This window comes from Choloepus didactylus, chromosome 16 (assembly GCF_015220235.1).
Source record: "Choloepus didactylus isolate mChoDid1 chromosome 16, mChoDid1.pri, whole genome shotgun sequence".
In the NCBI taxonomy this organism is placed as follows: Eukaryota; Metazoa; Chordata; class Mammalia; order Pilosa; family Megalonychidae; genus Choloepus; species Choloepus didactylus.
The window spans coordinates 41,467,373-41,755,730 of NC_051322.1; positions in this window are offsets into that span (position 1 = coordinate 41,467,373).

Genomic DNA, 288,358 nt, shown 5'->3' on the forward strand with positions numbered 1-288,358 from the left:
TGGTAGGAACATATTGGAAGCAAAGCAGTTATTTTAGCTTATTTGTTTTCCTTAATCCATTGCTTTGTTTGAAATGTTGTGGGGTTTTTTTGGTTGATGTTTGCCTGTTTGTTTTTAATTTTTTGATAAACAAAGTTAAAAAATTGAAAAAAAATCAGTAGAAAAATGGGAGTAAAAACTAAATGACAAATAGGGTGGGATGGGGGGATGGTTTGGGTATTCTCTTTTCACTTTTATTTTTTATTCTTATTCTGATTCTTTCTGATGTAAGGAAAATGTTCAGAAATAGATTGTAGTGATGAACGCATAACTATATGATCATACTGTGAACAGCTGATTGTATACCATGGATGACTGTATGGTATGTGAATATATTTCAATAAAACTGAATTAAAAAAAAAAAAAAAGATTAATGGAAGATTAGATATTGCAGTAAAAGGATTACTACAATGTAAGGTATTTCCATAGAAATTATCCAAAATGAAACTATGAAAGAAAAGAAGAATTTAAAAAAATGAATGGGGCATGAATGAGCTGTGGACCAACTTCAGCAGCCTACTCTACCTGTGTGGGAATCCACAAAGGAGAAGAGAGAGGGAACAGAGAAGGTCGTTGATAGATAACGACCATTTTTTTCCATATTTAATGAAAATTATAAATTCACAGATTCGTAAAGCACAAAATAACATGAAGAAAGCTACCCCAAGGAATATGATAATCAAATTGTTCAAAATTCATAGAAAAGGGAAAATCTTAAATGTGGCAACAGAAAACAACTGGTTACACACAGAGCAACAAAGATAAAGATGACAGAGGATACGTCCTCAAAAATAATGCACTCAAAAAGACAACAGAGCACTATCCTTAAAGTACTGAAGGGGGCAAGGGGGCTTGGATATGGAAAAATCTTTCTGGCCCTTTATTCTATAAACTCTCCAATGCAAATTCTTCAGTAAATTGAGCTGAGTTTTCTATCATTGGGGTATATTCCTATCTTTTTCCTCTCTTCCATACAGTAAGTTTGTTAGAACTCTTACTGTTCTATTCTGGGAGCACCTGAGGGGGTGTAATTTTTTTAATAGTGCTCAAAGTATATTATACCAAACATTTACACTTTTCAAAGGACTTTCATTATATTATTTCATTTGATCTTTTTTGTTTTTGTTTTTGTTTTTTTAATCAACTTAATGAATGAAACTTTTATAGAGTCTCAGATAGGGAACCGGGTATTCTTCAGGGTTTTTGGGACTACTGTTGACTTGGGCTTATCATACTGTGGTCATTGGGCACATCTAGCTGAAGCTTGCATAGAAGTAACCTTCGGGACAGCCTCTTGACTCTATTTGAATTCTCTTAGCCATTTAAGGCTTATTTTGTTGCCTTTCTTTTCCCCCTTTTGAGAATGTAAAAAAGGCATTCTCAATCCATGGATGCCAAGGTCAGGCTCAATCCTGGAATCCATGTCCCATGTTGCCAGGAAGACTCATTCATCTGGGGGGTCCTGTCCCATGACAGGGGGAGGGTGATGAATTTTATTTGCCCAGTTAGGCTTAGAGAGAGAAAGTGCACATTTGAACAACAGAAGAGGTGCTCTGGAGGTGACTCCTAGGCATAATTACAGGTGGGCTTAGCCTCTCCTTTACAACCATAAGTTTCACCAGAGAAGCCTCAGGATTAAGGGCTTGATTTATAAAGTAGGGGTTCCTAAGTTCACATAGCATATGTTATGCCCACAATAATCCATCCATATCTTACATTATCATCACTTAGTTGTACAATCCTCATCACTCTCCATTTTAAACAATTCTCAAGACCCAAAACACCTTGAAGCTCTTTTCAGCTCTTAATTATGTGTCCCTAATATTTGTGTGGTACTAGTATGATATTCCTATTAATTATAGTTCCTAGTATGCAATAGGTAAATTTTTCCCATATACCAGTCTGTTGTCAACTCTGTACTAGTGTCATACCTTAGAAGTATATCATGCAAGCACCTATCTATATTTGTAACGCTGATCTGTGGGATACATGCCCTTAGACATTTCATTTGATCTTAACAAAGATATTATGAGTTGGCATTCCATAGAATATTATTTTCTCCAATTTGCAGATATATAAACTAAGGCTCAGAGTTTTAGTTTATTGACATGTTCAAGGTCACTGATCTGCAATTGGCATCCAAGATGCTTGACCCATTTGTTCAGTCATTCAATCATTCATTCTTTAGAAAATTTTAAGAATGCACCATGTCAGTTGCTGAACATTAAAAAAAAAATAGAACAAGGTTTCTTTTTCACAAGTTACTCTCACTCAGTTTCAATCCTTCTGTCGTTAAGTCCTTCTACTAGTTTTAAAACAGAGCCTGAATTCAGGTCGAAAATGGTAGACTGAACATATTTTATTGCCTCTTCTCCCTTCTAAGATCCCCCTAAAATGATAACATAATAACTGTAAAAGGCAGAAACTAGAAGCAGCAATTCTTTGACAACAGGAAGAATATGAAATAATGTTAACCAAGAGAACAGATAATGATGCACTCTTCAATACAATAAGGGCAAAAGTAAGAGCTAACCTGATAGGAAGCTCTTGGGTGTCTCCATATTCAGAGTCAACATTTCTGACAGAGTGCAGAAATAAGACATGGGGCTGAAAAATATGGAAATTAATTAGGAAAATTATGAACCAGAATGATGACCACTGTACCCGGTTTTCTCAGAAAGCTGGATTTGTTCAAAGATTGGACTCTAATTTATCAATCTCACCAATCTCTTGTATGGAATAGAGGAAAGAGGTAAGAATATACCCCGAAGACAGAAAACCCAGGCTCAGTGTACTAAAGAGTTTGCATTGGGGAGTTTATAGAATAAAGGGTCAGAAAGATTTTTCCATATCAAAGTATGAATTTTAACACATAGTAGCTCCACTCATTAAAAACCACAGTCCAATCAACAGTGTGAATAAGTCACCTGAAGAAAAGAATACCATGCCTGATGGGAGGTTTTTCAAGCTGATGGGGCTTCAAATTATGTTGATTACATACAGAGATACAGAAATCACTGTAGCTTTGATAAGTTACAAACAGATGGGTCACAAGAAAATATTTTTCATTTTTGAATTACTAAAGTTTTATCACAGTTTAAGAGTGCAAGCAACTACACAACGATGTTGATGATGACTGAAGATATTTGCTATACCTGGACCACATTCTCTGAGCTTGAAATTGTGCTGAGTACTTTACATATGCTTTATCATTTAAAACTTTCTGGCATCCTAAGAGATAGCTATTTTTACACAAAATTTACAGGTGAGTAAACTGAGACTACGTTGCTATAACTTGTTATGATATATTCAGGATTAAAAGCCAAGGAATTTACTAGGAATTAATTAGTAGTAGTCAGTGCCTTGGACACTCTCAGTCTAATATTAATAAATCCTCAGTTTGGATCTTAGTCAACAAACTTGTTTATTTTATAAGTTATTAAGACACATTTTATCCAACACCCCTGTACAAATACACAAAATTTAGCAAACTATTTTAAATAACTGACTGCTGTTAATTTACTTACAGCAGAATATACAGTCTTAAAGAAGAATGTTTAGTTACAAGGAAGCACTTCTGAGCTGATTGCAACAAGCTTATAAAAACTTTACGAAGTCCATCTTGATGGGTAAAACATACCAGAAACTCTGAGATGAGAAAATGGGGAACAGTCAAAGCACACAGTTGTTAAAGTTGTGTGTATGGAAAGTGTCTACTTGATACAATGTCAGCGGCACTTCCAGACTTGTAGAAGTCTTATACTTTCTGTGTGAGACCGGAAATTTCTCCTTCACAGTGCCACAAATTTCCAGGTAAAACCTGATCATTATGAATATGAAAATCTTCCTGAGAGGAGTGATGTCTCACCTTTTTAAACTTCACATACATGCTTTTAAAAATGACAAGCTTTGAAAAATAAGATAATGCAATAGTTGAGGAAATCTAAACTAGCTGTGTAGGAGTTTGGAAAGGAATACAATAAACTTCTAGACACAGTTTTTGCCCTGGTGGGTGGGAGATAATTTTATGGAAAACATGAGTGTTCTTCTGGATCTTTCTGCATGCAAAGAACAAATCCAATTCATCTCTGAAGTCTGAAATGTGAATTGATGCTTGATTTAGTCTTATAATTGCTGGGCAAACATAAAGGTGGATAGAAAATAGAAAACATTCTGTATGGGCACCACCTATGGGGGGAGAAACACTATGGTTAATAATCTGGTTCCCATTTTTAATTCTTCATCATGCTTTTTAGAAACAACAGGCACATTATCAAGTTAGTTGGGAACCAAACTCTTTATAATTATATGCAAAAGTGACAGAATGTGAGCTCCCTGAGGGAAGGGATTTTGATTGACTTGGGCAACTCTCTTCATCCCATTATATAACATGCTTAGAACAGTGCCTGGCACATATAACCATGAGATGAACTATGGACCAACATGGCGAGAGGCATAGTGATTATGTTCCAACCTACTGCCATTTGCTACCTAAGTGTTCTTCTATGAGTGTGATGACAATACCAATCTCACTGAAATGTGAAAAAATATTAACAGAAGTAATGTACACAAAGGGGTTAGTACAGGATCTGGCACAAGGCAAGCACTTAATTTTTTTTTTTCATTTTTTAAAAATTTCTATTAGTATTGCATGTTTTTAACCCCCAGTTTCTTTATTGTTGAATTCTTGCTTCAGTTTAATGAGAAAGGCTCTCAAAATCATTGACCCTCTTTTATACAGATGACTAAACAAGTATTTATTAAAATTTCTGCATGCAAGGAGCTGTCCTAAAACAACATGGTCTTATAAATTCCTTTGCAGTAAAAATCAAGTATGTAAGTTCTAAATCCAAACAAGATAAATGCTCTTAGTATGGGGGAAAAGAGGGCTTCTTCAGTTCATGAGAACGTTATCATTGTTAGCCTGACCCAATACAATCATATGTACAGAACTGCTCATAGGGAAAAAAAAAAGCTATGTCATGCTATGACATCCTATAACCATTAAGAACTATTAAGATTAATATCGGAGACACACAATCTCAAGAGGTCAGAGTAAACGAAATATTTCAGTGGCTCCAGATCTCAAAAAAGTCTGACACTGTGCAGATTCAGTCTGAGTTTAGAAATTTTTCGTATTTCTTGCTGCATTTGACATCATACAGCCCTAGCCTTCCAGCCTTCTCCTTATGGTCCTATAAGGAAGTAAGGTTTTATACTATGCCCTGGTGAAGTTCCATTTCAAATGTTGGCAGCAAATAGGATGGAGGAGCTACATGACTCTCTTCTCCTTAAAAACACATTATCCCCTAATGAGTATATCCTCACCTTCCCACCCTTCCCAAGGAGAAAACAGTCCATGGCATTTTAGAAATATGTGCTGTAAACTGGCAGGCACAAGCACCCTAAAAGACTATAAAATAAACATGAATCCCCTTTGAAAAAAACTTTATATTTTCATCACATCCCCTATAAGCTAACACACTGCACTGTTTACAGTCTTCCACTACAATATATTTTGAAACGATTACCTTCTTCTGAGTCATTTGTGTCATAATGCTCTCCATAGGTACCCATAAAATGAAAATGTAAGCCGTTTTTATTGGCTACACTACATCTTAATTGAAAATATTAAAGGGGATTGCTCTCCTACTGATTTTTTTCCTCCATTTAATTGGCTAATCATATGATATTTTTAATGGAATAATCGTGAAAGAAAATATGAATCTAATTTAAATTCAAACTGGATTTAGGATATTTAAGAGATTAGCCCAGAGTAGCAGAGGGTGCATGAGGCAATAAACATCTGTTCATTCCTGACCACTAGCATTGGTATTTATGAGCTTGGGGGATATTTATTTTCAAGAGACATGATTCTCTACATTTGAGCTTCAGCTGTTTTACTGTTGTGTTTTAGCGAAAAAATTTTAAATTTATCAGCAGATTTTTGTCCATTTTTTGCCTCTTTCTTTGCTCTTATATCAAAATGCAATTCTGACAAATGAGAAATTGTCCCAGGGAATCGCTGCACCCTACTGAGAGGAAGAATTCAGCCATTTATTTATTACTGGCAACAATACAGTGCAAACAGATGAAACAAACCATGTAAAGGCAACTGGGCATGTCTTTGTATAAGACTGTAAAGGCCTTACTGATGGAAAATTAACTTTTTCATTCATGCATTCATTCAAGTGCTTCAGAGCATCTACCACTGTTATAATACAGTAGAAACTGCTGTAAGCTTAACAAAGGCAGGGCCCAACAACCTCAAAGGGCTTGCAGTCTAGTAAGGCAGACAGAGCTGACTCTTGTACAACTCTAAAGAACATCTCTGAGGTATTTTGTATTCAGGACAAAAATATAAGGAATGACATACAACTCTATAATAGCACTCACTAAATGAATCATGCAAGCAATAATTGATAGGCAAATTCAGAGAACAGAGTCAGATCATAGTGGACTCATATTGCCAAGAAAATATTCTGTATAGAATATGTGCTTTTACATCTAGGGATGTAAAATCATCGGAGATTTTCATAAAATGAAATCAAACATTTGCTACAAGTTGTATATAAATGCTTCTGGCTGGCTATTGAATAGTAGATGAAGCTCAAATTTCTGAGGCCACATCAACCTATGAGAAAGGAAGAGCTCTCATTAGCAGCAATAACGCATATACAATGGGTTTTTGTTCTCTGTCTACTTCAAGTTGAAATCCTTGCAAAGTTTCACTGAGTATTTTTAAGGATCTAAAGGTGGCATCTCATGTATGTTCATAATCACCACTATGTCAGACTTTAGGAACTCCTCCTGAATGAAGTTGCTACTTCTCTAAGTCTTGCTATTCTTCTCTCCAAGTTCTAGAGTCTCACTTCTGGTACTTCCACAGCTCTCAGACTCTGCTCTCCTAAACACCACAACCTCCCAGGACGTTTCAGTCCATGCTACTGGTGAGACACCATAGAAGTGGGTCCTCTCTTAGCTGTAGCTCCTCTTCAAAATGTCACTCTCAGTTGCTCTCCAAGTCACTCACAGCTGCTCTGAGTTCCTTCTGTTTGTCAGCTCTTTTATATAGCTCCCGTGATTAAATTCAGACCCACCATGAATGGATGGGACAACACCTCCATGAAAATTATCCAATCAGAAGTCCTGCCCACAGTTGATTGAGTCACATCTCCATGGAAACACTCAATCAAAGGATTCCAACCTAATCAGCACTAATATGTCTGCCCCCACACGATTGCATGAAAGAACATGGCATTTTGGGGAACAACAATACATCCAAACTGGCACATTCCACCCCCTGGACCCCAAAATGACATGATCTTTCTATACACAAAATACATTCATCCCATCACAATATCACAAAAACTTAAATCATTTCAGTAACAATAGGTTCGTACAAGAGCCCATCAAAATCAGTTACTGGCATGGTCTGTCTTAAGGCAAAATTCCCCTCTAGCTGTGGACCTCTGAAACTCAGAACAAGTTATCTGCTCCTGCTACACAAAGGAGGGACAGTCACAGGATAAACATTCCTATTGCCATAAGGAGAAACTGAAAGGAAAACAGGGTTAACAGGACCAAAACAGTTCCCAAAACCTGCAGGGCAAACTCCATTAGATTTCAAAGTCTAAGAGTCATTTACAGAACAATGTTTTATCCTTGGGGCTTGAAAGAGTGGCAGTCCCACACTTTCCAAAGGCTTATGCAGTAGCCCTTTTCTCTCCAAATGCTGGGGTGAGTGCTCCAACATATCCAAATGTTGGGGAGACCACCTTCTTCTCAGCCTCACCCTCCTCAAACATGGGGATGCCACCCAGAGTTTGCCTCTCCGGGGCAAAGGCACTCCCATCTCTGAACACTGTGTGATGGCCAGGTTCTCCTCAATCCCCAGGTAATGTGCTCCACCCTCTCTGGGGCCTGGGGTGGAAGCACTCCTCCTGAGCATAGAGTCGGAAAGCCCACCCTCTGCCTCCGGGGCAAACTCACCCTTTCCATGTGCATGGGCTGCTTTGCTCTCACTGCCTGAGACCTCTTGACTCCAGACCTCAATCTCCATGGCTCTGTCTTTGAAGACATTTTCCTTCAATTTTTCCTTCTGTCCCCTCCAGTCCAGGCTGGCCATGGCTCCAACTATACAGTTCTCTTAAAAATCTCACTGGCTTGGCATGAAGCACACAGGGATCAAAACTGTCACACAATAGGGCTTTCCACAAATCCTTCCTGGATAACTCCAACTCCAATCCTGGCTTCTACTGAAATGGCAGCCGGGTTCCATGTTTGGATAAATCCTCATGTGGGGCCATAGCCTCTGGGGTCTCACTTTCTGGAAGCCTGGAATTTTCCCAACTGTCAGTTTCTGGTTTCTTTGTACCCAGGAATTCAGTTCTAAGTTTATCTGTCTCCACTTGCATTTTACTATAAGCTGCAAGGAGAAGCCAGGCCACACTTTCAATATTTAGTGTCAAAATCTCTTCAGCTAAGTATCCCAGATTGTCGCTTTCAAATTCTGCCTTCCATCCAATACCAGGATATAATTTTACCAAATTCTTTGACACTTTAAAAAAAAAGATCACCTTCCTTCCAGTTTTCAATGACACATTCAACATTTCTGTTCAAGGCCTCATCATTTTTAGAGTCCATATTTCCACAAACAGTCTCTTCAATGCAGTCTAGGCCTTTTCTACCAAGCCCCTCCCAATTCTTCAGAATCTTCCGCTTATCCATTTAAAAAGCCGTTCCAACATGTTTGGTATTTGCAAGCTCAGCAGCACCCCACTTCTGATACCAAAATCTGTTCTAGTTTACTAATGCTGCTGTTATACAAAATACTAGAAACGGATTGGCTTTTATAAAGGGGGTTTATCTGGTTACAAAGTTACAGTCTTAAGGCCACAAAGTGTCCAAGGTAAGGCATCAACAATAGGGTGCCTTCACTGAAGGATGGCCATTGGCATGTGGAAAACTTCTCTTAGCTCAGAAGGCACGTGGCTGGCATCTGCTTGCTCCCAGGTTGTATTTCAAAATGGTGTTCTCCAAAATATTGCTCTTGGGACATTTAGTCCTCTCTTAGCTGCAGCTGCTCTTCAAAATGTCTCTCTCAGGTGCTCTCCAAAATGTCACTCACAGCTGCTCTGAGTTCCTTCTGTTTCCATCATTTCATTGGTATTCTTACTTAGAAAAAAGAAAGAACCTTTAGAAATAAAGAAAATATTGAGTGAGAGATTCAAGTTAGGGTGAATGAATCATGAGGTAGAAATGCATAAGCAAGTATGGTCTGTGACCTCATAATTGTTTTTGTTTTCTATCAAAAGTTGGCAAATTAATGTCCTTTGTACAACTAGGCACTGGAAAAAGTAAAGATCATAAACATCCTAATAGGGAGCCCATATTTTATATTTTACCTTTGGATTTCACCATCACTAACCTCAGTTGACAAGGGAGGTAATTGGGCTGGAAGTTAGGAGTTGTGACTTAAATATTTTATGAGTTTGTAGGCATGTGTTTTCCTTCTCTCGGCCTCAGTTTCTTCATAAATAACCTTAAGATTATTGAACATGGTGAGGCTGAACATATTTTACTTTAACATTCCATATTTCTCTGATTCTCTTTGCTTATTTCCATGTGTGGACTGAAAACCAGTTCTATGAGGGTTAGTTTCTTCCCCATAAGAACTATATAAAAGACTAGGACAGGAAATTTCTTAATCAGTCAAATCTCTATGATCTTATTTTCCTATATGATGCATGTCTATGTTCTTGGTCTACAATTACTTATGTCAGAGTTTGGGTTGCCTCGTAATTGAACCATCTTTGGAAGTGCCTTCGTGATTTCTTATCATTCTGCTGTTCGCTGATGCTGTTGCAAAATTGAAGTCTTCCTTAACTTCCTGGTATCCATGTTGGACTTTTTTATTGTTTATGTGCCCCATTATTGACATGTGGTACTTTTTGGAGACTAGATAATCTTTGATGTCCATATGTCAAGGCTGATGAACAAATTCCTGGTTTGAATTTGGCTTATTTAAAAATCGTCTGGATATAATATACATATTTCAAAAACCCCTGGTATCAAAATCATAACCACAGGGGAACAGTACAGTTTGTTTACTCTTGTGAATTTTAAGATTTTATTTTCAGAGTATTATGAAGGTAATATGACATGTTATTTGTAAAGTCTTCGGGTGACTCTTAAATCACAAAAATTGGAGATCCCAAGCTGGCTATTTCTTGTCAGCCCACGTAATTAGAACAGTCCACCATTTTCACCATGGTATAAATTTATACATTATGGGAAACTGAGTATCCTTTCTTCTGTGAACAATCTTTGTTTATCACAAATCAACCTGAAAATAGAAGAGATGCTCTGCCTTCCAGACCTCAGAGAGGGTGAGAATTTAAAGAAAGGAGCTCCTCTACCAACAAATGCATATGATTGTAAGGTAGAATTCAAAGGAAATGTCCTTCCAACAACCTTCATCTTCCTCTAACCCATAACTCAACACCTGACTGGTTATGCTGCAGAGCATCATGAAAGTAATTTTTCACTTTAGCTTGGCTTAGTTATTATTTTGAAAAATCTCTGTTATCTTATATAAATGTGGGGAGGTAATTTTGTTCAAATATAACATGGCGCAGGGGTGGAACATTGCATGAAATACCTACACGTTTTAGCCACACTCTTGACTCTTTCGTTTCCCAATATATTTCTTTGGGTCTTCAATATTTAATGCTGCAAAAATACATTAGAGACCCAAAGAAATAATGAATAAGAGAAAGATAATGGGGTCAAGATCATGACGCAGGGGCTACTAACATGGAAGGGTTATATTAATGAGAGAGAGTCAAAGATTGCAGAATAGTGCCAGGGTTACAGAAAGAGGACAAGTGGACTTCAAGGCTACAGACCATGTAAAAGGGAAATTTAAGAAGGAGAAGAGATAGTCAACAGTTCAAAATGCTATAGAAATTGTGAATAAGGTAAAGATAACAAAAGGACAGTAAACTGAGGAAATTGCTCCTATGTGGCGTTATGGAAAGATATGACATTTCCTTTAATTATTTTCTGTTAATCCCCTACATTGCAGTGTCTTGGATCTATCCAGAGTTTACAACCACCTGTTGAATGGAAAATTTGACAGTCATTGGTATTATCAATTTAACACAGTGTTTCACTCTTTAGGGTCCAGTGGAGAGATGGCACAAACAGATGATAAACTAATTCTTCAGAATTTAGCCCTGAGATGCTCTTCTATAAATATTAAAACTTGATGCTCATGATATGTCTTTCTCAGCCAGTATCTTTGCACAACCTCTTTTTAAATTGTGAGCACTGCTTCTAAGCCTCTCAAACTCTCACATGTAAATGACTTGCCTTCTTATGAAGCTCATTACTCTATCGCAACTTTACAGAACATGAAGTGACATAGAAAATTTACAGTCCCCCACTGTCATTATGATCACATTAATTAAGCAGTAAGACCCAGCAGTGCAGGAACTATATTGTGTTAATTCATACCTTGGGATGAATGTTCAAAGTGGTACTTGGGAATGAAGCCACTGGACTGCCATTAATGTCATAAGGCTATGTGGATTAATGCTGGCCACCTGCTCCTCAACTTTGTCATTGCTGGAAACTATGAGGATTGACTTATCTTGACCCCTGAAACTTACAATTGAGCCCCACTTCTCTTTTAATATCTCTGTCCAAGGTACTTGGACTAATATTTTTTTCCTCACATTAAAGACATGATTCAAAACTTTTAGGAAAATTCAGGGATGCATACTTACAAAATCAGGGATGTTTGGGAGGACAACATAATAATTTCTTAGAAAAACATGGTTTAATATGGTTAAATTAACATATGGGTAGGAACAAAGTAGGACTGGCGTAAAAGTCCACACAAGGACATACAGGGAAGAAGTTATATGTTTAAACAAGGAACTGTAAAACAGCTAAATCTGGAAGGTGTGTCAGGTGTCCCAGACATAGGCAGGCAAGGTTCAGAATCTGGGAATTCATGAAATCCAATTGAACTTCAGACTTCTCAAACTTCGTGAAACCCTGTAAGAATCTCGGACTTGGACAAATCTGTTTTTTTTCGCACCCATGTTTTATATTCCCTCTTTAGTGTTGGTGATTTTTGATCAATTCTTATTAATAATATTTAGGAGAAGTTTTACTCTATTTCAGTAGTTCCAAAATTATGATCTCTGGACTATCATCATTAGTGATAGGAACTTTCCTAGAAATGCAAATTCTCGGGTCTTACCACAGACATACTCAGGCAGAAACTAGAGTTGTGGCCCAGATATTTGTGTTCTAATGAACTCTGTGGGAGATTGTGAGAACCAAAGCTATACTCAAAGAAGCAGTAATAGATACACTGTTATTTCTTCTGTGTGGTCTCCGTCTTTTGTTTTGTGTATCAAAGATAGAATTTTGATTATTGACATGCTAGAAAACTCTTTTAGGTGCTTTATTAAACCTGAACATTGTTTTAATTTAAATAGGATGATAAAAGACAACTGTATCTTTCTATAAAATATGCCTGTCAAGATGTGCCTAGTTCTTTATACTTAAAGGCTCACAATTATATAGACATGACTACTGCACCACCACAGACTCAAACACCAATACTAAGCTTTAAGATGCAATTGTTCCAGTTGACTCAGCATAATGTCAACAGTTATTAGCTTGTCTTTAAACATTTTAACTTTCTCTAGCACATGATATACTGCCTTGATCCTGAGACATAGTCACCAACCTCTTTCTCTTTCATAATAACTAGATTCCTATTGATACACTTGACCTCTTTCCCTATCTTGATACATAGTTTCACGACAGGACACAAGAAACTTACCTTCCTCCAATCAATGCCTCTGAAAGACTGCTCAGTCCTAGAACTGAGCTTCAAATACTGGCTGATCAGATTTCTGAATATAGTTTTGTTCCTAAAACATATCAATACTCCATATGCTTGTTAGGATGCTCGACTTTCCTCCTTGACAGCTCTTTCTGATACTGGTTTCTTGCCTGGACATGCTATCTGAAGCTATACTTTCTGGATTGTGTCCAGGTCTTCCTCCTGTCTCCATAACTAGACTTTCCCAATGACTATGTTAGATCTAGCATCTCCTAGTTGACACTGCCTCATTGTGCTTAACTCTTTTGTAACTAACTCCAAAGATATGAAAATGCTATGCCAACTTCCATTCAGAATGCTCTTCATTGGTTAGTTAAGATAATTAGGTTTATTACTGAAGAAATAGCAAAATGTTCCACTGCCAAAGGTTATATACATGTAATGCTATAGGGAGGTCTTCAGACTGAAAGGAAAGGACACTAGATAGTTGATGAACTGGCATCAAAACTAAAGACCTTTGGTGAAGGAAACCACATGCATAATTATAATTGCTGGTATTATTGTACTATATTTTTTTGATATGTAACTCCACCTTTTACTTCTCAAGGTACATCACCCTAATACCAAAGCCAGATAAATGTAACAGAAGAAAAGAAAATTAAAGAACAATATCCCTTATGAATATAGATGCAAAAATCCTCAACAAAACACTAGCAAACTGTGGTGGTGAACTGCACAACTATATGATGATAATGTTAACAACTGATTGTACACTCTGGATGATTGTATGGCATGTGAATATATCTCTATAAAATTGCAGAGAAAAAAATAAACAGAGGGATACAAGTGCTAGAGAAAATGTGGAGAGAGGAATGTACCTATTCACTGTTGGGGGGAAGTAGAATGGTGCAGACCACCTGGAGCGCAGTGTGGTAGCTCCACAAGAAGCTAAGTATGGGGGTGCCATGAGGTCCTGCAACCCCATTATTGGGTATCTACTTGGAAGATCTGAGAGCAAGTACATGAATGGACATTTACACACTGATGTTTATGGCAGCAGTATTCACAATCTGCAATGGATAGAGGTAGCCAAAAGGTACACTGACCTATAAACAGAATGGTGAACAGTGGTGTATGCATACAGTAGAATACTGAGTGGCTGCAAGAAGGAATGAAGTTGTGAGGCATGCAACTAGGTGACTGGACATTGAGGACAACATTTTGAGTGAAATAAGCCAGAAATGAAAAAAAAACCTTACCAATATGGACTAACTATAATGTGCAAACTCTAAGAATTACATCTTTAGAGCATAGGTTATCAGGGGAAGGCTTTTTGTAAAGGTCCCTAGATTGTAAGTCTTATAGCAGTCACATTTATTCCTGAGTTGTAACAGTTATCTGTAAATTCTGAGATACCAAGCTGTTTACGTATAACCTGGTCTGTCCTTGGAACTTCAGGTATCTGTGTGACACCTGAGACTCAGAGCTAGAGTTCAGCAGCTATGAATGTCAGTATTACACCATACAGCAACTGTTAAAAAAGCTGAAAAGGAGTTTCGACTTTAATTAGAGATATGAATAAAGTTGATCTGGTTAGGACTAAGGCAAATCAGACTAAAAGGTAAAGGATGATACTGACAGTGTTTTAAAACTTCAACTTCTGTGTGAGACCAAAGGAAGAGATGTTTATTTGGTGAAAACTCAGTATTTCCTGTAGCACACTAGTAGTTTAACTTGTATGGTCAGTTTAAACACCATAATTACAAGGAACTTTGAATATGGAGTGAGATCTGGTTGGTTTGTACAGGTTAATGTGAAGCCCAATAATCCCAAAGTAATTTGGGCAGAAAATAAAAATGTATTTGCAAAGTCCCTTTGAGGGACTGGGAAAAAACGTGGAAATATCAAACTTCCCCACCTGGGGAATTACTTGTATTCTCACAAGCATTGGGACTATCAATTTGGAATCCTGAGCCCTCGATCTTGGGGCTTGCCCTTATGAAGCTTGTAACTGAAAAGGAGAAGCTAAGCCTACTTATAATTGTGCCTAAGAGTCTCACCCAGAGAACCTCTTTGTTGTTCAGATGTGGTCTTTCGCTAAGCCAACTTGGCAGGTAAACTCACTGCCCTCCCACCCTAAATGGGTCATGACTCCCAAGTGTATAAATCTCCCTTGCAACATGGGACATGACTCATGGGGATAAGCCTGGACATGGCATCATGGGATTGAGAAAGCCCTCTTGACCAAAAGGAGGAAGAGAAATGAAAAAAAATAAAGTTTCAGAGGCTGACAGATTTCAAATGGAGCTGAAAAGTCATTCTGGAGGTTATACTTATGTTTTATATAGAAGTCCCTTTTTAGTTTTTTGGTATATTGGAATAGCTAGAAGGAAATACCTGAAACCAATGAACTGCAACCCAGTAGCCTTGATTCTTGAAGATGACTGTATAACTATACAGCATACACAGTGTGACTGTGTGATTGTGAAAATCTTGTGGCTCATACTCCCTTTATCCAGTGTATGGACAAATAAATAGAAAAAATGAGCACAAAATATAAATTAATAATGGGGGGAAGGGAGCAATAGTATATTTGGGGTGTTCTTTTTTACTTTTATTTTTATCCTTTTCTATTAGAGTAATGAAAATGTGCAAAAATTGATTGTGGTGATGAATGCACAACTATATGATGGTACTGTGAACATCTGATTGTACACTGTGGTTGACTGTATGGTATGTGAATATATCTCAATAAAACTGAATAATAATTTAAAAAAAAAACACTACCAACTGAATCCAATAACACCTTAAAAGAATTATCCATCATGTTCAAGTGTGATTTATCTCAGGTATGCAAGCGTGTTTCAAAATAAGAAAACTGATTACTGTTATACATCTTATTAATAAAATGAAAGAAAAAAAACACATGGTAATCTCAATTGATGCAGAAAAGGCATTTGGCAAAATCTGACACACCTTTTCTAGATAAAAACAGTTAGAAAGCTAGGAATAGAAGGAACTCTTCTCAATATTACAATGGGCATATATGAAAAAACTACAGCTAACATTATACCTAATGGGGAAAGATTTAATGCTTTCCCTCCAAGATCAAGAACAAGAGGAGGATGCCCACTGTCACCACTGTCATTGAACACTCTACTGGAAGCTTTAGCTAGAACACTTTAGGCAAGAAAAATAAATGAAAAGCATCCAAATTAAAAAGGAATAAGTAAAATTTCTGTATTTGCAGATGACATGATCTTATATATAGAAAATCCTGAATAATCTGCAACAAAGCTACTAGAACTAATAAGCAAATTCAGCAAAATGGTGGGGTATAATATCAACATGAAAAATTCAGTAGTGTTTCTGTATACTAGTGTTCAGTTTGCTAATGCCTCTGTTTTGCAAAACACCAGAAATGGACTGGCTTTTATAAAGAGGGTTTATTTGGTTTCAAAGTTTACAGTCTGAAGGCCATAAAGTGCCCAAGGTAAGGCATCAGCAATCAGGTACCTTCACAGAAGAATGGCCACTGGCACCCGGAAAACCTCTTAGCTCAGAAGGCACATAGCTGGTGTCTGCTTGCTCCCAGGTGGCATTTCAAAATGGTGTTCTCCAAAATGTTGCTCTTGGGGCATTTTGTCCTCTCTTAGCTGCAGCTCCTCTTCAAAGTGTCACTCTCAGTTGCTCAGAGCTCCTTCTGTCTGCAAACTCCTTTATATGGCTCCAGAAATCCTATTAACACCCACCCTAAATGGTCAGGGTAACAACTCCATGAAAATTATCCAATTAACTTTTCACCCTCAGCTGATTGAGTCACATCTCCATGGAAACACTCAATCAAAGAATTCCAAACTAATCAACATTAATATGTCTGCCCCCACAAGACTGCATCAAAGAACATGGGGTTTTGGGGAACAAAATATATCCAAACTGGCACAACTAGTAACAAATAATCTGAGGAGGAAATCCAGAAAATTTTGCATTTACAATACCAGCTAAAAGAATCAAATACTTAGGAATAAATTTAACCAAGTATGTAAAGTACTTATACATGGAAAACAACTAAACATTGGTAAAATAAATCAGAGAATATCTAAATAAATGGAGGATATGCTGTATTCATAGATTGGAACGTTAAATATTGTTAAGATATCATATCTTCCCAAAGTGATTTACAGATTCAATGCAAAACCAATCAGAACTGCAATTGGCAGAAATGGAAAAGCCAATCATCAAATTTGTTTGGAAGGGTAAGGATGCCAAATAGTCAAGACCAACTTAGGGGAAAAAAAAAAAAAAAGAACAAAGTTGCAAGACTCACACTTCCCAATTATAAAACATTACAAATCAACAGCAATCAAAACACCATGATAATGGCACAAGGACAGACACACAGACAAATGGAGTAGAATATCAACAGCAATCAAAACACCATGATAATGGCACAAGGACAGACATACAGACAAATGGAGTAGAATTGAGAGTTCAGAAATAAACTGTCACCTCTATGGCCAACTGATTTTTGACCAGGATGCCAAGTCCATTCAATGGGGAAAAGAAAACTCTCTTCGACAAAAGATGCTGATAAAACTGGATCTCCATTTTCAGTAAAAAGGAGGACACCTACCTCACACCTTCAGCAAAAAGTAACTCAAAAAAGATCATAGATCAAAGACCTAAATACAAGAACCAAAACTATAAAACTCCTAGAAGCAAACATACAGAAGCCTCTTCAGGATGTGTGTTAGGCAATGGTTTCTTAGACTTTACTACAAAGCGCAAACAACTAAAGTAAAAATAGATAAATGGGACTTCATCAAAACGAAACATTTTGTGCAACAGAGAACTTCAGCAGGAAAGTAAAAAGACAACGTAGAGAATGGGAGAAGAATTTTGGTAACCATCTATCTGATAAGGATTAAATATCACAAATATAAAAAGAAATCCTACAACTCAACAACAAAAAGAGAAACAATGCAATTTAAAAAATGGGCAAAAGACCTGAACAAATATTTCCCCAAAGAAGGCATATAAATAGCCAAATAACACACAAAAAGAAGCTCAACATTATTAGCTGTTAGGGAAATGTAAATTCAAAATCACAATGACATCTCATTTCACACTCGCTAGAGTGGTTAGTATTAAAAAATAATAACAAAGTTGGGGAGGATGTGGAGAAATAGTAACACTCATTCATTGCTGGAATGAAAACTGTTAAGGCTGCTGTGAAACAGTTTGGCAATTCTTCAGAACATTAAGTATAGAATTTTCAGATGGTCCAGCAATCCCACTTCTGCGTATAAACACAAAAGAACTGAAAGTAGGGACTGTAAGAGATAATCGCACACCAATTTTCATAGTGGCATTATTCAAAATTGGCAAAATATAGAAGCAAATTGAGTGTCCATCAACAGATGAATGGGTAAACAAAATGTGGTATATACATGCAATGGAATATTATTCAGTCAAACAAAGGAATTGAGTTGTGATACATGCAACAACGTGGATGAACCTTGAAGACACCTTGTTGAATGAAATAGGCTAGACACAAAAGGACAAATATTGCATGATCTCACTGATATGAAATAATTAGAATAAGCCATCTCATAGAATCAGAAACTAGACTATAGGTTACCAGGGGTTGGGGCGGGGGTGGGAAATAGGAAGTTAATGCTTAATTGGTATAAAGTTTCTGTTTGGAATGGTGGAAAAGTTTTATTATCGGAGGTGTTGATGGTAGTACAATATTTTGAATGCAATTAAAGATTTTGAATTATATATTTAAATGTGGTTAAAAGGGGAAATTTTAGATTTTATATATATATATATATATGTTACTAGTGTAAAATTAAATAAAAATACCTTTGGATTGTGCAACACAAACCACAAACTAATGTAAATTATAGGCTATACTTAATAGTGTAATTATAATATTATTTCATCAATTTTAACAAAGGTACCACACCAATGCAAAGTAGTTAATATAAGGGAAAACTGCATGTGAGGGGGTATACGGAAGCTCTGTATTTTCTGCTTGATTTTTCTGTAAATCTACAACTTCTCTTAACAACAACAACAAAACTAAACTATCATAACAGTTCATAAGAAGTGAGAGGAAGATGGCATTAGTCTCTTTATTTCAAGAAGTGTTTGAATGAGCATAAATTCAATTCAGAGCCATCCTTTATGGTTGTGCACAGGCACAATTCTAGTTCCCAAAAGGAGTGGGATTGGGAGTTTTGGATTCCAAAGCTGCTGTGATACTATTCTTCCCTATGCAGAGAATACCAAGCCCCAATAAATCTGAGTAACTCCAACCAAACTGCCTGGGGTCCAAGGATAACTGCCCCTAGAGGTGAGTTTGTGGATCTAGAGAGGATCCTTCAATGGGTTCTTCTGTCACCTCAGCAATCCGTGTGTCAGAGTTAGTCCTCTCAACCAAAATCCTGAATGACTTTCCTTATTTGTGCCTTAACTCTTCATTAGCCTTCATTCCATTATTTCCTTAGCTGATAATATAATGATTTTCTTAATAAAAACCATTAAATCAGGATAGAGTAGGTGAGAGGTAACTTGCTTCAAATGGTTTGGAAGTACAGAAAGTTCATACGCGTCTGTGTATTCATGTTAGACCTACAACATGGAAATGAGCTCAAGTGATAGATGATAGGCATTTGAAAAAGCAAGAAATACATAATGCATCAATATATATATACATACATACACATTTAAACTACAATTATTCTAGTATTTCAATTTAGATTTTAACAAATTAATTTTTGAATACAGTTTAGATCTAAAGAAAACAATAAACGCTTTGAAATATTTCTCTTCATTACAAATTAGATTAGAAAGGCCCACAATAATAAATGTCTTGCACAAGGTCTGATGTGGGGTTGAATTAAGAGCTTCTGAACCCAATTCATTTTCTTTCCAGTATATCATGTTGTCTCAAGTAAGAAATAACTGAGTACCTAATGTATATTATATGTTGCCCTATCAGAAGAGAAAAGCATGACTATTCTTTCAAGTGTCTTTCACACTTGTTGGGTAGATAATAAGAAGGAATATTTTTCAGGCCATCTTACATGCCCACTGTCATACATGCATTTTGTAATTTAATCCTTTAATCACCTACAAAGTAGACCGCATGAACAAGAGAACACACTGAAGTTGAATCAGGTAAATAATAAATTCATGGCAAATGAACTGAGATTGACCAGGTAGTACTTCTCTCACTACATCAAGATCTCTCAACTCTCACAAATGACCAGTTCCAAATGAGAAAGCTGTCTTCGGTGTTCAGACAAAAAGATTGCCATCTTTTTGTCCTTGAGCTGTACTTTTTGGAATTGGAGAAGAAAAGGCAAATACAAAGAATTCTTCATACCAGGGAAATAGCCCTGATGTCTCTCTCTCCAAGTCTAAACAACCCCTAGCTAATGTTCAAAGATAGAATCTTGGAATAGGTACATTTCTGTTTTGCATGTTGTACCTTGCAAAAGACAAGTAACCTTTGCTCATGTAACTCATAGATTCTTGATCCAGTGTGGCGACTTTGCGGTTGATTTGGAACAAACCATATTGTCTTAGCACTGGGCAAAGCTGATTGACCTATTACAGTGTAGGAACACTTGATTGTAAGCAGCCTTCTTTCCACATAAAAGCACATACAATACTTTGCATTAAGGCAAATGCAATGAAATCAAACCTGCCACAAATTTTCTCAAGCCAAAAATTATCTTGGGGTTGGAGAGAATCAATTTATAATTTGTAGAACAATTATTTGCACCTCCAAACTTACAAAGGAATGAAGTGGAACAAACATTCATGGCAAGAAAAATCCTCACATCTAAGCTTGAACCTCAGCTCTGGGGCATAACTCAAGATTTGATATTGAAGTGTTTCATTTGCAGCCAATTAGGCCTAGGATTAAACTGTGCAGCCTCCTTGCATATGAGGACAATAGTGTGATTTCCAGAAACCTTATTTCCACTCCCTTACCTCTTTTCACATCCCTTCAGAACCATCTCCGCCTTCATCAAAACAATTTCATTTGTACTTATGAAAGCGTTACAGCCGGCAAGCGGAAGGCACAGAACAAGCTTAGCCACTATAGCTTTTTTCCCACCTGAATATCACGAATCTTGTATCTCACAGTGGTGTAAGGTCTCTGATTACATCAACCTCTCCAAATTATGCTGAAATGAAGGCCATTCAATTTGCTACAATCAGTAACTTTTGAAAGGGCCCACATAATTGATTTCAGAGTAATATAGGCATAGGTGACAGAGAGCCTCGGCTTCATTTAGACAATGTTTTCTTTCATCCAAAGTGCAGAATTCAATAGAAATCAATTTTTCCCCCAACAGTTGGCAGCTAAGCTTTTGGCACATACAAGGTTTTTTGTTTTTTTTTTTTCCCTTTCCTTTTTTATGGTGTAGAAACATGAAAATTGGAATTAATGCCTGCAGTGATCTAATAGAAGTCGACAGTCTTTAGGTGAAATACTTCTTTTTTGGAGCTGGCCCTGAGAAGATTTTGGCCAGTAGGCCAGTGAGAAGCCATTTTGAATGCCATGCAGACCTTCCAAGACATATGTTACTGAGGTAGTTTCTCATCGCCCAGCTGATGGAGAGCTAAGATGTGAACAGGTCTATTATTTCAAACATTGCTATCCATTGTTTGCCATTTATAGTGTGATTTTTACTCTTTCTTTGACCTATGACAGCTGATGATCTCCACTATTTCCAGATGTACACAGACTTTGAATCAGCTGAGCTTTTCTCTGCTGACCTTCAGGTAGATAGCAATACATTTTAATTGCTTACTTTTACTGTTCCAAATTGGGAGCTATTTGCAAGTTAAGGAAGAGGAAATAGGTTCAGAGCAAAGGGAGCTTACAGTCAAATATACCTGGAGATTTCATTTTGGAATTAGGCAGATTATTCATTCAACCATTCATGAATTTATCAGGCAGAAATTTAGTTGGAGGTGGAGAGAGAAAATATGCCCTAGGTCAAGAACCTGGCATCCTTGGATTCAAAACCCAGCTCTAACCGTGGTACCTATGGGATCTTGGGAAAATCATTTCACTTTACTCATCTATAACACTAACATAAAAATTATTTTATAAAATTATTGTGAAAACTATATTCTCAATAATTGATATTAATAACTACTGTAGAGTACTTATTGAATACTAGCTGGGTAATCAAGTGAATTACAGAATCACGTGAGCCTCAGTTTCTTCAACTGTAAAGTTGGAATAATGTTATGTTTTGGGTTTCTAAGAGGACCAGACTAAGTAATGGTCTGCCAAGTGTTTACAACAGTATCTGCCACTAAACTTTAAAGATTCCATAATAGTTATTATTACATAAAATTTTATTTACTGCTTCAAATCCCCTTAAGTGGTATCTCTGAGAATATGAGTAAGCACTGAGTAATGCTGTATGTTCAAATTCTATAGTCCCAAATCATAATATTTCTAATGCAAACATAACACAAAATATCAAAAAAATTAAATTAAAAAATTAGAAAAACTAAATCAAAGTAAATTTAAACTGATTCATATGGTTAAAAATGTATTTATGTCTAAAATAAAATCATGGTACAACTTCATAGCATATTTTCAACTTCACAACTTTCAAAGTTAACAATCTTTTTTACTTAAAGGATGTGATCTTCTGCAGCAAAAAAATGAAAAAGTGTCAAATCACTTGAAAAGGTATCTCCTGGCTTCAGTTATTCTCTCATTTATGCTAGCTATTTCCTATGTCTTCAAGACTCATGCCTCACCCTTCTCCATCTTACTTTGTGCCCCAAGAGGCCAATCTTTATGAATTAATTTAAAGGGCATCTATCTTCTGGCTTTGCACTGAGCCTGGCCAATGGGAGGCACCTGCAGAAAACTGGTGAGCAAAAGGATTGCTGAATTGGAGTATTCATTCTTCTACCCATCCTGTCAGGTTGCCACAGGTTGACTGTGATACCTCCACAACTCCTGTTGGGCGTTGCTCCCCCACACTCTCTCTCCAGGTTCTGGTAACCACTTACTCTTCTTGCCCCTGTGGGGGTGGTAATTATTCCCCACTGCACCATTCATTATTGGTTTCTTAACCTTTCCTGTATTTCTGTAAATAAACCCACTATTAATATCTCCTCGATTACTCATTTGAATGTGCCATCTGTTTCATGATAAGGCTCTGAATGATAGCTTGAGACGGGAGATGCTGATTCTTCCCAGAAGTATAGCCTCCCCCAGGTTGTCCAATTGACAGGTCCAACTTAACATTCAGAAGCAAAGTGAGAGATAGACTAGAAAACACTCCCAATAGTAAAGTGAATCATTCTGGGCTCTAGGAAGTCCTAGAGTGGGATGGATGGCCAGGAAGAAAAGCAGCGACAGATTGTCATCCCATATGCACATACCAGGCATCATTAGAATAGCAATTTTATGTCTTGTTTTTTCACTTACCAGCACGATTTAATCATTTTGTCGTATTTTTAAGGATTCATTGTAAACATCATTCTGGCTACATATGATTCCAAATGATGGGCTGAGTTTCTAGGATTCATAAATTCTGAAAGTATAGGGATTAGCTTTCAATTTTATTTGCTGCTCCATTTCCCCCATTCTTAGCACACAGTGTAGAGTCGTATATGTTGCAGATTCCCCCCAAAACTCAATGTTTGAAGAATGCATAAATTCAAGTTTTCTCCAAAGACATCCACATTTGTCCTACATCCTCCTATTTAGGAAGCAATTAAACATTCTCTTCCCTTGATACAGTTGAGTTAATAGCATCATAAGAGATCAACTCTTCTAGAAAAGTCATATATTTGAAAGGCACCTCCTGTGATTTATCATACAACAATGAGAAGTGGAACAAATTCCAAACATAATGACTTGTGAAAGTGAAGAGATGTTTTGGAAGCTTTCACAGCATATTGAAAGGTAATCAGATCCCATGAAAAGAGGTTTCTGGGTGAAACGTGACGGACTTCTTTAAACCTGAGCCTACCGCACAGAGTGGAACTCTAGTCCACTACAACTGAGTCTAGCTAGAGAAAACAAAACCAGGCAGTAAGTACAACATTTACATCAAATCATGAGCAAAGAACCATGCCCTGAGGAGAAATAAACAAAGTAAGAATTTCTAGAGGATAATGTGGTTTCATTGATTATCAGATATAGAATTATCACGTCTTTAAAAAAAAAAAAAAAAAAAAAAAAAAAATGAAAGATAAAGAAACCTCATGCCACAATTTTAGTTCCTTGTCTATAAATATCCATAATGGCACTAACAGTATAGTGTACAAAACAAGAGGGCTACCCTCTACTTGTTCTCTCTTCCTGGGCCTGGGCTGGGCTTTTGATGGTGTGAAGAGCTGACAATCACTGGTCTCCAGCCAATGGACCTGATATCCAGATACTACCCCCCTCCACACACACACGTATAACCATTCTAACTCCCTCATTGGGAAATCCTTCCAAGTACACAAACCTTGTCAGACCAATCAGTCCTCTCTCACCTCAGCTCCTTTTTTGATACATTTGAGAGTTGTTTAAAATAAACAGGTCACTCTTTATTCTAGAGGCTTTGACTTCAGAGGACTCAATAAAGAAACATCCTTCTGTGGAAATTACTTTGGTCTTACTTGGGTACAGAAAATCAGGCCTTTTCTGGACATCAGTCTATGAAAGAAACCATTTAACGGTTTTTTGTTTTTTGTTGTTTTTTTGTGCATGGATATACAGGTGTGTGTGGATTTTTTTGAATGTCTGAGTTCAATTATAAACTAGCCAGGAGATATATTTCTACAGAGCAAATCTGAGCAGCATTAAAGTTTATGCTGCTTAAATCACTTCAGATTGCAGTATATTCAGATCTCTGAATTTTATGATAATGTCAAGAGAGCTTTTGGTAAGTCCCGTTAATTTTCTGGTATTGTTTAATTTTACATGAGTAAATATAATTACTCCTTTTGTCATGAAGAGCAAATTCTAATACCAATTTATAATTCATGGAGCTAATTATGTTAACGAGGAGGCAATTGTTCCTCAGCTATCTCCCCTGTAATTTTAAAGGATTTTGATTTTTTCCCCTTTCCTCCACAATTTCTCTTCCAGCTATGAAAAGGAAGTGTACACAATTCATCTGTGATATAATTATTTACCATGGCAACAGTTTGTGAATGGGATTGGGAAGTTGCACAGAAGGAGAAAGCAGCTTAAGGAGAACAGCCTAAAAAAATCCTTTCAAGACAAGGGAACAGGCCTTTCAGGTAGGAACGGTTTTTGTTTTCCTGACATTTTAAGGAGGGGCTCAGGTTTGCCTAACATTGTAAGAACTGCTGTTGATTCTAAAATAAAAGAGACTATTTCCTACAATTGCATTTCAGAAAATCACCTTGATTAAGAGAGTGGCAGAACAGGCAAACCCACCTTTTTCCTCTGCATTTGAACTGGAAGCCCCTGGGAGGGCGGAGGGAAAGCATCTGCTGCTAGATTATCAGATGGTGTGCAGGGGACATTTGGGAAAATGGCAAGTCCTGGTGCATGTATTCCTGAGAGCAACAAGAAACAACAAGAAGCTCTAACTCCACTTAACAAAAATCTTCCTTCTCTGGTGACACAGAGATTCCAAGGAATGTAAAGAAAATCTATCCAAATCCACAGGTCCAATCTTTGGGCTTTGCCAGAGGCTGACACAAATTCTCTCCCAGTCTCCCCTGTTCAATGGAAGATTGATTATTTTACCCCATGTGTCTAAGGCCAAGGGACAGAATCGATAAATGTTAAGGCACCAACATTCATGTTAAAGCAATATTAATATCAAACATCAGTCGCCATCCCTGAGGTGTGAGCAGGTTTGTGTGCTTTTTACCTGTGAAAAGTCACTTTTCCCTTAGCCAAAATATTCTTGATTGTATTTAAAATTCTTCTATTCAATATTAAAAGATACTCATTGCATCAAAAGCTGTGGGAGAGGCACACAACTGCAAGCCCTCTGAGTAGAAGACTCCAGATAGCTGGACCTCCTTAGAAACATACACATATTCAAGGTGAGGCTGGTAAGATGTCTGGTGAGACATTTTAGAATGAAAACCATTTAAAAATACAATCTGTTCCTATTGAAGCACGAAGTTTCTAGTTTCTAATAGCAGAAGCAGCAGTTGCATATCACAGCCGTGTGGAGATGAATGCATTGTGTTAAGGTCTTGCTGGAAGTACTGCATTTGGAGGGGTGTCATTTGGATATGCCTGTTGTAGGCCTGGAGTCCAGCAGCAAGCACAGCTGTTACAGTGTTCCACTCACTGGACTGAATACAAGGCTGTGCAAAACAAATAGAGGAAAACCTATTTCTCCTTCCTATCTTCCATGTTTCCCTAGCAAAAGGGAATTGGAACTAAGAGCTATGCCATTGCCTTTTGGAATATTTAGCCGGATTAAAAATATTTGATGAAAAGTTACACTAAAAAAAATGTAAAAGTATTTTAGTAAAAACATATATATGTGTGTGTGTATCTGATAGTGATATTATAGCTCACCCATGTGTAATAAAAATAAACATTACTTTTACTCTTTGATTTATTCCGAAGTCCATTTCCATTATATCTGTTAGACTTGGAAAGCACCAAAAAGTTTCATAAAACATTAGAAATGGGAGAGACCTCTGAGGCTCTCATTGTCTCTTTCCTCATTTAACAGATAAGAAAACTGAGTTTTGTGAAGGTTAAAGTTTGAAATTTAGGTCTCAGAAACTTCTTACTGCGGTGTATAATTGCTGATACAAGCAAGGTATATAAACAGGAAACACAATAGAATCCAACACAGTTGATACATTAATACCACAGTGAAAATTTCTATAAAAATGTAGACAAGGGACAATCACCTGCACTTGTTATTCAGGGGAGATGTCACGGAAGAGGAGACCTTAACATGAACCGTACATGATTTGTGAAATTTAGTTTAGGGGAGAGAAGGGGCAGATTCCTTCCCCCACAACAGAGCACGAGGACTGCCCTTCAGTGTGCCATGATAAACACTGTTGATGAAATTCCTTACTAGTTGTAGCTCTGCCTTTTTGCCTTGTGGCCTAGAAAAATTAATAATTGAGGTTATTCCTCCAAAGTAAAGGTAATTGATGCCCAATAGGAAAAGAGAAACTACCCCTAATCCAATCTCCACAACTAGGGGCAGTTGAAGTGTGATATGACTGAAAAATTAGTTTATTCATTTTGCTGCACCACATCTAACTAACCCAGACATCTCAGACTCGTTAAAATGGAATCATTATTTCAGCAACTACAGCCTTCAAAGTCACTCCTTACTCTGTAGACTTTAGGGGATTGTAGGCATAATTTCAGCCTCCGTAAAATATCTCAGGAGTTTCTGGTTGGTTTGTTTTCATCCCTCTTGCAGCTTTGCTCAGTATTTTCCTCCTTTAATTCTTGTGTCCTACCCCCAGGTAAGTACCGGTATTCTCATTCTGCTGCCTTACTGCTAAGTTTCTTAAACTCAGCTGCTTCCCTGAACTCTTCCTTGTTCAGAAACACCTGTGATTTCTAGCGGACTAAAGGAAAATGTGAATTTATTCACACTAAGTTGTTTATATCTGCAAGTGACTTAAAATGTACCCCTTTGAGAGCATTTTCAGTGTTGATAGTAGCTTCCCTTAAGAACTAGAAAAGCAGGAAAATATAACTGCCTTCTGAAAGCTGAGCTGTGATATCAACCCATAATCTCTCTGGTGTGAGGTGGAGGGTGGGCAGTAGAAGTTTTATTTGCTAGTGAAGATTAAACAAAGGAGCAGAGAGAGGGCATCAGCTGTCAGTCCATTCAAGCACAGCTCAGGGGAGAGGGAGCTTTACATGCAGGACACTGCTCAATGCCTTAAGGCAGTGTCTGATTTGGCCTTGGCTGCACCTACCCTATTGGTAATGGGGCAAAGAATGTGATTCCCTTTGATCCCCCTTGTTCCTATTCCTTGAACACCAGGACACCTTCTGATGATTTGACCAGCTCACTGGCCATGCCTCACTGGAAATGTGACCTCTGCATATTTGACATCCTGTTGCAGTATCATTTCTCACTGTAAATTATATAAACTACCATTCTGGCTTCATATATCAACCTCCCCCAACTTAGTGGATATGACTGAGCTCTCTGTGAGTGATGGGAACACTGCCTGCTGACAGAAATCAGGCATCTGTCCCAGCAGGACAGGACAGGCACCCCAGGTCCAGAGGGGCTCCCCCACAAAAAGGTAGGCCAATCCTTGAGACCTCTAGGGCCCTCTGGTCTTTACTGACAAAATCTCTACCACACTCTGTCTCTGGCTGGGGTTGAGAATCTTTTTTTCCTCCAAGAAACAATGGGGACTTATTTTGGAACCCTTGGAAAAGCTTTAATTTAAACTGATGATTTTCTAATAATGGAATTTTAGACATTGAGGCAGATATCTTGGATCAAGCCAGTCTCTTCTGCTTATCCTAGTGCAAAGGCAGCACTTGCTCTGTGCATCAAGCTAGGCCCACTATCCCTCTACCCTTCTAAGACTGTGTGACTTGTGAACTCTTCAAATCTTAGGTTGAGCCCATGAAGCCAGACATCAAGGGTTCCTTTGCACTTAATGGGGTGAACAAACAAAGACCAGAAGCTTCCAGGCCTCAGGGGAAAGATGATTCTGGTTGGGATCCAGCATTCCTGTGTTCAAATCAAAAGTTCCAGGCTACCCTGTAATTGCATTTAAACGTTTCGTTTCTCTTGCCCTGCCCTCGATGCCCAGGTAAAGGGGAAGTGCTTGTCCAGGTGGCGTTTCTCAATCTTGTCCACACAGCAGTTCTCAGCATGTGGCAGCTTGGGCTGTAGCAGCGCAAAATGGTGTTTCCCAGCCCCTTCCCTGACCAGACGGCTGGTTTAAAACATTGTGAAGTGAAAGGAAAATGAGGAAAACGTCACCACAGACAGAACTGTCGCTTGTTAGTAGAAAATTAGAAGACGCATCCTTTGTTTCTTTTGCGGTCCCCTGCCCCCCACCCCAAGTGGTTTAGAATCAAAGGGGAGAAAAAAACCATCTCCAGATTTATTTGGCTCTGCCATATTAACCATAAAAAAGATCTAGCCTGTCCCAATCTTAACCCAGCAGTAAACTATAAATCCAACTTCCCTTCTCTGCTGGGGAAATAAAATCCAAATACAGTAGCATCCAAATAATTATCAAGAGTTGAGCTGTGCTGGCAGGGTGCAATGTACAAGATTCAATTTTAACTAGTGATTACAGACCAGCAACCTTCTAGCCCTGAATGTCAAACGGCCATGTCACTTTCTCCTGTCACGGAGTATGTCAGGACTCAAGGCAGCCTGGTGACTTTTCATCAGAGGTAATGAATCTTGTACTCCGGAGATGGGAAATGTCACCATGCCCTCCGCCCCTCCCTCTCCCCCACCCCTCACCCCTCATTTCCTTCCTGCCACCTGTCCAGGCCCTAATAATTAGGAAAAAGATGTTGTGTGTGATATTGCTTTTCACATCCCCACCAGGGCCCCGCTGCTGTCCATTTAAATCGTTTGGTTGGTTCTCAACTTGCAGACACATGTGAGGGAACGGCCACCGCAGTAGGCAGTTTATCGGGCTGGAGTCTCATGCATCAAGTTCTCTTGTCCTTGAGCAATAAAATGGAAAAACAGTTAAGCTCTGACCTTAAAGCCTGCATGGTTTGGGGCTCCAGTCCAATTCCTGATAACTTGCCTTTAAATCTCATGAACTTGGTGTTTTTTGTGTCTGACCTTTCTGCTGCCGAGCTGCCATCTGGGACACTGGCCGGGATGGAGCCCAGGTTTTTTCGAGTGGCGACAAGGAAAGAGCATATTTGCAATGGCATCTTTTAATTCTGGGCATTTTGTGTCCAACATAAAAAGAAACTGGACACTTAAATTTTTACACAATGAAAATGCAGATGATATACATCTAAATATGAGCACTACTTTTTTAAAACCATTGTCTGAATATTTTAAATTCTTAATATGAATCCTAGAATGTTGGCCGTTTAGAGGTAGTATGTATGAATTGAATTGGAAAGAAATATTTCTGTTTGTGATAAAAGATTCCCTTTGTGTTTTATACATTTCATTGGTTCTTAAAATTTTGAGCACTTACTATGTTTAACACAATATGCTTCCCATTGTAAGATATAATACAGCAATATATTATATGACCCTACCTTCAGGTAACATGACCAATAAGGCACATGCTTGATAGGTATAAAACAAGGAACTATGAAGCAAATGAAAGGAGACAGTCTGCCCCATGGGAATACCTACAGGGTACAAGTCATTTGAAAGCATCTCAAATGATAGAAAAAAAAAACAGAACTAAATATTATCCTGAGTCAACCAAGGAAGGCCATCAAGGTAAGACAATAGATGTCAACCCAACACAGTTTTGTAAGGCTAGGAGCATCTCCACATTTGGCTGTAGCCATTGGGTAGCCCATGGAACACAGTGCTGAAGCAGCTGGTTCCTGCCGCTAACTATGACCTCTGCCTGCTGGCCCTGTCACCCACTGCTCTGACCTCTGACCTCATGCCACCAGCTTCTGTGGGGCAAGCTGACCTTGGCTTTGGGGGTTAGGCTGGCAGCTGCCTTACTAGCCTCTTCATTGTGACCTTGCTGGTTCAGGGCTGGGGCTGGGAACAGCCAATTACCCCTAAAGATGAGCCAAATCTAACCCCAGACCAGTGGAGGTCCCAGCCCCATTCCCAAAATCCACCTGTGGCAGAGCTCCCCACCTCACCCCCAGCACAGCTGCTCCCTGAACCTGGGAGATGTTGGTGGGTGTGGTCTACACCAGGTGGCTAGGTGAGGCCTAGGCGGGCAGAGCCATCACGCTTGGAGGCTGCTCTGGGCAGGCAGCAGTGCAGAGGTGATGGCAGAGGTGTAGTGTGATGGGAGGGAGCAGGCCCAGACTGAGGATGGTGAGGGTGCAGCCACCTCTCCCTTCCCTTCTGCTCTGAAGGCCTTGCAGAGTGAGCAGAGGGAGGTGGGCTCTGCAGCTGGGAAAGGAAGGTACTACCCCAAGGCCCCTGCCTGGGATTTTATCCTCATACTTCAGGCTCCCCTTTCTACTTGGAATAACAGGCAGCCTTTTCCTGGACTCCGGACTGGGCTGAGGGGAGAAAGAAGTCCCACCAACAGGTACTTGCAGCCACCAAGTGGGAGCCTTGTTTTATTTGTAATAAAAATGTTGCGAACAAAAAAATATGACAGTTAATTCACCATCACCTAATATAAATCAGACAGATAGAAAGGCAACATTGAGGCTGATCATAGTGTCACAGATGGTTACAAAGGAGCTATGGGTCAACTATTTTCTCTTGCTTTAAGTACGCTTTTGCTTTTCTTGAAAAGCTCAGGGCTCTCTACTAGTCAAGATTCTCAGAGAGACACTTAAACTTTAATGTTGTCTTAGTTTTCCTGAGCTGTAATCGCAAACAGCATACAATGGATTTGATTCAGTTTGGAGACTAAGAGAAGTCTAAAATTGAGGCATCAGCAAGATGATGTTTTCTCTGCAAAGTTTGTAAAATTTTGGTGCTGGCTGTGGGTGATCCTTGGGTTTTTCTTGGCTAGTATCCCTGACTCACATCGCATGGTGATGTTCTCTCCTCTTTTTTTCTGGGTTCCATTGACTTCTGGCTTCTGGTTCTTCCCTTTGGCATTCTCTTACCCATGCTTCTCTATCCCTCCACCCTTCTAACACTGGGTGACTTGTGACTCTTCAAATCTTAGATTGAGCCTGTGGAACCAAACATCAAGGGTTCTTCCACACTTAATGGGGTAAACAAAGGCCAGACAGAAGCCCTCCTCTTCCCTCCCCTCCCCTCCTCTCCCCTTCCGTTTCCTCCTCTCTTCTCCTTGCTCTGCCAAGGAAGTGGAAAGGGGAAGCTTAAGCTTATATAGGGAAAACTCAGAAATGTTCTGATTGGCTAATGTTAAGTTTCCACTTTACATAGAGATATCTTACAGGATGAAAACAACCATACATTGACTAGTATGGGATGTGTGACCATTCTGATAAGCTATCTCTACTGGACTGAAACTGGTTTATCACCAGGTGTTGCTTATCTGCAATTCTGTAGGGTCGGTTCCATTGTTCCATTTTTTTTTTTTTTTTTCCCCAGAAGGCCCTTGCAGGTCAATTGTTTTGTATTCTGGAAAATCCTTTCTTGGAAAGGGATCCTTTCCAGCATCACTCATTGCAAGTGGCCATTATAGTTTACTTCCTTTCCTATTACGTTCCAGACATTGGTCCAGGCATAAGAGATGAAATCATGTATCAAGACAAACATGCTTTTCCAATATGTAGCATAAAGCCTTGGAGAAAAAACACGTAAGTATCCAGCTGAATTCAATACAGAATGATATGACCATGAGAGAAGCTGCCCCATGCTAAGGGGGCTGGCCCTAATAGAGGCACTCAGCCAAGACATGGGAGGGGAACAGGGAGAGCGTTCCAGAGCCCAAAGGTGAACATGAAGCCTTTAAGCACTGACTCAACAAGGATCCATGAATCTGTTTAGATTTGAGGTTCTTTGAGGTTCTAGTCACTAGATTGGTACTCCTCATGGGGGAAGGGAGGATCACCCTTAATGACATCAATGTCTTTATCCTCAATGATTTAATGTAGCATGTAAAGGAGACCTTCAAGGACAGAGGGCACTGCATTTGAGGCATAGACACTACTCTGATCAAGGCCATGATATTGTAAGGCATAAAAATTATTTCTTCAATTCATCTTCTCTGTGCTATTACAAATTATTAGGAGTGGAGCCTGGGCAGTTAAATTAGAAAATTCTCCAAACCTCCTCCTTGAAGTGTAGTAGAAAGTAGATTCTCTAATTTATTTATTATGCCCATAAAATTATTATTATTATTTTCTGCTTTAAATTTATTTTAAAATTGAGACCCTATTAATTTACAGGCAAAGTTCAAGTCATTGGGGTATGCAAGAGTATGTAAAACAACAGTTCCTTTCCATTATATCACTTTGGTCTAAAAGGGGAGAGAGAACATAGACAAACAATCACAATACAATTTGATGGCTACTTTGCTATGAGAAGTAATAAGTTGTTTTAGACTGCCTCTGTGTGAGACTGTGGTCCAGAAAAGATTCATGGACCTTATAACAATAAAAATAAAGAAGCATATAGGCTAGTGTGTCTGCTTTGGTTTAAGTAAGCTGCAATGTGCCATTAAATTTTAAAGAGGTGGTTCTCTACTAGAACAATTATTATTACTAGAACAATTTGAGGCTTCACAGGTAGGGGGATGCTACTGTGGATGCTATTGATGATTCTGGACAGTGTAGAAGTGAGAGAGGAGATACGTGCAAGAAACACAAAGGTGCCAAAACGTTCCCTCATTGGACAAGACATGGTATATCACATGTTTGGGAAGCCCTATTATGAATCAAACTGAATTAAAATGCAAATCTCCCCCTTTCATCACCATCCCTTAGATCCCAGTCTTATCTTCAAGTAAGGTTGAATGAGATGCATTTCTCTGGAGATGGGGAGACTCCCTGCCCTCTGAAGCTGAAAAGACAAGTGTGTTAGTGTTTATACAAGCAGTCACCAAAGGGACACACCTCCTTAAAATGCAGGTGTGTCTGGGATTAAGGAGAGTGGTCACAGAGAAGGCAAAATATTTTTTAATAGACACACAAGAATATACAACAGATCCTCACTTAATCAAGGGTCCAGGACATGCTTTCCTATTACAAAATATAAAACAACATTTCATGCATGGTAATTAGCTGGGAAAAGGAGAATGACAGTAGTTTCAGTGTCAGTTCCAGGCAGATACGGCACCATGTGCAATGGTTTGGGTACAAAAGTGGGGTTCATTTGAAGACCTAAAAGAATTTCCAGTTGGTTGGACGCTATTTGGGAAACCAAGATCCTTATCCATTGCTGTGGGAAACACCAAATGTAGCCCCTCATGACTCTGTACTCGATAACCTGAGAGAAGTTTTCCAGGAACATCTGTCTACCCACATTCATTCTGATATCTTAAATTCAGAAAAAAATTCTGAGAATTGAAGAAAAAAAAAGGCTGTTGTACTTAAAGCCAAGAAATACCATCATGAAAACTGTATGCAAATGCAAACTTCAGAAATTACATTTCAAATAGTCCTAAGAGGACTAATTAATAATTGAAAAGTGCTTTGAAGATGGGAAGTGCTAAATTAACATCAATATTTATTTATTAATAATCAGAGGAGGTGATGCTGCCATCTTGAAATTGCCTCCTTTATGATCAAGTGCTGCCTACCACCATGATTTCACCCACTTAAATGCCTTCTATAGCCACCATTGCCATATGGGAATTCAGAATTAATGCTTGTGTTTATACTTCATTACTTAAAATACCACCAGTTTTGCATGCATGATTGGAAAGTATTTCTGTACTTTGTGTGCAATGAAGCTGTGCACTTCAACGACACCCCCAAATTTGGGCCTCATATAAAAACTACCCAACAGTTAACACTTAGCCCAGTACCCATCACAGAATAGGTGCTCAATAACCAGGCAATGAATGAATGAATGAATGAATGCAAAACAAAACAAAAACACAGTATCCCAGTCTCTTACATATAAATACTCCTTTCATAACTATTTTTAGCATTTGAAAATCTGCTTCATATATTAATTGGAACTTAAAAAAAATACGTTTTATGAATTGAGTTGTGTCCCCCAAAAAGATATATTCATGTCCTAACCTCCAGTATCATGAATATGATCTTTTCTGGAAATAGGATTTTTGAAGATGCTGTTAGTTAAGATGAGGCCAACCTAGGAAAAGGTGAGCCTAATCCAATATGACTCTGGTAGCCTTGTAAGTAGAGGAAATTTGGACAGAGAGCCAGAGAAGGCAACCATGTGATAAAGGCAGAGACTGAGTGATGCCATGGATTGTCAGCAAGCAATTACCAGAACCTTACAGACTTCAGAGGAAGCATGGCCTTGCCAACACTTCAATTTGAACTTCCAGCCTCTATAACTGTTAGACAATACATCTATTAGTGGTTCTTTGTTATGGTAGCCCTAGGAAACTAAGATAATATGCTGCTCTCTTCTCATTTCCTGAATGCAAGGCTACAAACATTATTGACATTTATGTTTTTATTTAGCAAACTGTGAAGTAGGTTGTATTTTCCAATTATGTTTGAAGGTATGACAATGGAAGGGAAGTTAAACGACCTCAAGCAAATAATTAAAGTATTACTAAACATCCAGATAGCTGGTATCACAGAGATCAAACCTCAAGAAGGCTTCCTGGCTTCAGAGTTAACAATTTTGTATTATCAACAGTGGACTGTGTTACAGGAACTCCCGTTACAACTCAGAGTCCATGGCTCACTCTCGACGGTGCAGTAGCCTACCAAGTACTAACTAGAGGGTGTTGGGACTGCCATGAGAATTGCGCATCTGGCCCAGCTGCTTGTTATTAGTTGGAATTCACAGTTCTCTTTGAGGAACAGAGATATGTTTAGTTGACTAGACAAAGGAATAAGGATTATCAATCAGGGAGAAGAAAGCTAGCAGAAGAACAATGAACAGCCAGTAAATAGCACCTACAGATCAAGTTGTGGTCTTCAAAACCAAGGTTCAAGTTGATTGTACACCATGGATGATTGCATGGTATGTGAATATATCTCAATAAAACTCAATTTAAAATTAAAAAACAAAACAAAACAAAAAAAAACCAAGGTTCAAATCTATAACGAAGGGTAAAAGTAGGTGGGAAACATGTGGACCAGCAAAGAAAAGTCAGTTTGTATGTGGTATTATCAGGTCTGTCTGGGGAAGGCTGAGCACCACAACTCATTTATTGATTACATAAATATCACATACCCTACACTCAAAGCCTTGAGTTAGAATTTGTGGCAGACACAATGATGCAGCACTTTGCAAATTTGAAATTCTGACTGTTCTTGAGGAACTCTCACAAACAGTATTTAGACTGAAATACTCAGCAAGCAAGTGACCACCCATCTGCCTGCTGAGCCTTGCCATTTCCATGGCTTTGTTCAGTTCTTCATCCACTGCCACATACTCAATAAATCCCAGAACAGTTTTCTGTAAAACCTTTAAGTAAGAAAAACAAGAAAAAAAAAAAAAAAAACTGCAAATTTTAAAGACAGTTATGTACATATAAAGTACTTGCCTCTTGATAAAAAATGGATTCTGGAGGAAGCAAGGAACTTGTGTATCATTTCCATAAGCACATAAGAGAGGGCTTGAAAAGAGCTAAGCATCCCCCCTTGGCAATCTTCTGTGGTCTACAGTACCATTGTTGATTCATTGCCACGTAAAAGGCAAATTCTATGTGTTGGGACTATAACTCTGATGAGACAATCATTTATTTTTTCACAATTTTAAGTTTTATCTCTTCTATCCAATTAGAATTTCCTTAAAGACAAGGGTCAATTCTTGCTTAAAACTTGCTCTGATTGCTAGATACATATTCAGAATGGACCAGGATTGACTCACTGATATCAAAGAGGAAACAATATAAGCATGTCTAACAGATAAGTTTAACATCAGTACTACAGACACATGTAAGCCATAGGGAAAATTTCCAATTTCATAATTTTGAAGGAATCTAGCATCCCAACATTTATTATGGAATTACTGGGTGACGTTAATTTATGAAAACCAAGATTCAGATTCTGAAGCCAAGTCCAATTACACATGGTGAAGATGAAGCTATTAAGGTTATTTTCCTTATCTTCATTTATCATGTTGTTCAGTGGAACTTCCCATGCCAGCTGGGTGTTTGAGTGACTACCTTCCCACATGTAGCAAAAGTTTCCTCTGAATAGTCATTGCAAATATCCTTAGGAAATACTTGGCATTTCTTCACTGTCTGCCACTATTACTTAAAATTTCCATGCTGTTCTCTGATTTCCCACATATCCATCCTGTTGATTTAAGAAGTAGATTGCTCTAAAACTAACATTTTAATGACAATTCATTTCTTTTTGGTTTGGCTTCTCCCAAAATGTGGCTTTTCAAGCACCCTCCTCTCCCACATATTCACATGCTATATGCAATGACGACCTGTATAAAACAGGACCTAAACCATCATCCCCCCACCTGAGGCAGCCATCTGTGAGGTGAGAAGGGGCAGATTACGTGGGGATAAGAGAAAACTGCCCCAAATGTCATCAAACAAACCATGTCTGAATAATAAAACTGTATCTCAGCTACCTATCCAAGAAAAAATCTGAAATAAAATTAATTGAGATTCTCTGGAATTTTAATTTGGGGAAACATTGTTCTAGCACAAGGTAAATTCTTTCACTACATTACTATCCCTCACTTTTTGCTTCACATCTTCCCTGCCCTTCCCCAACTATTTGCCACCACACTTGCATTTCCTACTAAATAAGAGCTCTCACCTATTGTTTGCCATTCATTTTGCAGTTTCAGTTGTGGAGATGACTCCTTCCAGAGGGATAGCAACTACATTAAAATGCTGGATATTTCATTTTATTTATATCTTCTTTATTAAATTTCCAAAACACTCTTGGTCAGTCTCATATTGCCATTTTAAAGTTATATGTCTGGTAGAGACTCATTGGATTTCTCAAGGAGGTAAATGGCAATCTTGGAAAACCTGCTTGAGACAGGAACTATGTCTTGGGCTTTTCATATGCTCTGCCATTTCTGGCACAAAACTGGGTATATTAGAGATTTTCAGGTCCCATGTGATGGCCAGATTGACTAGTGAATCTGTTATAGAGTACACCAGAGACAGCTGTTCTTTTCAAATTTTTGTGCTTCTGCCCTTGGTAGGTAGGTGATCTAAACATGGAGTAGATATCTGAATAGAGGTTAATAAATCTCAGAAACCTTACTGGAAGTTTTACGATCTGATGTAAAATAAGAATAATTTCTATCATATTTTACAATTCCATATACATTAGTGTAAGTTTGTGTTTTTTTCCTTACTTTCACAAAATAAAACAAACAAAAATCCTACTCATTACAAAGGCATAAGTAAATTGCATGGACACGTACACTCACACACACTGCATGCACACCTCTCTATTAAATAGAAACCATGTGAAACACTGAGCATCTTTGCTGGGGCTTTGACAGATAAATTAAATTAATTTAGGATAAGTTAAATCAAATACCTTGCATTTTATATTTAAGTTGCCATTCAAATAGTACAGATTTTTCTGCCTGTCATTTAGAATGAATTCAGTACCTCAAGTTTTCCACTGAATGAACAGAGCTAACTGAGGGCATCCAAGAAGAAACCTTCATAGATAATTGGCTAGCTTGGGAAGCTAGTGTAGCGGAACATGATTCCAGATTGAATCAAATTCTGGAGCTCTCCTGAACAGAAGACTAAAGTATAAGGGAAAAAAAAAGGTTTTCATGCCAATTAAAAATGATTTGTACTTTCATTTTTATTAACTCATTAGTTTTGCCTGATATACAAATGTCTTTATGAACACATTTAAGAAAACTTGGCCCCCATATTTTATATATTATTGAAAAAGGGAAATTTTCTTTTAATTGGAGAAATAATGAGCACAAAACTTATCAGGATTCTATTTTCCCATTTATTTCAGTTTTTTTTTTAAAGGCAAGTTGTCTTAATAGAGGCTTTGACAGAAGTGTCACCATGACATTTATCAAGCATAAGGAAATTCTGGACAGAAATTTACCTCTTGTGCAATTTAAAAACATCATTGAAAACATCAGAGATTAAAATGAGATTTTGGTCTGAACAAATATGTTAAAGGTTGAAATAATATTAGATTTAATGAATCAATCAAATTTTTAAAATATTTATTGATATAGCCCTAAGATTAAAATAGGTCCTTTATCATCTATTCCAGCTACATTTTTGTTTCCTTTCCTTGTTTCCTTCCTTCCTCCCTTATTTCCTTCCTTCCTCCCTCCCTCTTTCTCTCCCTCCTCCTCCTTTCCTTCTTTCTTTCTGTTTCTTACTTCCTTCTTTTTCTTTCTTTGTCTAGCTCTATCATTCATTCATCTAGTTACCCACCTACCAACTTCTCTATCTTTCATTTATTTTCCTTATAATCTATTCATAAGTCCAAACATGCATTGTGCTCACCTTTCATATTTTCTTTAATGTATCTTTGTGTTTATTATCTATCTAAAGATATATCTTGAATTTCTTAATGCTCTGCTAATATAAGGATATTATCATCAATCATGCTGCTGGTGTACATCACATGTGGTCTACGTCATAAAAACCTGTGTTTCTGTTTTGTAATCCCAAGTCCAGATAGCTCCATGTTCAACTCACACTGCCCTTCTTCTTTTCATTTTTCATTCCATCACAACCTTGGTTCTTCTCTCTCTCTTCTGCCAGATTCTTTGTTCCGTTGAGGGCACTACCTTGCTCATCACTGAATTTTCCAGAACATTTAGCAGAATGAATTGCATATACGATGTGCCTATTATGCCTTCAATAAATTAACGAATCACTCATGTTTCATTTCAAGGGATGGGATGAGACTGAAATGTCAATTTTAAATATTTGTTTATATTTTTCCTATAGGCATACTCATGTTACAAATATGGTATAATCTGAATCTTTAGTGCAAGCTCCTGGTCTGTGTAGTAATGGGATTCTACCCTCCCCTAAACAAATTCAGCCTTCAGTTTTGTTGTTTTAGCCAAAGGACAGTGGCTGTATACGCCTCCAGAGGATTTCAGAGAGTCCCGCTCACTGTGGTCTTTGTGAGTGCCTTCCTGAAAGTTTTGCAGTGCTTCATTTAACAGACCTGGCTGGAACACCCTCCTCTCCCTCAGAATTCATCCAACCTCACAGTTCAAAAACTGAACAGGTCCCAGTTGGCCTAGTTGGTATTATGAGCATTGCAATTTGTGCTGCATGTCATTGTTACAAAAGAAATTTCCCTTTCTCATTCTATGCATTTGGAAGGTAGAAATGCAAGGATCTGCCAGATTCCCAGAACACTGAAGGCAATGATAATGGAAAAATAAACCAGGTCAGCTAAGTAGAAAAACTAAATCTTATATAACTGTGTCTTGGGGTGTCTTCTCAAGTAAGATACATAGGTCTAATCACAGAATGACTGTTCCTTTGGCAAATGGCTAACTTTGGAGACAATATAAATGAAATATACTATAAGCATATAAACCAATGCATTAATAAACACTATGTTTTAAAAGGCATAGTGTCTAAAGAAACATCCAGCGCTAGAAAAAAAGATCAGTGGGCAAATCAAGGTTTTCAAAAAGGATTTAAGGAGTAGGACAATATTTTCAAGCTTTCCTAGGGAAAAAAATGAACAGAAAGATTTTGGCTTGTGATTAGTCAGGATGACTTGCCAGATGGCACAATCTGAAATATTTTTATTTAAGGAAGTGTTCTCATCTACAGACAAACAGGGATAGTAAATAGGGAATTTCTTTTCTGGCCTCCCTCAGGACATTTTATATAAAGAGAAACTCTATCATACACCCTGCCATGAGTCAATACAGAGCTGGCTGTAAAGCTGTCTTTGTTCTCTTATCATCTCCCATGTGTTTCCCAGTGGGAGTAAGTGTTGCCTTGATTATGTGGGTTCAAGAACTAGCAAGGATAACTCTTTCTTGTTTAACTATAGTCATATTTTATGTCCTTTCAGTCCTAAACACTTTGACATTTCCCCTATACAACAACTGTCCCCTATATTTGGACCTAGGAAATTGTCATTTGACCATCTATTTCTTCCTGCTCCAATATTCTCTAGCACTTCACACAACTTGCATTCTACTTACACACAATTGCTACTTAGACTTTGACTTTGGCCAACAAGTTCTTTTTCTTAAATGTAATATAGCATTTGACTCTGGCTTCACGCACAGAGCTCAGGTTGGAGAAACTTCTTTTTTTCTTCTCCTTGTCCTCCACAATAGGATCTTGTTTTTAAAAAGGACTCAGAAATGTAGAGTCAAAGGAGACTTGGGCAGCAACTGTGAATAAGACAGACCCAGAAGGAGGCTTATACCAAGAACCAGAATATATCATTAAAAAGCCCGGAAGTTTAGGGAGGACGAGAGCAAAGGTGAGTTAATCAAACCAGCTGGTCAGAAAGGAGGTCTGATGGATTCTGAGAATCATGCTGCCATCCATTCTGGACATTTAGCATAGGCATGATTTTATACACCTAACACAGAATGGATTTAACCACCAATAAATCACCCACAGGCACTTGTGAAAATATTTTTCAGAAGCACCATATGTATACTTAAAAAACTGAAGAAAAACAACTTGGGAAATATTTATAGAAGCAGGAAATAAGAAGAAAAGACCCAAATTGGAGATTCTATAAGATACATCATCTAAAATGCAAACGGAAAACCCATAAAATGTTTAAGATTTTATGATACATATATATGTATTTTTTAGTTTCTTTTTAACTAAACTGTTACAATTATATACATTCAAAAGCATAACTGCTGGTTTCTCATTTCTCCTGCCAAGTCCCAGTAAAAAAAACAGAAAGAAAGAAAAAGATATTGCAAGATAAATGGCTATTGACCCCAAATCCTGACTTTCACTGATTTCAACTCCCCTGTGGCCTTCTTTTCTTACAGCTTAAAAACCAAGAAAAGAGCTGATGTGGACTTTTGTCCAGGAAACACTATTAGACCTGTGTTCTAGAGCTAGCTCTCCAAACTCATCACATATGGCCCTCTATGAGAACATGGTAGGTGACATTGCAGATGCACCAAACACAATTCAGTCCTTGTGTTTGCAAACACCCAAGGTGATCTCTGGTCTAATATGGTAATAAAGCACCTGCATTTGCCTCCCCTTCTCATTAAAATGAGTGTGAGAGAATAAAGTCAGAATTAAATCCAAAAACTCTAACAGCAAGGAGGATGGGAAAAGAGCCATCATCCCAACATTAGATTTCAAAGCATCAGTGGAAGATGGAAAATGTATGGGAATCATGTAATTGAAAAAAGAAGACTGAGGAATTTATAGTCCAAAATTAACACAGGAAGCAAAAGCAGGAAAAGAGGGAGCTAATCTTTCAGGCAGAATCCCAGAGGCTTTGGGAATGAAGTCAGTATTTATGGAGAGTGGGGTAGTGAAAGGGGGCCAAGATTAGTCTAACTGAAATTCTCTCTGGATCATGAAGCCAACAGCTCCCTTCTCCTCCTCTCTTCTTTTTCCATTCCTAGATATAATAAGAGTACAGGAAGCCTCACATTCACCCAACACAAAAGAAAATGAAGCAAAAATGACGGAAACCACCAGAACAAAATGATGACCCCTAGGTGAAATAAATAAAATGCATTATTTTTTGGAGGAAATTAAAATCACTGCTTGGGTGTTGGCATCACAAAATAAATTTTTTTCCCATTTGGGATAGTCCTTATTAAAAGCCTGGCTCTCCAGTGATTTAAGTACATAGCTGGCCAGGTCAGCCTTCCTGAGTGAAGGAGAAATCTTGAAGGGCAAACGAGCTTACATAGAGAGCAGCAGAGTAATCCTGAATCAACTACCTGAAGAAGTCAACCCAGTACCTCATAATTTAAAACACACAAATAACCTATAATCACTCAAGCATGTAAAGAAGACCAGCAGCACAGAAATGACAAACAAACAAAACAATCCCAGTGGAAACAGAAATAATTCATGGAAGAAAAGGAAAATTAAAATCTAATTGAATATTATATTTCTCAGAGATTTGAAGGATGTTACAAAAAAACGTGATCAAGTCAAGGAACTATACATGGGTATAGTAGAAAAAAGGATGAGACAGAAAATATGTGATAAAATATGAGACACATAGAAGAACAACCTAGGATGTGCAACATCCAACAAATAGAAGCTCCGAAAGGAGAAAAAAGAAGGGAAGAAATAATCAAAATATAATACAGGAAAATCTTACATATCTGAAGAAAAGCATAAGCTTTATTTTTAAAGGGTACTCTAACTACACAAAAGAATGGTTGAAAAAAATACCTGCTCCTAAACGTATCATTAGGAAATTTCAGGACATTGAGAGAAAAAAAGGAGCTATATCAAACTTTGCTAGTTTCTGGGCAGAGGAAAGAGAGCTCTACAGTTAAATGCCCAGATTTGAGAATAACTCACTTCCATGCTATGCTGCTCTGCTCAATTCCTTGGCCAAAGCCAGTCACTTGGCTTTATCAGTTACAAGGAATCCTGAAATTTCAACAATACCACATACATAGAAGGTAGAAAGGAAGAAAAAATTCCTGTGAACAGCACCAATGTCTGCTACAATTACTTCTACTTATCTTTCTGGAAAGTTTATACATGGAATTATTCTAGAAAAATGAGGATGAAAATTTCAGAAAAAATGGACACACATTAATTCTCCATGGGAGGAAGTCAAGAGATACAGGCAGAGGCTGAATAAGAGATTTTTTTAAAAGAAACTAGTTCCAATGATAACCAACTGAAAAATTAACTAATAATGTTAATAATATTGAGTGGTGGAGTAGAAGTAGGGATAATATACGTGAGTTAAATCAAGTCAAGAGATACAGGCAGAGGCTGAATAAGAGATTTTTTTAAAAGAAACTAGTTCCAATGATAACCAACTGAAAAATTAACTAATAATGTTAATAATATTGAGTGGTGGAGTAGAAGTAGGGGTAATATATGTGAGTTAAATCTTCATCTCTCATAGTCAGGAGACAACAATGTCTATATTTCATAAATCAACAAACAGTCATATCAGCATCTTGCTCTGAGCTATGTAAGTATCTTCCACAAGAAGCAATGATTTCACAAGTAAGAAGGGATTGCCTCTGGAATAGGGGCTGGGTAATTGGAAATGCAGAGCAAGGGAGAGTCAATTTTATTTTAAAGCATTCTACACTATCAGTTTTGTTTTTAACCTTGGTATATATTAATCTGATCATAAAACGTTCCTACAACCACAGTACTAGTTAATGACTAAAATTGTAACCCATATGTCCTGACATGTAATACAGTCTACTTCCCATGACAGCAGGCTGCCTCTCTCCTGTCACATAATAGTGTCTACCTCCCCATGACAACAGGCTGCCTCTCCCAAGAGCACTTCTAGAAGACACTCATTGTCTTTGACATTAAGCCACATGGAAAAGGTGGTGGAAAGTCATAGCAATAGCCTAACTCCAAGGGTCCCCTTTTCTCCTTATATCCATGTTTGAGCCTTTTTTTTTACCATTATTATTCTATTATATGCAATACCATTTTTGCTACTATAACACCTGCTGCTGCTATTTTCCCCTTTTAAACAAAGCCTATTTTGCCAGTTGCTTACAATGTGTATGAGTTCATTGGAAGCATACACACTTACCTCCCCATCTACCCTGGGGTTTTCCCAGAAACTCATTCTTGTTTCAGCAAAATTTCTTCATCAGCATGAATGCTCACCCAGGAGCCCCCAACAAGCGGTTCTGTGGCCAGTGACTTATGTAATAGCCCTATGCCCACTGTGGCAGTATAAATAATGGCTGCACAAACCCTGCTCTCTGCTTTTCCTTGGCCACCCAAAGAGAGGCACACCTAGTTATTCTTTCTGTTTCTGATTAATCGGAAAGCCTGAACTCCTCTTAGCATCATTACCTCTGCTAGAAGTTTGCAGTAGGACTCTTGCATTCCCAAGAATGATATATCTCCATGTGGTTGCAACAGGGACAGCTGAGATGGCAGCACATTCCCCAAATTCCAGCAGGCAGAGGGAGGTGTAACTTCATGTCCTCAAATTGAATTATCACTTAAAGTAAGTTCTATACTCAGTTTTACAGAGAAAATGGTGACGTTTCAATTAATTTTTTAAAAACTCCTTCTGATCTAGAAATGACAATAGGTTCTTTTTAAATTGAAGTTTTGTGGGTTTTTTTTCCTATATCATCAAAGTTTTGTACTTTGATGTCCTTCTGATGCCAAATATCCTCCTTGCTATTAATAATCTTTGTGGATGCAGAAACTTGGACTTGGAAAAGTTAAGTGATAAAGGATGGTGGTAGAATCTTCTATATGTTGCACTTGTTAAACCACATATTCAGTATTATTTTCAGTTCAAGTCTGCCTATGTTAAGAAAGAAACCTAGACACTTCTAAAATAAAATCAACCATCATCATGTGGTGATTGAAAGTTATACTAAGTAAGAAATGCTTAAGGGAGTTGGGAAGAGCAGCCTTAATAAAAGAGAAGTGAGGAGACAATATATTTTGAATGTGCTAAATGAGGAACTAGAAGCTGTGTGTGTGCATCTAGTATAAAGTGCACACCAAAGCTTGAGTCCTGCAATCAAACAAAACTGGGTTCAAATTCTAATTCCCCACCTGTTAGTTGTGTAACCCTGGATAAGATCACTCAAATACTCAATTTAAGTCCTCCCCCTGTAAAAAGCGGACACATAACAGACCCATATTATATGATTTTTGTGATGATAAATAAGAACATATATAATAAAATTTAATGTAAATTTTATTAATGTCTAGCACATAGAAAGCAAAAAATCTGCTCTTTGTGATTATAATTAGTAGCAAAATTTTATCCCTATCAACAATATTATTATTCTATAGGGGAAGAGCAAAAACCAATGGATAAAAGCCTTGGCTCCGTAAAAGAGGTGACTTCCTAAGAAATGAAACAAACTAACCTTGGGTTGGGGAGTTCAATGAAATAATGAGCTTCCAATGGCCATCCCACAGGAATTCTGTAATTAAAAGGAGTCACTGCATTAAGAAGGTTACACCAGATGATCATTAAGGTCCCTCTTCCCTTTCAGGTATAATGTCATGATTAAGTTCACACTGCTCATTAGTGTCAATAATTTTGGGGGTGTCGATGTGGTCTCAAACTGTTTTTCCTTCTAGTTAATAAGGAGAGAGGATGACTGGAGAATTGCTAGTCACTCTTTCCACAGAGCACTGCCAAGTAAAGTTGTTTCTTCCACTCCATGAGCCGGCAGGCCTCACCCTCCTCTTCCTTTTTCATCGTGAAAGCTTTAGGAAGCACAGACTGCCTGTTCTTTCCTTCCACTCCCTCAAAAAAATGACAAAATGACATTCTTTCCCAATCGCTGTGAAATGATTTCTGTTAACAGCTCTGGAGAAATGCTGCAAAGATGTGAGCGAAATGATGGCAGGATTTGTTGACAAGAAGGCAAAATGAGGGAATTCAGAAAAAAAATCAACCAAATTAGAGGCTGAGGAGCCTGTGGGTCCCATCTGCTCTACTTTTCCCTGGCCTGAGGTTGTCTAGGAATCATCTCCAGGGGATCATTGGTCTTCTTTTAAATGACTCAATCAATGGGGCTTCTAATAGAGTCTAATGGATCTCACCATTAGCAGATTTTTTTTCTTGATGTTCAGCCTAAATTTTTCTTCTGATTAATTTAACCTATTTCTCTTCATTAAATGATGGCAACAATTTTGAAACAAAGGAAAGCGTGCAGATTTAAAAAGAGTCATTGTGAAGACGTCTGCTTAAAAATGGTATTTTTTTCAGCAACACAGAGCCTAATTACTAGCCAAACATCCTCTAAAGGGAGTGGAATTTCCCAAACACAAAGGCGGGCTGCTGAAAGGCCACTTTGTCCTGATGTGCATATTCCCACATTTTATGCTGTGAATAGAGGGACACAAAAAAAGGTTTCTTCCTCACCCAATAAATCAGGCCAGTGTGCTGGGAATTTGGGATTCAAGCTGCTAAGTAAGACTCATTCTAGACCTTTCTACACTCCTTTTTTTAAATAAGGATACCTGAAATTTGCTAAATGAACTAGTGAAAAGATGAATGAAACAAATGTCACTGTGAGGCAAATAGCTAGTGTAATATGAAATAAATTTGGGTGTTGGAGTCAAGGACATGTAGGTCCTGGTTATGCCACTAGCTGTGTGGTCTTGGATAATACATGCATCTCAAAAGTCTCGGTTTTTTCACCTGTAAAATGGGCATATTAATCAATACTTTACAAAATATTTCCAAGGCAATTCTCAGAAGTCCCTAGCATTAAATATGGAGGTAGCTAACACTCAATAAACATTTTAAAGAATCATTCTCCCCTTGGTGTGAATGTGATTGTCATAGATATTGGTGTTAGATTTGGGAAAGATGTATTAAAAACATATCAAGATTAATGAGACCAATAAAAAAAGAGACAGAATGTGATTAATTGTGGACAGTACGAAACTGACAATAAGTTCAGAGGAAAATGATGGTGAGGACCAGAGTGAAGAATCAGGATCAGAGAAAGACTCACTCTTGGTATTCAAGGATGGGAGAAGAGGGTGGCATTCCAGACAAAGGAAACACATGGTGTTTAAAACAAAGCATGAGGGAGACAAAGAGAAAATTATTTGATTCAAACAAAGATGGGTGCTAGAGAATGAGTAGACAAAAAGAGGGAAATATGAGGCAGGACCAGACTATGCACGATTTGAGAAGTAAGGCTGGCATCAAGAGTGGAGTTATCGCCTTGTGAAAATACCCATTACCCCCTGTAAAGAAGCTAACAGGATTTACCCCAAGGAAAATTACCAGAGCAGTACCTTGTATCAGAGGGAAGAAAGACAGTGTTACAAAAGCTCTGGGCTTGGCATCAGAAGATATAAGTTAAGATTTTTGCTGGGCCAGGAAAATCTGAGCAAGTTATTTAACTTTATACAAGTCAACTAACCTTTCTCCGCCTCCGTTTTGCATCTGTAAAATGGACACGATACTAGTGTGTAGCCCATAAGGATGATGCATTAATTAAATGCAATCATGGACACAACTTGTTTCACACAGTTCCCAACACAAACAACATGCCCAATAAGTGCTGATTTTAAAATATTTCAACCAACCAAACAAAATACACCCAATAAGTGTTGACTTAAAAATATTTCAACCAACCAAACAAAAAATCCTGCCTCAGTGGATTGAGCCAAGTGCTTTAAGTGGGACCATATCTTGCAGAACTACATGAGCAGCTCATAAAATAATGTTGGTGAAATCCTCTAACACAGTGACAAGTGACTGTTGATCATAACATATATGTGGAGACACAGAATAATAGTTGGGCAGATTACTGAAGAACTAAATTGCAAAGTTTGGAATGTGTGGCCTCAGTACACCAAACATACACATAGCACATTATGGTAAAATCAGGAATTGAATAAAATACCAGAGAACAAACTACCAGAAGACAATATCCCATAGACGTTACATGATGCTACAGTGGCCATTGAGAGTTTTTTATTTAATGCTATTTGAACAAAAGGGGCAGTAACTGCCTTTTCCCACCACCTTTCTCGTGTGTGGACTTTCTGTTAATAATCTAGTCACTTGGTCCCTGGCCTAGACAGAGCTTACCTTTCCCATCACATCTTCCTTCCTCCCATTCACCTAACATTTCTTAATCCATGAAGAGGATTGGTTGGCTTGTTAATTCACAACACAAGTGTTTTGCTGAAGATAAGTTTCTAAGCTCTGTTGTAAAACAAAGAGCATTCTTATGTTTTATGTAATAAAACTATTGATCACCAACAGAGAGCAAACCATGTTTATCCAGAGCCCCTCAGTCCCAAAGGATTTATTCATAATGACAATACTTACCTATAGGAAACTAGCAGCTTCTCTGCTTTGTCAACTATGGCCAGTAATGCCCTGTGCAAATGAATTTAGAGATTTTCTCAGCTTGTGTTCAAATGCTACAAAAGGGAAACAGCCCAAATTGCACCTACTTGGGCCTGAATTATCGACTTCAGCTTTGAAGTGCAAATGAGCTGAATGAAAACATACTTAGACTGCAGCACAGAAACTATTCCTACTAGCTGACTGATGGTGCATTAACTGTCTTGTAAGGAAAGCCTTGTATTGCTATGGATTTGTATTTCCCTGGTCCAATTATTCCACAGATGAAGGCAAATGCCATCCACTGTATGAACCAATCAATAGTGGTCATTTCTTAAAATTCTTTACTCTCTCTTTTTCCTAGCGATTTGAATCGCTGAATCGCCCATAAAATAGTTCTTTCATGGTTTATAGGCCCTGCTGTTTCTAAAGTTAGACTTACGGACTTGAGCTAGGAAAACAAACTGCTATAAACAATTTCTCAGTAGGCTAAAACCATCAGTATTTATTGTGGAGGCAAACTCCTTTGGAAACTTCTAATCACCATAATCTGTCTATATAAAAATAATCCTTGACTAAATGAATATGTCTGGAAGGAAAAATGAACAGAGAATTTATATGACCACACAAAATGCCATGAGCAAATTATTAAAGGGCCTTGGATTTTTTTTTACAACAACAAAAAATGGAACTTTTATGGAGCCTGAAAAGACATGATTGACTTTTGAAAATATTGTTAGGAATTTTGATAACTCCTTGAAATCGTAGATGTATAAATGAATAAATATCTTCTTTGTTCATCATTTCCCCTCTGTGACACCTTAAATCATGAATCAGGCATAATTTGAGATGCTCTGTACTAAGATCTCTCTAGAGAATCTGCCATATTCTAACATAGAATCTAACATAGAATTTGCATCAGAGGAGGGACCCCTTCTTTGTTGAAAAGAGTGACAGATTGGTAATATTTAACATCTGCTTATGTTAAAGGTAACATAAAATCCCTTTTGTAGGAAGATGATTTTTAACAAATCAAACATTCACCTTTATTATTCATCTAAAAGGACTTTCTTTACATATTCTAGAAATAATGCATAGAGAAAGAAACCTGCTTGAAGGGTGTGGGGGACAAACAGGATTGCAGACATTTTCCCTTCTGCTGGCTCCTGTGTTAGGGACTACATTCTAAGTTTCTCATTGGAATTTTACTACTAACATAAACACCTTTTTTGAATCTAAAGTTTCTTTCACCAGAAATGACAATGGCCCCAGGGAGTGTTTGGATGTAGAATCCCTCACTATGTTCCCACTAATACCAAAGAAGAAGGTCTAGAATTAATGAAATACAAAGTCAATCCTCGAAATTCATTGTACTTCACCCAAAAACGTTAACCAGTTCTCTCATGGCATAATCAAGCTTAGATGTGAAAGAGCAAGATTCTTTGAGCTAAATTCTCATCACTCACCAAAGGAAAAAAAAAAAAGAAAAGAAAGAAAGAAAAAGGGCAGAGCAAAAGGGTCTTGCTAGCTAACAAATGAACTAATCAGACTCCAAATAATTAGCAGGTATCAGTTCAGTGGTGCTGAAGTTTCAATTCCTTAATAAAGGGGTAAAATTATGTGATGGGAACCAAATGAGAAAGAAGGAAAGAAGATAAACCCATTTGACTATAAAATTGTAGATGAGCCATTCTTTCAGATTAGATAGACCTAAAATCCCACTATTTGCAGCTTCAAAATGGTTTCAGAAAAGTTTTTATTATTATCATTGTTCAATTTCATGCATCTCTGCACTTGAGTTTCCAGCCAGGAGCAGGAGTCGAACTGCCAGAAACGCTGTGAAGAAACTGTTTTTCTGGGCATTTCTACGCAACGTTTTCAAGCCCAGGAGGCAAGACACATCCAAACTTTTGAGTGCTAATATGATTTGAACCTCTGAAGCTTCTGAGATTTTTTTCTTCTTTCTTAATCAGAACCAAATTAAGAACTGAGGAAGAAGGCAGAAGAACGGAATACAATTTCAAAAGTTATTTCCGTACTGGATTTAATATCTGCAGGCCTCCAGATTTCTGGTATGTTCCTCCTCTACTCTGAACATTAAGTTTAAGATCTGTAAATCTAATTACGATGCATATTATGAAGAGTGACCAATGTTTCTTGTGAATAGCATCTTTGTGAAATTTCAATCTCTACTGGAATGACTATTCAGTTTAATAAGAAAACGTGTATGCTAATGATCACTATAAAATAGCTGTATTCTACAAAGAACATATTAAATTATCATTTAATTTTTCTGCCATTATAGGGTGACAGGTATTTCCTGATAACCAGATTCTAGTCGCACAGGTGAAAAATGAGTTTATTTTAATACAACCATTGCTTGATAATTCACAGTTAGCAATATGTTTATTTCCGTGTTATCTGGAAATATACACTATGTCTTTACTTTGAGTTTTTGGTCTAAAACTTTATCGTTACTAAATGTAATTTCTTGCAAGTGTCAGTCTGCCTGACTCAAACAAAACCTCCATTCCTTCTCTAATTTGAAACTTAAAATATACTCTGGTACAAATAAGCTGATAATTTTTCAAGTGTGATATGTGAAATTAAAGTAAGTAGATTTTGAAAGGAGAGCCCAAGTACCTGCTTATACTCTGCAGCTTTTATGACAATTAATTTGCATTGCCAGAAGATTCCTTTTTCCTGTTTATTTCCAGAAATGAGTTTATACTCCCGTGGGACAGGATTACTGCAAGACTAATCTCCGTACACATGCATTTAGCAACCATATTCATCAGTGATATGCATCTTAGTTTAGAGGCTGATAGTACAAAAGGCAAATACCTACATTTTAGAAAAAGGAATTGAGTCCATTTGTACAAAAGCAAAGACAACAGCTGCCTGCAGAGTGTGAGGGAGGGATGTAGGCAATGATCACACCCCCCCTGGGTATCATGTAAATTTTTTGGTCATGAGGTTGTTTTCAAAATACCCTTACCTTGTTGGATATAATAATATGCCTTTGTCACGTGGAGGGTGGCTTTGATTTCAAACAGTTAAAATCATGACTTAAAGACTGCAGTTTCTATAGTGAGTCTGAGTTTGAATGCTGGCTCAAATAGTGCTTAGTTTGTGATCGCATGCAAGCAATTTAATACCTATTATTAGCATTGTTTGAGGATGTACATTACTACAAGTACATCCTAACGTGCACTGTACTATATACCAGGCACTGTTCCAAGTACTTTCATATATTGGGAAATAAAATCTTTTAACAGTCATTTAAGTAGGCACAGCTAGGAGAACTGAGGCATAGAAGTTTAAGAAATTGTCCAATGCCGTATTGCTCATACATAGTCAGGATTTGAACCCAAGCTGTGAGGCTTTGACATCTGTGCTCTTTGCCATCAATATGTACTATGATTAAGAAAGTGCTGAGTAAATCTTTTTTTTTATTGATTCATATTAGGTTAACTGGGGAGTGAAGGTAGGCCAATCCTGTGTTGCCTTCTCTTGTGAAACTGAAGGATGTGTGTGTCAGGCTGGTCAATTCTCCTTGAAGAGTCAATGACCATAGCCAAGGGGGATGGAACACCAACTGGGAAAGATTCCAGGGCTGCCATCAGATAATATGTGATGAGGAGCAGGAGAAAGACAAATTGAAAGTGGGGAAATGGAAGGAAGAAAGGAAAATAAATAGTAGGTTTACAGTCTGAAGAGGGAGTAGGGAGGGAGGCAGGGGCTCCAGGACAGCCCTCAGACTGGGAGGTGAAGTGAGTGGACTGAGTCGGCACTGGGAGAGGGAAAGGAAGTGAGAATCTGGAGGGAATTAAAAGTTCTCCATTATTCCTTTTTGTCTTTCCATGATCTGGATTCATTGTAGGTAGACCTTAAAATCCTTCTCTTCCTCACCCATCTGACACTCATGTTACCATAAAGGATCAACAAATTTGACATTTCATCCGTATCTAATTCATCCTGTCAGTGACATTTCTTAATGTAAATAATGTCTGCTTTGTGTTTTGAAAAGAATATTGAACTAATTCGATTAATTAATAATTACACTATATACTAACATCAAATTTCAATTTGGGATTTGAGGAACAGCACTGGCATAATGAAGAACTGAAACAGCCTCTTATTCTAAGCTTATGTGCAAAACTCATGCACACCTACACACATGCTTGGCCTACAGTACACAATGATTACAAGCCAAAAATAAAATAATTTCTAAGAACCTGTTTTAGAAATATAAATAATGCCACAGAAGTGGTACTACCATAGTGAGAATCTTCTGCATCTGCACAATAACCATCTGTATGTGAAGAGAGATTCTACATGAGCTTTTAAGGATCATATCACTGTGTGAAACTAACATCCAGAAATTCACCTAACTCCATGGACATAAATCATGCTGTCGTCACTCTAGGGAATAAAAATTGCATTTTGTAAATGCACTGAAACATGCTCCTTCCTTCTTCATCACCATCCCGATCAAATAACTGTGAAGAACATGACAGTATAATCATGGTCACATGATGGAGCTATCAGGAAACCAGACTTACATATATTTTTTAGCTCTTCCCCTTACTTTAATCCTCATTTATTTCATGGTCAGTTTTCAATTTACATGGGACTTAGGGAGACCAAAAAATGGATGAACATGATAGTGAGAGGCCCACATTAGAGGAATACATATGTCTAGTTTCCAGGATAGCCTGTGTCTTAAAGAAATGGAAAACTTGGGTTACTCTCATTGGGGGTCACTCTCATTGGGGATATATTTTTAACTATTGTTTTAATATGAATGTCTCAGGAAAAGGTTCAGGGAAGTCACTGTTCAAAAGGCATTACTCATATGGAAGCTTAAATTGTGTTTATAGGGAATTTTCCTTCAATTTCTGAGGAGCTTTCTTTGTATTCAAATCATTTTAAAATGACACATTGTATTTAGAGTATGCATTTGGATTTTTAGACCTTTACAGCATATGGAAAAAAAAAAAAGTAAAATATGGCAGTTTATTGGAAAGTACACTGGACCAAATATAGAGGTTCGTGGGTCCTAGACCTGAATTTGCTACAGATGTACTTGGCAACAAGCTTTCATTCCCTCATGTAGTAAATGAAGCTGGTAAAGTAAGCATGCTCTTTCTAATTTCTATAGTCATCGTGAATTGTTTTGTAAAATACTAGGCATGATACAAATAGCAATCTCTAATTGTTATTGTTCTTAATTCCCAGGATTCAGAATAGCGACCAATATATAGAAATAGCCAAAAAATGTGTTTAACTGAACCAAATGAAACAATGAAAGCAAACAAAACAAGCAAGCAAATAAGAAAACAGTTCATCCATTTAAACTAGTTGGGTAAAATAATAGTCTTCATTGTGAAGTCTGATTATGAGAATGCTTGTACAGAAATGCAGCATTTCTCATACATTCATAATAGATTTAACAAAGTATTACCAGGAATAGATTCAGAGAAAACCATCTTAAGGAATAAATAATATTTCATAATTAATAAATCTAACCAGTACAATCAAAATTAGATCTAAAACATTTTGACATGATTTTCTGAAGTTTGTCAGACATTTTTCAGAAAACTTAGACTCCGAATGTATGAACAAATCATTTCACCCAGCTAGCATTAGCTGTCTGATTCACAATATTACTACATTAATTCCAAAACGATGGGGACACCAGTGAAGGAGGCATTTATTAGACTCTACAGAGTGCTGCTCAATAGGCAGTTCCATCAGAATTGTGGTGCCTTACCTCAAGGAGAAGGTACTAGAAGAAATTAGTGTATTGAGTTCCTTCTGTGGATAATGTGGAAAAGATAAACATCAATACTTTTCCTGATCTCCTCTTCCTTCCCTATGTTCCCACCAAGAGTCTCCTCACCTACACAGGAACACTGGGCCTCTCATGTTGGTCTCCAGAAACTCAAATCTACAGTCTACCTTTGGACAAATGACATGAGCAGACATGTATGAACTGGCTGTTATCACACTAGCCCATGCAGATTGGCTCTAACTGAAACAAAGTTTAGAATGATTCTATCAATGTAGACTCAGGGCTAGTATAAAATTTCCTACCTCTGAAATATGTTACTGTACTTAGGGGGAGAACTGTATGTATCTTTGTCATTTACTGTTTTCTGCAGTGTCTTCAAGCCTTCCTTTTGTACACCTGGTTTCATCTGGCCATTAGCTGGCAGTTTCATCTGGCCATTAGCTGGCAGCTATAGGACTCTCAGGGACTCATTAGCTTTCTCTGGACTTAGACCCAAGCCTTGAGAACCAAGACTGTGAGGCAAGAAGAGGAGTGTTTGGAAGCTGCGTTGTTGGTATAAACGAGTATAAAACAACCCCAAACGGAAAACATTGCACCAAATATAGCTAACCGGGTTCACTTTGGTTTTCACAGGGCTTCTCACATCAAGAGCCCAGCGCCTTTTGTAAATGTCAATACTCATTCTAGAAAGTACTGATTTTTAATGGTCCTGTGACCATCAACAGTCTATTAGAAATACTAGTTATTTGGTCAAAAATAAACAGTTTAATGTCTTGATGACCTTGAAATTTGATGATCCTTATATACCTCTGGAATGAAGGAGTTTGGTGGAAAAGAACTGCTTGGGAAACCAAAAGTTAAAAATGGTGAAATTATTTTGCACCTAAATAAGCTTGCCTAATGTTATATTTATGGCTGAATTCATAACACAACCCTATACAATGCAATTGCCTAACTTCAAAGTTCAGATGTTACTTTGTAATGGCAGAATTAATTTCATTGATTGCTAATCCATCATGCCTAAGTGTGATGCATGCGGTATCAAATGTGGGTATTTCTGCTATCATTAATTGTGGCATATTGTCACAACCGATAAGGAAATGCAGTGAGAGAAAGAGAAGAGAGGCCCTGATATTGGCAGTTTAGCCTTGTTTTCCCATACTCCATGGCAGGTACAGCCAGAGCCCTCAACATAAAGGGAGGGGGCCCTTTAGACTCTCACAAGGAGAAAAGACAGGCATCCAGAAGCATCAATCACTGGGCCAGGTTTGCTCTCCATTTGCAAAGCTGCTGTTTATTGTGGAATAATGATTGATAGGGTCTAAACAAATGCTCAGAGAAATCACCAAAGGTGCAGGCACTTAGGTGTGACATTTGGCCACAGGGAATCTGCAGGGAACAGGCCAGCTGGCAATGAGGACATTCTGAGGAAATTAACATGGATGCGTTTAAAAGAAGAGCAAATAATGAATTGAGGGTTAAATGACAGCAAGGTAAAATGGCAATGATGGATACCAGGTAGACTGTATACCAGAGAGGAAAGAAAATGGTAGGAATAGGGCAATAAAAACTATTTGGTGGATTTCATTAAGAAAAGGGCATCTCTTAAAGCAGCCACTCTCAATAAAAGCAGAACATTCAGGTAGGAAGGCAGAAGATCCAAGAGATAAAATGCAGGTAAAAGGAGTAGCTTTGAAAAATTTTGTTATGAATATAGGCACAACTGGAAACAGGAAAGAGTGCAAATTACTGATACTTATATTTTACTCCATTAAAATTCAATGGCAGGAGCATGAAGAAAGGTGGGGAGGCCAGTTTGCCAGCATCAAAACCATGAGCTCTTCTTAATGCAATCCCAGGATCCAGGTACTGAGAAACGTCTATAATGCTGAGGACACACAAACAGATATATGATTGACTTCATTCTCCTCTTTACCAGGAGGGTGGGCACCGGGCTGACCTTAACCCAAGGACTATCTTAACACTGGTAAAGAAGACCTTTCTTCCCAACATTGTGTTTTCAAATACCAACTGTTCAGTTTGGCCATGGATGGTTTTCATCATTAGCTACAATTAGCATAACTCTTCCTTACCAATCTCATTGTATTTCTCATTTAAACATGCATCCCTCATACAAGATCTATTCTACTTGCTGTCTTCTGCACTTTTTCTTCTACTTCTTTTGTTTTCTGTCACTTATTCCTAGTCTCCCTTTTCACTGGGTCTTGTTTTATACCTCTTTCAAAAGGTAATGCCAGTTTTCTGTGTTTTGTTTTGTTTTTTTTTAACTCTTTCATTTCTTTTATATTTGTAAAAGTATGGAGCCTACCACCTACCGCATTGAGTTTGTTGGTTGGTTTTTTAAAATATATATATATTTTTAACTGGGGTAAAATACATACAACCTAAAAATCACTTTAACCATTTCAAATTGGCAATTTTTCTGACATTAAGTACATTGACAATTCTGCATAACCTTTACCATTATCTATTTCCAGACTGTTTCTACATCCTAAATCAAAAATCATATTTATTTAGCAATTACTCCCCATTTTCCCCTCTCACCACTCCTTGTAACCACTCTTCTGCTTTCTGCCACTTAGAATGTGCTTATTCTAAGTATTTCACATAGAGTTTTGATATTAAGTGAGCTAAGCTGTAAAAGCTCAGTACATAGTTCCTCAATAAATATTCCTTTCTCCTGTTCTGTTGAACATTTCTTAAGGTGTAGCAATCAGATAGTCCATTATACCACCATACAGTTAATGTTTTTATATAGTCAGAGAGACAGAAGTTTATTCTGTTTTATTTGAAATTCCTTTTCTGGCACTGCTGTAGCCAGGCTTGGCTTCTTGGCCCTGATTTATCCACAAAAGCACATGGAGCTCATGTCTACACCCCTTCAATAGGGGAGGTCTCAGTTTCTGCTTGTTGATGGGTGTTTGATAGATTCTCTTGGGAGCCTTCCTAAGCAAATGTCATGGAACTGAAGCCAGCTTCCCCTCTGAATCTGACATGGAAGCTCACCAATCAGTTGTTTTAAGAGTGATGAAGAGGGCTTCAGGAGGTATAGTGTCTAGTTGAGCCTAATAGAAATTTCCTGAAAATAACAGGTATTTATGCTCAGCAAATTACTTTTTTAACCGAAGTCTCACTTGCTTTTTCTCTACCTTTCATTCAGAATAAAAAGGAAAAAGAAAAAAGCCTATTGGCCCACACCTTTCCCTAAGTAGTAGGAAGCCATAATCAGGCAGGTAAGCTTCAGAAGGGTTTCACACTGACTTCAGCTGCCTTTCTGTGTGAGCTGGAAAAATCACTTAACCCTTTTGAACTACTACTGCCTCATATGATGAATGAGCACAATAATAACATCAACATCTTGCAAGTTATTGAAGATCACATAAACCTCTTCTGTAGAAGCTCTTTGAGAATTAGAAGGGAAGGAGAGATAGGAGGAGGGAGAGAAAGGAAGAGAAGGGAGGGAGGGAAAGGGAGGGAGAGAGCAAAAAAGAAAAAAGTAAAAAAGAATGAGAAGAATGAGCAAAAGGTGGAAGGGAATGGAAAGGAAGGGAAGGGAGAAGAGAAAGAGAGGGAGGGAGAGAGAAGAAGGAAAAGGAAGAGGCGGCGGAGGAGGGAGGGAGGGAGGAAGAGAAAGATACAATTTTCAGTTAAACATGGTTGAAAAACCATATCAACACATATTTTCTCTCTTCTAAATCCAGCTAAACAATAAAAGCAAGTGATGAAAACCAAACAAGAAGAAGACATATGAAAGAATGCTGAAAAGTTTCGCCAAGCCCCTTTTCCTCTATTTCCTGTAGCCCTTCCTGGATTTGACTTCCCAGTCTGCAGTCAGGCAGGGTCCTGTTTCCAAGGTCCGACCTGCAGAATGAGGGTGGTAAGCTGGGCTCCAACTCCAGGCTGGGCTGTAAGAAATCCTCCCTATTCGTTAGTGCTGGGGTTACAGGTGAACTGACAACTACCCCCAGTAATGACAAAATATTGAACACAAAAGAAATTTGCTCACAGTGCCTATATGGCTCAGTCATGAAAAATTCTTGCAGGATAATGTGCATAATGGGGACAAATTTGAAATTAGACTATGCCATAACTATACTGGGAGGTGGAAGAAAGGAGGAATGCACACACAAAGCAGGTGAGAGCACTGAATCCCCTCCCCAGCAACAGAAAGCCAATCTTCACAGAGAAAACTGCCTTCAAGACATAGCAGTACAAACACATTATTTGGAAATATGTAAGTTAAGGAAAATACAGCCGAAAGGGTTGGAATCTGTTGTCCACACCGGTGGCACAGGGAAAGACATAGTCCTACTATTTCTCATTATAAGTCTTACACTATGATTTGAGTTTTAAAAAATTACCTACATGCAGTAATTATCTTTAAATATTCCTTATAAAAAAGGAAAAGAAAGGTCCAGAAATGTTAATACATTAAAAAGTCTGGGACACCACAGTTTTAGTTGAGTATGTGGAAGCCCCCTTACTGATGTGGTGAAGTATATTTTAGCCTTGCCAAAAGTACCAAGTTAGAAAATTAACCATTCATACAATTGTCTTAATGCCAAACCACATCTCCTGGTACTGGAGGTTAACCCTGGCTCTGCCATGGGCTTCAGCATGGCCCTAAGTCTGTCTCTTTCCTCTCCTGGCTCCCCAATAAATAATAAATTAATTAATTAATTAATTAAAAAGTGTGGAAGGAAAAATAATGAATTTTGAAAACTGAAAAATGCCTTTGCCCACCTAAACTCAAGGCAAACGGTCCTGCTGGTTGCCCATATCTAATGTCAAAATACTCCCAGGATTTTTTCTCAAGAAGGTTTGCAAGGGAGTTTTATTTTACAGTGACTAAGGCACCTCATGAATTCCATAAAACTCTTAACCAAATCCAATCTTCTCAGGCCCCCTTTCATTTAGTTCATGGATCTTGGCATCAATTGAACAATATTCTGACCTTTTTTAAAGGGCAAATATAATACTGCATCAGCTTGGTTTGCTGAACTTTAGACTCCTGAATTGGAGAGTATTTGGGAGCTTCTGGGTAGATTTCATATATAATGTCGTGACAGAATTAATGATTCATTTCTTATAAGAATTACAAAGCTTTCCTTTAAAAACAAGTTAAAAAATTTATACCATTTAAGCTCCAGAATTCAGACCTGTTGTTGAATCAGCAACCCTCAGGATAAGTGGAAGTAGATTGAAAAGAAAACAATGATTGGATTAAGGAAAATATGCAAGATCAAAGGCATGTTGTTCAACATTTTAAATAAAGAACAGGAGTGCCTCCAGGCAGAAATAGGAAGTGACTAGCACTTACCAGCAATTCGAAGTACCTTTTTGGGGCCCCTCACTTGTTTTCTTCTTCTCTCATTGACAAAAATCTGCGCCCTATCCCTGGCACCCCAGACTTTGCCTTAACATGGATTTTCATTCATTGAAACTTAAACTTTAAGTGTTTCAACCCATAGGTCTTTGAGCATTCCAAAGTGAAATCCAACCATTCTGATAAGGTGACTCATCATCATCATCTTCTTAATCATGATAACCATCACAATTTATATCTAGGTCGTATTCTACATGTTCTAGAATATTATCTCGTTCAACCCTCATGCTCAACCTGTAGAGGCTTCTGTTAGTCTGTTCATTTTGAAGTGGATGTTGGTGATGCACATACAATTCTAATTATGATATCTGGCATAATGCAAATGTTTAAAAATATTAGGTATTAATTTCCTCAGCTTTCATAACACAGCAGGGAAAAAGTAATTGTGTATTTAAGAGAGAAATAATTCTCCCTTCTTTCTGTGCAAAGAAAATAATATATAGTCCTAGACACTGTAAAGGAAACAACAGATACTCAACAGCTTCAATAATGATTAGTTAATGGGTATTTATTGACACTATTGTACAAGATACCACATGAAGGAAGATGAGGAAGACAAAGAAATAAATAGTATCACTATTGTTAGTCAATTCACAGTTTAGTTAGGGAGCCCATGCATCCACATTCAAAAATTTAAAAAAAGAGTAAATAACAGAAGGTAAAAAAATACGCCTTGTCATTGTGTATAGCTGACTGATAAATAAGTGGAAGACAATTGAGCCTTGCAGACTCAAGGGGCTTGGAGGCCCTGCATGGAAGAGAAAAGAGAAGCTTAGCAGGGACTTACAGCATCTCCAAGCCTTACAGCCCACAGTGAGTTGGAACAGAGGAAGGAGCCGATCAATGTTGACTCCAGCTTGGCTGCCTTGGAGCCCCTCCTCTGTTCCATGTTCTCAAAGACCACTGTCTTTACATCAGCTTGCCAGCCTATGAACCATACAGCCAGCAGCAGGGTTGTGCCACAAGCTGAGATGTTCCCCAGCCATGTCAGCAAACACAGAGTGGCCAAGCAAAGCTTTTGTGAAGGGCTCTCTAGCCAAGAGGTGGCAGCTGTTAACTTGTTTTTGTGTATTTGAGAAAATGAGAGCTTATCCTTGTCAAATGGTTGGGGGACTGAAATGAATCGTTGAATCATCTGTTGTTACACCATAAAACAAGTGCTATCATAAGACTTTGGAACAAAAAGGAGAGGACATGACCCCTGACTACAGGGAGCTTCCATGTTAGGCAAATAAAACAAAGACTCAAAGGAAAAAAAAAAAATAATAAAGAAACTGCTCTAAAGTAGGGATAATATCAGACTTGGCTCTGCCCCAACTAGTGTTTGATGTTAGAGAAATTCCTTTTGATCCCCGTTATCTTATTTACAAAATGAGGGATTGAGCGAGGTGGTCTTGCCCTGAAGTCCTTAAATATATTACAGTTTTTTTAATAAACCAAAATGTGAGCTACAGCAACATAGGGAGTATATGGCTACATGGGTTAAAGAAGATGACAGAAATGTAAACAGGATAACCGAGAATATTTATATCCACAGGGCTTTCTGTCCTAAAATGTGTTCAGTCCCATTCCCCATGGCAGACGATGGTGAATGGAAACATAGGGTGCTAGAAAGACCCCACTGCAGTGGCAACCCAACTCAATAATGAATTTCCATACTTCCAGCTATTGCCTAAAATGCTCCCATTTGAATAGTGTAAGATGCAATTGCACTCCAAACCTAGGAGACCTTTTCATCATTCTGCCCTAGGCACACAGCAGCAAGTCAGGGACCAGAAGTCTCTGGGAGGAGTACATTGGGAGTGATGGATCCTGGGGATGCAGGAAGCAGAGGAGTCCCTGAAGCCAGGGAGATAAGCTTCCAGTCTTTCCTGTTGGTCCAGGGCTGGCCTGGCTTCCCAAACAGCCTTAAACTATGCTGAAGTCTAATTTTCCTGACTGAGGGAGAAAATGAAATCACAACCAAAGAAAGCTTCACAGAAGACAGGGAAACATTTGCAGGTTATAGCAAACCACCACCACTTTCTCCTAGTTATGAAGCTGAAGCGAAAGACAAGGTAATGGGATCTGGACCTAAAGGTCTCAAGAAAAACTGAGAATAGAACTACATTTTATAGATCAATTATGAGTTATACTATCTCGCCTGATCTTCCAGGAGTTTCTATGGCCCCTCCATCTCTTCCTTCTTTGTAGTGTTCAGTGTGAATGCTCTTTGGCTACATCCCACCCTCTCTCCTACCCCAGCTTCTGCCTTGAAGCCCCCAGCTACCTCGGTGGCTGGCTGTCCATGTAACCTCAACTGGGCAGGAACCAGTCAGCATGCCAGGTGGTTCTGAATTATTCACCTTGGAGCAGCCCTCATGACGATGCCCCATTAAGACTGGGTGGGGAGGGGGTGGTGTGCAGAAGAGAAAAAAACAAGTACTTCCAAGTATCTACTAAGTATGATGTGCTGTGCAGGCACTTTAGACATTTTGTTTCATTTAATCTTCAAAATCACCCTGATATTTTCTGTTATTACTATATATTACCCCTCCTGGGGGAGTAGCCCAGAGAGATAAGGTGATACTGATAGAGCCCAAACATTTCCACCTAGGCGTATTACATTATTTTTATGCTACCACATGCTTCCTCCAGGTCTATGGATGCTTGTATAATGGGGATACATTGAACTACTGCGCCAGCTCAGAGGACCACTTCCCAAACCCAGTTTCCCAACCAGTATTATTGCAGAGATTTCCCTCTTCTCTTCCACCCACCCTTCCCCAGCAGCTCAGGATTCTGCTTTCTTGGCCTTGGGCATAGAGCAGTTGGCCAGAGAATTAGCAAAGTCTGGGGTTGTCCACACGGAAAAAAGATGGATGGACTCCAAATAGAGTCTCAGGGAACAGATAGTACTCTTAAGAGTACACCAAAGGACACAGTTCTGGATAAGTCCTAGAATAGAAGTTCTTAGAAGAAGCCATGAGAAGAAGATGGAGGAGATGGGTGGTACTCACAGAGAAGGCAGGCAATCTGGCCATAGAGATGCAGCCCCATTTGGCTTCTGAGTACATACAAGAATAATGTTCCATGCCCATGTAGTTTCATGGCCAGCCCTTTCCTTCTGGGTTTTACAAACCTCTCCTTCATCTCCTCATCTTCTCTCCATTTCTCAGCTTAAAAGTCTCTCTGAAGTCTACTCAGTTTGTAAGTAAATATGGACTGTGTGTCAAAATCATTCTCAATGCTTTAGGTAAGCTAAGAGAAGCCAAGGAAATGACTTCACTTTCAAGATAGCAGAGTGACGTTGGATTAAGAAAGGCATAAACCTATGAAGTAAGAAGAGGGTGAAAATGATGGTATGGACCCAAAAACAATCATGGATGCTGTGATATGCCCATAATTCCAAGTATCTAAACCATCGTTTTTCCCACTGTTCTCTTGACCCATGCTTTGTGGAAAGCAAGGGACCCCGAGTTCAATGTTCATTTGTTATGTTGGTATTTATATTTGTGGTAAATTTTTATGAAAGCTGACTGACATTTAGTGGAAATAAACTGATTCTAACTGTGGCGTTTCTAGCCATTAGCAGAGCTGTGGTAGTAATCTGAATTATTGATGTTTTCATTTCCCCATGGGATCACACAGATGTTTGTTCATGCATTTATAAAGAAGAATATCTAAAACAGACAGCCAGGAAGAATCAGAGGAAAAAATATCCTGTCAGGACGTAAAGGTTTTTTCCCTTATGTCTCTGGCCTCGACTCATCTGAGGGTAGTTTTAACTAAATACTCTTTCCCATTGATGATAAGAGGAACATAGCACAGAGCACAGGGATCGGCACACAGTGCACAATAATTACAAGGGTATGGAATGGCTGAAGAGATGAATGCCAATTACAAAACCTGTTTTCTATAATCAGGTTATTACATCACCGTGAATACATTATTTTATATTTTTTACAAGTCCCTCCAATATTTCTAAACTTTGGTCTATCCCTGTTTATCTTTTCTCAAATGGACGTATCCTTTGATGACGTTCTGTTTGTCTTTTTCTGAGTGTACTGACTGATTAATTTCTTTATTTATGTAATGCTACTTAGCATACAGTGACCTATGACTTGTGCAGGTTCTATATTTCCACTGTATACATAAACTGAAGAGCTGGGTCATATCTTCTTTACCAAATTCAATCATGCTCTTACTCTCTTGGGGCCTCAGTTTAGTTCTTCATACCTCTTTCCTTCTGTATTTCAACATATTCTTCATTTTCATAATCTCCACCACTCTAGACTCTAAGATAAATGGAAGACTTCTCGTTTGTTCAACTCTGTTTATTTCAAAGGATCTCTTTGAACATCTAATATGCACTGAGCATTTGGTAGGCATTCGGAATATAAAGATATTTATGGCACTGAATGTAGGCTCTGGCAGTTTGGTAGGGGACTGTAGACAAATAAACACAAAATTTCAGTATAATGAGGTACTTCAAATGTTCCAAAAACATTATCGATAAAGATGAGCTTAGGAGCTCAAGAGAGGTACACAAATCAGATATAAACTCCTGGAGGAGTTGCACCTGAGCTACGTTTTCAAGAATGAGGACGAGTTAGCTAGGTAAAGACGTAGTAATAAGGGAAGTGGCTACTCTAGGTAAAGGGAGCAATAAGGAAAACAGCAAGTAGTGATAAAGTCCCTTGTAAAAGAAAAGCATGTTGGGAAAGAAGTCCAAAAATTAATATTGGTTCTATCTAGGCACCTACTTGACAGAGGAGTCCACTGTTTCTCCTCCTATAGCCCTAAGCAACTCGAGTTTAATAATGACAGCTAACACTTAAATAGCACTAATTACATGCCAGGAACTATTCTGCATGCTTTGCATATATATTAACCGCTTAGATTAACTCCTTTAATCCTAAAATAACTCTATGAGATTAGATGCTATTATTACCCTCAGCTTTAAAGATGATACACTGAGGAACAGAGACATTATATGACTTGGTGGCGCTAAGGCTTGAACCAGGCAGTCCAGTTCTTGAATCCATGCTTTTAACCTGTATACTATTTCTACACCCACACTGATCAACAAAGATGCATAATTTCCCTTTTATTCTTTTATACTGAGTAGAGGACCCCCTATGGGGATCCCAAAAGAGCTCCTGGATGCTCAAGGGTTGAGATTTGAGAAGAGATAAGGTACATGAGCTAGGAGGGAGTAGTTGCACATTTATTACAACCTAACTACAACAATTCTCATTAATCTTGGGCTAAGTGAATTTTATCAGAAATATGTGCTAGTTTAGTCAACTCCTTCAGTAGCTTTGTGACTGAGGAAAGGATCACTATGTGTCCCTGTTGCCTCATTTACAAATTAAGGGATTTGGCATAGGAAACACCCAAGGTCCTTCTAAACAGAGCATTCTGTATTATAATGCTGCAATATACATTTTATAGTTAGGTTACCACATACAATTTCCATACTCTGAAAGTTGATGAAATCCTCCACTAGGATAATCAGTAGACAAAATATATCTAGAACCAGTAAAGAAGAGTGATGAGACAAGAATAGATCACAAAGTTAAACATATTTCACTCTTGAGAAAAAATTCCATGTAGGTGTTTCAGATCATTTCTTCTAAGAGGTATATGAATTCAATATAAAATATATTCATATTTTCAAATCCTAAAGATCATATATAAGGGAGAGTTGGTAGCAATAAATAAACTTAAGTTGAGGATTCTTTACATTCTATCACAGCATCACATTGACCTTGCCACACCTGCCCACAGCTGTTCCAGAACAACCACCACCCAAGTTAGGGGCACCATTTACTCAAACAGATAGAAACCAAAGAGAGAGACCTAGGCCAAAAGTCAGCCGACCCTAACAATAATAGAGCCTTGCCACCTCCTTTGCATGCAAGGTAGGCTGCACAGATGAGATACATGCACTTCAAAAGCCCTTCCCAAGTGGCCCACCTGAGGAGGGTCTCCTATGGTTGCTCCCCAATCCAATCATAAATGAATATTCCCATGTAGCAGAAGCCATCTCTCTATAGTCACCTAACATTCTCCCAGAAATATGAGAAAGACATTATGAACGATGGTTTATCTCTGCCAAGAGTCTAAAGAAATCAGAATGATGGCAAGTAGACACTAGGTATAGTGCCACTTTTGTTCAAATCTTTTGGTCAAAATATATCGCAGGAATAATACAGTATCATAATCTCTGATGGTTTTGCAAATAATGTCCTTCATTGGGCATTCATATTTGAAACACTCCAAATCTGTCTTTCTAACCATGTCCAGAATGTGTCATGTCTGCCAGCCTGGCATCCAACGGAGATTCATTGAAATGTGTTGGAAATGTGATTTGTGTGGGAGTCAAACAGAAATCAGGTTGGCCCCATCCCTTATATCTATATCTCTCTATATACATTTGGCTTTGACATTCATCAAATTACTCTGTCCTAACAAAGCTTTCTTGCACAAAGTAATCTCAAGCGACAGTGCATAGCAATGTGTATAATATGAAAGGAGCTGAATGGCTAAATAGTCAGCTTGACAGTATCGCTGAAATCTTTTATTGCATATATTACAGAGTTAGACATTGCAATCTGCTTTTCCTGTGAGACCCAATAACTAAGAAAAAAGCCAGGTTTACTCTGGATTAGACCGGTTTTCCTTTGTTTTCATGCCAAAAAGAAAAAGTCTTGATTAGCTTCTGGAAGGCAAAATTTGCATCTGTATGCTTACAGGAGTGAAAATCTTTTCTGCTAGAAATCCATTTTCAGGAGGATTCTCTTGAGCTAGATATTTCATTCCACTCTTCTGTCTTCCAAATTAAAAACAACTTTATTTTCATTTCTGATTTTGTAAATGGGAATTTTAGCCACTTCATGAGAATGACTCATAGATGAATCATACACTTTGGGGAACTGTTGAACTGAAAAGTCTTTTTGTTTGTTGTTTGTTTTTCTCACTCCAAAAGCAGCTCTTATACTCAACCCAGTCCTCTTTGATATGTCAGCCTGGACACACTATGATAATCAGATGAAAATAAATTATAACAATGCCAATAACAATGGCAATGGTGAATGAAGAGGAGAAAAGAGCTGCCAGTTCTCAAACAGCCACTGACAGTCTGTGACCAGAATATCAGTGCATAGAAAATGTATCTATATATTTTCACATACATACATGAAACCAAAACTCCCATGATATATGCTCCTTCTTCATTTTGGGATGGAATTTGTTCTTTGGAAACTGTAATAACTCTTCTAGAATTTCTGTAATTTTCTAAAAACTTGACTAAATCCCTCAAGGTAACATACTTCAGTGGACTCTGACCCAAAGTTCTCTGATTTCTCTGTTGTTCTCCCTTTTCTGAAAGCAAAAGTGGCATGACATTCTTACATTATAAGAAGAACCACTGAATCCACACTAAATCAAGAATTAATTCATTGATTTTATATAACAAATCATTTACAGTGCCAGGCACCATATGTTCTAAGTCTTTGCCAATGTTGACTCATTTGATCCTCAACAAGCTGCCAGCCGGTAGGTATGAATACTATTTTCATGTGAGGAAGCTGAGGCACAGGGAGGTTAAGTAACTTACACAGGTAGGAAATCTCAGAGCCTCACCTGAACTCCAGAGTCTATTATCTCCACCACTCCGCTATGCTGGGAAACTAGGAAACTGCACTGAGAAATTAAAATGTAAAGAAGAGGCATAGGATTGGCTAGAAACATTACCTCAGAGACTGATAAATGAGTCTTCTGAAAATTACCTCCTCTACCCATCTTTTCCATTATTTGAAATTATACTGTCAAACAATCATTGTGGAATTACATTATTTTAGGGTTAAAAGACAGGTTAGGGTTGACCTACTCTCTTGGCAGATAATAAACTGAGAACCACAGCAGGTGAACAACTTATCTGAGGTGACATGCAAATACATCACAGATCCGGAACTCTATTCACCCTTCCTGCTTTAGGAGAAATGTCCAAGAGGAATCAGGAGGGACTGAATTAAATCTTAATAATCATTTATTTAAGAGAAACATTTCCAAATACTTCTTTGCATGTTAAGATTTTACTTCTACTTTGATCATTCATAAATTGTGCATACTACAAAAGCAAGCTAATGACACTTTTTTTGAGTTGACAATAAAAAGACTGTGATATGCTCTAGAATGAATGGTCCATACACAGAATAAAGAAATGCTTCAAGAGACAGTCCTACTTCTGGATAGGGTATCAGGGAAATTAGAGAGGACTTTCTCATTTTATTTTATACATGTTGTGCTTTTTAGATTTTTATATGTATTTAATTCTTTTGTAATTAAATGAACCGTATAAAAGAAAAATTAGAAAGAAAAATTTTCTGAAAAATTAGAAGAATGTAATAAAATAAAACACTGTAAATGAAAAATTTGGAAGAATGTGAGGAAGGTTGATCAAAGTACGTGACCTAGAGGGAAAAAATAAATATCATTTTTTCAACTTTTCATTTTGAACAAATTACTGAATGCTGATATGCACCTCACTCAGCTTCTCTAATAGCAATACCTTATATAACTATAGTATAAGCATCAAAACACAGAAGTCAACATTTATACAAATGTATTATTTACAAAACCACATCCTTTGCTTTGAATTTCACCAGTTTTTTCACTAAAATACTTTTCTGTTTCAGGATCCCATGCTGTATTCAGAGGGTATTTCTCCTTTGCCACCTCTAATCTGTAACATTACCTCCATATTTCCTTATTATTATGTTGACACTTGAAGATATTGGCCAATTAGGGTATAAAATGCCCCTCAATTTGGACAAAAATTACAGAAATGCTATTGTGTTCTCAGTGAAGCATACCAAGGGGATCATGATATTAATGTCTTACTATTGATGAATTTAACCTTGATCACGTGAAAAGTAGGTATCTGCTTGGATTTCTCCACCGTAAAGCTACAAATTTCCCCTTTCTAGTTAACAAATATTTTGGAGCAGTTACTTTGAGGCTATATAAGTCCTGTTTCTCCCTGAGCTTTCACTCACTGATTTCAGCATCCATCGAGGGACCTTGTCTGCAAGATCCATTATTCTGCTATTTGCCAAATATTGTTACTTCATTTCCATTTTCCTTCTATGTTGATTAACTGGAAATCTATTCTAAGTAGGAATCATCTCTTCTTCCCCATTTACTTATTTATTTGATTGTTTTTATCAGTATAGATTCATAAATATTTATTTTACTCTGGGGGTTAAAATTCAGGTCTTTCATTATTTATTTTGTTACTAAAATGGTTCCAGCCTTGAAGCAGTAGGAGCTCCTTCAGTTCGGTTCCTATATTCTTTAGATAAGCACCATCATTTCTTTCTGGTACTACAAGATGCTCCAGGTTCACTGTGTATTTAGTTGGGATCGACCAGTTACCCAAGAAGTCCTAGTTTCTTTTAGTGGAGAAAGATTTTTAGTAGCAAAGATCTTGTGCTAGTGTGCTCATTGCCACTGGGCTGTGATTCCTTCGAAACCCTCTCAGAAGGCAACCTAGGAAATGAATGTTTGCATCCTATCCCAGCTTATACCCTCTCTGTCTCTGACTCTGTCTTTCTGTCATGCTGATACTGCTAATTCCAATCCAACACCACAGGGTGGATTTTAGTTTTCCCTCTTTCATTCTTTGTAACTGCTTTTTCCAACAGTGAGAAACCTGGTAAACATAGTTTTTATTAACTTTAATATATTTACTTAGTTTTTATGTTCTACTATATACTTCAGTAGTTTCATAATTGCTAACCTATACTCCAATGAGAAACACATATACTGACTGGATATGGCATTCATTTATAGTTCTACTTGTCTTTATGCTTACATCATACAATCAAGATACTGTTTTTCAAAGTTATTTAGGTTAGTTATTTTCTTCCCCATCTTTGGTGTCGTTATGTTATTCATTTGAAATATAGTTAGGGTCATCTGTGAGAGTGTGTATTCCCTTTTGTCCTTCCCCTTCACCACATTCTGCCTAATATTAATTGTTTATTTTGGATATATACATGAAATGAAGGTGAAATGCTACTTTTCTTAAGAATCAGAGCTATACAAAAAGATTAGAGAAGTCTCACATCTTCCTTATCCCTGTTACCCCAATCCCATTCCCTCTTTCTCTTTTTCCCATTCCTTTTGCATCATCCCTCCTGGTGGTAACTTTAGATTTTGGTTTAGCCTTCTTGTATCTGTGTTGCGCAAATGAGACAGTATCTGTATATTTTTATGATACCTCCTTCTTTCTTACATGAGGGTAAGCATACTATTGAAACACTTTCGTGTTTTATTTCCTTCACTTATCAATCCGTCCTGCAAGTCACTCTATACCTGATTCTTAGAGATCTTCTTCATTCTTTTTCACATCTGTATTGTACTCCACTGTGTGGCTATACCATAGTTTATTCAAGGACTTTCTCACGTATGAGCATTAAAGTTGGTAACAGCATTTTAAAATTGCAAACAATGCTATAAGGAATAACTTCATATATACATACATAAGTGTATGTATATATGCATATAGAAACATAGCTATGTTCATATATTTGGAGGTGTATCTTCAGGGTAGATACTCAGAAGTGGAATTTCTGGGCCAAAGGTAAGCACACAATAAGTTTTGTTAGGTATTACCAAATTTGCCTCCAGAATGGTTGTACCAATTTCTATCCCCACCAATTGTTTGAGTGCCTACTTACCACAGAATGTCGTCCTATTTTCTTTTTTTTTTTTTCAGACAGATGTGTAAGAAAGGGTATCTCAGTGTTATTTCAATTTGAATTTCTTTAATTATAAGTGAGAATAAACAATTATTTCATAAATCTGAGGACCAATTTTATCTCTGTTTTTGTGAACTGTCTGTTCATGTCTTTTTTCACATTTTCATATTGGGTTTTTGGTTCTTTTTTTCCTCAATTCTCAAGAGTCTTGCACGTTAGTGATATTAGCCATTTGAAGGTGGTATATGTGGCGAATACATTCTCGCCATTTGTCATTTCTGGTTGGTTTGCTTACTGTGTTTCTGTCATGAATTTTGAAACGTTTATATTTTCATTTTTTCAAGTTTTTCTATTATTGCCTCTGGATTTTGAGTAATAATTTGAAAGCATTCCCCTGTACAAAGTTTAAAGATGAATAACATGTCATATTATGACACATGCATAGTTTCATTTTGTACATTAGATCCCTAATCCATCTGGAATTTAATCTCATGTAAGGTATAAGAAACGGATCTAATTTTATCTTTTTTCAAATGTCTACTCAGTTGTTCCAGCACTGTCAATAAAAACTTAGTTTTTACTCAAGTAATCTGAAGTGACAACTTTGTTATATAATAAATTTCCATATGTAGTTGAGTTTATTTCTTGATTTCTACTCTATTCTACTGGTCTATGTGTCTATTTATGTGCCAGTGCTACAGTATTTTAACCACAGAGCTTTCATAGTATATTTTAATATCTAGTAATGCTAGTTGTCCTTCATTATTTTTCTTTTCAGTGTATCCCTAGCTATTCTTTTTACTTATTTTTTATTGTGAACTTTAACATATATACATAACAGTGATAACTTTCAAAGAATGATTTCATAAGTTAGAGGGCAAATTTCAAAGAATGTCATGGATCACAGGTCCACAATTTCAGCCATTTCCATTATTGTAAAATATAACATACATACAGAAAAGAGTCAACTCTTGATGTACAACTCAACAAGCAGTTACATGGGTAATTTCAAAAATTGTTATGAATTATAGTTCCACAGTCTCCATCCCTTCCCTATTATGCAATAGAAGGTATATACAGAAGGGTGAAGACCTTCAAGGCACAATGCAACAAGCAGCTATAAAGCAAATCCCGAAGGATGCTACTACAGGCTATAGCTCCACCATGTCATTTACCTCCTTCCAGCCTTTCCAACATCCCAGGATCCAATATATATATATCCAATATATATACATATACATATATATATATATAAAATTACATAAAGTTGCATTATTCATAGACCTTTACTAAATCTTATCTTGTCTGTTGCTACCCCCTTCCTCTTACTTAATCTCTTTCTCCATCTTCAGGGGTGTCTAAGCAGTGAGTACCCTAACTTGTTCATATTGAAGGGGTGCCAAGAGTATGGGGAAGGGGACTGTATCTGATTGTTGATTTTAATGAGGCTATTGCCTCTGGGTTTTAGGACTTGTCTGGTATAGGAACACTCCGGCAGATTTAAGTTTCTGAGAGATAAAACTTACCTAGTGAATCTTTTATAGAATCTCATGCAGGGACCTAGGTTTTTGGGAACTACTTTTCATAAGGGCATGGCATACTGTGACGATCTGGGATGCCTAGCTGGAGCTTGTGTAAGAGAAACCTCCAAGATAGCCTCTCAAACTCTATTTGGGAACTCTCAGCCACTGTGACCTCAGCTTGTTACCTTTCTTTTTCCCCCCTTCTGGTCAAGCAGGCATTTTCAATCCCTCACTACCAGGGCTAGGCTCATTCCTGGGAATCATGTCCCACGTCAGCAGGGAGATTCATTCCCCTGGTAGTCATGTCCTTTGTGTGTGTGTGGGGGGGGGGGGGGACTAATGAATTTATTTGCAGAGCTGGACTTAGAGAGAGAAAGGCCACATCTGAGCAACAAAAGAGTTTCCCTGGAGGTGCCACTTAGGTATAGTAATAGCAGGGCTCAACATTCTATTTACAACCCTAAATTTCGTAAGAGCAAGCTTCAAGTCAAGGGCTTGATTTATTAAGTAGTGGGTTCCTAACTTCACTTAATATATATTATATCCCAAGACAAATGGCCAGTTTCTTACATTATCTTCACTTAGTTGCACAATCATTATCACCCTCAACTTTAAACCATTATCATAACATAATATATCCCAGAGCTCTTATCAGCTGCTAATTATTAACCCCTAGTATTAGTGTAGAGTTGGTAAGATATTCCTATTAAATATAGTCTTTAATACGTAATGGATAGTTTTTCCATACCACTCTATCGTTAACCCTCTGCACCAGTGTCATACCTTATAAGTATATCATGCTAACAATTATTTAGGTTTGTGGTGCTACTCTGTGGGTTACACGCTTTTAAACAACCATTTACAAATATGTTCACTTTCAACGTGTCATTGATACTTATAATCCCATTAATGAACTATAGTCACACCTGGCCATTCCCATACCATTAAGACCACCCTCATTATCATTTCTGTACATATTAGAGTATTGTTCCCCCTTCACTGGCTTCTGACTATCTCTAGGTCCCCTATATTCTACATTATAAGATATCTATTTTACATTTGTAACAGAGTTCACATTAGTGGTAACATACAAGATCTCTCCTTTTGTGTCTGGCTTATTTCTCTCAGCATTATGACTTCAAGGTTCATCCATGTTGTCATATGTTTCATGACCTCATGCCTTCTTACTGCTGTGTAGTATTCCATCGTATGTATACACAACATTTTGTTTATCCACTCATCTGCTGAAGGACATTTGGATTGTTTCCATCTCACGGCAATTGTAAACAATGCCACTATGAACATCGGTGTCAAATATCTGTTCATGTCACTGCTTTCAGGTTTTCTGGGTATATAACAAGAAGTCAGCTTGCTGGATCATAGGTTAACTCAACATATAGTTTTCTAAGGAACTGCCAAACTGTTTTCCAGAGTGGCTGTACCATTATACAGTCCCACCAGCAATGAATAAGAGTTCCAATTTCCCACATCCTCTCCATCCTGTTTGTTTAATGGCGGCCATTCTTATTGGTGTGAGATAATATCTCATTGTGGTCCTAGCTATTCTTGAATATTTGCTTTTCCATCTGAACTTTAATATCCACTTGCCTAACTCTGTAAGTAGCTTATTGGTATTATATTGAAATTGCACTGAATTTTATAAATTAATTAGGAAGAAATGATATCTTTACAAGTTGAGTATCTTAGTATCCTAGAACATGGGTTGTCTTTCCACTTGCTCAAATTCACATTTGTTTCTCGTTAATTGTTTTTATAAATTCCTTGTATAGGTTATTCACATTTCTTCTTAAATTTATTCCTAAATGTTTAATCTACTCTGTTTTTATTGTAAAAGGGGTATATATCACAAATATTCATAATAAAAGATTGAAAACTTTAAATGTTAGAATTTGCATTAAAGGAATTAAAAAAATAATTAAGATTACTATGTTTAAATAAGCTTGAAAATATTTGCAGCCAAGAAAAAAGAACTCAAGGGGATGACAAACTAAAAAATAAATAAGCATAATTTCTAGTGTTAAGTAAAATTAAATGGCTGCCTGCATTGGGGATTGTTGGGAGTGAACCCTTTCTGAGAAATAAGAGGGACTTTACAAAAATAATTGACCACAGGGGCTCTCTGAGAAAACAGAACTGGACCCTGCCCAGCATAATTGCTGTTAAGCAACATGTGGTGATAAGTCTGTTTCCCAACAGTGGAGAGAGCCTATCAGAATGGACAAGTATACCATACTAACCAATGTATACCTGCTTCTCCCCTTACGTAATAAGGAACTGTAATGTCAACCAGTCATTAGAACCCCCAAGTTGGAAATTCCCTAAATGCCTGTAACAGCAGCTGTGACCAGATGGCTACTGAGACTCACACACTATTTTCAGTTTGAGATCTCCCTGTTCATGGGCAGTTTTTTTTTTTTCTTTCTTAATAAACACTTTTAATGTTTTAATTTATACGTGGTACCTTTTTTGACACTAAAAATGTAAAAGGTAACAAGTAAAATTATGTATTTAATGAACTAACTTAATAGCATATTAGACTCAGCTAAAGGGAAAATTAGTAAAAAGTCATTGAAAGCAATAGAGACCTAAAGAATTTTCCAAGAATGTAGCATAGAGACATAGAAGAAAAATATGAAAGAGGCTAAGAAACATTGAGGATAAACACCCAGAACTTGTCTAATTGGTTACAGAAGAGGACAATGACGAAGCATCAATATTCAAAAATTATGACAGAGAACTCAACAGAACTGAAAGAAAAAAATCTGCATATAGAAAACCCCAACAGATCACAAGCAGAATACCAAAAATAAAAAAATAAAAATAATCAAAGCCAGGTGGGATGTATATTAAAGTTAATCTTTAGAAAAACAGAGAAAGAAAAGTTAATCTCTAGAATAACAAAGAAAGGAAGATAATCTTAAAAGCAGCAGGGCAAAAGATTATTTGCAAAGACTTAGAGAAACTGCAATGAAAAACATAAAACAGAGGATTGAGAATCCCAATGTCCTTGGAGAAAATGACTTTAACCTAGAATTCTATAAACAGGGAAAAAAAGTTGGTAAAGGAAAGTAAAGATTTTTTTCCATATAAAATAATGGAGCAAGATTGCCTCCTGTAGATTTTCAGTAAAGGACATACATGAGGCATAAAGAAATTGAATCTAAATGTAAGGTATGAAACACAAGCAGGAATGAAGAACAAAGAGAATGGTGATTATATTGTGAAATCTAAACAGCGACTGCATAAAACAATGATAATAATGATTTATGTGATTAAAAATTAGCATTCAGTTATACAAAATCAAAGTGTTTAAATGTTGATAGAATGAAGGAAGTGTGATAAAACCTTGTATTACTTCAAAACCTAAAAGATATAGAAAGTTTTAAAATGGAAGAATAAAAAAATATTTATTGGGCAACTACTAATGACAACAGAGCTGGTGCAGTTACATTGATATCAGACAAAATTTGTTAGTTAAAAAGAATTACTATGGTTCAAGAGGTATCCTTAGTGATACAAAATCTGTCAATTCAGTATTAGTATGCACTTAATAACATAAAATAAAAATATACAAAGCAAATATTGACAGATTTAGAGGAGCAAAAAAAAAAACTTTCCAAAATTAAAGACAGACACCCATCTACAGATCCAAAAATCTCAAACAGCACCAAACAGGATAACTAGAAAAAAGAGGAAAAAAAAAAATACATATATATATATCTCAAAACACACACAAGATACCTAGACATATTAGATTCTAACTGCAGAGAACCAAAGACAAAGAGAAAATCTTGAAGGCAAATCAGGAAACAAAACACCTTAGCTATATTGGAATAAGGATAAGAATTACATCAGAAGTCAAGCAAACAGAAAGAAAGTGTAGTGAAATCTCTATAGTATCAGGTGTAGGGGTGTGGTGGCTGCCAAGCTAGAACTCTATATACAGTGAAATTATTCCTCAAAATTGAAAGAGGAATAATAACTTTCTCAGATAAACAAAAATTGAGTGTATTTCTTGCCAGCAGACATGCCCTGAAGTGAAAAGGACTTCAGAGAGAAGGAAAATGATACAGATCTAAAATTTGCATCTACAAAAGAAAGAAAGAATGTCAGAGAAGCAATGAATGATGCTAAATAAAATCTTTTACTGCTCTTATTTTTAACTGTTTTAAAGCAGTATCTGCTTAAAGCAATAATAGTAATGATGTGTCACATACTTATAGCATACAGATAAGTGAAATAAATAATTTCCCAAGAGATAGAGGGGAATTGTCAATACTGTTATACTGTAGCAGAGTATTAATAGAAGATGAACTTCGATTATTTTTAAATCTGTATCATAAACCGCAGGCAGCCACTAAAAGACTTTTGAAAAAGAAACAAGTATAAATTATATGCCAAAGAGATAAAATTCAATCATATAAATTGCTCTGTTAAATTTCAAAGAAGGAAGAAAAGGAAGGGATTAAAAAGAAACAGGACAAACGGAATGAATAACAAACAGTAACAATTGCTAAACTGAGCGATTTTAATCCAAATTCATCAATAATCACTTCAAATGTGAAGAGTTTAAAAAGAGATTTTTCAGATTAGATTAATAAATAAATAAATATATACTTTTAAAAGCCCCAACTACTTGCTGTGCATAAGAAACATACAGGGTGGTTAACTTTTTGTGTCAACTTGACAAAGATATGGTGCCCAGCTCGTTTGGTAAAACCCTAGTCGAAATGTTGGGTCCTTCGAAGGCATTTTGAAATTGTCACTAACATGTCACTTGACTTTAAGTAAAGAAGATTATGCTCTCCATCATGTGGGTGGGCCTATCAATTCAGCTGAAGGCATTAAGAGCAAAAACAGACTTACCAGGGAAGGAGAAATTCTGTCTTTAGGCTACAGCACAAAAATCCTGTCGGAGGTCAAGATGGATGGCAGCCCAATCAAGATGGCAAAACCACAGGTCAGGGCTCCAACCCCCACAGAATCTTTGAACAAACAGCAGGAACTGGCAGAAACATCTTTCTCAAAGCTCCAGAAAGCAGTTAAAGTACTGCAGTAACAGTGTCAATGTCAAAGAAAAAGGCTACTTAAAACCAATAGGATCCTGGGGAGTCCTGGCTGGCCCCTCCTCCAACTCTCACTGGCTTAGCCTGGCCCACACTCCCAGTATAGATTCTGGAGGGGTCCTGGTCCTGATTCCAGAGGAAGCACAGTAAAACTCATACACATGTTGGAACATGTATGTATGGCCAAATGTAACTGGTGGTAAATAAGAGACTCACTGTCACAGAACTTGTCCTGCATGTAGAAGATGACTCACCAAGCTCTCCTACTGAAAGCTGTGGGAGACCAATAAGGTCGTGCTGCCTGGAACAAGGGATTACTGGCTGCAAGACATACAGTGCAGTGCCAGGGTCCTTGAGGAAACTGTTTTCTAAGGAAGAGGGAACATCTGAATTGTGTAAATGAGGGAATTTCCAAGGCCACATGTATATACCCAAGATAAGAAGTATGCACAGAAAGGATCAGGGAGCTCCCCTATGCTTTGGCCTGGAGCTCTTCTCCAAACTCATTATGTGGATGAGGAGAATACTTGGCACAGTAATCTGTAAAGACTGAGAAAGACGTTTTCTCTTTGATGCTTTTTCTTTTTCCTTCTTCTTCCGTTAACTCCTGGCATTCAAGGAAAACTCTGTTATAACACTACCTGAATATATTCAAGATACAGACACTTCAGAATATAAATTCCAGCAGTATCACATTAAAATATCAAAATGTCCTGGTTTCAACAAAAGGTTACAAAACATACAAAGAAACAAAGAAACATGAAGTTATGGACCTGGCAAAGAAGAAGATTAAGCAATCACTGATAAGGAACACCAGACTTGGTATTAAAAAAAAAAAAAAAAAGTTCTATATGTGCTCAAAGACCTAAAGGAAAATATGGACAAAGAGCTAAAGGAAATAATCAAGAAAACTACAGATGAATCCAAAGAGAATATCAATAGAGAAATGAATATTAAGAAAAGAAACCAAACAAAGCTGAAGATCACAGTAATAGAAATTTAAAATTCCCTAGAGGAATTCAATAGCAGACTGGAGGTGGCAGAAGAAAGAATCAGAGAACTTAAAGACAAGACAATTGAATTAGTTCAGTCCGAGGAGCAGAAAGAGAAAGAAGAAGAAAGTAAACAGAGCCTAAGGAACCTATGGGACACCATCAAGCAAAACAATATATGTACTGTGGAAGTCCCAGAAGGAGGAGAAAGAGAAAAAGGGGCAGAGAGAACATTCAAAGAAATAGTGGCTAAACATTTCCCAAATTTAATGAAATACATGAATATACACATCCAAGCCACTCAACTAACTCCAAACAGTATAAATCAAAATAGACCTACACTGTGATGTATTATAACCAAACTGTCCAAAGATAAAGAGAAAATTTTAAAAGCCATAGAAAGAAGCAATGTGCCACATACAATAAAATTTAGTGTTAATTTTTCATTGGAAACCCATGGAGGCAAGAAGGCAGTGGGTTGACAAATAAAAGCCCCAAAAGAAAAAAAAAGTTAGAAGAAGAATAATCCCAACCAAGAATTCTATATATGGCAAAACTCTATTTCAAAAATGAGGGAGAGATTAAGTCATTCTCAGATAAACAAACATTGACAGAATTTGTCACTATTAGACTGGCCCTACAAGAGATGCTTAAGAGAGATCTACATGCTGAAAGGGAGGGCAAAAAACAATTAGAGTGAAGCTGCATGGAGAAATAATGATCTCTGGTGAGGGTATTGATACGGGTATCTATAAATGCCAGTAGTATTGTATTTGTGGTTTGTAACTCCACTTTTTACTTCCTATAAGATCTAAAAGGCAAATGCATAAAATATAATGATACATCAGTGTTTTTGGACTCTTAATATGTAAACATGGAATGTGTGACAAAAACTACATACACATGGGTGGAAAGAGGATTAGGATCATAGTATGTGTATACTATTGAAGTTAATTTGGTATTAAAGCAAACAAGACTGTTATAGAGTTGTGATATTAAATTTAAGCCCACAGTATCTACAAAGAAAATATCAGAGAATACGCAGGCTCATTGAGGCAGAAATTAGGATACAAGTTGCCAGGAATGGGTAGTTAATGTATAATGGGACTAGGGTTTCTATTTGGGAAGATGGGAAAGTTTAGTAATGGAAAGTGGTGAGGGTACTGCAGTATTGTGAGTGCGATAAATCCCATTGAATGGTATGCTTGCAGGTGATTGAGATGGGAAAGTTTTTACTGTATATATGTTCCCACAACCAAAAAAAATAAATAAAAGAGCAATAAAAGAGTCAATGATAATTCAACTGGATAGGATCTAAACATGGAGGAGAAAAGGCTCCAAAAGACATTAATGGGACATCAGGAAAAAAAAAAATGGAATATAGAATGTAAGCTTTATATCAAAGGTAAAATTTTTGAACTTTATAACTGCAATTAAGGTGTTTATATAAGTGAATATCCTTGTTCTTAAGAAATGAACATGGCAGCATAGATGTTCAAAGAGCATAATATATACAACCTACACTCAACTGTTCAGCAAAAGGATTGATAAATATGTAGACAGATGAATGGACAGAGAGATGGGTGGACAGAATCATGGAAAAAGTGGCAAAATGTTAAAATTGATGTATTTGGGTATCTGGGGGGTAGGTAGGGGTATGTTGGAGTTCTCTGTATGTGGTTTGTATTATTTTTGTAACTGTCCTGTAGGCTTGAATGTATTTCAAAGTTAAAAAAAAAAAACCCTACCCGAGTTTCCAAGCCTGCTGGATTGCTCTACATATTTTCAGATTCAAGAGAAAAACAGCATCAATTCTTACCTGAGTTTCCAGATTGCCAGGCTGCCCTACAGATTTCAGAATTTCCAGCCCCCGCAATCGTGCAAACCTATTCCTTAAAATAAATGTCTTAATTTGTTTCAGATTGTTAAAGCTGCCATTATGCAAAATACCAGATACAGATTGGTCTTTATAAAGGGGATTTATTAGGTTATAAATTTACAGTTCTAAGGCCATAAAAGTGTCCAAACTAAGACATCAACAAGAGGAAACCTTCAATGAAGAAAGGCAGATGGCTTCCAGAATACCTGTCAGCCAGGAAGAAACGTGGCTAGTATCTTCTGTCCTTTGTTTCCAGGCTCTGGTTTCAAAATGGCTTTCTCCAAAATGTCTCTGGCTTCTCTCTCAGCTTCTTCTTTCAGCTCTCTACTTGGATCTCCTGGGGGATGTTTCTCTCTAAGCATCTGGGAGTCCTCTCTTACCTTCTCCAGGGCAAACTCTGGGTTTCTTCTCTTAAGTTTAGCATCTTCCAATGTCCTTCCATATGCATCTCCCAGCATCTCCAAGAGTCTGGGTCTCTGTCAGCTCTTAGTTTCTCCTGGGGGCAAACTCTGAATTACATAACTGGCTTCTCTACAAAACGTCTCCCTCAGCTTCTCCAAGCTCCTTCTCTCCATGAGCTCTCTTAAAGGACTCCAGTGAACTAATCACTGGATGGGTGGGGTCACACCTCCATGGAAATGATCTAATCAAAAGGTCTCACCTACAGTTGGGTGGGTCACATCTCCACAGAAACAACCTGATCAAAAGAGCCTACCCTAATCAAAAGATAATAAGTCTGCCCCCAGAAGACTGTATTAAAGAACATGGATTTTGTGAGGGGGGGCACATAATAGATTCAAACCAGCACATAATTTATGTGTTCCATATATATATATATAAAGAGGGAGAGACAGAGAGAGAGGAAGAGAGAGTGATATAGAGAGAGGGTGGGTGAGAGGTGGGGATCTCCTACTGGTTCTGATTTGCTGGAGAACTTTGACTGAACACGCACTATAAATATAAAGACTTAGTAATTTAAAAGCAAAAAGATGGAAAGAAATATGGAATGCTAACACTAACCAAAAGGAAGCAGAGTAACTACTTACAGCAAAGCAGACTTCAGAACAAGGAAGACTATCAGGGATAAAAAGGAACATTACATGATAATAAAGAGGTCATTATTCCAAGAAAATATAGCAATCCTATATGCATATAGACCTAAAAAAAGAATCTCAAAAATGCATGAGGCAAAAACTGATAGAACTGAAAGAACTAGACAACTTTGCCAGTTATACTTGGAGACTTCAACACTTATCACTCAGTAATTGATATATCAAGCAGGGGGGGAAATCGGTTAAGTATATAGATGAGTTGAATAGTGTGACAAATCAACTTGATCTAACTGACATTTATAGAATATTCCACCTACCAACAGCAGAATGCACATTCTTCTCAAGTGCACATGGAATATTCACCAAAAACAGATTGTATTCTGTGCATAAATCTTAACACATTTAAAAGAACAGAAATCATATAAAGTACATTCTCCAAACACATAGAATTACACTAGAAATTAGTGACAACAAGATGCCTAAAAAATTTTTAAATAATTGAACATTAAACAATATTATTCTAAATATATGAATTAAAATGAAGTCTCAAGGAAAATTTTTAAAAAGACAAATAAAACATGTTGCACCAACCAAAAATGAAAATGCAAGTTATCAAAACTTATGGGATGCAGCTAAAGTGGTGACTAGAAAAGAAGAAAATCTAAAATCTATAACCTAAACATCCACCTTAGGAAACTAAAGAAAGAGCAAATTAATTCTAAAGAACACAAAAGGAAGGAAATAAAAATTAGAGCAGAAATCAATGAAATTGATACAGCAAAGCAATAGAGAAAATCAACTAAACCAAAAGCTAGCTTTTTGAAAAGATACATTCTGAATAAAGCTTGGATCTTGAAGAAATAAAATTATAAACTAGAGAATTCTTAGAATGTCATGATGATGAAATTGCCACATATAAAATCACATAAGACATGGCTAAAGCAGTTCTTAAAGGGAAATGTAGAGCATTAAATGTATGTTTGAAAAGAAGAAACTCTGAAATTGAGTCCAGCTTCCATCTCAAGACCTCAAAGAAAAGCCAAATAAATAAAATAAGAAGAATGAAATAAGTTATAAACATAAAAACCTGACATTATGAAACAGAAATTAAATTAAGCATATACTAGAGAATATCAGAAAGGCAAAAGGTTGGTTCTTTGTTAACGAACACTGAAATTTACCAACTTTAGACGACATTGTCACAAAAAACTAAATAGAAAGGAAACCAACCAACTTAGGAACAAAGAGTGAGTAAATAAATAAGTTTTGTAGTCATTAAAAATAAAAGTTTATTATAAACAATTACAAAAAATAAACTTTTAAATTAAAACAATATGGGTAACTCCTTAAAAGCAGATATATTATCAATATAGCTCAAGAGGAAATATAAAACCTGAATGGATCAAACACATTAAAGAAAATGAATAGAGTTAGACATCTCACAAAAAAAGAAAGAAAAGAGAAAGAGAAGAAAATTCCAGCATCAGAGATTTTAAGCAGAAACATCAGCAAAATATTTTTCAAATATTTTCAAATCTTCAAAAGCTACATAGTATAGAAAAAAAGATAAATTCAACTCACATCATTATGCTAGTTTTACTTTGCTATGAAAAACTGATAAATACAAAATGAGCAAAGATACTAAAAGCCAATTTTGATCTTAAACATTAGTGTAAATTTATTAGCAAAACATCATCATTGAAAATATAGCAATGCATAAAGACAATAATTCCTGATAATCAAGACGGATCTTGCTCTAGAAATCCCAGAGAAGTTTAACAGTAGTAAATACGCCTAGACTGGATCATTAAGCAAACAAACAAAAATCTACCGTATAGACCCCAGGTATCTTACTCGCATCTCACTTCTATAGTGATTAAGATTTTGCTACTGGTTCAAATATACAATGCTTGACTCTTTTCTCTTGTTGGTAATTTTAAAACTTTAGTTTACCAAAAAGCAAGCAAACAAAAAAGTTACTTACAAAATTAATTAATATGTTCTATTCACCAAAGTTTGATATATATCTGGGTAGGAAAGATAAAATTGCAATCTGAACAAGCATGTCAATTTATTTTACAATTTCTAGTGTGTAAAAATGCAATTGACACTTACATATAAACCTCATAACCCTGCTATTTTATAAAACTCCCAATATTTTTAAAATTTTTGTTTATACATGTTTTGCATTTTCCCTTTAGACAATTATATGATGTGCAAATAGTGACTAATATTTCCACTTTTCCAACATCTATGCAAAAAAGGCCTTTTTTGTACTTGTCTTATTATGCTGGCTAGTGACCCCAGTCCAATGTAGAAGTCCAAGTAGAAATGGATGGCATTCTTATCTTGTTGCTATTTTGTTTTCTCCATTTAGGATAATGTTTGATTTCAGATATTTGAAGATAGCCTTTTATTTTTAGCCAACTTAAGGAAATTTCCATCCATTCCTGCTTTCCTAAAATGTTTTTTTTTAATCAGAGATTTATGTTGAAGTTTATTAAATCATTTTTTCACCATCTACTGTGATAATTGTATAGTTTTCCTACTGGTGGTCTTAAAAAGCAAAATAACAATGACCAAAAAAAAAAAAAAAAAAAAAGAAAAAGAGGTCTTTAAACATCACTTTAAGGAAACTGCCTTAAGAAAAAATATTTTCTAGGAGACTAGAGTCTAGAAAGTTCCAAAATGTCTTCTTGGATCTATTAAGCTAGCTTATCAAATACATCTAGGAAAGTCAAATTCCTGTAGTGAATAGTTACAGCTTAAAATCAGACTGGGTTTGACCTTCATACACAAGATTCAATGCAGTTTTTGAGGTAGGAGGTCACTTCCTTTTCAAATAATAACACCACTAGATGTCCTTGATCCTCCTAGGCTTGGTATATATAGAAAAAACATCACTGAAGGCTGAGAAAACCTGAGTTTGGGTTTTGGCTCCACTGTTACCTTGAACTCATTTAACCTCCTAGTATCCTAGTTTATTTTAACTTCATTAAAGAGAAGTAATCGTATTCGCCCTTTTACCATTATCACTGAACTGATTAATCTCAATAATGATTATGATAGCTCTAGATGTGTAACACGCAATAGTGATTTAAATAATTTGTTTGGACAGTGGGGAGAAGGAACACAGGTGACCTGGGAAAATAGACGCAAGGCAGGAAGACAACATGAGATCAGAGGAAATCCAAGTTGAAGGGCAAGAAATAACCACAAATCCAGGGACGAGATAAACCAGTGCATCTATAGTTTTCTATTGTTGGTGGTAGGATTCATGTTTCAGGAGAATTTTGGACATATCCCCTCCTTTATTCCACTCTTTGCCTGTCCTTCCACAGATGTTCTGTTATGCAACAGGTATAACAGATGCCAGCCTGTATGCTTCCCAGACATGGGATACAAAGGCAACCTCAGTGGGCAGCTTCTCAAAAATTAAGCCAGGAGATTCAATAAACTCACAGGCAGTTCAAGCAATTTAAGTGATAGAGGTATTGTTTTGGAGACTGAAATGTAGCTTATAAGCATTAGGGAAAGGAACAACAGTAACAACAAATTTTATTTTTTTAAAAAAGGAATGAATGAAAAACTTGTTAAAGTTTTATAGGAAACTTTCCCATCAGCTAGAACAGCTAGTATTCAGACCTGCAGACTAAACAGCACCAAGAGACCGTGAGCAAGAAATAGCAGGAGTGACAAGGGGACAGATCAATAGGGAAAAGGATCAGGCCTATAGGTCCAGCTCCAGGCCATGGTAATTTTGAGGAGGCCCCTACTCTCTGGGTTGTGGGGGATCTGGGAGAACATGGGCAGAATGAGCTTGCATGGTTTCTTTACTCCATTCTCACTCTCCATCCTCAACAGCAGGCTATCTCCATCCACGTCTTTAGCCCCTAGTTTATCATTTGCCCATGTCCCAACCCTTTGTTGAGAGTCACAGAAATCGTGCTACTTCATTAATTTACTCATGAACCTATTCATTCAGCACATTTATTGAGAGAGACTCTACAAGCTGCTGAACAGTATAGTACTAAACAAAGACAGACATGGTCTTCTCCTCTGAGGAAAATACGTGTTTGAAAATGAAGTCAGTTAGCAAAAAAGAGTTTTAAATAATGAAAAATGGTTGGGATAACTGTATGCTTATGGCAGGCATTTTTTTTTTTTTTTTGATCAGCACCACTTCCAATCTCAGCACCTTCTCTTGTGCTCACCTCCCACAATGGGGATATAAAGTCATAGAGCTTTCCAACCTCTGTGAAGCTATGAGAGGCAGGAGAGCCAGTTCTTGATTAGAAGATGAAAGGATAATTGTCTGGGTGGGGTATTCTTTTAATTTCCTGGTAAAAAGAAAGGATGCAAGAGAACCTTGCTGACCCTAATCCGTTCCCCCTTTCTCTTCCTTGAATACAAATGTACACCTGAAGGTGAGTCAGCCCTCATGTGACCCTGGGGCAACAAACAACAGTCAAAAGCCATCATGCTCTGTACCAACACACAAAAAGTAGAAAATGACTTTGTTTTTATTATCATAGGCCAGGTGAACCATTGCCAGCAGATTTTCTGTTGTGAATGAAAAATAAACCCCTATTTCTTAAGAGCACTGCTAGGGATTTTGGTTATTTATAGCTGAATGCCTCCTAACTGATACAATAGCTTTCATGCTAGGCTACTTTGAAGGGGACAAGTTTTCTTTGCATGGATATTCTACCATGTTTGCTTAAAAAAAGGTCTCATTATGATATAATCTTACTACAAATATCAACATTCCTTTTACCATACAGCAATCTGCGTGTAATCAACAATTCCATACACATGAGCAAAGATGCTCTGTCAAAAATATAAATATCATTGTAAGTTGCATTAATATTTTAACAAATTAAATGAGTCTCTTCCTCTGTTTTTTCAGTTGATAGTTTCTAGGAATCTGGAATTGGGTTTTTCCATTTCTTGGGAATGCCCTCTAAGCACATTTCTCCATGGCACTGCCCCTAAGGAGCCAATAGACTAAATTCTGCTTAGAGATGCAAGGCAGCTAAATTCTAAATAAGACTATCTCCTTTCTTTGTGTACAGACTAAAAACGGAAAAACAAAAAACAGGAAATAAAATCAAAACAAGAAAACCTTCCCCCACAACTCAGCCTTGCACTTATTAATATTAGTTCCAGACCCTGTGCTAAGTCAAGTATTTTGAGATGCTAGTTCATGAATAATAATGTCATTGAAGCACAATAATTAATAGAACAGGAGAATGCTCCCTGAAGAGGAGACACAGTACCGCAAGGGGAGAGAAGACTTCGCCTTTCAAACGCGTCTGATATGGACACTTGAACTTTGATTTCTGAAGATGGGGGCAAGTAAAACGAATTACACTTCATTAGCTATGTGGAGGGAGACACAGCCTCCAGTCTCTAGAGAAGCAGCCCATAATTGTTAAACTCCCAACCTTTCCTGGTGGATGGCAAGCCTGATTCTCTGTCCTGATTTTGCTGAATACAGGTGGCTATATTTTTTTTCATGATTGGTTATAATTTTCTTCTCCTGTCTGTCATCATTATTGCTATTATTTATTAAATTATGCAGCACTGGTCATATGTAGAACACAGGGCTTTGTAGCCAAATTAGCAGCTGATAAACACTTGCCAATCTATTACTCTCTACTGACCAACTTTCATTCTGGTTAGGTGGCATACCCAATTACGTTACAACCCTCAGACTCACTGCCTCGTCTATAAAACAGAAAGGCACTGTTGGTTTTCTTATGCTTCAAGTTATATGAAGAACAAGATCTGTGTTTATCTATTATTATCATTCCATTTCATTACAAAATAGATTTGAGGCAGCCTGTAGAGTAGATAATGAAATGAGTGTTAGGTTTGGGGTTAGGTTTGGTAACAAGAAAATAAAAATAAACAAATAAAATGGTCAAGGTGAAACATAAAAATGAAAAAGAATGAAGAGAAAGAATTTGTAAAATTGGCATTCTGAGATATGTACAATGGGTGTTTGCAAAATTTCTAGAAAAGAGTGACAAATTTATCTCTGAGTTACTACAGGACTGTAGGAAAGGCAAGGAGGAATATTCCAGAGGATACAGCTTTCACAACTGAAATAAGAGGGCCAGATCACCACCACAGGGCTAAAACTAGGGAAAACCCAGAAGATGAACAATGATTTCCTCATTAGATACCATGGTGCTGGCTCCAGGACATAGAAAAATATATGATATAGACCCTAAACTGAAAACAATGACGAGTGATCACAATAATTTTAGGCTGGATAATGTTCAAAGTAAGCCATTTCTCCCTAGAAAAATATTAATCCTGAACCCACAAAATATGCAATTTTAAGTAAAGCAACTACTTGGTGAATTCTTGGTAGTAAATTTCATCTAAATTTATGTCAATAATTAGATGAATAAATTAATCTATGCTATAGAGATTTCAGATACAAGCCTTAAAAATATTAGGGGGGATGTGATAGAAAGAATGATTTGTTTTTTCAAGCATTTAATCTCCAATCTTTAAGAAGAAAAATTTGATAATATAACAATACATTCCTTCAAATGATTTTCACTTCATGATGGTAGCACCCTATCATCAATGTTGACAGTAATGATTAATTCAACGCTTTCTATAGCTTCATGAAGGAAAGGAGAGAAAAGGGGCTAGGATACATGTAGTAGGTACATTATAAATCAAAACAATCATTTTGATTATACTATATTGATGTAGAAAACCTTTGGTATCCATACCAATATCACTGCTCCAAAAATACATCAACGATTATTATCATTACCTAAACATCATCACAACATAAATCTTTATCCCAACCCTGAGTCAGTCTCCATCTCTGAGCCTCAACCCATCTTTGATCTGTCCCATCACTGACCACCACCCTTCATAGAGCCTTTACTTTTTTACTACACAAAGCTGCTAAATCTATTTAAATCCATTTGCTCTTGTTTCAGCATCACAGAATTGCTCACACCTTCTTCACATATGGTACTCATTCAGTGATATCTTCAGTGCTTTTCCTCTGTCAAGTTGTCCACCTTGGCCAACTTCTCAAGTGTACCTGTGACTTCCTCAGTGCAGTCTCTGGTATTTTCTTGTGCTCCAGTAGTGTTTTGTTCATATAGCTATTGGAGCTCGTATCATCTTGTATTGTGACTCTTTGTATACTGTCTCCCCGCTATATACCATCCTCTTTGATGTTAACATTGAATAATTCATCTTTGAATTGGGAGAACCAAACAGAACTCATAAAACATGATTATTGCCCCAAGACCTCAAAAAAATTAAAGGAATGAATGATGAATGAATGAATGAGAGGAATGAAACGAAAAAAAGTCAGTGAGCTCTTTTTAAGGAATTTCAGGAATCACCTTTTCTGTAAAAGAGATGCAGGTGGTATGCGAGTGACTGGGGTGGGAGATATCCAAGAGGGACTTGTTGGAGCTCCTATAATCACATAATTTGGCCCTTCCACTTCCACATATGCTAGGATCTGACTAGAAACATCATCTCTTTCAATGAAGGATGGAACATTTCATTTATTTAAACCACTAGAACTTTAATGAGTAAAAAGGACTCTCATTTAATAATCAACGTTTCTCATATTGCATGGGATGAAACCTGAAGCATCACTGGCATTGGGCAGGTAGAGCTACAGGGGAAATGAAAACCTTCTAATGAGAATGAGTGTGTATGATTGAACATAATGAAGTTTTTAGGTACAGTCAGTAAAAACACATTGTAGAAAATACAGTTCAATGATATGGTACAATAAAGCATCCAGGTTCCAACCATTAACCAACTCTTAGTGAAGACATCTCCACTGGATGACTGGCCTTGAATTAGGCCATCCGTATAATGCACAGTGACATAAATTGCCATTACAAGCAAATGAACATTTACAAAGTGGGACATGGGGGAATAGTTGCAAAGCTGGAAGGCTAGGTGTGGAAACTTTGTATCTTAGGAAGATGGGTTTCATAAAAAAGCAATGAAAATATAAGGGAGTACTGACACTTCCAAAAATGGATATTAATAGCAACATTGTTTCCATGTGGTACTATACATTCTAGTTTATTTATATTCTCAAAAGAAATGATGTTTTGTAAAAGTAAATAATGTTACTTCACATTTTGGGGCATGTTCTGGTTTTCAAAATAATGCATATATACTATAAATTCTAGTTTATTTGTATTCTCAAAAGAAATCATGCTTTTTACAAGCAAATAACATTGCTTCACATTTTGGGGCATCGTTCTATTTTTTAAAATAATACGTATATATTATCAATTTCCTTACCAACCATATATATTTTCTTTTTAATGACTAAAATTCATTACATTTTAATAACATAATATATTTAGGCAGCTGAGAGGATCCTTGTGGTGACTTATCTTTTTGTTGTAGAAACACTCCAGCATAAATCCAGTCTACTCCATAAAACAGTCTACTCTATCAAAGTAGAGGTACTGAGGAAAGGAATTTTAAAAATTCACACATTTGTGAAATCTCTGTTGTGTAATGATCATTATGCTATTTAATTTTATACTGAAGCTCATGCAATCAAGGAGATAATTTGGTAAGATAAATATCTTTTCAGAAGAGGAGACTAAGCTAAAAGAGGTTAAAAAACCAACCCAAGGGCAAAGAGCACTCAACCGGGAAAAACATCTCTTCAACAAATGATGCTGAGAACACTGGTCTCAATTTGTAAAAGAAAGAAGTGGATCCCTACTTTACCCTATATAAAAAATAAAAATTAAAAAAAAAAAAAAAAATCCTCAAAATGGTTCAAAGACCTAAATATAAGAGCCAGAATTATAAAACTTCCAGAAGAAAATGTAGGGAAGCAGCTTCAGAACCTTGTTAGGCAATGGTTTCTTAGACTTGACTCCCAAAGCACAAGCAACATAAGAAAAAGACAAACACATAAACAGGACCTGAGAAAAATTAAAAACTTTCGTGCCTCAAAGGACTTTAGCATTTAAGTAAAATGAAAACCTACACAATGGGAGAAAATCTCTGGAAACCACATTATCTGATAAGTGTTTAATTTCCAGGATATACAAAAAAATCCTTCAATTCAACAACAAAAAGACAGACAAACCAAGTTTAACATGGACGAAAAATTTGAATAAACATTTCTCCAAAGATACATACAAATGACCAAAAAGTACATGAAAGGAGGCTCAAAATCATTAGCCATTATGGAAATGAAAATCAAAACCATAATGTGATACCATTTCACACCCACTAGAATGGCTACTATTAAAAAAAAAAAAAATTACAAATGTTGGAGAGGATGTGGAGAAATAGGAGCACTTATTCATTGCTGATGGGAACGTAACATGATGCTGCCACAATGGAAGACAGTTTGGCAGTTCCTCAGAGAGCTAAGTATAGAATTACTGTATGGCCTGGTAATCCCACTTCTAGGTATACAGCCAATAGAACTGAAAAGTAGGGACTCAAACAGATATTTGCATACTGATGTTCACAACAGCATTATTTAAAATTGTTAAAAGATGAAAGCAACCTAAATGTCCATCAACTTATGAATGAATACACAAAATGTGGTATATACATGCGATGGAGTATTATTCAGCTATAAAAAGGAATGAAATTCTGATACATTCAACAAAATGGGTGAATTTTGAAGGCACCACGTTGAGTGAATAAGTCAGACACAAAAGGATAAATATGGTAAGATCGCATTGATACAAAATGCTTAGAATAAGCAAATGCATAGAGTCAGAATCTAGAATATAAATTACCAGGGGATGGGCTGGGGATTGGGAATAGGGAGTTAAGGCTTAAAAGGTAGAGTTTCTATTTGGATGATGGAGGTGTTTTGATCATAAGATGGTGGTGATGGTACCACAACATTTTGAACATAATTAACAACACTGAATTATATTTTAATATGGTTAAAAAGGGAAATTTTAGGTTGTATATAAGTTACTAGCAAAAATAATTGTTTAAAAAAATCATGGAACTGCACAGCATGAACAGTGAACCCCAGGTTAAATTATGGACAACAGTTAATAGTATAATTATAAAAATGTGCTTTCATCAATTTTACAAATGTACAACACCAATGAAATGTGTTTACTTCCATGATTCCAGGGAGGTCATACCAGTTAACTTACTAGTACCACTTGCAGGAGGCATTGCTTGGAATATTTCCTGCATAGCTTGGTTGCAATTGTACAGTTCTTTACCTCTATGACTCTGGGAAGAAACATCAGTTAACCAGGTTGGACAGGTGTAACTTGCGTGCTCTGAATATAGTCCAAGTTTCCTGTTTCTTTTATATTACCAATACATCAAGTGGGAATCCCTGATCTCGCATCTATCATTCAAGATCCTTTATTGATATGTATATCTTTCTGATAAACAAACATGTTGATCTAAGCAAATCAGTTTCTCAACAGCCATCAAGAAAATCTTACACTTTTCCAGAAAAGGTTTTCTGTCCATCTATCCAAATTCTTTCTGCCTTTAACTCCAAGAAAACACCCTAGTGTATCTCTAAAACCCAGGCCTCTTTCATTTCTCTATTTCTTTTTAAATATCTCTGGCCTGGTATTTGGAAATTATTACAAATTTTTCTCTATACTTATTACTGTTCCACACACGTGTCTGGTAAGTTTTATGTGCAGGTCTTTCTTTGAGACCTCCAAATAGTAAGCTCACCAATTAACACTCCTTATTTAATTGCTTAGCTATATAATTCAAGATAAAAAGGTAGTTACAAAAACAAAACAAAAATTTCCTACTAAAATATTCACAAATTGAAGCTATTGCTACTAATCTTATATCATAAGCAATAAATGACCTTTCATCATATAATATCAGTTTTTAAGGTTAGATAACTGAGTGTTTATTTCCATCTCTGCTCTACACATCTACCATTTTAGTCCAGCTGATGGGAGGACAGTGTTGCAGAAGGAGAGAATGTGTATTTATGTGTACATGTGTACATAATACACACACACACAGCCCTGCCTGAATAGTGCAATATAAGTACAAATAAACTGATTGACTGGAAAGAGCAGTCCTTGATTATATACTACAGGGGAGTGAAACTAAACATAACGTCCTACTTTTGAAACACTGTTAGTAATTCAAATAATGCTATTCTAACCAAAATACATGAAAAGAATCCAAATTTTAATTCTATAAACTTTATAAAACGGTCCTAAGCAGGAACATAAAAACAAAACAAATCAAAATGGAAATACATCTCCAAATTCCCATAGGCCACAAAAAAAAAAACTATTCACTGAGGATAACAGAATAAAGCTGTCTTTCAATCTCAGCCCACAAAATATTATGCAGTCAAGCAGACCAGGCAAATATAAGAGAGGTAGCATTCAACACCAGTTCTTATTCATATTTAAAGGGCAACAGGGTCAAAAGTAAGATCTCTGGCTCTAAGATAAAGGATTTCAATTTTCAGAAATATTCTATATGGAATTTAAAAAAGAAAGACAATGTTTTCAAAATAGATTCTGGGATCTTTGTTGGGCCCTAAAGAGAAAGTCTCTAAATCTCCACTGTATTCTGTACTTGTGTGGATTTTGATTCTGTATGCCCAGATCACTGAATCCATCACCTATCAGAAGGCAAGGAGCACCTGGCAAAAGGAAAAGGTCTGTGTGAAAAGGAGAGAGAGCAAGATTACCAAGGCAGGGGTAACAGAAATCTCAGAGGGGTTTCTGCTGTGATGTAGGTGAAAAATGATTAACCCTCGAACACAGAATTAAATCTTTTTTTTTTCTTTTATACCAAAGTAAAGTATCCTAGCAGGTAGGAGGCACAATCCAGAAGTTGTCACAATACCAACTAAGCTGAGCAGTATATGAGTTATGAGGAACTTGATCAATCACATGGACTCATATATTTCACAACTAAGTAGGCAAATAGATTTATTTATGAGTTTCAGATTAAACTAAACCACTACACCCTACCTTTACTGACTTGGAGGCATTGTCAATGCCATTTAATTGACAATCATGTAAGGAAAATATAAGTGTATAATGATCCCCACACCAAGAGCAAACCTATCTAAACAATATTGCCTAAAAAAGCACTTATTTGTGATTCCTCCTGGCCCAGGCAGGTAGAATAGACAAAAGAGTAGACTGCATTATGTATTATACAGCTACCAATGAAACTCTGAGATGGTAAAAATGCAGCTGCTCATACCATGCAGAAGGAGTAAGTGTCCAGACCAACATCCCCTTAGGAAACGAGAAGAGAGAAATCATCATGAGCCATGGGGGCTCCAGGGAAGGTTTAATAAAGAAAAACAGAAGGAAGTTGGGGACATTTAATCATCCATATGGAGGTATAAGATGCTCCAGGCTGCCATTCCCCACAGAATCTTAAAACAACTAGCAAAAATGATCAGATCCACCTTCCTCAGAACCATGGAAAACATTTAAAGGGTAATAACTGGGTAAGTTCCAAATCAAGAAAATGCAACTTTAAAAAATAGTAGGAGAAGTTCATGGTGGCCTTAATGGTGCCCTCCCATCTAATCAATGGCTTAGTGTGGAGCCAGTCTTCATTCCCATTGTGAGTCCCTGGCCCTGTTCCAAGAGGCCAAAGTAACCCCTACACACATACTGCAATGCCTGTATATTGGTGCAAATCTACTGAAAGGCAGGCTGAAAGATGGAACAAGGAATCTCCACTCTGGCTCCCCATCCCAAAACCTGCCCTGCAGGCAAAAGTTGCTTGGAGACATCTGAAGCAGTCTAAGAAACAGTGAAGTCTAAGTGGCCTGGGGCAAAGCAATATCTGCTTTGAGTCAAACAACAGGGCACCCTGGAGGAGAGAAAATTTATTCATAGGGAGTAGAGGGGGCATTCAAATTCCTGTAAATAGAAGAATTCCTAAGGCCATGAGCAAACACAAGCCAGGACAAGACACAAGCTCAGGAAATGGAGGGGACCCTGAATTTCTGTTTGCCTTGGGCAGAACTTCTTGACAAGAGGGCTAAACTCTGAAGGAGAGCATGGCCAATTTAGAGTCAACTTGTAGACTGCAAAAGGTGTTTTTTGTTTTTTCTATGCATTGGTTTGTTTAGTTTTGTTAGCTCCTGGAACTCAAGGAAATCGCTATCATATTACTAGCTGGATAAAAATTAAGGAGAGATCTCTCAGGGACTGAATCCCAAAGTTAGCAGTTTTCAACATTAAAAACTACAGTGTGCAAAAAAGTTTACAAGACAAACAACCAAAAACAAAACAAAACAAAACAAAACAACAAAAACACAGGAAATTATGGTGCATTTAAAGAAACAAGATAAAAGTTGATAAACCTTCAACAAAGAAAACCAGATTTTGGATATACCAGACTAAAACTTAAAAAAAAAAAAAAAAAACAACCTCAATTTGTTAAAGGATAAAGCATAGCAGAGAGAAAGAACTAAAGGATATCAGGAAAATAATTAATGAACAATATGATAATCTCAATAAAGAGACAGAGATTATAAAAAGGAACCAAACAAATATTGGAGTTGAAGAACAGAAAGTTGAAATAAAAAATTTCTTGGAGCATTTTATAGTTGACAGAAAATTTAAGAGGCATAACAAAATAAAGACTCCAGTAAAGGTAACCAAACAGGAAATTATACATGTCAGTACATTGATTGGGTTTCTTGGTATGTAACTCCACTTTTTACTTCTTAAAAGTTCTAAAAGGCAAATGCATAAAAAGTAATGCGAAATCTATGGTTTTGGAAATACAATGTATAGAGGTATAATTTGTAACAAGTACAACAAAAGGTAGGGAAATGGAATATCATAGGAACACTGTAGGTGTATACTAATGAAGTTAAGTTGGTATCAAATCAAATGTGATTGTTACAGATTTAGGATGTTATATTCAAGTCCCATGGTAACCCTAAAAAATATATACAGAAAAATGACAAAGGAATCAAATTGATACAATACAGAAATCAAATAAATATGAAAAAAATCCATAAACATGTGGAAATGAATGTATGCATAAACAACCAATGGATCAAAGAAGAAATCTCAAGGGAAATTAGGAAATACCTTGAAGCAAATGAAAATGAAAACAAAACATCCCAAAACATATGACATGTAGCAAAGACTGTGCTGAATGGAAAATTCATAGCACTAAATGCATACAATAAAAAAGAAGATCCCAAATCAGAGCCCTAACCAAACATATGGAGGATCTAGAAAGAGAAAAACCTAACCAAAAACAAGGAGAAGGAAAGAAATAATAAAGAAATAATAAAAGAAATAGAGAACAACAATAACAAAAGGAAAAAAAAAGGGGGGGGGGATCAATGAAACCAAACACTGGTTCTCTGTCTATAAAATTGACAGATTTTTACCTAGACTGACAAAGAGTGGGAGGGAGAGCAAGAGTGAGAGCAAGAGAGGGAGCGTGAGAGAGAAAGGAGACAAATTAATAAAATATGATATTCAATGCAATACCAATTAAAATTCCAAAAGTCTTTTTTTGCAGAAACTTATATGAAAGGCCAAGCGTCCCCACAGGAAAAACAGGGGTTCTAAAAGGATACTACAAATAACTGTATGCCAACAAATTAGATAACCTAGTTGAAACGGCAAATTCTTATAACCACACAAACTTATCTACAGTAACTCAAGAAGATATAGAAGATCTCGACAGTTTAATAACAAGTAAAGAGTCTGAATTGAAAATCAACAACCTTCTAACAAAGAAATCCTCAGGACTAGATGTCTTCACTGGTGAATTTTATTAAACATTCCAAGAAGAATGAACAACTATTGTGCTCAGATCCTTCCAAAAAACTGAAGAAGAGGGAAAACATCCTAACTCATTCTATGAGGGCAACATTACCCAAATACCAAAGGCAAATAAATATGCCACAAGAAAAGAAAATTGCAGACCAATATCCGTTACGAATATAGATACAAAAATACTCAACAGTATAGTAGCAAACCAAATCCTCAACAACATACTGGCAAACCAAATTCTTTTTAACAGCACTTTAAAAGAATTAGACACCATGTTTATATGTGATTTTTCCCAGGTATGCAGGGTGTTTCAACATAAGAAAATAAATTATTGTAATATACCACATCAATAGAATGAAGGTGTAAAAACACATTATCATCACAATTAACACAGAAAAGGCATCTGAAAAATTCACTATCCCTTGATAAAAACACTCAGAAATTGAGGAATAGCAGGAAACTTCTTAAACGTGATAAAGAGCTTATATGAATTACCACTAGGAATATCATATTCAATAGTGTAAGACTGAATGCTTTCCTCCTAAGATGAGGAACAATATAAGGATGCCCACTTTCACCACTCTTATTCAACAAGTGTATTGAAAGTTAATCCAGAGCAATTACACAAGAAAAAGAAATAAAATGCATCCAAATTGGAAAGGAAGAAGTAAAACTTTCCTGTTTGCAAATGACATGATCCTACATATAGAAAATCCTGAAAAATTCACCAGAAAGCTATTGGAGCAAATAAACAAAATCAACAAAGTGGTGGGGTAGAAGATCAACATGCAAAAATCAATAGTTTTCATACACTACTAGCCAACCATCTGAAGAGGAAATCAAGAAAAATATTCCATCTATAAGAGCAAATGAAATAAAATATCTAGGAATAAATATAACCAGGGATGAAATGGACTTGTACATTGAAACTACAAAACATTGTTAAAAGAAATCAAAGATGACATACAAAATGTAAAGACGTTCCATGCTCATGGATTAGAAAGCTAAATATTGTTAGGATGTCAATTGTACCCAAGTGATTTACAGATTCAATGCAATACCAATTAAAATTCCAAAAGTCTTTTTTTGCAGAAACTTATATGAAAGGCCAAGCGTCCCCAAATGGACAAGAACATTTTGAAAAATAATGGAGTTGGAGAAATCATGCTTCATATTTTTAAAACTTATAAAACTACAGTAATCAAAACAGCATTGTACTAGCACAATGACAGACATATTACCAACAGAACTGAATTTAGAGTTTGGAAATAAACCCTCATATTTATGGCCATTGACTTTGACAAGCGTACCAAGTACACTCAATGGAGAAAAATTATCTCTTTAACAAATAGTGTGGGAAAACTGACTACCCATATGTAAAATTATGAAAGTAGACTCCTATGTCACACCATAAATAGAAATTAACAAAATTAATCAAAGAGCTAAAGATAAGAGCTGAAACTATAAAACTCCATGAAGAAAATCTAGGGAAGCATCTTCAGGACCTTGTACCAGGCAATGGTTTCTTAGACTTTACACTAAAATTACAAGTAACAAAAGAAAATATAAATAAATGAGACTACATCTAAATTTAAAACTTTTGTGCATCAAAGGACTTCATCTTCAAGGTAAAAATACAACCTACAGAATGGGAGAAAATATTTGGAAACCACATATTCAATAAAGGTTTAATAACTAGAATATATAAAGAAATGCTACACAACAAAAAGATGAACCCAGTTTAAAAAAAAAAAGGGGGGGACAAAAGACTTGAATAAACATTTCTCCAAAGATGATATATAAATGGCCAAAAAGCACATGCAAGGATCCTCAGCATCATTAGCCATTAATGTAATGCAAATCATAACTACAGTGAGATACCCTTTCACATCTACTAGAATGGTGACTATTATAAAAACCAAAAATAACAAGTATTGGAGAGGACGTGAAGAAATAAGAACACTCATTCATTGCTGGTAGGAATGTATAATGGTGCTATCTGAATCAGAAACTCTGAGTTTGGGGCAAACACTCTGGTTTAGCAAGTCCTTCAGGTGATTCTCAAGCACACTAAAATTTGAAAAGACCAACCTAGAGTAATCATACCTAATCCTGTTAGATTGCCTATGCAGGAAAGAAAAAGAGCGAGGTAATGAAAAAAGGAGATAAAGAGGCAGAAGTATACCCAGAGTAAAATGGTGCTACAAAAGCTAAGTTACCAGTGTTCAAATTAGGAGGGAGTGTCAAATGCACTGAGAGGCCAGCCATTACAGACTGAAAAGACATCCCTTGGTTTTAGCAACGTGGAGGCCTACTGATCACAGAGGACACATTCAACAGGGTACTTGGAGTGACTGCCAGTCTGCAGTAGCTGATGGGCAAGGTCATTGAGACTATAAACATCTAACTGTTTTTAAATGTATGGTTCTACAAAGGAAGCAGAAGATAATAATGAGAGGGAAATATTGAGTCAAGGGAGAGGAAATTATTTTTTCCTTAAGTGAGAAAAAATTGGAAGACAATATGCTGAAAGAAGGAAATGAGAAGAGGCACGTAAAGGACTCAAGAAAGAAGATTGCAATGGTTTAAAAAAAGAGTCAAATCAGGAGAAAATTTAGAAAGGTTATCTGATACACTGGCGGTCAGGGGATTCTAAACAATACTGTATATATGGGCTTCACTTTTGAGCCAAATCCTGGCCTCTTCTACAAAGTGATGCTCATGACTGATTGGTCCTCTGATCCCGGCTCTCAGCACCTACATAGGACCCACTAACTCACACATTTCTACACCTGGGTGCTTGGGCTATAGCAGATGCTTAAACGGGGTCCTGGGGATAAAAAAAGGTGAAAAAAATACATAGTCCATAACATTTGCAAGATCAAATCAATATATGGATATGTTCATAGTTTCTATTTTCTCTATATCCTGCAATGGGTATTAAATTTAAAAATTTGCTTACATGGAATTTTTTGAGGGGCCCCTAGAATCATTTCTTTGTCCCAACTTATCTCACTTACTCATTTAATGCCAGGTAACAGTCCCATCTTAATTCAAATAATTTGGGGGATGCTTAACATACCAAGAAATAGAAACTGCTTACCCCTTTATGAGAACTTTCCAACTGTGCTTTTCTTTACTTTTTTTTTTAAAATTCTGGCCCAATTAATTAGGTTTGAAAAATATGATGGGGTTGGAGTATAAATTACCAATGTAACAATCTGCATTTCTATCATGTCCAGTTTATGAAGCCTTTGCTTCAGAAGAGATGTGTAGGAAAAGGGTACAAATTTTTTTCAAGGCAGTTGTGATCCCTTTAGTCAAGTCTTATTTTCACAGCCCCATCGGTCCCAGGTGCCATCCATCTTAAGCCAGAAAGATTGCTTTATTATTGCATTCATCAATTTGTACTCTGTGCCACAGTTAGAAGTGACTTGGAAAGACAAAACTGTTACCTTAGTAATTGAATATGAAAGTCTTATTAGGATCCACTTTCACTAATCTGATATGAAAGTCACTAATGAAATATGACTTTAACACTGTATAAGCAACAATAAATTCTGATATGATATGAATATTAATACAATGCAATGGGATACTGCTAATATTTTAATGTGTTGAGATACTGCTAACAATATATGGGGATCTTGATTGAAAAAATTAATGTTACCTTGCCATAATTGCAGACATTTATGCAGTTAGCATGCTCCAAGATAGCCCTTGTCTAGCTTTTAGGAATAAAAATATTTGCTTTTTGAGTCACAGACAAAACTAAAGTCCCTATTACTGATGCTCTGATGAATAAGGTAAACAATTGCTGCCTGTATTGTTCTTATCCAATTGTATACATCTAATTATTTAATTATATAAATTTAATAAGATGTTAAGTTAGACAACAGTTCAGACAGCAATATACACTTCCCTATACTCTGGGAGGAAAGACAAAGAAAAGTGGGTAGATCCATTCTGTGAGAACACCTGTACAACATCAAACAGGCAGATGTTAGTCATTCAAATATTTCCATTGGGTTGTCCACATTCACTTTCTGTTTTTTTTTAATGGTCAAAACACTTACATTTAGAATTTGCCAGCTGGACTCAATTTAGATGATCCTAATTTTGTTGGCAACATCCAAAGCATCATAGTCAGGAGCCAGTCGAACATATGCCTTCTTCTCTCCATCAGGCCTGATCAGGGTGTTGAACTTGGCCACATTAATATCATGGTGCTTGTTGGCCTTGACATCCACAATGAACACAAGTGTGTTGTTGTCTTCAGTCTTCTTCATGGCTGACTCGGTGGTCAGGAGGAACTTGATGATGGTATAGTGGTCAAAGTTGTTTCTCTGGGGGGCATTCTTCCAAGGATATTAGGGCTGTCTTCTGAAACGCAGAGTCGGGCCGCCAGAATGTAGGTGAAGTGCAGATCTTCCTTTTTTGTGGCTGTGGACGCCTTTCAGTACTGCCTCCTTGGCTTTCAAAGCCTTTGCTTGGCTTCGGTTTTGGAAGGGGAAGGGTCTTCTTTCTTCACTTTGGGCACCATCTTTATGAAAATAAGTCACATTCATTTTCAGACATTTTGTTTGCTACAATTCTGAAACCATATCAGTTAAACCACTCCCACTCCAGAAATTACTCAGGGGCAAATTACTGAACATTTCATCACAATCGGAATATATGAATGACTTTCATTTTGCTCTAAGTTTTGAAGACATTGCTATGATGATGCCTAACAGCCAGATAAATTGTGTGTAAGATTTTGCCCATCCAGAACTGCATATAAACTTCAAAACTTACTCCCATTTTTAAATTAGTTTATTTTATCTAGGCTTTTTTTTAACAAAAAAATATAACCATATACTCACAGAAATAGACCCAGTGGAGCACTGAGTAAAGGTGATTGGTACATAATAAGTACATAACATTAAAAACTAGTGTTACTTAATGGGTAATATATAACAGGGGAAGGAGGTGGGTTCCAAGACCCAAAATGCAAGAGAGCTGGTAAAAAGTGGACCTCCTTTTTGGTAGTGAAATTTATCACTGGCACAAGATAGAAGTTAAATTAAATTAACATATAATTTTGTAAAAGCTTGAGCAAATCAAAAACGTTTATCTAAAGTGTCACCATGTAGCTCTTTACCGAAGAAATGTTGGCCCCTGACTTACCACATGGTAACAAATGATAACAAATGATTCCCTTTCATGCATGTATCCTCTATTAGATTTAGGTCATAAATGTGTAACAACAAATCTCCACATTTTATTAGCAATGGGAAAAAAAGCATTAATGAAAGGGATATTGTGCCGATTCGAATGCATTATGTCCCCCAGAAAAAGCCATATTCTTTGATGCAATCTTGTGGGGCAGACATAATAGTGGGGATTAAGTTGGAACGTTTGGATTAGGTTGCTTGCATGGAGATGCGCCCCACCCAACTGTAGTTGATAACTGATGGGATATTTCCATGGAGGCGTGGCCCCACCCATTCAGGGTGGGCCTTGATCAGTGGAGCCATGTAAACGTGCTGACTCAAAGAGACTGAACGGAGTGCAGCTGTGAGTGATGTTTTGAAGAGGAGCAAGCTTGCTAGAGAGGACCGTCCTGGGAGAAAGCCATTTTGAAACCAGAACTTTGGAGCAGATGCCAGCCACGTGCCTTCCTGGCTAACAGAGGTTTTCCAGACGCCATTGGCCATCCTCCAGTGAAGGTACCCAATTACTGATGTGTTACCCTGGACACTTTATGGCCTTAAGACTGTAACTGTGTAGCCAAATAAACCCCCTTTTTATAAAAGCCAATCCGTCTCTGGTGTTTTGCATTCTGCAGCATTAGCAAACTAGAACAGATATAATCTTTAAACCTTTTCCAATGGGGGCTAAAAAAGGACTGATGCCTTTAAGGGGACTGTATTGGTCCACTGATTATTTTATTCAGTATTTCATGTTATTATCAATGTCAGACTGGCTAGAACTGATTAGTGGGAATGGTAAATTGTACCATGTCAAATCTTACCACATTATTTTAGCAAGTGTATATATATATATATATATATATATATATATATGAATATATAGCAAGTTTATATATATATAAATAAAGTAAAATCTAAGTTTCTAATTGAAACTGGACTGGAGAATTTCTCTCCTTCAATAGCTAAAAAAAAGTTTATAAATGAAAATAAAATTCTAAAAAGTAGAAAGCTTCTCCAACAGACAGTGGAACAAAACTGTTGCTATTAGTTTTAAAACCAGCAGCTAAACAGAACAAAAGATTTTTAGGTGTTGTAAAACCTATAAAAGCTTAACCCATCCTAGGGGAATACTGATAAAACAAAAGACCAAAACAAACAAACCAAAAAACCTCCAACTTTTAATGTATATGCTTAAATCTGAGCACAAACAAACAGAGGGAACACCAGTATATGTTCTCTTTTTAGTTTTAGCCATTTTGATGCATATGTAGTGCTACTTGCTAGGATTTTCATTGCATTTTGCCAATTACTAATGAATTTGAGCACCGTTTTATACGTTTATTCAAAATTTTGATTTTATTTTGTGAAGTAACTATTGAAATCTTTTTGCCATTTTTCTTTTAAATGTTCATCCTTATCTCAATAGATTTTGAATTTCCTATATATTTTAGACATAAGACTTTTGACAGTTACATGTTTCCAATATCTTCTCCTACCATAAAATTTTATTTCCAGCCATTTATTGATGTCTTCAGGGTAAGAGATGTTCTTAAAGTCACTGCAGGTAAATATACAAATCTGTTTTTTTTATATTAGTGTTTTTGTACCCCTTTTTACTTTTTTTTCCTTACCTTAAGGTTATAAAGTTATTCCTCCAGATCAACTAAAAGGTTTATTGTTTTACCTTCAACACTTAGGTGTTTTACCCACCAGGAACTGTTTTGAATAGAGTGAGATAGCAGACAAGTTTACTTTTTGTTTCTATATAGATATCCAACCGACCCCACACCATTTATTGAAATGACTTTTGGCTCTGCACTAATTTGTAGCTCCACTTTTGTTATAAAATGAATATCCATGTATGCATGGTACTCTAAGCTCTCCATTCTGTTTCATTGGTCAATTTGCTGATTCTGGTGCCAAACTACATGGTCTTAATTACCTTAGATCTATAGTTAGCTAGATATAAGATCTCCCAAACTGTACATTTTTCAGGACTATCTCAGTGCTTCTGGGCCCTTTTCATTTCCATATATATTTTAGAACTAGATTGTCAAGTTCTCAATAAAATATGTTAGATTTTTAAGATTGCCTTGAATGTAAAGAATAAGTTGGGGAGAATTGGATATCTCTACAATATTAAGATTTCTAGTCAATGAAGATGAATGCTCTCTGAATTTATTTAAAGCTTGTTAAATTTCTCTCAGTACTGTTTTGTATTTTTCTAAGTAGAGGTTTTGCATATCTTTTGTTAGGTTTATTCCTAGCCATTTACTTAATTATCTAAAAGCCTTTTTCTGGGTATGTAGAAATTCAATTATCTTTTGTATATTAGCCTTGTATTCAGCAACCTTGCTAAACACATTTTCTAATTCTAATAGATGGACTACAGATTTTTCAATTTTTTTTTCACTTACACAATCATGTATTCTGCAAATAATAACAACGCTGTATCTTCCTTTCCAGTTCTGTTACTTTTATTTGTTTTGCCTCCTTTAATGTGTGAAATAGAAGTAAGATAGCAGGCAGCCTTGACTTTTACTCATCAAGAGAAATCCCTATAAACATAGGCATTCAAGTCTATAGATTTTACTTTAATCACTGATTTGGCTACATCCTACAATTTCTGATAGGTAGTATTTTTATTCAGCTCAAAAAGTTTTCTGATAGCCATTTTGATTTATTCATTGATTTGGGGGATACCTAAATATGCATTCCTTATTTTGTAAACATATCTACTTATCTCTTTCATACTGGTCTCCAGCTGAATTTTGTTATATTAGACAATATATTCTATATTTATTTTTTAAACCCTTTAAGATTTGCTGAGACTTGTTTTATGGTTCCAATAATAGTCAAATTTCAAAAATGCTTCATATGGGTTTGAAAAGTATATGCTTACTGTAATTATAGGATACATTGTTCTATATGTTCATTAATACAATTTTGTCTTCCAATTTTTTCTTCACTAGTTTGAAAGGAATATATATTTTTACTGTTCCCTAAAAATTACAACACACATCCCTGTCTTCTTTAAATCTAATGTTAATTGGAAATTTTATGCCTTTCCTAAACAATGCAAGAACTTTATTTTATGCTTATTGATGTGTGGTATTGTTCTTCTGTGTGTATGTGTGTGTAACCCATATCAATATTAGACACTGAAACTTATTTAATACTATCATTATTTTAACCGTAACATTTTAATTTAGATTTACCCACATACTTATCTTCTCTTTATTCCTTCCTGCACATGGGGATTGTGATCTAGGATACTTTTGCCTGAAGGACACATTTTAGCATTTCATTTGCAAGGTGTCTGTTGGTAATTGATTGTCTTGGGTTTTTTGTTCTTTCGTTTTTTGTTTTTTTTATTACAATGTCTTCATTTTTCCTTCATGTCTGAAAGATATTTTCACTAGGCATAGGATTTTACTCAGGTAATTTGTTCAGAACATTAAAGACATTTTCACTGTCACCTGGTTTCTGTTATTTGTTTTGACATATCACTCAGTCTAAATGTTTCTCCTTATTCCTCTGTTTGGGCTTTTATCTGCCTTTAGTTTGTCACTGTTTACTATGATGTAAGGGTACTTACTTATCTATTGTATTATACTTGTGTTTATAAGACTTCTTTAATCTGTGGGTTTATCAACTTTGGATAATTGTGTGCCATTACTGTTTAAATATTGATTTTGCTCTATTCTTTCTCTTTTCTCATTATGTAACTGTTTTTCTTCACTTTTATTATTTTCAATCCTTTTACATTTCTGTAATCAATTCTATTTATTTTTATCAGTCATATCTTTGAGTATATTCTTAGTTCTGCTCCATATACTAGCCTTTCTAGATTTCTTTCAACCATAATGTTATTTTTATGTAGCTTTTCATTTCTTGCTGAAATTTCAAACTGCATCTTTTATCTTCTTCAATATAACAAAGTTATCTTAAAATATGTAACTTATTGTTCAATATAGGGAACGAACCTCTGTGAGTCCATTTCTATTACTTGTTAATTTTGCTGGGTTTTGGTCACACTGATCAAAACTTCTTGACTTCTGTGCATAATTCTATTTGATTTTGCATCAGACATTGTATTGGGGTATTTGTTTGCAGAAATTATTTCACCAGAGATGAAATTAGTTTGCTTCTCCCAAAAACTCTGGGGCATTTGTAACCTGGGATCATGTTAATTTAATTTTCAAATTGGTTTCTCAGTCCACCCAGCTGACTTCAATCTATGCAACAGCTGTTTTATTTCTGGTTTACTCTTTATCATAAGATGAACCTTATAAAGATCTCATTGTAATGCAATGGAATTTTACCTGGGATCCTATACATGATGAACTTACATGTCAAATCTTTTGAACTTGGCAGCCTCCCATGACTGACCAAAACAATCCTTAGACACCTGGATGCCTCTTCTTAAGTTGGCAAACATTTTCCCTAGGAGAAAATGTTGGTCCAAGTCTTGGGATATTTGCGTTCTTTTGGTTCTTGGCATTTGACTCTTCAAGCATATATTTTTAAAGTATAAATACATAAATTTATTTAAATATATCTAAATAAAAAGGAGTGAAGAATCACTTTATTTATTTACTTTATTTATTTAGATACTTAGGAAAATTAAAAAACTAGAAACTATAACTAAGTGTGAGGAAGGGCTCAAATGACTAGCCTGAAAATATCACTCTTTTATATCTCTTGTCACTTTAATTTGCCAAATTCTCATTTCTTTAACCTCAGGTGCAACTTTCTTGAAAAATTACTAGGTAAGATCTTTCATTCTTCTATATTACTAATTATCTCTTCTGCTGTGGCCACCTTTCATATCAGGACTAAGTATTTAATTTTTTCAACATATATATTTTTATATTCAAGACAATTAGTTCTTTTTTATTGATCCCATTTCTATAAATGAAATACAATCACTGGTTAGTTCCAGGATATTTACTATGTTTATTATTCTTTCTCTGTTTTCCTTGGGTGTAAACTCTTTCCTTTGTTCAAGTATCTTATCTTTCTTTCATGAAGTGTAGAGAGTCTCGTTTGAGTCTTCATTTTATAACTAGATAATCTGTACATCCATCTGCTGTGTCTTTGGATCTGGCTACATTCTTGGGGAAATGGCCCTGAGGTCCTACTTTGCCTTGCATTCTGCACTGATTACAATGAGAGTCAGAGAGGAAAAGAACAGAATAAATGTAACTATAAAGGTTTAGGTGCCCTTTCATGCCCCACAAAGCATCTCTAGCACCTGGAGAATTGCTCTATCTTCAATCCAACAACCTGACTTATCTGCTGCCTCCTAGAGGTAATTACTACTCACAGCACAAAGACAGTGGGTAGTGAGCAGGACCAAAGCATGTGACTGCTCTCATTCCGGAACCCCAATGAACACACTGCTTGCTCCTAGCTCCACCACTCAGAACTCGGCACACTGTGTGCCTTCCACAGAGATTATTTCTCCTTCCTGCCCTGAGCTGTGGTTTCCTCTTTAGTCCTATCTTTTCTGCTTTCCCCTTTCAGGGATACCATTTAGTTTTTACTCCCTATAGATTACTACACTATTTTTAGAGTGTTATAGATTTATTTTTCTTTTTTAAAAACCTTTTCTACTATTTCTGTGAATGTGGTAAATATGTTCCACCATCTTGAAATGAAAATACTTCCCAGACAAGAATGATTTTGATATCTGGATAAGTAGTAAATACCCAATATAATTCTTCAGCTGGAAAATGCTTAGTTTAGTCTTCAATAGCCAGTAGAGGGGAAAAAAAAAACTGTTTATTAAGATCACTTCATTCAAGCAGCCTTGAGTTATTCTGAGCATTAAAAGCCTTTGTTAAAATAACTTGCTGTTGCTCTAATCTCAACAATAACAAAAAACTTATACTCTGTTCCCAGGAACTTTCCCAGCATTGCATGCAGTAAAATACAAGGGATGTAACCATATGGTCATAAACAGTACCTTCTTGAAAAACAGAATGAGGGGAGGACTTCAAGATAACAGGAGATTGTTACCAAACAGCTTTCTCTCTTCTATTTTTTTTCCCCTTCTGCTTTCTTCTGGATTCTGGCCATTTCTTTGTCTGTTTTGGGTTATAAAAACCCAAACAACTCTTCTCACTCTGAATTCATCTTAGAAAGTTTTTTTTCCCCCTCCAGTTCCTTACTGATGCATCTTCAATAACTCACCTTCTCACCAAAGCAAAGAAACTTGTTTCTGTTGGATGCAGGATCAAGTGGGCCTTACTAGAACTGTGTTTTCTGAGGGTATCAATTTCAAGAGGTAAAAGTAAAAATTGGCCTTTCAGAGTGGACAGAATAACTGGGAAGCATAGCCCTATGCAGGTAACTAAAGTAAAAGATACCAAAAAGCAAGATTAAATATGTGGAACCAAAGCACCAGAGAAATGGGGAAAAAGTGCTGAGAGAAGGAGAGTGGAGAAGGTAGGGATCTTATGCTAGAAGTATCTTTTTTCTGACCAGAACCCCTGTCTTCCTTCTGAATGTGGAAAATACGGTAATTTAGTAGCAAGGTGTTCCAGTTTGCTAATGCTGTGGAATGCAAAACACCAGAGATGGATTGGCTTTTATAAAAAGGGGGTTTATTTGGCTACACAGTCACAGTCTTAAGGCCATATAGTGTCCAAGGTAACACATCAGTAATTGGGTACCTTCACTGGAGGATGGCCAATGGCGTCGGAAAACCTCTGTTAGCCGGGAAGGCACATGGCTGGCATCTGCTCCAAAGTTCTGGTTTCAAAATGGCTTTCTCCCAGGACGGTCCTCTCTAGCAAGCTTGCTCCTCTTCAAAACATCACTCACAGCTGCACTCCGTTCAGTCTCTTTGAGTCAGCACATTTACATGGCTCCACTGATCAAGGCCCACCCTGAATGGGCAGGGCCACGCCTCCATGGAAATATCCCATCAGTTATCATTCACAGTTGGGTGGGGCGCATCTTCATGCAAACAACCTAATTCAAACATTCCAACTTAATCCCCACTATTATGTCTGCCCCACAGAGAATATGGCTTTTTCTGGGGGACATAATACACTCAAACCAGCACACAAGGCTACATCACTGAGTTTTTTTGTTTTTTGTTTTTTGTTTGTTTTGATATATTACATAGTTTCCATGTAATAGACCATGTCCCAAACTAAGAAAACTGAGCTTGGTAAAACTTGGTTACATATTAAAATGAGACTCTCTTAAGGTCAGAAAGAAATGAGTTGGAGCCCACAATCCTGGACAGCAAAGTTTAAAGTAAGGTGGTGATTGTCAAAACATTTACTGACCCACATCTTTTCTGTTTGCCATGACTACAGGCTCCCATGAACTTTCAGGCATTAAAGTTTCATTTGCCAGTATAAAGTTAACTAGTGTGTTTTTACTGCATATATGGCACTAACAGGCAGTGTTGAGGATAGTAAATAGTCATTCCTTTATTCAAGAAACTAAGTCTTGTAGAAGAGCTAAAACAGTTGTATAATTTAAATAAAGGTGATAATTTTGATAAAAGAAGGAAAGAGAACACATTACTATAGTTTAAAGAATAGGGAATTAATATCTAAGACATCACAGTTTTAGGAGCAGAACATTTAAATAATAGTTATTGTTATTAATTTTTCTACCCTATTCTACCCATAATTCTACCCTATGGAAACAGGAAGAGACAAGAAGAAATATCTTAAATAAAGGTAAAGTAGTAGGAAAGCATTGGATGTGTTTGGGGTACATTAGTTCTATTTACCCAAACACAAAATCCTATAAAAAGACCTAGTTTAGGTCCATGTCATGGAGATTCTAGAATGTCCAGCTGAGTATTCCTAGTTCAGCTCCTATCCCTCTTCAAGTCTAGAGTTCGGGATCTTTTTGGTGAGGACAGTGAATCTGTGAAGTAAACACTGAGATCTCTGCCTCCCCTCACAAGCTGCATGGAAAACTGGCAGTGGCTGAGAGCCTAGGATGAGCTCCGAAAATTAACACATCACGTCCACTCAAAAGCTGGCTGTTTTTCTCACTCTTACTCCTCTGGGAAAAGGTAAGTGAGAAGGTAGAGGCAGAATCTGTCTTCCCAATATTTCCGATAGGGTAGAACTTCCCATTGTGGTGTCTGCTGCAAGAATGAAGTGATAGGAGGAAAATGGTTGTCTCCTCAGCAGTGAGTTTGAGGACTGAAGTGCATGAAAGAAATTTGGTCATTGTGAGAAACAAGCACTATACCTAAAAGGAATAAACACTCACCCGATTGTGGAAAAGAAAAGAATTTATTCACGATCTTGAAAGAGCGGGTGCACTACCAAAGAAACACGGCAGGCGCGCCAAACAATAGAATAGAGCAAAAATTTATATCCTAGGTCTAACACACCAAGTCCCTCCCCTGTTTCTCCATTGGCTGGATATTCCAGAGGGTACAGTCTATCCGAGACAGCTAAGTAGCCCACCTTTGGGATTTTGAATTGTACAGCCTATCAGAGTTAATAGCCCACCTTTGGGATTTTGAATTGTACAGCCTGTTGTAGAGAGTTAACTAGTTTAAATTTCTCACCGAAAGTTCCCGTCTTTGATTACACTCCCATATCACTTTACATTCTAGTATCCCTGGTTATTTTTCCCATATAAGGAGCTGGCTGTGGTTCTAGGCTAACGTCATGGCTCTCTCTCTCCTTCCCTTTACCACAGGGCCAGTTTAAGCCAGTTCTACCGCTGAGTCTCCATTTTCCCTATTTCATTTCTTACAGTGGTGAGAGCAAAAACAACAATGTAGTTTTTTTTTTTTAATTTTTAGATCACAGGATAGAATTACGCATGTGCATAAACGAAGGATAATGACACAGGCAAAGGACTGAGCCTATAGATTCAAAAGAGAGAGAATTTAATGAGATGAGATCCCAAGTTTCGACAACAGTGCGCAAAACCTCTTGGTCCCAGTAATGGTCTGAGTCCTCACACCCTCCCACAGCCAGCCCTACTTACCCTGGCTCAACCGGCAATTTGTGAAAGCTCTAAACATGGCTAAGGGTTCAGCTTCTTCCATGGCCACCCTCCCCCTGCAGGAAACTCACTCCCACATATCAGTCTTCTCACATGCTTCTGTGAAACTGATCCAAGGACACATTCTTATCTCTTGGCAACAAAATTAAATTCACCAGAAACCATGATTTACAATGTAAAATGACTCAATTCTGAAGTGAAATAGTTTCTCCCTACGTGTATTTGCCTTTGAAAGCAATTTTAAAAGTAAACTCAATTAATCATATATGCCTTTTAGAATTCCCTCTTTAGAAAAAAAGACAGTGAAGTTTTTGCTTTTAATCTGAATAAAATGGTAAACATAATCACAGTCACAGAGACTTGAATTTAAAGCAAGAGAAATCTTAGCTTTCTTCTCTTAAGGTTCTAATTCAACTCCTTCAATAAGAGATGAGAAAATAGAGACCCAGAAAAGATCAGAATTTTTGCCTGTTTGCTTATTTGCCCACTCCCAAATTCTATAAAATAAAATGTTTTTCCTTTGCTCACTGGAGGGGGTAAGAAGGCACAAATATTGGGTCAAGTAAGTAACAAATGTTTCTTCAGTGGATCTGATGGTCATTTCCTTGGAGTCTATAAATCTACCATATCTAGCTAGCATCACCCCCTGGAGCTGTAAGACGTATTTCAGTTACATGCAGCTTTATAGAAAACTTGGCTATTGCTTAACATGCAAATAAAATAAGATGCTGTCATACATCAAATATTTACTGTCTTGTAAGAACCATGAAAAACTGCAGTAGAAAGAACCTTGTAGTTAGCAGCCAAGCTCAGAGGTCTCTACCCAGAGTAATTTATTATTTCAGACTACACTGAGAGCTTTACACATTTTCTCCTCTCCAAACTGTGTGAATAGATTCTCTTATTATCTCCAGTTACCAATGAGGAAACTGAGGTCCAAAGGATGAGGTAATGTATAAAGTCAAAGATCTAGTATGTGGTGGGGCTGGAATTTGAAGCCAGATGCTTAGACTTCAGAGACCATATTACAGACCCAGTACCACACAACTTCCAAAAAAAAGGTGTTAGACACTTAAATGGGAAATACTGCTTAAGGATCATGTGATGCTGAGAACACAAGAGTTACAAAGCCAGAAAGAGTTCCAAACTCCAAATTCCTAGGGATGTCCCACTTCAATGCAAATGACTATGTAAGAAGATAGAGGAGGGAGGACTGAAACCCAAGAGAAAGGTTTCTCTAAATGGAATCCCTGTCATGGCTCACACTCACCAACCACAGTCATGGGAAAGCTTATCTATAGAGCAGGATGCTATCAGTTCAATTAGCCCAATGCTTAGTTTTTTATATTTTCAGTCTGATAATAGATAACTCATGCAAACTAAGGGTCATTCCAATTAAGAAGTATACCTCATTAGGGCAGGGCTAGTCAGCAGAGGCACGGCCACAACTGGACCTAGAAGGGGAGAAGTGTGGTCTCTTCCCCACAGGGTCAGATGATGTAACCATGACTGAGGATTCAGTGGTAAGCTGTGAGTAATTTTCTTAAGCTCTTCATCTGCAAAACATAATCATGGCTACCACACTGAATTTTATAAAGATGAAATGAAATCCAATTCTTGAAAGCACCGAACTTATTGTTTGGCAGAGGCTGTACCCAGAATCTTTAAATTTTTGCTCTCACAGAGTGTTTGTTTGTTTTATCCAAAGCTCACATTCCCCACTTCTTGGATCTACAAATAAAGGGCAAAGAAACTCATGGCCATTGACATCTGAGGATATTATGGGGGTGAATGTGAGTGTGAGTTAGGTTGGCATCTCCTAGGCACAGTCTAGGCAAGTCATTTGACAGGAGGAACTGCAAGTTTTACACTTAGAGAAGCCAAGAAGAAAATAGACATGGAAGTGGAGGAGTCATTGTTACATGTGACCATATGAGAGGAAGATGAAAGACAAGATCACAGGAAATGCAGCAGGCAGTGGTTTGTTAAATATGAAGAGTAACTAATTTTAGTTAGAAACTTTCTTTGGCTGCAATTACGTTCATCTGAAACTGGTTGTTGATTCAAAATCAAACGTCTGTAGTGTTAAAATTATTCATGATATGAAAAAATCACCCAAGTCTCCTGCCTGTATAAATATGTATAGAGGGATGTAGGCTGTTTGTATGCACAATAAGATGGCAATGGCTAAAGCTTTTCTCCTAGAGATCTCCCATAACCACCCACTGTTATTTTGTAATAACATGATGGATGAAAAAGTATCAGAGCTGAAATATCAACTCTTGCTCCGTCAGAGATACTGCTTTAGATAGCAAAGTGTAGGAAGGGACTGACTTAAAAAGGTTAGTGTCACTGACCTCTCCGTGCAGGACTTTTTCCTTTCTTCCAGAGCATGCTTATAACAAACAAGAGTCTCTATAGGGTGGGGGTTGTGAAGGGTCTACAAGTAGAGGTAGGAGTCAGCTGAAAAAACAGGTTAAAGAAAACACTAAGGGGCATAGATTAAAATTTCAGAAGGGCTGTGCTATTTTCTCCAGAAAGTTTGATGAGAATCCAAAAGCAGGGGATAAAGTCAGATATTGACTCAGCAAAATAACTTTCTAACAAAGCACTAAAGACTGAGCCGATGGTTGTTGCATGGTGAGCCCCCAGTTACTTGTGGTGTTCAAAGGGCTCCTGTATATGATGTAACATAGAAGAGCTAGGATGAACCTTGCCTCCAGCAGGGAACTCACTTTCCAGGACTTTGCAATGCAACTGTTTGCAGCATCCTGTTGGTGTCTAAGCCCACTGGTCACTCCAAAGCTGTTCTTCATTACAGGGACATCAAAAGCAAAGGCAGTCATTGCTGAGCTCTTCACAATAGTATAAGTAAAAGAATATGAGCTTCAAGGTCTGAAACAAATATCTCCATCTTTTATTTTAATGAAATAAATTAATACAAGCACAACTAAACCCCACCCATTCATTCCTTCCTCTCCATTCCCCAGAGGTAACCACTATTCTGAAATTTACATCTCTCTCTCCATATATATATTTACATATTTACATATTGCTGAAATTTATATATTTATAACATAATAAATGCATAAAAGCTATACATATATATACATACACACATATATATATTTCCTCATGCATGCTTTATACTTTTTCATATGTATATTCCCATAAATATATAGTATTGTTTTGGATGGTTTAAAATTTTTCCATGTTGATACAAATCAATACAGAAAATTTATTTACTGCTTCATTATAAGAATATTAGATATTTATCCTTTCACAGACTAAGCAAAATATCCTTGCATTTTTGTCTCAGTATTACCCAGCAATGCAATGAAAATCTTCACAAGAATCTCCTTGCACACATGTTCAAACAAAGGTTTTCTGAGCGAAAACACCAGGAATTGGAATGTATGTATCATCAAGTATGTATCATGAACTTTGACTATTCTGGACTTTATCAAATTACTCTCCAAAACAATGGAATCAAATATATGGCAATTTGCAATTTATAAAAATATATATTCCTAATATTTTCACCAAGACATAGTTATCAGATTTATTTAATTTTGTCCATCTTGCAAGTATGAAATTCTAAATTTCTTTTGATTGGAATTTCCCTTATTACTAGTGAAGTTGAGTCCCCCCCCACCTTTCTGCATGTTTGGTTTTTTTCTGAATTGACTGTTCAAATCCTTTTCTCATTTTAAAAAATACTTTCTCAAGCATTTATGACTATTTCTGTCTTCCACATACTAATCCCATGTCAGTTCATGGGATAGACATGTGGTAGTGTTTTATTATTTTGTCTTTAATACAGACAAAAGTATCAATCTTTTCCTCTGGTATACTTGATTTTTAGATTTTTTTTTTAATATTTCAATTCATTGTTATCATAAAGATGTTCTAAATTTTCTCTTAAAAATTTTAACATTTTTGGATTTTAATCCAGCTGAATGAGATTAAAGCTTTCAATAAGGAATATCAATTTTTGCAACCCATTTATTGAATTATATCTCATTTTCCCACTCATTTGTAATGCCTCCTTTGCCACATAAGTTCCCACATTGTATGTCTTTATGATTTTACATCCTTTATTCTGTTCTACTGTCTAATAATCTACTACATTCTTTGCAAAGAGTTTTTATTTGTTATCTCCCCATTATTATTTTTATTTTCTGAAATTGTCTTGGCTATCCTTGGTCCTTTCCTTTTTCATATAAATTCTATGATCAGCTTGTTAAATTCCATTAAAAAAAATCTTTCGGAGTTTTGAAATTGTGTGCTATTTATGGATTAATTTATGGGGTAATCTCCAACTCTGTAAACTTAAAATTTCCCATTAATGAACCTGGTAGATCTCACCAGTGATTCTGATACTATTTTAATTTCTTCGCTAATTAAAAAAAAATTTCTTGTAAATTTCACACACACCCTGTTAGATTCATTGCTAGCTATTAGGAGATGCAAGTTTAAATTATCTTTTTAGAAATTAAAGGATCTAATCATTGGGAACCACCAAAGTTTCTTATACTGATCATTTTGATTTCTGTAATTGTGTTGAAATATTCTATTAGTTGTAATAGATTGTTTGTATATTCTCTTTTTTTGGATATTCTATGCCAACATTATAGCACCTGTGAATAATGACAATTCTGTTTCTTCCTCAAATTACTAATAACTTTCAATTTGCTTATAACTCTCATTTGGTACTTGCCAGATTTTACATCAACTGAAAATACATAATTGCTTGGTACAAATCATCTTTACATTTACTAGTTTTATGTTATTTTTGTTGTTGTGTGATGACCTTAAGTTTCTTTTTTTAATTTATTCATTTGTACCAATTTTTGATCTATAGAGTTTGAAGTTACATTGTTCAGCGTTATAATGAATTACTTATAATGTTCCCTGAACATTTTATAATTGCATAATGAACTTTTTTAACCTAATGATGCTTTTAAAAAAATGTTTTGGTTAGTAATAAAGTTAGAACACATTTATCTTGCCTAGTATTTGCCAGTATAGCTCTAACCATTATCTTATTTTCAAATTTGTTCTTGGTTCTTTATATATTACATTTCACTTATAAAAATAGCATGAAGAACATTTTCCCTTGGGTTGTAGCCTGCAGGTCCCAGCCTTATTTTAGGAAATCTTGATTTAGCTCATGCCCAGGGCCCTGTCCCATTCCTTTAGGTAGACCAAAATCTAAGACCTGAGTTGTTAACTGCCCTCTCTTATACCCATTACTTTCTTTTCACTTCAGGAAAATGAATACTTTTGTTTCTTTCTTGCAAACTCAGTCATGTATTGAACATTTTTGTTTATACTTTATTTAACATATTTACATGCTTGTAGAACATCAGCACTTTTTAGTCCACCATTTTGCTGGAAACAGACCCGAAAGACCCAATTCTATTTTGAAATCATCCACAGCCTCCTAAATTATATTGGCCATCTATGATTAGATTGATTGCCTGATCAGTCATTGCACTAACAGAGCAATTAAAAGCCTGAAGCAATTTTATTTTATAACACTTTTATATTTTAAGGCTCTTTGCTGCTACATACTCTGATACTAAGAAGCAATGAAGGCATAATCTTTTCTATTTGATGAGTGAAAATACAGAGTCTGAGAGAGATAAAGTGATAAGATTCAGAAACAAAGCCCAAGTCTCATTATTCTCAGTCACAGACCTCCCTCACCCCACAGCACTGCGGCATACTATGTCACACTGCATCTAGGATTGAGCCAAGAGTCTATCCTCCAAGGCTGGGAGCCACATTGCAAGAGTGGGTTGGAATGGGGAGCAGAGAAGACTATCACAGTCCAGTGGAATGCCCTTCCAATTCAGAAGTGTCTTTTTCAGTTTTTGCCTTTACAGTGCCCAGAGTGTAGCCTGGTACTTGAAGCTTAATATTTACCGAACTTAAGTGACTTTTTGTCCAGCTATTTGGCAGAGGGAAATAAAGGACATATGGACAGAGAATACTTGGTTGTAGTAGGGAAATTAAGGATAAAATGAAGTTTGAACGTTTTTTAATCCACAAAGCTCTACAAGTACATACTATTCTACTCATTAACAAGTACTAGAAGAGTGGTATTATGAAAAATAATATTTATCATGGTACCATGCTTTTACCTTCTTTTATGATTTTCATTTGAATTATTTTATCTGGCCATACTGATAGCCATGTCTAAGTCAAGTTGACTGAGGACCCACTCTGATCAGATTCCTGGGCAAAATGTATATAAAGAAGGATCAGACATGGTTCCTGCTTTGAGACTCTTAAAATCCATCAGTATAAATTATATTATAGACATAATTTAAGCAATCACATTATTACCCAAGTTTCTCTTAAAAATCTGCTTTAAGACAGGTAAACATAAAATATCATGAAAGTTCAGAGAACAGAAATAGTAATGCTATACAAGTGGAAATGAGAAGGTTTCTATGAATGATTATCAATGAATTATTTTCCTTCCTAGAGTGATGAGTAGATTGTTGATTCCCCAGATAATAAATGTGCCACCTAAGGATACATAGGATATTAATGATGGCTTGTACAAACCTGGGGTCTTCTGACTCCTACTTCAGTGCCTCTCCTAAGAAACTTGTTAATATACTAGAAAAGGATAAAATATATTAATATGTAAAGAATTTCTTGGGAGTCATGAACATTTAATTTAAAATTATATGGTTTAGCAATTATGTTTCTTATTTCTCAACCCAGGCAGAAGAATCACCTTAAAATGTCTTTGGCTACAGAACATGAATACAGTCTCCCACATTTAAATTGTTGTAATCACAATCTAACTGAGTCAGATCAGATTAACAGCCAGTATCCATTGTCCTTGTAAGGTGAAGAAGAGACTGGGATTCTTGGCCAATTGACAAGAATGTGGTTGAAGTTTTTCCTGACTAAACCCATTTATTCTCAATTCTGCATTCAATTATGTCATATTGGTAACATGAAATCAGCCATGGTGGGAATATTTACACCATAGAAATCAGCAAAAGCTACCAATCAGAGTTAATTTTTGTTTGTTGGTTTTGTTTTTTAAGAGATGATTGCTAATCATTTTCCAGCATACAGCTGGGCTTTCTCTTCCTTCATTAGAAGACCAAGGATCAGCAGATTATAGTCTGAAAATCTGTTTTCTCACCCCTATGCTACTGCAGATGGTCTAAGCCACCAGCACAATCAAAAGTAGCAAATACACACCATCAGAGGTTTTCTCATACCCTGCCAGGGCGAAATGTAATTAGTAAAAAAATGCTAGGCAAGACCAGAACTATTCAATCAGAAAGTGCTGATTGAACATATATAAGCACAATCAAAGCCTTTATTTAAATAGGGGTTACAGTCCTAATAAAACACAAAGGGAAGTAGGGGCATAGGCCTCCTCAACAGGTAATGAAAGAAAAAATTAAACTCATCCAATTACATCTGGGGAAAAATCCATTACCTATAACAGAGAGGAATGCCCCAGGAAAATTCAGATGCAAAACTAATAATGAAGGCACACTGTCCTTTCAACAGATTCTAAATGAGCTCTAATTTTCTTATATCCACCATTCCCAAACTATATAAATTTCAACTACGCAGAAAAAAGTGACATGCTAGCACAATTGTTATTCCAAACAGGCCCAGCTGCTTGCTCACCTTAATTAGACCTAATCCCAAAAGGGAGCCAATCTTTCCTTATTTTCTTCTATGAGTTCACCTGATTTCCCTCAACTTTTCTTTTCTAATAGATTTTGCTGTAACCTTTCAGCAACTGTCGTTTTAGGTAGTCTCCCAGGAATCACGATTGCTCTGGTTTCTTGGCCAAACAGAACTTGAGTCTATGAGGCATAGAGAGGCAGAAAGTTGGGGTACTGATCTAAAAGAGAGGGTGTATGTAGGAAAACCTTGAACCGAATCACCTTCCATTGAATCCCTGGCCATTTCATGTGTTTGTGTACATGGTGATATTTGGAGAATATTTCTAGAACAACAGAGTCTAGAGTTGCATTAAAGATCATTATCCTGTCCTGTCTCCTAACAAATGGATTTTGAAATGGCTTTAAAATAAAATAGTGAAAAATAAATGTTAAAGACTCAGCCTTGTGAGCCACTGACTGTATACTTTGGATGGATTATGTAGTATGTGAATATATCTCAATTAAATTGCATTAAAAAGAGGAGAAAAGAAAGACTCAACTTTATCGGAAAAAGTCTGTATCCTATGGGTCAGTACTGCAGTATTATCTGTGATGTCCAGTTTTGTTGGACATTAAACTTGTTGAGAACTTATTATGTCCCCCAAACTGCTTTTATTTCCAATGTGATTGTTACAAACAGGAGGTGTTTGTAATGCTTAAGAATGTTCTGGTCTCAAGTCATAAAAACAAAACCTCACTGTATATTAGACCTGGAAGAGACCTTGGATACCCTAAAAGACAGTAATTTGTACAACATCTCCAGGATATAAAATAATTCAGTAACCACTTATTGAACAACAAGAGTGGGCAACACAATGTGTTTGGTGCTAAAAGTGGGACGTGTACAAAATGGAGTCCTTCTCTCAAGACAATAGAAATTTTGAAAGAAAGGCTTAAATCTGTACATAGGAAACGATGTCCAAATTAGATAACATGTTGCATTATGTGGTAGAGGTACTGATGTTGAGGAATTCAGGGAAAAAAGAGACACTGGTGGACTGGAAAGACTACAGAGTTCTTCATAGAGGTGAGGTTTAATCAAAACTTTAAAAGCTGAGTAACAGTGGGAGAATATTTGGAAAAATAGGGAAGGCATTATAAGAAAAATCTGGAAGTGTGGATAAACATATTTTGTTCCAGAAGAGCCAAAGAACTGAACAAAGCTTTTTCTGACCATACAGTCTGCACAGATCTCTTGACTAAAAGCTGATAGTACTTATTGCTCATCTGATTTATATTCCTATATTGCCATTCAAATCTTGAATCTTTATTCAATATTTCATGCATATATATCATGTCTTCTCAAATAGCAGCAAACTCCTGAGGGCAAGAGCAGAATATAATATTCTTTATGTTCCCCACAAATGCATTATGCATTCCCCATATCCCCCAATGCATTAAATAAGTAAAAATGTAAATATAAGCTGCATTGATTAAAGGATGAACACAAGGAGATGAAGGAAAGAAGCGGAGAGAAAATACAGAAAAGGGGTAGTACCAAAGAAAGGACTGCAGTTGTCCAATGCTCCACAGAAGTGAGTTATACAACACTGGGTTGTACACCCCAGAGAATGGAAAGGTTGTTTTCTTCCACCCTTCACTAATCCCTCACCTGCCCTCATCAAACAGTTTGGCAAGAACTTTATTATCTGACATCTTACTTTCCTAGGGCTGTTGTAACAAACTACCACAAACTAGGTGGCTGTCCTAGTTTCTACCTAGTTTCTACCTAGTTTCTAGGTGAAAACAACAGAAACTGTCTCAAAGTTCTGGAGACTAGAAGTCTGTAATCAAGGTGACATCAGGGCCATGCTCTATCACAAACCCTATAGAAGAGAATCCTTCCTTGACTCTTCAAGCTTCTGCTGTTTGTTGGCAATGCTTAGCATTCCTTGGCTTGTAGATGCATCACTCCATCTTCACATGGCCGCCTTTCCTCTGTCTGACATGTGTTCAAATTTCCTCTTTTTATAAGGACATTAGTCATATTGAATTGTGGCCTATCCTAATCCAGTTTACCCTCATCTTTCCCAACCACCTCTTCAAAGACCCTATTTCAGCTAAGGGCACATTCTAAGGTACTGGAATTTCAACAGATGTTTTTTGGGACACAATTCAACCCACAACACCGAAAAACCATGAATTTGGATGTACAACATCTATTTTAAAAGAACACCACAAGAAATTAGACAAAAAATAATTATGCACTAAGCAGAAAATATAAAGTAGAAAAATAACTGGCAATAGGAAAAAAACCCTTTATTCCTACCTTTAATGGAGACCCTTATATTTGCTTCTTTTCACTACATTCAAGGAAGGTCTTTATTAAGGAAAACAAACAAGTTCAAAGACTAATTCAGCCAAAGCCAGATGCTTCCTAGACAGCTATTTTAACAAAAGCAAAGTCACATTTGGATGCACACCTCTATTCCAATCCCATTAACAAAGACCCTCAAAAACACTACCACGTGTACTTCATTTTCATGTTTTTTATTTTTATTTATTTATTTTTATTCGTTTTCCTTCTCCTAGTGCCTCTTTTCTGAGTATGCAGTAATAACATGCTGTCAGTGTCACCTCTACAAAGGCAGAACTTCAGTTTGGGCAAGTGTAACTATTCCCAGAGTAAGTCGCCAGACAGGCATTCGCTCAAATTAGCTTTAAAAAAAAGTTGTCACATCTGTGTATGTGGGATGTCTTTGGAGTGTAGAAAGAGAGAAAGCAGTGAAATGTATTCTTTGAAAAATCTGCCAGTGCAAATTTCTACCTCCCATTCTCATATATTTGCTTCTTAAAAAAAAAGAGAGAGAAAGAAGAGAGGCAGTGTGTGTGTATACCGGGGTGTGGGGAGGAGTTGAAAGAAGTAAGGAAGAAAGAGAGACAGACAGACAGAGACTGATATCTTCCTAAGATACATAAAATATATATATATATATATATATATATATATATATATATATATATATATATATATATATATATATATATCCTGGTATCTGACAAAGCAAAATAACAAAGCACTCCTCCCCATTGCTCCAAGGCTTTGGAAGGCAGCTGCTCTCAGAAGAGCCACCCACCAGGAAGACCGAGAGGGAAGACCAACAGTTGAGCCACTAATACATATTCATGACATTTGCAACTGAGAGTCTGCTGACTTTAAACTAGCAAATGAACATCCGGGACAGACATAGCTCCACTGTTTTCAGGATCATTACAAAGACATAGTAACCTACTGATAATTCATTTCTTATCTTACATGCTCAAAACAAAGACGGCAGTGCAAGGATGGATGAACATGCTGATTTGTCAAAAACTATGGTAGTCTTCCCCAGCACTCCCCTGCCTACAAATCAACAAATGTGCAAACTGTTGGTCATGTGATAGATGCAACGATGGATTGAAGAGGAGACATTGTCCCTGCACTTGAAACACATGTAGACTAAACACACATAGAATAGTAGGTGCATATAATAAAATAAGCCATGGCATGTCCTCAGTTAGCAAACCCAGGTGGACGAGATCATAATCATCTCTCACAGAGGTTTTATCATATTCACATTCTCCCATAAGAGTGTTTAAAGAACTCCCATTCTTAGGAGATTTCTTTGGAGTCTGATAGTACCATCTTGAATGATTCAGAAAACAACCTTCTCCAAAATTTATAGGAAGAACCATTCATTAAATAATCATTGAATGAGCCTCTAGTATGTGTAAGGCTCTGAAACCAGCACTTTGAGGAGAGCACGGTGTACAAAATGTAGTTTCTATACTCAAGTTTCTGAGAGTCTGCTGATTAATGAAAATAAAAGAAACTTTTTTTTTCCCCTTCTCACTGGGTGGGTATAGAAGTGTCTGGGAAGGGACCTTGGAAAGTTAGTTATCCTTGACTCTTGCCCTCCCGCCCCGACTACACCAGACTAGCAGAGGGCCTCTTGCAATACTAGATGAGATTAACACAGTCCATCTTGCAAAGACATCCCTGGATGAAGAAATAAAATTTCTACTATTCTGCTTTAATATTATTTACTCAGAGCTTTCCCTAAACCCTGACTTTATCACAGCCCTTCATTATTCACTTTCATAGCACCCTGCATTTTCTCCTTATCCCAACTATAATTAAATAATCAGTAACCTAATTATGTGTTAAAAGGTGATGCTTACCGTGAGAATGTAAACACATTGAGGGTGTAGACATTATCTTCTTCATTTTCTTGTTCCTAGCACTAATCAGAGTGCTTTGAACCTTCTATTTGCTCAACAAATATTTACTAATTATGAAAAAGCTAAGAATAGTGTATATATAATTAGTTTACCAAAATTTTATATGCCAGTGATTCTAAAGTTACCATCCAATTTTTTGGGTCTTGATTATACACAAAAAAGTAAACTCTCTTGAACTCTCAAAATATTTAAGTATTCAAGATACCACAAATTCTAAATAATGGGTTACCAGGTTCCAGAATGCACACTTCTTCAATCAGGCTGTGACCACATGAATTGATGAGTCTACTTTTACAGCATATTTGTACTTTAGAATTATGTGGATATTATTATTGTGAGGAAATTTAGCTGCTTCTGTAAACCCCACATTTACATATACAGAAAGGCCGACCAGAGAATATGATGGTATTTACCAGAGAAAGACTGATAATTGGTAATTACTTACATGTGCTAGACTGGCTAATGAGTGAGTAGAAACCAAAATGCAAGCTTATAACAGCCTATGTGTATTAGATTTGAAATAAAGGTATTTTTTGACTTACAGTTGTGAGGCTAGGTGAAGTCCAAAGTCACCAAGACAATGCTTTCTCCCCAAGGACCATGGTATGCTCAGGCTCGCTGCCGCCAGAGAGCCTTAAGTCTCCAGCTATCCCCGGCACAAGGCAATGCTCCTGGCATTGTGCATCTCCTTTCTCTTCCGGTTCCGGTTCCGCTGATTTCCTGCTTCTGGCTCCTCCCCTTGGCTTTCTCTCCATAAAGCCCTCTGTAATAGGCTTAAGACCCGTACTTATTCAATTGGCTGCACCTGAATTAAAAACATGTTCAAAAGATCCTCTTTACAATAGATTCACGCCCACAGGAATGAGATTAAGAGTAAGAACATGTGTATCTTCTGCCCCCTGCCCCGGGGTACATAATTCAAACAACTATATGAAGAATCTCTGTATTCTAACACCCGTGGTATAGCTTCGTGGGTTTTTTTGTTTGTTTTGTTGTTGTGTTTTTTAAATAGGCAAATACAACTAGAAAATGGAGAGAACCCTTGAGATGTCATCCCTGGCAGCTAACTTATTGTTTCCTCAAATTTTCTGGTTTCCTCTCTTCCAAGTTAATCTTATAGTTTAGAGTTTTTCTTGTTCATTTGTCTGGTTTTTTTTCCCCCAAAAGTTTCACAGTGTTACACATTCTGTGTTCATGCAACATGAGAAGACGGCAGTGATCACCCTTGAGTAAGCTCTGCCTAACCACAGAGAAACACTAGTTCATTGAGATATCCTGATAGCTCAATTCAATTAAAATATTAAGTTCATTTGGTAATAAAGAAATAGTTGTTTTTGCAACTTACAATTGATTGTTATTTTTTATTTATTTTAGTTCTATTTTTAAAAATTTATTTTCAAATTTATTTTAAAGTGCTCTTTAGGCACTTAGAAAAGTACTTGGATTTCTGAGAATTCTTTGATTGATTTTACGCTACATGTCTCTTTTTTAATTCATTTTTTTAAACTTTATCAAAAAATTTAAAAATAAACTAAAAAAACATTTCAAATAAAACCAAAACAAAGGAATAAGGACAAACAAATAACCTAAAATAATTACATGGCTTCCAACATGTTCCTACCCTACCCCAAGAAAATAAACAGACTATAACCCAACAAAGGAATAAGAAAAACAAATAACCTAAAATAACTACATTTCTGCAAACTTGTTCCTACCGTACCCCCTAAAAATTATGTCTCATTTTTTTAATGCAATGAATAACCTATGTAGATCTGGTACTTCTCTCTTAGCCTCAGCAATGCATTTAGAACTTAATGAGATGAGATCATAGAATGCACCATATTTGATGCATTCAAACACCATAAAAACTATTTGACCTGATTTCTATACTCTTGTTACAGTGGCACAAATAATATTTTAACCAAAATTATGAAATCAGCAATCATATCATCAACAAATATTTCATAAATACACATAATATACACTGGAACTGTATTTTCTCATTGCTTAAGCTGCAAAGAATTTAGAACCAAATCTGCCAATCATGTTCACAAATATTAGAAGGTCATTTCATGTAAACTTTACTTTTCCTTTGACCCAACTACCTTATTTATTTTTATTTATTTTATCCTTCTCTGTTTTTGTCAGCTGCCACAAGTTTTTAGTGGAATTGGATAATGTCCACATAAATGTTTATTGATGGGTAGAATTAATTAGTAACTAAAGGTTTCAGAAGTTTCAGAATTTCCTGAGTCAATCCCAGTTAAAAATATGCTGCCCCATTTTTTTTTTTTTCCTACAAACTATCAAAATATCCATGGCAGGATATATATTTTTTAAACAGTGACTCAACAAATCACATCAATAAGCATTATAATTAAAATTTAGATTAGTTTCTAAAAATCAAAAGCCCCCAAAAGATGAGACATTATGAGCCCAAAACATGTTGGCTTTTCTTATGACAATGGGACCTTGCCAAGGCATATTATTTGCATCCACTGTATGGAGACACATATCTACATGGTGCTGGATTCAGGACGCCATCACAAGCAATTTGAAATGCATCTGCCCTAAAAAGGGCAGGGCGTAAAAATGGCCTTTCCATCCAGACAACAACTAATTAAATGCTCATCTATATATATGCATATTTGTGTTCCTTCCAATATATGCAGTTCATTAAGTCTAAATGACTTAATGTTTATATACATGGAAGAATTTTAATGTCAATAAAATAATGAAAAATAAAATACCAACGTACAATGAGCACATCACTAAGCGTGTGGCCTCCAGCCCAGTACCACCTGAAGGCCTCAGCCACCCCCCACCCACCCCCACCCCCCTGAGAGGCAAGCACACCCCACGGCTATCGGGAGGCCGACTCCTTGTGCAAGAGAAGCTCTGGGGCTAGATGGAGCATGCCAAGGGAGCACTCTCCTGGCAGGCTGTTTGAAGACAGAGCTGCCTGGGGGAGCTGTGCAGACACCACTGTCCCAGGTCAATAAGGTCTGGGACCAGTATTCAATATAAAACTCAGCCAGGAAAATCAACTCCTCATCTCAATCTATAGGGAACAACAACCAAACTATGAAACTCTGCTGAAGGTGAGCCCAGCACCCATCTGCTCCACCACCACATGGCACAGCCAGGCTCAGACCCACCTCAGAGCCCACTTTCCCATTTCCGGGAGGCACGGGCATCTGAGGCTTTTAGGAGTCCTCAGCACCCCTTCCGACACCTTCCTGCAGTCATCCTCTTTGCACTTTGTTACTCTTTCAAAGCCTTATAAACTTTTGTACCTAGCTGTAGCCTGTGCAAGTTCATCAAAGGAAATCAACCAGGACACTATCTGCCATGTTGGTTAGAATCAGTTAATAGCTAGTTTAAGATCCTAGGTTTGGTTGGTTTTTCTTTTTTCCTTTCTTTTTTTTTCCCCCTCATCTCTTCATTGCTTTTTCTACCCCCCCCCCCCTTTAAGACAACAGCATTCTTAATAGATTTGAATAGCAATGTTAAAATAAATAATAGTCAAACCATATTCCCTGGTTTGGAGTTCCTTAAATATGACCATCTCCTCCATACAAAAAATCCCAAATATAGAAACATTTTTCTGCTGCATCTTCTGGGGGAAAATAAACTTTTCTAGGAGATAGAAATTAGGACACAGAGATTTAGAAATGGGGACAGAGATGGAAATACATATGTATGTTTGCAGGCTTCTCCACACCAACCTGCCAAGGGGGGGAGAAAAGAAAGGTAATTTTCTTTTTTTTTTTTCTTAAAGGAAAAATGAGAGTGATACATATTCAACTGATCCAAGAAAACAAGTAAAACTCCATGTTGCTCTCTGATTTCTTTTTGTGTTGGGCTGGTAGGGATTTATTTCTTGCTGTCTTGTTTTAATGGTAGTAGGGTTTATGTTTTGTTGTTGTTTGCTTTATTTTATTTGTGTTTTTGTTTTTCCAAATGTGACATTCCACACAGCCATTCTTAAGTCCACAGCCAGACAGGCCAATTTTTTTTTTTTTTTTTTTTAATGTTGCAAGTACATAGAAAGAAATTTCATCAAACTGTCCAAAAATTAAGGAAAAATTACCTGTTAAACTATCCATGAAAAGGCTAAAAGGATAGTAAATCAATTTTATAAACATGCATTTTTTTCTTTCTGGGAGATATAGTCCTTCAGTCAGCAAATAAAGTGAAGATGGAAGAAACCAGTATTTGCTCCTGCCTTTTGAAGAAGGAGGCCTGCAGCTTTTGATTTGTGTAAATTTCCAACCTCAGTATTAAATGCAGCAGAAGCTAAGGCAGCAGTATGCCCAGTGTACCCAAGATGAAACACATTAGAAATCCATAAAACCAGCACAGTGTCAATTTTGTTTAAATTATCACCCTCAGCATCCAAAGTATCAGTTGTATTTACTAGCACAGAATAGGTTAAGATTTTTATTTCCCTGTGACTCAATGCAACTTTTATTTTTTGCTATGTTCTCACTTATCAAGTAAACTGTGTTAGCCATAGGGGGAAATTTCTGAGAGTCAAAGAGAAATGTATGTTTCATAATCATTACTGGAGAATGGGAGGCAGCATTATGAAGTTCAAGAGCCCAGCGTTTCCTGAGAGCTCATAAAATAAGGGTTCTAATTCAAGTTCTCTAATAAACTAGATGCTGGGCTGACCTCGTGCAAATCATTTCACTCCTGGGAGGCCTCAGTGTCCTTATCAAGAAAACATTGGAGGTAAATTAGTACTGCCTGGGAACTTTCAGTTCTAACTATCTATGATATAAATAGCTGTTAAATGGGGAAGAAAAAAAAAGAAGAAAGGAAACCCTCTGAGAAAGTTACGTTTTCTTTTTTTCCACTCCCCTCAACCAAAAATGATTTCTAACAAACACAACGTTTTTGACGATCATTTACATTATTTATGATATTTTGCTATAATTTTTCCCAACATCGTAAGATATACATGCTTTGAGAGCTGCAATTTAACCTTATTTCATCATTTATAGTTTGACGTATTAACAATTACAGCCCAAACTGATGCAACTAATTAAATAAAAGTAAACTCCTATAAAGTTTCATTATTATTATAATTGATTTGTAACAGAGTAATACAGCCATATCTATTATTATGTCGACAAATTACATTAAAATATTTCTTGTTTTCTGTTGCATTCTTACAGACAATTTCTCACTTCTAGGGAGAAAGCCAGCATTCTTTTTGGTTTTCTGCATGGAGAAAAAATTTTAACTAATACATTTAGTGCATTCTTTGTTTTTGTTCTGATTACACATTTAATTGAGAAAGGATAATTTACAGCACCTAATTGCCTTTTCCAAGATCAATTATACAAATTAATACTGGAAACAGACTCAAAAGTCACTACAGAATCCCCCCAGACTGGGTCACTTGATTCAAACAGTGCACGGAACGCTTAGGGGAGAGGTAGGCTAACGGGCAAGACAAGAATACCAGGTGCCGGGTAAGCAATGCCTGGAGCACATTAGCTAATGAAATCAGGTAAGCAACTCCATCCAGTGTGTGTAGTGGCGAAAGAGTAGGTGTGTGTGTGTACATGGGGCAATTACCTTTGCTGAAGTTCATGGCCGCAGTCTCAGCCCAATTTCCCATCAGCCATCATGAACCTTCAAGCCCCTGGTCATTAGGAGAAATAAGGAAAAACTAAGAGTGACCAAGAGGGCCCCATTGAGGCAAGGTGGAGAAAGACATTGACGATGAAATATGAAATTCAGGCTCTGATCTTGATGTTGCCTTGCCATGTGATCTCAGGAGAGGGATTACTTAGAGCTAAATAGAAATAATAGAAATAGGCAGAACATAGCTCACTTATTTTTCAAATCAGAAATAAGTGCTCAGTAAATATTTGAATAATGAATTAGTGAAGTCCAAAGACTTGCCTCATGTATTAAAACATACCCCCAAAATGCAATACCCACCCATACCACCCCCACCCCCCCCCCTCTCTCTCTCTCTCTCTCTCTCTGTCGTTCACTTTTATTGTGGGCTTCTCCACGTCTAGCTATGGTCCACAAGAATTTGGTCAGAGGAGAAATCTCCATAAGGAGACCTGGTAGTCTTCAAAACCACAACCTCCAAGTTGTGGTACATTAGCCTTAACTCAATCTGCAGCTGAGTGCTAGAAATAAACAGACCTGTGTGAATCTTAGCCTTTGGCCTAAGTGGGAGACCCCTTCTATGAATGGGTATTGCTAATTTAATCCTTCTAAGGGAATGAAAGATAAACATGTTTTACTTTCAAACTCTATTCATCAGGACTGACTTTTTTTAAAAAGTAATATCTGGCATTGATAATAACTACCCCATCCCACCCACCCCCCCCCCAAAAAAAAACCCAGAAAGTTAATTCTATCACTGAATATTTACTGAACAAATGCATGTAAGGCATTACTACAGACTCTATGTGTATTGCAGGGTTATAAAATATTATCTAATATGTAAAAGATATTGTCTTTTCCCTTAGAGGTCAAATTGTATAGGGAGATGTGGAATGCAAGGCTTAGACACATGCAGAAGTTAATGATTTGGCAAGCAATAGCAATGTCAGGTACTGATTATGTCACAGGAGACTACATTAGTAATTAATACATTACTAGTTTTGACAAGTGGTGTATGGGTCATAGGAAGATGAGATCACTGTGTGCTAAATTGAGCAGGACAGATTCCAAGGAGGAGACCAAGCCTTGAAGGAAATATAGAACTTTAATAAGAAGATGAGTTAGAGAAAGTTACCTGTAGGAGAAGGAACTTATAATTATGAAGGGGTGAAAATGTAGGCAACTTGAATGATAGCAAAGAAATGAGTTTATGTTTCACTTTTGAATGTATGTGCAATTTAATGTAAAGGCAAATAAGAGAACTCTGGGGGAAGAAAGTAGGAATTATTACCAAGCCTATTTGATCTTCTTCTTCTGCTCAGTATTTCAGTGCCACCTGTAGAGTGGACCTTGTTGGTTGCCTATCCAGCATCCATGACCCCCTCTTCTATACTAAAAGAACCCTCAATACTGTTCCATCATACACACAGCATATGTGATTCAGGGAAAGCTTGAAAGCTGAATGAGTAAATCCTGCTCAAGCCGGGCCAATTATGACAATACCGTTCCTCTTGTCAGTGATGGATTCAGGAATCCAGGTTGAGCCGAGTATGTGGTGTTTCCAAGAGTGGCATTTCCCTGGCTACTATTGGTGACCTTGAGAGAAGGCATTTGACCAAAGACTGAAAAAGGTTCTATTTCTTAATTAAAGGATTGTGGGTTTTTTTTGTGTTTTTTTTGTTTGTTTGTTTTTTTCTTTTCAACTTGATATAGAAAAAGAACAATGTGGCCCTGGTCCTTGCCTGGTGCCATTTTTATATGAGCATGATGGAAGCAACTTTCATTTCAAAACTGACACACAAAATGCAGCAGAACTGAAGGCATCAAAGAAAAGAGAAACAGGGCTCCTACTTGATCTTTCAGTTACAAAAGCTTATATACCAGCTTATTGTTTAAGTTATATCGAGTTGGACATTTTGTTACTTGCAGCCTAAGGCATTCCATCTTTTAAGACCCATATTTCTTCAGGAATTTGACTAAAACTACCACTATTCTTCATTGGATGTATGTATGTAAGGTGAGGATCTTCTCACATACTGTCCTTGCAGATGTTAGGCTTTTGCAAAGTAATAAATTGTATTCCTTATTTGTGATGTCCCCGAGGCTAGGCAGGGAAAGCTTCAGTTCTCATATTTCTTCTGCTTCATACCTCTTTGTTGTTCACAGGAGGGAAGATGTTCTATAAATAAATGCCTGATCATCAGGGCTGAAGTCTAGGGAAGAAAAGAGAATAGCAGAGGGGTTTGAAAAACCCAGGTATCCTCTGGGTGAGCAATGAATTGAGAAGGACTTCAAAGTGAGGCGAGGTACCCCGTGGGGACCCAGATGTCTGACTGGCAGGTACCTTGAGGGTTTGGAAGGAGCCCCAGGTCACCTTCTGAATAAGTTAAATAGAGTAAGAGGGGGGCTCAGCTAAATAAAGCAAGAAGTGCCTCTGTTAATTTGTCACCTGAGGGAGCTTTGGAGGATAATAGGTAACTAGAGTCTGATAAAGAATTGTTCCTCATGGTCTTCTGGACTTGTGTGTGACTGTTTAGCTAATACTGAGTCTATTTTTTTTAATAAAATGAATTGCTTCTGCTGCCTACTTCCTCCAACCCATTTGGAGGTTAAAGACACAGTAATGGGCTGTACATAAAGTAACATTGGAACTACTTCCTACATGCTTTTGAGGGTATTTCATTCTGGAAGACTTACCTGCTGTACATAGTTTTGGAAAATCTAAAAGCTGATTGACTTCTCCCCAGGAGCTACAATTTGGAGACCACATGTGCATGCTTATTATGCCTATGATGTTTTTAGATCTAGAGTCCCAATGTGTATCACATTCTTCACATGCCATCCTCTATTTCTTCTCTGATGTAAAACACGGAGAAATGGAGGGCAGATTCAAGGCAAGCACAACAAATGCCCCTTGGGTTTGTGATTTTGGAAGACAAGTGCCCTGGCTAGAGCCTAAACAAAAAATTGCAGTGTGACTAGATACAGAGGCTTTATCGGAGCACATTAAGGGATGCCAGCATAGTCACTAATCGCTCACGAAGAAAACAAATAGGGCCATTGCTTGCTTTCAACATCAGGCTGCCAAGTGTGCTTCAGGTAGAAGATTCCAGCTTGGCCATAAAAGCTTTCTTTCCTTCCATCAGGTGAGCCATCCCCACTGCCTACGTACGGTGCAGCACTTGTACAGGCAAGCACACTCACAAGCACTTCAAGTGGGTAAAGGAGGAAAGAAAAACAAGCAACAAAACTTGTTTATCAGATTCAAGTTGAACCATCTGTTGTTAATGATTAGATCTTCAGCTTCCAATTTTCGTTTGAATGTTATTGCTCATTTCTAGCAGGGCACTGAGCCGCTGCTTTCCCCTGCGTGTGGATTCTAAGTAAAATACGGTTTAGATTGAAAGCCTGTTGGAGGAAGAAATCATGCTTAATGATGTCTGGTGGGTTCTCCTTTTGCCTTGAAGGAAAACTCAAGGGCCCCAGGTCAAGAATGGGATCAATTCTTGGCTCAACATGGCTTTAGGTTAATGGGTGCTCCCTGTGGGGCTCAGTTTCCCCAGCTGAAGATGGATATTGTCATTTCTGACTTCTCAGGAGTTAAGACTGGATAAGGATTAACTATTCTCCATTCACTCAAGATGAGATCAACTTTAATACAAAGTTTACTCAACTCAATTCAGGTTTCCTCTGTGATAATAAACATGTTGGAATAAATGTTTCTTTCCTGGAGGGTTTACATCTCTGTTATTGTGGGTTTGTGGGAGTATTTTAAATTACCATTTTTCAAAGATACTATTCACCATTTGGAATCGGTTCTATTGATTGTAGGTAATTATAATTGTATTTGTTGTGCTGCATTATCTATGAATGGAGGATGTGAAATTACTTGATCACAGACTTAAAAATAATGAGTGAGAGAATGTGTGGTGTGTGTTCAGGCGTGTGTGTGTGTGTGTGTGTGTGTGTGTGTGTGATGTTATGTGCATACCTAACTTAAACTCCAGCTAATGCATCTCTCTTTCTCTTTGTTCATTGAAAGGTAACACAAACTGGATCAAGTTTGACTAAGCAAAATTCGGAGTTCACCATAAGTGCACAGAATATGTCATAGAGCACAAGAGCAGCTATAAAGTAGAGTGCCATGAATGCCTTAAGTTCTGAGACTGAAATTTCATTACTAATTTCCAGAAACTTCTTACATCTGTTCCATTGTGTTTAGTTTTCCTCCCCTTTCTTGCTCTGCAACGCCTGCTCTGTATCCCAGTCCACTTAATAGAAAAAGGCTGGTCACAGCTCCATGGTGCTATGTCTGTCATTGTTCCAAATAAAGCCGCATGGAAATAAGAGTCTCCTAGGTCAATTTCAGATTCTCTCAGAAGAGAATGATTAGTCTAGCTTCAGTCAGACGTCACTCCTGGACCAACTGACCACATCCATGGGAAAGCTGTCCATTTACAAAAAGAGCCACCAGGAGTGCTTTTGCTGGTGGATTGGGATGGTGGAAGAAGTCCCAAGGAAAGAAAGCATGGGTATGTAACTCTTTTTGTGAATTTAGCTCAAACAAGGTTAACTCACTCCAAGCCCTTCTTTACTACTTGAGCTGACTGCCTAGCTCATCCCTGTTATGTCCTAGAAAAATGAGACAATAGTTGAGGCCATCACCAAGCCAGAGTGTGAGGCATGGAACAATGCCTCCAGACTCCACCTAGGAATGAGGCTCAGGGAAGGTTCTTATGTCCTCCAATGACTGTAAGCTGCAGTGAATTTAATTCTAGAGTAGTGGTTTTCAAAGTGTGGTCCCAGGACCAACAGGGTCAGTGTCACTTGTATCATCTGAAATGCAAATTCCCAGGCCAGAGCCTCAACCAGCTGAAACAGAATCTCCAGGGTAGGGCCCCAACAATCTGTGCTCTAACAAGCTCTTCAGGTGGTCCTGATGCATGCCAAAATTTGAGCACCTCTCTTCTAGACCATAGTATCTAAACTATTGTGGTTTATTTTTTTCTTCCAACTTGGTCATGAATTGCAAGTCAATTAAAGTTATTTGAATGTAAGAGCATGCACTATGAAGAAGAAAAGTGCAGGATTAAGTGGATGCCCTGAACTTATTGAAAAAAGGTGACTTTTATAACAGAGAATTTGCAAAAGTATGTGTACTCTCTACTAATCTAAGGGAATTCTTCAAATAATTCTGAATTCCATCACCCCTCTTTGCAAACATTTGGCTCTACTGTACACCAGGTGCTCAGAGTGGCTGGGGCTGGAAGACAAAAGGTTGGACCCCTAGCCTCAAGAAACTCTTGTTTTATGCTGTGAAGAGGATGCTGGAGAGAGGGGGCAACAGATGTATGAAATAATAATTAAATTACAGAATAATGCCAGCAATAATAGAAATGCGTAGGAGGAAGGAGGGGAAAAAAAGGGAATGGCTGAACCAGGTAAGGAGCAATTCAGAGAGACTTCTCACAAGAGTTGGCCCCTGAGCAGTGCAGAGCAGTGAAAAGAAATCAAGTGGCAGAGTCGGGGGAAGAGATTCATCCCAGGCAGCAGGAACAAGGTGAGCAGGGGAATAAAGTTTAAAAAATCACACTTGCGATGTAGGACCAGTAATGTTTCTAAAGATGAGGCTGCTGATGTTGATGAGACCAAATCATGAAAGCTTTACTCACTCCCTGCCTTAGAAGGCTATGAAAAATATTTTTTTTCCATGCACAGGACACCTTTCTGTCCACTCTTTCATTCTAGTCATGCTTCCTAAAGTAATATACTCATCTCTACCCTTTTCAGAGATTAGTTGTATGTTTGCAAGTGAGGGGATGATTCTTAGCACAGAGGATTTTAGAAATGGAATGATGAATACAGGAGGTCAAAAAGTTCCTTGTCACTTAGCAGAAGCTTAGTAACTTCTGTCCCTTTCAGCGCCTCATGATTTAAGACTAGGGAAGTACCAAACGCTGTTTTCTGCATCTCTGGAAATGCTTCTTACAGGACTCCCCTACACACAGGTGTTATCGGGGACAGGATCTGGCGGAAGAGCTGGACTCAAGGAATAAAGCTGCTTCAACCTTCATTTTGTCTTTATAGAGGAAAATGGGTGAAGGACAGATGGAAAGAAAGATGCATATCTGAACCAGCACCAGGGGCTAATAGAACATGGGGGATCAGTTTCAAATAGCTGGATTTATTATTCCCTTGTTTTTCTTGTGGAGTTGACTTACGAAATTTTGTCTTTGACATGATACAGCACTGCAAACTTAAGGAAAGGCAACAGAATATTCCACAAATTTGACCCCTTGAAACTATCTCAGCAGACAAAGAAGTAATAGCATGTGAAAGACACAGTAAGAATTAATGGAAAAGTAAACAAGTGGAGAAAATAAAGAATCCTGTGCTTTCTCTCTCTGACACCCGTGCATGCACACACACACACACATCCACACACACATGTCTCATACAAACTTGAAAAAAAATGATTAGAAGCAAATGCAAGTTACTCTAGAGAGAAAAATGAACTTGCCACATAAAAATTAATTGGCTTGATTTATATTACGCTATTAAAATACTCATTAACAGCAACTGTAATCGACTGATTTATTGCTTTGTAAACACAACCATCTGATCACTCATACAAACTAATTTTAATTGTCCATTTCACAATCGCCCTCTTCTTAAGATCCTGTGGGCACCCGTGATGTCAGAGTGTGTATTCATAGTCCTTTTCCCCACCCAGTTTCTACTCCCAGTTAAAGACTGGGGGAAAATAGTAGGACCTGAGATCCTTAGTAGAACAGAGTGGAAAACACCCACCCCCATCCTATGCCCCTTTCTCTGACCTTGAAGAGGAAGTCTGGACAACCTGGGTTTGCTTCTCCCTCCCTTCATAAGTCCCCCCATCTCCACCCCAGAATGGCAATTCAGTTTACTTACTTTCTAAGATCTAACACCTGACTGCTGAGATTCAAAATGTTTATGCTCCAAGCAAGGGAACCTTTTTCATTGTTTGCCAATCTGTGTCAGATTCAATCTAGATCTGTAAACACAATGCATTTTCAATTCTGATGCAATTTCCTTAAATTTACCCTACAGAGCAGGGTTTGTGTGTGTGTGTGTGTTTTCTTTCCTTTTTTTTGGAATCTAAGAGTAAAAAATCCCTGCACCAATTGGTTAATCGATTAACAAATTAACTGCTAAATAATGGATTGGTCCCTGTCTACAAAGTGACAGGGTGCCCTGAATAAAATATGTCTCTACAATACTTCCTTGAACACAAGCCTAACAAAGCAACACTTGCTTTTCCTAACTAGTTTACACAAATGCCTAGAAAACAAATAGTAAAACCTGGGCTGATAATATTTTATCATTCATACAAGCTGAACAGAAAGAGGCATTACACTGAGAAATGAATAAAACTCGTTTTCTTTTGAATTAAATTTTAATGTAGCAGAACTTTACATGATCCTTTGAACATAAATAAATGCAGGAAGACAACAAAATATTTTCTACTGCTAATTATACCATTTATACTGAACATGGTATAAAAGCACACAAGAAACAATGTTACTAAGCAGACAAAAAAATTAGGGAAAGGGATTGGGGGAGGGAGGGGAGGATGACAGAACCATATAATGAAGTTTGTGTTATGTAAGAATTATCCTCAACAGTTTTCAAGTCTTGGTTATTTACTTCAAGGCTTTTAGTCTGGAATAATGATGATATGAAGAATTATCAGAAGCCAACCGCTATGTATTAGAAACCTACTCAGAAAGGACATAATACAGAAAAAGAAAGGGCTGTATATTAAAGGGGGGGGGGGACATTCAGGACTGGTTTTTACTGAAAATATTTACACAGCTGCCGCAAAGAGCATCACAAAAGAGAACTGTTTTCTCTCCCCAACACCAAATTCTCCATTTCAATGGGGTATTTCAGACTGATGGTTTTGAGGGATGTTTGTGGATTTATGTTGGAAGCAATTTTCAACTTTCCAGTATGGAGGATTTCCCCAGGCTGGGGATTTTCAAGCAGTACCCAAACAATAAAAAATCAGTTGACTATTGCAGACCTAGATTATGAAGCAATTTGTTGGCCTGGATAACAAGAAATAACTTTAAAAGTTTCTCCTTTATTAAGTTCAATCTATTTTTATTCTTAAGTGTTACCGCCTATGATATGCATAGATCTGTGCTGTATGTGTGTATATTGTGGGGGAGGCGGGGAGGGATTTGGGAGTGGCCCTGAGAATAAAATTCATATTCACCACAAAATCACATGGAATACAGAAGTAGATAAGATAAATGGACTTAAATAAATGAGAAAAACTAACAACCAAAATATTATAAAGGGGAGGATCTTGGTATTGATCTGATCTTGGTGTTGGTAGAGTGGTAGGGTAGAAAGCAAGCAAGTGTTGGAATGAAAGAGATTTAGAATTAAATATGAGCTCTCAATAAGTGTGCTTCCACTGAGGATAACTGGATCACCTCAGCAATTGGTTTTTTTATTTTATTTTATTTTATTTTATTTTATTTTTTATTTTAATGTGCTTGAAATTATTGGGCTGCTAACAAGAAAGCACTGAATTACCACGCCGAGTAGAGGGTAGTGTGAGGTCTAGAGAGGAGAGACTGGCATTTATAGATGCTGTCCCCAAAGGGCAGTTTCAGAGATGGAGGCAGTGGCTGAAAGGTTGGGAGGGGAGCTGCACTTGCAACAGCCTCTTAGAGCTGCGGGACAACAACAAGCTGTGATTTTATTTTGCTTATGTGTGTGTGGGTGCCTAACATAATCAGAGGCTGATCAAAACAGAAAAAAGAGAGAGAAGGCACCGTTAGCCAGGATCAGGAATGAAAGAGTGAACATTCATACAGGTTCCACAAATATTAAAATGATCATATGAGGATATAACAAGCACATTCATGCCAATATATTTGAATATTTGGATGAAATTGACAAGACCCTAGAAAAATACAACTTACCCACATGGACTCAAGAAGTTAAACACATAATTAAAATTCACCCACAAAGAAGACTCAAAATCCTAATGGCTTCATGTGTTAATTCTATCAGACACTTAATGAAGAAATACTGTTTGAATTCTTTAATGATTCAAACAGCTACCCTAAAGGAAAAAAAAAAGATAAATTTGATTAGAAGTCATTATTAAGAAAAGATTTAAAAGGCTAGATCTGCCTGGGAGATGATATAATTGAGAAAGATCTTGACTACAGAATTTACAAAAGTCCAGAATATATGCTGCAAATCAATAAGAAAAACACCAATAACCCAAAAGAAAGGGTAGCCAGGGATTCAAACTGAGTCTTTATAAAAGAGAATGTAGACATAGGGAAAAAAAAAAGTGTTCAACTCATTAATAGTCAGGGAAATGAGTGTTAAAATCAAAATGAGACAATATTATGCCCTCAGAATACCTAAAAAAAAAAAAAAAAAATGACAATATAAAACGCTGGCAAGAATCTGCAACAGAGTTCTCCTACAGTCCTATTGGAAACACAAATTGGTACCACTACTTTGGCAAACTGTTTGGCATCATCAACTAATATTGGAGACACACATGCCCTGCAACCTGAGAATTCCACTTCTAGCAGATTTCTGGGCACATTTGCACCAACAGCAGAGATCTAGGCACATTTGTACCAACAAGTGTGTAGAGAAATATTCAGGGCAGTATTATTCATCACAGTCAAAAACAGGAAGCATTCCCAACATCCTTAGTGGTAGAATGGACAACTAAATTGTGATAGTAACACAATTGAATAATAGGCTGCAAAGAAAATACACAGATTACAGCTACAGTCTAACAACATGAGTGAGTCTAGCAAATCTAATGTGGAGCCAGAAAGGCCAGACACAAAATAGTGCGTGCTGTAAGATTTGATTCATATAAATATTAAAACATAAACAGGCAAAATTTGACTGTAGTTTAATGACCCATGCTAACTCAGTAAAAAGATAAAGAAAAGCAAACAAGTGGCTCCATAAACAAGGCTAATGATCATATTTGGCGTGGAAAGAGGCACTGATTGGGAGGAGTATGGGGCTTCCTGGTGAGTGGGGTCTCTTTCTTGATCTGTGTGGTGGTGATGTAGACGTTCACGTTGTGATAAATCACTGAGCTGTCCATGCTTGTTTCAAACGATTTTCTATACAAGATTTGAAAAAGGTTTCTTCTAAAGAGTTTTAAAGTTCTAGATGATGGAAGCCTCTGTGACCTTGTTTTCCTCCTACATAACATAGAGATAGTAACGACTGCTCCCCAGCATTTTTAGGAAATGTGAATGGGACACATTACCTGGCACATCATGGACACCAAAATGATATAAATGTAACCCTTCATATAGGCATTTTATGAGAATTAAAAGTGAGAGGAGGTGAATTAAGGTAAGTGATAAAAGATGGATAAGATACAGCCTTCCTTTGTTCAATTTTAAAAACTTGTTAATTCAGTAAAATGCATACATGGATGAACATCTGTCAAGTGTGTGTGAATGAGAATTCCTTGGTTGGGTAGAAATGTAACCAAATAATTGTCAGGATCTTCCATATAGAAAATAATGCTCACATTGAACATGGAAAGTGGCTTGTATGCCACTTAGAGCAGCCTGAAAAGGAAAAAGTTTTGGTCCAAGATCTTGATTCTTTATTTAGCAATTGGGGCAAGAAAAAAAGGCAACACTTTGGAGTTATCCAACCACCCTTGTCTTCTCTCTTTATCTCATATCTACTCTCTGATGCATCTGGAAAATCCTTTAGCAATACCTTTAAATATATATATAGGTTACAATCATTCTCCCTATCTCCACCCTTCCATAGCACCAATATTTTATTCTAGTATTTTTCCTAATTGCTCTCACATATTTTCCTTTGACCTTTACAATTTATGTTTCACAAAACAGTCAAAGTGACCCTTCAAAAACAGAACTTGGAACTGGCCAGTGCTCCTTCCACAACTGTCTAAAGAAAATGCCAAAATTCTTATGGTTGCCGCCAAGCACCTACGAGATGGCCCCTACAGCTTTTCACCTCCCACCTTTCTGTATCACAGACTGGGACTTCTTGTCATTCCTCAGGACAAGCCTAACACATTCTTACCTCAGGGCTTTCTCACCAATGGCTTTCTTTCTGAGGATTTTTCATTATTTCTCCAGCTATCTGCATTGCTCATTCCCTCCCCATCTTTAGGTCTCTGCTCAGACGTCACCTTATCAAAGATGTCCACCCTGACCATCCTGTATGAAGTAGCCACCCAGCCACCAGACCATCCTTTGCCTCACTCTAACACCTTTATCCAATGCACTTCTCATGACCAGACACTCCAAGCAATTAATTGCTCACTTGTTTCTTGTCTGCCTCCAGGACAACAGAGATTTTTTTTTTCCTGTCTTGTCCTCTGCATTATCATGTCAGTGCCTTAAAAAGTACCTGGAGTCGGTGTATGGCCCCCAAATGTGTCAAATGGATGTTGAATTTCAAGTGGATTTCAAACTCTGCACAAAGGCACCATTAACAATTCGTTTGAAAACCCACCTCGCCCTCAATTCAAAGTCTACTACATTCTTACTTCAGCTGGATAATTCCAAATTTATTCATTTCAGCTCAAGTCATCCCATTTACATGCCTTACTTGTGTTTATGTGAATTATATTCTACTTGGATATTTATACGTATAATATTTCATATATATGTGAAAACCTGTCTTTAGCTAACCTTGATGCAGACTCCTATTTGAAAGCAATACATATCTAGCTAAAGTCTCAAAATGTTAATAGCTGTTCAAGCAGATATTGCTGTCTCAAAGAGTGACCACTTAATGAATCACTACTACCAAAGGGGTCAATGAGTCCAGTCCCAAAAGTGTCATGTTAGTTCAACACACCAGCAAATGAGCACATTAATATTAATTGGCAGATTGCACACCTTTATATTTATGTAAAACTGATTTGGGGAAACTACACAACTGGGAAGTGTTAGAAAAGTTTCCACAGGCTGTCACCTGCAAATCAGGATACTTTGAGGTCATTACTTGCATGATATTTGAGCATCTGATTTTTAACTTTTATTTCCCTGATAAAAAGACTTTTTATGAATAGAGCCATACTATTCTTTTGTCCCAGTAATTTCAGTTGATAGGCAACTCCCAGACTTAATTCAAAAGCTTTACAGTAAGTGGAGGTTAAGTTTCTAGGAGACAATTGTTCTATTCACAGCAACCTATATATTTCTTAAACATTGCCTTATCTGGAATTAGAAGATATTGTATTTCTTTAATGAAATGATTACTGTGGAGAAATCATAGCATGCCTGTTCAATAAATATTATGAAAACCCAAGTCAACAGTTACATAACTTAGAATAGAGGCATCCTCTGACCCCATGTTCTGATCTTCTCCATGAAACTCTCTTTCATTTGCCAAAAATGACTTGCACCTTTCCTTTCCAAACAGAGGTTTCTGAATTTGTGGTATTATGAGGCTGGCTGTTTTCCTTTTTGCTTTCTTTCTTACGTTCCAGTCTTCCTTGCCACTTTCCTTCCTCCTCCTCTTTTGAATAGATCGTTTCTTCCTCTTATTCATTGCCCTTACTTCTTCTTTTTTTCCTTTTTCCCCTTATGTTTCACATCAAGATAATAAAGAAATTTATAGTAAAAAGCATATCTGAAATAATAATATGCTAATCAAAAATCAGCCTGAAGAAAAGGAGAAAGACAAAATATGCAATCACACTTATCTAATAGTTGCAATGATTGAGTTCCAAATTGGTCATTGAAATTTCTTGAAGGTGAGCTAAATAAGAAGGAACAATTTGAAAATCACCCATAATCTTAAAACCAAAGAAACCAATTTTTTAAAATAATTCTATATTTTTTTCAAGTGTATAATGTTTAACTATGTCTAGTAGATAGGGTAGCAGCTAAAGCTATATATAATATTTTGTAACCTCCCCCTGAATTCTACAAAGAATTTTCACTGTGGCTTTATGTAGTCATATGATGGATAAAGTCAACAAAAACAAGTTTTTGGAGAACTGAGTCACGTTAATCATCTTATTCTCCAGGGCCTGGACTGTCATCTGGGGAGCTCATAGAAATTGCTTGGGGATATCTTTTTAAACAGACGGTAGGGCTCCATACTAGACCCTACTGAATCACACTCTTCAGGGCAGGGTCATGCTTTATGTACTTTCAAATATCCCTCCAGGTGTCTCTGAAGACCCACTTTTCAATAGGGTATTTTTTAAAAAGGCATTTTTTTTTTCTCTCCAGCTGCCTTAGAGTTCAAACATTTAAAGACCTCTTACATTTATGTGAAGATATGATAGTGAACTGTTAACTTCTAAAAAACCACTGGTCGCCAACATTTTTTTGTGTTTACCCCTTTTGATAAGACAATTTGGAGTGTACATCCCCATTACATGTGTATTGAGGCCTCGGTGGCAGCTCTCTTAACATTGCTAAGTGGCATCCATGGACTTGCAGGCATGCATGGTCCCTAGCTGGACTTTCTGCCATAAACCACATTTGCTCTGAGTCATCATAACCTCATCCAAATTCCCCATTTCACAGTTGAGGAAACATGAGTCCTAGATAGGGCATGCCATACCCAAAGTCAAAAGACTCCATAATGGCAAGTCCTGGACAAAATTCCTGTAGAGCAGATTCTTGGCACATTGCCCTTGTCACCGCTCCACCCTGGACTATGTTCACCTGAGCCCCCTTCTTGTGCCCAGTGCCTTTCTCTTCCATTTCAGCAGGGAGTCCTGCTGTTTCTGGGGAAGCAATGCTAGCCACTTTCTGTGGCCATCTCCCTTCGGCTCCTTTTTTCTCCTGTTCTTCGAACACCCTGAGAGAAAATACATATTTGTTCTCCTCATTTTGCATTTATTTCTCTACTTCCTTTAACACTGCCAGTGTGATTCCTGCTGCTATCTTTGAGGAGCTTTCTTCTTCCCAACATTTAAAATATCTTTGTGTAACTCAGAAAGTCATGCAAAATTTCTCTATTGAAATTCAAAACACAACCAGGCTGACCTCATTTCAAAATAAGACCAAATCTCAAGCCAGCCAATTTTTATTCAAACCATTCTTTTACATATATTTATTTATTTATAAAAAAAAAATATTTTTTTCCTGTAGACATTTTGTATCTGTGTGAAGGATTTCAGTGTGTTAACGAGAAAGTGGCATGATAATGACCTACATTTGCATACCACTTCACACCTTTAAAATTCTTCTTCAAGCTTCCTTCTTCCTAATAACAGTTTGGGGAGGATTTGGGCAAATTGCATGGCATCCCCTACTTGGCAATTGGGTCTTTCAAGAGGGGTAAAGCGAGCTCCCCAAGGTCTCTAAGTTGTAAAATAAACACATAAATATACTGTACACAAATTCACACACACTCACAGTAAAGTCCTAGTTACTATTTACTATAAAATCTAGACACCCTAGTGTAACATTATTGAGCTTGGGTTATCTTGTCTTGGTCTGACTTTCTATGTCTCTCAGTCAACCAGGGAAATTTATCAAGTAGTGCCTTGATATTAAGCCCTTGTAGGAGAAATGTTAATGGTGGAATGAAAGGGCAAGGAGTACTGGATTTATTTCAGGATACCTGTTTTAACAGAATTCCAAGTTTGATTTGTTCCATCTCTCCCTCAAAAGATGAAGAGTGATGAAATGCCTCCCTCAGCCAAGGAATACATTCTGACTTGTCAGCCAGTCATGGTAACTGGCATGGTGATTGGTAATTCCATGTGTGTAGCAAGTTAAAAAATGTGCTTCTGACCCATCTCTGGTCAGTGAGACATAAGGAAAAATCAGGTGGGGTGCTTTTGGCAAAGCTGTCCTTGCCCCTAAAAAAGAGTTACATGGAAGAGATAGTCCCTCTTCACCATATTGCTGTTCCTAGATATGAAGCCTGAAATAGATGAAGCCATTATGCTACTGCCTGATGGTAGAGCAAATTTGTCAGAAGCCTTTCTGTTACTTGCAGCCCAAACAGCCCAATTGACTCCTGTTAACTCTCACCCTTTCCTGGGGGAATCCCTCACCAATGCTCTTCTGCCATGATCAGGCGTCAGTTGAGCCAGACTTGGAGTCTATGAGCAAGACCAAAAGCTAGAGTTACTCCAGTCAAATTTCTCTAGCAGGAATTTAGAATTAAGAAAATCACAACACTCAGCTAAGGGATTTAGCTAAAAAGTCATGTAAATTTGGGACTAGGAGAGTCAAGATGGATTGCCTATTCATCTGGAATAATGTGAGAGTGCAGGGCATGGGGAATCAGAGGTGGCTGGCCAGAAGATGGAGAAAGGGAAGCATAGCTAATACAAAGAGAGAAGAAGAGAAATGTAGGAGATAGAGAAAGTACTTGACACATAATAGGCACTCAAAAAATGTCTGTGTTTTTTTTTAATTCTGTCAGGAGCTCATAGGTTCTTCAGTAATTGTATCACGTATTTTGCAAAAGTGAACTCTGCAAGGGGCAGGGCAAGATGGCAGCATAAGGAGGTGTGGAATTTAGTTAGTGCCCTAGAGCAACTACTAAATAGCCAGAAACATCTACAAAATAGTCTGGAACAATGGATAGGGGGACATCCATGTCCAGACAACACTGTATAATAGTCAGAGATGGGTGAAATGGCTGAGATCACAACATAGAACTGTAAGTAAAGCTCCCCAAACTGTGGAGTTGGTGCTCCTCCCCCACTGGTACAGCAGGCTGAGTTGCAAAACTTTGCTGTAGGAAAACTGTCCTGCTGGGAGCAAAGGAATGTAGGTCAACCAAGCTCCAATTGTCATTTTTAGTTAACAAATTTGGACTACTGAATATAGGCTATGAGCACAGATAAGCCTGGAACAAGCAGGAAAGAAACCCAGAGGTTTATCCTGGCAGAGAGGAGGTGGAGCTGACAGAAAAAAAATATACATAAATAAATGAAAACAGAGGGTTTTGGAGTCTACTGAGATCAGAGTGCTGGAGAAGAGCTGTGCCCCAAGGAAAGGGGCACACAGAACAGACTACCAATTCCAGTTCTTGCCTGGTGAACTGGAGGGCTGGGGACTGGCTCTGAAAAGGGGATTTCTTGCTTTCCCCCCCTTTTTTTTTCTCTCTCAATCTAAGTAGTTCATTAGGGAAAGCCTCAGGCATTTTTAACTGTCAACACTGATCCAGGCAAGGACAGAGTTAAGATAGAGTTAAAGGAAAAACTCAAGTGTAGAAGATAATTCTCTAAAGGGCTTATCTTCTCTAAGCAAAGGTGAGAACAGCTTATAAGGTAGCCCTCCCTCAGAGAACTCAGACCCCAGGGCTTGGGTGTGTGTGTGGGGGCCACAGAAACAGCTTAAGCTTGGCTTCTGACACCCTCGGTCGCTTTCCAGAACAGAATCCACTGAGAATTAAATACACTGCACCACTTTATGCCAGTCGGGAGCTGCAGGATAACAAGTGTCACCTGCTGGGCAGATAGGAAAAGCACATTCTAGAGGCCTCACAGGAAAGTCTGACAACCTGCTAGATCTCACCCTCAGGGAAACCTGATACTGAATACAGCCTCCTCCTGAAACCTGGGCCTCTCTGGTCTGGGAAAATCTGATTAAGATAAATCAAGGAAACCAGATGCCTAGACACCAAAAAATTACAAATCACACTAGGAAAAACAAAGATATGGCCCAGTCAAAGGAACAGACTTACACTTCAACTGAGATACAGGAATTAAAACAGCTAATTATTAATCAAACAAATCTCTTAAATCAATTCAAAAATCAAATCAACAAGTTGAGGGATGATATGGCAAAGGGATGAAGGATATAAAGAAGTCATTGGGCAAACAAAAGGAAGAACTTGGAAATTTGAAAAAACAATTGGCAGAACTTATGGAAATGAAAATCACAAGAGAAGAGATGAAAAACACAATGAAAACATGCAAAAGCAGATTTGAAGAGGCAGAAGAAAGGATTCATAAACTGGAGGACAGGGCAGCTGAAATACTACACACAAAAGAACAGATAGGGAAAAGAATGGAAAAATATGAGCAAGTTCTCAGGGAACTGAATGACTACATGAAGCACACAAATATAGATGCCATGGGTGTGACAGAAGGAGAAGAGAAGGTAAAAGGGACAGAAAGAATAATGGAGGAAATAATCACTGAAAATTTCCCATCTGTTATGAAAGAAATAAAATTACAGATCCAAGAAATGCAGCATACTCCAAACAGAATAGATCCAAGTAGATGGACTCCAAGACACTTAATAATCAGATTATCAAATGTCAAAGACAAAGAGAGAATTCTGAAAGCAGCAAGAGAAAAGTGATCCATCACATACAAAGGAAGCTCGATAAGACTATGTGCAGATTTCTAAGTAAAAACCATGGAGGTGAGAAGGCAATTGTATGATATCGTTAAGATACTGAAGGAAGAAAACTGCCAACCAAGAATTCTATATCCAACAAAACTGTCCTTCAAAAATGAGGGATAGTTTAAAATATTTTCAGACAAACAAACACTGAGAGGGTTTGTGAACAAGATACCTGCTCTATATGAAATACTAAAGGGAGCACTACTACAAGCAGATAGGAAAAGACAAGAGAGAGAGGTTTGCAGAAGAGTGTAGAAATGAAGACTATCAGTAAGGGTAAAAAGAGAGACAGAGGAAAAAATTAAAAATAAAGTAAGATATGACATATAAAATCCAAAAGACAAAATGGTAGATAGTAGACATTAAATTGAGTGAATAGAGACATTAAATTGAGTGAAATTAGTCAGAAACAAAAGGAAGGATACTTTATGGTCTCAATAATATGGACTATCAATGATAAGTGAAATTTGAGAGTTGAGATCACAGGTTATCAGGTGATAGAGAGAAGTTAGAGATTGGGCATTTGATGCTGAAGGAGTACAGAAGTTCCAACAGGATTGATTATATAGATCCAAAAATGGATAGCACAATACTGTGTGATGGTAGCACAATATTGTAAGCACTCTGAAAAAAGATGAGTGCGAGTATCGTTGAAAGAAGAAGGCTAGGGGATGTATGACACCAGAAGTAAAGATAGAAGATAAAAACTGGGTTTGTATAATTTAGTGAAACCTAGAGTGGTTAATGATGGTGATTAAATGTATGATTATGAGAATTTTTTTAAATGAGGGAGAGCAAATGAATGTCAACATTGCATGGTGTTGAAAATTGGATGGTATTGGGGAAAAACACAGTCAATGCAAACTAGAGTCTCTAGTTAGTGGTAACAATGAAAAATGCTTCCATTAATTGTAACAAAGGCAATATACCAAAGCTAAATGTCTATAAGAGTGGGATATAAGGGAGTGATATGGTATTCTCAGTGGTGATGATGTTGTCTGAACTTTTCATTGTATTTTATTTTTATTTTTCTTCTATCTTTAGTATTTTCATTCTTTACTTTTTTCTCCTTTTTCTCTGTCTTTGGGAAAGATATGGAAATGTCCTCATATAAATTGCGGTGATGAATGCATAAGTGTGTGATTATACTGGGAATCACTGATTATTTACTTAGGGTGGATTCCATGGTGTGTGAATAAAACTGTTAAAAAAATAAAGAGAGGGATACAAGTGCTGGAGAAAATGTGGAGAGAGGGATGTACCTATTCCCTGTTGGTGGGGAAGTAGAATGGTGCAGCCTATCTGGAAGGCAGTATGGTGGTTCCACAGCAAGCTAACTATGGGGTTGCCATATGGTCTTAAAACCCCATTATTGGGTAGATACTTGGAAGAACTGAGAGCAGGGACATGAGCAGACATTGCACATTAGTGTTTATGATAGCCATAGTCATGATTCGCAATGGATGAAGGTGGCCTAAGGGTACATCAACTGATAAATGGAGGGTGAACTATGGTGTATACATACAATGGAATATCTAGTGGCAGCAGGAAGAAATGAAGTTGTGAGTTATACACCTAGGTGATTGGATCTTGAGGACAATGTTGAGTGAAATAAGCCAGAATCAAACAGACAAACACTATAATGCCTCACTAATATGGACTAACTATAATGTGCAAACTCTGAGAATTGAATCTGAGAGCATAGGTTAGCAGGGGGAGGCTTATGGTAAGGGTTCCTAGATTGTAACCTCTTACAGAAGTAACATCTAGTCAAGAGTTGTAATGGTTATTTCTAAATTCTGAGATGCTGAGCTGTTTTTGTATAACCTGGTCAGTCCCTGTAACTTTGGGTATCTTTGTGAAACCTAAGACTCAGAGCCAGAGTTCAGCAGCTATGAATATCAGCATTACCCCATACAGCAAATGTTAGAAAAGTTGAAAAAGAGATCAGAGTTCAATTAGAGGTATGAAATAAATGGTCTTGATTAGAACTAAGGTAAACCAAACTAAAGAGAAAAGGATGATATCGACTGTGTTTTTGTGTGAGACCAAAGGAAGAGATGTTTATTTGGTGCACAATCTATATTTTCTGTAGCACACTTTATAAGTTAACTTGAATGGTCAGTTTGTTCAAACACCATAATTACATGAAATAGTGAATAGGGGGTGAGATCTTGTTGGTTTGTACAGGTTAGCATGAAAACATGTTACATCCTAGAGTAATCTGGGCAGAGAATAAAAAGTATTTGCAAAGCCCCCTTGAGGGGAAAAATGTGGAAACATTAAACTTCCCTACCTGGGGAATTCCTGATATTCTTGCAAGCATTGGGGGCTACCATTGTAGTAGGCCAAGTCCTTGATCTTAGGGCTTGCCCTCATGAAGCTTGCTACTGCAAAAGAGAGGTTAAGCCTACTTATAATTGTGTCTAAGGGTCACCTCCAGAGAGCCTCTTTTGTTGCTCAGATGTGGCCTGTGTCTCTCCAAGCCCACTCAGCAGGTAATCTCACTGCCCTCCCGTCTACATGGGACATGACTCCTGGGGATGAGTCTGGATCTGGCATCATGGGTTTTAGAAAGACTTCCTGACCAAAAGAGGGAAGAGAAATTCAACAAAATAAAGTTTCAGTGGCTGAGAGATCTCAAATGGAGTCTAGAGGTCATTCTGGATGTTATTCTTAAGCATTATATGGATATTTTCTTTTTAATTTTTAGTGTGCTAGCATAGCTAGAGGGAAATACATGAAACTGTCAAACTGCAATCCAGTATCATTGATTCTTGAAGACAGTTGTATAACTATATAGCTTATATGGTGTGACTGTGTGATTGTGAAAACTTTGTGGCTCCCACTCCCTTTATCCAGTGTGTGAACAAATGAGTAGGAAAATGGGGACAAAAAGTAAATGAATAATGGGGGGTGGGGAGCAGTATGTGATGTTTTGGGTTCTTTTTCACTTTTATTTTTATTTTTACTCTTATTCTTATTTTTTGGAGTAATGAAAATGTTCAAAAAACTTGATTGTGTTGATGAATGCACAAATTGCATGATGATACTGTGAACAATTGATTGTGTATTTTGGATGATTGTATGGTATGTGAATATACCTCAATAAAATTGCATTTAGAAAAAAAGTGAACTCTGGGATCTTTAAGCCAGCCATTTCAAAAAAAATGATTCTTACCAAGTATTTCCACACAGTTTAGCAGTTTTTTCTGGATCCTGCTCATGTAAACATGACCAGTTCAGTTCGCACATGGGAGATGCAGGGCAGTGTTTCTACCCTCTTAGGCTCTACATCAGGGGACACACAAACAATTCTTGAGGGTTAGTCAGTGGAAATTATTTTTTAAAGTATACTTCAAGAACATCATTTGCAATTTGCTCCATTTATCGAAATAGAAACTCATATATTTCTGATTTAAATAATTTTATTCTTATAATATCAAAAATATGCATCATTAAAGATGAAGCACTTATCTATAGGCAATGGGTATCAAAAATAGCCATGTACTGATGAAAGACTGATTATGAGATAGTAACAAATTAAGACAGAAAAGTGGTATTTTGTGATAAGACCATAACTTGTTAGGTCATAATCACACTCATTATAATATGGTTTAAAATATAGAAATTTAAAATGTAAAAATTGCATCAAGTATTCTAAATTAATAAGTATTTGAGTTTTACATTACTTCCTGTCTGCATAGAACAATTGCTTCTGTCCCTACTTATGCAGCAATAATTATGTCTTCATATTGCTTCCTAAAGGCTATCAGAAGTGAGGACAAATAGAGAAAAAGCTATAAAAACTGCACGTCAATGTCCTTTTAAATTATGTAAACCTCATTTTATGTAATAATGTCACTGAACAAATAATCAGTTGGTTGAGGAAGATTAGTGGGTGTAATTATTTACTCATTTTAATGTTTGTTATTAAGGCTTCCCTTTACTATTTGTGGCCATAATATGATGAAAGATCAATACAAAGAAGATGAGAAAGTGCAGAGACGATGGTTAATTACCAGAAAGGAGAAAGGTAGGCAGAGGCCAGGCCTCCTGCTGATAATCCCACTCTTCAGCTCACAAATGTTTCTCCAGTTAACATTTTCTGTGGTCCTGTCGGCCCTTCCCTGTTGCTTGGACCTCTTTCTTACCCCTAGAATGTGTTTCATGAGGTAGACTCTGTCTTGCTTTCTGTTGTATCCCAGTGCCTAGAGAGGGACCCTGTATGTCACAGACACTCAGTACTTACTTGCTGAATGAAAAATACAGGAGCAAGATATACATTGAGAACTATCACATCCCTTCCAGAAGACTCAAAATTCATACTAGCATTGCAAATGTCTTGAGAAAGCCTGCAGTAAAAAGCCTGCTTAGATTTTCTAAACCTGGCATTGCCAGATGAACTTGTCCACTGTTAATTGATCAAACTTCAGAGAAACATGTTGCATAATATTTTTGAGACTATTTTTCAAATTATGGTATGATACTAAAAAAATGCATTGTAATGATGAAAACAAATATTTTTCAGTAAGAGAAATTACAGTTCAGATTAACATGATGAAGATTTCCAATGGTTATTTCCTTCAAATAAGCTCTTTTCAAAGGCTTCAGATACTGCCTTCATTACTTGCCCCCTCCCTAGTTTCCAGAAGGCCTCTTCCCTCCATTGTCACTAAATCCAGACCTATGGTACAGCCTTGTTCCTAGGAAAGCACATACCTGGGAGAGACCACTTCAAAGTTTGAAAATGTCTTTAGGCACAAACACATACACAGTAAGTTACATACACATGTACATACACAAATATATATACAAAAATGGTAAGGATGAAATTCATGTATCTTTTCCTGTGATTCCCTGACACACATTATTTGTATTAATAAGAAGGTCAAAAGGTATCTGCTCTACTTATAGATATTTGCTCATGTAGCTTTTATTGTCAGTCCCACTTTTCATTTACCTCCAGTGTCCTTGAAAGTAGGCACCTTATCCGTCCTTACTCCCTGTAACTCCTGGCACTGACTGTCAGAAAGAATGCTGTACCTAAAAGAGAATAAAGCTCACACAATTGTGGAGGAGAAAAGAATTTATTCATGATCTTGCAAGAATGGACGCACAGCCAGAAACATGGCAGGGGCGACAAACAATAGAACACAGCAAAATTTTATATCCTAGGCTTAACACACAAGTCCCTCCCCAGTTTCTCTATTGGCTGGATACTCCAGGGGGTACAGTCTATCCAAGAGAGCTAACTAGCCTGCCTTTGGGATTTTGAATTGTACAGCCTATGAGAGAGAGTTAAGTAGTCTGCTTTTGAGATTTTGAATTGTACAGCCTATCAGAGAGAGTTAACTAGTTTAAATGTCTTGCTGAAGAGTTCCCATCTTTGATTATACCCCCACATCCCCTTACATTCCAGTAACGCTGGCTATTTTTCCCATATAAGGAGCTGGCACTGGTTCTATGCTTATGTCATGGCTCTCTCTCTCTCTCCCCTTCCCTTTGTGACGCGGCCAGTTAAAGCCAGTTCTGCCGCCGAGTCTCCATTTTCCCTATTCCATGTTGCCTTTATGTGAAAGCTAAACTTAACCCTTTCTTACACTGGCAATCTGGATACTTGGTGTCTGGCTGATCTTTAGTTTCTTTTACATGTTTTTGTTCTGTTTTCCAAATGAACATACATTATTTTAAAACACTGAAATCTAAACAGGTATTTTATATCTCTATCTGTACAGTAATAAATTGAAGCTGTGGGTTTAAAGTTACCCCCACACACAATATGTGGCACAAAAGGGGGCAGTTGACACCTGTCCTAGAAGGACAGTGCTACAAAGCCGCTCCCCAGTGTTCTGTACTCGTCCCTCCTGAGTACCCCTGCTCCAATACCCTGATACCGGTATAAAGAGATAACAGCACATTTGCAAAAGTCCTGCAAACACACAGGTCGAATCTTCCCAAGTTATGGAGGAAACAAGGTTTTGAAGAACTTTAAAAGTCATTACCAGTCTTATTTTTTAAGGATTAAAATTATTTTCACAGGGCAAATCAGGTTTTTGGGGTAACATTGAGGGCCCAGGTGAGGTTCTGTGATCACAAATTTATAGCGGTCCTAATCTGTCTGGAAGTGTGATTTTGATTTTACTCAACAGCATCTGCCTTGGGGTAAATGCAGAGAGATAAGTCATACATATGTTAGGGTGTCCAAAGACACAGGCCTTAGGAAAAAGCAAACTAATGTCTCCATTTTAGTCATCTGCTCTTGAACAATGGAATTCAAAAAGGTCTATTCAATTAGACAACCAAACCAGTAAACCTGTCCACTTAAACTTCTAGGCCCTCAGTTTCCTCCTCTATGACATGAGAAAAACAGTAACCATTTCACAGGCTTTTAGAGAGCATTCAATAGCATAATATATGTAAGGGTCTTAAAAAACATCCGTCACATACTAAGCATTCAACATTATCTATTTTCATTAATTTTGTTTATACATAGATACCTGGCGATTTTATTTTCAGTGATCTAATGAAGATTATCAAGCTAATTAAATACCAAGAAATGAAAGCACCAGTCTTAATAACTGGTCAGCTCCATGTTCAAAATATTCATTTCATTATAGTAGGAATAATATATATATATATATATATATATATATATATATATATATATAATTTGCTGGTTTGTGACATTTCCTTCCTTGCAGCTCTCAGTCCAGTCTTTAAAGGTTTTCATTTCATGCTTCACTTTAAGTGTACAGAAATATCAACTTGACCATCACATACTTTGTTTAACAAACCCTAATAAGTCCCAGTTATTTTTCAATGTATGTAAGTATGGATTTGTTTCTTATGTTCTATAATTTGTATTTTGATTTGAAAACTGGGACTCAACTTTTGTTTGCAGTGTTTCTGTGTATCAGGGTCATAGCTGTGTGTGTTTTCTTTTAAGCACTTTTCTTGTAGGAACTAAGTACACATTAAAAGGCTGAATGTGAGTTGCATACAGTGGACTCACAAAGGCAGTGCTTTCTTGTTAGGTCCATTATGTATATTTTGGTTTGTAAAACAGAACTGAGCTGTGTGACAAACAGAAATTATGCTGGCATGTATGCTTGCTGTGAAGAATCCATAAACTGCTTTATTTATGTACGTGGCTTATTAATTGGTCAGAATCCAGGTTTATTTTTCTAATCACTGACTTTATCCAGACTTTGCCAAATAGCCCTTCCCCATCAGTCCCATCACATTTCTGGTAGATCTCATTGCCTTCTAAGCATTTAAGGTTTAAAAAGTCCAGATCCATCCAGTTTAAAGTCTCAATTTCCCATCTATTTTAATGCTTATTTCCTCCAACTCTCTCTGAGGGGGAGTGATGAGAGACCTAACCACTGACAGCATGGAGGGGTCTGCTTCTAGGACACTTATGTCCTCCGTTTCTTCTCCTCCATCTTGGTCTCTACTGCTCAAATGTGAAGAGGAGAAAGAAAACAGCAAGAACACCTGACCTATCTGCTGATGGTTAATGACTGGCACTCAATGCTCTCTGTGTAGCCAGCATTCACTTACTCATTCTCCTACGGGACTCGGTGTGAGTTCTTTGGGGCATCTTGCTGGAGCTCTTCATGGAATACTTCACTGGTTTGTTAGCCAGTGTGATGTAACCTCACCAAACTTCCTCTGATCTAGTCCTTGGAAGTTGCCCCAGAGTGTCTTGCTGCTGGAATCCCCTTGCCCAGTGGCCAGCTCTTTTGGGTCTATTACTGGCAAGATGACTCACACTGGCTGCCTTCTCTATGTCCACTTTAGCCAAGGGAGACTCATGCATTTTTGCCAAGCCAAATAATAGAATGACAGGCTGTTCAGTAAGGCCCCTTCTCTCATTCTGTCCCCTAAAATTCTGTTCTCCTTTGTACAAACAGTCGTAGAAGATAGACTAGTAGTACAAGCTCAAACAGATGCCCAACAATGTAAAAAAAGAAAAGAAAAGAAAAAAAAAAGGAATTCACCCCTTGCTTCCATGCTCCACTGTAAGTAAGCCTTTTGGGATCATTCAGCACCATTCTTAGTTCTAATGAGGTAGATGTATGTCCTCCCGTCTCCTTTGACTCGAGGTAGGGGCAGAAGAACCACTGCACTCTTTTTACGTCCTAGAAAAGCCCCTCCTCCTCCTCTCTCTCTCCTATAGGCTGAGGGAGGACAGGAAGGGGAGAGAAGGAGATGTGATATGGAGGTGGCAGACCTTCTTCTCCTGCTTCTTAACAGGGCCTGGGAGAGTTTCTAACCTCCTAATTATTTAGTACATAATGACGTTGTCATTAATCTTGAGGTCACTTGCCAATGCTCTAGGATAATAGAAGAGTCCCACTCCCCATCCTGATCATCACTACCTAAATCAAGAAGCAAACATACAAATACTATATATCAATAGATATACATATATAAATATACCTGTGTCTATGCACATGCATTTCATTTTTATCAGGGAGAGTTCTTTGTTGAACCTTTATGACCACTGAGCTCTTCTCGTAACTTTCAAATATGAAGAGCTAATGAAATCAAAGCCATGGGTTAGTATTTAGCATTTATATAACACTTGTATTTGCAAAGTGCTTTAGAATAATTCAATCCTTAATCTCCATAACAGCTCTGGGAGGGAGGCCCAGTTATCATTTCCTTCATAAATGAGGAAACGGAGACTTGGAAAGATTGTGTGGCACGCTATGTGGTTGACTGGTGGCAGCCACCAATAAAAATGCAAGGGTCTTGACTTAGAGGAATGTTGCTCATCCTCTGGGCTCTAAAGAATGAGATTCCTTAATAAACCCATGAGTCATGGAGAACAGGCAGGAACTAACTGTGATTTTACTAGGCTGTTTCCACTGCATCTCATTGACGGCTTAAATCATCTTAGTGCCACTGAACCCTTTTCAGCAATAAAATAAGAAGTGTATTAAGTGCTAAATTCTGCCCATAACTGGTGTTTCTCATTGACTGCAAGTTTATGGAAGTTGTCAACTTCAGAGACCAACTTATATGAAGGCAATCCAGCCTCTGTAGGTACATGAATTGAAGTAGTCAGAAATGATGAGAATAAAATTAACAAATTTACCAATCTTTTGGAGCTGAGGCTACATTTGCCAGTTTTCATACTCCAGAACCATGTCCCTACAAAACTCCACAGTTGAAACATTCATCATTCTCACCTTCAGACACTGTTACCTAGATACCTCAGTTTTAGTTACAAGCTTGAGATCACCATAGCAACCAATTAGTATTTATGTTGCTAAGGCAGCATGTAGAGAAATGGAGAAGCTGGATGTGCTTACTCATTTTGATGTGAATTCGATGGAGACAAGATAAAATGCTGATTCCAGTTTCCAAATTCCCATTGGCTTCTCCCATCCCAATTTATATTCACATTTGTCTTCTCCATGGTTAATACACTTAATGGTCAAGCCCTTATGATATGCAAAATAAATTCTACAAATAATTGTTAATGATGCCAAAAGGGGATGAGGAGGAGTGAAATTCATACATCTTCTGGCATGCTGGTCTATTGCAGAAATTGGTAACCCCAAATATTACTGGAATTCAAATTGTAAATCTTCACTTAACACTTTTCCAGAGCACCTAAGCCTCAAATTACATACCTTCCTCTTGTTCTCTAACAGAACATTCACAGTGTCATGATTTACTGTTATTTGTATTCTGGTTGGATTTTAATTTCCTTGGTTTAATTATGAGTAACTAGAGAAACAGAAAGAGCATCTTATCATAGAAGAGTAAGGGTCAGACTCAGGTCCAAATTCCAGCTCTAATACTAACCAGCCATGGAATCTCAGGCAAATTACTACCCTCTGTGGCCCAGTGTCTTTGAACAAGAAGAAGGAACTTTCCCTAGAACCAGAGTCAATATGCTGTGATCAGCATAGAGTAAGTGCTCATTCAAAGTTAGATCTCATTTTCCAACTATGTTAGGAACATAGAGTAATTAAACAAATAAACAAACAAGAAACCTAAAAACATGTCTGTGCGTGTGTGAGTGTGTGTGTTCTACATTGATAATTTTGTTCCCTTTCAAAAACCTAATTCTTGGAAAATGTTCCTTATTAACAGAGTGGAAAGGGCCATAAGAAACTTATCCTCATATGACTGTGATAACAAAGCACCCTCAATTAATTGCAGGGGCAAGTGGATTTCAGTAACACCAGGATCACCAGCAGTGTTTGGTTTCTCTTGTGCATCTTGTTTACATGACAAATAGAAAATTCCCATAAGCAGCACAACTTCTCTCTCACCAGGTTCATCCTGAAACAGTTCTGTACCCTTTTGAGTTAATGAAATAGTCCAAGAAACTATTATTCTGAAAAGCTAAGTGTCTATGCAATTTGGATAAATTGGGTAAAGAATTAAAATTCCCCTTCCTTTCAATTTGTTGTAGACAGTTTTAATAGTAAATTAATGGTAAAAGCTCTGTGGGCCATACAGGAAATAATGCAATCTTTTTGGTTTGGTCTGTTTGACTTCAGTCTCTTTTGACAAATCCAGTTAATGACATGGCTAATTAACGAAGCTCAGTTCACGTCTTAACTGTGCCAAGTAGGTATTTCCAACAAACACTGCCCCCATAATCTGCACACAGAAGGATCTGACCTCAATTTAACATCCCATAGCACACAATTTCTCCATCAATCATGATCACACATGGCCCTGTCCCGTAAGGCCCCTCCTCAATTGACTGTAAATTCTGAGGTCAACTCCAAGTTTTGCATCTCCTGTATCCACGTCCACCTCCCTCCACCATACCACCTGTGTTAGGATTATCATAGATACTGAGAAAGGTATTATGTGTTAAATGATTGCTAATGCCAAAACAATGCCAGTAATTTAAAAAAAAATCAAAGAAAACTAAGCTTATTTGGGTTAAATTTTAGAGGTGAATGTTCTGTTCTGAGTTATTTTGCTGGGGAATTTCTTTGTTTTTCTTCCCATGTACACAGTCTCAGGTCTTGTCCATTCAATATATGAGCATAGTGAAGAGTTTTTCTACCAGGGTAGTCAATTTCAAGGTGGAAATAGTGGACAAAGCATGACATATTTACATCTACCAAGTATTTTACATTAGAAATTTTTAAAAGTCTTCAAAAATGTTCTTTTTACAATGTCTTAGACCATATTTGATAAAAAGGAAAGATTTTTAAGTATTAGATTTTTCTGAGTTTTTTCTTTTTATAGTAAGTTATTATCTATTTAAATACGAATTTCTCTTTTTTTGGTCAGTTCATTCAATTCTAGAACAATTCACCTCTTCTAAATCTTCAGTGGGAAAAATACGATGGGATTGTATAATTACGCTCATAGAAGAATGGGAGGCATTCCTTGTCTATGAAAACCTTACCAGACCTAACATAAAATCAAACTCAGGCAAATGAATTCAAATAGAATCAAACGTAATACATTTTTCTTAACTTACAACATGCATTGTCATGTGCTAGACGTAAAGGATACAAAGATGAAAATAACATGGTCCCTTCCTTTGGGGAACTAACAAATCATTTGGGAGATAGGAACTAAATAGATGAAAAGTTAAATAGCAATAAGAGATTAAAGTACCATAGAAGATAAACTATGATGCACAATATAACTCTAAGGTATAAAGAATGAAACAGTATGGGTATTAAATAAATACAAGTTTGGAGATTAGAAGAACATTTCACTTGGGGAGTGATTTTTAAACTTGTACCATGTACTCCCTCAGGGAGAGCTTTGGGAAAGGGAGAGAATTAGGTCTCAGCTTCCTGGAGCATGCACTGTACATAAAACTAGCTTGGAATTTATCAGACAATGCCTTGAACTACTAATTATATTTTTAGAAGTATAAACGACACGATGACGACAATAACAAAAGCTACACTTTACAAAAATCAGAAATTATGCATAGTGTTCTATATATATCATCTCCTTTAATCCTTACAGAACATTCTGTGGCTCGTATTGCTAGATCTTGTTTAATGGTGGGATCCTTTTGGCTTAATAAGAAAAGGTAATGGCATCTCATAGCTTGAGGATAGTAGATCCATGAGTTCAAAATCATGCTCACCTTACCTCAAAGTCTTAACCACTTAGCTCTGGTGCTTCCAGAACTGGATTAGGAATTCTGAGATGGCAGAGACAATGCTGCTCAGTTCTTAAGAATCTTCAGAGTGACTGAGTTTGAATCTGACAATTGAGTCTTATAATGAAGACTATCGTCAGTTAGTTGCAGCTAGCACCCTGCAGTTGATCTCACTTGCTCCCCCTCCCCCAGGCTCTGGTTGTGACCCTCTGGGCACATACTTCAATCTTCTCAGCTCCTGCCTCCAATTATTTTAGCCCACCTTTTCTCAGACTTTTGAAACTCTTAAGATCTTTATATCCACCAATCTACAATCTCCCTCTTTGTCATTACTTTCTTCCCGATCTAGTCATACTCCTTAGTTTATCATTCCAACTCTTATCTTCCCAATAATCTCATCTAAGAGGTTGACTCCAATATTCAGCATCTACCCTGATTCCTAGATTTCCTTCACACTCCACATCAAACTTATCAGCCAATCTTATCAGTTGTGACTTTAAAATATATCCATAACATAATTATTTACCCAACTACCACTGCCATAATTCTGTTCCAAGTCACCATTTCCTGTGTCCTGACTACAGCAAAAACCTCCAAAATGGAAAACTCTCAATTTGATGATTAAAACAGTCCTTTATAGATTGTTCTCTAATCTATTCTCTTCATATGGCATTGATACCAATTTTTCTAATACACAATTCTGATTATTCCATGCTTGTTCTTAAAACCCTTTAGTGGTGCCGTTTCCCTGAAGATAGAGTTCAAATTTCTTGACCCCTGCCTGCCCTTCCAATCTCAACTCTCATCAAGCCACCAAAACACAGTCCATTTTCTGGCCATAATGAAATCCTTCACATTGCCTAGAAACGCTATGTTCTCTCTTCATTTTGTACCAATGCACGTTGCCTTCCTTCATCTAGAATAGCCTTCCCTGTAGTTGTCTCATACTATCCTTGGATTTTACCCTATACTAAGTTGCTCTAAGAAGCTGCCTCCACTCTCATCATCAACTGCCAAGCTTGCATGAAGTGTGCCTCTTGAGTGGGAATACACAACACCCTGCACAGCCATTAACAGTATCTACCCTGTGCCGATATCAACTGTTTACTTGGCTCTGTCCACTCTCACAAGTATAAAACAGTGAGGCAGGGGTCATCATCAACATCTTGCAAGAGCCTAGCTTGTGGAGGATGCTCCTTTAATATCAGAAGAATGAATGAACAAAGCCAAGTGCTGGCATCTCCTGCTAAGGCGTTCAATGCCTCTACTAAATGATGCTCCTGTCGAGGGTGATAATGTCACTGATGTCAGCACTGAGAAGAACGCTGATGCCCAAAGCTGAAAGTGCCATACCTACAGAGCAACTGATGTCCCTATTACCACTGCAGAGAGTGTGTGCACAGAGCAGGGAATCTGTTCATGTTGGATGACACATGCAAAACCCTCGTTGGAAGGGTTTTAGTTAAACAGACCTTGTAAGTTGTCTCCTCCTTTTTGCCCCTGTTCTTATAATTCAGACAAGAGTCAATGGGATCTGGATTAGAGGATAGCTGAGTGATAGAATAATTCATTGCAGATCATTTCTCTTTCCTGTTACCTTTAGACTTCTTTGGCAAGTCATATCCTTGTCTTCTTAAGATGAAACTCGGCTAGGATGATACTAGTTCTCACATGGAAATAAATCCCCACCCCTTTCCACCAATCATGCCCTTCCACAACCCTCTAGACAAATCTAAAGTTGAACACAGATTAGGATCAAATGAAGCTTTCTGGTTCATACATCACAAACCTGATACATCATGTACTATAGTCTGTACCTTACCGGATAATGAAGGTTCTGAACATATTTCCAAACCTCAAGATCCTATACCTCATACTGCCTCCCTTCTGAGGCAAAACAGAAGAGCTCTAGGACATGAACTAATATTTTCTAGTGAACAGTCCTCCCGGTGAATATTTCAGGATATCTATACACTAGTTTCAGATCTGCCCCTAATGATCTGTGTGGCATTCATCAAATTCAATACCTCAGGGAACCCATTTTCCTCACTTGTAGCATACTCTGTTTCTACCAGTTGATTGCTAAATTCTCATTGTTTTGTAAAACTCCACAGATTAGTGATCTCTCTCCTCAAGGATGCAGTGATCTATTTAGAGAATTAGGACTTAACAAGGAAGCATCAGTAGCAATACATCATGAAATTAAGGGCTGATAAGAGCTCTTGAAGTTAAAACTACAAAGAGATCTTGGATGAGCTGAATGGTCAGAAAAATAAAAATTAGAGAAGATGGGTCTTGAGTCAACCTTGAAGGAAAGATAAAATCAAAAGGGACAGTGTCTACTATCATTTAATAAAGTGTCCAGAACAGACCTACATACTAGACATTGGGGTCTAATTCAACCAGGGGCCAAAAAAAAAAAAAGTGATTAACATAAATAACAATGAAGTAGCTTGCAATCTATTAAAAAATATTTAACTTAAAGTGTTAACATAAACTTTCACCTATCACAAAACTCGGCTATGCAGAATGACTCATATCTATGGACTCTGAATAGTGACAGCTTTACTGTAATGAAAGTAACTACAGAGCTGGCAAATGAAAAGACAGATGGAGCAAACTTCTAGGCCTTAACCATCACTCCTTGTGATGACTCGTGCTTATTTTGAGCATCGACAAAACAGTATGGCTATTATCATAGATCTTTGCATAGCATTGATTCAAGTGTGTGTTGAAACAAGCCTGCTACCATGTAATCATTTATAGCACTAGCTCATGCCTGCCTCGTCTTCCTTCCTTCGATCTTACATAGCTCCAAGATGAGCATTTATCTTACTTTGCTCTCCTGTTCCTCTTCTGTGTCAGTCTAGCAGGTGTTCTTTTAAGATTGCTTTCATTCTTCATTATTCATTTTGGGTCCCTTTCTACTTTTGTGTCCATTTTTATCCTTTCCTTTTCTTCCTATCTTCCTCAGGCACCAGAGCCATCCATTTGTCAGAGATGCTTGGTGCTATTTGTTTGTGGTTATTCCCTCCTTAAACTAGGGCTTAGAAAATCCACCTGGTGAGCTGTTTCTTGCTTTTAAAGGAAGAAAGACTCTCTAAGCTAAGACGTTAGAAATCAGGACTGTCATTTGTCTTCACACCTGCTCCAGGCCTGATCCAACCATTCCTCTTCAGTGGCCCTGCCTGGATATGAATGACATCACCACTTATTTTTTCCAGCAATAAACTCAGTTGAAGTATTTTGGAAACTTGTAGTTCCCAGTTTTCCTTTTCACCAAGTTCAGAGGTTCCAGTCACTTGAGCTCTTTACTTCACAGCTGGCAATTTGTCAGTACTGAGAATCACATGAAAATGTTTAAATAAGTGTGCAAATACATTTCTTTATGCAATTCAATTTGCTGCTCATGGAGAGGCTGTCATGAGAGAATCAGCCCTCTGTTTTCAAAGTGATCCAAAGCCCAGCAGCTGGCTCTGGCTTGTTTGATGATCCAATACAACCTGTACTTTCAGCATCTTCGAGGCAGGATGGCATGCTCTATCAGCCTCAAAGAGTGGCCAGAGACACTGCCAAGGCCCAGGTGGGACAAAAGTGTCAGAATCAGTAAAGTTCCCCTGATTCAGCTCTCATCAATATAGTTAAAAATGGCATCTGTGTTTTTAGGACTTGTTATACACCACACTGCCAAGGAGATGCAGAAAAGCCCCTATAAGAAAGAAAGGAAGGAAGGAAGGGGGGGAGGGAAGGAGGAAGGAAAGAAGGAAGGAAAGAAGGAAGGGAGGAAGGAAAGAAGGGAGGAAAGAAGAAAAGAAAGAAAGGAGGGAAGGATGGAGGAAGGGAGGGAGGGTGGAGGGAGGGAAGGGAAAAAGATAAAATGGGAGAGATCTGAGAGAAACTTTGAATCCCTTTCTAATCTCTTGTATTTTATGTAGCAGCCTTTCTTTTCTTGAGATCTGGATGTTAGAAGTATGTACTTTTTTGAATGCTTCATTTATCGTTATGGAATTCTGAAAACTGAAGGCTTGTTAGAATCAAGACAAATGTCCCTGCCTTTCCTACAAGTGTGTGTGTGTGTGTGTGTGTGTGTGTGTGTGATTTGTATATATTTTTAAATAGACAACAATTTCTTTTATATGCTGTGGAACTGAAAGGAATCAAAAACTTGTAATAAGAAACACAGAGTATGTCAGCAAAGATGCTTCCTTGTTGGAACTGCAGAAGGCAGGCTGAAAAGGCTGGAGACTTGGACCCAGCACTAACGATCTGTGTGCCGCAGCATTTCTAAAGCCTGTCCTCACATCAAACTCTGAGAAGTTCATTTTTCAGTTTTATCAAATTCTGTAATAGTCCCCCAGTTTGTAGCATTTTTTGCCTTCAGATCCAAATATATGCATCAATGAACTGACAACAAAATTCTTTCCATTTCAAAGTAAATATTTCCAATTTATTTTCTTCTGTAGTTGTAAGTAAACATTCTGAGGGGGAAAAGGGGATTGCACATTTTCTGATTCAGAAATTGGCTTTTTCTTATTCAGAGATTTTTGTAGGATACATTAATGCTACCTACATTTCTGGGCACTTTTCATTTTTCATTTCTCCATACTTCTGTTAACAATAGAATTTGAAGATTTTTTAAAATAAATTTTCAAAAGACATCATTCTATCCTTTGCCATAACTCTATAGCTACAACTTCAGTATCCTGAAATGTTTTCATTTCCTTTCTTCTTCTTTAAAGCAGTAGCTGCAATATTAGGAACTTTTTAAAAATTTTAATTCATCACAGCACTTTGAAAGAGTTTCTTACTTAATATCATAAGGAAGCATACATAAACCTTTTTTTTTTTGCAATAGCACTCAGACATTTGTTATTATTATCTGTCAGACCACTTTCATGCTTCTTGCATTGAGTTTGTCAACAAAACAAATGCTATATCACTATCATTAGTCAATAGAACATCAGATATTTGTATGAAAATAGACACTATGGAATGTATGTTCTCTCGAGCCAATACTTTCGTAAAAGCCTTGTGGGGTGTTTATTCCATTTTATAATTTCCTTTTCCTGCACATTTGTCCATCCATCTTTAAAGACTGCAAGACACAGCACTTCACTGATTTTTTTTGGCCCAGATTCCATTACCCATTCGTGTTTTGTGTCTAAAAGAGTGCTGCCTACAGGATATCTGCTGGGAAAGTTGTGAGATGCTTGTAGAGTTATTGAAACTTTTGTCACACGATTTATATGTGCAATTATTGATAATGGTGTTCCAGAAACTACAGTGCTCTGAGAGCTGGATGATTTTTTTCTTTTCATCTTCAGGTATCATGTTTTATACAAACGAAAATAATGAGAGATTATACCAACAGCAAATGTAGGATAATACTTGAGCAACAGAGGCTGTTGATTAGGTAGATTTTTTGTACAGATAAAACGAGAAAAGCAGCTTTAGAAGGAGGAAAATGGTTTCAAGAACAATAGAGTTAACAGTTGAGAAAACAGTTGGCATTTCTTCACAGTAGTAAAAAAATATATATCAATATAGTATGGGCTCAATAAATCATTCAAACAATAACAAAATAAGTAAATTAAAAAGTAATTCCTAATGGTACTGGTACAACACAGTGAATCTTGTGTTGGACAATGTCTGTGATTAAGTGTACAAGTATAAAAAAGTTTTTTCATGAGCTAGACAAATACATGGCACTACGACAAGGAGTTAATAATAGTGGACTATATGGGGAAAATAGTAGCTTTTGCAAACTATGGACAATAATATTCAACAGCAGTATTTTAATATTATTTCATCAATAGTAATAAATGTACCACACCAATACTATCAGTCAATAATGGTGGGAGGAGACACGGGGAAGGGGAGAATTTGGGTTTTCTTTTATTATTTTTATTTATTTTCTGGAGTAATTAAAATGTTCTAAAATTGATCATGGGGATGTATGCACAAGTATGTGACGATACTGTGAACCAGCAATTATACACGTTAAATGGTTTGTATAGTGTGAGTATATCTCCATAAAACAGGATTTAAAAACATCTGTGAAGACAGACAAAAAATCAAAAGAAAAATAAATAAATAAAAACCTAGGGGAAAAAAAGTAATCCCCATCGCCCTACTGAAATCCCTATTTGCATGCTGCTATTCGAAGTGACTTATATTGGGGGTACATTTGATAGCCTTTTTCATGCAATTATACACATTTTTTTCATAACAGAAATAATTCATATTATTCATACTTTGAGAAAATTGCATTTCCAATCATATAATATAATGAAAATCCTTCACTGTCACACATAGAGCTCTCTTTCTTTTGTTAAACGGTTCTAGACCATTCCTCATTGGGGATGTGCTATAACACAGCTTACCTTTTCTATATGATGGATATTTAGGTTGTCTTCGGTTATGAATTATTCCAAAGAATGCAGAGTTGAACACTCCTGCCTATTTTTTTAATGGGATCCTGTGACAGAAAAAAGAGATTAGGGAAAAACTATGGCAATCTAAATAAACTATGGACTTTAGTCAATGACATGAATCAACAGTGGTTAATCAATTGTGCTAAATCAACCACTAATGTAAGACATAAGAAATAGAGGAAACTGGGTGCAGGGCACATGGGGACTGTCATAATTCTGAAAATCTAAAACTGTTCTAAAATAAAGTTTATTTTTAAAAAACTGGAGTGAACATTAGTGTTTGTGCTGGATCAGAGTTAAATTCCCTGAGAGAGGTGGTGCTGTGACTATATGCAGAAAGTCCCCTTTCCCGGGGGTGTCAGGTTTGCAACTCCCTCTCAAAGGGCTCAGAAAAAAAAAAAAAAAAAAAAAAAATGCAAAGGACAAGAACAGACATTTCCTGGAAGAAGATATACAAATAGCCAATACAATAAACACATGAAAACGATGCTCAACATCACTGGTCATCAGGGAAATGCAAATCAAAACCACAATGATGTATCACTTCACATCCCCTAGGAATGTTATTATTTTAAACAAAAGACAGAAAATAACAATTGTAGGCAAAGATGATGCAGAGAAAGAGGAATGCTTACACATTTCTGGTGGCATGGTAAAATGGTACAGCCCCTGTGTAAATCAGTTTGATGATTCCTCAGAAAGATGAAAACAGAATTACCATATGACCTGGCAATCCCACTTCTTGGTATATACCCAAAAGAATTGAAAACAGGGACTCAAGCAGGTTTTCATACAACAATGTTGATAGTAGTAGTGTTATTTGCAATAGCAAAAGGTGGAAGCAACCCATGTCCCTCAACAGATGAATGGATAAACAAACATGGTATATACATGAAACGGAATATTAAGCAGTAAAGAGGAATGCAATTCTGATGCACTGCTACAACATGCATGAACCTTGAACATCAAGTTGCATGAAATGTGCCAGACACAAAAGTATTGTATTAACTCGCTTATATGAAATGCATAGAAGAAGCAAATTTCATAGAGACAGGTAATAGATTATAGATTAACAGGGGCAGAGGTGGGGGGTAGGAAAGGAAAGAGTTATTGCTTAAAGGTTAATGGGTGCAGAGTTTCTGCTTGAGATGAAAAAGCTGGGGTAATGAATATTGGTGATGGTAGTGCAACATGGTGAATATAATTAATACCACTGAATTGTACATTTGAAAGTGGCTGAAATGGGAAATCTTGAGCTTATTTATTTTACTACAATAAGAAGTTCAAACCAACAAACACGGTGAGCGAACGTGTGAGGGGGACAGCGTTCACATACTGCTCCTGCCACTTCCAGGGAGGCCTTCATACTTGCCCTCTGGTGCTGACCAGACCAAAATGAGGTTCCAGCACTGGCAGACTGCATGAGGTAGGAGCCTCTCCACGCCGTTGTCCAGCTCAGCTCAGCAGTCGTCATCCCAAGTCTCCATCGTCTCCATGGGGATGTGGCAGGAGCCGGCTAATGTGCTGGAGGCATTCCCAGGGCCTGTGGGTGGTCATCTCTCCTGAGGCCCACCCTGGGCCAGGACCCCCCCACCCTCCTTCCCAGGCCTGCTCTTGCCCTCATCCTCCAGGTAGTGTAGAACCCCCTCCTGCTTCTCTCCGGAGCAGTTCATAGTCATTCCAGACCTCAAAAAAGGTCACAGTGCTGCAGGACTCCACAAATATGCCAAGCCCATGGGGGCCACAGGACCCAGTCCTCTGGGATGGGCATGTCCCCATATGAATCCAGCAGGGTCAGGAGGTATTGGGTGTTGCCCAGGCATCAGAGGCTTTTTGGCCCTTTGCCCTTGGTGCAAGGACCAACCACCTGGTTGAAGGAGCACTGCTTTCACCTGGAGGCCAAGAACTTCTTCACCAGGAGTGGGCCAGAGCAGGGAGGACGCCCAACAGGGGCAGTACACCTGCATGCCAGGGGGGAGCCTGCCTCCCCTCCCCTTACCCCTGCCCTGCTCCTTCTCTTTCTCCTCCTCCCTGCCAGGTTCTCCGGTGCAATGTTGGTCCATTTGTGCTTTTATGTTTTTTAAATATCTCTTCATATTATTTACCATTTTTCCTATAGTTATTTATTTTTTCATTTTGTAAATGATTTTTATGAGCTGTTTGCATATTATCATTTGCTTATTGTGATTGTTGCATGTATTTTCTCAAAATATATTTGATGCTGAACTTTGTTTTTAAGCTCTGTTGCCATTCTGAAGTTTCTAATGTATATTTGTTAACCTTTTCCTTTATGCCTTCTGCAGGGAACTTTAGAAATAGAAGGCCACCCAGTAATAGTTAAAAATATACCTTTCAATTGACAATAAGCAAAGTACTCGTTTTCTTTTACAATAACTTGAAGTTTGTCAGTATGTATTTCTATACGTTAAAAATTGGAAGGAATGTGTGATTGAATCGGTGCTTGACCCAGCAAAGGCTCCTCTATCATACTAGTGGGAGGTGGAAGGGGAGAAGAGAGAAACAGACTTTAGTGGCTGGCTTGAATATAAATATTTTGCTACAGAATGAAACCATTTAGTGTTGCCCTCCCCTCAGGGTTAACTGTAAACAACACAGCATCCCTGCAGGCAACTGATTTTGCCACAAAACCACAGATGAGAAGGAATTCAATTACAGTTTACAAAGGTTAAGTGAAAAAAAATGTGAATGCAGCAAAATTGTTCTATATCCTCCATTCAGTTAAATGTAAATGTAGCAGGTGGTCCAGGCCTACAGACACAGTGGCCTTCAATGAAGAAATATGCATTTTGACATCACTGTGACACTCAAAGTCAGAAGGCTTAAGCAGGTGGGACCCAAGTTCTCTTTAAATCGTAAATTGTTTAGCCTTGCTTTCATCCTTTTTGTTTTTGTAGTCAGTACTCCCCTTGTTTTTAACCTCCATAGGAATAAGTTGTTTCTTCTGCAAGGGCCTTTCCAATCCCAATTCCTTGAGGCTTAGTCAGAATGACAAGAATATATCAAAAGTCAAGAACAGGAAGTTCACTAGCAAAGAAAGTACTGAAGCCCTTGTTCCTGTTTTTGTATTAAAAAAATAATTATAACAATACACTGCTCCCTGAAGGCCGATATGTGCTTGATTTTGCATTGGAGAACTATATGCTACAAAAATACTCTTAGCAAGCATTTTTGGGGAGCTACTATTTTTGCTGTACTAGATGCACAGATCTGAAATAATCATAATGAATTGATCTTTCAAGATAATTACACACTTAAAGAAATCATTTTCAGAAAGTAAAGACTAGGTAGTAAATTTTAAATATTTTATGCATTCAGGAAATGGAAAACAAAAAAAGAGATCAAAAAATAATTTCCTATTTGTTTGTTTCTTTGTTTATTGGGCTTGAGGGGTAACCTGAGGGTTGTGTTCTTAGAAACTATTAAAATAATACATAGATTTGTTTCTTCCCCTCAATACACACATTTCTAGTATAAACTCAGAAAATGTTTGCTAATTAAATAATGTGAACCAAGCTTCTATTTTAACTCCCATATTTTACTCTACATTTATTTCTTTATAGTTAAGACCTCAACTCTTCTTTAATAAAAACTGTCAACAAAAAAAGGACACTCACAAGCCATTCTCTGAACTTTTTGGATGTTGGGGGCTAGAGAGCTGTAGGCTTACATATACATTAGTTGAAACTCAAGCAGCAGCCTTCACTTTAGAGGAAAAAAAAAATCAACTTAGAACCTTCAAGATGAAACATTGCCCTTAAGCTGTTGCCTTTCCTCTTTAAAACAAGTTAAACGGTACCATTGGCCAGGTTAATTGACTTACAAGTGTGTGTTTTTAATAAGTATCATAAAGTATGTCAGGCTGCTGAAACTTGCTTTCAGTGCATTTAAAAAAAAAAAAAACTGTTGTCAACCAGATTAAAGTTTATTGTTTCATGTATATCCAGTTTTCAGGTGGTAATAGAAGACACTGAATTGATTTGTCAAGTGTAAAGAGAAAGGGGTGTCCTTTGCTCTCTCAAAGTGCCTTTCCCTCTGGTATCTTCTCCTGACTCTGTTGTCAGCAGAGACTGTCCAGCTCTGGACTTTTCCACTTGCAGACCTGCTCTTGTAGGCTTTTCTTTTTACATTGAGACTTTCTTAGGCAAAAAAAGTGTCTAAGTAGTGTTATGCCACTGTCTATTAGTTTAAAATTGTGTGTTTTTAATGATACGCTTTAAATGAAGAACTTTTTTCCCCCTGAGACTTAGATGGTTCTAGAAAGAATTACTCTTTTGTTTTTAATTGGTAGATATTCAATGGACATGTAAAGTGGGCATGGATTCCCTTGCCTCTTAAGTCTAGACCTGAACTTTACAACCCATTTTCCCCTGCATGACTGCTTCACAGAAGGATCTAGAATAAGACTTTGGTAAACAGACTCAAAATATTTGATTTGCAAATCATCCTATTTATCTTCCAAATTTCAGGAATATAGGAGGGATGTAAAGGGATGTCTACAAGTTGTAACTGACAAGACAGTATAGTATTTTAAGATTGCAAATTCCAAAGATTCTTGGATTTATCCCAACTCTAGTCACTGGATTCTTGAGTCGACTACAGCTTCCCAACATTCTTGAAACGGACCAGCTGCCTCCTGATGCCGTCAATCTCTCAGTGGAAGCTTGGCTCATTCCTACCTCAGCTCCTTCACCCTGTTCTCCTTGCCTGGAGTCCCTCTCCCAGCCCTTTCACTAGTTCAAAGCCAACAGGATTATTCAGGACTTCTCTGACCACATAGGCTCTTTTCGATCTCTCTGTTATTTATTTTCTATTACTCACAGCAAGATCCAAGACTGAATAAAATGTATGCCATGGTTTGTCATTCCTATGGTCCTTCCTTTATTTACTATCTCACTTGTCTCTCATCCTGGGCTTGGGAGTGGGCTAGGCAGGGCTGGTGTCCCCATTCAGAGATTACAACCTCGTGGCAGGAAGACACCTGGTCAGCACACAAGCCTTCTGACTCTCTGTGACACCCACGTTCTGCCCCACTCCATCCTTCTGAATCAGGAGCGGTCAATCACCAAGGAGTGGGGTTAACTAGGGAAGAAGTCTTAGAGGTGACTTTCAAACTGGGCCTTGAAGGAATCAACAGATCACACTAAACGTGGGAGGAGCATAAAGTAAGGTCAGGAAACAACCAGCAGGATAAATGTTCTGAAAACAAGGGGAGATGGGGGAAACCAAAGAATTGGGCATTTGGTATTCTTGTGCAGAAGTGGAAAGAGATGAGGGTGGGTACATTTAATTTATAAGTGCATATTTTTGTGTGTGGGTGTGCGTGTGTGCACACACATGGTGTAAAGTGGGGGTAATTCCAGCAAGTGCTGACAGTGGGAAGTTGCCCAGGACAGCATTCTATTCCCAAACTTTTCTGCTGTCAGTGACAAGAAGAGCAGTGCTATTGTGAAAATAACACTAGCCTTAGAGTCGAAAAATCCAGTTGCTTTTCAATGATGCCACTTGCTAGCTACACAGTACTTGGCAACATCACCTTCCAGAGACCCACACTTATGAAAGGAAAGCAATAAAACAGCTATTTCTGCAACATATGCAACCATAAGGGGATTCAAAATAAAATGAGATAATATGTTTGAAAGCACATGGTAGGCTAGAAAGAGCTCTATAAATACGATGTTTTATTCTCATATTCAGAGCATCAACAGAAAATCGCAATGGAAGAAGTAGTGTACACACACGTATGTGAGCACATGCGCACACGTGATACTTGTCCTGAAGGGACACGGTTAAAGTTCATTGTTCCTTCGTATGAGCTTCAATGTTCAACAAAACTCCCCTTGACCTCCTGGAGGTATCCTACCCCTGTCCCACACAGTCCAGGCCCCACGAGGCCCTTGAGGGGATGCCGTTCAGGACACCCACCCCCTTTTTGCCTTTCCCTATAACCTTTCCCCCCACTTCCCACCTTGATGAAAAACAAAGAGCCCTGATGTTGTTCCTTTCAGAGCACAATCAACGCAGCCAATTGGAAGCCACATGAATAATTTAACCTCCCGGCAGGGACCGGACGGGATCGGAAGATGCAGCAGCTTCCCAAAATTAATAAAGGCTTTTATAGAGCCATAAAAAGCCATAATTCAATCATTTTAAAAAGGGCACTGAACACAACGCTTATTAAAGGCTGGGTGCCGCTGAAGTGTGCGCAGGGAGGCCAGGAACGCGCACTCAGCAGCAACGGCCGCGGAGCACGCCCAGCCCCTCCCCTGACAGGCAGATAACCTGACCCAAGCATTTAATAAGCAATATTTACTGATGACTTTTCCCTGACTGCCAGAGTCAGGGCAGAGTACTAATAAAGAGGATGACTGAAACAAGGGAGGAATTTTTTTTTTCTTTCTAGTAACAGTAAGTAATTGTGCTTGGAGCAGAAGAGCCACCTATTTCTGGACACAAATTATGTTTTTTCTTTAGTCTTGCCAAGCACTTTGGGGGTGGATTTATGGAGGCTTCTCCACTTCTTTCAGGAACTTGGGGGAAGTTACGATACACGTTTTCTCTAAGAATCAAGTTTCCTCACTTGTACATGTGGGACGTGGGATCAGATGTTTGCTCCCGCATGAAACAGTCCATGGTTCCAAGTTACCATGCTTCCATAGTCACTGTCCACAGAGGTTCAGCATGCACAGCCTGCATATCTGGGTGGCCCCTTTACTAATGCAAGTTCCCCAGGCTAAGATGAGGCAGCCACACTGGGCTCAGAACTCAGAACTCCAGGCCAAGGTTGTGTGGTGTCCGCACTGCACAAAGGAGCCCCACAAGAGAGAGCAAATGGGGGCTGACAAGGCCTTGCCTCAGTCCAGAGAAAAAGGCACCTTTCTGTAGTTCTTCCCCTGGAGAAAAGGGAGTTTCTTTGTTTTGTTTTGTAATTCACAAAATGGCACCGCCCCTGCACTCCAATCACAGAGCTTGAATCTGGTCCTGTTCCTTGGGCCTTGGAGTTCTCACTCTAAGTAATTTCTTTCCCCAGCCCGACTGCCTTTTGGAAGGGCAGGGAGCAGGGACAGGAAAAGGTTGGAACATGTTCCTTTTACCACAGGGGATGAAAGTCTCAGGCCCCTAGGATCTTGGCATGTTTGCCCCAAGCATGCCTCTCCCTGCCCCATTTCTCCCTTTGCTATTTACTGGGACAAGTGTCCCAGGGCTGCCAGAAAAGATGCATTTTTAGCAAAGAAAACATAAATAAATAACAGGCTGCACTGCCAGGATGGGCTCACAGTGACTCGCTGACCCACATAATTCCCCGTGACTCTGCTCTCCTAGCTGTCTTCCCAAAGTACAGGGGGATGTGTCTTCGGGCACCACAGGTAGTAAGTGATCTGCCCGTTTGCCTAACCTCAAGTGACAAAATGCTGGTCCTCATATATCACAGCCTTTTCCAGTGAGGATTAGGTCACACTGGGCCAAGGTTTTACTAATGAGATCATGCATAATCAATAAGGGTTGGCTGACATCTTGTCAACTCCATCACTGTCACCAGGGGGGCTGAGCAAAGGCAGTGAAGAGGTGAGGCTGGCTAGCCACCCAGGCTCCGAACAGATGAACAGATGGGCAGCATTGGATGGAGCCATTGCCCATAAACTGGCCTTACTGCTGCCAGCAGAGAAGGTAGGAATGCTTGCACTCGCCTATTCCTTTGTCCATCCCACAGAGGGTTACTGTTGGATCAGATTCTTTTTTTAAAGTGCTGCTCTTGCAACAGTAGATGGCACAGGAAAGGACCCTATGCATTTAGAGGTTAGATTTCACTGGATAAAAAGAGAGAAAGAAAGGACAAGGAAAAGAAAAAGAAAGAACAAGGAATGGAAAGGAAAGGACAGGAGAGGTGAGCAGAGGAAAGAAAAAGAAAAACATATAGATAATATCAGATACTGCTAAGTTTTAGGTACAGAATCAACATAAAGCAAGACGAAGTAGAAAGATCCAAAACCGAAATCTGAGGAGTCAGGGAAGACTTCTCCATGCACGGCTCTCACTCTCCAATCAGCCATATGCTCTGTTCTGAGCTCTCATCAGTCTGATTCCAAGGTTTTGTGTTTCTTAAAAAAGGGGCAGAGCCCAACTTGCTCACATTAATAGCCTAGTTTATTCATCTATGGATCCATCCATAAAGCTTGTTATGGATAATTGTGCCATTTTCTTAATACAAAATTTGATTCTGGTCCTCACCAATGTATAGTCACACACCCTTATCAACTGCATACAATTTTCAGACTGTTTCATTGGATCATGAAAGTGTTGTATTCATGAATTTATTTATTTATTTTTAAGGAATATGTTTCCCTTCAGTATCTTGGGGTACAAAATAAAATCACATTTCTTGGAAAGTTTTCAAAAATAATGTCAAAACCTATTTAGCTCATTTAGAGAAATGGCTATTTCTCCTCCCCCAAATCCCATGTATTCTTATATTCAAGAGAATACTCTATCTGAATAGCAAGGATTTCATACAAAGAATTTCAGATGTAGGAGAGAATAGACCAGTGACATTTATTGTTCGCAGTATTGGTGACTCTTGTCAGCTTGGGCTTCTACTAAAATAGCTCTTCATTGTACACCCAGAGCCCACATCTCCAAACCTTTCTGCAAGTCGAGGTTCTGTGGAGTCAGGGGAAGCCTCAGAACACTCTGTCAAAACCTGCCCTCAGAAACCAGACTGAGGCCCGGAAATCGATTTCAAGTCCACAGCTCAGACCTTTTTCTCCCAATTATCAGTTCCCCTTTGGGGCAGAGAGTCTTGGGATCCTTTAGCAACCACATCCATTGTGCCTCCCCCATCTGCCCTGTCTTATCCCTTCATCCTAAAGTCAACTAAGAGTCAGCATCCGAGAGTTAGATAGAATCGGTATCTTTCCTCCAGGACTCATTCTGCCTCTCCTTGTTCTTCAGAATTCAAGCAACTTCTGGATCCCCATCACCGAAGGCTATAATACCAAAAACAAGGGGGTGGGGAGAGCAGTATTACTCCCAACTCATCCCTCTGCTGATCTCCTGGAAGTAAAAGTGAAGGTGTAGGAGAGCCCCATGGACGCATAAGTCCCTCTTTTAAGTACAACCCAAGTTTTCATTTTTTTTCCCCACTATCTCTTAGGTATACACGTGGACACTGAAAACTTTTTAACGAAAGACGCCATGTCTTTAATGCCTGTGACTTCTCCACCCTTCAGACATTTTTTAAAACTGAGCAAATGTGGTGTCATGGAAGGCAAAATAGGAAAGTATTTCAAGAAGCAGCTGGTCAGAGAATAAAAATGTATTTCTGAAGCCCCCCTTGAGGGACTGTGAAAAATGTGGAAATATTAAACTTCCCTACCTGGGGAATTACTGATCTTTTCACAAGCACTGGAGACTACCAATTTAGAAAGCCGAGCCCTCGATCTGGGTCTTTCCCTTATGAATCTTGTTACTGCAAAGGAGAGGCTAAACTTACTTACTATTGTGCCTAAGAGTCTCCCCTAGAGAACCTCTTTGTTGCTCAGATGTGGCCGCTCTCTCTAAGCCAACTCAGCAGGTGATCTCACTGCCCTCCCCCCTACATGGAATATGACTCCCAGGAGTGTAAATCTCCCTGGCAACATGGGACATGACTCCCGGGGATGTGCCTGGACCCATCATCATGGGATTGAGAAAGCCTTCCTGACCAAAAGGGGGAAGAGAAATGAAACAAAATAAAGTTTCAGTGGCTGAGAGATTTTAAACAGAGTCAAGGTCATTCTTGAGGTTATTCTTATGCATAGTATAGATATCCCTTCTTATTTTTTAGTTGATTGGAATACTAGAAGGAAATACCTGAAACTATCAAACTGCAACCCAGTATCCTTGATTCTTGAAGATGATTGTATAACTATGCAGCTTATACAGTGTGACTGTGCGATTGTGAAAACCTGTGGCTCACACTCCCTTTATCCAGTGTATGGACAGATGAGTAGAAATTTGGGACAAAAATTAAATGATTAACAGGGGTGTTGGAGGGAATGGGCTGTTTGGGGTATTCTTTTTTACTTTAATTTTTATTCTTATGTTCAAAAATTGTTTGTGGGGATGAATGCACAATATGAGGTTACTGTGAACGATTGTATACTTGGGATGATTGTATGGTATGTGACTATATCTCAATAAAATTGAATTTAAAAAAAGAAAAAAAAAAGAGGATACATGCATCTTTTTAAAAAGTACCACTTTAAATATTAATTTCATTTTATATAAGTCAAGTTTGTATTTATCTTTTAGTTACAAACAGTTCTTCAGGAACTGTGAGAAAAATAAATAAATAAAAATGACAGTACATTAAAATTATTGTATATGTGTAAAAATTTGCTTTCCCCATTTTAAATTAAAATCTAGTTTTTAGCCTCTCTTTCTTAATGTATATAATGTATATATTATATTTAATATATATATTTACATAAGAGTCAGTGTCATACAATAAACAGTGTTGTGATCTGAGAATAGGAGGATTTTAGGAGGCATGTTTCCAGTTCAGAGTCAAACATTAGGATTCTGGGTTAGCTTAGGATAGTTATATAACATTTAAAAATTTGGGGTTGTTTCCAAAGCTTTTCCCTGATAGGGATATATTAAGAACTTTTTGGTGAAATAATGGGTTTGTGCTTTTAATGAATAGCTGTCTGAGCTCAGCGAGTTCATCCATCCTCCTAGGGATGGGTATATGAAGAATCAATCATCCTTTTATAAAAATCTTTCCCTTGGCAGATGCTGTGGTTCTTTATAGAGTAAATAATTCAGTAAGCAGATTCCTGTTGATATACTCTTGGAAGAAGGTTAAAGGTTGCTATTCAGATAATGTACACACTTTTAAACCAAGTCCTCCCAAGTATAATACTTCTGTCTTTCTTGCCATATAAAATTATAGTTTTGGTGGAAAGATTTCAAATAAGAATGTCAGGCTTATAGAAGACTAATTTAGAAGAGGTGAGGTCATTCTCATCACCTCATTCAACTTACAAATCTCAATCTTTCCCTGGTAACTTGGGGTCAGTTCCTTAACTTTAAGGTCTCCTTTCCTCATCTGTATAAACCAAGGAGTACCACCTTTATACAGTAGTATGTGCATGTGTGTGCATGCATGTATGTATGTGGGGGGGTATTGAACTCAATGGATATACAGTTTTCTAGGCATTGGGGATATGGTACTCAACATATTAGATAGAATTTATGTGATTATGGAACTTATGTTCTAGTGGTAGAATGGGAGGTGGAAGGGAGAAAAGATAAGGAGAGAAAAAATAAACAAAAATAAAAGATGATTCTATATAAGAAATACATTTGGTATGTTCCTGGTGTGTTAGGTAAGTGTTATGGAGAGACGTGAAGCAGGAAGTGGGGTCTGGAGTGTTTGGAGAATGGCAATATTAAACTAGGTTGTAAGGTTTGCTCTCACTGAGATAGTAAGCAAATACCTAAAGAAGGGAAGAAATCTAGTATATCTGGGAGAGAGCAGTCCAGGCAGAGGGAATCAGCTCAAAGGCCCTGAGGTTAGACTATGTCTATGGTGTTTGATGAATAGAAATAATACCAGTGTTACTAGATTGACCAAGAAGGTAAGATACAGAGGGACATCAGAAAGGTAAGGGAGTGCAGAGGTAAGGGGGAGCTTGAGTAGGATGCTGTGGGCCACTGGAGAAACAACTGGAGACCTTCTACAGGAAGAAATGTTTTAACAGCATCATTCTGGAAGCTATAAGGGGCATGAAAAGTCAAAGGGAAGAGAGTGTTGGTGAAGAGGACAGCACAAAGGAGTAGCCTCACATATGCTTGTTTATTGGTACATATGGGTATTTTGCATACTTTGGTGTGTGAGAGAACTTATCAGTGAGATAACCCATGAAAGTTAAAACTGGGAAGGCTTTTCAGAGGAAGTAAGGCTTGGAGTATGTATTGAATTATAATTTGGATTAAAGGACAGAGTATAATGGGTTCCCTGTTAAACATGAAATCTCAATATCATTCTCTCCTTTTTTCCATTTGAACTGAAATACACTATAGTCATGAGATCTATTCCATGCTGTGATTCCTCTGGAAGTACTACCAAGGGGAAAAATGTTTAGCTTAGTAACCATGATCTATACTACCTTTGAAATGGAAGAGGACATCATCATCTTCATCATTTTCCTCACATGATTTTCAGTTATATAAGACATCAAAAATGTGATAGATGGGAAAATACTTTGGCCCGTTTCTTATTTTTTTTGATGCAGTTTCACTCTAGCTATTTCTGCAAGTGATAGAACCCCTTCTTGTGCTGCCAATCCACCCCATTAACACATTCATTGAACTTTTTGAATGCTTGAGAGTATACCTGGTTATTTAATTGCACATCACCATTCCCTTCTCTTTTTGTCTGGATTAAATTCTAGGATTTTATTGGGATGAGTGTAGTTAGTATTCACTCCCCACATCTGCCAACTAAATGCAATATTTCCTGGTTTTTCATAGTAGTAGATTTCCATGACTACTGTTGATAGTGTTGTACTTGCTTCAAATCATGGCATATTTTATATTATTAAAGCAAGACTTTTTAAAAAGTGCCTTAACTTTTTGAGATGCTATTTCCCTATATATACCCTGAGGAGGATTTCTTATCTGAATATATTATGATCAGTCAACCCTAGACATTAGCCGATTTCTTTCTTACGTGTCATACTTGGCTCTATCCCCAGATAGGGTCCAGAATAGCTTCCGCCTGCCTTGGTTGCTAAGAGCAAGATGTAAATGAAGCTAATCTCTTACAACACGTAGGTACTGTGCCTCAGTGACTCCAGATTTGGTGCCCTATCCTTATAAAGGCAATTTATATTTCTTTTTAATTAATGCTCTCTCCTTTGATTAGTCCTTGATATCTGGGGGGAAAATTAAAAAAAAAAACAACTTTCATCTCATCTACATCGTTGGCATGTAGCCCCATGCTGGTGGTCTGAAATCACTTATCATTTCCACATCTATCATTTATTTCAATCTAGGCCAACTCTGGAGAGGGGGTTAGAACTGCATACATTGCTTCTGAAGACATAATGCATCTGAAGACATAATGCCCTTTCTTGCCCATCTGATTCTAATCAATCAGTGTCCATGTGTGTACTGTGTATTTCTTCCCTGTAGTTTCACAGCCTTTCCGTAACTTGTCTTAAGCAGATTGGCCATCAAGCTCAAAAGGCCTGGCTTATGAATAGCTCCTATGACAGTGTCTGGGTTCCCCTAAAGGCCTTCATGCCATAAAAATCTTAAAATATCCACACTGAACCCACTAGGTCTTTCCTGCAACTTCATGTAGATGCCACTCCTCTGCAGCATGCTAAACATGAAAGTAGCTTAACACGATGGGGGCAGTGAATTAGTATACATGATTTGGATTATGTGTAACAAGGTCTTCTTCCCCACGAAGTCATAGGTGAGACATTTGTAGCAAACATACAGTAGCCACTGTTGGGATAGAAATTAAACTGCTTCTAAAAAATCATGGTAATAGTGTTTTGGAATTAATAATCAATGAATTCAAACATTGGTTAATAACAATTTCACTTTTTAATATTAGTGGTATTATTGTGGCAAGTCATTGGTTTTTTTTAAGTCAGTCAGTTCTAGATTGTTCTAGAGTGGTCACACCAAGTTTCAGATAGAATTCCACAAGGAAAGTCACATTTTTAAAGCAAAATGGGCATTCCAGAATGAATACCCAGCTGAGAGGGCCTGAAAATCAATAATCCAATGAAGAATGAGTAAGTGTATAGAGGTGCTTAGACTGAGGGACAGAGTGCTTAGATTAAGAAAAGCCCATGAAAACTTCAGAATCTATAAGGCTGTCATTTGGAAGAAGATAATAGTTTATTCTACCTTAATCAAAATGAAGAAATCATTCATTTATTTCATTTATTCACCCAAGACTCTGACTACCAAATATGTACCAGGCAATAATCTAGGTGCTTGGACTATATCAGCAAACACAACATGCAAAAATCCCTGCCCCTGTGGCTCCCAAGTTCTAACAGAAGAAAATGTCCAATAAACAACAAATATGATAAATACATAAGTTATGTAGTATTTGAGAAAGTGATAAATGAAAAAAAAAAAAAAAAAAGGGAATAGGGGTAGAGGGACATGGAATTCTTAAAGGGTGTGTGTGTGTGTGTGTGTGTGTGTGTGAGAGAGAGAGAGAGAGAGAGAGAGAGAGAGATGCAGTTTTAAATAAGATCTTCAGAGCAGGCCTCCTTGAGAAGGTGAGGTTTGAGCCATGTCCAAAAGAGGTAAAGAATTAGCCATGTGGACAGATAGAAGGAGAAGTCCAGGAAGAGGGAAGAGACAGTACAAATACCACAGGGTGGGACTGTGCCCTTGCGTGTTTAGGTACAGAATGAAGGCTGGTGTGACTGAAACAAAATACATGAGGGGAAGAGTAATAGGAGAGAGTGGGATGGGAGCAAATGGCATAAGGCCTTGGAGACCAAGTGGCTTGAGGAGCCACTCTGGGGTTTTGAGAAGAGGGATGATAGTATCTAACATATTTCAATTGGAATCATGCTTGATGTTGGGCTGAGAATAGCCTGTACAAATGCAACAATAGACAGCCCAGTTAGGAATCTTTGGCAGTATTCAGGAAAAGGATGATGACAACTTGTAGCAGGGGTGGCAGTGGCCACAGCGAATCAGGGCAGTGTGTAAGATCAAGTAGAGTAAGACTGGCTAGAGATTTGGTCTAAGCAATTGCTGCCTGCCCTAAGAAGTTAAGGTCAGACTGCAAGGCAGATGTTTTTGGATCAGGAAAATAAGTATGGAAGAAAACTCAGAGGTCTCCTAGACTATTACTAAAACAATTTACAAAAAAAAAAAGACAAAAAAAAAAATTCTGTAATATATTCTAAATGTATGAATAGCACTAAAACATGGACTCTTTCCTCAAGATCATATCTATTTGGAAAGAAAGATACATACATAATTTTAGTGCAATGTATAATAGAATGAAAGAGATGCCATAAAGCTCAAAATGAGCAAATACCACTATTTATTCAATATTGGACACTTTAATAAACATCTCTGAGTCTCTGTTTTCTCATTTTTAAATGGAGATAACACTTCCTACCTTATATGCTTGTTGTGAGAACTAAATGGTATGATTGGTATACAATAGATAGCACTCACCCTCTTCCTGCTACCTCTCCTCAGAATTGACTTTGTTTCCCATCCCTCGCGGCCTCTTCCACCTCCCATATCTATCCAGAACAGGCCCATCAGTTTCTCCACCTCACCCACCCATTCCTAATTTTATTTTGTGCTGTGGGATGCCTTTCTTGCAGATTGTCTTTGTAACTCCTTGCTACATGCAAAATCTGGCTTATCACTGGTAATGCCACATCTTTGGAACCAGTTCATAATGGACACTGCTACTTGTCTCATTCCCCCAAGAGATGGCTCAGTTGATTTGCAATTTATAAACCAAACTTAATTTATAAATTGGCCCATAATTTACTTTGCAATGAGACTGAAAGATCACAAATCTGTCATCAATTCTCAGGAATTTCCTACAGGATGCCAAAGACATCTCCCATTCTAATTTTCCCAACGTGCATTACTGATGGCCAGTAAACCTCAAAAAGTGCTACCACTTTTGTCAACACCTTCAACATATGATTCTTTACCACAAGATGGAGTCACTTCAGATGGCATCAATTTTACCTCTTCACTTTTGTCCCATGGGACTTTGCACTTAATAGGTGCTCACTACAAAGTTGTTGAACAAATGAATCTTAACAATCTTTGCCTAAAGTCTTTGGGTTCCTCTTTGATGGCCTCAAAATTCATATCGAGGACTTCTCTTAACTCCCTAGCTGCATTCTGTGACTTCGCTGGCTTTAAACATCATTTACAGTCTACTTCAGTTAGCCAATTCCTGTCTATGTCTTAAAATGAAATTGCTCTAACTTAAAGCTCCTGAATTTTAAAATTCCCTGAGGGCATGTAACATTTGTGGTCAAGTTTAAGCAAAACAAAATGAAACTAAACTAAAATGAATGTTTCTCACCTCATGCACCTCGGCTATGAGACCACCTCATCATATCTGAGACTCCCCTTTATGCCAGCACTATTCTGGGATTTCAACAAAAGGAATCTGTAAGGGGGGAACTGTGTAGGCCATAGCACCAGCAGGGCCCTGTTTTCCATCTGACTGGTTAGGATTGATTTCCATGGACTGTCAGAACTTACACAACTAGAAAAGTGAGAACAAAAAACAAGGATGATTTTCCATGCCAAAACTCAAAATTTTCAGATGTTAAACAGCAGTCTTCATGGTGAAGCTTTCCCTCACTGCTCCTTTCTCTAAACTCCAGCTTTCTGCTCTCTCTGAATTCCAATATCGTAGCATCACTTTAGTAATACTTACCCCTGCCTATGATGTTCAAGTTGCCTGTTTGACTAAGTCACAGGAGCTGGGTAGATGAGTGAGGAGTACGTTTGCTGCCTGGAGCACCCAGCAGCCATTCCCTTGTCCTAACAGCACACCAGTTTCCTTAGGAAATCACTGTCCTGCTTTTATATGAAAACTCAGCACATGTGACCACCCAAAGGCTACCTTCCTGCTATAAAAGCTGAAGATGTCCCTACAGACTCCTTCCACCCGAACTTTCTGCTCACTGCCCAGATTCAGTCAAGGGGTGAAGCCATTGAAACTGTCAGTCGGTCAGTCTCTCTTTCATGTGACCTTAGATCTTAAATATTGTGCCACAAAGACAGAGAACAGAGGTGAGATTTGTTCATTCCTACAGTAGGATGTAGGTGTGATTAGAGAGCAGTTTCTTCTTCCAACTTCCTGATTCCTGTCTGTTCTAAGCATGCTCTTTCTCTTCTCTAAAATCCTGAGTTTTCCCATAGTCTTTCAGCAAATTCCAGAGCTTTCCCGTAGCCTAGCATTAAGTTCTCTTTTTGTCTAAGTTAGCTAGAGTTTTATTTGTTAATTTTTTTCTCTATTTGTTTGTAACCTGAGAACCATAAGTGGTACAGAGCAATCAGTATGCCTTTTTAATTATGACCTCCACAGGGCTTGGGCCTAGGAGGCATTCTGTAAACGTTTATTTAATGAGTCAATGAATAAAAGTTATTTCAGTGTAAGTGGAAGGATGAGACAACATAAATGAGCTTTCAGGCTGAGCTGAAAATGGACCCTGCATTGTCCTTGTTTCCTTTGAAAACACTTTCTCTTCTTTCTGTCGTTCTTTGTGCCCGTTTTCAGTTGTAATTTTCTTTAAAGATAATACTGCCATGTTTCTTTGAACTGGAACTCTCTAGCAATTTATGGCCAAATTTAAGTTTGGCATAACAAGCTTAATGTTCAGCTTTCCATCTGTATTCTGTGCTTGGCAAAAAAACAGGGAAACTCGGGATTTTATGCTCCTACATTTTATAAACCAGTAAACACAAAGGTATTGGAATTGTATATCTTCCCATGAAACATTTTATCTTGTGCATGAGAAATATCAAATTGGACCCTAGTGTAGGCAGCTAAGGGACTTGTGCTACTTCCTCCCTTTAGAAATGTTCTTATTTAAGAAGCAATGTCTGTGGAAAGTGATGATAAAACAAAACAGTGATTTATTTTGTTCAGTGCTCCCAGCTTGTCAAACTATTTTCACGGGTATTCTATCACGTCATCTTCCAGTGGCCCTGAGGTGGTAAGGGTTCCTGCTACCATCTCATTTTATAGAGTTGTAGAATGCAGCCCCTCAAACCTGAAGTGATTTGCATTATCTGGTTACACAGCCCGTTAATACAAAGCCATAACTAGAATTCAGGTTTCCTTTGTGATGATCATCAGATATGAAGTTAATGCATTTTTTGATTCATTCATACTCTTATCCAATAGAGTTTTGTTTTGTGGTATTCTTTTTCACCTACTGTGTGTCAGATACAATATAGGCTCTGGAGACAGCGCACTGAACAAAACCCAAAGGGTCTCTGTCCTCAATTTCAGCATGGAAGCAGCTGAGCATGGGACTGAATAAGTCTTAATACCTGAGAACTTCATTTGATCTTTTGGAAACCTCAACCAAGTCCATTCTGAATATGGATAACATTAACCTTAATAGTGATGCTGCAGATGCTGTTGGAGGCCAGACCTTCATGATGTGCATTTCTTCATTGATCTTTAAATATCCGTATCCTCTAAAAGAATGCTCCCTGGTCCAGATGACTCTAAAAATGCCTGGGGTTCCTGTAGCTTTATTTCAGTTATCAATAACGTCACCACTCTCCATGGCCACTCCATCCAAGACCAGTCCATACGTGTGTATGCCATCTTTCTGTGATTTGAGGGGCAGTCTTACCCCTTGCTTAACCTCTGAGACCCAATTATAACAGAGTCCGAAGTGGGGTTAAGATTCTCCAACCTCAAGTGGAGAATTCTTGAATCAGGAGCAAGAGGTAATAAATATGCAAATCTCTTCTTCCAGAAGCCCTATTTCAGGCCATCTAATAATGTCTCCATATTTCTTCAGGTTATTATTCTTTCTGCTGCAGAGCAGAGGCTGCTTCTGCAGCAGTGCTGTTCTGCCTTCCCACCTGTTTACATTTACTATACGGCTGCCTAGGGAACCCTGCAAAAAATAATGCTTGTATGAGCCATTTAGTTGACTACATGTCAAAAAAGTAATTTGAATCAAAGAGTCACTAACTTAATTGATGGTGATGGCTCCATCCAAAAACAACCAAAGAAATTGATGTTGTGCAAATTGCACATATATTGCTCTTGAATTTGTGAGCATATTCTTGTTTGCCTTGACAGGACTCAAATTATCTTTTGGACAGCTCAACACATTACTTAAGATGTGCCTGGATGTGAATTTTAGCTGCTAAAGGGGGCAATAACAACCTTCCTGTGAAATTAATTCCCATGACTTTAACTTCATCTTGCCATTTCTTTTACTCATTCCCTGCACATACCCCTCTTATCCCTTTACAATTTGTGTTTTAACCTCTCAGTCATTCTAGTCATCATGGAATACAGACCTATTGTCTTTGCAGATCCCATAGAGACCTAAGGTCTTAAGGTGAAAAAAGGATGATGCATCACAGTTGATGTTAAAATTCTGAATCATAGTCAAAGCAAGAATTTTAAACTGTTTGGATACATGCCCTTCAGTGTCACTGGGCCCTATTCTTGAATTATCACTGGAGATCTTGAGCAGTACAGAATAAGCTCATTCCCAAATCACTCCACTCAGCCCCGAGAGAACCAGAATTTAGATCCTGGGCTAAGGAGGCTGGCCCAGCAGCCATGCCACCAGCACGATGGTCATGTGAGCCTGAGGGTTGGATCAGGATAAGGGAATAAGCAATGCAGTCAGATTGCATCAGTTGGAGTTGTCTACAAGAGAATGTACATCTCTCAAGAACATTTTTCATCAGCCATGCTGTCCCAGGCATTTCTAATAGGTTCTGCCCCCAGCAGACAGAGTGGGAAAGTGAAGAGGGCACAGCTGAAGGGGTAAGAAGCACAGCTTCAGGTACACTTCTGACTCCAAGAAAATGCTAAACAGGCTCCTTATCTTCAAACAAGGTAGTAGTTAGAGAAGATTAGCGATTTTCCAGCTTTGGTGGCTGGGGGTTGTCTAGCTATTACAAGGTTGGGAAGAAGGAAGATCAGGCAATAGCCTTCCTGCTCAGCCTCCCATCTCTCTGTGGTGATCCTTCCATAGAGCTCCAGAAATCCAAGGAATATAGTTAGAAAATCAAAGGGGCCTTTGGCTTTAAAATTTAACAAGTTTTAAGCTTAATAAATCTAATAGATATACTGGCATCAGGTTCAATGTTTATAGTAACACTAGTCTGTAGTATGAAAATTTAAGTTTATTTCTTTACAACTGAAATTAATTTTGCTCTTGAGCCCTGGCCATGTGAATAATGGACATTTTTATTTGTCAGCTTAAGCTCATTTTACTTACTTTTCCATTTCTCTTCTTGGAGATAGTCTAAATTCCAAGTATGGGGGAGATGTCTTAGGGGGAGGGGCACCCCCCTCTGATGGCTGCTTTGCTGGTCAGTACTGCTGCAGAGATTCTTATGCATGTACACTGGCCTTTCAGCACGGGTATAATACCTTGTGTTTGCTTGCGGGTAAAGCTCAGGCGTCCAACTCACCCATATAATTTCTCTCTCGTTGCTGATCTTCTGAGTCCTTCTTTCCTCAGCACCTCCTAAGAAGCCTCCTCATCACACACCATAGCAGATGCTTAGTTCACAGCTCCCTTGACCTTTCCTGGCAGGTTCACAGGGTCTTCTTAGATATCCTCCCTGCCCTCCAGTGACAAAGGGGACTCAGCTATGGAACCAGAGAACCCTCCCTCTGACTATTTCCCTCTCTTTCTCTCTCTCTCCCTCTCTCTGTTCACGAAACTAACTATCCAGCTGCCCTTTCTAGTCTGTTATTGTTGCCTCAATTTTAATGCAAGGTTCCTCCTGGGGTTTTCTTCACAAGAATCTCAGAAAGAAGGGGAGGGTAAGTCATCTGTGGGTATTGACCTGATGGTCTATAAATTTTACTCTCCTCTCCCAGTGCATTCTCAACTTTACCAACCTCTATTTCCCCATCCCAGGAAGAGTCCTTAATGTTCTTCTACTTTTCTGATTCCTACAGTAGTACCATCTGGATGTCTTGGTATGAATCTTGAGGACTACCTAGGCTTTGCTGTGTAAATTTCTAATGCAATAAATCTAGTTCAAACTTCTGGTTCTGGAATAAGCCTTTTGGTCTCCATACTAATTTTGTACTCTGGCCTTTAAAGTCAACTTAGAATCACAGAGCTGGCAAATATTATTTGTTGGTCTGAATCACAAATATTGCTTATTTTTACCCTATGAGCATACAGTATGGCTCTCATCATTGAAAAATTGACAACTGTTTCATTAATTTGGCTCTATTTGGCCACTTTCTGGAGCCACCCCTTTCCTGATGAGGAATTAACATGTATCTTGGTCTTAGAAATGTGAAAGATGCCTGACTTCACCACCTTAAACTTTATCCTTGGTTGATTCGATGATCTCCTGCATTAATTTTTCAACAATAGCACCTACTGCATCTTAATCTGTGATTTGCTTAGTTCTACTGGCCACCTCTCTATGACCCATTTTTTAGCTACTACTATCATTTATCATGATAATATGAACAGCCTTCCAGACAATTCCTCCCCCAAATCATCCCTACTCCCACCTCCCAGTGGGACTGCATGTCCTATGCAGAGTGGATCTCTACGCAGCTCGCTAATTTCACCGACATAATCCATCTAAGACTGAGTCATGATAAAATTTTTTCATTGAAAAAAAGTAACTTTACCACTTCAGCACTTCTTTATTTCATTTGGCCTTTTAAATAAGTTCTTCACAAACTTTAATGTGCATATGAATCACACAGGAATCTTGTTGAAATGCAGATTCCAATTCAGTAAGTCTGGGGTGAATCTGGGGCCAAAGATTCTAACAAGTTCTCAGATGATGTCAATACTGCTAGTTCATGGACTACAAGGTTCTATGAACTATCAGTTATTTGTTTCATTTTTTCTTGACTGTATCTCCCTCATTATTCTCATTTCATACCAAGTCTCTCTAATAACCCAGATTTTATGGTTGTGAGGTAATCTGAAATAAATTGTATTTTTATTTTTTTAAAAAATTTCTTTTTAGAAGTGTGTATTTTTTAATAACACTTTTGTTTGCTCCAATCCACATGAGCCTACTTAGTGACTACAAATAATTGTCTGTCTCATTTCATACAGCATGTTAAAGGAAAGATTTTGAAGCCTTTTTTTTTTAATTTTTCTTTAGCAAAGCCATTTTCTAATGCATTGAGTGACATTTAAATGTATGAACACAATCTAACGAAAAAAGCATCCGGTGTTCTAGGTGGAAAGTCACATTGATGGGAGCATTTGAATCAATTGTGCATCATTTACTTTTTCCCCATACACAGGACCACACTTGCTGTGCTTTCAGCCCTGCCTGTCCCCTGGTAGAAAGTAGATAAGTTGGAGGCCCCATCAGCCTCTTCTCCACAAGGATGCTGGGATGGCAGTTGCCACCTGCTGAGTCCCTAACTCCCTAGCTCCCTACCTGAACTCAGGTGGGTGTGAGCTCCTCTGTCTTTCCCTCAGCTCTCAGATCCTCTCTTCTTTCTGCCCCTACTCTCTGGAAACTTCCTCCCTCATCCTGCCTGCCACTTCCTTCTCCAGCCATCCCCGAACCCCCTGCCTGCTCTTTTGTGTGCCCTTACACAGTGGAACAGGGTAGGTTAGGGCTCTGGGGAGATGATTGAAAAGCAAATGGGCTTAAAGTGAAATGACCAAATGTCCAATAAACGCCCAGTCATATGCTCTGTGTTTCTTTACACTAAGCAGCCTCACATCCATACAAAACAAACAGCTAGTTCCTGCCTGCAAAACTTGTCTTTCATTTCCAAGGAAATTTTGACGGGAAAATGAAACCCATTGTGCCTTTTCTCTTTCAAGTGACATCTCTCGAGCTGTTAGGCTGGTTTTGCTGGCAGTGAAAAATGCCAAGCACAGATCTAGTATGTGCACTTTTGCGGCATAAGACCTTTTGCTGGGCTGGAACAACATCACCACAAAGCACAAACCCGTCTTTTCTGCCACCGTCAGCAGGCGAGGGCTGCACAAACAGGAAAGGTTTGCATAAAAAAGCACCCAAATGTTAATTCATTTTTGTAGCTAAACTTGACCCCAAACTTTTTATGAGCATCTGAAATACTGAGATAACTCTTTGCTTACTGAAGGTAGAATCTAGAAGCGGGGAGTTAGCCAAAGTCACAATGAAAGTGACACCCCCCTTCTTTCTGGAGACCATCGTTTTGGGGCCTGGGGGTGAACAGCAGCACTGCAGGATGTGAGGCCTTGAAGTTCAAAGGTAGGAGGTCAGGTTACAGTCTTACACCACCGTGGCTGAGACAGAGACGGGGTGGGGGGGTGAGCTTCAGGGTTTCAGAGTCATTGCCTGTGAAGTTAACTCTAAGGAGCCTTCTGGTGTAACAACCCCCCTCCCCCCTGCCTTTTTTTCCAGGAATGAGGTCTGAAAATTGTCTTATAGCAGAGAACAAAATGAAAGCACACAAACAAGCACAAAAATTCCGCAGAAATCCTTCCCCAACTATGATCAAATTAAGCATGAATCCCTGTTTATTGCTGTGTATGTGGAAATGAGGAAATTTTAATTTCTTGAGCTCCTGAAGGTCTTTCACAACTTCTGCAATAATGGAAAGGGTCCATCATAATTCATAAATCAATCATTAAAAAGGTTAAGAGATGGTAAATTAAAAAATTTAAGGTCACCTCTGATTTCATCACAGCCACAAGAAGAAAGAATATAAGCTCCTGGAGGACAAAATAATTGAAAAGATGAAGGTTCCCTAATACTACCTAATACCTTAATTGATGTTTTGTTGTTTTTAATTAACAATGATCCTTAGCTGAGGCCTGTGGACTGCTGAGAAGGAGGAGTTGGCATACTCCCTTAGGAATATCAGAATCTCTGGGTTTGGGGGCTAGGGAAAGGATCTTTTAAAGTAGATACCGAAAACATGCCCCCCACCCCCACCCCAGCATGATGATTCAAAAATGACAAGCAACATTTTCTAAGAGAGTGCATTGACCCTCATTTAACCAACAGGGACAGAGGCCGTAAAGAAGTTGGGGAACTCCTGAGGTCCTGGGTTAGAATACAGTTGAGTAGATCCCCCACCCCAGGTAACCAGGGGAGCCCCCCCCCCACACACACACACATACACGGCTTAACACCACTCAGGCCTGGGAGCTTCTTAATTCTGCTAACAGGTGAATATATGCATGTTGGATTAAACTCTGGTGTGTTTGCTCCTGTAATTTTATGTGCAGTGCCCTTTAGATGGAATGAAACAGAGATGCAGAGAGAAAGGAGATAGAGGAAAGGTGGGAAGCAAAAGTGGGAAAGGAGCAGAATCTAAAATTAAAATCTAAAACATCAGGAAAGGAACAGAAGATTAAGCACAGGCTTGCTCAACAAATCTCCAATATTAAGTCTCAGAGGAACCTGTTGAAATGCGAAAGAGGTAGTTTTTTGTTAAATCTGGGGAAGATCTATGTTAAAAACACAGCGGGCACTAAACTCCCACCCTAGGGAGGTGAAGGCAAAGGAAAATATACTTAGTTTCTAGAAAGATTTACACAAATTCAGGCATTTGGCCCCACTCTGGGTTGATAACCAAAGATGTAACTTTGAAGGTTTTGTCCCTAACCATTTTATGTGGCTATCTGGGAGGACAAATTTGCAAAAACCAATAGCATCACTGACAAGTTCTGGCCTAGGCTGAACATGAAGATGATTCTGGAAGGCTTTGTCGTATATTCTTAAATTTTCTATCAAAGTTGACAAGCCCTTCTTATGTTGCTGAAACAAATCCATAAAATGTGCAAAACCGACCAGCTAGGAAATTCACTTCCCTGTCAAATACAACTTCTGTTACAGTCCCCCAACCTCTTTAAGTTTAAAAAAAACATTTCCAAATTCTCTAACCACTCTCACTCCGAACCTTTGGAGTTGGACCACACACTGGACGTCCCTCTCGAGCAGACAGGAGTCTTTGCAGAGAGAATGCAGAGTTGATTTTTGCCAGAGGCGGGTGAGGATTGTTTTGGGTGTTATGTGGGAGTTCTGTGGGTGATGAGGTGCAAGCACAGACAGCCAGCGCCAGCGAGCTGAGAAGGTATGAAGCAACAGCTTTGTTAGATCAGAAGTCCTGGAGAGAGAGAGGGGAGAATGAGGGCTGCGGAGGGGCCTGGGGCTTACCTAACCTAGGCTCCCACATGGGTCGGCAGAGGAGAGGCGGTTGTGGGAAAGAAGTTGTAGGTCTCAGGCTCTTGCCTTTGTTGTAACCCAGAGGGAAGGAGTAGGACTTCCCACAGACACTGGGGCTTGGTAGTTTTAAAATATATGAGGTGAAAGGCAGACGCAGTGATTTGGAAAAGCTGAGGGTGGCTCTTATCCTCCAAACCATATGGAGGTAGAGACCTTAGCAGCTGCAGTTAGGCACAGGGAAGGTCTGACTGGAGTGGTCATTCAAAGGGGAACTTATGACTAAGCTGAGCAAGATGACAAGGCACCAAATATAATTTCATTTTATGCCATTACAAGGATCACTCATGCTATGTAATGATATTCTGGGACAGGAGACAGAATGGGGAATTCTCCTAGAAGGGAGGCAAGCTTGGGTGCATTCCTTGCTTTTTTGGGTCTGATAATGCTTATACTATGTTGAATCCTGGACATAGTATTCATTATGAGTATATGTGTAGTCATGTGCTAAGGGCATATAAGCAGATATGCCTTGTGGCAGCTTCTGAGAATTTTGCTGAAAAGGTTGCTATGCATGTCCTTTGCTTTTTCTCTTTTCTCTGCCTCCATCATGATGACTGAAGTGAAGATGCTACTGCAGGAGTTTGGGCTGCCCTTTTTGGACCATGAGGCCATACCATAATGTCAAACAGCACATTAGAAGACCTTGAAACCCTGAGAACTTTATGGAGCAGTGACATTCTGCCATTCTTCTACTGCCAATTTCTAGACATTTATATGAGAGAAAAATAAACATATATCTTGATTAACCCTATTATTATTTGGGATCTCCATTACTCACAGTTGATCTTAATCCTAGCTGCCATATTCACCAAAACTCTGGGACCAAGAGAAGTAAGTAAGTGAAAAGACCCCAAAGGAGGCCCTAACATAGCATACCAATTTGACATTTGATATCAAAGAAGAAGAAGGAGAAGGGGGAAGAAGAGGAGGAGGAGGAAGAGGAGGAGGAGGAGGAGGAGGAGGAGTATGGCTGCTTAAGAAAGGAGGATCTCAAAGTCTTGTCTAATATAACCCAATAGATAGACTAGAGCACCTCTCTTAGGATGTTTTGAGGACATTTTCGTTAATAAATCAATTCCACATTTTCTGGGAAGAACTTTCTTCTATTTGTCCTATATTTGCTTGGTCTAGCTCCCTTTCTCACCTCCCATATTCTCTCCCTTTTTCATTCCTTTGTTTCTTTGTTACTTCCTTTTTCCTGATGGAATGAAATACTTCCCTGATGATTTATTTTTTATGTTCATTTAATATTTTCTAAAAGTGATTTTCCTTAAAAAGATTATTTCTTGACATCATCAACTGCAAAGACAAATAGTTTGAGATTTTGGTCATTGCACTGTGTTTTCTCTGGCCTAGGGAAATTGCATGGCATGGTACATAGAGAACAGGGAATTTTGGAGTCAAATCGACTTGGATTTGAATATGTCTAGCCACTCACCAGCTCTGTGACCTTAAACAACACATGGTTTTCTCAACTGTGTCTTTGGATCAATCCCGATCTAGGGCAGAACCAATTTAATCAGAACTGGCCCAATACTTTGAAAGTCATCACAGCAGTCTTGATGTTTCTTGAGCTTAACTATGAACCCCAGTTCTAAATTTTTCAAGTTTTCTGGATTTTTCCAACTTTCTTTTCCAGTTCTTTTAAATTAGATTTGCCCCCATCCATCCATCCAGCCAGCCATGCACTTATCCGTCTTATTCTTCAATCCTTGTTTGACTGACATCGTGTGCTAGATAATGTGCTAGGTCCTGGAATGCAGAGGAGAAAGGCAGAGTCTAGTTTGAATGACATAGAGTTGTGTTCACATGATGCTATTAGGCCACAGAAAAGAGGCACTGAGTTGGTGTGCCGGTTTGAATGTATTGTGTCCCCCAAACGCCATTATCTTTGGTGTAGTCTTGTGGGGCGGATGTTTTGGTGCTGAATAGATTTGCTTGGAATGTGTCCCACCCAGCTGTGGGTGATGACTCTGATGAGTTATTCCTGTGGAGGCATGGCCCCACCCATTCAGGGTGGGACTTGATCAGTGGAGCCGTATAAATGAGCTGACTCAAAGAGAAGGAACTCAGTGCAGCTGTGAGTGATGTTTTGAAGAGGAGCAAGCTTGCTAGAGAGGAACGTCCTGGGAGAAAGCCATTTTGAAACCAGAACTTTGGAGCAGACGCCAGCCATGTGCCTTCCCAACTAATAGAGGTTTTCCGGACGCCATTGGCCACCCTCCAGTGAAGGTACCCGATTACTGATGTGTTACCTTGGACACTTTATGGCCTTAAGACTGTAAATGTGTAGCCAAATAAACCCCCTTTCGATAAAAGCCGATCCATCTCTGGTGTTTTGCATTCCGCAGCATTAACAAACTAGAACAGTTGGTCTCACAAATTCTCTGGGAGGGCTTTTTGCAAATGAATTGATCATGAATGGAGTGGAGAGAGGTGCAAGAGAATGACAGAGAGAAAAATGATGTAGGAAAAGGCACACATAAGTACTTGAATCATGGTGGCAAATAGTTTGTTCCACCTTGAACCTTGGCCCTGGTTCAGATAGCCTGCCTGGTATCATGGTACTTCTAGGTCTTGAGACCCCTTGCTTCCAGTTCTTGTGCCTCCTTGCTTCTGGTGGATCTCCCTGATGATCATCAGCTGGTATACTCACTATGCCAGTCTGTTGTACTGTTTGACTCTCCAAATATAAAGACAAGTTTGCCGGGTTGCCCATTATGGCTCTGTTGACCTCTTTGGAAACTCTGGCCTCTGACCCAGCTCAGAGGTGCCAACTCTAAAATGTCCTATTTTGACAGAATATCTTTCATCTCAGGCGCATATTTATTTCAGATCTTGATCTTTCCCTGTATACCCCATAATGCTGCAGTCCATTCTAGGACACAACCCAAAGTGTGAAAGAATATTTGTTACCATATTTTATAAAATGCAAACATTTCAGATTTCAGATTCTGGAAAAAAAAAAAAGCTTCTTTCAGTGTTCGTTTATGGATCAGAATAATTCACATTGACTGGATAGTCTCTGTTGCAGAGTCCCATGGTAAGAAAGGAAGGAAGAAGACTGACACACAAAATATAATTGGAATTCTTAAATGCTAAGTGAAGTTAAAAGGCAAGTGGCAATATCTTATTAGAGGTAGGGAGAAAACGAGAAGTTGAAATGTGCACATCCCCAAGTTTTCACCCCTTTCTGGTCAAACTTACATCAACTTTACCATTTAGTGTAATGATTTCTTTCTCTCTGTAAACTCCATGGAGCTTGGTTCATGATTAGCATACCCTTAGCACCTAGTCCGAACTGAACCCAAATAAATGTTCTTTGATTTTCTTGGTTCCTAAAATTTCTCGCCATAACCTTGGTTAAATTGTATAATTTCAGAACAACACTGAGATGTACATTACAAGTTAAGATATCTTTCCTCCTCCTCTCCACTGCTGTAGAAGCATTTACATTTCAAAAAATTTTCCTAAACATTGTTGACTCTTCACCAACTACCACGTCTCATCTTGGAGGCCCCTATCTTTGTTCGTCAGTACTTTTCATAAGAACAGCAAATATGACACCTTATTTTTATATTATCTTTTATGGTTTATAAGCCATTTTCCTATATAGTATTTGATGTGAGCTGCAGATCAATCCTTTGTGTGTGCCAAGGTGGATAATGCCCTGTCGGCTTCAAAACCAGGGAAACTGGGGCTCAGAGAAGGTCAGTGGTTTCCCCAAGACATCCCATAAGATTTGAGTCAGAGCCTGGTTTGGACTCTTGATTCTGTAGCACAAATCTTTGGTCTCCCAGTTCAGTTCTCCATAAAACATGTCTCGTGTCTCTGTGTTTCCATTATCAGTTTATTTTTTTAATAGGAAACTTCTTTTCCTTTGGGTCCCCATGCCCATTCTTAGTGTCTAGCATATAGTTCTACATACAATGTCTAATACATATGTTGCCCAACTGAATACATCAGCTCTGTAATAAAAATTATGTCACTCATGCAAAGGTCTCAAACTCGAGCAATCAAAAGAAAAAAAAATTCCCGTGCTTTTAACCATGTCTTCCTCCCCCTCTTTTCTTATTTTCTGTTACAGAACACGGACAACAGCATCCTCTCCTATCAGCATGGAGACCACCGGGATGCTCCTACATTATTCAATCTAACCACAGTGGCTTCCAAGGGGAAAATAAATGCCTCGACTGAGGCTTCACTGGTCTGCATCGCATGCACAAGCATGAAGGATTTTGTTGCTGTCAAGCTTTCAGATGGGAGCAAAATCCCCCTGCTGAGCCCTGTTGCTCACTGCAACACTTAAGATATGATTTGGCACATGGAGTCTTAGGCATCTCTGAGCCAGCACTTCTCCTTCCATGTGCCTAAAGCTCAGACAGGCACAAGAAGTGGAATTCTTGATTATCAGTTGGCAACAGGCAGGGCAGGTCCAGAGAGCTGACCACCTGTCAGTGCATCCAAAGATAAAATCATTGCCCTGCCACCAGTAGGCCAGGCCTTTGCAATTGTGTTTCTGGAAGAAGAAATACATCTTATTGAATCAGGAGAAAAGCAAATGAGAGAGAAAGGGGAAAAAATAAAATAATTTATTGAGACCCTATTAAAAGGACAATGTCATGCTGAGGATTAGGGTTAAAAAAAATAGTTATGAAGCAGAGCCCCATGATGCAAGGGCTTTTAATCTTGTTGAGGCATCATCATTCAGAATTGTAAATATATACAGCAGTAGAATATAAGATATGAAATGTGCCACATAAGCAGGACAACTATAAATACTACAGGAGTTCTAATGGAAAGCAATCACTTAAGTGCCAGGGGTTGCAAGCAAAGAAGAAAGATCTAATAGAGAAGAGGGATGAGTAAGAAGAAATTTTTAAAAAGCCTGGTATTTTAAACATGGACAGGGAAAGCACCAGGTGTTGGTGAAATTATGAAGTGGGGAAAGTTTATCTTCAGCGCTTTTTCCACTTTTTTATTTCTGGTTCATTCATTCAATAAATGTTCATTGAGTACCTATACCATGTGCCAATCCCAGTATCAGGCAAGATTTTCAGCCTTTTTGGTGATACCATGAATTTCTTGACTAAGCTTCAGAATTGTACCCATTTCTCTTTCATTAAGTTCTCCCCCATCAATGCTTCCTGCCTGATAGACATTTTAGTTTGATAAAAAATTACTATTCCCAGGTAAAGCCATTTCAGTTCTCTTAAAAATACACACCAGAAGGCCCATATCAAGAGGTGATAAGAAGAGACGATTTGAGCCTTGTGTCCAGCTGGCGACATAAAGAGACAACGTTTCTATTCACCTGCTTTACTTATTTGTGGGCTCATACTACAGGCAAAGGCTCCTGGATACCCTTTTATAAACTTTCAGGAACAACCCCATTCCCTAACAACACTAAAATGTCCACAGCTCTGCCTGCTCCCCTGTTTCACCACCTCTGTGGGTCTCCTTTGTATGCTCTGTAAAAATGCAGAGGCCCCTATGTTATCTGTGTTATCACTCACACTTCATGACTTGGGTGAGTCAGAGAAAAGGTACAATGCATTGTCACTCTACATTTTTTGCAGATTGTTCCTTTTGATTCAAGTTTACTATGAAAATTCTAGGCGAACAATAACTGAAAGAAAAAATAGTTGCTCCTTCAAAAGAAAGGCCCAGCTGAATTGATAGAAGAAATACCCAATGCTCACAATACCCAGAACAGATCCAGGAGTGGCAGAGATGACTGATAAGGAAAGGTCTCATTGTCGATGAGGCTGACACAGCATTCTGTACCTTCCACTGTGGGAGCACAGGGACACTCCAGGCACCTCAAAACCAGCTGCAGCTAAGGGGCCTGCCTTTCCAGCATGTGCCTTACAGTGTCCTCCCATGGCAGAGCCTGCTCCATTTCTGAGGAATAAAAGCCCTAAATCATCTTTTGTTTTCTGTAGGACTTTCAAGGGGTTGGCAACCCTCTCGCATAGCCTCTCTAAAATTCCCAGATGAGAGAGACAGATTTGTGAAAACAAGCTCTAGAGAGTGAGTTCAGATGACTCGTCTTCTAGAATGGTTGGGGTCAAGCTAAAACTCTGAGAGGGGTGTTTATGAACAATTGGGGGAAGAGAGAACTCTGGGAATATTATGGTGGGTATAAATAATTCATAAGGCATAAGCCAGAATAAAGTTGAAATTGTTATTTTTAAATCCAGCTTTTGTTTCAGTTCTGAGTTCTGCTGGTTTATAGACTTGTGCTTCAAGGATTAGAGAAAGAGAGAACAAGAGCAAGAATGAGACAGAGAAGTCAGAAGTCAGACCAAGAAGTGTTCCATAACAACTTATTGAAAGAAATTATGTTTTTGCATTAAAATACCTGAGTGTTCCTGCCCCGCCTCTTATTTGAAAAATTGTCACAAAAAGGGCACTGACCAGGTGTTCTTTCTGTCTCTGTCTCAACATACCTGCTTCATATATCCCTGCATCAAAACCAAGGTTGCATTCAGGGGAGGCTGAAAAGTTCAGCTAAATGCATCCTGTTTGGTTCTCTGTGCTCCAAACATGCCCACGTTTCTGCTCCTCCATGTGCCATGATCCCCATTCCACAGAAACTGCACAGGAGGTTTCCTGTGTCTTAGGAATGCCTGATAAAATAGAGGACACCCAGTTAAATTTAAATTTCAGATAAACAATGATGTTTTTTTAAGTATAAATATGCCCCATGCAAAATTCAAATTCAACTCTCAGAACATTTTAAACACACATGCAGGGTTAATAAATAATACATTTTCCCATGTGCCCTTTACCCAGTTTTTTCTGGTGGTAACATCTTGTAAAACTAAAGCACAATATCAGAACTGCTTTATTGACAATACAGTCAAGAGTCAGAGCATTTCTGCCACCACAAGGATCTCCTATGCTGCCCTCTTTTTAAAATTTTTTTAATTTTTTTTTTTGTCCACAACTTTAGCCATTTCCATTATTGTAAAATATAACATATATATAGAAAGGTGTCAACTCTTGATGTACAGAGCAACAAGCAGTTATATTTCAAAAATTGTTATGGGTTACATTTCCAAGTTTCAGTTCTTTCCTTACTATGCAATATAGGATATATACAGAAAGGTGAAGACTTTCAAAGCACAATTCAACAAGCAGCTATAGAGTAAATCCCAAAGGATGCTATAGGCTTCAGTTCCGCCATGTCATTTACCTCCTTCTAGCCATTCCAACACCCCAGCATCCAAATATATATTTATATTTATATTTGTGTTTATGTTTATGTTTATATTTATAAGTTTCAATATTCATAGACCTTCGTTAAATCTTATCTTGTTTGTTGCTACCCCTTCCTCTCACTTAAGCTCTTTCTCCATCTTCATGGGTGTCTAGGCAGTGAGCACCCTAACCTGTTCATATTAAAGGGGGTGTCAACATATGGCGAAGGGGGCTGCATCTGATAGTTGATCTTAAAAAGGGTGTTGCCTCTGGGTTTTAGGACTTGTCTGGCATAGGAACACTCTGGTGGATTTAAGTTTCTGAAAGATAAAACTTAGTAAGTGAATCTTTTATAGAATCTCAGGTAGGGACCTAGGTATTTGGGAACTACTTTGGGGAAGGCATGGTATACTGTGGCCATTTGGAGTGTCTAGCTGGAGCTTGCATAAAAGAAACCTCCAGCTTCTTGACTCTATTTGGGATCTCTCAGCCACTGTACCTCAGCCTGTTACCTTTCTTTTATCCCCCTTTTGGTCAAGTAGGCATGTTGCCTTCTTATAGCCACACCCACTTCCTCCCATGTCTACTGCTTCTCAACTCCAGATAACTACTCAAATCTTCTCCATTGCTATCATTTTGTCATTTCAAAATTATTATATAAAAGGAACATAAGTATGGAAAGTTTTGAGATTTTTTTTGACATGCAGCATAATCCTCCCAAGATTTATCCAGGTTGTTGTGTAAATCAGTAGTCCCTTCTTTTTTATTGCTGAGTGGTTTTCTATAATATGGAGGTACCACAGTTTGTTTATCCATTTATCTCATGAAGGACATCTGGGTTGTTTCCAGGTTTTTTATGAATGAAGGTTCTATGGATGTTCGTGTGCAGGTTTTTGTGTGAATGTTAGTTCACATTTCTCTAGGATAAACACCCAGGAGTGCAATTCTTTGGGCTTATGATAGTCACATAGCAGTTTCTTAAGAACCTCCAAAATACTTTCCAAAGTGGCTGCCACATTTTACCTTCCCACCACTTATCTATGAGACATCCTGCTTATTCACAGCTGTGGCTGCATTTTGCATAGCCACTGTTTTTTTTTTGTTTGTTTGTTTGTTTCTAATTAAATTCAGTTTTATTGAAATACATTCACACACCATACAATCATCCATGGTATACAATCCACTGTCCACAGTATGATAACATAGTTATGCGTTCATCACCACAATCTATCTCTGAACATTTTTGTTACATCAGAAAGAACCAGAACAAGAATAAAAAATAAAAGTGAAAAAAGAACACCCAAATCATCCCCCCATCCCACCCCATTTGTCCTTTAGTTTTTATCCCTATTTTTCTACTCATCTATACACTAGATAAAGGGGGTGTGAGCCACAATGTCTTCACAATCACACTGTCACCCCTTATAATCTACATTATTATATAATTGTCTTCAGGAGTCCAGACTGCTGTGTTGGAGTTTGGTAGTTTCAGGTATTTACTTCTAGCTATTCCAATACATTAAAACCTAAGAGGTGTTATCTATATAGTGCATAAGAATGTCCACCAGAATGACCTCTCGACTCCATTTGAAATCTCTCAGCCACTGAAACCATTTTGTCTCATTTTGCATCCCCCTTTTGGTCAAGAAGATACTCTCAGTCCCGTGATGCTGGGTCCATTCATCCCCGGGAGTCATATTCTGCATTGCCAGGGAGATTTACACCCCTGGGAGTCGGGTCCCACTTAGGGGGGAGGGCAGCGAGTTCACCTGTCGAGATGGCTCAGTTAGAGAGAGAGAGGGCCACATCTGAGCAACAAAGAGGTACTCAGGGGGAGACTCTTAGGCACCATTACATGCAAGTTTAGACTCTCCTTTGTGGTAATGAGCTTCATAAGGGCAAGTCCCATGCTCAAGGGTTCAGCACATCAAACCGCCAGTCCCAATGTTTGTGACAACATCAACACCAGTCCAGGTGAGGATGTCCAACACATCTGCACCTTTCCCCAGATCCTCGGGGCTGGGGAGGGGGAAGCTGTAAATATATTTTTTATTATCTGCCCAAATTACTCTGGGATGTGTCACTATTTCACTCCAGCCTATACTAACCTACTGTATCTCACTTTCTATTCAAAGTTCCATGCAATTGTGGTGTTTGAACAAACTGACTGTAGAGTTGTATCATTTAGAAAATTTAGATCCTGTACCAAATAGATATCTACTCCCTTGGTCTCATATGGAAGTTGAAGTTTTAAAACACAATCAGTTTCAACCTTTACCCTTTGGCCTGGCTTGCCCTGGTTTTAACCAGACCTGCTTCATTCATATCACTAATTGAAGTCTGGGCTCTTTTTCAGCTTTTTTTTTTTTTTTTTTTTTTTGACAGAGCCACTGTTTTTTTAATTTTTTATTTTAATTTTGCTATTCTGATAGGTATGAAGTGATATTGCACTGTGGTTTTAATTCATGTTTCCTTAATGGCTAATGATGTTGGGCTTCTTTTCATGCGCTTTTATTTGCCATCTGTTTATCTTCTTTGGTGAAACGTCTCTTCATGTATTTTGCCCACTTTTTAATTGGATATTTTTTAACTGTTGAGTATTGAGAATTCTTTACATATTAGTAGTCCTAAAATAGTCCTTTGTCATGTATGTATTTGGCTTGAAACTACTTTATCCCACACTGCAGTTTGTCTTTTCATCCTCTTAAACAGCCTGTCTCAAAGCAAAAATTTTTAATTTTGATGAAATCTAATTTATCAATTTTTCCTTTAATGGACCATGCTTTTGGTCCAATCTAAAACTATGCCTACCCCTCAATCCCAAGGATTTTCTATTTTGTTTCTAAAAGTTTTATATTTTATATTTTTGTTTAAGTCTGTGATCCATTTTCAGTTAATTTTTGTATGAGGTGTAAGACTTAGTCAAGGTTCACTTTTTTTCTCTTTTTTTCTTTTTTTGCCTATGGATGTCCAATTTCTCCAGCACCATTTACTGAATAGGCTATATTTCCTCCGTTAAATTGTGTTGCACCTTTGTCAAAGATCAGATGGGCATATATGTGTGGGTCTAATTCTGGGTTTGTTGTTCTGTTTCACAGATCTATGGGTCTATCCCTACCCCAATCCCACATAGTCTTGATGACTATAGCTAAATAGTATTAAAATCATGTAGGCTTATTTTTCCCACCTTATTCTTCTTTTTCAAAAACGATTTAGCTATTCTAGTTCCTTTGTTTTTCCATATAAAATTTAGAATAATCTTCTCTACATACACCAAAAATCTTGCCAGGATTTTGATAGGAATTTTGTTAAAGTTGTATATCAATTGGGAAAAATGTTGAGTTTTCTAATCCATGAAAATAGTGTCTATTTATTTAAATCTTTTATTTATTTTCATCAGCATTGTGTAGTTTTCAGCAAACAAGTACGATATACATGTTATATTTCTACCTAATTATTTCCTTTCTTTTCTTTTCTTTTCTCTTTTCTTTTCTTTTGAGCAATTAAAAATTGCATTGCATTTTTAATTTTGGTGTCTTCAAGCTCATTTCCAGTATATAGACATAAAAATGATTTAAAAATATTTATCTTTTATCCTGTTGTGTGTTTCTGTCCTTGTTGAACTCAATAGTTCTAGGAGTTTTTTTATTATTATTATTATTATTACTATTTTTTTAGAATCCTTGAAAATTTCTATGTAGACAATTATGCATCTGCAAATAGGGACAGTTTTATCACTTCCTTTCAGATCTTTCATTTCTTTTTATTAAAATTTTTTTTAACCTTATTGCACTACTAGAACTTCCAGCAACATGTTAAATAAGAGTGGTGAGCACTGACATTCTTGTTTTGTTCCTTATCTTAGGGAAGAAGCATTCAGTCTTTTAGTAAATTTTTTATCATGCATGGATGTTGAATTCTGTCAGATGCTTTTAATGCGTTGATTGATAAGATCATGAAATTTTTCTTCTTTAGCCTATTTATTACTGCTGCCTGGTGGTGGGAATTTGAGTTCCCCATGTGGTCTCCAATGATATCATGGTATGCTCTCCAATGACACCATACTGCTGGGTGACAGTGAAAGTCCTGACTCTACCATGTTCCTCTGACACTACCCCAGGGGAGAACTGGAAGCGTGTCTTGTTACTGCTGGATGGAGATGTTATTCCAGTCTCCCCCATGATCTTCACCGGCACCATGAGGCAATGGGGTGGGATGTCTTCATTATCAGCTGGCTGGAATAAATGTCCCAGTCCCTACCTGGCATTCTTTGACACCACCCTAGCAGGGAAGCTAGGGTACCTCATTACAGATCTGTGAAGAAAAACGTCTAGTGGAAGTCTAGGCATCCCAATCAACCTTTGCCATAGGCCACGGTATTTTTCTCTATGGCGTATAACTGGAGTAGTCCAGTTATTGCCTAAAAGTTTCCTATCTTGCTAGCTGATCATTTCCAGTTCCTTTGACAAAATAGAACAGGCTTTATTTGTGGCTGTATTTTTTCTGTGCTTGTTGACCTTTCCTGGTTACTGGCTTCTTCTACACTCCACGTCTGGAATGTACCAGGCTAAAAGAAAACCCAAAGAATTCACCATCATGCTGCTCCTTGGGTCTTGAGGTCCCTACCCAGTCTACCACCTTCTCTCCACTTTTTAGATTCTTCTTATGTTTGTTTTATATAGAATGTCCAGGGTTTTTAGTTGTACTTAGCAAGAAAAATAGGGAAATACATATTCTACTCCTCCATCTTCTCTGAAGTGTGAGTCCTATATTTTTATAGGACCTATTCTGTCCAGAACACCTTTACAGCTCTCCCACCTTCACCTGGATTCGTCAGGTATAACTTACTCTTCCTATTAATTTTTAGTTCAGTCACCATTTCCTCAGGAAAAACACATTCAGCGCTGATGAAGTGTAATACTCTGATCATACTATATATTTTTCTTTGAAGCACTTAATTCAAATTTAAATTGTATGATCAACTAAATTCTTTTTCTCCCACTTAACTGTAAGTGCTGTGAAGGCAGGGAATAAGAATAATTTTGTAAACATTATTATCTATCTCTAGGCTCTTTCTCAAAGTTTAACAGAGTTGGCAGCCAATGAAGACTCTGAATGAACAATTAAATGTTAATAAATTGAAATGTTAAAAGGATGGATTTAGAATTGTTATAACAATACAGGTGATTGGGAACTAGAGAAAATGACTACAGCTGGACACAGAATCCTTTCTCTAGAACGTAATAGGATATCGGAAAATCCTACCTGTGTCTGGCTCAGCATCAAGGTGTACTGATTTGTGCCAAAGTTACAAAGTTTATATAGTATGAGATCATTCCACTTTTATTAGCATGCCATTACACTCTTAATATTTCCATATTTATTCCTTAAATTATTCACATAAATGAATGTGCATGACATCTGAATTTGTGAAATGTTATGAGTTCAGTGGAAGTTCAGTGGAAGAACTCTATAGTTGGAACAGTTCTTATCATTTCAGCATTCCCATTATAAGGAAGATAGAGAAACATCAATTTTTGCAGGCAAATGACAGAACCATGATGTTGATAAAAGAAAAATAGGAAAAGAGAAAGCATCACTCAATGTAGAGGAGACAAGTCAATCACAGCAAAACATCTGCATTTGCTATAAAGCACCAATCAAGGTATTGCTTGGCTGCAGGTCTCTGTGGACTCAGCACAGCTGCATCTCTTAATACAAGGTCAGATAAATTAGCCAAAGCTAATTTCTCAAGATTACTTTGTCATCAAACTTTTATGTCCTTTATCTTGTCATGGGTAAACCTTCAGAGTGACTCTGACTGTTTATCCAAATGTTAGTTGGCTAAAGAGGAATCTGGGCATAATATCCTTTTTTTTTTTTTTTTTAAAGTCATGTTCACTCCTATTCAAAACAGCAGGAGATGGTAGAGGGAGAAAGTTGAAATGTTGGCATCTACTTTTAATGGTTTGGATGATCAGTACCGATCTTTTTAAAGACTAATACAATTTTTGATTTCCTTCCATTTTCCCCAAGAATTTTTCAATGTCTATTTATGCTTTTATTCAACTTCTTTAATTAAGTTTAAATAATTTAGATGTATTGAGACTCCATGTTAGAACAAGGCCATCGTGCATGAGGGGGGAAAGGAAGAGTCAAAAATCCAACTGGTTTGGGAGTTTCCATTTAATAAAGATGATCCATAAGGGGAATAGAACAGCTCCACTAGAAGGGAAGTTGACCAAGTGTTATTAATAGTGTTATTCTGGATAGAGTTCTCCTACCCCTTTCTCTGGGCAACCATTAATTTATTTTCATTTTGGAGTGAAACTTGAAGTTCTAGTATATATGAGGAATTTGAACTTGTCCCCACAGCATTCCACTCCTTCTCCTCTCTAAAGTCTGCTCCCGTCATATTCCCCATAGTCTTAGTAGGATCAGCAGCTGCCAAGAAGGAGAGATAGATGAGGATATACTTTGCCAATCTCAGACTACCCAAGAATGTGGTGGATTTGAAGTTTCAAAGCAAAACTAAGCCTTTCAGGTTTGGAGTTTGGTTAATAATATGGAGGATTTAAATGGGGTTTTTCTTCCAGGCAGTTCAAAGAGTTTCATTTCTTAGTCTGTATTTTTACTGAAATCAGTAAAAAGAAAGAAGGAGCACAAATTGTCAGTCTCATTTCATCGGGGCAGAAAACTTTGTGCCATTGTCCATTTGGAGGAATGACATGGACAACACTTCATCCACACCACCAGTGTGGCTCAGGGCCCCTGCCATGGTGATTCCATTATTAAAAGTTCTGGAAGAGGGTGTTTGTAAATTGGAATATGACTAACTGATCATTAATGACATATAAACTGATCTTACATGTAGACCACTGAACTCAGAGTTAAGGAAGTGACCCACAAGAGTAAAACCTTCAGTTGCCTTTCTAAAGACCCATGTGATCTTTCTGTTGACACAGAATATAATTAAAGATTTTGAACAGAAAAAAAAAAAAAAAACAAAAAACTCAGGAATACAGAGGAACGATTTAACATTCAGTGGAAGCTTTATGTAAGAGGAAGGGTTTCAGCTGAACTTTGAAAGAAAAACATAATTTAGATAATGAGAAGAATTGAACATTGAATTTGAATGTCCCTTTGTTCTTTAGGTTTAGGTGATCTGGGAAGGCTGCAGGAGTTCCAGACACAAGACACAAAGCATCTTTCCTTGGATAGAACTAAATCAGTCATTGAGAAGACATTGGTTTAGGTTTGGCTCTTTCACCCAGTATCTGGAGAGTACCAGTTGGTGACTGACAGTGATTGAATCTGTGCATGATAGTGTTTTGGAAACAAGAAGCAAGGTGGGACACACTGATGTTATTCAGAACATGGGAGTGTTGCATTTAATTTGAAGAAGACACAGTGCATGGGGAGACAGGAAATACTTGGGGGTGGGGGCGTTTGTGATGACAATGAGAACTAACAGATTGACTCTCAGACTAGAAAAGGGAGATGGCTTAGATGGCATATTTAGACTCCCCTTTCCAGATTTCTGACTTTAAAATGGGACAGTTATGCAGATCTGCTCTGTAACATTTATAGTTTTCCATCACCTGCCCCAAATTTAGCCATTCCAATAAATCTCCTCAAATATCTTTACTCTTTTATCATCTTTCTTAAAGCCCTTCCCTTTTTCCCTCCACTGATCCATTTTCTATACATATTTTAACACTTAGCCCAAGTCCAGCCTCCTCAGCAAATCCTTCTATAATTGACCCAAACCCTAAAGTTCCAGTCTATTGTTAATTTTCTATTAACAACTAAAGAATGTATACTCTGTCTTCCAATTTGGCATGTTTTCTAGACAACACCCTCCATGTATCTATATCTGCCTCCAAGACTTCTCCTATTATACATCCTCATTTGTGAAAGTTCTATTCCCAATTCACTAAAACTCTTTTCCTTCTAGAAAGACACTCCTAAAAGAGCTTATCCTTCAGTCTTTCCAAGCCACTTCAAACTGAAGTTCTTCGCTTCTTCATCACTGAATTAAATTCTCTTACCTTTTTGCTTGCACATAATTTAAACACATAAGTAATGTAAAGTCTCTAATGCATTCCCTGAAGATAAATTTCTGCATCATAATGTTCTACTTAGATCATAAACTACTCAAGGTCAGTGTGAGTGCCTATTTAACTCTCTTCATGTTCTTCTTACAGCAGCATGTACTAAGAGATCCTGAATAATTGTCCTCATGAAAAAGTAGTTGAAGGTGCTTTTCTCTTTTGTACTAGGAAGAATACCAAGGTTAAGTTGAAAGTTATTGGAAATACTTGATGTTAATGAGAAAATACCTATGTTGTACCTAGGTATATGTATTTCTTTGTATCTTGACTCAAGGTAGCGTTCATTTAAAAATGTTAGAAAAATGCTAATCACTTCTAAGTGGCCAGATCTTTTCCATAAAAGTAATGGAGAAGTAAATTTTAAAAGAATTCAAGGTATTAATATGATCTTTGGCCTGGAAGTGTAAAGGTTCAGAGAAAGTAGGACACTGAGTTAACGGGTAGATCCACCAGGGGCTGAGCACAGCAAGGTTGGTGTCTCACTTTGGCAACCAGATGGCAAGGGGCAGTGTTGACTAAAGCACATGGCCTTTCAAAGTGCACAGTTAGCCTTCAAATACTTGAGTAAGAAAGTCCTCGTGTATTCTCCTAGAAGTTGGTAGTGTGTACCTCAGAGGCTGAGAGTTCAGTTGAATCCCAATACTCTAGTGATTGATCAGCTGTGCAGTGTCCTCAGACAAGTCAGATCATTCCTGATTGAGGCTCTCCTGGAAGGATTCGTCCAGTAGCTTTTCTAGTTCCTCACTCCTCAGGAATAGATGATTCACAATATCAGATACTGTGTGTGCCCATGCTGCTGTCCTCTGAAGGTATGCAAAGGCATGGGCAGACTTAGCAATAATGCACTTGCGATTCCAAAGGAAAGGTCTGAGTCCGAATCAAACATGAACAAGCATACTCTTAGGATATTTCCAATCAAAACCTGCAGAGATAAGCCTGGGTTCATATTGTGAACTTATTCTAGATTGTCTTCTTGAATATCATGGTTCTAATTGACAAGAGTACATTTTCTGGGACTTGAGTACTTGAGCAAAGAGAACACATCCATATAAACACTCACATGGACAAGTTCCTGAGAACTTGTCCAGCCCAGAGACTGCCCTTTCCAGCCTTGGCTTTGCTCTGCCTAGAACATGCCCCAGTCCTCTGCCTTCTTGATTTCTTTTCAGCTTGCGAGTCTCAGTGTGAACTTTCACTTTCCTCACCTTTGCCTTTGATGACCACCTAAATCTCAAATAAATCATATTTCTCTTAACATTTTCTCTCAAAGTACAATGATCTGTACCTATATAACACTCACCAAAATTGCAATTTTGTGTTTTTGTGTGCTAATCTGTTTATAATCATTTTTCACAATACACTGTAGGCTCTGAGTGCCTGGGACTAGGCAGGCCCTTAACCAATATCCACACTTATTTAAAGACTGTGCCAACCAGTTGGCCAAACTGTCCCACCAATGCCTCCTGCCCCAGGCATCTAACTATGTGAAATGATGTGGGCAAGAAAAGTGAAGGGTAGAAGACCGCTTATTTTCTGTAAGAGAACACTTGAGGTCTAGGCTGCAGTTCAATTTAGAAATAGAGGAGGGCATTTTGTCTGTACCACATCTCATCTCTTACAGAGAAATGAGTTATGGACAGAGAAAAGCTGAGATAACAATATTGACAACAGGCTTTTCAAATCCATAACCTGAGCCTTAAAGGCCAAGTGGGATGGGGAGAAGGACTCTCTCTGTAGCCTTTGAGGATGGAGATGCCATGTGTGGCAGTGGCTGCAGCACAGCAGTAGCCCAGAAGTAGCCCAGTGCTTAATGGAGCATCTGGAAAGGAGCATTTTCATCCAGGCCACAGGTAGCTCTGGAGAAAGCAGAAGAATATGAGAAAATTATTTCCTGAGCATAAGACATTGCTGGGGTTCCCAACTTTGAGATCTCTCAGTTATGCTTCTAATATTACTCAATAGCTACCCACAGACTAGTAGGATTTGGGGATACTTATGTTCATATTAATGAACATGAGTATTTTCTTCATGTATCTATCATTTCTTTGAGTCTAAGACACAGAATTCCATGGGTTTTAAAATTTTTTACATTATAACTTTTAAAAAAATCAGGGTGCATCTTACCATCTATGTTAAATACACTTGCCAGCTGCCAGGTACAGAGCAAGTTGAGGTGTGTTCATCATTGCCTGGAAATTTACCATCTTAGCTATATTTAATGGCATCTGCCCATCTACTGCAAGGTTGGCCAAGTCACTGACATTGGTAATGACTTAAAGTTGAATACTTAAATGTCATAGTGTCCTCAAAAGGCTCATAGTGGATGTAGCTTTGAAACAAAAATTATCACATAACAGAACACAGCAAAACATCTCACATATCAGGCAAAGCAATTCAGAGGGCAGCAATGACCAATCTCAAGCAATATATCATACTATTTTCATTAGGCAAAAGGGGCTGCTGTGGTTAATGAGTACTTCATGAAGAACTATTGCTTAGGCACCAAACAACCCTCTACTGTGAGGTTTTGGATGAGTGCTTAGGGAATTTTTCTTTTTACTTCAGTTGATAGGTGTTTTGATTAAAAAAAGATGACTGTAAGTTTAACAAAATAGGAAATGTAAATGAAACACTGGTGATCTTCTATGTGCCTCATAATTATGTCCATTGTAAAGCTACAAAACATGAGTCTCATGGTTTATAAGAAGCTGTGTGTACCTGTGATATGCATAACTGACAATTTCCTGAGACACTTTGGTTTCTGTACGTGAAGAAGACCTATACTAAAACTAAAACTGTGATGTGGAACTCATATGAAATTTTATAATACATGTGCATTAGGTCTGCTTGAAAAGAGTATATATAATTAGAATATAGTATTTCCATACCCCTCCTAAAATATAGATTGGTGAAACCCTGTGTGTGTGTGCATTGTCATAAATTGTGGGCTTGCAGTATTACAGAAGAGGCACTACAAGAGCATGGCCATGAGGCAGGCTTGGGGTAAGAGCAAGGTAATAATATAGACTTCTATATAGAGGCTAAGGCTTGATCATCTGAACAGGATTCCAATTAAGCAATGGAAGCCTTGATGTTCAGGCTTAGGACAAGAACTATCAAGATGAGAATTGCTGTGGCATCAGGGGCCTTCAGAGGATTGAATGGGATGGGTGCTAAGTAGAGACCTCAAAGGAAAGAGCCATGGGTCTTCAGTCAGCAGAACCTATGATCTGGCCAAGCATTCAGGCCAACTTGGCAGGTATCTGTGGTCCTACAAAACCTTTAATCTGAAATAGAACATAATTTCCTCAGCACTATCTTCAAGGATCCAGGTGGATCCTCATAATTAAAATTCTCCCCTGTCTTTCAATCAGCAGACCACCTCTCCAATTAATCCATCCATTTATCCAATAAACATATACTAAAAGTTTCCTTACAACAACCATGTGAATAAAATAAAGTCCCTGGCCTCAAGGAACTTAGAGCCACTGTGAGTAACCAGAAAAAATAAATAAATAAACAAAAATAATAAATAAATAATAAATTGAGTTTTCCTCCAAAGGTTAGCCAAATAAAAGTGGGTTTTAATTGTGAAAGTGGTTGTTGATTGCTTACTCTTGTGCTTGGTTGCTTATTTAATTTTGCTTGTTTTTTTTTCCCTTAGTTTATGGGACTTTCTATATTGAATAATTCCTCGAGAGTTAGGTGAGACTCTGATGATGTGTTTTTTTTTGTCTGTTGGATTTAACTGGAGCTGGGCAGAAGGACATTGAAAATTCTTGATGTAAGAGAACAGCAAAGCCTGACAGAAGCAGAAGGGTTCCAGCCCTTTTGATAACACTGAAGTCTGCTTTACTATGAATATGTAAGGAAGCCTGATGAGAAATGCTTCACAGATGTAGAAGCTGAGCTTCTGAGGCTAGGAGTATGTTTTCCTACCATTTATCTCCTGGGCTGAGAGGATAATTACTGATTCCTGTGTGAGGAGCTGCTTCTAAATGTAGCTGGATGGCCAGCTCTTAAATTACCAGAATTTAAGAACCAGATGAGCATGCTTTTCTGTTGTTTCCACGGAACTCCTAAATTCCTGCCTTAGATTAAGATTCCTGATTGGTAAATGTGCATTGGAAATGCTATTATCCTTCTAGACAGACAGATGTCCTAGAAAGTCTAATTGCATTTCCCAAAGGCAGAAATTCTAAAAAATACATACATACATACATGCATGCATACATACACACATACATACACAGAAACTAAAAGAAAAAGGCAACTTTTCAGTCAGGGGTCAGGCTCATGCAGAACCAAGCCCATAGGGGGCATGGAATTCTATAAGCCTTGCAGAAGATACAGGGTGTTTATAAATAAATTCTTTGTATTTTCTCCATTCCATCTCACCTTTCATTTGAACTGCCTCTGGCATTTCAAAAGAAAATCAGGAACTAGAGTTTCTAATTCATGTTGGATTGCTATCTTTTGTGGTTCATGTGGAATATCTCTCCTCCTTCACTTACAATTCAAGCGAAGACTAATTTCCCTGAAAAAAAGTTACAGGCTAATTCTAAGATAATTTCTTCCTTCCTTGGTTGAGGAAAAACTGTATATGTTTGACATAAACAAAGAAGATGTACGAAGATGTAATATCCCTGCAAGAAGAGGCAACCAGACATGGCTTGAGTGATAAGAATACTGCGATGTAGGGAGCCTAAGATAGCCGTTGAAAGTAGAAAGAATCAGTCAAGAGAGAAGGAAAAGTAAATTTCTATGTAGTGACTGGAGCCTGATCCAATTATGGAAATATTCCAAGCACTCTTAGAAGGCCACAGACAGACAGGTCCAGCCATGCATGGGTAATGTTTTAGAAAGAACAATCTGCAGTTCATTGAATACCCATTCTTCATCAGAACCTTGCACATAGTACTCTGTTTTACGGGAGCTAAAGGTAGAAGCTCAAGAGAAAATGACTTCAAATACAGAGGGATTGCTATCAAGATAAACATGAGAACCTTCTCTTTCCATGTAATAACTGTAAATCAACTAGAATGATAGGTGTTCAAAGTTCAAATAAATTCATGGCCACATTAAGATATCAGATAATGCTGGGCAGTCAAAGCTCTTCTGATGGTTGATGTCTGAACCAAACATAAAACCGTTCAACAAAGAGGGGGACTCATTGGCCCAGTAACCAAAACTCCACACACACACACACACACACACACACGCGCGCGCGCGCGATGGGAGAAGAGCCAGCTTCAAGGTTAACTAAATAAGGTTCTTTAATTGTGTGTGTATCTGTATGAGTGTGTGTTATGTGTGTATGTGTGTATCTGAAAGAGAGACAGAGAGAGAAAGAATCATATTGATTGTATGTGCTCTTCTTTCCATATCTTCTCATGGCTTCTGAATATATGTCAGCCTCAATCTTCTAGGTGTATCTGCACATGCTGGGGAACATAGTCACCAGTAGTCCTGAACTCACAGCTTTGCAGCTTGCCATTGAAGGGAAAAAATACATCCTTTCTGTAGTAACTATAGTTACTACAGTTTCTTATTAAGGAAAGGGAGAAAGGAAATTGGGAAAACAAAAACAGATATCGTACACAATCCCATATAAGACCCAGGTACCACATGCCAAGAAATATCTGGTTCCCCAGAATACACTTCAAAATGATAAGACCAACCAATATGATTGACCCTGATGTATCAGCTCTTTCTATAGGTGCCTGATGTGTGGACTCCTTGGAGCCTTATGCTTGACTTGGTTTCTCCCCTGATTCCTTCCTTCCTGGTTTCATCTTGTGACTCCTGTTATTTACCTTCCATGACTTTGAGTTATAATAGTCCCCTCAGTCAGCTTAGTCTATTCAAGAACTAGCCATAGATGGATATATATTCATCACTTTGGCAGATTATTCTACCTTCCAAGAAGAGCAGCCAATGAGTTTTTCCTTTCTACTCACAGGCCTACCTGATATTGAAAATACAACTAGTTGGAAAAGATTCTACCAGACTCATTTAGTTCTGCAAATGGTTGCTGAATAGACGGTATGTTGCATGCTATTTATTTTGAATAGTTCTGCGTCAATAGCATACGGCTTTAATTGTCAAGACTAAGGGGTTCTCCCCACCACAGAGGCACAACAGTTTTAAATTTGTCAGTACAAGTTCATGCTTTATTTGTTTTTACTTTCCTAACAAACTGGACCTAGCCAGTTGTGTGATTATACTAAAACGTGATTTCTAAAATGTGTAAATACAAATACAGCCTGCTAAGAAAACAGTCGAGTTTCTGATGTAATGTTGAATGGAATGGTGATGGCTCCTAGGGGATCATTATGATAGAACCTTATCTTCAGCAGGGGCTTATCAAGGTTTCAGGATCAATCATAGAGAAATTGTCAATGTAACTGGACTCAGCCTACCCAGCTTGGTTTATAGGTATGAGTTGTATTTAGATTAAGCTGATTAGCTGTTTTAGTCACATTGAATTAGTAATCCATTAGTCTGGTTGAGTCCCAAAGAACTGGTACTTTTTAAAGCTCCAGGTTTAGAAACCACTGAATCATCTGATGGTAATTAGACCTTCCACATCTAATTAAATAGCCATTTCTCTATTCTTAGAAAGTTCTGGCTCAGTGATAGCTGCTGCAGTGTGTACATGGTGTAGAAAGTTTCCAGTGGGAGTCTGTCTAGTCATACTGATTTCTCTGGCCTTAGTGCTTTTCCACCCCACCAAAATCATTTTTTATCTTTTGGTATCCAATTCAAATGCACCTCCTGTGAAGCCTTCTCCATCTCTTTTACGTTAGGGTTGCCAGGTTTGGGGAAGAAAAATATAGGGCACCTCAGTTAGATTTGAATTTCATATATATATATATGAATATATATAGTGTAAGTATATCTCATGCAATATTTGGGAACTTCTTTATCTAAAACTCAAATTTAACTAGAGGTCTTATATGTTATATGGCAACTTAATCAGGAGTATAGTCGGCTATTCTGTCCTCTGAACTGAGAGAGAATTCAGTTTTTGTTATCATTACTCCTTAAATGTAGTGTGTGGAGAAAGGCTTGAGACAAATCCAGAAATTAGATATTGTGTCTAGGTAGTATACTCTTTGAGGGTATGTAAAGGCAGGAACAAAGAGATGTAAAGAAGTTTTCCTAAGGGTCCCAGTTGAATTCATTCTTGTGGATGGGCTGTTTGCTATCATGTAGGTATGAACTTGAAAGAAACGGTGAACAATAGGAGATTTATCCCACCTTCCATCCTGTGGTAAGTATCAGCATATGCAACTGAAGATAGATAATCTGGTGTATCCTCCTACCTGTGGCCTGATGAGCAAATAGATTTCCCTTTATCATAGTTAATAAACAACAAACATGAATTTCCTTGGGGCATGCAGAAATGAGGGACCCCACAGAGAAAATGGTTGAATGTTCTAGCAAAGCAGGGAAGGAGAGATTGGCAGTGATCTGAGTTTTATTAATTCCTTGGAGCAGAAATGTAGGGATGTGATTGCATTTAGTCACGATTTTCCTTTGCCTTCTTCAGGATGCAAGAGATATGTTTAACCTACGTTTTTATGGAAACGCAAAAAGCAAGCAGGCACCTTTTGTGTTTTAAACATGGAAGGCACCAAACAGAGATAAGCAGATGGTACATACTCTCCTCCCTAGTTGCAGAGATGTCTTTGGGCAGGGCCACTCAGACTCTAGTAAATATCAGATAAGAAAAATATACCCATGGTTCATCAATTTCTGACCTGATCAAAACAGAAATACATTGTTCATGGGGCTCAAGCCTCAACAGTGAACTTTTCCTCTAGGAACTTATAGCATATATTTTTAACACTCAGATTTGTGTTCTGTACTTTTTAAAAAAAAATGCTAATTGCTATTACTGTATCAGTGTATTTCACATGTATTTTCTAGGGAAATCTTAAAAAAAAAAGTATATGATTGGATTAGGCACTTTTTTCAATAAATCTTAAATTATTATTCATATTTCTTTTTAAGTCAATGTGAAAACAGTTTTCTGGCATGTCTTGAAAGTTTTCCAAAATCAAGAAGTATTTAAAGAATATACTTACTATTACCATGGCAGTGGGTTTCTAGGATTCATGTCATGAAAAACACTTGAAAGGATTTCCCATTCCATTTTAGATATTTTATTTGCAGTCACCTTTGAATAGTCAATCATAAGGTCACATTTTCATCTATATTATTTGCTATATTTTGGTCCTTTCAAGGCTTAGATTACAATTTTGGTTGGAAGATAAAACTGTACCCAAGAGCAATAGGCTGGCCTTCATGATAACTCTGTTTTTCTAACCATCTGGTTCCCTGGTAGCCTGTCTTGGTTTGCCAGAGCTGCTGTGACAAATATCATGCAATGGATTTAGTGAAATAACAAGCATTTACTGTCTCATGGTTTTGAAGACAGGTCCAAAGTCAAGATGTCAGGCTATCATTTCTCCAAAGTCTGTTGCTTTCTGATGACAGTCCCCATCATATGGCAATCTCTCTTTGTGTCTGCTTTTCTGGTTCCCATTGACTTCTGGCTTCTTTCTGTGGCTTTCTTTGACTTTTGCAGCTGAATTTCCTGTCTTTATAAGGCTTCCAGTCATACAGATTACCATCCTGATTCAAGTTTGCCACATCTGAACTAATGATAACATCTTCAAAAGGTCCCATTTACAAATGGGTTCACAAATACAGGAATGCAGATTCAGGTTTGAATATGTCTTATGTGGGGTACTTGATTCAATTCCCAACATAGCCATTTTATAAAATACTACAATATTCACCTATCAGATCCATGCCCATATTTATATATAATTTCCACTTAATCTTCAGAACACTAGATTCATTTGTCAATACTCTAAGCACATAGACTAAGAGGATTATGTGACTTTTGAAATAGAAGGGGAATTAGAGCGCAATTTAAAAATTAAGAGTTAATGTTTCATAATTCCTTGACTATACTTATTCTTTTAGAAACTTTTTAGAACCTCAGGAAATTTTAAACTTTTCTGAACCTTTTGAAATACTCATAAATTTATGTAGATTCTTTTAAAATGTTGTATAAAGTTATTTACAGAGAAACTTGGAAAGAAGAGATCCCTCAATATACCATTTCTTTATATAGATGTTATTTTTTAGAATAATTTTAGATTTTACAAAATAAATTGAGAATATGGAGAATTCTTATATACCTCCCACCCATTTTACCTATTAACATCTTACATTAGTAAAATACATTTGTTACAATAAATGACCCAATAGTGATACCTCATTATTATCTAAAGTCCACTGTTATTCAGAATTCCTCAGTTTTTACCCAATGTCTTTTTCTGTTCCTGGATCCCACCAAGAACACTACAGTATATTTAGTTGTCATTTTTCCTTAGGCTACTTGTATCTGTGAGTGTTTCTCAAACGTCTTGTTTTGATGACCTTGAAAAACAGTTTTGAGGAATACTGGCCAGATATTTTATAGGATGTTCTATTGGAGTTTGTCTAATGTTGTACTTATAATAAGATATGGGCAATGGGTTATTGGGTGGAAGATCACAGACGTAAAGTACCATTTTCATCATATCATATCAAGTGTGCATACTAACGACATGATTTATGACTCTTGTTATCAATCTTGATTACCTGGCTTAGGTAGTATTTGCCAGGTTTCTCTATTATATACGTACTCTTCTTTTCCTCTGTTTACATAGTCTAGTCTTTGGAAGGAAGTCACCATGTAGAAACACACGTTAGAAGTGGGGATTTATTTTTCCCTCCTTGAGGCAGATTATTTACATAAATTATTTGCAATTCTTCTGCAAGGGAGAGTTGTCTCTTCTCTTCCATTTATTTATTCATTAATCATTTATGTATATCATTATGGACATATGGATATTTGTGTTAAACTTTAAGGTATAATCTGATATTAGTTCATTTATGTTATTGCTCAAATTGTTCCAGCTTTGGTCACTGAGAGTTCTTTCAGATGGCTCCTTTGTCCCTTTGACATGTCCTTTTGACATACCCATACCCCATCAATGGTTCATTTTGTATATTTCCTACTCCCATTCGCAGAGTTAGCTATTTCTGTAAGAAGATCTGTCTCCATTTGTTGGTGAATGATATTAGACACCAAAATGTGGACACTGGGTGAGCTCCTGCTACTGGGGTGTCATTGCTTCTAGGACCTCCCAGATGATAGAGCAAAAATATGTATGAATTCAAACCTGTGTTCATAAGCATATCTATCCTTTATCTCTTTTTCTATATGTAGCCAATTGCATCTATGTTAAGGTAAACATGAGTTCACGCTGACTTTTACAGCTCTAATCCATTACCACATGGATCACTCTGGCCTTCTCCCCTTGCTTATCTGTCAGTTCCCACTCTAACAGTGAGAAACCTGGCTTCCATCATCCACCATACATTTTCTTAGTTGCTTCATTCCAGCACACATGTATAGCAGTGCCAGAATTTTTCATCTATATCCCCTTCTGAAAAATCTTTATCAATTAAAAAGTGCATTGCTTCTGCGTAGTTCATTTTGCCTCTAGTCTTACAGACTCTACTTCCTGGGATACTCTGACCTAACTTTTATTTTTAATTTTTATAAATTAAATTTAATTGTTTTTTTCTGTAAAGGTCTATGGGATTTGAGAAATGCATAATTCACGTACCCACTATACATCATCATCATAAAGAACAGTTTTACCACCCTAAAATTCTCCAGTGTTTTACCTATTCAATCCTCTCCCTCACTCTATGAACAACTGGCAACAGCTGTTTATTGTCTCTAATTTTGCCTAGTCTAGGTGTCATATAATTCGAATCATATAGTATATAGCCTTTCAGACTGTTTACTTTCATCTAGAAATATGCATTTCAGGTTCATCCATGTTTTCTTATGGCTTCACAGTTTCTCTCCCCTCCCCTCGCCTCCCCTTCCCTTCCCTTTATTATAAGCAGTTATAGGTGCTAGTAATTCCTTGGGTTCACCATAGACCTTAAGAGATAACATTTACAGAGCCAGTGAGTTCAGGCAGGGGATTTCAGAGTATGTCCAAATCTTCTCTGTAGTGGGTTGGCAGCCAGATCTTCAAAGGAGCAGGGCCAGGAGGGATTCCACCGTGGACCTTGGCTGTGGTGTTGTTCTCATTGACATCCCTTTATCTTGCCTTCTGCTTCCTGATGATGTAAAATGATCATCTGAAGGAATGCTATTGTGCTGGGCTTATAAACTTCTTCATTCATTCATTTATTCACCTCTTCGATACCTAAAATAATCATATGCAGAATGTTGAAAGCACTCCATGTGTGTGCTCATGCGTGTGTGTGTGTGTACAGGCATATGCTCTCCAGCTCATGGGGGGATTGTCTATAGCCCTCATTGGATTAATGACATCCCTGACCCCAAATAATGGGAAAAAAAAAAACTGCCTACAATTTAGGAGTAAGGAAACTGAATTACCATTTTTTGAGTTCATTCTTTATGCCAGGCAATATGCTAAATTATTTTATTTTTTTAATGCATTTTTATTGTGAACTTTCACATGTATACATAATAGTGATGATGTTCAAAGTATGATTGAACAAGTAGTTAGAGAGCAAATTTCAAAAAATATCCTGGGTCACATTTCCACAACTTCAGCTATTTCCATTATTGTAAAATATGCATACAGAAAGCTGTTAACTTTCGATGTATAGCTCAACAAGCAGTTATATAGATAATTTCAAAAATTGTTATGTGTTACAGGTCCACAATTTCAGTTCTTTCCTTATTACACAATGTAGGGTATATACAGAGAGGTGAAGACTTCCAAAGCACAATTCAATAAGTAGCTATAGAGCAAATTTCAAAGGATGTTTCACCATGTCATTTACCTCCTTCCAGCTATTCCAACACCCCAGCATCCAAAAATATATATATGTTTACATAAGGTTACAGTGTTCATAGAACTTTGTTAAATCTTATCTTGTTTGTTGCTAACTCTTCCTCTCATTCAATCTCTTTTTCCAGCTTCAGGTGTGTCTAGGCAGTAACCCTAAATTGTTCATATTGCAGGGGGTTTTGACAGTATGGGGGAAAGGGCTACATAAAATTACTGTTCTTAAAAAGGCTATTGCCTCTGGGTTTTAGGACTTGTCTGGCACAGGAACCCTCTGGTGGATTTAAGTTTCTGAGAGATAAAACTTAGTGAGTGCATCTTTTATAGAATCTCAGGTAGGGACCTAGGTATTTGGGGACTACTTTTGGTAAGGGCATAGCATTCTGTGGCCATTTGGGATGTCTAGCTGGAGCTTGCATAAGAGAAACCTCCAGGGTAGCCTCTCAACTCTATTTGGGATCTCTCAGCCACTGTGACTTCAGCTTGTTACCTTTCTTCCCCCTCCGCCTTTTGGTCTAGTAGGCATTTTCAATCCCTCGCTGCTAGGGCCCAGCTCATTCCTGGGCATCATGTCCCACATCGCCAGGGAGATTCATTCCCCCGGAGTCATGTCCCTCATCAGAGAGGAGGTTAATGAATGTATTTGCTGAGTTGGGCTTAGAGAGAGAAAGGCCACATCCGAGCAACAAAAGAGGTTCCCTTGAGGTGTCTCCTAGGCATAATTAAAGGAGGGCTCAGCCTCCCATTTAAATCTTAAGTTTCACAAGAGTAAGCCTCAAGTTGAGGTCTTGATTCATTAAGTAGTTTTACTAATTTCACTTAATATGTATTCTATTCCAAGCTAAACAGTCAGTTTCTTACATTATCTTCACTTACTTGTACAATGCTCATTGCTATCAACTTTAAACAATTATCATAACATAATACATCCCAGAGCTCTTATCAGCTGCTAATTATTCATTCCTAGTATTAGTGTAGTTTGGTAAGATATTTCTATTAAACATACTTTTTAATATGTAATGGGTAGTTTTTCCAAATACCACTTGGTTGTTAACACTCTGTTGCTAAATTATTTTACTTTCTTTAAAAAAACTTGGTGTAGGTGGAGAGTATAACTCTTTTTTTCCAATATGCATTTTCCTTTATTTTTTTTTAATTAGAGCAGTTGTAGGTTTACAGACATTTCATACAGAAAGTTTAGAGTTCATTTATATCCCCCTCTCACACACACAGTTTTCCCTATTATTATTATTTTTCATCTATCCACTTTCAAATATACAATTCAGTGGTATTAATTACATTCATAAAGTTGTGCCTCCAACTGCTCGTATCTTTTTATCTCTGAAAAATATCCCATTGAATGGATGCACCATATTTTGTTTACCCATTCACCTATTGAAGGACATCTTGACTGTTTCTAGCTTTTGGCAATTATGAATAAATATGCTATAAATATTAATCTTTGGTTTTTTTGTATGGATATAAGTTTTCAAATAGCTGGGACAATACCAAGGATTGCAATTGCTAGATAATATTTTATTGTTTAGCTTTGTAAGAAATTGCCAAACTGTCTTCCAAAGTGACTGAACCATTTTATATTCCTGCCAAGAATGAATGAGACTTCTTCCTCTGTATCTCCATCAGCATTTGGTGTTGTCAGATTTTTGGACTTAATCATTCTAATAGTTGTGTAATGACATTTTGTTTCAATTTGCAATTCCATAGTGACAAATTATTTTGTGTAACTTTTCATATTCTTTTTTGTCATCTGTGTGAAGTGTCTGTTCAGAACTTTAGCCCATTTAAACTTTTTTTCTTATTGTTGAGTTTTAAGAGTTCTTTGTGTATTTTGAATACAAGTTCTTTATGTGTTTTGAAAACACTTCCTTCCAATCTGTGACTTCTGTTTTGGTACTCTTAACAGTGTCTTTAACAGAGTAGCCATTTTTATTTTAATAAAGTCTAACACCATTTTTTTTTCTTCCATGGACCTTGCATTTGGTGTTTTATCTAAAAACACAGCAACAAATAGATTTTTCCCTTGTTTTCTTTTAGAAATTTTTATGGTTTGCATTTCATATTTTGATCTACAATTTTGAGTTGATCTTTGTGAAAGGTGTAAGAACTCTCTCGCTCACTCTCTCGCCTGCTCTTCTTTCTCCTTCCTTCCTTCCTTTCTTCCCTCCTTCCCTTTTTCCATCCTTCCTTCCTTCTTTTTGTTCTTTCTTTTTCATATGAACTTCCAATTTTCCAGTGCTATTTCATAAAAAAAAAGTATCCTTTTTCCATTGAATTGCCTTTGATCCTTTGTCAAAGATCCATTGACTGTATTTGTAGATATTTCTGGGTTTTCTATTCTATTCTGTTCCATTGATCTATGTATCTGTTCTTTGTCATACTACAGCTGTATAGTAAGGTTTGCATTTGGATACTATCAGTCCTTCAACTTTGATCTTCTTCAATATCATGTTGCCTATTCTGGGTCTTTTGAATTTCCATATAACCTTTGAATTGGTTTGTCAATATCTGTAAAATAGCTTAGAGAGAATTCGATTGAGATTACCTTGAATCTATAGATCAAGTTGGGAGGAATTAACATTGTAACAATATTGTGTCTTCTACTCCATAAACATGGAAAATCCCTCCATTATTTAGATTGTCATTGATTTCTTTATCATAGTTCTGTAGTTTTCCACAAATAGGTTTTGTACATAATTAGATTTACACCTAAGTATTCCCTTTTTTGGTGCTATTGCAAATGGTAGTGTTTTTAATTTAAAGTTTTTAAAGTTCCAATTGCCCATTGCTTGTGAATAGGAAAACAATCAATTTTGTATATTAAAATTGCATCCTGTGATTTTATTATACACTTTTAGTAATCTCAGGAGTTTTTTGTTGATTCTTTGGGATTTTATACATAGAAAATAATGTTGTCTGAGAACAAGTTTTATTTCTGTCTTCCAAATCTGTACAAATTTAACATCTTTTCTTATGTTATTTCACTTGTTAGGACTTCTAGTACAATGTTGAATAAGAATGGTGAGAGTAGGCATCCTTGCCTTCCCATCATTAAATAGGATGTTAAGCATAGATTTCTGGTTGATATTCTGCATCAAGTTGAGGAAGATTCCCTTTAATTCTAGTTTGCTAAGAATTTTTATCATGAATTGATGTTAAATTTTGCTAAATGTTTTTTCTTTGTCAGTTTTTGTGATCATATGTTTCTACTTTAGTCTGTTGATGTGATGTGCTCCAGTTTGCTAATGCTGCCATTATGCAGAACATCAGAAATGGATTGGCTTTTATAAAGGGGGTTTATTTGGTTACAAATTTATGGTCCAAAGGCCATGAAAATGTCCAAATTAAGGCATGAACAACAGTATACGTTCACTGAAGAATGGCCAATGGCGTCTGGAAAGCCTCTGTTAGCTGGGAAGGCATGTGGCTGGCATCTGCTGATTCTTTGCTCTGGGATTCTGGTTTCAAAATGGCTTTCTCTAAAATGACTCTCAGTTTGTCTCTCTTAGCTTCTCCAGAGCAAACTCTGGGCTAGCATCTCCTGACTAAGCATCTCCAAATGTCCTTCTGTCTGTATCTCCAAGTATCTCTAATAGTTAGCATCAGTAAGTGTCTGAGCCTGGAGCTCTCTTAAGTGGTCCAGTGAACTAATCAAGACCTACCTTGAATGGGCGGGGTCAAATCTCCATGGAAACATTCGATCAAGAGGTCACACCCTAATCAAAAATATTAATAAGGCTGCCCCCACAAGATTGCATTAAAGAATATAGCTTTTGGGGGGACATAGTATATCCAAACTGGACATGATGGGTTACTTTAATTGATTTTTGAATGCTGAACCAACCTTGTAGACCTGGAATAAATCCTACTTGGTCATGGTATGTGATTCTTTTCACATCTTGCTGGGCTCATTTGATAACTTAAGATTTTTACATCTATGCCCATGGTAGATATTGCTCTATTATTTGTTTTTTTTTTTTTGTAATATCTTTATCAGATTTTTATATATTGTGATAATCCTAGCCTCATAGAATAAAGTAAGGAGTGTTCCGTTTCTACTTTCTTGAAGAGAGTTTAGGGAAGTGGTATGATCTATTCATTAAACAGTTGGTAGAAATCACCAATGAGACCATCTGTCATGCTGATTTCTTTTTTTGTAAGGTTGATAATCTTTGATTCAATTTCTTAATATATATAGGCATATTCAGATTACCTATTTCACACTGTGTTGAGTTTTGGTAATTTGTGCCTTACAAGGAATTGGACCATTTCATCTATATTATCAAATCTGTAGGTGTAGTATTGTACACAGCATTTCTTTACTAACTTTTTTAATGTCCATGTAAGTAGTGATGACCTCCCTTTCATTTCTCATACTGATCATTTATGTCTTCTCTCTTCTTTATATGGTTATACTGAGTATAGATTTATAAACTTTATTCACCTTTTCAAGAAACAAGTTTTTGGTTTCATTGATATTCTCTATTTTTTTCATGCCATTCAGTTTCACTGAATTCAATTTTGTTTCTTTTCTTCTGCTTACTTAGACATCTATTGCTCATCTTTCACTGGTTTTCTTAGATGGAAGCTTAAATTACTGATTTTAGATCTTTCTTCTTTTCTAGTGTATGCATTTAGTGCTATACATATCCCTCTAATCACTTTTTTCACTGCATCCCACAAGTTTTTATAAGCTGTATTTTCATTATCACTTATTTCAGTTTATTAAAAAAAGGTTGAGATTTCTTCTTTGATCCATGTATTGTTTAGAAGTATGTTGTTTAATCTCCAAATATTTAGGGATTTTTCGGCTATCTTGCTGTTACTGATCTCTACTTGAATTTTGTTGTGGTCTAATAACATACTTCGTATTATTTTGGTCCTTTTAAATTTATCAAGGTGTGTTTCATGGCCTAGAAGATGTAATTAGCTCTTGTTGGATGGACTATTCTATAAATGTCAATTAGATTGAGTTGATTGATAGTGATGGTCAGAACAACAATCGCCATACTAATTTTCTGCCTGCTTGATCTATTAATTACTAAGAGTGGCATTTTAGTTTCCTAGGCTGCTCAAGCAAATACCATGATGTGGGTTGGCTTAAACAATGGGAATATGTTTGCTCACATTTTGGGGGCCAAGGAAATGTCCAAATTAAGGTATCATCATCAAGAAATCAATGCTTTCTCCCTGGAGACTGTGGAGCTCTGGGGCTGGGTGCCAGGGATCATGGGTTCCTCTGTCACATGACAAGGCATGTGGAAGCATCTCCTGTCTATTCTCTCTCTTCTGAGTTCCATTTCAGCCTCTTGTTTCCCGTGGCTTTCTCTCTGTCTGAATTTCATTCTCTTATGAAGGACTCCAGTAATAGGATTAAGACCCATCCTGACTGAGGTGGGTCACAGCTTAACTGGAGTAATCTCATCAAAAGTTTCTACTTACAATGGATTCATACCCACAGGAATGGAATAAATTTAAGAACATGTTTTTCTGGGGTACAGTTTCAAACCACCACAAGCAGTGTTGAAGTCTCCAAATATAATAGTGGATTTGTTTATTTCTCTTAACAGTGCAATCAGTTTTTGCCACACACATTTTGATGGCAGGAGCTTTGTATTCCTCTAGCATCCTTGTTTTTGTTTCCTCTATTTTCTTTGACTTTTCCTAAGAACTCCTTTTTAAAGAAAGTCTGAGCTTTACGGCTCCTTCAGATGTAATTCATGATTATTTTACTGGGCCCTATTGATGCAGTGGTAAGGAGTAGGAAGAGGAAGCATCTTATAATCTTGTACATATCAGTATTTCAGTCTTTTAGTGGGCCTGTTTTGCTTGGCTGTCACCTTGAGAATTTTTTTTTTTTTTCCTCCCATGCCTTATGTGAGATAGGAAGTCTATAGACTGTGGGAGTTTGGTAATTGTCCTACCGTCTATGTTTGACAAGTCTCTGGTAAAGTATTTTTACTTGAGAATAGGCCTTTTGCATGGATATACACTGGTAATAGTTAAAAATTGTTACTTTTCCCCTTCCCTGCCAAAGATATGAAGTGATTTTTCTTGGCTCTTCACTGGTTGGGTTCCTCAAATGTGGAAGTACCTAAGTCTGTGGCCCCCAAGATATTCTCACTATCGAGCTTGTCCACACTCAGCCTGCAGCATCCAAAATGTTCCTTTTAAGTGTTCTTACTATTTATGGCTCAAGTGGCTCTATTCCAGATAAGCTGATCTCAACTGTGTTTCTCTGTATTTATCTGTCAATTTGGATTTCAGGGTAGTGGTTTGCCTGCCCCTCCAACCTTAGTTTTCTGATGGGTCCAAGAAAATTCATTAATTTTCAATTTGTTTATCATTTTCTGGTTGTAAAGATGGGGGTGATGACTTCCAAGTTCTTTATATGCCAGAGCTGAAATCATACATAATAGTTATGATACTGTCCTTTAGTAAGAGAATGATTGTAGGCCAGCCAAAAGGGTTGTCTCATGAAAAACATATTCTAAATTAATGATTTTTCTTTACAAAGATACAAAGAACTTAGGCAAGTAGTTGGTTTGATCTTATTATTAATTTTATTACATTAGAATTTAGTTTGGGTGGAAATTTGACTATTTTTCTGCTAGCCTCAACAAAAGTAAACAGATAATCATTAAGCTTCAATATACTTGAATTTTGAATACAGCCAAAGTCACTTGGATTTTATTTTACGATTAATCTGGTACATAACTTCAGGAAAAGAGAAAAGAAACTTATCTGAGTATATGTAAGTAAGGTGTGGGTGTCATTTAGTGATACCCACATATTCACTTATATCTTCCTATTTTCTTTCTGAATCTGGTAGAAATTTGCAAAGATAAGATCTAGAAATGCCCTAAATGATACAGAGTCATTGGAATAAGTATTCAACTCATTGAGGGACTATTATGATAAGTGCTCATTTGAATGGAGAGGTTTCCTTTATATTTGTACCTATAAACCATCTCGTATACAGGATGCAAAACAAAATCACTTGAAAAGTAAAGAACTTAATTTACCCTTTGTCAGTTTGTTTTGTTCCAAATAGCTCCTTAATTATTGTTTTTACTTTTCTTATTTCTTTTTCTCCATATATCAGCAGTACTTTTAAAGAGAGCAATCATTTGGGTGCTCTTTATCTTTATTTCTTCTAATACCTCAAATAGCCTTAATTTAATAATTGATTGCTGTTGTTTAAAAACAAACCCAATTATTCAATTAATTCATTGATGTGAGGAAGCTATCTCTACCCTGAAAGACAAGAACTATCCGTATTTTGTCTTTAATCAAGGTCAGAAGTTATAGTCATTGATCATGTCCTCTCACTTTGCCATAGATGGATTACGCATGATAATTTTCCAGAGTTTGTTCATTGTCCAAGCTGAACTTCATCTCTTTACATATATTTGATAGAGGACAATATTCCTCTTTCTTGAAAATCTTAGTTTACATAAGATTAAAATGTGTGGAATTCTTCTAAAATTGCCACTTAGGACCACCAATTTGTTCCAAACTGATATTAACAAAACCCAAAGCAAACAAACCCAAGACCAGAGCAGAAACACCACATTATCCAATTTCTTTTCTCTACTATGTGGGGAGCATCTTCCTTGGTTCACCTTCTGGAGCATATGAGCTTGATTTTATTAAGAGATTGAGTACATTTTTATAGGTTTCTATGAGGGGCAGCATTGAACTACTTATTCAAAACTGTATCATCATGTGCCTATTTTAAGCTGGAAAATTAAGACCCAGTATACAAACACTACCCTGGAGGACATATGCCTGCTCTATTCAGCACTGACGGCCTCTTTCAGTTCCCTATATATCAGGTTGCTCCTAATTTTAATATGCTAATTATGCTAATTTAATCCTTAAAGTGATAAATAAAATAGTTTTACTTGTTTGAAGATTTTGGATTAACCATTTTCCCACTATGAGTGTTTGGAAAACCAGAACCATAAGTAGCACACTGATGGGCCTCCACCTGCAGATCTTATGATGGTGAATTTTCCATGACACAGGTAAAGGAGAATTCCTGGTGCCTGGATTTCTTTCATCATCAGTAACAACTTTTGTTGCTTTGACAGAGCAACATATGTAAACAACTGCACATGTTATGTATACAAGATGCTATGTGAATACAACAGCAACAGCAGTCATGCTTATTGTGCATATTGCAGTTTTCCAGGTACAAGATTAGGTTTGTCCTGGAACAATCACTAAAGAAAGATGGAGTGATTTGGCACCTAAATTGATTCAGTAGTACAACAAATAAAGGATAAGGGCAGATAAATATAATCACAATCAATCCCCAACTGTCTAATGGAACATCTAGGCATCCTAATAACCTATAGGGGTAAAGGAGCTCAAAGAGGCAGGAAGAATAGAACCCTCTGGCATGAATAGATGTTACAGGGCCCTCTGTACTTTACCCATTGCTTTAGTCAGGGTTCTCTGGAGAAACAGAACCAACAGGATACATATCCTGTTGGCTAGCAAGTCTGAACTTCATAGGGCAAGTCACAGACTGGAAACTTCAAAAAAGGTAATACTTGAGTCTTAAGACTGAATCCCCCAGGTGAAGCTAGCTGGCTGGAAATTCTAGCAAGAGCCAATATTGAAGTTGAGGCAATTTTTTTCTTCTGACCTCTGAAATTCTCAGTTGGCTGTTAAGAACTCTAACTCACTGGATGAGGAGATGATTCATTGCCTTGGGCAATCTCCTTTGTTGATTTTGGATGCAATTGATAGTAGACGTTCATCCCATCTATAAAATATCTTCATAGTTACAAGGAGGCCAGTGCTTAACCAAACAACTGGACACGATAACCTAGTCAAGATAACACATGAAATTAACCATAAACCCCTCTCTTTACCCTAATAACCACCCCATGACTTAGCTGTCACCAGAATTATTTCTGTTTAAGAGATGAGAAATGTAAGGCACAGGGATCGTAAAGTAATTTAGTTTACCACAAGGTTTGGTCTCCAGGTCTCCTTACTTCTAGCTCAGTATTTTCTCAGCACATAAGAAGTTAAAACAGGAATTTTTTCAAAGGAATCTTGGTAGCTAGCCCTGGGTACACAGCAGTCACTGTTGGTTTTCCACCAGTATTCACTCTCCACTTTTTATTTTCTATCAGAAACCCAATGGTGTCCAAGAATCTTTTTCTCTCCCACTTTCATCCATGTTGACTGAAGGAATGCTGACCTAACTCCAGCTCCAAGAGTGGGCTCCTATTTGTCTAAGCACAGCAAGGTAATACTTCTTCTCTATGCCATTGTTTGGGACAGGATTAGGAGGATGAACCACTTCTCCTCTTACAAAGAAAGTCGGAAGCTACTTAGAAGATATTTTCCTTTCTTTTAAGAGACATAACTGGAAGCAAGGTTCTCTATCCCTTACCATATGTGCTTTTGCCAGCAATCCTAAGACTACGTAAGAAGACTGAGATAAATTTACAGAGAACAGATTGGAGTCCTGATTGTACAAGGTGTGAAGATGCCCCACTTCTGGATTCTGTGTTACATAAGAATGTATAATTCCTTAAAGTTAAGACAAATTTATTCAGGTTTCTATAACTTATATCCAAAAACTTTCTAAGGTAATAATGCAATATTTTATTTCTAGCAGCATATGTCCAGTTTTACAAAGAACAAAGGGATGTTTGATTAAATGCAAACATATTTTAAGCAACCAGCATAATTCCTCTGAACTTTCAGTCTTTTATCTAACCTTTAATCCAGAAGGGATATGACTCTACAAGAAATTTCTTCCCATGAAATTCTATCTCCTTGCTTTGATACTTCAAAATCCTCATCTCTTGGGAAATTTTCCATAATAACCTGTTCTTCCCAATTTGTATATTTTTAAAATATCAGTATATGCTCATATTCCAAAGACTGTATTTTCAAAATTCCATATAGCTACCACTACGTATGTACTTATTTACTCTGTTTTTAATCTGTGTTGATGTTGCCTCTGCTACTACATTGTAAGTTCCTATGAAAAGCTAGGCTTAAGATTTCTGTTTTCTTTTCCATGGCACCTAGCACCAGACTTGAAAGGAAATGGCCTTTAAAATCAATTTGTCCTAAAAATAAATAGTATAAAACTTTTCCATAATTAAGGGTGAAGCAATTAAGTTTTCCCCTGATTGGGTGAAGTAAGTATGAAGTTTGTTTTCTGCTTCTTGGTTTCAATTCATTTGTTTTAATCAAATCTGAATGAAATTGAACCAAATTGTTGTTTGTCCAATATTCCCCAAACAGAACTAATAGGTATGGCTATTTGTCACAAATCCACGTCTTGTTTTAATTTTATATCATTGCTGTTTTTCCCCTGCTATAACTCTTATCCTTGCCCAGGCTGGTCCAGCCCCATTTTTATGTCCTTGGGTCTCAGATCCACCTGACAGACAGTTCACCTTTGCGATCCAATTCGAGATGATCATCTCCTGACATAGTGCTGTCCTGTGAAGGCTCACCTTGCTCTCTCTGGGACCATGTCCTGTTAATCATCACCAACCTAATAACAGTGATGTTAATGCTTCAGCCATAATACTCTCGTTGCCCTCCCCAGGCTTTCTGGGCTGTTCAGATGGCTAATGTCTTGTTAAAACTTTTTTACTTATTAATTTTATCTGTGACAGAGCCTGATTAGCTTCTGAATTACTCCATGCCTATTTTTAGTCTGCCATGCTTCTATCCTTCACAGACAGTTTAATCCCAAAGTATTAATTCGTCTCTATATAATGCTGACTTGTCTTTCTACAGGTATCCTAAATCTTCCTGTTTTCACTCAAGGTCCATCCACTTTGCTTTAACTTGCATTCCTTGTCTATCGCTTTCCCTGATTCAACTCACTCTAAAGGGAGAGAACACCTTTTTTGGAAGCCATGAGAATGCCTAAGTACCATCACCAAACTATAATCAACACATTACAGGAAGAATATGAGATTGTCAATGTCTGCAATCAATAAGGACTCCATAAAGATCTAGCCTTACTGTATGTTGTGATGCTTTTCCTATAGTTCAGGTGCTCACAAATCTTGTTGTAGAGGAAAACTAATATGCATGCATCCAGTAGAAACCAATGCAAAATGGTTTAGAATAAAGTGTCATACTGGCTATAACCAAGTGACAGAAGGTGTGGCACAGATACTCAGTGCTATGTGTAAACAGAAAGAAAAGATAAGAAAGTAGTGGTTAGAGAATTTGTAGAAGGCTTCAACAGAAGGTTCAGACCAGAGTTATGCTTTGAATAACATTTAGAATGCTGGAAAGAAATAGTGAGGGAATGTAATCCAGTTGGGGAGTGAGAAATTTGATAACAGATTTAAATAACATGAACTTGGGGATAAGAATAATGGGAGAAGAGTAACCAGTTCAAAAGAGGCATAGAGTTAAAGTGATATATGTATGTTGGATTGCACTGAATTTTAAATTGAGGAGCTGGATATATTCTAATAGGCCAGGGAACTTTGCAGATTGAATTCACTTATGCATATATGTTTGGCATTCAAACCACCAAGAAGCTATTATGAAGCCCCATCCAATCTTCTCTACTCAAGACTTGACCCAGAAGTATATGGAAGTCTATAAATAAAAAGTATATACTACTATCTCTTGACTGGTATTCACAGACTTAATTTTATTAGATTCTCAATAAATTCCATCTTGCACACCTTTTTTTTTTACTACATTATTTACATTCCCCTAACAGTCTAATTTCTCCATTAGTGATCCCTGCTTCACCTACCTTCATCTTGGTTCCATCTATAACCTTGATTCTACTCCTGGCCTCACTTCTGCCTCCTGATGACTTGGAGTATTCAAGGACAACCCTCAAGCTACTTTTCATTCTATCTCTCTGGGTCTCCAGGATCTCCAAACCTTTATTAGCTGCTTCTGAGAATAGCCCTCCATCTGATCTCAACTACACACATGAACTGGATTTGACAGGCAATGAACAAAGTATAGTAAATATAGACTTCAATCTCCAATCCAGAATCAGGACCAACGCAAGATTCTCAAGAGCAGAAGCAGTACCCTATTCATCTTTGCAAACCCAGTTTCTGCAGTGACATACATAAATAAGTACATATTTTCCAAGTGGACAGGAAGATGGAGAGCATTCCAAACTAGGAAGAGGGTATGTTCAAAGTCATTAAGATACGAGAATGCTCAAAGTGGTTAGTGTGGGTGGAATATAAAGAATGAAAGGCGACCAGGTCAAATTAACAAGTCATACTCTAAATGATGGGCTCTGGGCCCCAAGAGTTCAGATACACATAAAGCAGTGAAACTGGAGTGATCAATGTGACCAACTTTGAAAGAAGAAAGAATAGAAGGATATGAGATGGATTTTGAAGGAGGAACAGAAATTTGATAAGGAAAAAGGAAAGGGCAGTGCACTTCAAAGACAGTGAGTTGGTATATCAGCAAGTTGTGTGGGTGGGACTTGTGTCCTTCTGGAATGTCATGCATATACAATGCCATTCCTATACCTTCTCCTGATCTAAATGAATTGTGTGGGAATGATATGCAGACACTAGCTCTTGAATTAACTGAACTCTTGAAGTAAAGTAAAGTTTTCCTGGCAATTTCTTTGTGTTATTATTAATAATCATTATAACTGAATCCTCAATCATTTCCACTTAAACATTTTATACTATCCAAATAGTTATTTATATTCATCATCTTTTGTGGAAAGGTAGTTTTCTGATATGGATTCCTAACTCCACTTGACAGATAATGAACCTGAGACTCAGATAAAATGTCTTGACAAGTGTGCCAAAATAAATAAATAAATAAATAAAATAACCCGAGACACAAGAGAAAGACCTGACCCTATTGAGTTTTATATTTGGCATATTCAGTCTCTGTTCCAAAACTCTAAAGCACCCCCTAGAATCCTATGTTTTGTGCTTTTCATTATACCAAGATTTGGGATTAGCTATTCATTATTTCTGAAACCTCCAGTTACCAGGGAGAAAAGAGAGATAAAGATTATTTTAATAAAAAGTATTGTTTCAATTACATATTTACTGGGGAAGGTGATCAGTTCTATAATTATCATGATGCAGCACCCATTTATGGGGTCTCTTCATGGTTTCAATACACTATTTCTTGAAACAGTCTTGTCACAACATGCAGAAAATAAGGAACATGAAAATTGGATTTTTTAAAACTTTTTTTTGGGGGGGTTGCTCATAGAAACTTGGAATTCTCCTGTAAATTGCATTTGACTGAAGTAATGATTGAAGAATAGTGGCCCAGTTGTCCAAGGAACTGGCCACTTGGAGAAGTCCAGGAGAGTCTGACCGAGCCTTGGCCAAATGCAATCTTGGTCAAATTTGGCGCTGCTCTAGTACTGCCCACTTCACTCTTTATGGCATCTGCAAATGAGTGACTCCGTTCAACCACCAGCCATTTTGCATTTATCGTTGTCATTTTTTTTTTTTTTTTTTTTTTTTTTGGTGTTGTTGTTTGTGCCTTAACTTTAAAAAGCCTTGACTGACTTTGGCCCTTGTGATCCTCATGTAAAATTACAAGAAAAGGGGTAGATGACGTTTTTGGTTCACTCCCCAAATCTCCCACAATCCTACCTGTCTAAACTTTTGCCCACCACCTGGTAACCTGCTACTGAGCCAAACATAGACTCAGGGAAGTCATCTGGTGCCAGGCCATTCATTCACCACTATCCCGACTCCTTGCCCCATTTAGGTTTAGTTAACCTTTGGTGATACGCATATGAATGATAGACATTTAAAATTTCTATGATGTTATTTTTAGAGCCATAAAATACAATATTAAAGAGTACAATGAAGAAATTTCTAATGTCTAGAAGCTATTGAGAGAGAACATAACTTTGGTATACAAAATGGAATGCTGAAAGTCTGTAGCCAAGTTAATAATAATAATAATGATAATAATAACCACAGTTATTATTTTATCAATATGCCAGACATTATCAGGGAGATTCCAGAGAATAGGGAGCTGAAGATAGCAATCCTATAAAGTGTTGTTTGAAGTCTTAGGTTCACTTCTGAGTGGTACATGTGAAGATTTGACTCCAAATATACTTCAGGTCTAGTGGATTAAGTTAAAGATTAGAACAATTCTGAGGTCCAAGAGTCCACAGAATAACACAGATAGAAGATACATCCAAGTAGCATTGCAGAAGCTTTGAAAATTGAATGAATATTAATTATAACCAAAGCTCATAGAATGAAGGCTGGAATTTGTGGGCTGAACCTAAATGTTTATTTACCATTTTTCAAATTAGCAAATTAACAGTATCCTTAGGATTTAAATAAGATCCAAAATCTCAAAGCTTAATATTCAAAATTATAAGAATAGAATCCAATATCACTTGACATTAAAAAAAAAAACAAAAAAAACAATGGAATTTTAACTTGTGAAAGGATTGCCAACACCAGGATGACACAAATGTTGGAATTATGGAAGACTTTAAGTCGATGATTACAACCATGGTCCAAGAAGGAAGGATGAACATTTCTGAAATGAATGGAAAGATAGAAATTTTCAAAAAAGAAAGAAATGATGTAAAGAAGAACAAAATCCAAAATTTAGAACTGAAAATTTCAATAACCAAAATTAAGGAAAAACATGTTGGATGTACTCAATAGGACCATGAAGATGGTAGATTAAAAAAATCAATAAAGCTAAAGATATATCAATAGAAATTATCCAGGCTAAAGAAACAGAAAAAAATGAAAACATTTTGTTCAGGGAGATGTGTACCAATACCAAATGTTCTAACATTTGTGTAATCAGAATAAAAGAAGAAGACAATGACATGTGAGAAAAAAATTAACAGTTTCCCAAATTTAGAAAACGTACATACGTGCAGATTCAGAAAGCTCAGTGAACCATCAAGAGTATAAACTCAAATAAATCCCTGCTCCAACACATCATAATCAAACTGCTCAATACTCAATACAAAGAAAAAAAATCTTAAAAGCAGCCAATAAAAATAATACATTAATGATAGCAGCAAATGATCCACATGGTTTTGAATTTTCCATTCAGATACCATGTGGGCCACTGGAAATGGAACAATATTTCTAAATTACTGAAAGAAAAGATATCTGAGATCATCAACCAAAAAAAAATAAATACCCAGACATAGTCTAGTAAAATTATTAGCAGCAGATAAAAAAAAATCTTTAGGCAGCTATAAAAAGAAGAACATGTGATTTACAAGAAAAATGGAATAAGCCTACTGTTGTCATTTTTTCAAATACTTTATGCCATAAAAATAGAATGGCATACTTAAGTATTAAAAAAACAAATTGTGAGCCGAGATTTTGTCTCCAGTAAAACTGACTATAAAGGATAAAAGGCACAGACTGTTTTCAACATGCAGGAACTAAGGGAGTATTGTTCTAGTAAGCACATTCTAAGGAATCTATTGAAGAATGAGCTTTAGACAACAAAAATGACTAGAGAAGCATCAATATAAGAATTGGTGCCAAGCATTAAAAACATAAAGTTACTTGTAGAACTAAGAGTAATTGTGGGCTAAGCAGGAGACAGAAAAGTTCTAACGACCATATGTTCTGATAATATAGATACAATTCAGCCATTAGAAAAAATCCAGAGATAGTGGGAAGAACATATTCAAAAATTTATTAATGTTTTTAGTAATTATTTTGGTGGTAGTATTACTATTGTTATTCTGAGTTTGTTATCATATTGATAAATAATAAAACAATGAGTAATTACGGGGTAGCTTAATTCTATTATTCCTGTGTTCTTGAGAAATAGGGTTCTTTGGGTGGTAGAATCTTGTTTTCCCTGTGCGCAAGAAAGGAAACACAGACAATAGATATAATAGAAAAGTTTAAGTAAAAACTCTGTGTGTGTACACACATACATATACATATACACCATACTATCCTTATATCTATAGCCATATGTTATTTGTGTGTGATTATATATACATATACTGTCTCTCTATACATCTCATCCCGGTCTATTCTATATATTTATATCTATTTCATCTATATCTATCTATACATTATCTATATACACAAATTCTGACTTCTGAAAAGACATTTAAACAATGATCAATCCACTAGTAATGAACATCCTCAGTGTCTAGATTATGTTCTTGAAATCTAATTTCTCACTAAAAGAAATCATCAGAGATTTTTGGAGAAATAGCTAATTCCCAGTCTGGAGCATCAAATGGACCAGATGAACCTTATAGACCTTGTGATATTAGATAGCAGGAAGTTATCTAATATGTCCGAAGGATGCAGGCACCACTTGGCGCATCTCCCACTGGCCAACAATGGGACAGTGTTATCTTCAATAAAGAAAATACTCACAATAGAGTGAGGCCTGTCAAATATGTCTAAATCCATTATGTCACAATTATATTTTTAAAAGACAAGTAACTTTCAGAGGATGATAGGGAGCCAATTCATTATCTTAGAAACTGGTAAATAATCAACCATTTTTCCAGTCTCTCCTATATGAATTTGTACCACTGGGTAACCAAATAGTAGATAAGAGAACTTGTTTCTTTATAAAAGTATCACAATTTATAAAGACATGAATGCTAAAATGAAAATATTACCATTTTGCAACCATTATTCAATAAATAGATATACGTATTAATCACCAACGGTTGCTAGGATCACCAAAAGAGAGAAAACCAAACATCATGTGCCTCATATAGGTCTGCCAAACTCTACCTATAGTCTTGGCAAAGAGAGAGAACTTTAGCCTGATCCAAGTTCTGGAACGAGCTGCCTATTTTCAGGAACTCCAGAGGACTTGTTGAATTTGGACTGCACCATGAGTGTGCAACCAGCCACATCCTGACTGAGGAAAACCAAAGATCCAAGAGTCCAAGTTCTTCAGCAAGTGAAAGAGATGAAAGGCAAGCCTGTAGAATAAAAGATACTCTAAAAACTTATTGAAATTTAAAATATGAGTAAGACTAAACCGTAGTTTGAGCTGTAAAACTATAAACAATATGAGAAAAATAATACTATAAATGCCAGGACAGTGGTCACTCATGAAGTAGCCAGGGCGTTAGGATTTGGACCAGACAAATGGCAGGTACTTATGGGGTAGCAAGGGTTGTTATAGTACTTGACCCATGTGAGGTATGCATTATAATAATTCTTTAAGCCACATTTTTGAATGGTTCTCTGTATCTGTGTTTTATTTTACAATAAAAAAAGATTTTTTTAATGACTCCAAACTTCCTATGCTCAGAGGGAAAAAGACAATTTCTCTTTCTGCACATTGGGAAAAACAAACAAATAAACAAACAAACAAACAAGAACAAAACAGTATCCATTTCTAAATTGGATACTTTGCATGTAGGGACAAAGGGCATTTTATCAACACATACGTCGTCAGCACTTGCTATGTGCAACACACTATGCAAAGCCTCTTTCATGCACCATATTCATTTCATACTCTTAGCACTATTAGATGCTAAATTTTACATAAGCTGATTCAAAAACTGGTTTGTAGGGAGCCTAGATAACCTACCCTGCTCATCCAGTGAGCTGAGTGATAGAGCTAAGAAGTACCGAGGTTGCTGAATTGCAAACCCCATGCTGTGTTCCATTTTACTATACAAACCCCTCTTTGGAGTCACAGAGAGCTATGACTTATAGGACAGAGTTACAGGTTAAGAATACCAAGGATGTCCCTCCAATACACTTGGAATGAATAAGCTTTGGGGTCCAGGTGTAGACAAGTGTACACACTTATTTAAATATCTTCATAGCCATCACTGTTCATCTTTAAAAGGACCCTAAAATCTCTGATCCACACAAACAAAATGAATTTTAAATCCTGAAGCAAGAGGGATCATCCCTAGATTATTAAATCATAGAATCAGAGATTTTTTTTTAAGTCCATGCTTCAGGAAATTCTTATTTTCTGTTTGGTTTGACACAACTATAGATTTTTTACCTGCTGTATCATGAAGTCTGGACGAGAAAAAAAAAAAAACCCAAACATTTTATCAAAGTGACAAGACAATGATCCACCGTGTATCTTGGCTGCAAAAATATGTTATTAGATTCAATTTATCATGAAAAATTGCTAGATTGTGAGAAGGCTGAAATGGCAGCATGGCAAGAGTGCAGCTCTTTGGTACTAATTATCTTAAGAGTTGACCTTCCAGGTCACCCCAACCCCTGTATTAATTCAGAAGGGAAGCTTAGATGGCCAACTCAGAAACATCAGAAAATTCCAACAGATAAGTGCTCAGCTTAACTCTTGCAAGACCGCATAAGCCAACACACATTACAAGGATATATATACAAAGCACTGACAGTCTTACCAAAGCTATCTTTCCAACTTTGCCTGTCACTTCTCCCTGCCCAAATCCCCCTATGTCAAAATGATATGCTCAATATTCCCAGAAGAAATCTTCTTTCTTTCTGCCCCTTGCCTTCAGTGATGCTGCTCCAAACCCCTGGACATTCCTCTCCTTCCCTCGCCACTTAATGAGCTAATAATCATTCTTCATGATCTACCACCACTAGGGTCTTTCTCTAAAAGACATCCTTGAAGTTTTTCTCTTTAAATTCAGCTAAACAAAATTCCCTCCCCCCCTAAAATGGTACGGCACTTACTGTTCATATCACATGTTGGATACTTAAAATATACATCATGAATGTGTCAGCTGAATTTATCCATCCTATCCCTCTAATCCACTAATTAATAGTTGTATTCATCTTTCTGCCTAAGGCTGCAATTTTTATATAGAAGGAAGTATGAGTGAAATAGCAGCTGATACTTGAGTGTGTCCCAAAGCCTTTTTTGCCTCCCCTTTGTTGCCTACATAACACATCTCTTCAAATTTCCATCACAGGGTGGTCCTCATAGCCAGAAGGGCTATCAGGTGAGATTGTGGAATCTGTTTTCCAAGCTAAAGTGACAAGCATTGACATGTATATGACCTCCAGGGAAATTCTTTTTCAGGTTTTTGTTTTGTTTTAAACCATACGAATCCAGGAAGATGAATAGAGTTTGGAGAGAGAGAGTGAGAGAAAGAAAGAAAATAAAGCAGTTGTGCAGAGAGAAGCAGAAATAGGAGGCCATGTGGAACGGGAAAAAGAAGCTCCTTGGTTCTAAACCTTAATGAAGCCTGGATGACCTTCCTTAGCCTGGGTTCAATGATAAACCATTGGTTGACTCGGGAAGTCTCATCTCTGTGGCAGCTAATTTGAGTGGTCTTCTGTACTTACACTGAATAATTTAGGTTAAGACATGCATTGAGGGTAAAGATGGTGAAGAAGTCAATTCTGACAAGGCCATGAACCTTCAATTTCTGTTTAATCTGGAATCCACCATGTGACGAAATCCTAATTCTTAGATAAGTGTGGCACTCGTTTGATCTCTGGATCATCTGCAAGGAACAGAAATTCCTATTCATAATTCCTTAAATTACAGATAATTGTTTATCTCACATGAGGAAGTTGAGAGGGGGTGGCTGCCGGTGATGACTTTCAGCTCTCTGTCAGGGTTGATTTGCACCTAGCATTTCTCTTATATTCACTACCTAATGGTTGCGACTTGACTCCTTTCAGTGACTGACATCACATTTGTGTTCCAAGGAGAGAGAGAAGGTAAGGAGAAAGAAGAAAGACCATGCCAGCTGTGTCTGTCCTCTCTTATCAGAAAAATGAATCTATTCCAGATGGCTTTCCCTTTCCCCAACAGATACCTTTGTATTCTTTATGGGCCAGAACTGGGTCTCAGAGACACTGCTATCTGGGAAAACTGTTTAGCCTCTACAGTGGGAGGAGAAAAGGGTAACTAGTATTGGGAATGGGTTTTCAGTAGCCAATCAATAGAATTGTCGTAATATAAATTTCAGTACACTGGACTTCTAAGTAATATGTAAATATTTAAACGTGTGTGTGTGTGTGTGTGTGTGTGTGTGTGTTGTTTCCAACTTTTGCGAAAACTTTAATTACTAAAATTTTTGACACTTAATGAGATCAAAGGGACCAAAAAGCTGACAGGAAACACTGCTTCCCTCCCTTTCCCTACTCTACAGTCTCTATTGCTCTTTGGAATCACCATTTATCTGAAGGAGAATTTCTTTTCTCACTTGTAGCCTGGGTCCTTGCCTCAGGAGCGCTATTGACCCTCACTGTCAGTACCAATTACTGTAGCATGTGAAAATGGTTTTCTGTATAGAGATTGCATGAAATATGGTTAAAAAGAACAATATACGCATACCTTAAACTTGTACCCTGCCCAGCTATTTTTCAAGCCACAAAAAAATTAGTCCCTTTATCAGAAGATGTTAAAATAAATTGTATAGTTGTAGTTGTTTGCCTTGCTATTTTTTTTACTAAAAAATCAATGTTTGTTATAATTTCCTTTGCATATTCCAAGTATGATAATACTTGTTATTGCCTTCCTTAAACTCCAAATACTTGCTATGTGAGAAGAAGTTTCACATACTTCACATCACTGAAGTCTCTTAGTTCTGAGTGATATAATAGCTCCTTGTTTGTAGCTGGCCAGGAGTTCCATACACTTTTGCACCTCTCATTCTTTGCACATGCTACTTGCTATTGAGATAACATTCTTCCCTTACATCTCTATGTGGACTGCTCAGTAGTCATCTTCACTAATTCAAAAGCATTCCTCATCCCCATTGGTGGGATGAATTTGGCCCATATCCATTCATGAGAGGTGATTTTTAAAGTTTTAGAAATTTTGAAGGCCTGTTCTTAAGTACAACAAATATTAAAAACTAAAATTAAATAAAATATATCTCAAAGCATGGTAATAAAAACTCAAAACTCATAACTTCCTACATATTTTGCACTTTTTACTATTATCTATTGCTCTTGAGGTTCTTGACATCTATTGTATCTGTATGGTGTAAATAATAGATGACCACCTGCTAGTGTACATCTCTTCCCAATTCCACGTTCAGTGATGTCATGTTGGAAGCTTGGAAAAGGCTTTGATGAGGGAAACTGGCAAAAGCTAAAAATCAGGGCTCTATTTACCATCTTGTCGATTGTCTAAAGTAAGAAACAGAATAAAAATAATGCAGATAAAATTTAAAGTGTATCACATCTGTGAATAGCACAAGATTGAAAAACATTCTTCCAATATTATTCTGTTATTCAATTTGGCAAAGAAGTTGCTTACACCATTGATGAATGGAGTGAGTGAACTTGTGACATATATCTTCTTTGTTTCACTTTCATCTTACTCAACATAAACTAAAATATCAAACAACTTTCAGGTTCAAACTTAACGTATTCATCATTTGCACCCATAGATTTGCTAAGCATGCAAGAGTTGGCAAAAATCAATGGCAGGATTCTGTGAGAACCAATTGGCTGCGTAGAATTTATGTTAAAGATTATCGTATACTTTACTATTATTTTTACATTTTGCACTACACATCTTTAAATCAGTTTGATTTATACCAACCTTACTATTGTGTATGTGTGTGTGTGAGTGGGTGTGGATAGATATTTAAATAGATATACATTTTCCCCAGATAGCTGAGCACATCAATGCTCACCCCACACTACCCAGTTCAGGGTTTCTTCCTTTGGGTTTCTTAGAACCCAATACCAGTTTCCCACATGCTACTTTGGTGAATGCCTATTTATGTGACTCCTAAGCTTATTGTGAGCTTCTAGAAGGGAGAATTGTGTCTTCTATTCTTATATTATCACATCTAATGCAGAGTCTTTAGAAAGTGTTATGAGGAAATGAATACCTGTTTCTGGTTTTTAGGCAGAGAAATTGAAGATCAGAAAGCTGGGTGATTTGTCCTTGGTCACACAGTTAGTAAATTGTAGAACTAGGAATGAACACAGTGTTTGATTAAAAGTTTCATGCCTCATAGTATGCCTTTCTGTTCCCCCAGATGATCCACACTATATTCTGGGCCGCCCAAGTTCAACAGAATTTCCTGGACTCTTCTGCTGATGAGGTGAGTTAGACTACAAATTTTAGATGATGAACACAATGTAGGGTTTGAAATTGCACATATAGATTCCAGTACCTTGGCTTCCTATGTTTTTAATGGATTTAGAATCCTTCCTAGAACAGGACCCTATTCTACAGGCTTGAACTATTTACATAAATTAACAGAAGATCCATCTAATATAGAAATAGTAGAGGCAATTGCCAAAATTATATACACGACCTCACTTGTTCAGTTCGACAGTTTACCCCAATGTGGCCATCCCTTACTAGTAAGCTTGAAAGTCTGTCAACTTTTTTTAATATTTTATTTTGAAATAATTTCAAACTTACAGGACACTTGCAAAAATAAATCAAAAGCCATACAAAGAATTCCAACATATCCTAGCCCCCAGACACCCAGATCTACCAATTTTAACATTTTTCCACCTTTGCTGTAATATTCCATAATCTATTTATCTAATTATCTATTTCTCTCTGTATCTATTTTATGAAAATGTGAAAGCAGGTTGCACACATCATACTCCTTGAAGGTATAATACTTCTATGTACATTTCTTATGAACAAGGATATTCACTTATGTAATCACCTTAATCTTCTTGAATCTGATAACCTTAAGTGCAGTTATCAGATTCAAGAAATTTAACATTGATATAAAGCTTACATTCTATATTCCAGTTTTTTTTTTTTATGTCTCAGTAATGAACATATGAGCCTACTCTCTTCCATTCTTAGTCACTTCCAGTATCATGTATTGCTCTTAATTGGCATTATCCTTTTAGTTTCTTTTTGTTTCTTTTTAATTGTGGAGACACATACACAACATAAATCTTCCCACTCACAATGTTACGGTTCCCTCACCACCATCCACCCCAAACAGAAAATCTGTACTGATTTTGCATTAACTCCCTATTTTTCCTGCCTGCTGCCCCTGTACTCTATTTCCTGTCTCTATGAGTTTGCATGTTCTTTGATATTTTCTTGGTGGTTACCATGGGCCTTAAATTTAACATCCTTAATCTACAACAATCTCATTTGCTCTGATACCAACTTAACACCTTCAATAGCATAAATTATGTTCCTTTACCCTTCCATTCCCCTACCTTTATGTAGTACTTGTCATAAATCATATATTTATAAATTATGAATCCAAAAACATTGATTTATTATTACATTTTATGCATTTGTCCCTTAAATCTTCTAGGAAGTAAAAGCTGGATTTGCAAATCAAAAATACAATATTACTGGCATTTACATTTACAGATGTCGTTATCTTTACTGGAGATTTTTATCTCTTCATGTGCTTTTCATCAATTGTCTAGTGTCCTTTCCTTTTAACCTGCAGAACTCCTTTGGCATTTCTTGTAGGACTTCTCCAATGGTGACAAAGTCCCTCATTTTTGATTATGTAGGAATGTCTTAATTCCTTCCTCACTTGTGAAAGCCAGTTTTACCCAATACAGAATTCTTGGTTGGCAAGTTTTTGCTTCTGGTACTTTAAATGTCATCCCACAGTCTTCTTGCCACTATGGCTTCTGATGAGAAATTGGTACTTAATCTTACGGAGGCTCCGTTAGATGTGACACATTACTTCTCTCTTGCGGCTTTCAAAATTCTCTTTTTATCTTTGGCATTCAACAGTTTGATTTTAATACAGAATTGTATGGGTCTATTTGGGTTTAATTTCTTTTTAGTTTTTTAAGCAGCTTATATGTGCAGAATCATGTCTTTCATTAAATTGGGAAGTTTTCAGCCATTATTTCTTTGAAAATTCTTTCTGACTCTTTCTTTCTTCTCTAAGACTCCCATAATGCATACATTGGTATGCTTGAAAGTGTCCCACATGTTCTCAGACTCTGTTTACTTTTCTTCATTTTTTTCCTCTATCTGCTCTTCAGGCTGAATGATTTCAATTGTCTTATCTTCAAGTTCACTGATTCTTTCCTCTGTCAGCTCCAATCTGCTGTTGAACCCTTGTAGGAAACTTTGACTGGAATGTCCCAGGACTGATCACCCTCATTGATGGTTTCTAATGCTTTACTCTTCTCCTTTACCTGGGTCATCACTTCCTGTTTCTTTGTGTATTTTATAAGCTTTTGTTGAAACCTGGATATTTTGATATTTTAGGGTGCTATTGCTCTGATTTAGAGGCATCAGTTCCTTAAGCTTGTATCCAACTTGTGTTATGATAAGATTTCCTTGAATGCCAGGAGCTAACAGAGATTGGGGGATTGTGGGGGAGGAAGAAGAAGGGAAAAAAAATGACAGTTTCCTCAGTCTTTGCAGATTGACATGTACCATACTCTCCTTCAGGGTTTATCCATACATGAGTTTGAAGAATAGCTCCAGGCCAAAGCATAAGGGGCCAGCAATCCCTTGGCCCAGGCAGCACAATTTGCTCTTCCACTGCTTTCTGTAGGAGAGCTCTGTGAACTACCTTGTATACACAGGGCAAGTTCTGGACAGCAAGTCCACCAGGACACCATGAGACAGATTAAGCCAGATATGAACACTGCTCGTATGTCCACAAGGGTTACTCTGCTCCCTTTGCAACTGGGAACAGGGATCTCCACTGGAAGCATGGGCCAGCTCCAAGCAGGGCCAATGAGGGGTGGAAGCGAGGGCACCATAAAATGCTACTGCTTTTAAGATGTCTTTTCCCTGATTTGGTGCTCATCCTATTTTCTGGTACTTTAAGAAAGATGTTTCTGCAGGTTGTTGCTGGTTGTTCAAAGTTTCTGTAGGGGAACAGAGCCCAGAAGCATCTCCCTCCATTATCTTAATTGGGGTGGGGTCTGCAAATTTCTACAATTTTATTCATTATTCTGAGATATTAAAACATTTAGGTCAAAGCCCTCATGTTACAAATGTTGCCTGGAAGCTTTATCTAATTTTCTCAGTGTTTCTCAGACTTGGAACTATTGACATCTTGGGCCTGATAATTCTTTTTCTGTGGAAGGCTATCTGTGTATTATAGGAAGTTTAGCAGCATCCCCAGCCTCTATTCACCAACTGTCCACTGGGGAGCAAGCTCAGTCCTGGAGAGAACCAGTGCTTACAACATTCATTTACTGAGTTCCTACAGTAGGCTGGGCACCCCTCTAGGCATTAAACATATGTTATCTCTTTGAGCCCTCATAGCAATTTGGCAAGACATGTTTTGTGAGCCTTATTTTGTAGATGAGAAAACTGAATGATGAATTTACTTTGACCAAAACCAAATAGCCAGTAAGTGGTCAGGTTAGTATTCTAACCCAGTTCCCAGACTCCAAAGCCCATGTTTGAGCTTAGCCACTTTACTGTATTATTGTTTAAACACTGGTGTAGAATAGAGTTTCAGAGAACACAAAGGTCCCACCCTGAGGAGGTGACCCCACATATCAGAACTTTTCAGGGAGGTGGGGACACGTAGACCTACAAAGTGAATGGAGGGAGACAGACACAGGGAAGGGGAAAGGGCAAGGAAGGTAGGATCATGGGCTTTGTGAGCATGGGCTTTGTGAAGAGATATAAAGATGAAGTTGTAAAGGAATGCCAAGAAAGTAAGGAGTGGAGTGGTGAATGTGTTCCAATGGCCCTTCCTTCAAAATCTTCTGCCTAATGGTGGCAGTTCATGTATCAGCTTGCAGGAGTTTGCAGGAGTTTGAGCCTCAGCTCCACCATTTATTAGATGTGTATCCTTGAGAGAGTCACTTTCACCTTTCTTTGCCTCTGTCTTCTGATCTGTTTAATGAGATTATGGTTAAGACATATTATAGGGTTGTATTAAGTCCTAAACTGCTAACATGTACAAAGTGCTTGGCATTAGATAAGACAAAATGAGTACCCTGGACTGCTGATGAAACAGTTGGGAGGCGTTTGTGCATCTGGGAATGAGGCTCACTTGGTTTGAGGTGAGCAGAAAGACAAAGACCACCAATAGTGAAGTACATTTTCTCTAACAGTAGATATGGGGGTAAAGGCACTGTGTCTGAACACTGGAATTCCTGGCAATGGCCAGCGAATTGGAGAAGAAGAGACAAGGCTTTTGATTGTGTCCAAGGACCTTTCTGATTCTTATGGGATGTCACCAAGGTGGCAAGTGCAGAAGACCAGAGAAGAAAAGAGAAATGCATGCTTGCTAATCAAATGTCAAGTACAAGAAGATTTTATCAATACAGAGCATGATGGGGTGATAGGAGAATGCGTGCCTGTCAGTAATCCTGAAGACAGAGGGCCAGTAACTTGACCTTGTGACTGATACTTGGAACAGAGTCTAAATCAGACAGAAGGAAAGATCTTATGAGGTTGAGGCTGATTTTTTTTTTCTTCCCCCTTTTGTCCATCCCTGTAACTCTTCCTAAGAAGAGACTAATCAGTAGCCCTATTCAACATCCTGGAGACATTTTGCTGAACAACAGATTCAAGGGAGAAACTCCAGGTAACACACAAAGGCAGATGAGATGCACATTTTCCTTCTTTGATAATCAAATCACTATTATTGTACCCTAAGGACTATCTGCTTACAGTTGAATTCAACATATAGTTTAATTTTCTTATCTGATCTTTCCCTTCACTTGACTAGCTTCAATTTCCTTCTCTGTATGAAATTCCCTTATAATTCAAATGGCAGCAGCCTATTTTCAAAGGCTGATTATATGGACATCTCAGAAGGAGGAGATTTTGGTTTTCTAAAACCTCCTCTCACCCTTCAAACCTGTATCCACATCCCCCCACCCCCAACCCCCACATTTCAGTCTGGATCTCAAGCAGGCACTTACCTTCTGGATCTTAATTCTGAAGGAGTTAGTTTATTACGTGTGCATCACCCGATCAACTGAACTCTCTGTTGCCCTCCTCTAATTAATTACTGTTTGTAAAGAGCTTAGAAGATGAATAGGGCTATGTAAGTGCTAAGTATCATGATTTCATTGCCCTATTTCAGTTCTTAGTGGAATGAAGTATCATCATCATAATCAGCTTGCTTCTTGCATTTGTAACTCAGGATAGGGAGAGCCATAGTAATAACACCTTCACTAGTTCCATCTCCAAATCTCTGCAATAGTTACTGATTCTGGTAGTGACCCCCTGGGACCATCTTCTAGGGGCATATAGTGAGTATCTCTTGGAAAGCCAATTCCTTAAACATAAATCAGATTGTATAGGGGAGATTTCAATGGTAGATTAAAAGGGATTTTTATTCTAGTGACTTGAGCTTCAACATTAATTGATATGAATTTGGGGAGAAACATTTACTTTACTAAACTACAGTTTTGTTTGTTTCATCTATAAATAAGAATAAAATCAACATGTATTTCACAGGGTCATTATGAGGATCAGGTTGTATAATGTATTTGAAAATATTATGTAGCTTCAAAACCTTTTCAAATATTTCAAATATTTTTATTTTATTTTTGTAGGTTAAAGGAATAGATTAAATTCTTAGATGAACAGCATATGTTTTCTGAGGAATGCAAAAATAGTATTTGGTATATAGGGAAGGCATGTAAAGGTCCACTTATTCTCCTAGAGATGAGATGATAAAGATGATTCTGGCACATAACTGTTGACTTGAAGAGCAGAGTTTGGATCTGATTAACATTGAGGAGAAAGATTTAGTAAGAAGTCATTGGGACACATAAAGAAGTTGTTGAAGGAAAGGAAGAAATGAAAGATGATTCAAAAGCCAAAACCAAAGTAAACAGTAAGAAAATGGCATAGATAAAAAGGAGGAAGGTGGGAGAGTAGTCTAGAAAAAGAATAAGTATCATTTAAAAGACTTAAAACCAGTGGAGAGAATGGTCATTTTCCCTTCCCTTGGCTGTTGGTACCATATTTAGATGGCTCTGGCTGAAAGAAAGGCAATCAAGCACTGTGGTTGAGAGTGTGGGCTTTGAACTCAGACTTTCTCTGTTCAAATTCTCGCATTTACCAGATGTGAGAGAACTATGTTCTCTCAGTAACTCATTCTTCAGTTTTCTGTTGGTGCCAATATGATGTCACCTGTTATTTTTGCTCTTTGAAGGAAATCAGTTTCTCTCTCTGTGTATCTGATCTTCTCTTTGTCTTTGTGTATTGCAGTTTTCTTGGGTAGTATATAGGAGATTTCTTGCTATAAATTAGGCTTGAAGTTCTTTTGTGTTTTTTAAAAATTCATGGATTGGTCTTTTATCATTTATAAGAATCCCTTGCTTGTTTGCTCACAAATGCATTAGATAGATAGACAGATAGATAGATAAATAGATAGATAGATAGATAGATAGATAGAAAGATTCCAAGATATTTAGTTGGCTTTGGCTAACTGCCTTATTACTATAAACTTTGAATCCTCTTTTTTTCAATGTCCAACCTGAATATTTTCACCACTGGCCCTTCCATGTAATCAGAAATTCCTAGTAGAGAAAAGAATCCGGTCAGTTGTGATGATCATATCTTTGTGGTTCCGTTTATGTTTATGCCTTTTTTTTTCATATCTCTCCTGGAAAGCACTAGTTAAAAAGACTTCAGAGAAATCAAAAGTAGTTCCTCTTCAAGAAAAAAGAACTTACCCAACTGTTCCAGAAATGAGGATAAATTTTACCTCCTGTGGACTCATGAGCTAGGTTTGACTCCTGGTAAGAACACTGCTACCAAAAATTTGTGTGATTTTTAATAAGTAATTTCTCCTCTCTGAATCTTCGTTTTCCTATCCATTATATAGGGAATAGGACTAAAAATCTATAAGACTTTAGCATACTTTTCAAGTCTATGAATCCAAGTTATTAAGATAATATAATACTTTAGAGAAATGTCACACCTTCAGATCCACTTAAGAGATGCTTTGCTGTTGAAACGCCTTGTAAGGAGATTTAAGTTTGGTCGGAGACTTCAGAGTAGCAGTGTGAAACAGTGACACTGACATCCTGTGATGGCTAATTTTATCAAACTTTGGAATGCATGTTGTGTAGGTATGTTAAAGAAGGGATTAGCATCTACAATCAGTTGACTTTAAATAGAGAAGATTAACCTCAATAATGTGGGTGGGTCTCATCCAGTCGGTTTTAGGCCTTATGAGCAAAGAACTGAGAGGTTTCTGGAAGAAGAAATTCTGCCTCAAGACCACCAAAACTCCTCTCTTAGTTTCCAGCTTGCTGGCTCCCCTGTGGATTTTGGACTCAGGTCTACAGCATCAAGTTTTGCCAGAATTTCCAGCCCACCCAACAGATTTTATATTTGCAAGGTCCCACAACCACATGAGTCAATGCTTTCAAATAAATCTCTAAATATATGTATTATATATATCCTATTGATTCTGCTTCTCTGGAGAATCCTAACTGATACATGTCCATCTCTGACTACTGGTCATATTTCTTTTTTTTTTTTTTTTTTTTTGTTGTTGTTGTTGTTGTTTTTTTTTATGAGATATATTCACATACCACGCAGTCATACAAAACAAATCGTACTTTCGATTGTTTACAGTACCATTACATAGTTGTACATTCATCACCTAAATCAATCCCTGACATCTTCATCAGCACACACACAAAAATAACAAGAATAATAATTAGAGTGAAAAAGAGCAATTGAAGTAAAAAAGAACACTGGGAACCTTTGTCTGTTTGTTTCCTTCCCCTATTTTTCTACTCATCCATCCATAAACTAGACAAAGTGGAGTGTGGTCCTTATGGCTTTCCCAATCCCATTGTCACCATTCATAAGCTACATTTTTATACAACTGTCTTCGAGATTCATGGGTTCTGGGTTGTAGTTTGATAGTTTCAGGTATCCACCACCAGCTACCCCAATTCTTTAGAACCTAAAAACGGTTGTCTAAAGTGTGCGTAAGAGTGCCCTTCAGAGTGACCTCTCGGCTCGTTTTGGGATCTCTCTGCCACTGAAGCTTATTTCATTTCCTTTCACATCCCCCTTTTGGTCAAGAAGATGTTCTCCGTCCCACGATGCCGGGTCTACATTCTTCCCCGGGAGTCATATTCTACGTTGCCAGGGAGATTCACTCCCCTGGGTGTCTGATCCCGCGTAGGGGGAAGGGCAGTGATTTCACCTTTCAAGTTGGCTAAGCCAGAGAGAGAGGGCCACATCTGAGCAACAAAGAGGCATTCAGGAGGAGACTCTTAGGCACAAATATAGGGAGGCCTAGCCTCTCCTTTGCAGCAACCGTCTTCCCAAGGGTAAAACTTATGGTAGAGGGCTCAACCCATCAAACCACCAGTCCCCTATGTCTGTGGTCATGTTAGCAACCATGGAGCTGGGTTAGGCGAATACCCCTGCACTCTCCACAGGCTCCTCAAGGGGGCACTACATCTTTTTATTTTTTCCTTGTTTTTCTTTCTTTTTTTTTTTTTTTCTAACTTTCCCTTCTTTTTTAAATCAACTGTATGAAAAAAAAAGTTAAAAAGAAAACAAACATACAATAAAAGAACATTTCAAAGAGACCATAACAAGGGAGTAAGAAAAAGACAACTAACCTAAGATAACTGCTTAACTTCCAACATGTTCCTACTTTACCCCAAGAAAGTTACATAATATAGCAACATTTCTGTGAACTTGTTCCTACTATATCCATCAGAATTTAACAGACCATAGTCATTTCTGGGCATCCCCAGAACGTTAAATAGCTTATCTGTTCTTCTTGGATTATTGTTCCCCCTTCCTTAATTGCTCTCTACTGCTAGTTCCCCTACATTCTACATTATAAACCATTTGTTTTACATTTTTCAAAGTTCACATTAGTGGTAGCATATAATATTTCTCTTTTTGTGCCTGGCTTATTTCGCTCAGCATTATGTCTTCAAGGTTCATCCATGTTGTCATATGTTTCACGAGATCGTTCCTTCTTACTTCCGCGTAGTATTCCATCGTGTGTATATACCACATTTTATTTATCCACTCATCTGTTGAAGGACATTTGGGTTGTTTCCATCTCTTGCCAATTGTGAATAATGCTGCTATGAACATTGGCTTGCCGATATCTGTTCCTGTCACTGCTTTCCGATCTTCCGGGTATATACCGAGAAGTGCAATCGCTGGATCGAATGGTAGCTCTATATCTAGTTTTCTAAGGAACTGCCAGACTGACTTCCAGAGTGGCTGAACCATTATACAGTCCCACCAACAATGAATAAGAGTTCCAATTTCTCCACATCCCCTCCAGCATTTGTAGTTTCCTGTTTGTTTAATGGCAGCCATTCTAACCGGTGTTAGATGGTATCTCATTGTGGTTTTAATTTGCATCTCTCTAATAGCTAGTGAAGCTGAACATTTTTTCATGTGTTTCTTGGCCATTTGTATTTCCTCTTCAGAGAACTGTCTTTTCATATTTTTGCCCATTTTATAATTGGGCTGTCTGTACTATTGTCATTGAGTTGTAGGATTTCTTTGTATATGCAAGATATTAGTCTTTTGTCAGATACATGGTTTCCAAAAATTTTTTCCCATTGAGTTGGCTGCCTCTTTACCTTTTTGAGAAATTCCTTTGAGGTACAGAAACTTCTAAGCTTGAGGAGTTCCCATTTATCTATTTTCTCTTTTGTTGCTTGTGCTTTGGGTGTAAAGTCTAGTAAGTGGCCGCCTAATACAAGGTCTTGAAGATGTTTTCCTACATTATCTTCTAGGAGTTTTATGGTACTTTCTTTTATATTGAGATCTTTGGTCCATTTTGAGTTAATTTTTGTGTAGGGGGTGAGGTAGGGGTCCTCTTTCATTCTTTTGGATATGGATATCCAACTCTCCCAGCCCCATTTGTTGAAAAGACCATTATGGCTCAGTTCAGTGACTTTGGGGGCCTTATCAAAGATCAGTCGGCCATAGATCTGAGGGTCTATCTCTGAATTCTCAATTCGATTCCATTGAACTATATGTCTATATTTGTGCCAGTACCATGCTGTTTTGGCAACTGTGGCTTTATAATAAGCTTCAAAGTCAGGGAGTGTAAGTCCTCCCACTTCGTTTTTCTTTTTTAGAGTGTCTTTAGCAATTCGAGGCATCTTCCCTTTCCAAATAAATTTGATAACTAGCTTTTCCAAGTCTGCAAAGTAGGTTGTTGGAATTTTGATTGGGATTGCATGGAATCTGTAGATGAGTTTGGGTAGAATTGACATCTTAATGACATTTAGCCTTCCTACCCATGAACATGGAATATTTTTCCATCTTTTAAGGTCCCCTTCTATTTCTTTTAGTAGAGTTATGTAGTTTTCTTTGTATAGGTCTTTTACATCTTTGGTTAAGTTGATTCCTAGGTACTTGATTTTTTTAGTTGCTATTGAAAATGGTATCTTTTTCTTGAGTGTCTCTTCAGTTTGTTCATTTCTAGCATATAGAAACATTACTGACTTATGTTTATTAACCTTGTATCCCGCTACTTTGCTAAATTTGTTTATTAGCTCTAGTAGCTGTATCGTCGATTTCTCAGGGTTTTCTAGATATAAGATCATATCATCTGCAAACAATGAGAGTTTTACTTCTTCTTTTCCAATTTGGATGCCTTTTATTTCTTTGTCTTGCCGGATTGCCCTGGCTAGCACTTCCAGCACAATGTTGAATAACAGTGGTGACAGCGGGCATCCTTGTCTTGTTCCTGATCTTAGAGGGAAGGCTTTCAGTCTCTCACCATTGAGTACTATGCTGGCTGTGGGTTTTTCATATATGCTCTTTATCATGTTGAGGAAGTTTCCTTCAATTCCTACCTTTTGAAGTGTTTTTATCAAAAAGGGATGTTGGATTTTGTCAAATGCTTTTTCAGCATCTATTGAGATGATCAATTGATTTTTCCCTTTCGAGTTTTTAATGTGTTGTAATACATTGATTGTTTTTCTTATGTTGAACCATCCTTGCATGCCTGGAATGAACCCCACTTGGTCATGGTGTATGATTTTTTTAATGTGTCTTTGGATTCGATTTGCAAGTATTTTGTTGAGGATTTTTGCATCTATATTCATTAGGGAGATTGGCCGGTAGTTTTCCTTTTTTGTAGCATCTTTGCCTGGTTTTGGTATTAGATTGATGTTAGCTTCATAAAATGAGTTAGGTAGTGTTCCATTTTCTTCAATGTTTTGAAAGAGTTTGAGTAAGATTGGTGTCAGTTCTTTCTGGAAAGTTTGGTAGAATTCCCCTGCGAAGCCATCTGGCCCTGGGCATTTATTTGTGGGAAGATTTTTGATGAATGATTGGATCTCTTTGCTTGTGATGGGTTGGTTGAGGTCTTCTATTTCTTCTCTGGTCAGTCTAGGTTGTTCATATGTTTCCAGGAAATTGTCCATTTCTTCTACATTGTCCAGTTTGTTGCCATACAGTTGTTCATAATATCCTCTTATATTTTTTTTAATTTCTTCAGGATCTGCAGTTATGTCACCTTTTTCATTCATTATTTTGTTTATATGGGTCTTCTCTCTTTTTGATTTTGTCAGTCTAGCTAGGGGCTTGTCAATCTTGTTGATCTTCTCAAAGAACCAACTTTTGGTGATATTTATCCTCTCTATTGTTTTTTTGTTCTCTATGTCATTTATTTCTGCTTTAATCCTTGTTATTTCTTTTCTTGTACTTGGTTTAGGATTGGTTTGCTGTTTATTTTCTAGCTTCTTCAGTTGATCCATTAGTTCTTTGATTTTGGCTCTTTCTTCCTTTTTAATATATGCGTTTAGTGCTATAAATTTCCCCCTTAGCACTGCTTTTGCTGCATCCCATAGGTTTTGGTATGTTGTGTTCTCATTTTCATTCGTCTCTATATATTTAGCAATTTCTCTTGCTATTTCTTCTTTAACCCACTGATTGTTTAGGAGTGTGTTGTTTAACCTCCAGGTATTTGTGAATTTTCTAAGTCTCTGATGGTTATTGACGTCTAATTGTATTCCATTGTGGTCAGAGAATGTGCTTTGAATAATTTCAATCTTTTTAAATTTATTGAGGCTTGTTTTATGTCCCAGCATATGATCTATTCTGGAGAGAGTTCCATGAGCACTAGAAAAGTATGTGTATCCTGGTGATTTGGGATGTAATGTCCTGTATATGTCTGTTAAATCTAATTCATTTATCAGATTGTTTAGGTTTTCAATTTCCTTATTGGTCTTCTGTCTGGTTGATCTATCTATAGGAGAGAGTGATGTGTTGAAGTCTCCCACAATTATTGTGGAAACATCAATTGCTTCCTTTACTTTTGCCAGTGTTTCTCTCATGTATTTTGTGGCACCTTGGTTGGGTGCATAGACATTTACGATTGTTATTTCTTCTTGCTGAATTGCCCCTTTTATTAGTATGTAGTGGCCTTCTTTGTCTCTCAAAACATCCCTGCATTTGAAGTCTATTTTATCTGAGATTAATATTGCTACACCTGCTTTCTTTTGGCTGTAGCTTGCATGAAATATTTTTTTCCATCCTTTCACTTTCAGTTTCTTTGTGTCCCTGTGTCTAAGATGAGTCTCTTGTATGTAACATATTGATGGTTCATTTTTTTTTGATCCATTCTGCGAATCTATATCTTTTAATTGGGGAGTTTAATCCATTTACATTCAACGTTATAACCATGAAGGCATTTCTTGAATTGGCCATCTTATCCTTTGTTTTATGTTTGCCATATTTTTCCCTCTCTCTATTAATATTCTTTATTGTACCCATACCGAATCTCTTTAGTACTGAACCTTTCTCCAAGTCTCTCTGTCCTGTCTGTTTTTCTGTCTGTAGGGCTCCCTTTAGTATCTCCAGTAGGGCAGGTCTCTTGTTAGCAAATTCTCTCAGCATTTGTTTGTGTGTGAAAAATTTAAGCTCTCCCTCAAATTTGAAGGATAGCTTTGCTGGAGAAAGTATTCTTGGCTAGAAATTTTTCTCACTCAGAATTTTAAATATATCGTGCCACTGCCTTCTTGCAGCCATGGTGGCTGCTGAGTAGTCACTGCTTAGTCTTATGCTGTTTCGTTTGTATGTGGTGAATTGCTTTTCTCTTGCTGCTTTCAGAACTTGCTCCTTCTCTTCTGTGTTTGACAGTGTGATCAGTATATGTCTTGGAGTGGGTTTATTTGGATTTATTCTATTTGGAGTTTGCTGAGCATTTATGATTTGTGTATTTATGTTGTTTAGAAGATTTGGGAAGTTTTCCCCAACAATTTCTTTGAATACTCTTCCTAGACCTTTACCCTTTTCTTCCCCTTCTGGGACACCAATGAGTCTTATATTTGGACGTTTCATATTATCTATCATATCCCTGAGGTCCATTTCGATTTTTTCAATTTTTTTCCCCATTCTTTCTTTTATGCTTTCATTTTCCATTCTGTCATCTTCCAGGTCACTGATTCGTTGTTCAACTTCCTCTAGTCTTGTACTATGAGTGTCCAGAGTCTTTTTAATTTGGTCAACAGTTTCTTTAATTTCCATAAGATCATCCATTTTTTTATTTAGTCTTGCAATGTCTTCTTTATGCTCTTCTAGAGTCTTCTTGATTTCCTTTATATCCCGTACTATGGTCTCATTGTTCATCTTTAGTTCTTTGAGTAGCTGCTCTAGGTGCTGTGTCTCTTCCGGTCTTTTGATTTGGGTGCTTGGGCTTGGGTTATCCATATCGTCTGGTTTTTTCATATGCTTTATAATTTTCTGTTGTTTTTGGCCTCGTGGCATTTGCTGAACTTGATAGGGTTCTTTTAGGGTTTGTAGACCTATTGAAGTCCTTATCTCTAATTTATCAGATCTACAGCTTCGTGGAGTACACTTTCTCTAACTAACCAGCAGGTGGCGTCCACGAGCCACCTGTTCTCCACAAGCCAGTTCTCCCCTGCTTAGCCTTTTTGGTGAGTGGGGGAGTGAGTCTTGTGGGGCCCAATTGGTGTACCAAGCTTGCGTGTGTAGTTGATGTTGCCTGCCCTGTATGTGGGGCGTGTTTCTGGGCAGTCGGGGAGGGGGAGTGGCCCCAACAATCAAATCTCCCTGGTGATCCTAGAGTTTTAAAGCTGCTGCAATAGTCTAATCCTTCAGTTCAGTCCTGCCACAGTTTGTCTCTGCCACTGACCCACAAGTCCTTGGTATTGGCGTATGGCTCCTAAGACTTGCAAGTGGGCCCCTCTTCCAGGCCGTGCACCCCGGGTCCTCTGTTGAGGGATGACTGTGCTATGTCACAGGTGAGTGCCATCCCCCCAGGGCAGTTCTGGGCTGCTGGGCTGTGTAGGGAGGCTCCCAGTCTGCTCAAATGATGGCTGAGTGGGGCTTTGTTAATTCACACTGCTCCACCTTCCCAGCTCTGGGACAATCAGCTGAGGTTGCAGGGAAGGCTAATGTCCACGCCCAGTTTTGTGGTGTGTGCCTGTTATTTGAAGCACTTCCGTCACACTGGGTTGTCTGGGGCAGCTCTGGGCTATGGGGCTGGCGATAGGCAGGAGTGTTTCCTGTCCACCAGGATGGTGGCTGTGAGCGGACACCCCCCTTTTCTTGGGAAGTTGTGGTGTTTAGTGAATTTTCTCAGCCACTGGATTATTGCCTTTTGTCTCAGAGCTCTCTTAGTTCTGCTCTTGACTTGACGTGCCCAAATTGAAAGTCTTTGAAGCTTTCTGTATTGGGCTTCTTAGAGTAATTGTTTTAGAAAAAGAAAAAAGGATTAAAAAAAAAAAAAAAAAGGGCCCTCCTCAGAGATCTAATGGGTTATTGAAATGCTAATAGACAAAGCAACCAGGGCCATTAAGGAAAGGTCCACAGGGCAGAGAGATCAGCTTTTCTTCGGGATTTGCATATGCGCCTCAAGGCCTGAGCTCCGCCCTTCCCCTTTCTGTGTTCACCAGAACTCCAAAAATCCTCTGCTTTTATTTTGGAGTTTTTCGTGTTGTTTTTTTTTTTCTATGGCTGTCTCCTCTCTGCTGGGCTGGCTGCTCTCAGATTCTCTGGTGTCTGGTCTCAGTCTATCTATGGTTGGAGTTTGGATCAGTAGAATGAGTTTCCGATAAGGGCTGCCACTGCAGTTCTCCCTTCTCCTTCCCGGAGCTGACAGCCCCTCCTCCCACGGGACTGAGCCTGGCAGGGAGGGGCGCGGGTCCCCTGGCCGCAAAAACTTACAGATTTCGCTGATGTCAGCAGTTCGACATTTTCATGAGTGTTGTATGAAGTATGCCCAAAGACAGATTGCTCTGTGGTGTCCAGTCCATGCAGTTCCTGGCTTTCTACCTACTTTCCTGGAGGAGTAACTAAAACATACAGCTCACCAGTCTGCCATCTTGCCCCCTGGTCATATTTCAAGATACCAGGATATGTATTCCAGGCTCTGCTTCTGGGTCAATGTTGTATCCAGGAGTTTCTAAACCCAGTAGAAGTGAATTATGGTAAAAAGGACTAGATGCCTGGTGTGCCAAATGTTTTGATGGGAGACCTCACCCCACATAACATCAAATTGGATGTTGTTTCAGATGGAAATCCAGACTGAACATTTTATTTGAGAATATCTGCTCTGAACCAAACTTTTTCTATCTCAAAAATGTACACTAAAAAAACATCAATTAGTAACAACCAAAGTGATTTCAAATGCAGGGCTGAATCCGTTTCAGTAATGGTTGCAAGGGGCAAAGTAGAATGATATCTGGTACCTGTGGTGTAAGCCAGACTCCATGTAGATCATTGATAAGTTCACAACCCCAGACACTCAACTCTCCTATTAATGTCTTTTTACAACATACAGGCACGTTCATGCTCACTGCCAGGCCTATTTTCCTTTCTGCAATGTTTTGTTCCTTTCATGCTTGTTTCCTGGACTGTTTTGACTACGGATCATGTCAGATTTTGTTACAATACTGCAAACTTCTCCAGTGAGTCACCATTCAGTATTTGTTGTTGCAATTGATGAAGACGCACACACACACAGTTACTAGTGGACAACCACCATTTTATCATCCCAGAACAAGTACGTGAGAAGCAAGCAAGGCATCCTTGGAGTCTCTTCCAGGAAAACAGACACTATAGGTAATTAGGGTACTGCTCAGACCCTGTAAGTTCAAAGCTCACCCAGAAAGCTCAGTGGGGTGTCTTAACTTTTCAGACTACTAGAAGCAAACCCTTGGATTATAGATCTGATCCCCAGACTCATGAAGAGTAGAAGGAGGTAAGAGATGGGAGTGGATACCCATTGTCTGTAGCCTGAAACTTGGGTTACAAACTAAATCTCCTGGACTTCTTTTGACCACATCCCTGTATTTGTTCCACTTGGGAGTGCCGCCTACAGCATTTATCATTCCAGGCCTAGGTTGGGCAGTAGACATGATCATAACCAAGACTGAGGATGCCTCTGAACTCATGGAGCCTCCCGTTTACTAGGTACATAAATTACAATCACAACTCTGGGTGATAAGCACTAATAGGTGAGAAGTACCAAGCAATACAGAGGCTCCTGACTCAGGATTGGGGGTTTAGAAAGGCTTTCTGGAGGAATGACATTGAGTCTGAGATTTAAAGGGTCAGTATTAGCCACAAGATAGGAAATATATAGGTGCTATGAAGATATAGGTGCTATGGAAAATGTGGTTGAGAAAACAGCATGAGGGAGGGAGAGAGAGACAAAGAAAGTATAAAAGCAGGCAGTAGCCAGATGCATAACGAGGGCCGAATAAGTCATGTTCAAGAATTTGTATTTTTGGATGTTGAAGGGTTTGTTTCGTTTTGCTTTAAAGTTTATGGTACAGTATGAAAAATTAACTGAAGGAAATCAGTCCTAGAGAAAGGAAAACTAGGCTATGGATGTGGGAAATAATAGTAGCCCTCAATTATGGTGGTAGTGGTAGAGATACAGCAAAGCACTATACCTGAAAGAAAATTAGGGGGCAAAAGCAATAGGACTCAGTTATTGATTAAATATGGGGTAATAATGGAGAAGGATTGACTATGAGGCTAAAGTTAATGTCCAGGGCACATAGAAGAATGCCAGTTCATTCATGGAGATAAGGAATATGGTTTTCAGGGGAAAATTGTGAGTTCACTGTTGCATATGTCAAATGTGAGGTGCCCAGAGAATATCCAAGTTACCATCCATAGTCTGTAAACTGTGTGGGTATGAAATTTAGGAGAGAGGTTTGAGCTAGACATATGTATTTCATCTACTCAACATGTAGATGACAGTTGAAGACACGGTGATTGATGATATTGCCCAGGAAGCCTGGTAGAAGAACACAAGAGGACCTGGGACAGAATTGTGAGGCAAGGAAGCTGAGTTCCTAAAGGGTACTGAGACGGAGCAGCCAGAGAGATGGAGGAGCAAAGCTAAGGGAATATAGCTTCAGAGATGCCTAGCAAAAGAGAGGTTCAAGAAGGAGGAGGGGAGAACTGTAGCAAATGATAAAATAAGAATAGAAAAATGATTCCAAGATACAGCAACAAACTCATCACTGTTTATTTTGGGAAGAGAAGTTTTAAACAAGTTTGGGAAAAAAAAGTGGAAGCAACCACCACAAATTCATAGGTAAGTGATCTCCTGGAGGAACCTGGGGGTTCCTCTTATAGTCATAGGTAATATGGCATAATACAGTGAAAGATCAAGGAGTCACACCAGGATCTGGAACCACAAGACCTGCTTCTAGAGCAGCCTATGTCATTAACTCACAGCATGACCTTAAACAAGTAACTAACATTCTCTGGGCCTTTGAATCCCCATCAGTCATTGTGGACAATGCCTGTCCAATCTACCAAGCATGTATGTGAACAGGGTTTACGTGAGTGAGTGATGACTGCTGAGAAGATCTCAGTGACTGAAAGAGTGTGTAGGTAAAGCTGATGAAGAGGTAAGAGCATAAAGAGTTATATGGAGGGTGCTGTTTGAGCATATGTCAAGCAGAATTAATGGAGAAAGGTTAAAAAAAAAAAAAAAAAGCACCACAAAGCTGTAAAATCAGCAGGAGCAAATCTCTGAAGAGTAGAGATATATGACACATAGCAGGGGTTCCAAACTCACATGCGTGTGTGCTGCCACTTGGCTGTTTCTTAGGAACAGTAGCAGGGCCAAGGTTTGGCTATATATAGTTAAGGACATGGGTGAAGAGTCAGGCAGTATCAATAGCTTTGGAAATAAACAATCGGATATTCAAATTCCTTTTCTGCCCTTTACTGTCTGTGAGACTTGGTAAACATTCCCCCCAATTCAAGTTTTCTCATATAAAAAATGGAAAAAATAATGCTTGTTTCATAGGGCTGTTATGAGAATTAAATGAGATACATACATGCATTCAGACATATTGTACCTGGCTTATCGAAGGTGACAATAATACTAATGATCATCATATGTGATCTGGAGTCAAAAACAGCATCTCATTTTCCTTATTTTTAAAATTCATTTGGCTATCATGAGAATTAATACATATAAAATGCATTCACACTGATTAGAGTACTGCTTATCATAGGCCTTTAATAATTAGCATTAACTAGTATTAATCATTTTCATCATTGCATGGTATAAATATTGATAATAGTAGGATGAAAGCAAGGAAATGTGAAATAATTGGGATATGAGGAAAATGGAGGGGGAGTAGGAAAAATGAAAAAGGTGACAGTGTGGAAAAAGAAAGAGAAGAGGCTTTACTAGTGTTCCTGTAGAAGAAGAAGAAGAGGAAGAAGAGAAGAACAACAAGTGCATGTGTTTCCTGAAGAGAAAGGAAGTCATTTTGAGGCAAGATTTGTGGAAAAGCAACACCAGGGATGGGAGCAGAGGCCTAGCAAGAGATCACTGTGAAGAACCTGATTAATAATTCTACTGGATATACCAAGGGTCATATTTGCTGTAATTCAAAATCCAGGATGCAAAGAATTTGATATGACCATTAGATGAGAAGATAAATTGAATTTATTATAGAGATGTTGTTAGAAGTAAAAAGGACCAATACCATTTGGGGAAATTTGTGATGATTCCACTGAGCAGGCCAAGGCTAAAGACCCTGTGCAATCACTTGAGGATGAAGCAGTACCTCTGGGCACTTTTCATTTAGGAACTGAGATGAGTTAAAGCTGCACTGAGGGCATCTAAAGATCAGCTACCGATGAAGCTCAGGAAATCATTTAAGTAAAAGGTTCAATCAGATAAAGGGGTTTTGGTCCAGAGAATAAGAATCATTTACATAGAGAACTCTGGATAGCTTCTGGGGACAAAAAGGACACATCTATTCAAACTGCACAAGAAAACGAAATAATAAAAGAAGACCAAGGACAATAGACTTCTAGGACTCTTGATGGAAGAAAAAGAGCCATGGATTTGGTAGCATCTGCTCAAATAAATGCAGGGAAATCTCTTGGGATTTGGTTAACACATTCACCCACTTGTTCATTCATTTAATGGGCATCACCGAGCTCCTACCAGGTGTTGGTTTCTGTGATGGTCTCCAGGGATACTCTCCCATAATAATAAATAAGTGAATAAGATGGTCCTTAAGAATCTCACAGTCCATTAATGTGTCACTCAAAACAGCTGATGGTGATTTCAGATAATAGCAGGGAGAATAATGGGGATGATTGTGGGGTGAAAGGGAGAAAAGGCAGAACAGTTAGAGACAAACAAATGAAAGAACCTGGAAATAGCTGGTGATGGAGAGAGAGCCCCCTGTTATCTTCCCTCTCAAAGAGTTAGTTGGTCTGAACTTTAAGGATGAGCAAATAAGGAAAAATATCAATAGAGATGAATAGACAGAAGGGTCAAGGAAAATGAAAACAATAGGAATAAGGTCGATGGAACCAAGTAGCAGAAAGAGGAGGAGTAGACAAATGGGTCAAAAGCAAACAAGGCAAAAGGAAGAGATAGGAATATAAGAATTAGGGTAGTTCATTTACTCAATTTACAAAATCAACCATAGGAATGTGATTACAACAAAATATAAAATAAAATAGAATAAATAAAATAAAAATCTGAATGGACCAGGATGATGGATATCTGTACCAAACTGAAGAATAAACTGAATGAAGGCACTTTCACTTAGGAATAAAATAATTTTAGGTAGCAGTGACTTACCTAGCTCAGACACAATTATCTCAGAAAGCCAGGAAGCAGGTGAGCTCAGAAAGGCTGAGAAAATATAGCTTAATATAAGAGTATAAATGGTGGAACCCACCTGTCAGGACTCAAATTCTAGCTGTACCACTGACTCGCTGCGAGACCATGGGCCAGCTACTTACACCCTTTGTTCCTTAGCTTCCTCAGACATAAAATGTGCAAAATAGTATCTATGTCTTAGGGTTATGTTGAGAATTTGATAATATGTGTAAAGAGCATAGAATAGTTCTTGGCACTTAGTAACCCCTTAAAAATGTCAGCTATTATTATTAGCACCGTAAGTATCATCAGAAATTATTGGTTCAGTGGCATAGTAACGCCACTACAGACCCAACTCTCCACAGTAATTCATTATGCTGGTCTGGGTTGTTGGCAGAATCTCCTTTTGGTCAAGAAAAAATTCATTCCAAGCATCACAACTTAAAGATAATGTCAAAAATCAGAAGAGTGGCAATAAGAAGTATTCCCCTCACTATCCTTCTTGTTATTAAGGAAGATGATCTTCCCCAGAAGCTTCTCAGCTGATACTCCCAGATTTCTTTTTTGCTAGAAATGACTCACAATGCATCCTTAGCTACAAGGGAGATTGACATCTCCAGCAGTTGGCATTTTCAGTACCATTTTGGAAGACAGACTGCCACTAAATAGGAAGAAAGTGGGTTTGAATCGAAAATCAACAATTTCTGTAATATGTGTAACATAAAATGAAAGCTATGGTCTTTTGTTGTAGCCATTATTCATTTTTCAGAGTGTGTAAGATGCTTAAATACATATATGGTGGATTTGAAGAAACTTTCAAAGGCAAGTGGTGAAAGCAGAGGTTTTGCTGAATAAAGTAAATATTCCAGGCTAAAGAAGTAATTCATGGACAGCATAGATCAAACAAAGGTAAGGAGAGAAAAGAAACAGGAATAAATGATGAAAATTTGTTTAGACAAGGTCAAATTAAAAAATAAAGGAAGGAAGGAAGAAAGGAAGGAAGGGAGAGAGGGAGGGAGGGAGAACCACAGGCAAGCTGGCCATAAAAAAAAAACCAAAGCCACTATCTGTGAATAGCTTAGAGAGTACGATAATAATAAAACAAAGGATTGTGTTGGATTTGAGATAAGAAGGAGAATAAAATATTGCTAAAATTATTTATTTAAAGTAAGAAGGAAAAGCTATATAGGAAAAGATAAAATAGTGGATTCATACTAGAAAAAAAATCTTAGAAATTAAAAAAATCACCATCAAAAATTAAATAGTATGCTTTGATGAAGGGAAAGTGTTGCTGATTTTATGACATTGTAAAAATCTTTGAGAGAATGTAGAGAAAGACCTTGAATGCATTTTCAGTTGCATGTGGAAAAAATGGAATACCTAGGACATTAAAATAAATAGATTGCCAATTATGTTTTGTGGTGAAGACAGTGCCTGAGATTGGTTGACAACAAATATTGATTAAAAAGTTCTGGAAACTCTGAGAAGTCCCAATGGTAGGTCAAAAACAGGTAGAAAATTTCTGTTTATTGGTCCTAAGATAAATCTTAGAAGACACTAAAGGAAGGGAGATGAGAATTTATTTGGCAAAGATGAGCTTTTATCTGGATAGATAATTTTCTCATTAAAAACTTTTAAATGCATGATGGGTCAGGTGAACTCTGATCTGCAGTCGTCCGGGACAGAGAATAAGCCACAAAAGGAATGAAGCAAACTGACCATGGTGTGTTACTTAAAACCATACTTAATCAGTTTTATTATTTGTAAAGTCCTGTGTTAGGCACAGAGCGAGAGGATCAAAAGGTAGGATCTATCTAGACTTTGGGCTCAAAGCAGTTTACAGTCCAGTGGACAGACAGATATATAGCCAAAATATACAGGCATGAGAGCTCCGTGGGGTGCCTCGGGGACTAAGCATGACTTATCTAAACTCTTCATTTTACTTTTATTTTATAGTGTAGAGGGTCCTCTTGGATATGCTTTACCAACAAGTGGCCTGATCACCATTAGAAAAGGGTAACTGCATAGGTTGAGGACAGCAGACAGGATATTTAAAAATAAAACCTTTATGCCACCCAGAAAGATCCATGGGAAACTTTACTTTATATGTAGCATATAGACCCACTGATCAAACAGATATTGCATTTGAGAAAAGTACAGTGAAAATATTTTAAACAGAACAGTGTGGTATGGGCTGGAGCAGCTGTGGTTACTACATAGGGCACTGGAATGATAATTAAGAGTAGAGTAAAGATTCTCACACTCAGCACTACTGACATTTTGGTCAGGCAATTGTTTGTGGTGGGGAGCTGGGCTGTGCATTGTAGAACGTCTAGCAGCATCTCTGGCAACTAGAGACCAGTAGCACCTCCCTGCCAACTAGGAGAACCAAAATGTCTCCAGACATTGCCAAATGTCACTTAGGAGGCAAAATTGCCTCTGGTTGAGAATCACTGTGGTAGAGGAAAATAAACTATCACCTAGTGATAAAGAGATGCAAATAATAGTAAAGAAGAGGGGAAAATGGCAATAGCAAAATTAAAAAAAAAGGTGGAGGGGATGTGATGAGAAGGATGAGGACTAGGAAGAAGAAAGGAGAAAAGGGAAGAGAGGAGAAAAGAGAACACAGGAGTCTTTTAAAGGAAATGTAGGACTTAAGATAAAATGTAGTATTTTATGATGAATGAGAATTTGTGACATAATTTTAGAAATGAAGTTGTAAAGAAGACTTTAGAAATGAAAATTAAAGAATGAAGGATAAAAAACTATATTGGGTGGTATATATTATCACTGTGTGTGGTAAGAATGATCAGGGAGTTTGGCTTTTTTTTTTCTTGGATGTCCCATATGCTTCCTACTGTTAGGATGCAGTACAGGTCATTAAGAGGGAATTTTCTATGTATGGTTCTATGGAACATTTGGATAAATTTAGAAAAAAAACTTATGGATCACCTAATAGAGAAAAATAGGACAAGACACAAGATTCACAGTTATTTGTTATTTAATTTTTTTTGTTTTAATTTGAAGATGAAAGAGGATAACAACCAAGGATCCTCCTTTTTCTCAGGAGAAACAATGTTAAAAAATATAAAAGGTTGAAGAAACATAAGAAATTGAACAAAGCAGAGATGGAATATTTAGTAGCTTATACAGCCGAAGGAAGTTCCAGTGGCACGAAAGAGGGTACTTCTCCATTAGAAGTGTGTAGGAAGGAAGATAAATCCATACTTCATCTCAGAGTGCTCTATACTTTTAAAAACAATGCCTAAAATCAATTAGCAAAAATTGTGAAAAAGAGAAACTGAAATTATTAGTAGGAAGAAAGGCTTTATATTTCACATTAGCAGAGAAGAGGGAAAAGCCCCATGTTTGGGACAGACTATGAACCATAGAGGTTTATAAATGAGTAAGAGTCAGAGGGAGAAGACAGAATGGTGAACAATTATTTCAGAAATAAAGGTGAAATATGTGAGGGAAGCAATGACTTTGAGTATTGGGTTATACGAAATTGATATGCAATGCCTGTGGAAGTTTTGTTGGTTTCGTTTGATGAGAGAAGAATTGCAAATATGAATAATATGTAAATATACTTTAAGACAAAAATAAACTTATGAGGATCATATGAGAGGCAGGATGTGGAAGTGTGCTGAATAAGTTAAAGGCATGGTTCAAAAAGGGACGTGCTGTAATCTGAAACCTGCAACCCTCTCTCCTGATCTATTGAAGCTCTCTTTTTCACACCTGTAAGCCATACCTGGCATGCACACGCCTCCTATCAGGCAGGCAGGGACAAGAAGAACAAGTCCTATAGGTGACAAATGACCCCCTCTCCAAAAGGTCACACAGGTAGGTACAAAAGATATGGAATGTCTCATCATGCATAAATTCCCTCATGCATATAGAGAAACATTGTTATTATTAATAACACCAACAAATAGTTTAAACTCATCATGTGCCACAAAGCAAGGAGACCTTAAGTTGGTTTCCTGACACTGTTGCACTGTCTTGTGTGTCTGAGGGCAGCTCTCCAAGCTAACACTAACGTTGAATGAGTTTTCTAAGGCAATAGATTGTTAATTCACAATAAATAGAAATCATAAATTTTATTTCAGCATCACTATTACAGTCTACCACTATACTAAACATTCAGTATGTGTTAAATTAAAATATTGTCCTGAGATAAACAGAATTAAACAGATGAGAAAGAAATAAACATAATGAAAGTTGAAGCTATACATTGAGTCAGAAAAATTATTGCTTTGAACTGGAAATTTGTTAAAAAAAATTAAGCATGAACTCTCAATATTGTCAGCAATACAGAGGATGGTGAATAGAAAGTTACTACAATGAAAAATCACTGCTACTCTCCATTTCATGTCATTTATGACCTCCCAAAAAAGAAGTTCCAAGTTTTCCTTTCAATATGATCTTCTATTTTAGAGTTTGAGTATTCTTCAAACAAGGCACACTCTTCTCTCAAACACACTTTGTGTGAGTTTTTACTAACATTGGCTCTTTCTTGTAATGCCATTTTGAGTATATGTGTGCAAATCTGCTTGTCTTTCTAGAGTGGTCACGACACCACTATCCTCATGCAGGTTTTGCAACCTACTCTTGTTGTCAAATGTCTATAACACATATAGGCACATGCTCATCAAATACTGTTATCCTCTATTATTTCCTGTATTTCAGTGTGGACTTGTCTACTTAACTGTAAAACCTTTGAGAATAAGGTACTCTTTAGTATAGTACCATAGCACTAACTGCTTAGTAAAAATGTACTTGTTGATTAATTGCTGTGTCCAAATTTAAAAACATTAGTACAATTAATCATGGTACCTTAGTCAGATTAAATCAACCTTCAGTTACCCAGATAATTTAATATAAAGATGTGTACTTCTGGAAATTTTGTAATACATTTTGGTCATAGGTATTTTTGGAGATTCTAGTTTCTTAATCAGAGAAAAATGGAAGAAAGTAGGAAATGGTTCACGGGCAACCAAGTGGTGTTGGGAGGTCACCTGCCTAGCATCCCATGTAAATATTATCTGGCAGTGCTCAGCAATTATGGCCTCAGCATGTGGCAAATCCAGTCTAAAGCCCATCCAAAGGATTCTTATGATAAAATATAAAGTGCTTTTTATTATTTAACACTGTGCTTCCATAGTCTTCTATGAGTTCCCAATGGAGATTGCCACAGGAATTGAATATACATTATCATCAGTCAGCCCTAGAATGAACCAGGTAGGTTGAAACAGGGAACAAGAAAACCAGAAAGCCAGTAGAGTTGGATTTGAGTCCACCTGTTTTAGTGAAAATGACATAAGCATCCTCATGTTTGATACAAATCCAATTTTATCTATCTATCTTATCTATCTATCTATCTATCTATCCATCCATCCACATCCATCCATCCATCCATCCATTCATTCATCCATCTTATTTTGGAAGCAGCATGTTGAAATAATGGAGGAAAGAGAGCACAAAGTTAGTTACAAGATGTAATCCAGTCATGCCAGGTTCTTGGCATATGAGTGGATCCAACTACAATATTTTATTAATGTCAAGTCACAGAAGTGTCAGTTTACTTTTGTTTTCAGGTCTCCTGTCCCAATTTATTAGTTCATCATCAGTTTTCCTTGAGCTTGTCCTGGACCTATTGTAAAGCCCAAAGCCAGCCTTAACTTTTTCTCTGTTGGTCTTTCCTGGACAATGCGAAGGAGAAGTTTACCTCTAGACCAGGTATATAGAATTTGCTCATATTGCTATGTTTGCCTTACTCCAGACTCTGCATATTGTAGCCCCAAACTGCAGAAGGAACTTTCTTACTCACTGCTCTTTGCAGGAGACGGTACGTACTGCTCATGATCAAATTGCAGTTTTATTTGCTGCATTATTGGTAGTTTTGAAACATGCTTTGTACAGAGCAGAGTGTCCCTGGCTGTCTTCAACACACCAGGTAATCACACCATTGCTCAATAGGCTAAATTATTTTAAACCTTTCAAAAAATAGCTTCTCTCCTTTCTGCAGATTTCCTCAAGAACAATCTCCATGAAAACGATTCCTAATTTAAAGAAAACTAAGGCATACCTCACCATTGACAAGGAAAATGGCTCTTTTTGCCCAAATCATAGAAATGAGCTTCTTTAAGTACATTGCACCTTTAAAAGCTGACATTATTGCCATGAAGCCTGAATGGTACCTTGTCAGCATGGAAAACCAGACTGGGCCAAGTTGTCATTTCTGACAGGTCAGTGTAATGAGCAAAAGAACGCTGAGTTTGTCTAAAAGTTTTCACTCGAATCAGCAGGGTAGAGCTGTTTGGGGTGATAACAGCTCTATGTATGTGACTCATTACATGTGTCACATTATCAAACGTTGTGGACCGCACTATCACAGACACCGTATTTAAGCTTTGTTTCCTCCCCCAAGTGCCCCCCAGAAGACTTTATATTTCTAATTTGAAGAGTACAGTTTCCAGAGCGTTGCAGCATTGGACATTAGCTGTGTGTTATTAGATAAATGCCAAATGTTCAGTTCCTCCTTTCAAAACACTACACAGAGATAAATACTAATCTAATTCTGGGCATCTCTTTCCACATGCCCTGATTTCTCAAGATATCTTTGCCATTGTGAAAACAGAGACAGAGAGTACATAAGGAGGAAAAAATCAAGAATTCAATAAAATTCACATCAGAAGCCCCTTCTGAATTACTGGGTGCCATTCTATGTCCGGGGTCCCCCTCCATTCCTCCTCCTGCCTGTACTGGGGAACCTGCACTGCGATTTGCCACTTGGGTAGGGAGCACAAGTGCACGGGTGATATGAGGTCCCCTGGATCTTGATGTCATTGTTGGAAGACAGCAAACTTGAAGGTTCAGCTCCTTCTAGCTTCCCAGCCAGCCGTGGTGCCCTCTCTTTAATCGGATGCACCGAACAACAGAAAACATTTTTCCCCTGCTTCAGAAAAATTCACTTACTGTTCGTGACTAATTAAATTCCCACTCTAGTCATGATTAATGTAATAAATAATTACAGCTTAGATCTAATATAGATACAACTAATTGTTCTGCCCACAGTGCATCGTGACTAACAATTCAACACAGCTTTTGAAGCTAGAGCCAGGAGATCTGAGGAGTGACCTTCACCTGGTGTGGCTGTCACCACTGAAGGAAACTTCTGTTTTCCTCTTCACTTCTCTGATGGTGAGACAAGTTTTACTTTTGTCTGTTTGTTTGTTTGACTGTTTGCATTTCTATTTTATTAGATGTTCTATGCTCTCTACTCCTTTCTACCTCTTGTCTTCCCAATTTGTGGGATGTTGGGGGTGGTGAGGAAAGCACCAGGAGAGAAAAACCAAGGGAGGTGATACCTACATAAATTTCTCAGAGGATTGAAGGACAAAATCATCCTTCTCATTGTTAAAGTGAAAGACAATGAGGAACTTCTTTCCTGATTGCAAGTCAACGGGCCTGGACTAAGTGTTTGTCTGCCCTGGTACCTGTAATCCTTGTTCCAATAAACATGTTCTCTTGTCTTGCAACCCTGAGTGGGAGGAGGGTGCCAACTTTGGGGGAGAGAGATTGGGGTGATATTTAGAAATGTATTTCCAATCAGTGCAAACATTCTCAGAGCCTCTTGGCTATTCTTGCAGCAGTGAATGAAAAATATTCCCAATTTTGTTAAATACCTGATGAGACAGAGAATTGGTAACTTACCATAGATCTCACCTGCACTTGAAAGAGGAGGAACATTGAACCCTCTTCTGTGGCATTTGCTTACACAAATAGTACAGAGTCATGTCTCTATTAACTACTTTGCCACCCCACAATAACTAAGAGATACATTTTTTTCTTCAGGGCATATTTAGGCATAAGTTATCTATACGAAATACAACTCAAATAATTAGAATACACAGGGAATGAGATTTTGGGTTAGCTTAATATTCAAATATAACTATGCCTTATATAAGAAATAATTTATCTTTGCTGTTACATATATTTGCAAAATATCCAAGGCCATTTTTTCTGCTTTAGAAGGATCTAACAGGCAAAGAGAATATTCTTTCTCTTTAAGGAGCTCACAACATTTTGAAAGGATTTGGGGGCTAGAACTAGGAAACTTTCTTTGCACAGCTTACATAATCATTCTGATATGATTCTCCTAAATACATTCACAACTAAAGGATAATAATTTATATTTCTTGAACTTCCAACATGTGACCAGATTTGGGGTAGTAACAGCGATCCAATCATCTCTATCTTCACTGGATAAAGCACATGGAAGTATAGACAGCATTTATGTAAACTAAACTCCAACTCAGACCATACAGGGTGAGGAGGGTGAAGTTACTCACTGATAGCACGAAGCTAACACTGCAGGCTTCTCCCTCCACTCCACTCCACCGGTCTTGCATCCTGGGTACCATATCAAACTCACTTTGCAATGACAGTTTTTTTTTGTTTAGCCAATAATTTAAGGTGTTGTTCCATCCAAGGGTCTAGAAAAATTCAGTTCCCAATAAGGAGTAATTTTGGAGCAACAGATCAAAGGCTAATCTCTAATTAGTGTCAGTGATACTGCTAATCAAGTATGTATACGGTTATTGAGTTCTAAGATCTAGAGTATCTTGGTTCTTTTTTTTTTCTTTAATGAATCCTATTTTTTTGACTGCATGTATGAATGTTACTCTGATTATTTTCCAAAGTCTCCTATTCTTTTAGGATTCATACTCTGCCTTGCTTCAGACAAACTTATCATCCTTGAGCTCCAGGGGTAATTCATGACAATAATACTTGAACAATGTGATGTATGAATTAACTGAGCAATATGTGGCTACCAGGAGACTGTGAATTTGAGGAGAGTCAATGTGTCTGTCATCTGTGCACACATAGGGGACAGAGGAGAGTGCCTTCAGTCTAAGAGGGGCTGTAACACTTTTGTAATGAGTGAGTGGATGGATGAGTGATTGAGAAGTGCAGAAGGGATTTTTGTGGTAGATATTTCCTTATGGTTCCTATAGTGTGTGTGGGTCTCTTCTGTGAATGGATTTCCTATGTTTCTATTACTCTGTGATCAACACAGATTTCCTCATAAATCTTCAATTTTAGGAATTATGTACAAAGATTCTCAAATTTGGAAGGGGTATTTGGTAGTCAAAAAGTATCCTCAACTTTCAAAGAGTATGGAATTTGGAAGTATAGTCAACAGTTATTTTTTATAATTCAACCTTTAAACATAATATTTGAAAAAGTAATATGCCTAGTTATAACCATTATCCAAACATTTTAACCTCCAAGGACCCTCCCCTTATTTTATTTCCATAATATCCTATATATCTGAGATGTTATCAGCAATTAACAGACCTTCTATCTAGCTTAAAAACACAAAGAACATTCTGGCTTACAACACAAAGAGCATACAAGCACATTATTTGGAGAAAGAAATGATAGAATTCCAGCCTAAAGCAAAGTATTTATCCTTTGCTGCTCCATCATGGGTAAATGTATGATTTTGGTTAGACTTTGGGAATTATTGAAAGTAACACCTGAATGGGATTCTCTCCCAGTCCATTATGCTCTTGAAAGGTCCTGAAGGTTCTAGGAGCTCCAGGTTAGAAAGAGAATCTGTAAACATACTGAAGAATCTAAAGGTGAATTTTTGATGTCAAATCTTGCCACTCTCCCTCCCTCACTCTCTTTTTCTCTCTCTCCCCCTTCTCTGGGTGTGTGTGTTTGCATGATATTTTAGAGTTATTGCTTAGCTATCCAAAGTGTGAGATTTCCAATGACCTCTTCATTTTTATTTTGTGTAAGCTACTTTAGATTACAGAAACCCATGACAAAGAAAAATTATATTTTCTCTAATTTTAGAAATTGCTGAAGAAATTCTATAAACTTTGCTCCATTTGAAGGCAAAGAAATAATGTTTGTATCTTGACATATTTATCAGTTGTATTCTCCTTCAAGCCAGTTTTCTGGGAGAGTTTAATTTATAGCTCCTATTATTTTGTTTTTCTCTCTAGATCTCAAAATGAATGCCTTGCCCAAGAAAAGCGCCAGACAGGAAACTAAAATCCTGTGTTTATTCCAAGTCCCTAAATCACCATGGGACTGGAGGGAAGGCATCAGTAGGCAACTGTCTCTGTCAAGAACATTGGAAGAAAATGGAAATTAGAAGTTCAAATGGCAGAACCATTACTCCACAAGCACTTCATAGCACAGGTTTTGGAAGATAATGGTATCACGGCTGTAATCTAAAAATGCTGCTTAAAAACTACCACCCCTATTTACTTTTCAACGCCTTTTATTTCTTCCTTGTACTATTTCTCTCCTTTGTTCAGGCCCACTAGTTTCACCCTTCAAATGAATCCTGTGTTTTGCAGGATCTGTTTGTTCAAAAGGTGCTATCCAGTCACCCTCTTCTTTCCTGCGCTTTCTGCAACTTCTGGATTTTGGAAGCTTAATGCCCTGTTCCTCAGCTCTGGGTTTCCTTCCTCAACCATGTTCATTGACACTTCTGATAGTGCCATGGGCTCTACCAGGGATCTTTACCCACAATAGCACATGAGAATCACCTGAGGAATGTGCAAAGAATAACCATGCCTAGACCTAAAGCAGACCAATGAAATTTGTATCTCTTGACCTAAAATATCAATTTCCAGATGTTTTAAAGTTGTCACAGGTGATTATGTGTTAATAAGGTTGAGACCCACTGATCCATACTAATTTTTTAGCACCCACCTATAAATTGAGTTGATTGCAATGCTGTGTGCACACATATTTAATATGTGCACATGTATATTTAAATATATTTACATTTTATTTTTTTCCTGACAAGGACCCATTCTTAAAGCACATCTCAACAAGGATGCCCGATGTAATCTAGAGCAAGAGAGATCTCATCTGGCCAAAATGGTGTAAAGATCTGTCTTTCCCAGGTGTCTTTCCTCTTCTCTCCTTTCCAGCAGCCCCTGAGATACCCACAAGCCTCACTACCCCAGGGTGCCACAGAGCAAGGCTTTAAACCCGATATTCTATAACATGGATTCCAGTTTCGGAGCTGGGGATTTATTTACCTTCTACATTATGGTTACTACACACTAAAAGCTGACCAATCAATCAAAGGGTCCAAATACTGTCTGAGAACTGTGCCAACCTCTCCTCCCACCAAAGCCAGGTAATCTGATGCATTCCACTTCCCTGGCACTTTACACTCTATGTGCCCACTTTCTAATCTCACCCACTAAAGGGTAAACTCATGAAGGCAAATATAACCTTTTGATTCCATGTGTTATTCCCAGAAGCTAGAACACACATCAAGCAGACACTTAGAGTACAAAAATACAAATACAAATACATAAATCTAGATGGAAGTGAAGCATCCTTCACAAATTGTGATTAACTGATTAATCATGACATTATTTGCTCCATGTCTGTTTTTCAACCTAGACCAGTGGTTCTCAATCTTGGTTGCATATTGAAAGCCCTAGAGAGTTAAAAGAATAGTCCATTATCAACCAGTACCGGGGATCTTGCTTAAAATGCAGAACTCATGCCCTACCCCACAACAATTGAATCTGAATTTGCATTTTAAAAAGATTCCCAGATGATGGCTACATGTCAAAGATCAAGACACACTAGATTCTATAGTATAGTAGTTCTCAAGCTACGCTAAGACCTAGAGGTCTTGGTAACAGACCAATTGCTTAGCTCTACTCCCAGGGTTTCTGATTCAGTGGGCCTGGGCTATGGCCTGAGAATTTAAATTTTTAACAAGTTCCCAGGTGATGCTGATATACTGGTCCTAAGATAATACTTAAAAATCACTGATCTAGACCTCCTGTTCTTAAACTTGATTGCACAATGAGATTGTGTGGGAACATTAAAAAAACAAATACTGATGCCTTCATTCAAACCCCAGAGATTCTGATTTGATTAGTCTATGGTACAGCCTGGTCACAGGAATTTTAAAAATTTCCCCAAGGATTGTAATAAAGAGCAAAGTTTGAGATCCACTGGGTTTGGCAAACTACAGCATGGGGGCCAAATCTGACCCACTGCCTTTTTCTGTAAAGCCCACAAGCAAACATAGTTTTCTTACTTTTTAAGTGGTTGAAACAATCAAAAGAATAATGTTCTGTGAAACTTGAAAATCATATGAAATGCAAATTCAATGTCCATAAGTACATTTTCGTTAGAACCCACACACCCTCATTCTTTTTAACATGAACTCTGGCTGCTTTTGTACTTTAACAAAGGGGGATTTGGGTAGTTGGAATAGAAATCTCATGATCTGAAAAGCCAAAACATTTGCTATCTGTTCCTTCACAGAATAAAGATGTTTGCTGACTCCTGGTCTAGCCCTTCTAGACCATAAGCTAGATTAGAGCAGGTCCTGTTTCTTTTATTTCACCACTGAATCTCCTGCACTTAGCACACTGCTGGTAAAGAGTACAAACTTAATAAAAATTTATTGCAATGAGTAATTAAATAATTGTGAAATCATTCAGTCCAGGAAATCTTTAATCCTTAGTTTGCCTACTCATTCAGATGGTTATCTAGGAAAACAACAAACAAAAACATATCTATGTAATTATCTCTCTAAACTGAATCAGCCCAGAGGTTAAAATTGAGAAGATGACTGGCATTACATATATTAAATGAAATCAGATTGTGCACGTGAACCTGCTTATAAAAAGACACACACAGGCAGTGCTTGATGCATTCATCAGTTCCTTTTATCTTTTCCTTATTAGAGTTAAAAGAAATGGATAATACTAAACACAAAGGTGTGTTCTACCTCATACCAAGTAGCCTTACCCATTCTGATTCTTGGTCTCTTTGTCTATAAAATCACCAAAACCATATCTATCTTGTGGGAATTTTGTGACAAGCACCTGAATATCATATGTATAGCATCTAGAACAAAACCTGGACAAAGTGGTTTTATAGAAAATAAAACCATTGATTCAAAATTTAAAATATCACTTTGCCAATTTTACTCAATTTATGAATCCAGGAAGAAGAAGAAAGGTTTTCTACTGTAGACCAATATAATTTAGGATTGTGGTCAAGAATTGTCTTGCGATATCCATGGATGGGAGCCCTTATTACCCTGGGAGTGGCAGGACATTGTGGCACTCTGAGGAGATGGTATTATGATATCCAGAAGAGAGGAAGTCTCTGGCAATCTGATGAAGGGTGGCCTTGTAATAAAGGGTTAGAAAACATCAAAGTCTTTGGTAAAGGCCATGGCTAACATGCCTCCCCCAGTCACCCTATTTGTCCAGTAAAACATGGAGAAAATAGCATATCTTTTTTTCTCTACCTACTCTATTTACTAAGGCAGCAAACTTCCTCAGCTTAGGCACTTGAAAAAAATATTCAGCTCCTCCCCCTTGTAACTGTTGTGTGAGGATTGTGGGATTTTCCCCCCAAAAAGATTTTCTAGCCTGAGAAGGAAATGGGCACACTGTTTGCATTTTTCAGGACATTTTGTTCAGAGATCTGAACATAGGAAGTGGATACCATTCTACGGCCATTATTATTGTCAAAAATAACAAATATGTCACACCCTGTATTAGAAAGTGTGAAGAGATAAGAGGGACAGAGGAATGAAGAGAAAGACCTGGAGACTAGAGACAGCTGAGACCAAAGTAAGACAGCCTTAGGGGAAAGGGATGTGAGCCGTCTCTCTCAGCTTGCACATGGAATACCCCTTTCTACATAGCCATGGCTGGGAACAGGAATCCTTCTACTTGTTCCCCAGATGTCTGGAAATGGGAATTTCTCACCTTAATTTTCAATGCCAATTAAAGACAACCTGGGGGGGGGGTTTGAACCCTCAACCCCCAGAGATGTATGTATCTCATCCTTGGCTCAGTCAGGGCTCATCCCAACAGCATCAGTACCATCTGGCCATTAGTTAGGCAAGTGCTTGCCAACTACTCTGCAGTGCTAGAATTTTCACCAGTTCATGGCAAAATTAGAAAAGGTAGACAGAATATGAACCATACTCTTTATAAAGCTAAACAAATTTGATTTAAAGATTGCCCTTTAATCTGAAGTTGGGTTCTCAGTATGAAACATCCTCTTATTCATATCATGAAGCAAAACTAAAAGACAGCAACTTTATATAAGCACATGGTCACTCTCCTCTCCTTATCTCCTTCTGTTAAAGTCCTGTGGGTCTGAGAAATAGCATTTTTGAGGAACACAGGCTTTGACATAAGTGACTTTTGGCTGAGGTGGTCATAGTAGTAACGGGACTTGAATTTTTCCTTGAAAATGGACAAAGTTAAATAGGTAGAGAGGAAGGGTCATGAAGGGTTTCCATTTACCAGGAGTGGAGTCAGAAAAGGTATAGGGGCAGATATTTGTAAAGGAGTACAAGAGAATAAAATGAATTCAGCCTGAATGGGATAGAAGTTTCATGGAAGGAAGGGATAAAGTTTCAGAGTGACGTCTGAGTCTGATTTTGAAGGAAAGTAACCAGAGATTTTTGGACAGGGGAGTGACATGTTTGACAGAGCTCATAGAGGATCATTCATCTCATGGTGCTTTGTGAGACCATTATAGGGAAAGAATGAAAAGGCACTGAACCCAGCTCAAATATTAGGACAGAAGTCTGGGCCTAGCCTTTAATTAGGATGCATGTAAGAGAGAATCTAGGATGGTAGATAAGATAAATTCATAAACAATGAGAAAAATCATCAGCACAAAATACCTTGAGGTCGGCCTTGTATGTTTAAAGTACACCTTCCCACTAGGGACCCTAGGAGACAAGTAAAATTTACTATATCCACTGTGGCCAGACTGCATACCAAACTTCTGTACAGAGCCATGCTTTAAGAATTATTGTCCAGCTAGTGTAGAAAGATCCCCTAGAATTTGTGTGTGTGTGCATGTGCGTGTGTGTGTGTGTGTGTGAGAGAGAGAGAGAGAGAGAGAGAGAGAGAAAGAGAGAGAGAGAGAGACAGGTTGGCCTAGCTCTTGAATAAAAGGTAACTTGGGAACTGTGCTCTTGGCATTACATGCCCAATGCAAAAATAATATACATTTTGTCTCCATTTGGACTGCACTTCCAAGTAGAGTTTGTGCTCAATAAGAAGCGTTGAAAATGTTTCTCTGGTCCCATTTAAAAGGTTATACATAATGAGATTTCTGCCGTGGTGGGAAAGTTAAGAATTCTGGGTGACTTGCCAAATCTTTTGATCTCAAAGAGTGCTTTTAATACACATTGCAAAGCATTTGTCTTTGCAAGGTGTAAAATGCCAGAGCTCAGCTTCCTTTTTCAGGGTCTGTTACTCCCCATGGCATCATTTATCTTGAATTCCCCAGCAGAGTTAACTCTTTCAGCTCAGTAGCAGGAGAGATATGTGTGACTATGTGTATTCCCTGAGAATCTAGAGGTCAGCATGGGCACCTCTGCACTTTTATCCAGCCTTGGGCATCTAGAATTCTGATGAGCCCTGAACTAACCCGTCTTTTCAATTGATCAACACATGTTTGTTAAGCACGAGGTAGGTGCTTGGGCCCTTTCTAAAGTACTAAAACACATGATTGATTCTCTCTCTCAAAAAAAGCCTATGATATTCATAGAATTTTTCTGGAAGGGTAGATAAGAAATAGGTAACAGAAGATATCTCTTCGAAGATAAAGGGTCAGGAGGTGGGGGATGGAGGGGGGTGGGGAGGATTGTTTAGACTTCTACAACATGCATGATTTACCTATTCAAAAAATTTAAGAATTTACCGTTTCAAAGATGATTTAAGGGTGAAATTTTTATCGACAGGAAACAACTGGAGGGCAAATTGAATTAACTGGGAATGATTTATCCTGGTTTCTTACACTGCCTGTTGAGTATGAATGAGGTCATGCATGCCCACAGCAGTCAGAATGTTCCCAGTTAACTTGGGGAGTCCCCAGAGGGGACTTCAATAAACTCACAAATGTGCTTCTCATATCTCTGCCCTCACCCTTTGAGCATGTGCTCCACATCCCAAGAGTTGAGGGTGTTGACAGTTGAGACTCAGAGGTGCCTCCTTTGTCCACCCTGCTCCTGCCCAGGGTGCATCTCTCTCTGACCCCAAAATTGCAAATTACTTAAGCTAAGCTGACACTGTTGCAATCCAGTCGCTACTCTTCCTGCGGGTTTCTTACTGTAGAATAGGGGTACATAGCCTTTTAGAATCTTAGCTATGTGCTCCACTTATCCCCTGTAGTCCTCCTAGTTTCACAAGGCTTCAGGAAAGCAAGTCTTTTACCTGCTGCTTACAGTTAATTGCAGCTGGCCTTTTCTCTATATAAGGCTGTGCTTGGAATGGCTATGATCCTAACCCTCCCTTCCAATGCCCACAGTTAACTTACGGCTATGTGGATGGCATCGTGCAAATAGATGGCTGTTCTATTACATAGATACATACATACATATGATATGAAAAGAAGATATGCATGTGTTCTTATTCACACATTAAATATATCATCCTATGCAATAGTAGATACTTATAAAATTTCCAATATTCACATTTGATTTTATGATAGGCACATCCTTGGAGGATCAGACTGTGGAGCAAGGGCATATCCCATGAACTTGATCAAATAGACCAAATTCTCTCCAATTTTTAAGGACATGAAAATTAATCTCCTCAAGGAGAATGGACAGGTTTTGTATACACATATTCCATTTCTCATCACATCCTTTACTTTGAACCTCTGATCTAAAAGAACCCTTAGGTTTGACATCTCATATCTGGATAATGGGGAAAAAAGCATTTATTTATAATATACATTTTGTCTCCATTTGGACTGCACTTCCAAGTAGAGGTTGTGTTCAATGACAATCGTGTTGAAAATGTTTCTCTGGTCCTATTTAAAAGGTACATCTGAGCCTGAACAGCTTTGTAAATTATGTAGCAAACTCCCCTTGCTGAAGTCTGTGCAAGAACTGAGCCAGGAAGTGTTGGGTATGAATGGGCAGAAGTTGCCATGAGAGATGAAAGCTGAAGATTTACAGAGAGAATGAAAATTTACATCCTTAGCAGGTGTTTTGTTGACGGCATATAATAGTCTCCAAGGAGGTTTACCTTGCTTGTCTGGTGTCTACAGAACAAATGGCCTCTGCTTGCACTGACCTTGATATCATTATGACTTATTTTAATGGTGAGAAACTTGGAAAAAATATCTCTAATGTATTAGCTACCACCCTGCTAAATGCAGCATCTGGAATAAAGGACTTCTCTATCTATCTGTTTACTGCGTGCTGGAGACATGCCAGATTATCAGGGCCAGCATGAATATGTAGATCATTTTGCCCTCGAACAAGTTGGTACCCTCGTTTGGAATCCTTTCTCATTAATATTTGCAATAAACTGTAAATTTTAGAAGGATAAGAAGCAGGGAGTAATTTAAATGTGTGAAGTAGTATTATATACGACATCATTAAAGACAACTGCTTAAGGGAAACATACTTTAAAAGATCATGACATTAAGTAATTGTACTGGACACAGCACTGCATCCACTAGTCTTAGTCCTAATTTAGTTATTTAATTAGAAGGTGGCAAATGGAAGCAAGATACATGAAACACTTAAAGGACAGAGATTAGAAATTGTGATTCATTTTTCAAAAAGGTAAATTGTGAATATGCAAGCATCAGTGTGTATTGAAGGAATGCAGGGTGGATGGATCCCTGTGACACCCAGAGAGGGGCAGGACAATGACTAAAAGACAGGGTGAAACAAATTCATAACTTTATAAATAATTATTTTAAGTTGTATAATTTATGGCTTGCAGATGCATAATAAACCTGTTTTCCTCTGTATTTATAGACAGCGCACACTCTGCGGGCTCATCTAGATTATGGCTGAGCTGTACCTTCTGTTCTATTTGTAACAGGACAGATCCAAGGACTGCTGGGTGAGGGACCTGAGGGGAAAAGAGGATTAACTCTCCCCAAAATGATCTCTCTAAACCCCACCCTTTTGTGAATATGTTGGAAATACCCACGATGTGTTGCATGTGTCATTGCACTAATACATCAGCATCGTTTATCATATCAGTTTTATCATATCAGTTTATTCACATCAGTTTATCATATCAGTTATTCACAGATGCAGAAAGGCTGGGGCCCAGGTCAGGGACAGGCTGATTAGTGAGATGGGAGAAAAAGTTCCAATTCTGATGTACTCTCTGGCAGATGCCCATTTAAACTGCTGAACAAGATCAAGAGATGCCAAGGATATCAGGCACAGCAGGGTCCCTGGAGGCCTTAGGGATTGGGCTGGTGTGGGACAGGGGATACTGGAAAGAAAGGAGGCAGACCACTGTGGGACACAAGCTTTGTGAACCAAAGGCATCACCTCCCTCAGGGGAGAGGTCCACATACTTTCACCTCAAGTCTCAGAATACTGATCGACTCACTTGCTTATTAAGAAAGCTCAGTTATCTCCCAGAGTCAAAAGACTCCAAGTGAAAGAATGATGCTTGACAACTGCAGGAAACTGCTATTAGCAGAGATGTTGAAAGAAAACACACACACACACACACACAATTAAAACCAGACATGGAAACTTGGAGAACCAAATGATACTGAGTCATTCGTGGGGGAGAAAGAGACAACTTTAACGAAGTGCCAGGATTCTTTTTTCCATTTAATATAATGTGCTGTGGACCACATTCTCTGTTTTTACTAACCTACGCAGGTTGCTGCAGAGGAGCCAAACTTCCCCTTCCACTCACGACCTCACTGGGATCGGAATAGGGGGCAGCCCTCTGAAAGGAGCCCATGCCTTACATTCTCATGGAAAGGGACATGACAGGAGCTAAAACTTATGATTCCTAGTTACCTCTGAGGCTCCAATTGTACAGTGAGAACATTAGCCAATAGAATAAAAAGGCATAGGTATGACCAAATCTTTACAGCACCACAAAAATTGATTCAGTAGATAAGACTTACGGCATGGTATAAACAAAACATTTGTTTTTTACTAAATTGACAATTGCATATGCCATTTTTGTTCTATGCATATAGGCAAGAGATATGTATTAAGCACATATTGCACTTATGTAAAAGGGCTTGGGGATGTAAAATATTCTAGTATCTCCTATGCTATAGTTCCTACCAAAAGATTATAGCCTGGCTAGAACAAGAGTATTAGTTAAACAGTGTACTTAAATGCCATGTGAACAGTGAATAAATATGAAGTGTGATTGGATTTTTGGTAAGAACAGTCATTTTTAGATGAGGGGAATAGGGAATGCTTCTTGGATGTGCTGACATTGAACTTGGCCTTGGGGAATTGGCAGTTATAGGGACTGGAATATATTTTTTTTAATTGTAGCATGTAACTTATTATTAGAGTTTTGGCATCTTAGCATTACCTAAATTCACATGTACATGACTATTGAGAGTATACACACACCTGGTAATATTTTTATCTCCTCTCAATCTCAAAAAAGCTATATTTAAATTGATTCAGCATTCAAACATCAATGATCTCTTAAAATTGATGAAACTTATTATGTTAGTAGGGTGGCAAGGCAGGGACATTCCAGGGTAAAGATGAGATTAGTACAAATGTAATGGTGAAAAAGGAATTTTCTGGAGGGAGGGATGACACAGATTATTTTCTTTGCTCTGTAACTTGAACACCTAATCTCTCTACGCATCAGGTTAATTACCTATCAGACATGGCTAGAAAGAAGGAAAAGAATGATTATAAGGAGTCTGGTAGCTAAAGAATTCCTACCATAATGTATAAATGTGAGGAGATACATTAAATTAGATATTAAGTTATATTTGAAGATTACTCTGCTTCTATCTGACCTTCTAGAAGCTGTGTATTTCTATTTACACTTGACCCCCATTTGCCTTTTGAACATACCAGTAAATAAAAGAAAGAGATCTTAGCAGGAAGATGAAGAATGGATTAGCAGGAACACCAAGGTAAAAGGCATCAAGGCTCAGCCAAATGACAAAGAAAAGAATAACAGATTAAACTTTCCTTGAAATAGAGTTTTTACACAATGAATATGATGGCTATTTCATCCTGGAGCCAGGCCGGAGTTGGCAGGGACACACTATGATAAAATGTCAGTGGATCCACCCTGATTATGAGTCTATCTTGGGCCGTCTGGGATAGGAGAAAGGAAAGTGCTGGCTGGGATTAATGGGTGATGCCGTGGCCTGAGCCCTGGACAGCCATGGATGTGTGTGCAAGCCACCAAAAAGAAACTCACACAAGGGTGGAGAAAGGTAGTCAAAGATCTCTTCTCGTGCAAAAGGAGCCTGCTCCCTTAACTGTTACCTGCTGCTCCTCTCATCATTTTTACCCTCTGCAGCACTAATCTGCAGTAATGTGCAGTTCTGCTCAGCAGAATCTACCCATGCATTAAGGTAGATTACTCAGAACCTGTGCTGCCTGTCTTACATTGCACTATTTTCTCTATTACCCCAACTTTCCAGTATTTATTTCCTATACACTTAGTTTGTCCTATATTATCTTGTGACATTTTTGTATTGTTTTTTTTGTTTGTTTGTTTTGTACTGTTACTTAAGTCATTTCATAACAGGGGCTTCTAATTCTAGGGAAGGTAAAAAACCCCTAGAGACAACAGAATATATCACATTCAATTGTATACTCTCCATCAGACACATGGGGAGGAGGTATTTCATAAAAAATCACCTGAAGAATAGAAGAAGGAATGAATGAAGAAATGAATATGTTTTATTCTTGACAATGTAGCCATGTGGTCAACTCTTGTGTCTGGTCAACCCTTAAGAAGGAATTAATGGAAACAGTGAGGAAGGCTGTACTTCCCTACTGTGGATGGAACAGGAGGTCCTGGATGCTAATTAAGCAATTCATGGTGCCACTCCTTTAGCTATAGCTTCACAAAGAATTTACAAATTCTTTCACAGTACCCAAATCAACTCCTAATTGCATACCACATATGGGCTTGGTGATTTGGGTGTTGCAATGCCCAAAATATGGTCAGTAACAAAGACGCCTGCTTTGGTTTTGTTGACTCTTCTATTTGACTTAGTCCTACTTTGACTGTCCTAACATTTACTGTATAGGGTTGTTTTTTCAAGTGTAATATAGGATGTATATACATATGTATATTTTCACACAAATATATATGCACACATACAGACATACTATAATACTCAAATAATACAAAAATGAGGAAATAAATAACAGCTGCAGTAGATGAACCCTTTTTTTTTTTTTTTTTTTACTTTTTACACGTATATGTGAAAAGAGAGACAGAGAGAAGGACGGATGAGAGAGCACACATTTTATTAATCTGGGTCCTTACAAATGAATGTTACTTTTTAAATGAAAAGTATTCAATCTCATTTTACATGACTTCAGCAGAATTAAAAATATACAACTAAAAATGAAAATAAAATTAAAAAATATTTGATAAAAGAGATTCTATTTTTTTCTAAAAGATGCTGTTAAGGTTAAGAGAAAGAGATTTTTAAATTTCATGTTTCAATTTATGATAGTATCAGTTAACTCCATGTCCAGAAAGAAAAGGGTAGTGACATGTTCACATCTCATCACACCTCCCTTTCAACCACCTCTACGTACTCATGTGATAGTTCTATAATTTATTATTGTATATTTATTTAAGATTCAGAGCATTTTCTGTTTTTTAAGGTTATTTTTAAAATTCAAACAATCTCTTAATATTATTTCCATATTTAAAGAGTAACTTTGATGAAACAAAGATCCATTATTTTTTATATCACAATTTCTACAATTACTGATATCTTTGTTTTGATTCATCTCCTAACTTGCTGGAATCAATATTTAGGGAGTTTTGTTGTTGTTGCTGTCATTGTGTTTGGTTTTAAGAAAGTCTCATGAGTATTAAACTCCCTAAATTTCATGTTCGAAAATATGCCTGATACTTTCAAACTTGTACTAGATCTTGGATGGGTCTAATATCACTTTCTTGTTTTCAACACTTGGCAGCACTGCTTCACTGGCTTCTAGCCTCGAATGTTTGGCTATGGAGCTGTGTGAGGCCAGCCCAACACTGCCTTCTTATATGTAATTTGCTTTTCCTTTCTGGATAGCTAATCTAATTCATTTTTTTTTTTTTTTGCTTTAATTCCAAAAATCATGAATCCAAGTTATTTCTCAATGCTGAAAATTCTGTGTAAAATATCGCCCAAATTCAGTGAAATATTTTGATTCAATGATTCATTTCCTTTGTATGTCAAGGAAATTCTTTTGTACTACCTTTGAATATTCTTTGTTATGTTTGTTGAACACTCTGCTTCAAGGGTACAAAATAGTCCCGTGTATCTGGCTCTAAATGTCAGTTACTTCTATTCCAGCTGTTTTAATCTCCTTGTTTCTTCATTTGCCATCACTGGGAGTTTTTCACTCTTTCTTTCTATGTCTGAAATTTGAACTTTTTTAAAAAAAGTATGTTCTCCCTACTGCTTCTAATTCCACAATCTCCCTGTGTCAGTGAAAAAGTTTTTCCATAGAAATAGAATCAAGAAGATGTATGTGTGTGTGTATGTGTGTGTATTTATATAAGAGATTTATTTTAAAAGAATTGGCTCATACAATTGTGGGAGCTGGCAGGTCTGAGAACTGTAGAACGGGTAAGCAGTTTGGAAGTTTTAAGGAGAGTTCGTGTTATAGTCTTAAGGAAGAATTTCTTCTCTCTAGAACCATCACTTCTTTACTCTTAAAGCCTGCAAATGATTGAATGAGACCCACACACATTATAGAGGGAAATCTCCTTTACTTAAAGTGACCTGATTCTAGGTGTTAATCCCCCCTACAAAAATCCTACCAAGGCAACACGTGGGTCAATGTTTGACAAAACAACTGGACACCATAATCTAGCCAAGTTGACACATAAAATTAACCATCACACTCCCATATCTTCTCCCTCTCTTCTTTTATAACCTCTTACTTGGGCAGCTATATGTAGACTTTCTATTTGCTCTAATATAGGGTGTTTGCATATGTATGTGTGTGTTTGTGTGACTGATTTACTCCTTCCCATTATATCTGAGACCTGTTTGCTTTTCTCTATGAGCTGTAATTTGAGATATGGTTATTTAATCTCTTATCTATTTTTTTATACCTTGGGGGCATGACTGGGAAAGTGGGTGAGTTCAGAAAAAGTAGTGTTTAGTAGGTCCTTTGGGACAGTGAGACCAGGTTCTTGTAGGTGAAAAAAGTTCAGAATTACTGGTTGGAGTGGGCTAGCTGAAATCTTTAGATGGTTTTTATTCCAGTTCTGTCCCCATTCCATGCAGCTGGGCCCAATAGTTTTAGCTGCATCCCTCCATTCAATTCCTTGTTGACCCTTGCCATGATATGATTTCTGACTTCCTTTCTTTGTCCTCTGGGCAGATTCATGTCACCAGATTGGCAGGTGAGCACCATTTCTTTAGACTCTACGAGTTGTTTTTCCTACCGAATGTGTAGGGCCACAGCATCCATTTCCATCAGAGACACAGACCTGTCAGTCATGTCTGTATTTCCCCCGGTGGCTTTTTCCACAATGTCAGTCAAAAGATAGAAATGATTAAGATGCAGTCAGTTTGTTCCATATTTAAGGGCATTCATGAGAATTCTCAAAATGGCTACTTCTACTCTAGTCCAGATTCTTCTATTTCTCTCCTGGCCTCAATCTGGGAATTATATAGCAATGGCTGTGTCCCTTATTTGGTGTCTGCTCTGAGGGAATTTCTTTGCTGATTCTGACTATGTTTATGATTAAAGGTTTTCCAACCACCTGTATCCAGAGTGTCCCAATTGTCTCTGGACCCCTGGGTGTGTCGCACATGTCCACAAGGAGAGTTCGCTCATGCTTCAGTTCGGCCTCGGGTGACCCCAGCTTCATGAAGGCATGTGGAGGTAAGGCCTCACTGGTGTCACAGCCACTAGCCCTCCTCTGACAACATGGCTTCCCTTTCCTGGGGGATACTTTTTTATGGATTCTTCAACATTTCCAAAACCTCAAGTTGTCCAAAAGCACCACCACATTTTACCCAATACTCCCAGGCATTAAAGTCAAACTGTTAACTAAATGCTTGTTAAAATTCCCTCTGGGGATCCAAAGCAGAGCAGTTGATTGCCAGGAATTACCAAAATCTTCCTTCAAATGATGTCTTGATCTTTTCTTTATAGCCCACTCTCTCCCACCACTCAGGACAGGTTTATGGGGTCGGGTGAAAAAAACGTCCTCTCCAACTCCTTATCTCTCCATGTCCTTAAAAATCTGCACAGAGGAGGAAAACCATAGGCAGCAGATATCAGTTCATCATTTCTATGGAACAAGACCTAAGCCCCAGTTTAGGCTTATTTGAAACACTCTGATAAATAGGAGTGAATAGTGTATATTTGTGTGTATAAGTTAAAATCAATACATATGGCTAAATTTTTGCATATGTCAATTAATTATATGGAATGAGTAACTTATAATTGCATTTGGAATGCAAAATTCTAAGACTTTTCTCTGTACCACCCAAATACTTCCTAAAACATCATTCTGACAGAGACAGTGCCTGTATCACCAAGGTCTTGCCAATTTTGGATGATGTGCTGTTTTTCTTTATTAATATTAGCCAATTGAATAGGTTAAAGTTAGCATCATTTATTTAGTATTACCTTGCTTACTAATGAGGATGAGTATTTTACACATGCTTATTCAGTATCTGTATGCTTGACCCTATCCTTTATCAATATTTTTGCTGGTATGCTTTTTTTCTTACCAATTTATTTTTAAAATTCTATCATCTATCAATCTATTTATCATCTATCTAATCTATCTAATTTATTTTTTATGATAGTCTTTTGGCAAAATGAAAGTACATATTTGGGGAATTTTTTTTCTTTAGACTGATTTTTATATTCCCCTACATTATGCTTATTCTACCAGCTTTGGCCTTCTGTTTTTGTCTGATTTCCACTCTTAAATTTGTGACCAGTCACTTTGACATCTTCACTGATATGTTCCTGGACATTCACCCCTGTTTCCATGCTCTGGTCATAAGCTTTCATTTGTCTTAGTATCTCTGTGCTAAATGACTGGCTTTTTTTTTTTTTTTTTTCTTGGACAACTGTTAATGGAAAGATAACCTCTCTCTTCTCTATTCTCTTCTACTTCCATAATTTTGTCCAATACTAAACTCCATCCAACAGCCTATTTTCTCCCTTCATTCTTATGTTTTCCAGACATAATCTTTTATATATATCATCTACATAAGCAAGTAAATTGATTTAATGTATTGTGTTTCATATATATATATATATATATATATATATATATATATATACACACACACACACACATACACACACTACAGAAACAATGAGTTCACACTTATACAGAAATTTGAGGAATTATATAGTTATGGATATAAGTGAGTTATTGATATAGATCAACGATTCTGAAATTTTAATAAGTGAATTAAGTGTTCTTAAGAGAAATTGGTAGTTTCTTCTGCTCTGGTCACTCTTGACAATTTGTCATCCCTTAAAAATATTAGTTATGAGAGATACACTGCTTTCTGTTGCATGTAATTACAATGAATTATTTCATATAATAACATTGGAAAATGATAAAAATGTTTCATGGCCCCTGTCCCTAGTGTACTGCCCTATCCACATCCATATTGGCTTATAATAAAACGGCAAATGGCTTATTTGCTTTTTAGTTTGTGTAGGTGCTGGCTGAGTTGACATACTCTTGAATTTCATCTATTTTCAATCAAATGCTCTACATAAACTTGGCTTCTCTCAGCTGCCTGAGCCCATTACCAAGTTATATATTCCCTTTTCATTGCTCCATCACAGTGCTATAGATTTGAATGACACAAGTCATCTGTGGTTTCGCTTATGAAAGGCTTTATAGCAACTTAAGATATTGTTTTCAGATTGGACTGCATTGTGCAACTCATATCCTGGTTCTGCCTTGACTCCCAACAGGAATCCTTAGGCAGATAGTAATATATTTGAATGGGAAACATCCAATCCGAAATATTTGCACGCATGGTAATTGAATGACTGCAAGTAGAAGATAATTTTCTTATTATTAATTCTGAACAGTTTAGCTCAACAGAATACCTGTACATTTCCAATATGTGTTCAGTTTCATTGAATTTTTTTTCTCTCTGACATCTGGTTATTTAATCTTCTGCCAACATTGTGTCTCTGAAGCATATTTTTTCCAGCTATGCCCACTCAGCTTTTAGACTATTGATGTTTTCATAGAGAACAGTGTATGTGTGTCAAATTATAGCTATTGATCTATGTTTGTTTGTTAATGCATACAGTTGTTTAGAGGTGTTATGGCTTGTCTGATTGTGGATATATAAATAAAAGGAGGAAAAGAGAAAAAAATCCACTTCTTTTTATATGAATTTTATTGTTGAGTGAAGACTGTTTATTTGAATTGAAAATGCATTGGAATCAATGTTTCTTTAGATATGAGTTATCTTTTTCCATTTCTCAGTATCAAATGGAAGTAATAGGATGACGAGCTATAATATAGAGAGAATTCTATTTTTCAACAAAAATAAATCTCTTTTTAACCATAGTGTGTCAAATTTCCTTTGTCTTTTTAAAAATGGCTTTTCTATATGCCCCAACATATTTCTCCCTATTAAATGAGTACTGCCAAAACAAGATTTAAATTTTCAGCTCCCACCTGTTAAAGATTCTTTGTCAAAAATTTTCAAGTAGAAACATCTTGCCCGACTAATTTTGTCTCTTGCTGTTTTCTAAATATTATCTCCACCTATTCTGGGCAGTGTTTAGGAAGAAGAGGTAAATTAAATAGCATTAATAGTATTAATATTGGTCTTTTTCTTCCATCAAAACTGTCAAGAAGCAATAATGTGCAAACATAATATTATCTTTGTGCAATTTCAGACTGTGGCAGGCTAGGAGGCAGATGTAGAGAGAGGTAACATATGAGTTATTTCAGAGAATGCAAGCGTGAGGGTCCATATTCAAGAGAAGCATTGAATTAAAACCCACCCCCTCATGTTCATTTGCTCTGAACTTTTCCCAGAGCTTCTCCAGTCACTACCTCAGGCAGCGTGACACTGACAAGACAAGGGGATGTGTGCTGGAGAAGTGCTGCCATCTGATCCAGGGAGGAGGGAAAAAAAAAAGAAGAAAAGAAAAACAAAGTAATTTGCTGAAGACTGATAGAACCGACTGTTGTCAGAGCAGAAACAGAGCTGAGTTAACCCTCCCCAGGCTGCTTTGGAAAAGGCCCATTCATTGAGCATCTGGTGTGTCCCCACACAGTGTAGGAAAAACTTTAGGGCCACAAAGTCCTGGGTTTGAATCTGGCACTATCCACATCAAAAGCAGGACTCTATGTAAGTTGTGTATCCTCTCTAAGCCTCAGGTTCTTCATAGGTGAAAGAATTCACAATTATTAAGGTTGTTTTGAAGATTAAATAAGATGCTGTTAGGACCCTAAATATTATGGAAAAACTGAGGATACACCAATAAGTAAAATATGGCTCCACCTTCCAGAAGATCACAGTCTTTGGTGAAAGGAAGAAAAGTGAACGACATAATGTGTTCATCTATGAAAATAACAAAACGTGTTCTGGGAGCAAAAGGAGCAACAATTTTGTCAGTCTCCACCTATCACCTTAACATGCAATTATTCCTTAGAAGCACAGAAGAAAACACACACACACACACACACACACACACACACACGCACACACACACACACACACAATTAAGGAACAATATCACATGGCCCCCAATAGTTGACTGCTTGGATCCGATGCATTACTCTAGGATTTCAAGGTGGGCTGGAAACACAGTCTAGAAGGGCTGGTGGGGCTGCAGGTGAGAGGTAGGCCTTGAGTCAAGCCTGGAAACATGCCCAGGTGTTGACAGACTGAGGGACATGGGAAGCATTGGAGAAGGAGAATGGTCTGAGTGAAGGTCCAGAGTGGGCAATAAAGTGAAAATGCAGGAGACTGACTGTTGCCCATTGAAGAAAATCACATTCATGGTTGAATAACTGGAGTGGACCTAAGAATGCCCAAAAGATTTAGGAATATAAAAGAGGTTCAAAGAGATAAAATGACTTGGTCAAGGTCACAGAGCCAATTAGTAGCAAAGTCATGAATGTGTCTTTTAGTCTAAGCTTCTTTCTAATTCTTTATTTTACATATGACTCCAAGGTCCCCACAGGGATTGGGTCAGCATTCTGTGTATTGTGGCAAATACATGGAAGCACAGAAACTTAATTATAGGAGTAGGAGTCTCAGAAACTCACTTAGGGTCAAACATTAGTAATTACCATCTTGCCCTGATGTAACAGCCAGGGTCATCTCTGCCACCTGAAGACAAGCCTGCTTTAGAACTGGAGTTTTCCATTCACACAGCTTGGGCACATCACACCTAATAGGCCCCTCGTGTGATATGCGCATTAGTTGCATGTGTAATATTGCAGACTAGTCACAAAACTCACTCAGGCCCTGCCCTTCACAGCATGACACTGGCCATCTCTTAGGCACAGAGTACTTCTCACACATGTTTTCCTTCTTGTTCTGGGCTATGCCCTGTCTCTTTTTATTCATAACAGAATCAAGTACAGTAAATTACCCCAGCACATTTATCTTCTATTTAGTCCTGTTCCTGGATTCCATTTATTGATTCTAATCTCCACTAAGATAAAGGCTAGGAACAGTCAGGGACCCAAATGGTGGGTAAAGGCTTGATGTCAGGGTTTGTACTTGATACCCAATTGAGTAGAAATAACTGACCACCTAGTTACTTTTAATTCTCCTGACATGAGTAACTAATTGTCTTCCCACCTCCCGTGTCAGCTCCTCATGTGCAGGGACTGTGGCTTATGTTTTACCTCATCCCATGTAAACACAGATTGCCCAGCCTAGAATTTAGTCATGCAGAGTTTAATAAAGGTTGATTGATTGATGGATCGATCAAAAACAAAATGAATATTACTGGTCAAGTGATTATGCTGATGGATGAAGGGAAAGAAAATAAAATCATTCATATCAAGATTATTAGAGCCTTCTCTGGTGCACTTTCCCCATTTCTGTGTATCTCTGCCTCCTCTGGAATGTCTTGCTTGGTTATCCAGAGAACATTTCACCCCTCCCTCCTGCTCCTCATGCAAACTCTTGCCCTTCATCCTTCCATGGGTACCTCCTGCGCCTTCTTGGGGGTTGACTTCTTTAAAGAGAGCATGTAAACATTCTCCTGCAGCCTGCTGCCTGCCAGAGCCAAAGGCGTTGTCAGCGACGAGCCAGCAGTGGCAGCACAGTGCTGGTCTGTGTTTTTGCAAGTACAAGACAGGATATCCATGTAATTACCTCTGAAGCCCAAGAACCTGTGGCGCCTGACAGAACGGCATGTGTCGGAAGCACTTTGTCTGGCCTCCAATGACTAATTCCCCACTCCACGGGGTTGAGTGTGTACGTGTGTGTGTGGGGGGGAGCAAGTGTGTGAGTGAGTGTGATTGTGCCTACAAGTCCTGCCAGAGTATTAACTCCAAGGCTCCAACCCCACCTTACTTTACTGACAATCACAGCTTTGTTTTACCCCAATTCAGAGGCAAACTGGCTATGAAAAGCCTCGACATAGCCTTAAGACTGGGCAGGAGGCAATCTGCCCTTTCCCTTGTCTGGGGCAGTGATGGAGTCCACCATCCAGGGCCACTGCTCAGAAAGAGAAGAGATGCCAGTCCCAGAAATAAATGGGCCATAAAGAAGTTCAAGGCTGGGCATCCCTTGTGGTGAGGGGACCAAATCCTCCCAAACAATGCCCTGTATTAATCTGGTAAACCAGCCTGTGGAATATGTCAGCATGTGCTCTTCGACTTTGCGGCCCCCTTTATTTAAGGATGTGCTAAGTTGACTGGATATCCAGAGCCATTTTCCAGGGGGAACCCATACTAAAAAGGGAGTCCTAGACAGTCGGAAAAAAAAACAAAGGGATGCAGTTGTTCCTCACCTTGCCTTGCTGCAAATGTGAGCCTTGGGTCTTTCATATAAATGATCTTCTTTACCTCTTTGACCAATAACCATACACAATGAGGGAAGAAATGGGTGCTTGACCTAGTTTGAAAGCGCAACTCTGCTGCTGACTATATTGGTGACTTTCTCCACAATTTTGTAACCTCCTTAAGATAGAGAATTTTGTCTTTTTTTTTTTTTTTTTTTACCTGTATCTCCCCAGTGCATATAATAGTGCCTGGCACATAGCAAGGACACATTAAATATTTGTTGAATGAGTAAATGAAAGAATGAATCAAGACATTCAAGCTTTCTAAGTCTCAATTTCTCTGTACCTAAAAAGACTCCAATAATGTCCACCTCCAAGATTGTTGAGTCATTGGATGAACATAAAACAGATTTGAAGCTTGATAAATAGTCACTAACTTCTTTTCCTGTCTTCTAAAATAAAAGGCTTAAGGAACATTTTTTTCCCAATTAATAACAATTCTAGAAACGGTTTCTCCAAGAGTTTTGGCATGTACTGATAGTAGGGGAAAAAATAACCATAAAGTTAAGCTTTACACAATTTTGTAGGAAATTTTCTCTGTAGCCTGATGGATCAGTTTCAAAATCTAACAGAATCCCAGTGGGCTTCTTGGTGCTTGGGGCACAGAA